General features: G+C 43.8%; 3 protein-coding genes across 11 annotated transcripts; 1 reads left to right on the forward strand and 2 right to left on the reverse strand.

Moving 5' to 3' along the window:
- Window positions 1-16,644: 16,644 nt before the first annotated feature.
- On the reverse strand, window positions 16,645-114,234 carry GALNT16 (polypeptide N-acetylgalactosaminyltransferase 16). Of its 5 annotated transcripts, XM_074909702.1 has the most exons (16): window positions 95,391-95,763; window positions 84,870-84,884; window positions 57,181-57,334; window positions 54,157-54,255; window positions 47,535-47,602; window positions 45,028-45,093; window positions 43,829-43,950; window positions 41,731-41,818; window positions 40,678-40,762; window positions 39,552-39,655; window positions 35,180-35,306; window positions 34,151-34,243; window positions 31,931-32,014; window positions 30,797-30,938; window positions 29,309-29,425; window positions 16,645-22,094 (listed from the first exon to the last, which is right to left on the reverse strand). In XM_074909702.1, exons 1-16 carry the CDS (start codon window positions 95,593-95,595, stop codon window positions 21,957-21,959), a joined length of 1,707 nt encoding a protein of 568 aa, XP_074765803.1. In that variant the 5' UTR covers window positions 95,596-95,763; the 3' UTR covers window positions 16,645-21,956. The 5 variants fall into 5 exon arrangements, with proteins under 5 accessions (XP_074765803.1, XP_074765804.1, XP_074765802.1 ...); XM_074909703.1 differs by lacking the exons at window positions 84,870-84,884; window positions 95,391-95,763 and adding an exon at window positions 114,127-114,234 and having other exon boundaries at window positions 57,181-57,356; XM_074909701.1 differs by lacking the exon at window positions 84,870-84,884 and having other exon boundaries at window positions 57,181-57,356; window positions 95,395-95,763.
- A 3,009-nt stretch (window positions 114,235-117,243) lies between these two features.
- EXD2 (exonuclease 3'-5' domain containing 2) lies at window positions 117,244-137,154 on the reverse strand. 3 transcript variants are annotated; one of them, XM_074909698.1, is made up of 10 exons: window positions 137,079-137,154; window positions 127,535-127,676; window positions 126,375-126,631; window positions 125,227-125,353; window positions 123,549-123,874; window positions 121,204-121,310; window positions 120,855-120,990; window positions 119,770-120,126; window positions 118,330-118,583; window positions 117,244-117,822 (listed from the first exon to the last, which is right to left on the reverse strand). In XM_074909698.1, the coding sequence occupies exons 3-9, from the start codon at window positions 126,587-126,589 to the stop codon at window positions 118,367-118,369; spliced, it is 1,485 nt and encodes a 494-aa protein (XP_074765799.1). In that variant the 5' UTR covers window positions 126,590-126,631; window positions 127,535-127,676; window positions 137,079-137,154; the 3' UTR covers window positions 117,244-117,822; window positions 118,330-118,366. The 3 variants fall into 3 exon arrangements, with proteins under 3 accessions (XP_074765799.1, XP_074765800.1, XP_074765798.1); XM_074909699.1 differs by lacking the exon at window positions 137,079-137,154 and adding an exon at window positions 129,238-129,298; XM_074909697.1 differs by lacking the exon at window positions 137,079-137,154 and having other exon boundaries at window positions 127,535-129,194.
- Window positions 137,155-138,132: 978 nt separating this feature from the next.
- DCAF5 (DDB1 and CUL4 associated factor 5) lies at window positions 138,133-212,223 on the forward strand. Of its 3 annotated transcripts, XM_074909707.1 has the most exons (10): window positions 138,133-138,361; window positions 150,065-150,208; window positions 154,379-154,415; window positions 156,737-156,876; window positions 161,178-161,307; window positions 177,826-178,039; window positions 192,396-192,462; window positions 203,534-203,661; window positions 210,167-211,469; window positions 211,533-212,223. In XM_074909707.1, the coding sequence occupies exons 1-10, from the start codon at window positions 138,148-138,150 to the stop codon at window positions 211,970-211,972; spliced, it is 2,817 nt and encodes a 938-aa protein (XP_074765808.1). In that variant the 5' UTR covers window positions 138,133-138,147; the 3' UTR covers window positions 211,973-212,223. The 3 variants fall into 3 exon arrangements, with proteins under 3 accessions (XP_074765808.1, XP_074765807.1, XP_074765809.1); XM_074909706.1 differs by having other exon boundaries at window positions 210,167-212,223; XM_074909708.1 differs by lacking the exon at window positions 138,133-138,361 and adding an exon at window positions 138,514-138,532 and having other exon boundaries at window positions 210,167-212,223.
- Window positions 212,224-236,410: the final 24,187 nt, after the last annotated feature.

The following is a 236,410-nucleotide window of genomic DNA, read 5'->3' on the forward strand; positions in this document are numbered from 1 at the left end:
ATTCAGGTTTAATATAAACAATGTTATTTAAATACCTTGTACAGCTTACCCTCTCATATAGCAAGTAGTAAAATAACACGTTCTTTCCTAAAACGTTTGAGGTTAAGTTCTGGTAAGTGTTCACAATATTTTTGGTAAAAATTCCAATATTCTTATGGCGGATCATTCAGGGTGTTAAGTAGGATGTGATTTTGCAGTCTTTAAATAAAGCCAAATAAACATCCCTTCTCACTTCCTATTGCATTAAAATTATTTTCCTCATTCTGTGAGCTTGTTTTCAACTTAACAAAAACCAGCAATGTGAGCTCTTTCCTCACTGTGAAAAGCATAAGGAGCATGCTGAATCTGTACTAATCAGGAACTTGGAACACAACATAGCTCTTCCTTCAAAGGTAACCTGAAGTTTGGTTTGATTAAAAAAAAAAAAATCATCTTCCTCTGTCTTGGTTTTGGCTCTAGTATAATAACTGCAAACTAAGACCAATAAACAAGTATAAAATATTAATTTATTGCATTAGAGCAGAAAATGGGAAGAAGGTACTTTAAAGCAGGTGGTAATAAACATTTCTGTTTTATGAAAGGGACTTTGTGAAGGTAGGTTTTTTGGAAAGTGGAAGGTAAACAAGCTTTAACTTCAAGGTTAATTAACTTTTTTTTTTTATATATACTTCTGTGGTGACCTCAGTAATTTGAAGTTTTCAGGGAACTGGAAAATGCAGATAAATGTTCCTTTTATACCTCTGGAGCCAAACTCACCCTTCTGCTGATAGGAAAATATAGTCTGTAGACCACTTTAGGAAAATGGACTTTGACATCATCCCTCTTTTCCCCTTGTCACCCAGCTACAAGTCTTTTTTTCTTTTTTTTTTCCCTAATGAAATAAACCACCAGTTAAAACTCTCTAGTACATCATTCCTGAGTTGCTGTTCTTCATATTGCTTTAGAGCTGCATTTTCCTTGATTAGCTATTAATGAAAAGCAGATCTGTTGCTTAACTGAGCAGCTGACTTAATACACTGGAAGGAAAAAAAAAAATGCTGCAGCATCTACCCGATGTGCAACTGGTTAGAAAGAAGACTCTGGAAAGCTTTCTCCAACTAACCACTGCCTTCAGGAATACAGTAAAGAGGGCTGTGAGCACTCGGAAACATATGATGTGCTAGTAGACTGGCACTCTAGTAACGTCGTCTGCTCTAGCAGGCTGAGTGAAAAATCACTCTCCAGTTTGCTTCTTGGCTCCTTTCCAGTAAAGGATGACAGCAGGGCATTTAGAACTTGCTCTCCACTTGTGCCTGTCCTTGGAGCTGTAAGGCGGCACTTCTGCTAAGAGATAGCAAGCATTTGTCCAAGTTCAGCTACTTTAGAGGTGAGGTTCAGCAGCACATTTTGCCAGTAAAGCCATAAACAAATTGCGTGATTACAAAAGGTATGTCAGAAAAGAATCTGTCATCCCATGGATGCTTTGTCAGGGGCAGACTGTCTGGTGCTTCCTGCATGAAGGATAGGTGCAAGGAGCAGTGTTGGTCATGCCTGCTGCTGTGTAGGAGTAAATTATATTGGCGGTTTCTGCAAGAGAGCAGTACAGTATTGTAAAACAGGGATAGATAAAGATTGGAATCCAGAGACCTAGTATTTCCAAGTGTGGAAATACTTGGTACATGTTTTTTTTTAAAGCAAGTCCATTGAACCAGCCTAGCCTCAGTCTGATGAGATGTATGAGCCCATGTGCCGGGAGTACAGAGCAAGTGAGGTGCCTGCCTGACTTCTGCTTGGCTTGTGGAGCCATGAGCTGTGCTGTGTCTTTTCTAATCATGGAATAAGTAAGTCCTCCTGCAGCCTCTGGCCTGCCTGCTACTGACTGCAAGTTGAGGCATGTCCAGAATGGTGCCACTCATTTTTCGGCACGGCAATTCACTAAGTAAATAGTAAGGTGAGGTTTTGTGAGATGGTTGAGCTGATCTAACAGTTCACTGCTGTTGGAAGGAATAATGCTACTTCACACTACATACAAAAGGGACCCTGGGTGTTGTGGGGAAGGGGAGAACAGGACTGCTAATCAGCCACGACAAGCAGAGCAGCTGGTCCTTTAAAAGAAAACCAACTCATCTAAGGCTTTGGGAACAAGGTCAAGCACAGTAGATGAAGATGGTATGTGTGTGTGTGTGTGTATATATATATATATATATATAAATAAAAGGCTAGTTTATCTACCATTGCATGCTCCTGACAGTCAGTAATGCACTGGGGCAGGGAGTGGCCCGACTAGGATTAGAATTTGAGTTGTATTTGACACCACAATAATAACAGGATCATTCTCGTTACAGGAACCCCACTCTGCAGCCTCCCTTCAATATGCTGAAGGGGGATTGTGAAAAGCAAAATTTAATTTGTATTCCTGCTTTGAGGGTGAAATAAGCTAGGTAGTTAAAATACTTGTCTACAGTTTCTTCCATCATCATGTTCTTATTAAATAGACTGAAATCACGGCATCGATCACAGTACATCACAAGCACAGCAGGAAAGCAGCATCCCCATCATTACATCAGTCAGTTCCTGTGCTTAACACTACTGTCACTTACAGAGGGGGAAACAAAGTACGCAGTAGCCAAGACCGCCTTGTTAACTTTGTCAGTAACTAATATATGTGCTTTAGAAAAGCCTGTTTACAGCAAGAGGAGACTCAACCACTTGTATTTTTTAAGTTGTTAGAACAGCCATATTTTTCACTTGCGTTAGAAGGAGTTAAGAAAGTTGCAGTGGCTGGTTGTGATCTCATTACCACTTGCCAAGCAATGTACTAGTTCATGATGCACTGAAAACAAGGACACTTCTTAAGATGACTTACTCTCAGAGGGAGGAGGGGAATGCTCCAGCTACTTTGCTTTAGAGTACATAAACGGTTATGTACATTTGCAATTCCCACTGAGTAATGGCGTGATTGTACTGAAACTCAGCTATGTTGGAAACTCAATCCATCAAGAAAGCTAATAAACAGAAAAATTCAGGGTAGCTAGATTACAAGTACAGAGTAATTTCAAGCTCCTGTTTTTCAACTGCTGTGAAACTGCTAAGTGACTGCTAGACCCTGGAGAGCACTGAAACAAATAAATTACAAATTGTCTCTCTCACCATTGTCATGGGGAGGGGGGAAGTATTTTGCAGGCCAGAGAGCATAATTTAGCAATTCTCCAGCAGGAGACAGGGTATGTCTGAGGCTAGTGACTGAGTCTGAGATTCTCAGCCACACTGAACATCTAAACCACTTGCCTTAGGTACCCACTTCCCCTTGAAGTCTGCAAATATTTTCAGTATTTTTCTCAAGATAAAATGATAAATAACTTGTACTAGCTGTACATAAACTGCAAGAGAAAATCTGTTGAAATAGAAAATTATTTTAGAGCTCTGCCGTAGTAGTCAATTCTTCCAGGTTTTCTACACTGAGTGTACAATGTTACTTAGTGTTGTCTGAATACAATGTACCATTCACTGAAACAGCAGGGCAATGAATTTACCACTGAAACTGAATGGAGATAGGGTTTGCATAGTACAAGGCAGCTCTCTATTCTGACCCATTAATAAATGCTTCATCCTTGCTGTGTCTGAAAAGGATTAAAGTTAAATAAAGACCCATCTGGATTTGTTACAGGGAAACGTCAGATCCTAGCAATTAGTTTTTTCATTACTGTAATCTGAACTATGCCTGTATGAACAGTTTATCTGGATGAGGTTTGGGCACAGCTCCAATTTATGGGTTTCATTCCTACTATTTGTGCTGAGTTTGCATCTGACACACAAGTAAAACTTGCACGCTGCGTATCCCAGGTCAGTGCCACCCCTGGTGGAGCATTAGCAAGGGTTTTGTCACCCATTTTGTGCACGCCCGAGTCAATGTGCTGCTGCAACTCCTGCAGTGCCTCCATAGTCCTTCCAACTAAGACTGTTAACTATGCACTGTCATCTTAGCATCAGCCGTCAGTGACATACACACCACTTCTGGAACTCAGTGTAGCTGCTATAGGCCTTGTCTTTGTGCCATGTTAAGTCAACAAGACCAGAGAAAAGAAGAATTGGATTGTGTATTTAGAGACTGTGTTTCTGGAGTCTATCAGTGGCTAAATGAGACACCTGTATGACCCAGATCTCTAATGCACCAGTGCTTCCAACTAGTGTATTTAATGCCTGTTCAAACAGATGCTGCATTGCTCCATTGACTATGCAGGAAGCAGGCCCCTAAATTTAAATTATTACTTTCTTAATTAGCTAGGGGATTGTGTTTCACACACTCCCAACACAAACCTGTTGCCCTGAGAGTTTTGGGAATATCCATCCTTGGAGATGTTTAAGACCTGACTGGACACAGCAATGAGCAACCTGATTTGGTTAGACCTGCTCTGAGCAGGATTTGACTAGCTGACTTCTGAGCTTTCTTCAAACCTAAATTATCCACCATTCCATTGGACTCACTACTGGAACACCCCATATCATGAAAAATGGGAAAGCTAAGCTTTGAATCCCTACTCTGACAAATTTCATGCATTCATTTGAACTCGGAGTTCCCCAGGCCACCTAGGACAGTGCTGCAAATGGCAGGCTACCGCATACTCGTGAGTGGGTTTGCATGACACAACAGTAGTAGTCACTAAGCTACAGAAAGCGCAACTAATCCCAGGTGACAAAGACAGGGTGCAGAACAGTCAGATTTGATCTCGTTCTGATGTTCTCCTTGAACAAATGAACAATGTCACACGGACACAGAATAATGCCCTGTCATAGAGGTTTAGTCCTGAGAGATCATCAGACCTGCCACCCAGATGCAACCCCCTGTGCCCCCACCATATACTTGCATACCACCCAAGCCTTTCCAGCCATCAACAAACAAACAACAAAAATCTGTATAAGTGATAAAAGGTCTCAGGAATCTGTGATGTACTGATAGGAGAGCTCAAGGACATTGCAAAATGCCAGGGGAAGGTAAAAAACAGGCCATGCGTGGAGAGAAAAATCAATCACACCCATGCCCCTGCCTCCACTTCAACACTCCCTGCTAATCTCATTGGGAGGCAAAGGCATCCTAATGTAGTATCCAGGTGGAAGCGGAAAGTCAACACTGCTAGAAATAAACCTTGCTCCACATTTCATTTTTAGCTATGCCTACTCTCAGGTTCAGAGCAGGAAGGGGGTTGGGGGAGGGAAAAAAAAAAAAAATCTCCTCTCTCAATACTTTAACTTGATCTCTGAGGGAATTCTTAGCTTGTAGATCTATTCCACTGTAACACTGGAATGTAGCAAAAACATCAAGACATAACCAGAGTGCAGCAAGCAGAGCCAGCATTCAAGTCTTCTCTTTGAAGAAATGCATAAATCCAGAATTGTTTCTTTTCCATCTCCATCACCTCCAGAAGTTTAGCCAGTGACAAACCAATGCAACTTTCCTTGCCTGGCTTGTAATATTGTTCCAGAACATGCTTCTCAGCTCATTAGCATCCTTCTAGATTCCAGGCCAAGTGAGTTTAATTTAAATTTCTAGCCACTTTGTGCTAGTAGCATCTTTTTACATTATTTCTCCAAGTACTTCTCCCCTCATGTTCCAGGAAAAGCAATCATTCCCCATCTCAGTTCTACTAAATTAGTAATTTGTGATTGATAGTTTCTTCTCGTACAACAGGTTGCTTTGTCTCCTGTTCATTCTAGCAATTTTCTGCAGCTTTTCCTATCTAAGTTTGTCTTTGAACATAGTTATCATTCCAGGCACCTGCAGCTCTAAATTAAGTTTACCCATCTTTCATACTGTGGTAATGATATCTCCTTAGTCTTAACCAAGTATGAATCATTTAACACCTCCTAAAATTACACGCATTGTTTTCGTGTTTACAACACACTTAATTGTTCAGCGATCACTCAGTGCACCCTCTATCCCTTTCTTCTATCATCTCTAAGTAAATGCACTCATTACTCATACAAAATGAAACAACTTCAGCTAGAAAGCTTGAGAACGAGACACGCAAGAATAACCAAGCAGTTGATCTTAATGAAGACACTCACCTGGGATATTCTGGAGAACTCAAAGCCTGTCTGAAATGATCAGAGCAAGGGCTATGTTAACTACGAAACTGTGTTGCTATTTCTTGGCAAAAAAGCACCCAAATCAGGTCAGCCATAGCTCCAGGAAGTATTTCCCTTCTGAAAATCCCAAGGAAAAATAGGCATCTCTCTCCATCTTACAATTAATGGACTAATCATCTTGTTAGCATATTGCATAACCTAAGCAGCTGTCTACTCAGCACACTGGCTTCTGCCTGTCTTGCTCCTCAGACCCCATTCTCCCCAGGTATGGGAAGCCTGGGCATCTCGCTTTGAGCCCTGTATTCCCCCTGGGGAAGAACAGCAGCCAGCAGAATTTTTATCAACCCTCTCCAAGACATCTCAAATAAAACTTTTTAAGCTCCATAAATCTCACTTCTCTGTTTAAACTGTTCCTGTAGAAAATTCATTGCTACCTCCAGGCATGCTGTCATTAGAAGTCAGACATCACTTAAATCTAGTTGCAGGGAGAAGGGTGGTCTAGCCTCAGAGGTGTTTGACACATAATTCAGATTGAAAGAACTACCTGTGCGACTTGCCCGGGCTCTCTTTTGGCTCCTAAAGTAACATAAGAGTAAAATGCAGATCCTAACTTAGCACCAGCTGAGCAGCTTAATGCTGAATACTTTAATCCAATTCCCCCTTTCCCTCCTCACACACGCATTGACCTAACTGATACCTCTTGTGCTACTTTCTATCAAAAACTGACCCCCACCCTAACTAGTAATAAGTAGTGCTAATTAGTTAATGCAGAAGATCGCCTGAGAATGGAAACACACCCCTTTTCCTATTTACTTAGGTAAGGCCCATAAAGAGCAATCCATCAAGGCCTGTTAAATGCAAGGATGCTATCCATCCCTGGCTCAGGATGCTAATGCATTGGTCCTGAGACTGTTCTAGCACTATGCAGTTGCCCTGTTCTTATGTTTTCCCCTACACACTTGGTGTGAGTCACCGACAGAAACAGTCTAATGGACTAGGTGGCACTCTTGTCTGATCAGATAGACATAAGCACTCTATGTTGGATTTTTATGTTGGATTTCCTTTTAATTGACTAATCTCTTCCACACATTTTGCAGGGAAGATTAAAGTGTTTATGCAGACCTCAGGCAGATAAGGAGTTCAATTAGGTAGCGTCTTTCTCCATATATTTACCTCCTTGTTCCCACAAGTTTGGTGTTCTGGCCACGGTGTCATGAGAATGAGAGAAATGGAGATGGTGTAACTCTAGCTGATACAGTTACTGTTTAGGAACTGTTTACCCATGGGCTTCATGAAGACCCAGAAAATACTTGCCCAGAATGCAAGCAGAACTACAAATTAGTTGCAATACCTGCTTCATGGCACTGAGTAGTTTTTAAAGTGACTCTTAACATGGCAGATAACTTTTTTTGTAAACTTAAATGCAATTAATAATACTGATTTAGCCACATCCATGCTTCTTTGAAGTTTAATGCTTCAACAGTCTTGCAATTACTTCTCCAGATGAGTTCTAGGGGCCTTGGCAATTGCTTGCTGCTGCTATTTTGATCCTATGCCCTAGGAGTATAAACTCAGTTATAGAAACTGCATCTGAGTCCATTTAGTGGACTACATGAATCAGAGCCCTGCAATAAAACCCAATTAGAAATGAGAGCACAGAGAATATTGATCCCCTTAAAACCTTTTACAGCTTTCAGGATCTGCTTGGTCACTCCATGCTACAGCAGGCACCAAGCCTTTCCTGCCAGTTCCCTTTCATTATCTTGCTGGAATTATGGTCAGATTAAGATGTGATTGAACAGATCAGCTGGTGGGGGCCCTGGGGTATGGGGGAAAGCCCCCACATAACCCTTCTCACACATGCTCACAGTCCTCTGGGTCAGGTTTTATTACTATCTAATTCAGAGAAAATTTCTCCAGCAGTGCTTGCTTTTCCTCTGAGCAATATCAAAAAAAACCCTTTGAGATTTTGTAATCTGTTTTATTAATGGACATGGTGTCTGGAGGCTCTGAGTTCACAGATGATAGCATTGCCATGCACATCACACCCGTGCAAGGGTCCTATGAACTCCACTAACTCAAGACCTTCAGTCTTGTTTGCAGTATCTTATAGGATAAAGAACCCCTGTGGTAATGAAGCACACGTTATTCAAATGAGACATTTGAATAAGAACTGAGAGAAGTGTGCATGAAGAGGGATGTATGGCATCTTTGCCAAAATATAGGGCTCAAAGCCAGATGATTTCAGACTCTTTTCCAGGCTGTACCCCAAATGATGTATGATGTCCAGAAGCCCAGATCTGAAGGGTGTAGGTAGGATTTGAATCATTGTTCAAAGTTGGAGTCACCTCAGACATATACATCTCAGTCTTCACACTTCAGGATCTGCTCCAACACCTACTCAGAAGCACTTTAGTCTCAGCTGTGTTCAGACCATCTCTGCGAGTATGGGAACTCTGTTTTAAACAAGGTATTCCTCCATTTCTCTTGATTTGGTAAGCCTTCTCAGAGCACAGCCATTGTGAATAAATGCAAAAAAAATTTTAAAAGTCACTACTTTCTCTATTTCACCAAGATGTATAGGCTTTTCTGGAGCTGGCAGAAGGGATTAGAGGGCAAAACACTGAACATCTTATGGTGAGGCTCTTCTGAAATCCTTGGTATGGAATATCTGAGGATGACCTGCACCAGAGGGAAAGTAATTACAGTTTTCTAGCAGCAGCTGGGGCATTTGCATGGCAGGAAGGTTCTGCATTTCAGGCAGTGCTCCAAAGGCTGCTTATGAACTCAAAATTAAATGGTTACACAATAAATATGCAAAGTAATTCCTGAAGCAATCTCAGACTCCAGACCTTGCTCCAGAGGCAGAAAGCTCTTGAACTACTAGGCTAGAATCATACATCCTTTGTCCAAATTGAGCTTTATTAGTACGTGAGGCGTAAAGTAGAGCAGCTTTAGCAGACAGAGCTAAGAATAGCTTTACCTTGAGCAACCCCAGTATTCAGAGGGTCTGTTACTTCATTAATATATTGCATTGGTACAAGGGTGGGAGTGATTTCTGACAGCCATAGGAGGTGCAGCGAGCAGACCCTTCCTATGGGCTTCCCCTAGCAGGAGGCTCTGTCTGTCGTGGGAAAAAGCTGCTCTAACAGCCCTGCAGTAGCCCCACGGCCTTCACAGTCCAGTGTGTGCTCCAGATGTTCCTGGGCAAAGGGACCAGGGCCCTGCTGGCAGCTGCTGGTCCTGCCAAGGGCTCTTGGATGCTACAGGCAGCCACCAGTGACCCAGCTGTGTCTTGTTCTGACCTGGGAAAGAAGAGCTACGAAGACAGGTTAAAGCCAGCTTTTCTACCACCCTCAGTCCTAAACTCATCTCTGATTTGGGGACCTGTCTTAGGCTGGTGCCAGGTTGGTGTTGTTCACTGACACTATTTACTTTTAACAAAATCAAAATGAAGTTGGGAGGGCGGGGGAAGGGAAGAGTTTTGCAGAAATACAGACCCCTTCTCTCTCAGGACAAAGGATTTGTGCTCAAGAGGCTTCCCCAAGCTTTTCAGCATGGGATCAGCACTTGCAGACACCTGACAAACTCCTGCCAAAAAAGTCTGGAGTAAACAGAGGTGATGTGTGACACGTTAACTATTGCTAATGAGCATCAGGTGTTTGCAGGGGAAAATGGCTCCTCGTCTTAGATATGGTAATTATTTTAAAGATCTATTTAGCATTTAGATTGCTTAGGGGGAAAAGAGCTTGGAGCAGTTGATTGCCTTGAAAAATGCTCCGGTATTAAGTGCGTCTCTTTGAACATTGCTTTCATCTACTTAGACAGAAAGCAGAGGTGACACTTCAGCTTGGGATAATTAGAGGGACTTTGACATCATTTGGTTGTCCTTGTCAACAGCATTATAACGTGTAGCCTCTAGTTAAAAAAAAACTCCTGCACACAACGTATTTCACGCAATAGCATTTAAGAGAGTTAAAACACAGAAGACTAAAAACGCTGCACTTGGAGCAGAAGCCTTGGGAGAGAACCATCCTTAACATTCGCACTCTGTAATTTAACCCCAAGCAGAAGACCCTTTGGTATGCTTTTAGATTTAGCTACATCTGTCGCATTTTTAATACCCGTTTTCATTAACAGATATTTAAGGCTGCAGCATCAACAGCTCTCACCGGCTGTGATATAAACTAAACAAAACTCCTGGAGGTGAAGGCTCCCATGAAAATCCCAGACATGACAGGAGGTAAGAGCAATTGCTGAGCGAGGAGTGAACTCTCCCATGGCAGCTGAAATCTCAGCCCACAGTCAGGCTGCACTGTGCTAGCCCGTGCCAGTAAGCACATGGTCTGGGGGATGCCTTAAAACTCCTCAGGGCTGGCCAAAAGGACAAAGCAGCCTGCAAGCCTAATACACAAGGCTGAGCAAATACAGCAGTCTGGAATAAAGTCTCTGCTATAATTTGCTACTTTTCCTCAAAGATCTGAAAAATTACTTAGAAAAAACAAGTTCTGCCCCAAAGAGGCCCCTCCACGCCTGAGTTGCTGAAACACCATTTACATGTTTCCCACCCTGCAGCATGTTCAGCAGCAGAGGCAGTCCTGATACTAAAAAGCCCACATAGTCAAGCCTTCATCTACACAGCTAATTTTAATGGGGAGAAGTACCAGTGTGGGCAGTACTGCAGATGAACGACCTGAGATAGGTAAGGTGTTTCAAAGGGGAAGAGAGGTGATGCTGGACACCAAGGGAGGAGAAGTACAGAGCATCTCCTGAACACTGCTAGTACAGAAGGCAGAGCTACTTCAAGATTTAGCTGTATTTCTCTCTTTCCTTGTAGCCACTTCAAGATTTAGACTACCAATTTCCCTGTGTCTGTCCCCTATCCAAGCAGGATAACCACTGAGCTCCCCACTATCCCTCAGTCTCCCCTGCCTTGGGCCAGCTCTCTAGTGCTCCTGCCACAAAGCCAGTGACTGCTGATGGGCAGCATTCTCCCAGCCACTCACATTTTTTTAAAGCCAACAGTATTAAAATGCACAATCAGAAATTTAATCCAAGCACGAACAATGATTTAGACTGAGTGCATTTCCCACATCCGACAAGTGTACATCCTAATGAGTAACACCCCCCACAAACCCTGCAAAAGAGAAGGAAAAATGCAGCAATGAGGAGAAAGCCCATCATCAATTTCTGCTAAGAAAAATGTTTCTCTGTTCCATCTCCTCACCCGTAATGTCTGTTTTAAGACCAGAAGGGAAAAAAGCAGATGTAAGTGAAGATGATGGCAAAACACACAGAGGCTAAATAGAGCAAGAATGTCACCCTTGTTTTCCTGCCTGTCTGGGCAGGCAAGGCAGGACGTGTAGGTGCACACACCAGCTGCAGGGTAGTTGCTGCTGTAGCAGCCCACTCTGAGCTCCAGGCAGCACCGGCTGCCTTGCCACAGGGAGCGCTTGCTTTTCTCACGCTGCACTGCGAGCACAGCAAACGCAGAGACTGATTGAGCAAAGGAAAAACTCCACAAAGAATTAAACAACTGGCAGCAGAACATTGCTCAGGAAACACCAATAACAATAATGGTTTCTCTTTGCCATGGATAAAGTGCTTTTCCAAGGTGGCTGAATTGAAGTTTGCGTCATGTGGCAGCCAGATGGACCCATTCTAAGTTCAGAGAAGTACTGAGTACTGGGAGCTGATGTGACTGGTCTGCACTCACCCTACACTGATGCGACTCTGTCCCTTGGTAAGATGAGGCAAAACTCAGAATTAACTGTCCCCATTACATGTTCTCCACTGAATTTCCAGCTGTAGCACTGGTGGCTCTTGTGTTTATTCTAAAATGGAAGGAATCACCGTGATGATGGGTAGAAAAGATCTTCTAGTTCAGGCCTGGCCAGCCTTGGACTGTCTGATCTTCACTGAGTTCCTGAGAAACAAGACTCAGGAGACATGTTTCAAAGAGAGCCAAGGAGAGAAGCAGGTGGATGCAACTGGGTCCAACACCCGGGCAGGGACATCAGTCTCAAGTCACCACGGTGCCCCGCTTTGTGCAGCAGCCTGATATACAGACACCTTCATACCAGGGCAGTCCTGCTGCCAGCTGTGTAACATCTGTCTGGTGGGAGCCAGGCTTGAAAGTCACAGCCTGAACACCCTTTGTCCATGTCCCACCAGCTGCCCGGACCAGGCCAAGTTGTCCCCCAAAACAGAAGGGGGACAGCTTGCAGAAGGGCTGGGGGCAGCAGGAATTAGAAACAAGAGACATGTCTATGTTGTCCTCAGGGCCTGACCCACAGTCTTCTTGTCCTAGAAACTCCCCCAGCCATCACAGAAAGACTCCTGCTCCTTTCACACCCCTTTCTTCTTTACCGTGTTGCTCTAGTACTGATCGGGCTGAAAAGCACTCATCAGCCATCTTCCCATTTTTTCTACTCTGGAAATTATGGCCACCTTTGAGTGCCTTCACACCTATTTCAGCACTTCCACTGCTTTTCTTCTTGCCACAGCACTGGCAACAACACTGCTTCTCTTTAGCATGCGCAAAAGGTAAACCATTGCCCTCAAAATATACCAGCACTGACATGACTTCTGGTTTGCTCTCATTATATGATGGGAGGACTGGGAAACAAGGCATTTTTGTGGGTAAAGAAAATCACACAAGCACTGGTGAACTATAAAAAGATGTCATCTCTTCAAATAAGCTGTTTTTTCTACTTTGTATGCAGCTGCCCCACTTCTCTGAAACCTTTGTGGTCACTTCCAAAATACAGCTATGCTGCAGGGCCAGTTCTGGTCACCCACCTGCTGAAGGGAAGCCAATAGCAGACAGCAGCAGGTCTACAGTTAAAATTAAATAACAACTAGGAGACCCCGTGGCAGCCCCATAGGACAGTGGCATGACATGCCAGGGCGTGAAGTGAAGAGAAATCTCGAGAGCTGCGGCGAGGCCCGTCAGAGCTCACGACTACCCCAGGAGTCACCACGCTTACAGGAAGCTCAGGCTGCTACAGAGAAGGCGATACTGAGATCCACCCATCCCTTGAGGCTGAGACAGGGATAAGGCAAAGCAGCCCTGGGCTCTGACCACAAAATTCAGGGAGAAGAGCCCTTGGGAAAAGGAAGTTGAGACAGATCAGGAGGTGTGGAGGGTCCCATGAATCTGAGCATCCCCTAGTCACCAGCCCGCTCATCACCCAGTGCACCGCTGCAGTTGTTAGTGCCAAGCTCAGCCCCACTGCAGGCAGTGGTGAGCAGTGTTGCTGTACTAGTTTCCATGGAAATCAAAACCAGATAAGCTGGTTTCCACCAAAATCATGTTAAAACACAATTTTGTCCCAAGTGGATTATTTTGTTATCTTTTCTCTCATTCCTTTTTTTTTTTTTTTGCACCATACAATACAGATGAAGCTGGATTTAGTTTAATGACTCAGATTTGTAATGCACAAGTTTCATCAATATGTCAAGCAGACAAGCAGAAGCCGCTATTTCCATTTGGATGGGATGTCCCTGATTCAAAAATAGGCAGATCTGAACACTGACCCAGTGTTGCTTCCAGCACAGAAATACTACCCGATTCTGGCCTGGTTTTAATTAAGTCACTAATGGTATTTAAGCAGCATTTTTCAAACAGATGCAGATCAGTTCTAAAAGAAAAAAATTGTTCACTTCCCTCCTGTACCCAGCTTACCATTGCCCAGCAGCACCTTTGCAACACACTGCAGCACAGAAACATTTCTGACACAGCTCTGAACTGTATCACACGTGTTTGCAAAACACCTTACAGAAACAAAGCCCTAGAATGTGGATGACATCCTGTGACCTTGTACCCAAGCTGGGAGAGAGGCAGAGGGGCAATGCCTCCTGCCCACATGTGGGCACAGAGTTGTCCACTGGAGAAGCAAAGCCAGAAGCCCAGCATGCTGCAAACACCCCATTTATTTTCACAGGGCAGAGCACTGCTGATTTTTTGCTACCATAGCAGCAAAACAAACACACTGAAAACAGGTTTTGTTTCAGATAGATCTAAACATATAATTTCAACATTTGCAGTTCTCTGGGGCTTCTCTGCTTCTGTTTTAAAATGCTCACAAGTCACAATGAATCTTAGGCTGCCTAATAACAGAAGCTCTTCAGCTGTGTTGGTGTGGTGGGTTGACCCTGGCTAGATGCCAGGTGCCCACCCAAAGCCGCTCTATCACTCTCCTCCTCAGCTGGACAGAGGAGAGAAAATATAAGACTTGTGGGTCAAGATAAGGAGAGACCATTCACCAGTTACCATCATGAGCAAACCAGACTCAACTCAGGAAAATTTAACTTAATTTATTGCTGAACAAATCCGAGTAGGATAATGAGAAATAAAACAAATCTTAAAACACCTTCCTCCCACCCCTCCCTTCTTCCCAGGCTTAATTCTTCTCCTGAATGCTCTGCCTCCTCCAGTAGGGAATGGGGGTTGTGGTCAGTTCATCACCCGTTGTCTCTGCTGCTCTTTCCTCCTCATGGGGAGGACTCCTCATGCACTTCCCCTGCTCCAGTGCAGGTCCTTCCCACGGGGTGCAGTCCTTCAGGAGCAGCCTGATCCAGTGTGGTTCCCCATGGGGTCACAAGTCTTGCCAGCGAACCTGCTTCAGCCTGGGCTCCTCTCTTCCCACGGGGTCACAGCCTCCTCTGGGCGCATCCCCCCGCTCTGGTGTGGGGTCCTCCTCGGCCTGCAGGTGGATATCGGCTCCTCCGTAACCGCCGTGGGTGCAGGGCTCAGCTGCCTCACCAGGGTCTGCCCCACGGGCTGCGGGGGGATCTCTGCTCCCGCGCCTGCAGCACCCACTGACCTTGGTGGCTGCAGAGTTGTTGCTCTCACATATTCTCGCTCCTCTCTCCGCCTGAAGTTGCTGTTGCGCAGCAAATTTTTCCCCTCCTTAAATACCGCACCTCGATTCCTGTGTTCGGTTTTGGGCCCCTCACTACAAAAGGACATTGAATGACTCGAGCGTGTCCAGAGAAGGGCAACGGAGCTGGTGCAGGGTCTGGAGCACAGGTCGTACGGGGAGCGGCTGAGGGAACTGGGGGTGTTTAGTCTGGAGGAGGCTGAGGGGAGACCTCATCGCCCTCTACAGCTCCCTGAAAGGAGGGTGCAGAGAGCTGGGAATGAGCCTCTTGAACCAAGTAACAAGCAATAGGACAAGAGGGAATGGCCTCAAGTTGCACCAGGGAAGGTTTAGACTGGATATCAGGAAGCATTTCTTTACAGAACGAGTTGTTGGGTGTTGGAATGGGCTGCCCAGGGAGGTGGTGGAGTCCCCATCCCTGGAGGTGTTTAAGAGTTGCGTTAACATAGCACTGAGGGATATGGTGGAGTTGGGAACTGTCAGTGCTAGGTCAACAGTTGGACTAGATGATCTTCAAGGTCCTTTCCAACCTAGATGATTCTGTGATTTTGTGAAATACGTTATCCCAGAGGCGCTACCATGGTCGCTGACGGGCTCGGCCCTGGCCGGCGGCGGGTCTGTCCTGGAGCTGGCTGCGTTGGCTCTGCCGGACACAGGGGAAGCTTCGAGCAGCTTCTTACAGAAGCCAGCCCTGTACTCCCCCAGCTACCAAAACCTTGCCACACAAACCCAGTACAGTAGGTGACCAAAAGAGAAAGAATGCAAGAAGTGTGTCAGGATGCTTGCCCAAGGGAAGAACAGGTTTCCAGGCACTTATGCAATTAGTGTATACTTCTAAAATGCTGAAGAGGTCTGATAAGAGGGATAGTGATATGCACCCCAACACATCCTGCAGCCCAACAGCAGAGGGTTTTGAGAATCAAGAGACACCCAAGTTAGGTCTCCGTATCAAGGCAGTTCCTTTTAACAGATGGCAGAAAAATGAGATCTAACTTTCTTACTGAATGTAGCCTGGAGAACATCTCTGTTTCTAAGAAAATAATCTGCTTTGTGAGTGTTAACATGAACTATTTGAATATTTTAAAAAACCCAAACAAACCCAACAAATCCAAACAATACTTGATTTGCCTTTTAAGACAAATCATTTACCAAATTTGACCCAACTGCGTGACCGCTGTGGATGTGGTGCTTCTCTGACTTTAACCTCCTGCAAAGGAATTACTCCCCTGTGATTTTCCCCACACTTGGTTCTAGTTCCCTTTGATGCTACTGTTTCTACTCCAAACTCTTCCCTACCTCATTTATGCGCCAGATCACTGTATGTCTGACCCTATGCTCCTCAGAGGGGAACTCATCCCTCACTCATTTCTCCTTCCTGCCCCAAGCCCTGAGTTTGGCTCTTCAGAAGACCAATATTTCATTTTCCTAGACAGGACTAATTAAAAGTCTTCCCAGCCATCATTATAGGCTGAAAATCTCCTGGTTTCTAGGGCACGTTGGTGGTGCCCCAATCCAGTGTCGGGAGAGGTTTCAATATGATCCCAAGAGTGAGATTAAGACACAATCAAGGTCAAATGCCATACACTCAAAACAGTTTTTTATTATTAAAATAAATTGAAGAGTGGTAGGAATAGGACAGAATGCAAGGAGAAGACAGAAATCAAGCAAGCATCCAGAATAAAGTTGCAAGAATAGTCACCACCATGGATTCAGCAGCATCAAATTGGTCTTCAGTTCTTTGGTGGTGGGTGCACACACAGCAAAGTTGTCTGTTGCCTTTTAAGTTATCTTATCAGCTGATTAGCATACTAGATGAGGAGGGGCGGGTATTCTACAAATTCATTTCCATGAGAGATGAGGAAAAAGGCAGAGCATGGGTTCTGCACATGCATCGAGGGAGAAATAGGTGCACCATCCCTTGTCCAATTGAGTTGGTGATCGTACTTACCCTGCCCACCTTTGGTTTTTCCTCTGTTCCCAGATTTTTGCTGACTTCATGCTTCTTGAGCAACCATCGGGCTTCTGTTCTTGTCACCACTTCAATAGCGACGGTAAGAAGTCATTAGTAAGGCAAGCACGGTGTCTGGCTTACACAGTAGAGCCACAAAGTATCGGGCTTACACAACCGGCATTTCTGGTATTTCTGCTTGAGGGGAAACATTTGGTTTCACTCAGTCCCTGTGTCCCCTTTGAGGCTTATCTAAGGAGTTTATCAATACAACTGCAAGGGAGTGGGGGGTGCATCCTTCGATACACTCCTGCTTCCTTGGGTGACATTCCTTAGACTAAATGTTCGAGGTGTTACTGCCATCGCCCCTTGACTCAAAGCACACACACAAGCAATTGAGACAAGCGTTTGACATTTCAGTCTCCCACAGGTTGTCACCACTCAGGGCGTGCATGGCAGGACTCCAGGGACACAGCCCAACTGATGTCCTGCTACAGAAGCAGCACTAGGAGAGAAAGCCCCAACTCTTTTCCATCGAGTTCCCAGAGCACTCAAACACCAGATATACTACCAGGCAGCAGGGGGAAGTTCTGGTTGCCCCCACACCAGCTAGCTTCCAGCACACCTTCACCTATCTTCGCTAGATGGAGGCTCCAGCACAGCTGCGTTCTGCAGAGGCAGAGCCAGCTGATCCTAGTCTAATAAAAACATTTGTCGGTGAACTAGCAGGCAGTTAAGCCCTGATTTTAAACTCAAAGCCTCTAAATCGACATTGCTGGCTAGGCTTTTTTTTTTCTTTATAAAGTGAGATTTGGAAAGTTTACCAGCCTACTTGGGGAGTCACAGTATTTGAGGCTCAACAATGTGCATGCTAGGAGGCATCTGTGGGTGGTGATGCTTCCCTGCCCTCAAGCTAGAGGCAGAAGAAAGACCTGTGGTAGGCTTAGTAAGGAATAGGGAGGCTGATAGCCTGAGGAAAAGATCACGGAGGGAGTAACAGGAAGAATTAATGCTCCCCACCCCCAGCTATTTCTTTCAGCATGTAAAAGCCAGTCTGTTAACTGCTCTTAATTCTCGCCAGAAAGGATACTTTCCTGCCCACCAGCTGAGGAGGGCGTCTTCAGCCGTTTTCAACTGAATTGTATCCTAGAAATCTCTGCCAGCTCCTGCAGTGTCCGTCTAGAATCACCCAGGAATCCATGTAAAGAATGTATGTCTGGGGGGACCAACCCAGTGAAAGACAGAGGCAAGGAAACAGGCAAGAAAGGATTGGAGGCTCTTTATCGATGGGAAGTAAGGGGGAATAAAACCAGGCTGAAACGCTTGTTTCAAAGTGGATTTTATTCCAGGCGTTAAACAGATTCTGGCACATGCTTTCTTCAAGAAAAGGGAAAACAAATCTAGGCTCCACATAAATTACATCTGGCAAAGTGCAACTTACAAGTGAGTGGGGAAAATAAACATTTCCAAATTGATTTCTGTACAACAGTAGTTTCAGCTCCTCTTAAATAAACCCCCATTGGTTCACAGCACACAAAATTACATTGGATGATCTGATACAATAACAGCTTTCTTAAAAGGTATTACCAATGCAAATGATCTGTCTTGACAGTCTAGGGGGCTGTTTAAAGTAAAGGGCAGAGCAGCTGCTTGTTCTGACTGCTAAAGAAACAAATCACTGGGCCAAATTTGATGGCTCAGTCAGTTTGCTTTCAGAAACCCCACTGGAATTTGTTTCAAAACATGGCACTGCATAAACCTTGGGGGAAAGAAGTACAAATAACATCGTTCCTCCTTCCCTTCAGTGCAAGGAAAGTGTGCTAATAATGAGTTTGGACCAGACTTTGCTTATTCTGAGAAGTTTAGTTTGCCCACACTTGAAAGCAGCCTTTTGTTATGCACCTCTTTGTAAGAAATTGCTCAAATCCACTGGAGACCAATGGCTTCCAGATGATGTGGGGGGAGGTCTGCGTTGGACCTACAGGAAGGTCCTGTGAGCAGTGCTTTAGCGGGCAGTGGAGTAAGCAGTGGGGAGGTGACCTCTGGAGAACGTGTCCAAACCAGGTGGAGTCAGGGCTCTGGTAGCCCCTAACTCCAGGAACCATTTAAGTTATGACCTCTAGCATATGCCCACCTTTTCCCTTTCCTCCGCCCGGCCGGGGCACCTGAAGAAGGAGAGTGTCCAATCTTCAGCTGCCCCAGCTCACAGCCCCAAATGGGTGCCAGTTCCCACTCTGCCAGGCGGTGAGCAGTAGGAACAGAGGCACAAATCAACGCCGCTAGTCCAGGTACCTCTGCTCTGGGAGTGGTCGGTAACCTCCAACATCAGAGCCAAGCACAAAGTCAAGGGCAGTAGCCAGGGTGCTGACAAGAGCCCTCTGACGCAGGGCTGGCCCAGAGCTTGGAGGCTGTAGATAAGCAGAGCTTCTGTGGTCTGCAGCAGTCAGGAGAAGTGTTTGTAGAGGAGCTGGGTCCTAGTCCCAGTAAAGTTATGAAGAAGGAACTACAAGAAAGCTGCACGCACAGTGGGAGCAAGGAGGAAGGAAGCAGTACCCGGTGGAGGAGTGAATGTGCTGTTAGCTGCAACCCTTAAGCTGCTGGAGAGTGAAATGGGGGAAGCTCAGATGGTCCACTTAGGATGCATTTTGAGGAAAATACATAATCCTTCAGCACTTTGTTACATACAGTATCTGCTCAATGGCCTTTCATCTGTCTTTGTATCAACTTTTTTGAAGCCAGATGTGAGAACTTGACTGTTCCTGTCTCCTACTCCCTAATGATGCTGTTCTGGAAGTAGCATCTCCTGCATATTCTTGTTTAAAAAAGCAATTGCTAGTAGGATGGATGGCATCTCTTCTCCCGATGGGCCTGTCTGCCCTGCCCTTTTTCTTTTCCTAGGCTATTTTCTTTCTTTCTCTCCTCTTGGCCTCAGTGGTTCAGGCCCAAAGCATCTCTATATAGGGAAAGAGAAACCTCTGTAAAGTCAGTGCCCCCATTCCCACACAGAAGAGTGGCTGCACCATGCTGTAAGCTTGGGACCAAAGGGAACTGCCTCCTGAGTTGTCACAGTGTGGGCAGGTCATTCATCTGGTTAATCATACTGTTGAGATGGTGAGCTGATGATGTCAAAGTGAAGGAGGAAACAGGAAAAGAGCTTCTGCCACATGACTGATTTAATTTTTTAAATAAAAGAACCGAGAACAGAAAACAAATTGTTCAGTTCTAACACAAGCACTTCTGAGCACATGCAACCTAATGAAGAACAGTATCTGTTCTTTTGTCAACTATCTGGGCTAATACCAAGCTACGATAAAGAACTAAAAAGGGATGCAAACATGATCAAAAGCAGCCAGCTGCTCAGAATCCAAATGAACATCCTGCTTCTTCTATAGCAGATCAGAAAGGATCCAGGCAAGCAATTGTCTACTGAAGGTGGCCTCACCATCTGGTTGCCCTGCGGGTTGGTTTGTGCCCAGGTAAACCTGCCCATGAGGGTTGGTTTACAAAACCTAGCTCCAAGAGGAAAAGTTAACAGATCTAGAAGGAAAAGGTAAGGTTGTGGTGATTTTTTTTTTTTTTTAATTTGAATAGGTAAGCTTCTCCTGGCAGGTCTGAAAACCCACATTCAGCTATAGCTGACTGGTAACTGGGAGCAGGACTGGGATGCTAGTTAGAGATACCAGCTGTCTCTGGTATTTCCAGAACACAAAGGAGAGATCTCTCAGGGCAGGGCTGTACACTGTGGCAGCATCTGGACAGGCAGCAGTTTCAGCTGTACCAACTAAACTCCCCAAGGTGCCCACTGGGAGGAGAGCTGGGCATTGCAAGTGGAGCAGCCCCAGGCCTTGTCACCTTCTCTTTCTGAGAGAGAGGGGGAAAGGTGACTAGACAGACTGGGTGGCTTGTCATGCCAGGCTGTGTTCACAAGGGCCATGCAGAGCCCATGCAGAGCCGAAGAGCCAGCGAGAGGGCTGTGCTCCTGCCTGGCCAGCAGCAGGAAGCCTGCGATGACCCAGGGACCGTCCCCTTTTGCCTCTAGCAGTGGGGAACAGGGTGGGCTCCTGCCAGAGGCCTGAGCCAAGTGCAGTGGCACTGTCAGTGTGCACTGCCCACACAGCTCTGTGCACCACATTCGGTGTGGGGTGCAGCGGGCAGTGTCTGGCAGCACCAGGAGGAGCAGCCAGAGAACGGTCCCAGCTTCCCTGGCATCCCAAAGTGTCAGCACCCATCTCTGACCAGCTCCACAAGAGTGTGGTTCCCTGAACCCAGGTCCAGCTGGGCTGCCTGCAGGCTTGGATCACTCACAGAGGCAGGGCTGGCCTTCCACCCGTAAAAAAACTGGAAGCAGGAATTCAACAGGAAATAATCCCCAGAACAGTCCCTGGTTATGCTGCTAAAATAGATTGTCCCTTTTCCAGCTCTCTTGTCAGCACTGTGCCAACCTCAGCCCATTTGGCTGTAGGCCAGCTACTGGGAGCAGAGCAAGGAACGGCCCACCACAAACCGGTTACAAACCTGCCCCCAGGGTCTGCTAATTCCTTCCCAGCCCCTCCACTCATCATGATGACTCTTCTTCTGGCCAGTCCTCACTGAGAGACACACATGCATAAATGATGCACGATGTTAGAGCGAAAAGCCAGGGAAGACAAAGAGCTACCAATGTTTGTAGAAGCATCGTCTAAGCTGTTGGACTGAAGGTCATGGACTGTGGATGCAGAGAAGGGAACAGATGGGAAGAGCTGCAAGGCAGTTCTGGTCACTGCGAGTATTGGGCTGGGTCTTCCCCCTCTCTGGGTGCAGCTGTGCATGGACATCAGCCACAAAGGAGAACTTAAGACAACAGATGGGAAGATTTCAACAACTCTCCTCATCCCTCTTTCACCCCCAGCTTCTTCTCTGAAAAGCTCAAAAACACCAAGTGCTCAGCTGAAATGGTGGCTTGCTGATGGGCACAATGAAAACATTTAGGGTCAGACATACAAAATCATTCCTCCCTTCCCAATCCCCCTCTGTTCCCAAAGTCTCATGCACAAAGAAACAAGGAGATCTCTGTGCTACCATCATGTTGCTTGCAGCAGCTCCCACTGTTGGCCAGGTACACCTGCTTGGCAAGGGTTGGTCACCACTCTCCCAGTCTGGTTTTCCAGGCAGAGACCGCTGACAAAGTGTTGAATGAAACTCCCTTTCATCTTCCACTTCTGTGAGAAGACAGAGAAGAAACACGTTGTTACTTCCATTTCACCACGAAACTGATACTTCCAAGCTGAAGGAGAAAGTTTGAGCATAAATGTCAAGTAAACCCCAACAACTGGGGAGCCTGAAAACCTGGGTATGGGCAGCATCCCCAAAGCAGTGTTTTCCTGTATTAGTGATATCTGGAGTATGAATTTAGCTGAGTTCTAGAGCTAGATATTCAGAAGCACCTAGAAGGCAAACAATAAAAAAAATCAAGTAGTGGCATTTTCAAGAACATATATTCACAATTTCCCTGCCATTCTTTGTCCTGCACCTCTAGGCACCTGGATACCTGTCAAAACCTGAAACCCTCATATGGTTTCTTTCCAATCCATAGAAAGCAAAGTATTGAAATCATTCCCAACATGGAAAGCAATCTATCCATAGAAAGCAAAAATCACACTTGCTGCTTGACTAGCTCATATCTATCTCTCTTCCATGTCCCCTCATCTCTCATCATATTCAAGATTTTGATCAGCACTACACTAAAAGCTCTTTATAGCTCTGCACCCTTCTCAGCTGGCTCTTCTTCATAATCTTATCTGCCCTGCCAACATTTCAGTTTATAAGTGTTCATTTGACAGCTTCTCAGTACATCTTGCTCTGCTTTCTGCAGTGCTGTCCTCTGGGTCTGCTCCCCTCAGAGCACATCCAAGATGTCCCACATGCCACCCTTTCCTGAAGTCCTCTTTGGTTGTGCTGCTTTCCAGGAAACAAAACATATGTCCTAACCTTGAATTGCAAATTCTGCTGGGAAAGGGTTGTACCTTCCATCCCTGCTGTAAAGAACTGGGACTGTTGTGGCTGATAGTAAAGAGAAAAAAGCAGAAATTAGTCTGTGGACTTGGAATCTCCCAGGTGAGGCTCATGTCATTTCCCTCCAGTGGGACACAGCTGAGATCAGCAGGTTATTGGATTGAGTGCTCCAGGCTCCGGGGATTTTCCCATCACTCTTTTCAGTTGCACAGATGACTCAGTTGGAATCAGGGTCTGGGTGCTGTCAGTAAACAGCTTAGGAATATTATGAGGATGTTTTGGCTAACCCATGAGACTGATGAAGAAAAAGAAGCAGTTTGACAACACTGATGGACCTCAAAGCTGTTGCAGAAATGATATGCAAAGGGACATCCGGACAATGACAAAACCTACAACACTTTCAAGCAGATTGCCACATGCCATGTGGTTTAAGACATCCATTTATGTTCACATATTGCTGGCAGCTCTCCTCCAAATCTGTGTGCTGGTTACGTTTCTTGGAGGGCAGGGCAGTTGTAAAGCCCAGAGTAATCTGTTGCTCCTGTATCACATATTCCTTCAAGACTAAATACCAGAGGCAGAATCACTTTGTCAGCACTGCTAGCCCTGTCTGACAGGATAGCATTAAAGAAGAGCTGTTTGTGCAGCAGGAAGAAGCTGGTTTTAATAGGCAAGGGGGCAGAGGAATGTAGTGATGATGGAGAGGAAGATACGATGCAGTCTGTGCACTGCAATGCCCTCACCAGCTGCTGTAACCCACTGCCTACACAGGTCCCAGAGCCAACTGGCTCTCATCTGGCAGAAGTCTCCCTACAAAGAGCTGAGAAAGAGTTAACACCATAAAGCAGCAGCTGTAATGATGGAGTGGAAAGCAGGTCTTCTCTCCTGGAAAGCAGCACACTGCTTCCCAGGGCCACAGACACCTCAGTGAGGAGCCTCCTGGCCTCCTTCAAAGCACACCTACTGTGCAAAGGGAAGCTCCTCCTTGCCCTCCACCCTCCCCCTGCCTCTCTGTACTTGTGAAGTCCCAGTCTCCCCCTTCGTGTTTTCTGCTAAAAGAATGCCTGCCAGCCCTCTCTCCCACACGCCCCATAGCTCACCAGAAGACCCTGTTGTAAAGGAGTATGCTGTTACGAGATTTGAGATGGAGAACAAGGGCAATTACCAAGAAAGACTGATTTTCTTCTCCCCCCTAGCCATTCAGGAGAAAACTAGCACCACAGGGAGACTCACTCATGTTATTTCTCCAGATCAAAGACCTGCTGCTGTGTCATCTCTCCATGCCAAGCAGGTACCCACTGTGATGTCTGTAGGGAGTCTACAGCAACAGACACAGCAAGACATCAGCACTCACCAGAGCACATTTTCTGCTGCTAACAAACTCTACCAAATCAATCAGCTTCTCAGTGAATCACACCACTGGAAAGCCCAGCATTTCAAGTCACCCCAGATCCATATGTTCAAAAGAAGGTGGGTAAGGATGGGTAAGGGGGAGGAGGATCACTGAGAAGGTGACAGAGAGTTGAATATAAGGCTCATCTGGGCTGCAGGGAGGTGCCATGTATGGAGCTATTATAAAGCATGCTGACACTAATAGCCAAAGTAGGGCTCCTCATCTCACACGGAAGCGGTATGTTCAGAATAATGGATTCTACCCTGTCTGGTCAGAAACAGTGCTTTGCTGCCCTCTGCAAGATACTAGAGCAGCTCTCCTGACTTAACCTGAATTTTTCACAAGACCCTCCTGACTGCCAGACCACAGGATTACCAAGGACAGTCCAACACCTAGCCCTATCTTAGACCCTTGAGGAGGGTGGGCAGTAGGAACGGGTGAAAACTGGAGACAGGATGCTCATCTCCCACCACCAGCAACCTTAGAGCTGGGCAATTTAGTCTAAACTAGTCACCTGGTGACATACTTATGGAGAGGCCCAAGGTACAAGCACCTCCTGGGATGGCCAAGCTTTCTCCACAGAGCATAAGGGGAGCCTGGACAGCTAACTTTTAAATGACACTGATGATGCCCACCTTTAGGAAAAACAGACAAACAGAGCCGCCACCTCCTGCATACACAGCCAAACTTTACAGGGAGTCCTCTTCTCCTTACATTATGACTGGCCTGTACTTGAAAGGAAAGCTTTTGGAAGATATAAGCATTGCACAGTCTGAAAAACTTTGCCTTGAAAATCCACCTTGGTCTTCCTTTCTTGTGCAGATGGAGGTAATACAGTTCACTGGTCACAGCAGGTTTGGAGTGGAGGTGGAAAAAAAAAAAAATTAATATTTTTTTGAAATATTGTGTCTTGATCTTCTTCCCCAAGGTCAACTAAAAATCTCCCCACTTTTTTTAAAGTGCTCTCTCCACCTTTATTATCTATCATTGCAAAGTACTTTGAGGTAGCTGGATAGAAACACTCCATGTGCAGTTACTAAGAGAAAAGTCAGAAATAGCCAGTCCTATTCAATATAAAGAGCTGAAGGTATTTACAGTAGTGTAGTTTTTCAGGGTAATCAGAAGTTTTATTTTAACCCCAGCAATCCAATCAGGGTTTCTCTCAAGATCCTAACAACAGCCTTGTAAACCTGAAAACATAGTGGAGTTGGCCAAGTTCAGGAAACACAGCTGAAGAGAGCAGATTTTGTTGATTAGAACTGAGATGTTTCAGACAGAAATCTATGGAGAGCTGATAACTGGAGTAGCCAAGGATGCTGCAAGTGGTAATTGAATGTATTTGCAGAGCCATGGGCAGCCTGAAGCTGGTGTTGCAGGCGACGAGCACTAAATTTTAATATATGAGTGGACAGAGTGTGACGGAAAATCTCACACCAGCATCCAGCAAGTACCATCTCCATTTGAACACTTAAATTTGTAAAACTAAGAATTACAACTGAGAGGAACTCTTGTCTCCTGAAAACTGCTTTCAAGTTACGGCATACTGCCAGTATTGTTTTACCTACTTAATGTCATGAAGATGCTGAGTCAGGTCCTTCCAGAACAGACAGGTTTTCACTCCTCTTTGATGACAGCCTGTATAAAGTTACATTTGTCTGCACTTCAGGTAATATGATACACTGAGAAGCAAGGTGGGAAAAATTTCCCAATCACATCCAAAAGCACGCAGAACTTCAAATACCATTTGCCTCACAAGAAAACTTGGTGTCCTCATTTTCAGACTGGGGTCACATTCCTTCAGCACATTTTAATGAAATATGGCTGTTTAATAGGATTTCTCAGCATGCTTCTTGTTCTGTTGGGAAATACCGTGCCAATGTTTCTCATTTTCATTCTCTTGTTTTAGTGTCTGACTCTCACTTTGCCTTCTATTTGTCCTCACTATAATACAAATTAAAACACCACTCCCACCGTCAGTCAGAGCCAAAACCAAAAGCTAAAGGCAATAATTTATTGTGCATTCAACTAAAAAATGGTATTCTCCAAATAACATTATGGATAACATCCATCTGGTTTGAAATCTAGTTCTGATTATGCAGAATAGCTCTTGGCTGGTCTGCTAGCAGTGCCAGCTGTTGCTGTTAAATGATCAACAGGATCATGGTGCCAAATAGATTTTGTTCCTGGCTCCTTTCAGTCCAAGGGAGAATATTCTGACAGAACCAAAACCCTAAATTTTTACGATTGTCTCATATTCTCCTACTTGCAAAGTTCTAGACTTATTTTGAGGTAATACTCTAGACACAGCTCATAATACTGTAAAGCCTCCACTGGAGAATTACGTATATGTTAGATGGACTGTTGTTAGGACTCAAATAACAACAAAGTTGTCTGGCCTGGGGATATGCTTAATGCACAACAGCTGTGTAGCATGGACACATATTCAGTATGTCTGAAAGCAGAAAGCAACTTTAGGAGCTGTATGGTGCTGTTGTAAGGTTCTAACCAATCAATCTAATCTGGTGACACTAAAAAGTGAAGCCATCACGTGCCCTATCTTTTGTCAGAAATCTTGCTTTTGCACCAATCACACACAGACATGAAATTTAGATCCAGAAAAGCCCAAACATCTTCCACCACAGACCTCTGACGACATTGACACCAGAGATGTTCAAAGCTGGGCTTCCGTCATGCCATCATCTACCCTTAGGATATTGTATGTGTGACACACGTTGCCTGGGCTCACCCTCTTCCATTCAGATCACCTCCTCAGGGCTCTCACTTGTCACCTCCACCTCTCTGGAGTAGCTTCCTCCACTCCCACTCAGCTCCTGTGACTTGCTGAGAAGCCACTTGAACTGAGGAGTGGCTACACCCACACATAGTTTGAAAACACTGCTCTCCTCCCAAGCACTCACACTGTGAGTATCCATGGGGAGACAGGCAAGTTGTAGGGCAACCGAGGGAATTTGTTCCCTCCAGCTTTGCTCTTTCATTTCACACTTTAAAGTTTCTACAGCAGTGACTATCTCCTTGAAACTCAACCCCCCAGATATCGGGAAGACAGAGAATGGGATAGTTTTGCAAAGATGACAGACTTCTAGCTAATTAAAATCCAGTGTCAGCTTTAACAACAATTACTGTTGTGTTTATGGAAGGAAGGCACCATTACAACATTTCCCAAGAACAGAACAAACTTGAGCACTGCAAGTAGAACTGGCTTTATAGGTAGAAAACTGAAATGTGAGTTTGGGGCTTCCAAAAAAACCCCTAGCATTTCAGAGCATTTCAACCCAAATTAGACTAAAAATTCAAATGCACTTCCACTACTTCATCCCCACCTCATCTCTTCAGCCACAAGGTGGTCTGGAATGACAGCTGTGATTCAAATCAGTCTCCAATTATTTGAAATGCTTAAACAAAATCCTTGCTTACAGTCAGTTGGCTAAATCATCTGCTAGGTCAAGTCCTTGATTTAAGTGCAGTTTGTTCACACAAGGTAATGGAAAACAACATCTCACATCCTTAAGTGTGAGTGCATGTCTTCATAATGAGCCTATATATTATCAACACATCAAGGCTCAATAAATCCTATGCCAGCAGCAGAACGAGCCTGATTGTGTTAGTGTGGATTAATCTCTCTTTCAGCTAATAGGGCTTGGACTCCACCCCTCTTCAGGGGACCCCTGTTCTTCCATGACAGGGGAGGCAGGGAAAGACAGCTGATTTTGGCAGCTGCTTGAGTCCTCTCTGCTGCCAGGGAAGGAAATGCTGCAAGGCACCTATGGGGAAGCTAAGTGACCTAATTACACAGCAAGGGGGTGAGTGATTACCAACAAGAAAATGGAGCAGGCAAGCACAGCCCACCTGGGATATCCTTGCAAGGCTAATCTGAACTCTGTTTTCCTAGCATATTCACCATCACAACTCTTCAAGACATTTCTGCATTAACCAACCCTCCAGAGGAAAGTCTACGTAGGCTGTCCATAAATGGGCATGACTGGATTTCAGTGCTTTCTTTCAGGAAGAAATAAATTCAGAGATTTGTATAGTATTAAATAGGTACCGACAAAAGAGGATGCTGCTGAGGACTGGTAGCAAGCTGAGCTGTCTCCTACCTTTGGGCTATCAAAACAATAGATGTATTAGAAAACACAGAGCAAGCATAGCCTTAGATGACAGAAGATTTGTTCTCACTTGGTGTACAGGGAAGCACAGTAACTAGGGATGAAACAAGTCCAGTCCACCCTCTGCCAGTACTGCATGTTCCCTGTTTAGTGTTTTGCTCAGTTTTGATAAAAAGACACGTCACATCTCTGTGAGGGCACTCTGGCCATCACAGAGGCCATATCTTACCTGGTGTTGTAAGGCAAAATTACTTAAGTGTCCTGACAGATCAGGAATGCAAATCTTGGAAAGAGCAGAAGAATCAAAGCTGCATTTTGTTGGGAACACTGCATTTTCTTGGAAATGCCGCTGCTGTGTACTTTTCCTCAGGGAGCAGTTTGGGTGGAACATACGGTGCTTTATGTCAGTCAGTATTTCTCAAATGAGTTGCACTCAGTTTTAAATGTCTGTTCACATGTCCAAAGACAGCACAAAGAACACAGTTCTCTCACTTCTAAATAAGTAAACAAATGATAGGACATGCTGCCCTTCCCTTGGGTACCTCAAAGCATTTGCTGCTTATCCACCCCTCTCTGATGCTGTGCTCCACCCATGCACCCATGTGGCTGGACATAAATTTACCCAAGGAGCGAGGTTGGGGTGCTACTGAGCTGGACCTACCCATGCTGCTGAGGACTGAGGCAGAGCACCCACACACTAGGGTGGTCTGTGCTCCCTGCTTTGGTCATGGGCTATCTCATACATCCAAGCTTATGAAACACAGCAGAGAGGGAGATGCAGAAGATGGAAGGGACTTTTATACACTTTGATAGTAATAGGTTTGCCCCTGCAGACTGCACTGATGTAGGAACACTGGTATGTGGCAATGAAGGGGTTAAAAACAGGTGCACAGTTACCTACCTGTCTGCCATCTTTTTGATTGCAGGCTTCCAGTGTGATCTGAGAGCCGGTAGAGAAGGAGGTAATGGAAAGACACTTGTCCTGCTGTCTAATTAAAGGGTCACTGAATACCCACTCCTTTGGCATAAGAAAAATAAAGGTTCCATTAGGATCATAACGGTGATCAGATGAGGGAGAAAGAGTTTTTTCTATCAGATATTCCAAAAACCTGTATCCTTTGTTCTTACCAAAGGCTGCCTAGGAAGACTATGGCAGAAGTCTTCACCTGATCAGAAGTTTATGCTCAGGCTTGGTGCATCATGACTACTTCAAAGCCTGTAGCTGGCTCCCCTGATCATCTGAGTTGTCTGATTAACCTTGGATCCCATCTAACTCCCTGCCTTGCAGCCTTACAGACTCAGGCCTACAAAGCAGGGAGAAACCTAAGCCCTGACTTACACGACATGCAATCACTTCTTCATATTTTACATAGCAGACATGTTCTGTAACAGGTATCTGGGACCTACAGATTGTCAAGTGAAGCAAAACACATGCAAGAACATCCACGGGCTAGCATGTATCACCAGTGCACATAAAGCACAAGCTACTTCATCCTTCCCTCTTCTCACTAGATGGATACCCAACCCAATCAACTATTATTTTTATGCTTTCCCCAAGGAAGAAATACAAAATGCAGTAAAGATTTTAAACAGTGATGACATGCAACAATGAGTCAGATTAAATGACATGTTGAACGCTGGCTGCAAACTAGTTTCCAACAGTTAACAGATGTGAATATGTATTTTCTGGCATAAAATATCCTACTGTGACCCTCAACTTTCTCAAGCTGCTTCCCTGCTGCTTTCAGTCACCAAACGAAGAGTCCAAGTGCAGTCTTCAGCTCGTATAAACCAGCACGGCTCCACTGCAGTTAGGAGAGCTGCACCAAATTACTGCAGCTGGGCTCTTGGCTATTTAAACTCTATTTGGGCTTTATACTGAAACGCATCTGTAAAACAGCACAGTTCAAGCCATCTGCAGCTACAGCTGAACTAGCAGAACAAGGAACGTTTGTGATGCTGGGAAAATCTCTTACCCATGTGCCAGGGTACTAGCCAAGCACACCCAGGACCAGTTTTCATGGGTTGGACGATGAAGCAGAGCACACCCAAGCAACAGTCTGAGTGGGAACAGCTACATGACTCAAACCCTGGTCACACGCCTACTGCACAGACTAGTCACACCCCTGAGCATTCAAGTGCTACCTGTTGCCTCTTGAGTGATGAAAACTTTCCTACTCTATGCCTGAGTGCTGGGCCTGTTGAGCCAACAGAGCTCTGAGAGATGGGCACAACTTCTTTTTCTGCTTTCTATTAAAATCATTAACAGAGTCAAATTCTTCCTTCCTTCACCTCTGTACAAACCCACCAAGGCTGGAGATGCCTTTTCATTGTCTGGTATAAGAAGAGCAGAAGTAGGAGCAAAGCACCAAACTGAAGCCTGCCTTACCTGAGTGACAGGTGGATTGTTCACTGTCCCTTTACAGTTTCCCATGCCAGCCAACGTATTCCCTGTGGTATCCTGTGCCCGAGACTCCAGACAATTTCCTCCTTGTTTAATTACTCCTGGAATCAACTCCTTTTCAGGAATCCTTGAAGTAAAATGACAGTTGTATGGCACGTCATAAACAGAAATGCCCAAAGCACTTCACATTTATAAGAGCATAACTGGCCCCTGACTGAAACACAGTCCCCTTTATTTGACAGAAAATTAACAGTATCATGCTATCCACTGGCAATGTCTGGAGGAGGCAAAAGTCAAGAGAGAACTTGGTCAGAGGGCTAGTACCCTTTTGTTTCAGAAGGCATAACAGGATCTTTAGGTATACCCCAAGCAGTTTAGTGTGATGTATCTTCTGAAAGAGGCCAATGACAGTAAAAAGCCTTACCCTCCTTCTGCCTCCCTCTTTCCCAGAGTCTTCCCCCAGTGCTAGCACATATTCACTGTCTCACTGGTAGCAATACAGGAGAGATCTGTCAAGGCCAGACTATAGCTAGATGTTTTAGCCTCGACCCATGTTAGCTACAGACTTCGTCTGACTGAGATGTAAAGATGTGTCATCAGGGCCTGTTAGCTAGCAAGTGCTAGCTCTACCCAGACTCCCTCCCAGCAGAGCAATGACACAACACTGCTGCATCCTGACCTGGGGCAGGTGAAGCCACAGGCGCAGCTGGTTCTGGCGTTCACTGGGGCTTTCTCTGAACCACCCACACCTCTGCACTGAGGCTGTCCAGGTCTACTGCATCCAACAGGCAGTGCCCAAGCCATAACTGGGAGGGATGTAGTGCTCTGGCACATGTTTGCACCCCACACCTCTGAAAACACCACTGTTGCACATCTCTGAGGGACAGCTGTGTGGGGCAGAGCAGAGGGCTCCCAGAGGCATAAGCAACAAACCTTTTGCAGAGTTGTGATGACACAAGCCAGGAAATCACAGGAGATTTCTCACCAAAAAGAAGAACAGAGGAAAACCTCTTCCAAGCATAAGTGTCCCTTTTGTCTGCTGCCACCAAGGCTCAGCTTCTCATTGTGACCCACCTCCCAGATCCTTCAGAGATTTCTACAAGCGGAGAACTGACTCACTTGAGCTCGGGGTAGACGTTCTCCAGATACCACTGGAAGGATTTACAGTTCAGTTTGCGTCGCTGCTCCACTCGGTCTGCAACACTGGAAACACAGGCAGGTTGTTGAGGATAAGGTAGTGAACAGGAGGGAGGGGAACAATGAAGATTGGCCAGGAGGTTTGAGGGAGACTATACGACTTTTTCCCATTACTCATTCTCCCACGTAGTTGTTGCTGGGTTCAGAGCACTAGCAGTGACCTGAGATGAAAAGGAGGAGAGAGGCAAGTGGCAGGAAATAGAAAAGGAACACATAAACATCTTCAGAGAGCAATTCTTGCACTTCCTTTGGCTCAGAATGATGGCAGGGCCCAGGTCCTACAGTGTTTAATAATACATTGCAATAAAACTACTGTAGGACTGGGAAAGCATTTCTGCCTCTGGGTACCCCTGTAGAGGCATATCATGAAACCTGCACAATGATCAGCTCCTGAAAAGGCCTAGAAAGTGTTTTGCTCAGGCATATACACACAGTTAATCTGTGTATGCTAGATCCCATCTCTAGCTCACGGCAGAAGCTCTAGGCTCACGTTGGGTTTCAGATCTAAAGAATATAATTATTTGCTCTTTAGAAGTTTTGGAAAGGGGAGATATGTAAGTGGAAATCAGCATCTCAGTCACTGTCTGTTGCAGCAGTCCTCCCACTGCTGATTTGCTTGGCTTTAGCTGGCTGAAGAAGAGGACCTCCCTCAAGCAGTCCCACTGAGCAGTGACACTACAGAACTCTCCTCTTCAAGCTATAACACCATATTTGTATGTTGGGAAGGACTTTCAACTGTACCCATGCTCCTTGCCATCCTCAGCCCAAGAGGCCACAGTACTGCCCATTCCTCAGAAGAATGTACTTGGATCCTATATTCACATTGAAATTGTGGGGAAGCAGGGCCCATTTTAGGCCCAGTTGACAGTGATGGTGTCAGAAGTATTTGCATTCCAAAATGTAGATTTAATGCAGGTTCAACAGGGCTGTTACTACAGGTCAAGAAACTGTCTGAAATCGAATCCTACAGCCCTGCTCCAACTCTTATTTAGCCAATGCTGCCAATAAAACCACTAGGAAGTCTGTGTGAACAAGAACTGCAGGTTTTGGCCCTAAAACACATGAACAATATGTCTATGTCCAATATGCAATAGTCTGGGTTTCTTCACAAGCAGCAGGATTACTTGCTATTTGGCCCCAGCCCAGCTGCTGCAGTCAGCTCAAGGACAGACAAATTAGATAAGCAAAGCTATTTGTACAAAAATAGGTAATGCATCATGATAATAAAGCACAATGTACAACAAAAAAAGTGTGTGTGGGTCAGACCAAACCTGCTTGTCATGAAGTAAGCAGAAGATGCATCATTGCCCAGTGCACGTAGCCACACATTCAAGATACAAGCACATTTGCCAAGTCCTTACACTGATACAACTTGTTCACAGGCAGATATAACCCACAGATATACAATACTCCTGGGATTTTTTATGTTTATTTGGGAGTCATAGGGGTTTGCTAGCACAGAGAACAAGCTTTTGCCTCATCCCAGGTTTTGCTGTCCATCATTGATTTCTGGGTCACAAAGAATGCTTAAGCCCATAACAGCAAATACCATGTGGCCTGGAGACAGCTTTAGCAGAGGTGCTGTTAGGAGTACATTTCTGCACAAAAGTGGGCTCAGCAGGTGCTGGAGATTAGTCACAACCAGACCATGTTTCTAAATGAGATGTCTCACCATTGGCCACGCTCTCTCCTGCCCTACAAAACAGGCAAACCACCCACTCATCAGGAAAGAGGAGAGTGCACCAAGTGCAACCTGCCCCATGCACCAGCTAGCCCTGGGATTCTGCATCCACACAGAAACTTTGGATCAAGCTCCAGTAACTACACAGTTCACACTTCCAGAGCAGCTGCATGCTGTGTTAGGAAATATTCTTATCTATCCACTTAAAATGTCTGGCCTTTTAATTTTGTTACAGATCCATTTGGCCTTCTGCTAACAAATTATTTATGCAGGGTTACTAGGGGAAAAATAAAGTGAATTAGAAGCAACTCTTCAGAGCCTGACACTCAAGATGCAACTTCCCTGGCAAGCCAGCCATTCAGAGCATCTCTGTTTCCCACACTTAGCCCCAGAGAAGGTCCAAAATCTTGCTAGCAAGGGGCTTACCAGAGCTCTCCTACCGAGCTCGAGGGGCATCTTACCTTCCAAATGACTTCCCAATGGCAGATGGTCGGGCCTCATAGTAGTACTGCTTGTATTCATCCATCCACACCTCTGCTGTGCGCTTGGTGTTCCTGCATGAGGATGAGGAGATGCTTTGCTGAGTGCTGCTGGAGAACCTGCCCTCCCAGCAAGCAGGGACTGGGTGGGCAGATCCAAGGCCTGTCTGCCACGACGGAGTGGGGGACAGTCCCAAACATGAAACAGAGTGGGCACTATGGATGGATATTGATTGTGTTAGGTCTACAAAGCCTTGCAAGGATGCTTCAGTTCAGAAGTTAAAATTTTAACAGCCATAGCTGACCATGATTTTTTCACACATGCTCCCTCTGCAGAGACACCTGCACTGACTTTCACCATCACCCTACTTTATGGTATCAATTTCCCCAGATTAGAATAAAGACATGGAATAATTCAGATTGGAAAGCACCTGTAGGTATCACCTGGTCCAATCTCTTGCCCATAGCAGGCTAGCTTCAGGTTAGGTCATGTTGTTCAGGGTCCTGTCCGGATGAGGATTTCACCACCTCTCTGGGGCCCTGTGCCAGTGCTTAACGGCTCTCATTGTGAAGCACTTTGTCTTATCTTTTTTCTCTTCCTATCTGTCCTGCAGTGGAAGTTGTCCTTAGGGCTTGCCTCAGAGCACATACAGCTCAGTAGGATCTCTGGACTCAAAAGCAGCTCAGAGACAACAGAGATGACTAAGGACTGCTGATACACAGGCACGTGTCATGGGGCAGTATCCACAAAAGGCCAGAGTCTCTCTCTGGGGTATCATTCCCCCCCTCCATTGCAGACTGAGGAAGAACAAGACACACTAATACAAACAACAGAGAAGGGAACAGGTTTTGTTCACAGAAAACAGCAACTCATCCTTCCCTTGAGAGCAGATGCTCAGCCACAAGCTGTTCTCTGTCATCAGGCAGAAAGACAACAAAGAATTTAGGCTTATTTAAACATGTCCAACATCAAGGTGACCTGGCTGCTACCAGGAACTACCCAACACTTACTTGATGTAAGTCAGTGCATTGCCCTCGGGGAAGTCATAGGGATGGCGTTTCCTGAACACATGTCCCACCCGACTGCAGGGAACGATCTCCAAGCTGCCACCACACATCCACACTCGGAAAGAGAGCTCTGGAAGAGACCCCAAGAGTCATACAGCTGCAGGCAGATCAGCAGCATTTCCAAGAAGGGCAACTTTAGCAGTGTGCCTGAAATCTTTTCCCCTCTGCTCTATGTGTATTGCCTGCAAAAGTAAAACCAGGAAAAGCAATGCCATGGTGCGAGTGGAAAAACCATCCTCCCATTGTTAAAATGGAGGCAACCCTTTTGGCTTAGAGACTTCCTAGCTTCCAGTTCTGCTCTTCTCTTTGGTCCCCCAAGCATTTCAGTGAGACAACTTTCCCTTTGACCAGGTCCTTGTGGTTGCTGTCAGGATGGCATCTGGCGACAGACTGAGATGACACCCCCCCCCGCCATCTTATCTCAGACTTCTGTAACTCTCCAGCCCTGCACATGGATGGAAGAAAAAAAGAATTCACCACATAAAGCAAATCATGCAAGGAAGAAAGGGAGTTCAGGAGACAAGGAGAAAGAAGAGAACAAGATGAAGGCACAGGAAGTGAGTCAATGTCTAAAGCAGAGTCCTTTCTCTCATACCTCCATGTTATCCACACTACAATATCTTGTTGTTCTTGTTCTGCTTAGCAGAACAAAAAAAAACAACAACAAAAACCCCAAAAAAGTGGATGGCTGGGTTACAGTTTGTCACCAGTTGTGTCTGCTGGGGGAGCTACTGAGTGCAGAAATCACTCTAATAGCATGTCTATAAAAACATGGAGAGAACCCTGCTACTTGAAGAAATCCAGCTGGTCCTGAAGCTAAATTCAACATTTTGTTAAAGGATTAGAAGAACATGGAGCTTTGATGTACAGTAGCTTATTTGCATCACAGAAGAGATGTGACCTTGCTCAAGCCTACGGGTCTGTCCTCGCAAGTTTAATCACTGCCACACTGGAGGGGTTTTTCACTTGCATTTCACTTGGCAGTGAGAAGAAGTAAGAAGGAAAATGAAAATTAGCTGGGTAGTCCTAACCAAAAGAATTTCAGATTGTGTAGAGTGATTACTTCAAAAACTTTACTTAATTGGGATCTCCCTCCAGTAATGCCTGAATTATGGGGCTCTGAGTTTAGAAATTAAAAAGAAATACTGTATCCAGATCTAAGGCTATTTCAAAGCATGTACACACACTAACATCTTCCCAACCTTCATCTTTCTCATAGCTTTCCTCTCTAGCTCCTGGGAAAGGTTGTTTTAAACAGCGTGTTTTTTTAGGGGAAGATGGTGTATTTAATATAGCTTTGAAGTAAAAAACCCCATTTTATTAGACTGTATTTTGTGGCATTTCTTACTAGCTCTTGTCCCTCCTTGACTTTTTCCTAGAGCTTATTATTTGCACTTTTCAACGGGGAGTTTCAGCTTTGAACAGAGGAAGGGCTTTAAAAACTAATGAAAAGGCCAAGACATCAGTTTCTGTCTGGTGGTGTGTCCAGCTGGCATTTGCTCTCCTGGAATGAGGTTCTGACTCACTCTAGCCTGTAACAAAAACAAAACTTTCAATCTAGCATGTGTAACTTCAAGTGATGTCCATTTCCCAAGAGAAGATTCCTCATGCCATATTGGTATCTTAAGCACACAGGCAGACTGCATGTCCAGGTTTGTAAATGGCAGAGTTCTTTAAAGAAGGGACAAAAGAATGCAGATTTTGGGTACAGAAAAGAAAATGGAGATCAAACCTAGCTTATTAAGGACTTCATCCATCCTCTGATAGAAAGCATAGGAGAACTTTTTGCCGTGTATTTTCCAGGACATGATCTAGTCCATATGTGTTTTAAATGACTTAATCACTGTGGCTTTTCCCATCACAGTGGAAAAAAAAGGGTTTACCAGCTCATATCCAGCTGGAAGAATATTTAGGCAGCAGGTAATGGCTGCCTGATCATTTCTGTGTACCTGCTGTGTCTGTATAGCTTGTCTGGCTCTGTGCCCTTCACATACATTCTCTTATCCTGTTTCGTCACAGGAAAAAAGTTTCAAAGAAGTTTATTAAAAACAGCCTTCGTGGGCAAGGAATGGCCCATCTCACCCACCCAAATTAGTGAAAACCACTCTCCCACCTCATCTGCAAATGGTAACCTTATCCAAACAGTTCCTTTCCACTCAAGATTGCAATTTGTAGTAAAAGAAGTGTTTCAGAACATTTTTTCTTGATCACAAAATCTAATTTTCAGTGAAGTGTGGGAAACTTTTTAAAGAGGGTAAATTAACCATTCTGATTACCTCAAGGAAAATCAATACTTTTTGTTATCAAATACAGCTTGGTTTCTACCCCTCTGCCATGCAACAGCACAGGTTCAGTGTAGAAGCCACTGGTTGATTTGCTGCCTCACATTATGCTGAAGAGCTGAACAAATGTTAGCTTCGAAAAAGAAAGTAGTCTCTTTTCTTTTTAAAATACCTTGCCATTGCCCTCATCATGGTTTCAGCTCAGGGACAGGCTCCACTAAACAGAACATTGTGCACTTAGCTTTGCCCTCTTAAGTGAGGAGTGGAGGTGCAGGATAGGAGACAAGTGATGGGAGACAACGAATTTATAGGGAAACCACACAGCAAAGCAAAACTGGCAAGCCCTGCACACCTGGCCCAGTCCCACACAGGCACTAGCAGGCTTTTCAAGGGCAATTTGAAGGAGAAAGAATGAAGCAGTTCTGTGCTGTGGAGGTTTCAATCAGCTCTGTGTGCAAGAAGGGCTGTGGGTATGCAGGTAATTCACTGCCACTTAGGGCAGAGAGCTCTGCTTAGCACCAAGCCACTGACATACACACCAAACAACACCACTGGGCTCCCAGGTGCGCAGAAGCAGACAACCAAGAGCCTAAAGAAATAGTCTTTCTCCATCTTAGGGGTTTATAGTTTTTACACAGCTGCAGCTCAGAGGCTGGCAGGATGGCCATGTGGCTGGTTCTGGAGCTGGGCTAGTGACAGTAAGGAGCTGACTTTGGCTGTGCAGAGGAGTCTGAGAGACACAGGAGAGGGGTTCTTCATGCCTGGGTAAAAGCTGCCTGTTACTTCTGCATGCTGTGCTTAGCTGATGCTACTAGCACTGCTGAGATCCCAATGCCAGCTCCATTTAATATCTCTCTTTAATATCATGAATATCATCAAACTGAAGCAAGACCTTGGAAAAGAGAGAACACAAGCACTCATTATTAAATATTTTGGTTTTAAAAAAGTGGTACCTTGATATTCTGTTATCAGCCAAAAATATTTCCTGGTTTCAGAGAGCATTTCAAAAAGAGGCAGCTCTCCCAGCTGTGTTTACAAGAAACAAAAGTTTCCTCTTCCTGACTATTTATTTCTTTCTAATCAGTCCTCCAGGTGCTAGAAAACACCATATAAATTCTTCTTTAAAGGGTTTCATTTACAAATCTGTGACAATTATGGAAGCTGCAGAAACAGAATAGTTTTATGGCAGTGTTAGCTACAGAAAAGTCTATTAAAGTTGACTACAAAACAGAGTAAGGCTTCTATCTCTTCAGCTCCACCTGCATGGTTTCTAAGTGAATGCCCCAAATACTAGAGTCTCTGTGAACCTCTTCTAAATGCTCTTCTTCCTTTTGTCACTGACACCTGGCGACATTGCAGCATCCCTTCACATTGGGCAAAGAAATATCTGGGCCACCACTAAGTGCAAGGAGATGAGTTTAAGTACCATGGCCTGTAAGATAACAGCAGTTAAGGGGACACACTACCCTGGGCCTCTGAATTCCTCAGATGTTTGTGATGCCCTAGTCTGCTTCTAAATGTTTACATTCTGAATCTATTTGTACCCAAATTCCATTTACAAAGAGGCTTGTTTCATTAGGAAAAATATTCTGACCTATCAAGCTGTGAGAGCATCTCAGACTTATCTGGGAAAGAGATAGAAGTGTAAGAAAAGAGAGTAGGAATGACTGTCCACTTCAGAGCTGGGGCAAAACAGACTGTCATGTGAAAGACTGGAGGAATAGTTCTCCACAAAGAAGCAACAATTTAAACATCAGGAAGTTTCTCTTTCTTACTTGCACTGTGGAAGCACCTGTACAATAGAGCATATGCCTGTAAAAAAGTGATAGCCCTGATTGCTAAAACGTCCATTTACTTCTGGACAAAGCTGACAGCAATACAGCTCTGACTGACATGGGGATTACCTGACCATATCTTTAGCCTTACATTGACATGCAGATCACATCTCTCAAATGGAGAGTTCTGGTAGGCAACAAAGACTGGGAAGTGGTTCTGCATTAGCGTGTCATTCCCCTGAAACATTCTAAACTCACCAAAATTTTCTCCTCCCCAGATGTCCATTTGAGTATCATATTTTCCCAGGTGGTTAAACCAGGACTTGTCAATCACAAAGATGCCTCCTGCTATGACAGGGGTTCTGGAAAAGAAAACACAAGCCCACACATACATGTAGTAACACCGTCTTCATTTTAGAGGAGGGACAACTTGTCCAGGCCTGACAAGTCGCACCTCTTTTAAAAGAGAAAAATAATAGAGCTGGGACGTGAACCTGCATCAGGATTCTAAAATCCCCCTCCCTAGATCCTCCTCCTGCCTTTCTTAGATGGTCCTGCAAGCACTACATGAGTAATGCTGTGTCTTTTGAATTTATACAAATATGCAGAGTGTGAAAGAATGACAGGGGCACTGCCTGATGATTGTGTTCACCAACTAGACATGGAGTGAGAGACACTGCTGCATCATGTACTGCTCTGCTGTTAGCAAGCTGGTTGCTTCTGGACTACAAAAGAGAGGCTCACAAATTACACAGACGGATTGAATGATACTTTCACGTTACAATCAGGAGCTGTGTGCCTATACAGGCAAGCACTGTGACTTTTTATGTGAGGATTTGTCACGTTCTACATTCCTCAGAGCCATGTATGCGTCAGCGAGGCCGGCAATAACTGTTCCAGCCAACAGAGTCTGTTTTGTCCATGGACATGCATATTTAGGAGGGGAGGATAATTCTGTGCCCCAATTACTAGGCAAGATTCATCTCCCAGGTCTGCTTTACACTTGCTGGGTGACTGTTTAGCTGCTTCATTCTTTAATTCTTCACCTGGAAGATGGAGGTAATTAAAAGCCCCCAAAGGGATTTCTGAGGCAGAGTGTTGAGTGAGGGAGACCATAAAAAGAAATATATAGAAGAGGTGGCTCATGGAGCTGGCATGCTTACAAGCTTATGATAGTATATAACCGCTATTCTTACAATATTCAGAGTAATACTCTCAGAATTAGGGTATAGACTTCAATGCATTCAGAAAATAACATGAAGAGTTTGTCATCAGCAAGTGAACACTGTGGCATTTTCTCCTCAGCAAGGCAGTCCTTGCCATACAGGTGAAGTCTTAGTAAAGGCATTTGGAGGACTGTACACAATCCATCAGAGACAGCTACCTTATAGACTGAGTTGGGTCTGTTCTGGACATCTTCTGCTCTATAGGAATCTGCTCCCACTTAAAGTGAAGGCTCCAGTCAAACCCTGAGAAGGAAAAAAACACATCAAATAGGTTTTGTTACTGTTTTTCTATTAGCTCCAGTGATAGTCTCCACCTGTACATCACAGGCTATCCCTGCTTTCCTTCCCTGACCTCCCTCATAGCCTACCCAAAATGGCAAGAGTCTATCCTAATGTCGAAGTCAGCAGCTTCCATCTTGGCATCCTCCTCCCTTAGCATTACCGATTGAGCAGAGGCTCAATTCCACTCCACATCTTCAGGAGAGTGTTGTCAGCGTGACATGTAATTGCATTTTGGTCTGTCTGTCTTACACTTCCCTGTCTGCCAAAGTCATGAGGCTTTAATCAAAGGACTTTGTGGGATGTGATGTATTCTGGGAACAAAGGCCTGCAGATCAACATAACCACCACCTCTTTCAAGACTAACATTTATTTATAGCTGGCCTGTGGTGGATAGTTGAACACAGCAGTCACTAACATTATACCATTGTTAAGGGTAGCCACAGGATGAGTAGCCTTTGGCAGGCAAGCAGTATAATGGTCAACCCCAGCCATAGAAGAGGGAGAAGAACACCAGGCACTGTGGGTGACTACAGGAACAGCTGCAGGGGGTTCAGCTGGGAGAAAAGAGGTGAAAACGTTTTTTTTAGAAGATGCCATGGGATAGCCTGGCAGATCAGAGCAGCAATTGGAAGTGCCTGTCAGACTCCAGTGCACATGTAATGTAGGGAGTGCACGGCGATATGTTTAATCAGTTAACTAAGCCCTGAAATTGCAAAATGTTGCGACAGTGATGCAAGTTCAAGAGGAAAACACTAGTTGGGTTTTAACTCTGCAAAAGATCTGACTTTGCAAGTTGCAGGAAAAAGAGGACAGAGAACTCATCAGGAAAGATCATCACTCTATTTTCTTGGAAAGCTGAAGAGAACATCAATTATCTTTCATGCATCATCCCTCAGGCCTAACTTACACAAGACATTCATTATACCCACCTCCCCTCAGATCTGCTGATGCTGCCAGGTAGGCAAAATTATCCAGGCTGATAACATCAATGATGGGACTCACCACTCGGGTATAATCCTGAGGGAGCAAGAGAAAGGGGAAAAAAAAAAAAGGAGTCAGGCTTTTCTTGAATGTCTGGCAAAGCTGCCAGAGATCAGAAAACATAAAGCTGTACATGTAAATCTTTGTCTGGCTTTTCCAGTACAGTTCTGGTATCTGAGCAAAGGATCTGTGGTCACTACATCCAAACATGGAGATGGTATGAGCCAGCAGCACGCCATGGATGTGAGGAATGGAGTCTGGGACCCCAACACCCAGGAGTGCTGCTAAAAAACGGCTTTTTATTTCCTGCCCACCTCACAGGGTGTGAATCACTGTCCCAAAGGTTCTGGGCTTGCTTTTGATATCTACTGATAGCATACCTTCTGCTTAGACATCCTTGAATTAACTCATTATCATTAGCCTAGAAATCATCAAGATGCTTAATAAAGCATCTTCCTAACAAGTACTACCAATCAAGACCCTAAGAATTCCTAAGAATCATAGTGCAAACTGAAAAAAAATTTATAGTATTAAGATACAGGGGGTACATTATTGGCTTTAAGGTGTATAGATATTTACAGTTTTCCTTTGCAATCCTTTTAGTAAGTAGAAGTTGAGACTACAACAATTTTTCAACATCAGACAGGGCATTAAAGACAGTTTTGTGATAGCTGAAATACATGATGAAACAGCTGGTAATGCCAGAAACAGCATGTTGTTATATACAGCTGCCAGCCTCCATGGCTTTCCTATCAAACCTTCATTTTGTGCCTTGCAATAGTTCCTCCTACTGTAGCACACTCGGCCAGAATGGCACATTCTAGGTAAGAGCTATTATTCATGTTTATTGCCCTCTGTGCTGCGACAGCTGCACAAGAAGAATACGTCTGTCCAGCCTGAGCCCCCCCAGCACCAACCTGGCAGCCTGGTGCTCCAGCCACTGCTCCGACCAGTCAGCACTAGGACTGGGTAGGGCAAGATTGAAATCTGAACTAGGATGCAAATCAGAAATGTAGGAAGTAGGTCAGAAATAGGCTGACTTGAAATCTGCTCACTAAATAATACCAGAGTCAGCACCCAAACTTTCGCAATGTAGATCCTTTCCTGAAGAAACTAGTGAGGTCCTTTCTGCTGAGGGATCCTTATGCTGCTGCTGCTGCAGCCTGACTTAAAGAGCAGTAGTAAAGTAAACATTTATGAGCTTCTGAGATGGAAGATTTATTGAGCAGGAATAAAAAGCAGAAGCTTTTAAGTCATCAATCCTGAAGTTTCACCTTCTTCCGCTCTTTCCTATTAAGGCAACCAGACATGGATACAAGGCAGCATTAAAGTCTCCACCCCTTCTCCTGGGGCCCGTTACTCCATGAGATTCTGCTTTCAGAGAAGGGGATCAATGCCAACCACTTGCAAGCATGGCTGTGACTTCTCCCGTTTTCTCTTACAGCAGAGCTGTATGTCTCCCCTCCAGCCCTACAGTGCAGTCAGGGTGACAGCTGCTAATATTCCTGTCTCATTTTCACTCTACCAGCCTCGCATCAATCCTTTGCCAAGTGAACAGCAAAGGGACATCCCTGCACTCACAGGCAGCTCCTCTGTGCTCGGAAGCTGCCTGTATGCAGGTGGTGTGCAGGCTGACAGCTCAGCAGGAGCATCAATGGAAGGAAAATTTTGGCAGTGACAAGGCAGAGGAGAGGGTCCAGCAGCAAAAAAGGGAGGTGGCAATCATGGAAAAGTTGCACAGTGTGTGCTGCCAGAGTGACTATCCTGGGTACAGGTGGACAGGACTAGGAAGCACAGCACCTACAGAAGGCATGAGGTACAAGTTGGTGGTTCAAGTGTTCACTATTGCATCCCATCACTCAGCACCTCCTGAACTGGCACACTGGCAGGAGAACGTAGAAGCCCATCAGGGACCTCTTGTCCATCTAGCTCAGGTTGTACCTTCCTCTGTAACAGCCCACCTGAGGAGTACCTGGGCAGGCTTTGTCCTCACCAGCACCAAGACAGACCAGCCCCATCCATCCCAGAGGGGGACATAGTGCTCACCTCTTTCACTCTCTGAAGCATTGGCTGTAGCCACTCGCTGTTGACTTCACAGTGACTGTCCAAGAAGGTGAGGACGTCAGCGGTAGCCACCTCAGCGCCTCGTACCCGGGAGCGAATCAGCCCTATGATGAGGAAGGGACAGCAAAGGAGCAGGAAGGTTAGGAAGGGAAACAGCTGAGCCTCCTTCAGAAAAATTACTTTGCTTGGCCATTACAGGGGAAGGGCAGGTGGTTCTCCTGTATCACACCCCCATCAGGAGCAGAGAGCAGCTGTAGCAGGGCAACCCCTGGGGGACACTGTCAGCTAAGCCCTCCCAGCACACAAAGAATGACCTCATCTGTCACTTCTATCCATGCCATTGAGCCTTCATCTGGCTCCTGCTGTGCTGACATCCACCTTCCCTTCTAGCCCTTCCCACAGCTACCTTGCTGCTGCCTGCTAGGTGTCTCTCCCATCAGAGCACTCTGCTGCCTCTCCCACCAATTCCAGGAGACCAAGCTCTACTCTCTGCTTGTTGCCTTTCTTACTGCTTATCTGCTTTATTCCCATTTGTCCTTTATTCTGCCCTGCAGTCAGAGCCATCAACCTGGCTCTCAGAAGTCCCCTTACTTTCTTAGAGACATCTCCCTACCTGGGATGCTCTTTGTGAACTAAGCAGCAATTCCCTTCTCCCCTTCCAGATCCTTACTCCAGACCTGCTGGGCACTGACAGCTTTAAAATAAGCCAGCATGTGAGTCAAAATAAAGAGCAGCTGGGAAAGCCAGCATTACCATTTACACACACAGGAGATATATGAGAAATAACTTTCCTTAATTGTATCTCTTTATGATAGATATATGATTGTTTTTCCTTTTCCCACATCTCCTAGATGGCTTGTTATCTTCCACTCTGGATTTAAAAGGACAGAACTTACATCTGCATCTATATTCATAAAGATCTTAAAATGTGGTTCTTGTTCTACCCAGGTCCTCTGGACACCACTTCTCATTATTTAAAGTATGAAATGAGAGCCCTCAAGCCTGAGAGTTGATGAGCGAAGTTCTCCCTCCACAGAGCCTCCAAACTAGGATACTAAGCCCTTAAACTGATAAAACAAATTGCAACTATAAGAAACAATGTGTAAGCAGCTGGCAGGGAAACAAGGCTGTGCGGGAAAATCTGCAAAATCTTTGTACCTACAAAAGCTTTCCACGCTCACCTTCTCGCCGGGTGTTTCGTAGACACTTGACCTTAGGGATCTTGGTAAGAAGCTGGCAGTCCTCAGCTTAGGGAAGGCAAAAAAAAAGCATTTGGCACACATGCATGAATTATTTGGCTTCAACTGAGAGCTCCAATTAACTGTTCTCCTGCTTCTCCATGGGAGGGGAAATTCTGCTTTCACTTAACATCACATTAATCAGCCTGATGGCCTTAATCCTGTTGTCTAAAGAGTACACAGAAGAGCACTGCTTGCTTGCTGTCCTCCTCGGACAGCTGAGCCTGTGTTCCCTGATACTCTGAGCACTCAGGCCTTCGCCCTCCCAGGCTCACATTTCACAAGAACAACAGGGCATTCGCGGGCAACATGGCACTGAGCACTGATGAAACGGAGGGACTGCAGGGAGCCAGGGCTGCAAATCACCAAAGTGCCAAGTAAAAGAGACTCCTGTCATATAAAGTGATCTCATTCGCTCTCTTTGCCCTCAGCAGCTTGTCTGGCATTTCCCACCATTTGTCCTCTGGGCAGTTTCTGCTTGATTTTATTTAATAAAGGCCACAGGGATGTGACCTGCTTCCTTGGAGACACTATTACATTAACAGACGGATGATGCCTAACTGAGGGTTTTGCTGGCAGCTTGCCAGAAGCTCATGGCATCCCTCATTTACATTGACCAGGGAAAATGAGGGAGAGGGACAGCTACCAGCTCCAGCCCAGATGTAAGAATGAGCATTGGGTCTTCAGTTCTCTAATCCTGCCCTAGCAGAGATCATAGGAATAACAATTCCTAACTTGCTCTTTTTCCTTGCTCAACCAAGTTCACCCCAGTTTCCATGTTTATTCCATGTTCCCTTTCATGTCTCATACCCCTCCCTTCCCGCTGTCATCCTCCCACAGACTGAGTGCTCTGGGGAGAACGCAGAGGCCATTAGCCAAACTGCATCTCTTGGTATGTTCCTGCACAAGCATTTTCACTCTCGAGAATACATGCAATCAGAAATACTGCTCTTGTGTGGGTACTTCGGCAGCTACTGCATCATCCAAGTGAAGTGGCAGGTGCTCTTAATTACAGAGTAACAAGATTTTGTTGGACATCTGCTATGGGAAGGCAACACTCTCATCTTGGCCAAGTCACAACTTCAGGTATAAGAATCCTTATTAAGTCATTCACTCGCCAGGAGTGGAGCACATCACCCTGACTGTAACTACTTGCCAGAGCTGACAGACTCTCTGTATCTTTGGAGAAACCGAGGCGGGTATTAAAAAAAAAAGTGTTAGACCTCAAACACGTGATAAAATGCCTCCATGAAGGTGCCTCAGGGGAGTAGCTATATCCACAAATATCCAGCTGCCAGTGTAAAAATCAGAGCTGTCATAGGATGAAGCTTTGTAAAAATCTTTCTATTTACCTAGAGCCTAAATGGGAGTTTCTGGTTCAGCCCTGTGCAGGGCAGGTACCAGAAATCCATCAATGTTGATATGGAACAATTTGGCCATTGAGAATTGAATTTTTAGGTGCCGAATGGGGAACACTTAGGATCATTGGTTGGAAGTGCTCAGAAAGACCCAACTCCAACAGCTGGGCACTGCTCAGTCCTTATCCGAATCACACAATCAGAACATTAAATCCCTAATTTCAGCAACCACCTTCAAAAATATTTTTTGGCCAAAGCTACATAAGTATTTAGCTGCAAAATCAAAAGAGCAATGCTTCCTTACCTCAGCAGGCCAAGGTGGGCATTCTCAGCTATCTATAAAGTGTTCTGAAGGAGTAATTATCAGTTATTGTAAGCAGCACACAACTACATTGTCCTTGAATCTAGCGCACGCACATCATGGGCGAAGCAAGACGACTTCTGTCCCCACAGCCTCATCACTCATACACAACAGCCAGGGGCAAGAGCAACTGTACAGATGGAAAGAGTCTGTAACTCTGCAGTCTGCAGGTCTGGTGGGACTCGTGCAGGAGACCCTCCATCCCTGTGCCAAGCTGCAGGAGAAGGTATGCTGCTGCCCAGAGCAATAACCCTTCCATGGCCTCCCACCTACACCTGGGATCCCCAGACACACAGAGGCAGGCAGATAGTCTCACACCAGTCTGCCTGCAGGACCTCAGGCAGCAATTTTCTGTAGGTTCCATTGCATCGTCTTGCTCTCTCTTGGTTTATAATTACCCACTCTGCTCATGTACACCATTGCTACATATATACCTGTGCTAAACAGCTCACAAAATGGTGCATAATGATACTAGACAGAGATCTTGGGCAACCTGGCCAAAACTGCCAAGCTGACAGAAAGGGAAGACCCAATAGAAAGAAAAAAAGAAGCAACAGCTCTGACCTCTGCCATGCACAGATGTAAACTAAACACAGAAAAACTTCCTCCCTTTTCTTTTTCTTCTGCATGTAGACAAGAGGGAATCTCTGTGAGGGAGGGGGACTGAACAGAGCAAACAGAAAGAGGGAAAACAGAAGAAATAAGTGCAAGGGAAATAGATCCAGACTTACGATCTGAGCTGAAGTCATCTACCAAAATGATCTCCTGGATGAGGCTGGGAGGGGTGCGGTTCAGGACGCTGCAGGGACCCAGGGAGGAAAAAGACAATCTTTGTGAGTTGCCATAATACCAGTGGTAGGACTGATACAAAACTGCTATGCTATGCATTACAGCAGGAATACCAAACTCCAAGTAATGTTGAAGAAGTCACTTTGCCCTTGTACCAAGGTTCATTGGCAAGAGCCAAACTGCAAACAGGAATAGCCCCAAGAACTATGGCATCTCACCTGGACCTTACAAGGACCCACAGCCAGGAGGGTGAATGTGGGACTTGCCTGGGGGCAGCTAGCAAAGGATGCTGCAGGGATGCTCTCTGCCTCTGAACAGAGAGGCAAAATTGGAGAGCACCACCTGCCCAAGGCAGTCAGAAGGCCATTCTCATCTGTCAGGCTCTGGGCGAAGCTCATCACTCCTGGGGAGTGGAAAGAGAGCTGCCACTTATCCCAACAAGGAGCTCTGTCTCAATGCCACAGAGGAGGCCTGCTGGGGCTTTCTCATCAATTTCCTTCTGTAGAAGGAAGGCAATTTGCTTTGGCAATATTCTGGATTTAGAATTTTTTTTCTTCTTTTGCTTGTTACTTGTCTTTCTTTCAGCACCACACTTGCCAAGAGCACCCCACTTTCCTCAGGCTGGTTGCACCATACCCTGCAATACCCTTGGGACTGCAGTGTGTTGGTGTCTGCAGGACACAGGGACTTTCACACACAAGGAGGAGGGATAAAAAATTCTGCCCTCCTCCGAGGTCAATGTACTCTAGTACACTGGAATCAGAGCAGTTTAATTCTGACTTCTTTGTCACTCTCATTTGTTTAAAATGCTTGAAGGTCATTCTCCATGACCTTTTTCAAGCCCCTCCCCTGGCTTTACTACAATCACACAGCATACTTCCCCTTCGAGACTCCTGCAATGCCTCTACGCAAAGGCAGGTCCTCACTGCCTTCAACAAGATTACTCAGTAACACTTAGGCACTCCAATGAAAGGCAAACTTTAATATTAAAAGCAGAGGTAAACACTGTCCTCCTAGTTCTAGCAATCTCATTTCAGTGACACCTACCCTTATGATTTTGAGTAATTCTGGAGAAAGATTGTTGGCTTTTTGCTGGTTTTTTTTGTTTTTTGTTTTATACAGGAAACAGACAAGAATAATCCCATACTCCCAGGAATGGAGCTGCAGAGAAATAAATTACCATCTTGCCAAGTAGTATCACTGATGGCTTTGTATACAGAGCAAAAGTTTCTTCAGTTAAGGAGTTTTCTGCTGCCTCACACAGCAAAATCCTGACTGCTTTGCTGCTCAGCATCACATCCCACTCTATTTCAGATTTATGCTGCTTCATATGTCTCAGAGTATCTGTATTTTGAGCTTATATGTCCTAGATGACTGAGCTTGCATTTTTCAAAGCTGAATCTCATTTGCTTCTCTTGGCTCGTACCTCTCTGGATTCCCTAGCAGGGTGGGGTGGGAAGGTGGGGGATGTTCCTCTTTGCATTTGTAAGTGCAGCTTCACCCAGCATAGCTGTCATCTGCATATTTTACAGACAAGGTTGCCTTGCACTGATACTCTTGTCTGTGCAAACTCAATGCAAAACGTAACCAACCCAGACAGGCTGCATCCTGCAGTATAATAGCTGTAAAATGGTATTCCACACTTTCTCCCACTAGCCTGACTATTAGTGATGTTCACATTTTTTCCACAAGTTTCAGGTCTTCCAACTCAACATAAATGGGGAAAAAAAAGCAAACACTTTGTTCTCCCTTTCTCACCTGTCCACCGATTCCCCAGCAGAGAGAAAACACCCCTCGAGGAGTTCACAGCTCATTGTTCAATGCCCAATTCTTCTCTCAGCTCTGTAATAATTTGCTGTGGATCCTTGGGAAAGGCACTTAACCTTTTTTGCACTTTGTCTTGCCTGTATTTTTAACAAGGAACACAGTAATCCTAGTATTTGCCTTCAGTGAGGTACAGAGACTGGCATAACAATCAAATTTTAGGCACAAAATGTATTATTAGGATTCCAAAATCCAAATGACAATTGCCTCTTACAGCAGAAACAGGGGTGGTTCTCCCCTCATCTCATGGATTCCTTACCTCCTTTGTCTTCCTTCTTTCAGTATCAGTGTCCTTCGTCACATGACACCACATCAGCATTGGCAATGAGTTTCTCTCCTCTGCTATGTCCATCCCTCATCAACCCACAGATAATCTTGTTTATTCCAGATGTTAGAAGAGGAGCATCTTTTTTGCCTTTGCTCAAAAATAATCTCCTCTTTCCATTATTTAAATTGTCACTGTAATGAGTTGCTATACCAAATGCTCTAGCATTACGACAAAATCCTTTTAATCAGGATATATACAGGCTCTCTGCATAGGCACAGAACCACTGACAGCTGTTCAAGTCCACTGACTTAAAGCCTGACTATTCACCTTTACATGTGCAGCAAAACCAAACAGTCCCTCCAATACTGACTGAAATCAGAAATAAAGAGAAAGAAAGGGACCAGGCAACAAAGCAGTTGATCTTCCCTTCTACAAGGATGATCACTGCAGCAGAAGTGAATGGTATCGCTTAATGACTAATCAGGCAGAGACATCAATCATGCAAAATGCCTTTTGAGTGACAGTATTTCTGAAGGAGAACAGGATGCCAAGCAAGTAACTGGTTTGAGAGTGACAGCTATGTCCTGCCGAGGAAGAGATATCATGTAGGCAAGCAGCGCTTGACTGACACACATCTCCTGCAGGACTGAGGATGCCAGCAACAAGCCATTTGGACCGGCACATTCACAGGTTCTGGTGGTTAGCCCATTTCCCATTTTTTCCCCCTACTTCCCTTCTTAGTCTCTTGCTGGATATTTTTAACCACTTGTCTCCCTCTACACTGAAAACAAACGAAGAAAATTGGTCTGAAGGACTCTGTGCATGGGATCAGTAGGATTTGGGGCAGCGTGTCCTGTTGGCATGATGGCCTGGTCCCTCTGCCATCTTGGAGGCTGGGCAGCAGCTCCAGCTGCCTGTTGCCTTTACCTAGGGCAGAGGAGGAAAATGGCTGGAGCTCACAGCAGCAGGCAGACATGCAGTCCATGCTGCCTCTGGGGACCAGGAGGGACAAGTGACAGGGTGCTGTAGGGAAGAAGTTATTCCTCCTGACAATGACTCCTCTATTTTCTCCTCTCCCTCATACACAAACATTTCTCCCATTCTCAAGTGGCAACAACAGCTCATCAATCCTGTTTCTTCCACTCAGCAGTGGAGATCCCAGGGGCAGCAGGCAGAGTTTGGCAACTGCTGAGCTGCTAGAGGTGCTTGTGCGAGTCCATGTGTGCACATATGCAGGAACGGTCAGCAAGAAGGGTCTGCAGATCAGGATCTGGTCCCCACAGCTGCCATGTATAGATTACTCCGAAATAAACCATAATGCAGCAGTCTCATCCTTGGGTCACTTCCCAAGACCTTTTGGTACCAGCATTGCCACTTAGGTGAGTTACCTTGCAGAGCTGTCAGAATAACACAGTGAGACTGTATCTGGCTCAGGAGAGTGCATTTAGGCTCCCTCTAGTTTTAATTTAAGATAGTTGAATTCCAGAACCCTTTTCATATATTTCTTCCTAGAATTTCCCAAAGTTTTACAGCTGATTTTTGAATGTGTAAATTCAGACACTCAACAGCCAGTCTTGCAAAGATCTCAGGTATGAAAACTTCAACTGGTAGTATATATTCTACTCATCTCTAAAGACTGGGCCTCTAAAGAACTTTTCAGTCATAGAAAATTTTGCTCATTTCCATCAGTTGTCCTCTTCCACCCCAACTTCTCTTATAGCATTCCCATAGTTTAATTATGATAACCAAACTTGAGAAAAGGCCTATAATAACAGTGGAATCATGTCTAACTTTCATCAGGTGCATCTCAAATGATTAATTCTAATTAGCTAAATAATTGTGCTCTATCTGGCTTAAGAAAGCTCTTATGGATATAAAAATAATGATGGACTACAAGACTGACTAGTCAGCAGGTAAGCAGGCAGTGCAATTTTATGCCTCCTGTCGCTTAATATCACTGTGGTCCTCTGCAGACTTACAGTCAGGTCATAAACCAAACAGAACAGAACAGTCCTGTCCCTTTGATACTTGACTTATCCCAAAGTGCTGCAAAGTAATTACATAGTATTTGGTGCACTGACTGTGTATGTGAATTGAGCGACAATTACACTCACAGCAGTAACTCAGCCTGGCACATTCAGATGCATTTTGCTGAAAGACAGGACTCTCAGGTTATAAAAGAGGCCCTGAAAAGCACCGTTAAATCTTCAACACCCTCTATATCATCAGTGTCAACCTGCAAGTGGGACTTGGCTCTATGTCTCTCCTAACAGCGCAGCCGTGACCTGAGCCTTCACCTCTAGGTACAGTTGTCCAACCTCCTGTACCTCAAAGACAAGGCTACTAGCCAATGCTTGGTTGTGTGACACTGCAAATACTGTACAGCCCAAGAAGAATTCAGCCTTTGGGATCTCTTGTCAGACAGGGATAAACCATGGACACTTCTGACTTTTGATGTAAGCAAGGAGTAAATCAATGACATGCACTGGCTGTAAACCATCTGGCAATGAAGACTCCAGTTGTAGCCATAGGTCTGGCAGGAAATGCCATCCACCCCACCATTCACAGCAGAGTGCAGCCAGTTCCTCATAACACCACTCTTCCAGTGGCAGCAGGATTGCAGAGACCAAGCTGAACAGATGGGTCATCCATTTTTGAAGGTCTTCTGGCTTGCAAGAGGCCACATCTGAGAGACTGGTAATACCACATCCTGAGTGCTGCGCCCAGTTCTGGGGGACATGCTGAAGCAGGTCCAGTGAAGAGCCACTAAGATATTTAAGGGACTAAAGCATCAGACAGATATATGAGGTGAGGTTGGGAGAGCTGGGGTTGTTTAGCCTTGAGAAGAAACTTCTCAGAGAGGTTGCAGAGTCTCCATCCTTGGAGATACTAAAAAGTGACCAGGCACAGCCCTGAACAACCTACTCCAATTGACCTTGCTTTGAGCAAGCCTGGCCTTGAATGCATCGGCAACACTCATCTGCTCATTAGTACACATCACCTCCATAGGATCTGGATATCAATTTCTCCCTCTATGCATTAATGCTGCTCTGAATGTCATCTGCTCTTCATTTTAACTATCATGGCATCTGGCTGCCTTGAGATTTTCTTAAGGATCCTACTACCATGGTTTCTGAGCACCTAACCATTAATTGTCTGACATATGACGTAATTGGCAGAAATCTCCTCCCGTTGCCCTAGCAGCACTGTGGTCCCAAACAAATCTGCTCATTTGCTGAAGAGTGGCTCTGTAGAACTCATTTCATGGTTTAAATGAAAAGGAAATGATAGAGGTAAAAAGGCAAAATGTGTTAATGCAGTATATACAGGTCTCTGGAAACACAGTAGCACCAAACCTGGCAGACAGAAACAGCCTTGTAGCCATGAGGCCAACTTGAAAAAGCCTGTTATTTATTCACAAAGCACATTTCTCTAAGTCCACAGGATCTGTCAGGGGAAGAAGTAGTGCTTATGAATAATGCATTCTTGTTCAACCTTCTACCTGGACAATTCACTCTTCCCTCAGCCTCCACAGGCTGTTCCTGAACCTGCTTGCAGGCTTCAGAGACCCTTTGAGAAATGGCTTGATAAGTCAGAGAGGGTAGATGGCATTTTTTGTGTAAAACCTAAAAGGAAAAGGGCTTCCCTGGGTTCTACAGGGGTGATGGAAGGAGGGGTGAAGGAGCAGCCGGAGCATTGCTTTGTGGTACAGATAATTCTATGCTTCTGTCTACTTGGAGATGCTGACAGGCCTTATGTCACCTATTACTTGGTTAGATTTGGCCACTGCTGATACTCAAATATGAGAAGACACTGGTACAAGATCGCAAGTGCCCTGCAGGTTCAGCAGGGTCTGTGTGCAAAGCCCCAGGGAGGATCTGGTGGGCCATCAGGTTCAGCAACCATTTACCAGCGAGTGACTGAGCACCTGCTCAGACGACAAGGGCTCAGCCTCCACCAGACTTCAAGTTCATCACCTTGTGCTTGAAAGACTTAGAAGCTGCGACCCTTGCCCTCACTAAGCCAGCCCCAGCTCCTGTAACAGGTGCCCTAGCAGGGAGCTGGCTGCTTATTCCTGTTATGGAACACAGTCCCTCCCAAGTCCCATCCCTCAGCTGCACCTGGCAACACACAGTGTCCCCTGTAGTCCTCCCCTTCACTCTTCCAAACCAAGCTCATATAGACTGTTCCCAGCTGTGAATGCAAGACCAGCAGCCTCTTTCCTGCTGCTAATCACTCCCCCCACAGGGGCTATACAGTGGCTAACTGCAGATATGCTCTGTCTTCGAAGATACACCTACACAGCCATCCCAAGCCCCTGACCTGTCCTAGTGGGCCAGCTCGAGGGCAGATCACAAGCGCCTGCGGGACTGCAGCCACCCTGCTTGTGTAACTGCTGGAAAATGCCTAAGCCTCCACCAGTGCCCTTCAAGGCACCATCGTTTGGGCCCAGCACACCTTGCTGAACTCACCTCTTCACCGTGCGGAGCAGGGTAGAGCGTGCCTCATTGTGGAAGGTGATGATAAGGCTGGTAGCTGGCAAGTCAGTGTCATATCGTACAGAAGTGCACCTGCAATGCGGGAGAGCAGAAGTGTAAGCCAAACATCACTCATCAGCAGCCACTGCAGCAATGAGAAGAGAATAATATGCTAAAATCAGAAACAGCACAGTTGAGCTGCAGCAAGGGAGGCCTCAGTAGCCCCTGCACCAAGGTTGGCAGAGCTTAGAAAAACCGTACCTGTTGAAAGGCAAAGTTTTGAGGTTGTGAAACCTAAACTCACAATGCTGCATACTGAGAAGGGGATGTGGGTTTTATAGGGAAGTAGGTTTCAACATCGTGGACTCTAGTCCCTGGATTCACCTATGATTAATGGAAAATGTTGTTTATCCATGCAAGGACATACACATGCACAGGCTGCATGGAGCTGGCACACCCAGGCACTGCTGTATAAAGCACTGCAAATTCTTTAGACATTGGGCTTTACAGAAAGGAAAACACTAGCTAGTGCTGTGATCCACATCAGGGAGTTGCTGAGGTTCAACACTAATACCTCAACTGGCAATGGAAAGTAGTTCCTCCCACCTTCTCATTTGACTTTGCAATGTTAGGCACATACATTCATTCTCATACTCAGAACCAAGGATTAGCTCATACCTTGTAGAGAACAAGGATTCTTGGAGGAGAAAAAACTCCTGTGAAAGATGTGAATCCTGGATCCAGTTCTGGTAGATACTAGGAATGGCAGATTTGAGCTGATCTGATCCTCCAGAGGGTCTGCCTTCTTACCTTCCAACCAGCGTCAAACAGAATTCCTGTCTGATGAAGAGCCCACACCTGAAATTCTGGTCTAGTGTTTTTAACAGTTCAAGGCTATGCATACACTGAACCCCTCCTGGGAGGGAATACAATCCAGTTCTTATAGCCACTACTAGTACTTCCACATTTATTCTTTTATGGCTGTTACTAAACTGTTACTGTTTTTATCATCACAATCAATCCTACTGGTTTATGACTTTTTCATTTCAATATTTTATTAGGGGATAGCAGCTTCTTACAGCAGTTTTCAAACATATAAAGAAACCTTGATAAAGACTAAAGTAGAAAACCTGAAACCAGACAGGAGACATACCACATTTATTATTGTTTCAAAATAACTCCATGATGTAATGCACATAAAATGTATTAAGGCATCAATCAGGAAGTAGAAAAGCAGAAGAGGTTGGTGTATGTGTTATTTGGGGAAGTCTTTCCAAGATCTCAGCATTATTACAGCATCACAGAGGACAAGTTAAAAGTTTGTCCTTGAAAGCTGGCCCTTTCCCTGCTTTGGATCAAAAAAACAGCTGCATGCTAGGTCAGAAGGAGCTTGTAGGATGTGGACTCAAGTATGGCCAAGCTCTGCTTGGATGCGTGAAGAAAAAGTGACATGTTAGGGAGCTGTTGACCCCCCACTCCTTAAATGAGGAGCCAGGTCCATTTGAGACACAAAGATGGGCTTTCCTCAAACTACAGTCTAACTTGTATCAGCTGAAGTCAGTCCTCATCCTAAATTGCCATCCCAGCAATCATTCCAATATTGTTACAGGGCAAGGTACTCAAAAACATAGCTCCCTCATCCCCAGACTGCCACTCCTGCAAAGGGGAGGAACACCAAAAAGGTTTATCGGCTCTGATTAGACACTATTTTTGACTCCCCACTGCTGAAGGGAATCATTGCAAAGCTGGGGCTGAAATGGCCATACATTTCCAGGGAATCACAGGTATATGGTTCTTCAGACTGAAGTGCATAGATGAGACTTTACACAAAAAGCATATTCTGCATGTAGCCACAGACCAGAACAAACAATAACTCACCTTTGAAGTGAGCTGGTTTTAGGCCAGAATATGACAGCAGATAAACAGAAAACAGCAATTCTGCATGGCAGGGAGACTTGTCAAGTAACACAGAACATGGCACCGCTGTTTCCGAGTCACTAGGAAGCCAATCCCAAGCACTATGCTGGGGAACAGGAGCACAAGACTCTGATCTCACAACCAAGGTCCCGACTGCCTGCATTCACAAAGCACTCTGATGGCTGTCAGTGCTGGCAAGGCTCACAAAGCTCCATGTCTCCAGACATCCTTTTCACAGTTTCAATCAAGTTAGATGCCTGGTTTTCTGTTCCCAGAAGCTGTGAAGTGTTGCTTTGCAAGCCTGGGTAGGGTCTAGGTTCCAGCTCAGATAAACAAGCATTTCAGACATGGTTAGTTTGCTTCTGTCTTTTATCTGTTGAAGTAGGCTGTTTTACACTACCCTATCACAATCAAACCTACAGTTTTCAAGGGATATTATCTTTTTGTACTCCAGAAACCACAAATAGTTACCTGAGCACTACTAGCAATTTAAGGATGAGTTTAGTCAGCAGAATAAATTCACACACACACACACACACACCATGAAACAAGGACAGAACAATGAACACTTAGCAAGCCATGAAATATTCGCTGTATTTGCATGTTAGTTTCATCCTGTCCCAGCAGCCTTCATCCAAACCGTAATGCTCAGGCTGGAAAGAAGGCACCAGAACAGCTTCAGACAGCCAGGGCACAGCAGGTGAGGAACACAAGAGTAAAGCAAGGCTGCAACAATGGCATACCTTGCAGTCAGGACAGAGGGTCACTGAGAGAAGCCATGAGTGTGAGGGGAGCTGTGCAAAAAACAGCTGCCAGATAAGCAATTTGAGCTGCAATGGAGGGGCTGTGCTGAAACAAGATGATGCTTGGACCTGAGAGAAGAGATACCAGAAAAGCAACAAGCTGGGGCTGAATTAGTTCAGGGTCTCTGCACATTTGAGACCTTTCCCGATTAACTGTGAAATACAGTGAGGTAACGGACTGATGCTGGTGAAGAAAAACCTCAACCATCCTTTGTCAACATTGTAAAACAACACACAAGGGCAGTGGACTCCCCACACCAAGAAGCAGCCATGGCTTGGAGCAAGGGCTGCACAGTACCTGTAGTGCCTGGTGTCCCGAATGGGCCGATCGCTGCTGAGTTTGTCGCTCTCTAGCTGATTAAAAGCATGCTGGCGGTAGGGGTCTTCTCCGGCCTTCAGCACCTTTGAGGACAAGTAAGCCTTTTCGTCAAAATCCCTCCGGCTGTTCTTCTCTCCTTGAGGAGCCCTTGTCATCTAAGGCAGAGACAAGCATCAGAGAATCAGGGAGAGCAGCCGACTCATGTTTAGACACAGGTAATAAGTTCAGACATACGTACACTAAGACAGGTTGGTTGCCACACATCTGGAAGTGACTCAGGTATGGGGGAAGGCTGGACAGACAAGAGCTTGGAAAGGAAAGCAGGAAACCCTCACATATATGGTGTTATAATTGCCTTCCCTGAGGAAAACTGCAGGCCTCGCTATCCTCACCAACTGAGCTTGGGATGAAAGCTGCTGTTCCTGATATCAGAGGCAAAGCCAAATTCCCTTTAGTACTTGTTATGCAGAATGTGCTAGACTGCAGGTATTTAGAAACCCTTCCACACAATGCGGGTTTGAGAGCACAGCCTCCAGCCAATGTGGCTGAAACACAGTATTTTGAGGAAAACCAGTTTCAGCCTTTCTGCAATCACTATCGCATACAAACACAGAGGCACCTGATTAAAGTCTTGCTCAGCTTTGCCCAGTCTCAAAGAAGTCCATGATAAAGTTGGAAGCTGCATGTGACTGTCCCCAGTCCCACGCCTGAGCTAAAATACCTGGGCCATCCCTCTGCTCTCCTAATTTTCCTCTAGCTTTCCTAGGCTAGAGTCAGTGCAATGCCAGCACCTGAAGACCATTCACTAGGGCCACTAGGATAGAGGACAGCCACAGTTCTAGATGATGCTGAACTCTTGGGTACAAGATTTTGGTTGGAAACAACCTAGAAACAGTAAAATATCAGCTTATAAAGCAATCAGGATTGATTATACAATAAAAGCAGTTAAATTGTCTATGGTAGTCATTCGATAGACCAAATCATGAAGAAGCTGTAATATGTTCCCAGCCTTGTACAAAGGAGTGCTGGTGCTCCCTAAAATTGCTGGGAAAAGCAGATTCTGGCACATCTACATTTCATTCAAAGCACTGGACAATCCCCAGATCTTGAGATCCTTCTCTGTAAAACAGCATAGATACCCTTTAATATTAGGCTGGATCACATTCCTCCCTCTGCTATAAGGCTCCTTTTTAGAGTCTTAGAGCACAAGAGACCAGGGACTGGTCCCCAATATCACACAGCATTTTGGTTGAGCCATTTTAGTGGGTTGGGAAACAACTCAAGACACCCAGCACTGCAGCAAATTCCTTAAGCAAGACAGCCCTTAGAAGAACAAACATCTCTGCACCTTTCTCCAAGAAGGGCTACCCTGCAGTGCAGACAGCCCTAGGAGAACTAGACAGTTGGGTAACATGGTGGCAAATGAAATTCAGTGTAGACAAGTGCAAGGTAATGAACATTAGAAGAAACAAATTGAACGACTCATGCACACTGATAGATTTCAAACGAACCATGACTGCTTGGGTTACAAATCTGAGCATCCTCACGGACAGCTCAATGAAACCCTGCACTCGGTCCGCCAAGATGGGAAATAGAGCAAACTGAGTGCACTGCACATGGGACAGGGAAACTGAAACCATCATGAACACTGTTATATGAAACCAGTGACAGTTCAGCAGCCATGGTCAGAGTGCAAGTTTTGTCAAACTAGCCTCTGGAAGGAAGCTACTGGAGATTAGCTACTAAAGATTAGGACTATTCCATTTAGAGAGAAAATGAATGAAGTGAGAAAAAAAATGAAAGTGGCCCATAAAATTATGCCTAATACAGCCAAGGTCAGCCTGATGCTCAGATTTCCCTTTCTTACCATACAAGAATGAAGGAAGAATCTTTTCATAGGGAAGAAAAAGTGCACCATTGTCTTCAACATAAAGAAACATATTCAGCCACTGCACAATCAAGCTGCCATTCGTGGATTTACCCTAGTGGGACCCTGGGTTACTCACACAGGCATGCTTGGGCAGTTAAGTGTACTTCCATGCCGCCCCTCCAGGCAGTGAGCGTCCTGCCCTGCCACCCCTCTGTGAGGGATGCCACTGTCCCCCTGCCCCTGCCATCCTCCTGCCACCCGCCCAGCACCCACTGCAGCACCGGCTGGGCACGTCGCTGGGCTATGGCAATGGCTCAGTTATCTGCACGGCTTGTTTCACAGTCCGCTGCCTAGACTCTCCCTTGAAATTATATTTTCAGTATGACAAGGAAAATAATTACTTTCGTACCTCTGAAAACTGAAATGTTTTCCTCCTTTAATTCATACTAGGAGTTTTGTCAAACTTAGCTTCCATTTCTCTTTTTCCTCTTGCCCTAGAAAACAACACTGATTTGTAGCAGAAGCCCGGCTTATCACACGCCTTTCAATATCTTGTGGTCACTTGCTTACTCTTTGCTACTTATCTGTCTTCCCAACCCCTGGAAAAGCAACAGCTGGTTTTGGTTTATACAGCCAGGAACATCTTGCAAAATGCTGAAAGCGTTAAGTCTCCAGGAGCCATTTTGTCAGGGCACCAGGAGGGCCAGAAGCTCCCCATGGTGGGGCTCAGGGCAGGGCCTGGCAGTCAGGGAGCACCCCAGGAGGGGGGCAGGTGAGGGGCACTGGGGCAGCCCCAGCCCTGGCCATCGGGCGCCTCTCTGGGGCCGGGCTGGGATGTGGGCCCATGGCCGGGCAGGGCCCATGGCCGGGCAGGGCAGGGCTCTGGGGAGCTGGAGACCGGCCCTGCTGCGGCGTCGCTGGGGCAGGGGCTGGGCGGCCCTGGGGTCCTGGGTTATGGGCAGGGTGGAAGGAGCCCCGGGGGGCTGACATGGGGTCCTGGGAGCCCTGGGGAATGGGCAGGGACAGGAAGGCGCTCAGGGCCATGACACATTGAAACTCAAACTATTAGGCGTAATTCCTCCAGATACTACGGTTCTCACATTACTTATACATAAAATTTTAAAAGTGGTAAAAGAGCAGTGGGAATTAATTGTCAGTTAAGAACATTTCTCATTTTTATCTCAGCCAGTATCTCTTTGTGCTCTCTTCAAACATGGAAAAGGGAGAATTCAGAGGACTACAGCTCAGAGGGCCCAGCTTCAGCTTCCAGAGAGACAGCTAACCCACAGGTAATCAACAAGTAATCAAACAGCAATCTGTGAGCACCAAGAAGATAACAAGGTAATAAATAGGAGCCAACTGAGATTTGTCAAAATCCATCATGTCAGACCAACCTAATTTTCTCCTGTGATGGAATAAGCAGTCTTAAAGGTGTGGAGAAGCAGGAGATACCTCATGACTTTGGTAAGGTTTTTAGTAAGGGCTGGTAAGATGTTGTCATTAGCAAGCCACAGAAATAATAGTGTAGATGAAACTACTGCAGAATGGGTGAAACTGGTTGGAAAGCCACTGCCAGAGCAGAATTACTAGCTGTTCACTGCCAGAACAGAGGGGCTATGGTGATAGCAGGTCTTAGTGGTTTGTTCTGGACCCAGTGATACTCAGAATTTTCATAGCTACCTTGGATATTGAGACAGAGTATGTTTGTCAAATCCATAGGAAATCCAGCAAAAGTGTCTGACACATTGAGGGAACAAGATTAGAATTCAAAATTCTCATGACTCATGGGAAGAAAAAAAATTGTCTAAAAACAATAAATGAAATTCAATAAGGGCACCACAGACCTCTACAGTTCATCATGTCACCAAAATGGGATAAAAGAACTTATCAACACCAATTTGATGTAGATAAGCAGACAGTCCTTTATTTACCACTGGGTGCGCAGGGGAGTCATCTCACCAACAACGCACACCTAACTCGTGTAACATGCTGATTATATAAGATACAATGATACATATTAATTAAGTGCTCATACATAAGCATGTTAATTCCCATAACTCATTTTCATATCCACACCTTTTTCTGGTCATGCGCACTGAAGTCCTGAAATGAGTCTGGGGACTGCTTTTACAACCACCACAGACTGTTTACCCTCAAGACCCCCAATGTCCTTGACTCAAGGATTTTGGCTCACATTGCAACTTTAACATGCTTCAAGGCTCTCTTACAATATAGTTCTAAGTCTATAAGACAATAAATCACTTCTATCAATCAGTCTGACAATAGTACTTTGACAACATAATCATCTAGTTAATGATTATTACTGGCCTATGCAGTCTTGGTTTGGGGCTTTACAAAGGAGCTCATAGCAACATAACTGATTACATAGTTACACAATATTTTCATAGTTACTTAAAACAGTGCAGAATTATTTTTCTAAATATTATAAAACCAAATATTCTTATAAAAATTCTATTTGATTATTTAATCATTTCTTATCATAAACCCCCAAATTATCAACTTAATAACAAATCAATGACAATCAGTAACAATCAGGTCTGTGCTAATACAAAACATGGCAGAAACAGCAAGGTAGCAGCTCCTCAGAAAAGCTCTAGATACTACAGCTCATTACAAACCACACAACAGCAAAATCAGATTAAGAGAGGAGAGTAAACACCATCCTGGGTGGAGTCCAGACAGCTGTGAACAAGCCTGGCAAAGCAAATGTAAAGCTTATCTCTAGGGCCCTGCTTTATCAGATTCTTCTTTAGGAGTATAGATGTTTGACTACAGGACATTTATCACTGTTAATTCAAAACGTACTTGACAGGAGCAGCACAGGTTCTCTATGAAATAAGTAGTCAATCCCCTAGCAAACTCTGAGGAGGGTGGACTGACATCCACCCACTCTTCCCTCTCCCTTCACATTAACACCTCTCACTTCAGGAAGAAGACACTATAAGCACATATGAGCTTTAGGTATATTAAAGGCACAGTACATACAGCTGAGTGCAGAGTCAAGACTTTTACCACATCAACAGGACAGTTCATACAGGTAAATTCTTTACGTAGTTACACGCTCTGTATCCCCAGACTTGAGGCTGGAACTACAACTGGGAGGAGTTATGGGAGCAGAAGAGCCCAGTTCCTTCTGATTGATGCTCTGGGATGGTCCAAAAAAAATTTGCTACATGAAAGCAAAACAAAGATGAATAGGCACGGGAAATGTGAGTGTCTAGACTAGGGATTAGCAAAGTAATTTGCACAAATTAAGGTTTGCCCCAAACATTGCTGAGACCTTCAACACAATTCGCATACTAAAATTTCAGGAAATACTGTAAACCTTCTAATCTCATTTCACCATTTCTCATTTTCACATAATGCTTTTCCCTTTCAGTGACAGAACGGACTGAGATGTTCTTCTGCTTTTGAAAGCATGTTCTGATTTGTGTTTTGACACGGTTCAAGAGACCAGAAACCATTTAAGTAGAGAAATTAACTTTGTAAGCAAGGGATTAAGGGAAAGGAATTAATGCCATGCACATCTACGAAGACTTGAGAGCCTCATTTCTAACTAGCAACAGAGATATTCCTCTAGTCCGGACCACTTGTGAAATAGCAAGACTGTAATACAGACAGTGCCACCCACCTCTGTGCATTGTCGCCACCAGTCACAGGCATATCAGTTCCAACATCATACAAACAGTCACTAAAACCAGAGCAGATGGGGACTTCAGGGTCCCAAGATATTTTTTTGTAACAGCAGGCTTGGCCAAATTCAGGAAAGGATAACCATACTCCAAAGGTTATAAGCAATCATAACTTAACTCCAGTAAGGTATGCAAAACTCTCAAAGGTAAGCATAATTAACCATTTTACCATTAGTGTGAAATTAGTCCAATGGCTGTTTTACACGGCAAGACATATACTTGGCAGCTCTTGCCTATTGTTCTTAAAACAATAGCACTAGTACAACAAATAGCGCAGGGGCCTGCCATGCTTCTCTTTTGTTTTAAGCTCATTTTCATGATTGTCAGCTCTGTCAAATCCCAGGACAGAAAAGCATCAATCACAAGCCATGCCAGGTAAGTGTCTTTCCCTGGAAGAACTAACTGACCAGGAAGGTCTAATTGATGAATATGGACACAAAACCAGCCAGGGAGTAACAACCTCACTAAACCTTCCTCCCTCCCGAGGCCCCCCTTCAATTTATCCTGCTGCTGCAGCCTCACAAACTACCACTGCCATGACCCCCAACCCTGCCAGCACCTCCCTCCCACCAGCCCTGCAGGTCCAACCCTCCGTAGCAGAGGTTTCCCCTCTGAACCAGTTTAATTCCAGCTTCAGTCCACTGGATTGAGATACAACCCTCCTGACTGAGCAAATCCTCTTCCCTCAGAGCAAAGGTCAGGGCCAAGTCACCTCTGTTAACCACAGTGGAGCTGCTGGGGCCCACGCCACATGAAATTCCTCTCCATGGGCTCACTGCGCTTGCTCCATATGCTGTCCCAGTGATCCGAAGAGAAGTCCCAGAGAGGACAGGACAGCACAGCACCACCACCAGCAATCAGATGCTAGGGAGCACAACAGTGCTTGGGGATGCTACAGACATGTGCTGCTCAACTCTGTAACTCATATGCTGGCACATGGATGGGCTGTGAATGACACAGAGCACAGACAGGGCAGGACTGAGAGCTGCAGTAACTCCCAAGAAATTTCCAGGAAGCGACTTACTCCTGATGGGCTGAACCTGCAAGACAGCAGCTCCTGAATGCCTGTTGCCAAAAGCATTTGTTTTAGAGAGTGTGCTGCGTTTCCAGTTGTGTTTAGGAATCCCAGTGCACACATAGCTCTTGCTGTGTCTCATGAAATAGTCTGTATACTTCTCTGAAAAATTGCTCAAATTAGTTTAAGAGAAAAGGGTGTGCCTGACAGCACAGTCTATTTTATTCATGCTTTGTTTAACTGTGTAAAGCATTTTAAATGTGGTTTAGGGACCACGCTCTTATGGAACTTCTGTTATGAAATGTTAATAAAAATTACCACAGTTAAATAGAACCATCTCTGTTCTTCAAGAAGTGCAAGTGCTGACAGAGGAGCTCACAGACTGATTTGAATGTTTTGCTTGTAGCTTGCACAAATGTAACAATGGAAGCAGTAAAGCTACTTGAACTGATCAGCTCCCACAGCAGCTAATTGGTCACAAGAGATTTTTCTACTGCCATCAACCCTGGACAATCTTGAGGCCTGCTGCCAGTTCCAAATTGGGCTGGAGAGACAAGTGGTGGGCCCCCAGCAGAGGCTATTTTCAGTTCCCTCTGAGAAGGAGCCATGGTTGCCAGCTCACAGGGTTTCTCCAGGCCCTGTGACAGAGCTGTAGCTGCCAAGGGATGGTGGGAGTGAGCAGCAGAGAAAGTCTGCTGGGGCTTGCTTTCCAGCACTGCTGCTCGCCCAAGGTGCCCTCCACCCCCCTATTCTTTCCCACTGTCTCCTGGAATTTACTGCCTTCTGTGGATGCAGAGGCAGCTCTGCCAGCTCTGCAAGACTGTGTCTCTGCTCTCTTCTGTTTTAGCCCTGAGAAACCCTTTCTCAGTCCCTGCCTCACTGCCAGTAAGTCATGGGATTCCACCAAATATTTTCTATTTTGTTCTTCTTTTCTTCCTTCATAGTTTTGCCAGACATCGAGCTGTTGACAAGTAAAGTGTTCTCAAGCATCTGGCCTGAAAAGGTGGAAATCCTATATAAGGCAAGAAAGGAGAAGCAATTATTCTTCTGTATTTGGTTTCCACAGCATTGTTCTCCCCACATCCACCAATTTTTGGATGCTACTTTCAGAGTCTCCTCCAAGACACAGGAGATGGCACAGTGTTTTCCATGTTATTGTCGACAGCCTGGATGAGGTGAACATCACGCTCTCCTACGATGTCTGTCACAAGCAGACATGGGTTGTTAGTGTGAAGAGTTTAGAAACTGGATGTTGCTGACTTACACGTCTGGCTTGTCATCAACACAGTGTGTTGATAGACGAGGCTTGGCCACTAACTTTCAAGCAGACTTGCCGTGGTTTGACAAGCCAGACAAGGCAGTTTTGGGGAAGAAAGTAAGCAACATAAGAGAGGAGAACGGTGTGTGGGAAGTTTACAGGGGTAGCAGCAAAAAAAAAACCAAACCAACAAACCAAGAGCAATTAAGTTACTACCTCTGTCTATCACAAGCAGTGGTTCTCTGATAGCTTCACACACCACTATCCTCATCCAGCTTCTCAGCATATGGAAAGGTGGTATCTATCCTACCATGGTCCCAGCTCCTGGCTTTCATGTCTAAGAACTCAGTCTTGCTTCTGAGGCAGCTATGTGGCCTCTGCCTAATGATCCTACTTCGCCATCTCTTTAGTGACTCTGTGGAGAAGCATCTTTCTTGCGATGTTTCACCCTGATCCACCATGTCCTTGTCTACAGGAGGGAAGAGATGCTTCCAGGAAGCACATCTGGATACTTTGCCCAGGTCCCAAAGGTATGCAAAGCAGCTTGGCAAGACAACTGGAGGACGGACAAAAGTATCACACAGTGCAGAAGCACCAGCACTACAGCACACATCAGTCTCATTCATTTTGCAGACCACAGCCCTGAACACTGTGGGGTACTCACTGCCATGCTGGTTATATGAGCCCAGCATCACATTGCACGCAAACAAGTCATTTTCACATGCGGTAACTGGGTTCAGCACAAACTAACCCCTCTCTGCCCCCATCTAGATTAGCAATTCATGCAAAAATGAGGCCAACTTGGATTCCCCTCTGAATACAGTCCTGACGTATATTCATTGAGAATGATAACCTGAGAAGCTGGAATTTATTACACAACCTCATATGTGACAGATGCACAATGATATCAGTTATTATGCTCTACTGTTGGCCAAGACAGCTATAGCATATATATCCAACATATAGCAGGAGATGAGTTCTATAAAGTACGTGCATCTTTGGCCCAGCTATGTAATCCTGAACAGACCTTCAGCAGTTAGCAAGGGCTACAAAGTTTTCTGGCCCAGCTACCCAGAGGCAGGAAGGAATTGCCCATAGCTGGAGGGAGGGACATGATGCCCTAGAGCACCCTTCTAGTCTTTTGTTTTTAGGAGTGTTGAATAAAGCAAAGCAGTGGAAGCCAAAAGGGCTTCAAAGATAGATGCCTGAGGGCACTCTCTTCCGAACAGCTCTGAGGAAATGAGGCTGCTCAGAACCATAGAAATCCAGACCCCAGATGAGGTAAAGCAGTTGCCAAGGCGTATTTCTTCCCTCAGTTTGAAGTCTAATGCACACAGATGTCCATTATGCAAAAGTGAAAAATTACATTACAAGTTTTGTTTTTAATATACTTATGATGTTCACATACATCGATATTGTATAAACACCCACATGTCCAGACACACATACATCTGGCTTCTATGTTCATTTGGTCTTCATCTCATACTCTAGAGTAAAGCCATTTGTTCCCTATTTGGCAAATTTTGTTGTGACATGAAAACTGTCATTTTTACTGAAAGAAACCTTTATGCTTTTATATTTCTCTCCGGGAGAAAAACAATGTGGAGAAACCCCTGAAAAACAGTGAGGAGATGGTGTTCAAAATTACTGAGTACCAACATGAGAGAGAAGTGTGAGGTCTGTGGACCTGGAACTGCACTTATTTTCCTCTCTGTAAATATCTGTGACAACATCTGGTGTCAGGGAGAAGGCAGACATGACAGTACACCATCGGAGTATCTAAGGGACTAGGACAGTTCATAGTGGCACCTGCACCAAAACAGCACTGTCAGAAAGAGACCCCGATGAATATCTGGGGACGAAGTGCCTCTGGGAATGAAGGTTTTGTACAGAGAAAACGGTGGTCACATAGACATGAAATTGTCTGCATTCAGACACCTGTTTAGTATCACATAGCACACCTTCACAAAAGCCATCAAGGTTACTTACTGTATATATAAGAATACTTCTATGCTAAAGGTTATACATATAGATTTTTTTTTGTAAAAGTGTGTTTTGTGGTCCTTTAGAGTAAAAAAGGCACTATAGGAAGCTGCATTTTTTCTTTTGGAAAAATATCCCGGTCTTCATAGACATTTAAATACGTAAAGAATGCTCCTGGTTTCCAAGTGATTTTGAATTATTAAAACAAAGAAGAAAAAGGAACAATGTTTTGTTATTTGTCTTCTAAGTGTTAGATGCTCAGTGGCCATTTAGGCACTACCTGAACCCTGATTTATAGCATCTGTATCATGACAGACTGACATACAGCATTCTGTATTGAGACAGCCGATGCCCTCATCATTACCTGATAGCACCTGTGAAGCCAATAAGACAGTTCAAATGAGGGTGATCTAGATCATCATTAAACATATCAGTCACATACACTGTGTCTCCCTAGGCCCACTCCCCCACCTATGCTGCCTGCACAGACACAACGTGTGTATGTGCCTCTCGTGCTGATGTACTAATCTGTTCCCTTCAAACTCAAGTGACCTACATTCAGCCTTTCCCTCCCAGTAAATCACAACTGTCTAGAGTGACAGATGCTGCCACAGATATTTTTACAGAGAAGGAGAAAGCAACTTTAGACCTCATTAACTGCTAACGTAGTCAGCAGTGAACTAGTTAGATAAGAGATGAGCAGAGGTCAGCTAGCACTGAGGAGTGGGCACTGCTCACCCAAAGCATGAAAATATTTAATTATATTAAGCTTGGGGCTCATTTTCTTTGCCTTCAAGATCATGCAGTAAGGGCTTTTTGCTAAGGCTAGAGAAAGGAAGTTGAAGTACCTGTTTAATCATTCATCCTCAGGAGTTAAGAGTTTTAAATAGAGATTAGAAGATCAAGAATAAAATAGTGTGGTTTTTCAACTAGCCAACATTCACGCTCCACAGAAATACTGTATACATGCACAGCTGAGCCATTTCACATCCCACCAGGGACAAACCCAGCCCCACAGCAGGAGGTGGGAATTTCTCCCCATCTTCCAACAAGAAAAGATTTTTCCCTAACATATTTTTGTAGTGGGTCTTGCTCAAACAGTCATGATTTTGAGTATTATCCAATTCCGCACCAACCCTCTCCTCTCTTCCTGTGTTAACAACCAGACAGAGCCTGTTACTGTCTCTCACAGATAGTGCCATGCAGGTGGGGAGCACGGCCCATCCTGCAGACCAAGCTGGGTGGCAGACTGGCCTCAGGGAGCCATGCTCCCATCTTTGTGCCAGCTGGGGTACCATGCTGCTCCTGACCCACAGCCCCAGAGCCTGCATGGAGCTTGTCTACCCAGGAAGTAACACCCGGGTAGGACGTGGCCTTGATGAGACAGGTAGTTTACCACGATGCTCCACACTGTTCTTCCTCACATTAGCTTCTGAACATCACACAGAGAGGCTCTTGACAGGACCAGTTGGTTGGGAGTTAGCCAGGACCAGTATGAAAATGCAACTTGTCTGTAAACCAGCAATCAAACTGGTATTTAACAGAGTGACTTACTATAACTTCTCATGTCACCATTGAACCATGACCTGGTTTCTTAGAGAAGTTCAGGAATGACCTTCAGCTCACAATGCCGACTTGCATTTCAGAGGTTTGAAGCCACGAGATCTATCCTGGGGGACTGTACTGGTACTCTTTCTGTAGTGATGGTGCATATGTATCCATGATTACAAAAATAAGTCCTTCTGCACAAGACCTTGTTCACTCAGATCTGTTCTCTGACACTCATTCAGACCTGAAGCGTGCAACATTGTCTTCTAATAGTGCAAAAACTCATTGTCTACTTGTCAGTGAAGATTTGACTATATCAGGCTGCTGGCATTTTGTTTAGGAGCCAACTGATATTCCATTTTAATTGATTAATTTTTCACTTACTACATTGCTCCGATTCCAGGACTCGGCAATCAATTTGAACTGACAAGATCCTCAGAGCCATGCTCTGCTCCTGCTTGGATCTCCATCTGCAAAGGCATTAAATTCACCTCCCCAATAGCAAATTTAATCAAGTATGCATACCAATGAAGAATCATGCAATGGGCTCATATATGCCTGTCAAATATGAGAAAACCCTGTGTTACACTATGCAGGCCTCTGTCATTCTAGACTTCAATCACAGTATTAATAGAGGCCTCCACGACTGCCTCTCTGCTCTGCCATTTAATCACTGTCAACTGTCAAGGAAAGAGTAGGCATATAAGGAAGAGCAAAACTGTTAAAGTGGGCATCACAAAAATACATTCAGGACAGCTATGGCCAAAACCACTGCTCATGGAAACACAGTCCTCCCCACACACAAAGCACCACGATCCCTTACACAGCCACTTGCCTCATTCTGCAGGTGCAAACTGCGGCAAAATAAAGTCAATGACTGCAACGACCAGTGAGGGTCTTTCAAATCTATTACTTTATCAAACCATATCCCGTACAAAGGACAGCCATCATCTGACTCTGCACACACAGTGCTCAGAGTTCTGTTGTGAGTCTCACATCGTAACATCACCTCGTAAAGATGCAGCTCCTGGGTTATGTTGTTAGGAGAACTCACAGCTTTTCTTTTGAATGGATAATTTTGTGCCTTCATAGTTGCAGAAGATAAAAAGGCAGTATCTACGTAGATATCTAGAAATTCAAAACCCAGAAGGTGAAGATAAAGCACACAAAACTTGATTTTCAAATGAAGTAATGTTTGAATGCTTTTGGCCAGCAATAACACTGCTACAGAAACCTTGGGCTAGAGCTGTTTTTTGGCCTGGCTAAACTCTCATCAGGCAGATTTTGGGAGCTGCTGGTTTTGACTTCATTTATTAAAAGATATGTCTGACATTTTTCTCCACATTTTTCTTCAACTAGAGAGTTTTGCCCAAATTTAATTTTCTGAAAATTTCCCAGAGCCCTGCAGTCCAGTCCCACTTTCCTCACACCACGCAAAGACTGCACTCCTGACAGCCTCTCCCCCCGGCTGGCTGGCTCACAACCCAGCCACCAGCTCAGCACTTTCCACTCTGTGAGCAAGTTCTCAAGCTCAAAGTTCATGTATGGGTCATAATAAAAATGTGGGTGACTGTTTCTGATAGCCAGGGCTGTGATGCTAACCTTTTGCTTCCCAGAGGAGTGCTGTGTGAGTATAACCAATGCTGTCAAAGAAGACACTTTTCCCTTCTTAAGATCCATCAGATGCTTTTTTAAAAATTCTCCTCTTCTGAAGCATGACATCTGAGTATAACCAGTAGGACTGAGTGATCTCCATTCATGTCCCTGGGCAATGTAACAGCCTTGCTACCTCCTATTGCCTAGGAGCACTGGGCAGGTGCATTTTTCACCACACGGAGTTATTTCACCAAAGAGAGAGCACAGCTCTAAAAAGCCACCGGTGCAGTGATGGTCAAAAAAATCTTGCCTGGGCCTGCAGCAGCCTTCCTAAATATGAATGAAAAATAAACCTAGATACATTCAGCCCTGAAAACCACAGGCTTGCTCAGGAGGATGAGCTCTGCTCGGTGAGGTCTGCCTTCTCTTCTCCACAGAGCCCAGCGTGAAGCACAGAGGCTTTATTTGTGTTCAGAAGAACACAATGTAAAAGTCTGAGTGTGCTGTAAATTACTAGTGAAATCCAGTGGCAGAATTCCCAGTGACCATCAGCAGGACAGGATTTCAGCCACAACGAAAATATAAACAGAGAGAAACAAACACATTCAGAGTGCTCATTGAGGCCCCCGTTTTCCATTACCTTTCAGTCATTCACAGCCATTATTTTATTACAATCTATTGGAAAAATCAAACTGCTTAACACACTGAACTTCTCTTTCTTCCAAATCTTTATTTGCCCCGGAAAAAGGCTTGTGTTTAGAAAGCATTTTACCTAGTATGTTGTGAAATAACCTTCATTACCCAGAAGACAAATAATGTATAAATTTGTAGCTGGAGGTTGTGGTGGCAAGGTAAAGGTTAAATGCAATACAGCTTGTTAGAGACATGGAGTCTGTAATACAATTCATTTTCTCCCAAATAGAAAAAGATGTTGAGACATTCTTCACATTTCTGGCTCCTGAAGGGAACATGGAGATGAACAAACACAAAGAAAATATGCTGACAGGTTTGTTCAAAGTAGGTTTAAAACAATTCATAAAACCCAAAGCAGAGCTGTGGTTGCAAGTGTGGGGACAGACAGCACCAAAGATATCACAAAATAAACTTTAAAAAAGCAAACCAACCACCCCCAAACTTGAAAGAACTGTTATAGACAGGGAACAAAATACAGGAGGCATATTCTCAAAATGTACATGTGAAAGAGGAATTAGCTTGTAATTGTGCAATACAGAGTCTGGAATAGCATTTCTTGCTCTGGCTGGTTGGATGTAAAAGGTATTCTATATGAGTCTGAACATGGCAGGACTACAGACCAACAGCACCTGGGTATTCACCTGCATGCCCTGTTTCAGGCAGCCCATCCCTGCCACTGCTGAAGGTTGTCTGACCAGCAACACACCCAATGCCAATAAAGAGCAATGCTCTTCAGCAGAGCAGCACCTCCTACTGAATAAAATGGGTTTAATGGTTCAAATCTTATTTTTAATTAGCACGAAGGGAGCTGCTAGTGAGTTCTCCACAGCCGCAGGGTGTGAGCCAGTGCATGCACAGCAGCTCTCATGTCCATTGAGCAACATTCACCACTCTGGATCCAGCCAATTGCCAGGACAGCATTTTTCAATCTTTCTCCCTAATTAACAGATGTTTAAGCAACATGAGGTGATGAAGGGCTCTTCACTTTCTGTCTATAAACATACATTTCTTTATACAGCTCTCTCCCTTGCCCCTTCCTCCCCAAACCAACATTAAAAGGTATATTTAAGGGTGTAGAGTCAAGCACTCAGCACAAGTGTACCGAATTACAAATATCAACGCAAAGCTAGTTCCACCATGCATGTCTACTACAAGCATTAATTGGCATGAATGCACATAATTACATGCCAACATGTGCCCTGACACAGGAGACTGAGCTCTCTGGAATTCTTCCCCTGTCTCCCTGAAATCACATGCAACGTAGAACTGAAACAAGTGGCATGCCAAAAGCATCCAGACCAAGTCCCAACTGATATCTCACACTCAGTAACTTCAACTAATTTGAAGCCTGAAACAGTAGTCAGGAAGAATCAGCCTGCGACTTGGTCCCAAGGGGAGCCAGAGCAGCAAGCAAGCCAGAGACGTCCTTGCATTACAAGAATCAACTTTCCTTTTCACATTCCAGGATCCTTTCAGGATCATCCCTGAGGGAGGGCTGCAGGGGAACAAGACCTCTTCTAGGAGACAGCGTTTTAAGGTCTTTTCTCCTCTTCAAAGCCAGGCATTCTCAGGACAGGTCATCTTCTCTCCTAACATCAGCCTTCACGATTACAGCAGGGTCCCCTATGCCTCCATAATTGCCTTGGTGGAAGTTCCTTTCCTTTTTCTCCTGTCCTATTGCCCAGTCCTGCCATATTTTTTGGGAGATGCTTATGGAGAGGAAGATAGCTATCTGAGTCACCAAGACTGCTCCATGTTTTAGGGGTGCTTTGGAAGAACTCGCTCCATTTCAGCCAGAAACTCAAAGCTCTCTGCTGCTGGCACCTCCCCTCCTACTTCACTGATTTTAACACTGCTCATAACAGTGAAAGTGGAAAACAAGAATGAAAACAAAGCAAAACGCAGAACTTCTGCACACACAAATAAATACCACACCGAAGCTCTCTCTGCCTTCTCCCAGGCCTGCCGCTGAAGGTGCTGATGGAAGCGGCAAATGATATACTATATGCAAAATGAATTTCTCTTCTCCAACTAGTCAAAGCCCCCCCAAAACTCAGTGAGAGGCCAAGGTGTTCTTAAACTCAAAATGCAGGATATTCCAGCACCGATCCCATTTCTGCTCAGCCATAGCAGTGCTGTGAAGTGCATTTGGCCCCTCATCTCTCATTGCCTGGGTGGGTAGTGAACAGGCAATGGCAGACTTGCACCAACACCCTGCAACTGCTCCTAGCCTGCCTCAAGCAGAGGGAGCAGTAAGTCTCATCTTTGGAAAGATCCCAAGGTATCATAAACCCGCTGCTGTTTCCCTTTACAGCATCATTTCTGTCTCTGATTGCATATGCAACCACCAGGGCACAGGCTATAAAGCACAAGCCTGCAGCTGATACAGAGATTGTCTGCATTTCTGGATGTTTGTTACCATAGCAATACCATAGTAATTTTTAGTTTGTTTTGTTACTTTTGTTTGGTTGTTGTTTTTTTTTTTTTTTTTAAGCTAGCTTCTTATCCAGCACAAACAGAACCCATTTCCAGTTAAGTGAGAAGGAAATTAATATTCGCAGCGTGCTGCAGACACCACAGGGCCTGCTACCGGGGAGCAAGGTGCTGAGAGATGCTCAGCTCCTGCCTCATGTCCCACAGCAATTGCACGGCTCTGCCCACTTCATTTACCAAAGCCATTTCTGGTGCCTGCACCCAGCACAGTGTTGCTACCTGCCCACACCCATGAATACCACACTACTGTGCCTCCTTACCTCCTAGGGAGCTCTTTAACTTTTCTCAGAACAATCATCAGATTGTTACAAGCATTGACTTTCAGCTTCTCCCCTAAACTCAGCCAAAAGCAGCTTACAGGACCAGCACAAATAACATAAACCCAACTTTCCCTTCAATGCTAGAGTCTAATTTCAGGGTCTGGTAATGTTCTACGGAAGTTTTTTAACACAACTATCTTAAGGGTGATTTCCAGACCTGCCATACCAACATACATCGGCCAACAGCTTGGTTTTTCAGCATGTCATTCACAGGCTGCTCCAGAGAATCAGAAAAAGATGAAACAAGTTGATTGCCACACACTTACCCCCCCAAATATAACTAAATGTGGTTATATTCAGGATCAAGCATACCCAAGGGAGAATCCTTCCAGAAGGGGGATGGTATCTTTTTGCCAGAAGCTTATTTTTTTATAAGAGCCAAACGCTTGGTACATTCTGGTAATTCAGGAAAGCTGACCTGTTAGCAACCAATGCCCCAACTAGGTGGAGCAGAAGAAGAGCTTAGCAGCACATTCTTGATTAGAAACCAGCAGATGTCAAACAGCAGAAAACTGTCTCACAGCATCAAGTCTTTGTAAAGTACATCCATCATAAAATGGATCAAATTTTGCACACCTGTCCTGATTTGCTAGGACTGCACACTACCCACTTCTATATGACAGTTCACAGAGGATAATTGCCTGGTACTGTTTCTGTAAATGAATAATCAGTCCTTAAACACAGGCAGTAGAGGTTTGTACTTCGATGCTAAAGGCCTGCAGCTGACATATCTCTGTCAGTCATGCGAAACAACAGAATGAATAATTCTGTTAAAGGAAAGTAGAAAGGTATCTTTCAAAAGTCCATTGATCTTTTATCACAGATTAGGGAAGAAATCATGTGTCTCTTGGCAGAAAGTGATTTTCCTCACCAAAAGCAAAATTGTAGTGTGTGATGGACTGCTTCAAATATGGCTGCCTTGGAGAGAGACAATTGACACTGACCACACACCGTGCTGAAGGCAATGCAACAGCAATTTATCTCTCTGCATTAACCAGTGTCACACAGTTCAGATCCTACTGTGCCAGGTCTGAGACACAACGATAGGTGTCAAGAGAAAAGAGATACCTATCTCAAGGAGGCTCTTTAACTTGGGAACAGTGAAACTTCTAACAGACTCTCATGGGCTGAAGTACTACAACTTCATTTAGCCATCACAAGCAAATGCTCATTTATTGAGGTTTTAATCATGGAGTTGAAAGCGCTTCACTAGTTTTTGCTGGTGGATCTTCTTCTGCATGGCTTAGAGATCACCTCCAACTAAAGAGAACTCTACCTGCTGCAAGTCACTGCTGCCCTGGCGACTTCACCAGCGGATGTATGCACAGGTCATCCCATCTTGGGCAAGCCCACCCTCACACAGGAGGTAACCTGACTTGTCCCCAGCTCTTGATGACCCAAGCCCTGCTTAGGGATGCCCTAGACAAGAGAAACCCGAGAGAAGGCAGGCAGCTGGGTCCTGGAGCTGCCTGGCACCAGCCCTTTCTACAGGATGGCTCTGGGGCTGTCAAACTAAAGGTGTCCAAGATGGACCTCTGCTTGGTGGGAACAGAAATGCACCAGCCAGAATGATCAGGTTTTGTCTCTTACTAGATAGGCGTGTCAGTTCCCTTGGAAGATACAGGGAGGTGTCCCTCTGGCCTCCGGAGGTCAAATGGCCTGTCACTATTTTGTTTTTAACACTCAGAGCAGTAGGAGAAACACTAGATCTGAATTACTACTTTCATCAAAACAGAAAAATAAGTACAAAGATTATGAAAATCCTCTGTACTGAAAAAAAAAAAAAATTATCCAGAAGTTATCACAACTAAAATACTGTTACAGCTCATAGCTGGGCTGCCACATGAACCTCAAGGCTGACAGTATACCTCCAGGCAAATAACACATACACATCTCCCAGACAACTCAGTTCAGAAACTGTGCACACAGCCACAACTCAGGTGTCCTAAAAAATTATTGTCCCTTTCTTTCCTCATCTGAAAGTGAGGAAAACCTACAGGGATGTTTAAATAGCTGCTGTTCTCTGTAGTCTAGAGCACAGAGCGAAAAGCACAAGGAAACCAAGTTGGTCCTATCTTGTCACATTGCAATATATTTCCCCTCCAAATTAGCATTATCCATTCTGTCTGGCCCCCTGCAAGCTCTCCCCATTCCATATCACTTGGATGCACTGAGTGAGAGGCTGCAAGACTCTTCTATCTCCATGTTAACTCTCTGAGTTATGGAGCCAGCATTTAGACCAGTGGCTCAGACTGCAAGGGTATTTCCAGCAAGGCTGATCCAGCAGCCCTTGAAGTTGAACTGAGGGCTGCTAGTCCAACAGCACCTTTCCACTCAGTCCCTCCGCTCAGAGCTGAACTGGAGCTGGGGGCACAACAGCCAGCCCAGCAAACAACCATCTTTAAGCTGATAACATCTTAACAGAGGAAAGCTCATACCAATACTTCACCACCCATCCAATACGCCTTTAACAGTCTCCTCCTATTGTAACATAAAGAGCAATATGCCAGAATCAGTTCCCAGATGAGTGATAAATTTTGGAGGGAAGCAGCAAGTGGGAAAAGCATACATAGAACACCCATCCCCATCCTCTGTTTTCCTACACACATTTACCCTTTTGATCTTTTCCCAGACTACTGTGTAAACTTGTGTGAAACCACAAGTTCTAAAACAAGAGGAAAGGAACTCCCTAAACTTCTTTACCTGATAATGACTTAATGTCGCCCTTCATTGCACACTTCCATGTTACCAGACAAATGACAGAGTCATCATTCCTCTCATAGCGCCTAGTTAATACCAGGCTAACCACAAAACCTCTCTTTGCAGTCAACCTATCTGAAGCAAAACATTCCCAGAATGGCGTCTCCACCTCCATCCAAGTGCTTTAACCTTGAGTACAAACATCAGTGGCAACAGAATAAAAATGCTTTCCCTCAGGGACCACAGGCAGCATCTGGTGGAGACCAACTTGGCTTTCACTCCTCCTTCCTACTACGCTCCTTCCAAATACACCTTGCATCCTTCAGTGTCTTCTCAGTCCAGTTACTGGGAGATGACTCCTCTGCCTTGAGGCCTCTTATGACCTAGCAGAGCCCCCACCTCCTGCTGGTATGTGGCTGTACTGGCTCAGCCTCTGCCTCTTTCACAGCCCAAAAGAAAGGCTGAACCCAGGATAAGGAAATACAAGCATCATTTACAGAGGGGTGTCTTAGTACTAGTTTCTCCTGTCCTGTGTTTCTTGACCTCCCAAGCACTGTCCCTACTGGCAGTTGGCAAAATTTGGAGGAATGGCATAGTTGTTCATGGCAACCCGCAGAGCAAAATATAAGACTGGCAGCTTAACAGAGCAAAAGGAGCAGTATAAAGTGCCTGCAGGCTCTTAAATCAAACATTCTTGCTTCTTTCAGCAAGCTACCACAGCTGTCCATCCCTTCTTCCAGCTGCATGGTCCCAGAAAGATCTTTTGGCGGACACAATCAATGACGTTCACATGACCGCCGTGCAGAGCCCTTGAGAAGTGGTTAACATCTTCTTTCCACCTCAGTTCAAAGGGAGAACTGCAAAGCAGGAAACAGCTTCATAAAACATCTACTTCCAGGTCTACCTAAATCCTTCATCTGAAAGGCCTTGCAAATTTCAATCTCGAAGTATCTATTTTAATTAAGTGCTTTCCTTCACTATAAGGATACAAAAGACTTGGATTCACTTTTTTTTTTTTTTTTTTTTTTTTTAGGAAAACACTGTCCTATAATTAAAATAAGATAACAGTATTCTCTGCCTGGCAACAGACACTTTAAACTCCTATTTTTATGCTTTTTTGAGCCAGTAAGGCAATTTTACATTATTCATATCTTAAATAATAAACTTTTCTAGAGAAGAGTTTAATCAATTAATCCTCAATGCCATACATGTGATTTTACATGGAGGAATCGAATAAGCTATGGATTGTCAGTAAATTCTTACGTATTTTAACAAAAATCTTATCTGTTCTGAGGGTCTGTAACTCTTGTCCTCAGACATGTGACAGATCTTAAAATCATTCATGTCTGGGTTCCCAGACTGCAAACTAGACATTCAAAAAACTGCACAGAAACTATTCTGTGGGGTTTTTTTTCTAGACAGAAGAGGCACCACAGCCCACAGGTCAGTGACTCTTTAGGCACCTTAACAACTCCACAACAGTCTGCTCCTCTTCTGAGAGGGATAGACACTGCACACTTGAGAACAAGCACAGGCAGAAATGTTTGTTCTACCCTCCTTCATTTTGAGATATTGCTTTAAATTTCAACTTAACGTCCACTTAAACTTGAAAAACCTCATACTCAAATAAATAAATCTTCCAGGCAAGACCTTCCATCAGATCATATTTGGCAGAGGAGGCACTTTCATCCCTAACTCATGACATGAGAGCACAGAAGACAAGGGGATAAAGAAGACTGCTTAACACTTTAATCCCAAAAGAAAAGTGCAAGGACCGTGCAGAGAGCATCTGCAATAAAGCACTCAGTGAAGAGCAGGTCTTAATTAAACACAAGGACAAACACTTGTCTCCTCTCTAGTAATACAACCAAACACTTAGCTTTTGTGCTTAGAGGTCAGAAGCAGCTGGAAATCACAACTTTTATGTACTGTGAGAGCCAGAGTAGGATTTGGCCCAGTACAACATAGATGTACCCAACTGCTATGGCACTGATGTCCTCAAAACACACTTTGTCCATTCTTCCTGTAAGCCATCTACATGGGCTTCCCTTTCTGCCTCTGCCTGTCACACTGGCGTTGCTCCTCCAGGCTCCTGGGGTGAGAGGAAAGTCTTTGTTAAGTTAAAAGAGGGCTGAAAGCTTGTCTCTGTGAGACAGCTTCCATACGTTCACTTCCTTTTTAGGCAGGGGAAGGAAACAGTTCTCCTTAGCAATCTGTTTATAACATAATATCCATCTGGAGAGGAAGAAAGGAGACAAATCAGCTAAGAGAAGATTCCCCTGAGGAGAAGATGGAGATTACTGGCCAAAAAACCCTACCAAACCCCTCTCCAGTGTCTAATTGTTCTTGCTGGCTTCAGAGGAGAGCCCTGCTGCACCCCACTGGCAAGCATCTCAAATAATGCTTTATGTGCTCTGGAGCCAGCAAGAAGTTCTTGCATTATTCTCTGCAAAAGACACAGACCCTTCAAAACCTGAATGTAAGCAATTAATCCTTGGCACTGGAAGCTAGGTTTCACACAGAAGAACCCAATAAGCAATTTTAATCTCCAGTTCTTGAGCTCTGTATAGCTGATGGGCTTTCTCCAGATGCTTTCAAAAGGGCATCCCTCGGACAGCTGAGAAGACAGAGGGGAGAGAAGCAGGATGCAAGATCTACTTGTGCCCCAAACTATGCTGTTAATTTTGAAGTTATCACAGGATATTATCTCCTTGTACTCTATCCCCTCCTTTGCTAGTGGCAGCATGGGAGAGGAGAACACAGACATTTTAGGAGAGGGCTGCTATTAAAAATTTAATTTCCCTCTTTAGCACTGCAGATCTAGAAAATTTTCTAATATGCAAGTTTTAAGCATCTCCTGATCAGCAGATAGCAAGCCTTATGGAGCTACCTCAACTCAAAAGTCAGCAATTCATTAAATAATTAAAAGCATAATAGTTGCAGCACAGCAGTATCATACGGAATCTCATCTCTGTCTGCAGACACCAAGGACTGCCACAATTCTTAGAAATAGTAAACAACAACAGACACATTTTTGCTGATGTAATTAATCTCTATCCCCTGCCATATTAATGAAAGATGCCCATGTTTATGATTAATTCTTCTAATTAAAAACCTTGTGCAAATGGCATGCGTCTCACCCGAGGGATTTTGTCTAAACTAGGAACTCAGTTCAAGGATAAAATTCAGTTGCATAGCTAGGTAAGCACAAATCACAGTGACACTTTTCCTTCTGTTAGGCAGGACCCAAAGAACCATGCCTGGACAACTCATTACTGTTTGCCTCATTCAAGCCACTCATTACACGGGCCTTCACCTTGCAGCACTGCAAGGTGTCACACTTGCAAACAGAGACCTGAGCACCCTCAATGCTGCATCTCAAAGACACCCCAAGAGGAGAAGCATCATCCTTGGGGGGGGGGCAAAGCATGCTGGCACTGTGCATCAGCTGGGTATATTCACCTTGCTTTTCCTTAATCCACCTCCCCTCCCTGCAAAAGAGCCGTGATTGTTTGCACATGCACTGGAGCCCTAGGGAAGTCAAATGCCCAGGAGGGAAAGACATTCAAAGACAAAGTCCATGCAGCCTGAGGAATCCGTGTAAATCAAGATTTTAACCTTTCTGAGCCTCCAGAAGACTCTTGATCTATAAAAGAAGATGCTTAAGCACTTACTACATTTCTGAAGAGTCAAGTGCACCAGACGTGTCAATGCAAAAAAATGTTTATTACCAAAAGTACAAATTGAAGTGTCTCAATCTTACTGTCTCTGGACTGTTTCCCCTGTAAAAACCATTGGGCAGAACAGATGACACTACAGATCTGTTTAATGTAGAAATACAGATTCACTTTCAGCCTGTGCATCTTCAGTACATAGATCCTTGGCTTGGTGCAATATCTAAGTCTTAACTAATCTGACACTAGAAACTAAATCATAAGTATAGCAGCCAGTACCCCAGTTTCTGGTGCATAGAACAGCAGTTTCTGTTTACTGACCAGTGGAGAGAAATCTGGCTGCCTAGCAGCTGAATCGGGAGCAGCCCCCTTCCCACACAGCAAAGAAAACATAAAGGAAAATCATCCTCTATCTGCTGCTCTCTGAGGTAACACCATTAGGCCATGACATACAGCCAGGTCATTTAATATAATAGGAAGAATTCCACCGATGGCATTACCCTTGCCTGTATGGGAGGCAAGCTGTTAAAATTAGCTCTGGAGGAGCAGACAGGCCTTTCTAGCAGCAGTCCTCTCCTCCCAAATTACACATCTCCAAAGGAAGGGTTGTGGCCGAGCTCCTTCTACATCAAGGAACAGCCAGCTCCAGCCCAGTGACACTGAATCCTACTCTAATCCCAGTATCCTTAGATAGTATTTCCTTCTGCTTTCAGACCCTGAGCATACAATCTGTCTCAATACAGACTAATACCACAGTGTTGTGCATCCTGCATATTATATTGTCAATCCATTTAATGGGATGTAGGGAAGGAAGAGCTATGGGATGGTTTCTGAACCTTGCCAAACAAGTAAGAGGTGGGCCATTACTACAGCCAGCAGGCAGCATCTGCAGGGAGGCTGCCCAGATGATACAGTTATTTTAACACCTCCACTTTCTGTGACTGATGCAAACACCACCATATGTGTAAAGAGAAAATACAAAAAACCCCACCTTTTTCTTTCCTAACAAACTCAAATAGCTGAAGCTCCTCCTTACATGAAGTTCATGTAAACTAGTTCAGCAAACCAAGGAGAATATTGCTGATCACCCTCACACTCTCAGAAATGCATCAATCAATTTAATTAAAAGCTAAGAGACATTTTTTTTAAACTAACAGGGTTTTGAGAAATGCGCAGTGACAAGTTCTTTTCAGTCAACACTTACTAAAGCACAGTATAAATACCTTTCCCCTTGCCAGACCTGGTGTCTGTCCGCAGGACAGACAGCTGAACTGCCCTCTAAATGACTTCAAAGACCTTCCCACCCAGCTGTTTTCACAAGTCCTTTGGTAATGCTGGAGGTACTGAACTGGCAGAATTGCAAACATTTCACCTGGGAGCACAGCCTACAGGAGCCTGAGTGGTCCTACCAAACAGGTGGGGGATTTCCCACTCACCCTTCTCAGGAGCAAAGGTATTTCCTTTAGATCATCAGGGTTTTCAGTCTGTTTTGGCCATTTTTTCCCCTCAAGTAATTCCAAAGAGCCCATTTTGACATTTGGTCTGCGTCAAACAGAACAGGCTTCCCTACGGACCCAGAGTTGCTTGTGGCTGTTAGGAGCTTTCATGAGGTGGCATATTACTGTTGCCCCAGAGATACTGCTCCTCACACCTCTCTCATCAAGAGAGATGGTCTCCAGCATGCCTCACAGGGTGGGTTATCCAGCTCAGGTACAGGCTATACCCCAAGGCTCTCACGCCTTGGACGGCTAAGTTTCCCCTGCCTGCATTACAGAATTACTAGCAACAACTAGTACCCAATATCAGTTGGCAAAACAACAGGGGTAAATGCATAGCCATCCATTTGTAACTTTTCACCATGTAGCTGATGTTGTCCAGACTGAACTATTCTGAACTAGTTAAGCGCCCCTTCTCGACACAAAATTGGGGTGTGCAGCAGTAGATGTCCTACATACATTCAGACTCCTATTTGGAGGGAAATGAGAACCACCAACTGAATTCACCCTTGTAAAATTCTGCTCCTACAAAAGTAGGAGCTGCTGTTTGTGCTTGCATTTGACTACTAATAACTTGTAGGAAAAAGGCCACACGCCCAGTCAGATGGTATTGCCTGTTACAACTTGTGCCATGTGCCACCAGACAGGTACGTAAATGTTTCAGCATGCAGGCACTCAGTAACTGTTATCTATTTACTTAAAGAACCTGGTACCAAGTCAAAAAGCGAGAACATACTACAAACGCCAGGAGTGTATTCCCAGATGAAAACACTTTTTTTCTGCAGAGAGAATGATTAAAGTGCCTACAGTGTATTTTTTCCCACGGAAGAGCACATCACACAGGCCACTGGTCTGAGCACAGAACTAGAATCCAGACACTGGTTACGGATGTCACTTGGCATTTAAAACAACATAACATGGGGAACCCCACTTTACCCTGATTAAGTTGAGAATTTAACTCTCCGAAGGCACAGTTAAGCCTGAAAAAGCAGTAGCAGCAGCCCCAAGGAGCCCCACTGCCACACAGGTTGCCGCACTGAAGAGTGTTTAAACACCATTCAGTATTAGGGCTGAGGTGGGAGAGGCTGAAGTCCAGTTTCCAGAGCTCAGCAATCATCCTGAGATTTATTCCTGTTGGAGCAGCTTATCATGAGGAGAAGTCATGCTGTTAAGCGGTAACAGGTTTAATGATTAACATTTGCACATACAGGAATCGTTTAGAAGCTTTTTCTAACCTGTCTCCCCACTCCTGCTTGCAGCAGCTTATCCTCAAATGCTGCTTCTTCCCCCAGATGAACATGCAGAAAGAAAGGCACACCAAAACCTGAGTTGGCATTGGGGTAATGGGGCGGGGGAAATTTCCCAACACACCCCCCCCTGCCACAAGCCAAATTTACTCCCCTCAAACTGTCCCAGCCCCCTCAGGTTACTCTAAGTGCCAAGGTGGTTTTAGGTGGCCAACCCATCACTGACCTCAGAAATTACAAGGGGTGGGGAGATGGTCCAAATAAATTACCAGGGCAAAGCGTGACAACAGCAGTTACCACAGGACAAACTGAGTTTTAATCATCTCTGTGTGGTAGCTAGAATCCAGTACCAAGTTCTTCATGTTGGTACACAGTTGATATCTAGGCTGTCTCGGCTTCACTGCTACTTTAATCAGGGCTAATAACCAGAGGTTAGCAGATCTGAATAACAAACATTTTTCTTTCCTTCCTTTCAGCAGAGATCGAGGCTTAATCTCAGCTCTACATCAGGGAAATGGGGGGAGGAACACTTTCTATTCCCAACCCTTTACCATACTCATCTACAGACAGAGGCTGTCTTTTCTGTCCACATTCCACCTTGCGCAAAAGAGCCCCCAGTCTGGATACCCAAACACCCCTACAAGGAGGGATCTGCAGACAACCAGGAGGGACCGAGCAGCACAGGCTGTATGTGAGGTCTGGGCTAGGAGCAAGGAATGAGAGATCTCAGGCTGCGTAACTTTGATGTGCAAATTGCTCAGAAAAGGATGGCAAGGGGTCTGGTAACTCCAGGCAAGCTTGAAGCAGCCCATAACGGTTTATTATTCAACAAGTCTCCCTGCCTCATTCTCCCATCCCAGGAGAGCCCCAAAACAGGTCCCTTGCATACAGAAAGAGTCTGCTATGGAGATACACATCCCAATGTGAGCAGGGCTATGCGCTCCCCTGGCAGAGGGAGTTACAGCCAGGGCAGGGGAAAGGCTGGCAGCTGCCGGAACCAGCTGCGTTTTCATAGAGAGCAGCTTCTCTCCACATCTCTCCTTTTGCACCTGAACCCTCAGCAGCACACTGCCAACACTCACCCAGCTCTCGCCAAGCAGACCCAGGCAATGGCTGGAGCCGCCCCGGTTGACCCAGTGCGGATATGACCCCCTGCATTGCAGGGGTGCAGAGCCCACCCCAGGCTAAGCAGCATCTGACTCCCAAAGGGCCGCCAGCTGACAAGCAGTGACCAAAATGCATCTAAATTTACCTCTGTCAGATATGGGAAGAAAAATACTGAACTGATAAAGCAAATTCTGGTCTCAATAGAAATACTTTCCATTCAAATTAAACTATTCAAGACTGAAAAGATACGAATTGCCTTTAATGATTCAAAATAACCTTCTGGCAACATGCTTCACGGCTGTCCTTGCCACAGAGAATGGTGAGGATGACAATTAAAGCTTCACACAGGGTCAGCAAGTTAAATATGGCAGTGGGAGGTGTATTTCTAGTGGAATTATAAAAACATTAACAACAAGATAGACAAGAAAATTGATGATGTAATATGGATCCTCAACATTTGCTTAATCTTAATGAATCTGTCACAAGACTCAGTACAGCAAATTCCTGGATATTTAATAAATGCCATGCACAGCATTATTTCCTAATTTCTCAGATTCACTGCTATACAAATCAGGGAGTTCAAACAGTCACCCTGCATTTCTGCTTTCTGACACTTCTAACGATTCTTCCATGGTGAATAGCACCACCCGCCTACACCCCCCACCCCCCCGAAAAAGTCAAGATACTTCATTTAAAGTTTAGATGTTACCATTCTGGATTCTGCTGAAGCCCAGCTGAAGGAGCCGAGTGCATCTGTGTACTGGGTTTTCTGAACACACAACCCACTGGCAGCAGCAAGTTCCTTTTGCGCACTTGTGAGCTGAGGAACTAGAGTAACACCTTACAAGGCTCCTAAGGTACAAGAGGCACAGAAGAATAAGAAGGGTATCCCTTCATACACGCAGTTCCCATCAGCACTCTTCCCTCCTGCAGCTGCTGGTCCTGCCCAGCTGACTGCCAGGAGTCCCTGCTCCTGTGTACCAAGCAATGTGCGGACACTGCCTAACGCCAGCCAGTGTGCCGGGGAGCTGCCACAGCTCAGGAGGTCACAGACTGTCCTGTGCAGACCCTGCAAGAACACATGTACAGTATGTCAGGAAGACTTTTCTCACCCCTTCTTCAGAGCTTGTCGCAATGCTAATAATACTTGTTTATCCATTCCTGGTCCTTCTTTACGATATCTCTTAGGAGATATTGGGGAAAAGCAGATGAAAGATATAGAGCAATCCAATCCCCTTTAAACTCAACGCAACAATTATAATCCTCTAACTAAAAAGAGGAGGAAAAACAAGATGGGCTGTGACAGGTTGGGAAGACTAAATCCCCGTTAACTAGGGCACCAAGATTTAAAGGGCTCAGCTTTGCACACATCACACACCTCTAACAAGGTCCCTGCAGTACACAGTCCCTGCCAGTTCCTCAGTGAGTAAGCACAAGTGAGAGTAGGTGAGACCCACTGCACTGAGGGTGCTGGCAGTGGGCAGGAGGACTCTGCTGCCATGACACTGCCATGCCAAGGCTAATGTGTCTAAAACCATGGGGATGGCAGAAGCACTCGGGTAGCCCCCTTGTTTCACAGATACAAGGGGCAGCAAAGGTCTGAGTGGTAACCAACAGGCAGGGCAGAGCTGCACAATTAACAGCTGAACTGCAGCAGAACGAATAATGTAGCAAATAACCTGTCTTTCACGTTAGCTCCGCCAAGTTAAAATCATTTGCACCACCCCGCCATGTTTCCCTTCAACTCCAGCACATCTTTCCTGAAAGTGAGGCTTTGGGCCCAAGAAATTAATGAGTAAATATTTTACAGTTAATAATTATTTTTCATAATGCTGTAAGCAAAGAAATCAGCAGATTTTTCCTACTACCCAAAGTGACTCAATCACAGCCTTCACCATAAGAACAGTGTTTACTTTCACTGTAAACCACATCCTCGTGGCTCACCTAACATGTAGCAAGAGATATGTGTCTGTTCAAGAACCTGGCCCAAACTAGCAGTCCATCCACTCACTTAAAACCCTTTCATCTCAGCCAAAGGGAGCTTTTGATAGGTGCTGGGACAGCCTCTCAAAGGCTAGACCTCACGACCACATCTCATCATCGCCTGATCTGGCAGATCCAAGGAACAGATTTCCCAGCCCTCCCCAAAACTTCTTTGGGAGTGCCCAGTCAGTGTGGTCCAGTTTTACCAGCAGACAGGACCGCTCAAGCTAGTGGGCACAGCACAGCAATCTGGCATTCCAGGGCAAAGCACAACCAGACTTAGACCACCCAAACGCAGACAGAGAGGATGCAAACAGATGCCAAGTTTGCTCAGATTGGCTCCAACAGATTTTTTGAAAGGGTTACCTCATTGCAGAGCATCCATCCTTCTGCTGCCAACCCAAGCTCAGTATAAACACCACATTGCACTCCAAGCAATGGGAAAAACATGACTGTGCTCACCCCAGTCTGCATCTGGTACTGCCAGGGAAGCTGGCTCTGCTGTTCCCAAACACAAACCCAAGAGCCTTAGCATTACAGAAGCAAGTGTAGCACCAGCAGGGATGTGGCAACGCAGCATCCCCATGCTGGGGATAGGGTTATGCCCTACCTGTTTGTCACTGCCTCTATCAAACCACCCAGAGATCACTTTGAGAGGCTGTGCCCTAAAGATAGGGAAAACACATACAACCTAATACATCAGCAGCCTGGTGTACCTGGTAATTCCTACCACACAACTAGATCCAAAAAATCTCCCAGAAAGGTATAAAGAAAAACCTACAAAACAAAGATCACATGCATATTATAGCACTTGGGCAATCGCATCACTGAACAACATGAGTCTGAAGTGAGCACTTGCAACATTCACATTTCCTGACTCTGATACTTCACTCTTGATTTTTACAATTTAAAATTACTTTGGGAAACTACACAGGGAGCACGAAATTTTTTAAATTTCATTGTGTGGATGTGATGGCTCCCATTTGCAATGCCACTGTATCCTCATTCCCATGCTCAGAGACTAACCAACCAGTTACCCAAGGAGCTGCACTGCTTTTTGCAGCCATGCTCTTCCTCATTTATTAGGCTTTTTACTGCATAGTTGATACCACAAGGCACAAAGTTAACAGCACAGCACTACTGAGCATGACAACATGCTGGCACGAGATACTTTGTTCAGGGCACTCAGCATGTGAGCAGATGGAAAGCATCAGTGTTTTCCAATTTTGTCCTGCAGGAAGATTTTCTCAGAGAACCTCTGAAGACACCTTCACTGGCTATGAGCACTTTTCCAGCCAAGCTCTGGTTGTTTCAGGATTCAGTTTATTCAAAATAAAAAGGCAAGAAAAATATTTCCTTTTTTTTTCCCTCTCAGTCCCACAGAATGGCTGATGCAGGTTTCAGCACAGTTGCTTTCTCTCTCCCTGCTACTTTAAAACAAAGCCTCCTCACAAGAACCACGTTTCAGTTTAAAAGATGAAAAATTTGGATAGTGGAAGAATGAAAACAAGATGTTAAAGTAGATCATTTTCCGCAGCTTTAGCCAAATATCATTAGTCCCCCTGCTATAACACAGTCAGAAGTTCAACCACTACCCCAGCCTGCCCAGAGCAGCCTTGAAGCCTTAACTGCAAACTCAACCCATCATGGCAGGATGGCCAACCAAGCACCATCTGACTAGCCAAAACAGCTTCCCTGCCCAGGGGCTGCCCCAGTGGCAGCTTCATTCATGTCCTGGGGCAGGGGGGGCTTAGACACCAACAGTGCCGCAGGACCTGCATTGCCACTGCTGAAGGAGCTGGGGCAGGTCTCTGCAGGGACAATGCCCTTGAAGGAGCCAAAAAGAAAGCAGCTCCAAAGGGAGCATGCAGCTGTCTGTCAAAAAAAACAGGCTCTACCAACACTGAGGAATTACCCATATGCTCAAAGCACATCACAACATGGGTAATTTCTCTGCAAAGACGAGGCCCAAGAGACCACTTGTGTTGGGTTTTTTTTACTTTTGTTTGTTTGTTTGTTTTTAAATGCACTCCTATATATCTCACTGTCTCCACAACCACAAGCACAACTGGGACCTGGAAATCTGATGAGGACAGTCCACCTCCCGTCCTTTATCACTTTTATTAGTTTTAAGAATACGTGCTTATAAAAATACAGTGAAAGATAGCAGCAGGTAGGACAAGAGCCCTTCCTCATAAATCCTGTTGTTCAGTGCACAGAGCAGTCCGTGCTGTGCCTTCAACGTCCTCCTCTTGCAGCAGATTGTCCCTGACCTGCTGCGTTTCTGCTAATCCCGCTCTTGGTTCAAAGGTATACAAAGCATAAACTCAACCAAATGTTTTGCTAAGGTTATCTCATCTCCAGCCCTTTACAAAATGTGCAAGCTAAGCCTCCCAAAAGCCTTGTGAAGCAGATAAAATCTTCATTTTAGACTTTGGAGAAACTGAGGCACAATAGCTTGCAAGGAGGATGAATTTGCAGCTCGGTCAGTAAGCCAGCAGACTCCCCGTCCATGGGTCTCACTTTAGTTATGTCTTTAGCTTTATGCAACAGTATGGGACATGTCGTGGATCATGGCCTCTATGCTAGGTGCTGTACAGACAGAAGAGCAGTGACAACTGACACAACGAGCCCCAGAGAGCCTCCAACCCTACTACAGGAGCTGGCAGGTAGGGCTGGAGGAACACAAAGGAGCAGTGTATGACGCCAAAACAGGAAAGAGAGAATGAGGTCTTGGGACTGTCACTGATATACCATGGGACAGGAACAACCAGCTGGCATCCTGGGGAGAGCCAAGGAAGAGCAAGAGATCCCACCCAGCCACACTCTGCCTGGGGCTTTCCCTGCAGAAGGGAGACGATGCATGGCACAGGCGAGCCAGGGTGCCCTGCTGACCCATGTGCTTCATCCTCAGCATGTTCACCTCCTTTTATTTCACTGCCTTTGTGCTACACTGCATGCTTTTCTAACAGGAATAATTAAGTAATTTTTCAGTGCTCCAACATGGGCAGTCTCAGTTCCATGCTGCTGAAACAAAACCTGATCTTCTCCCCTTGTCTTTCAAGTGACGCCCAACCTGCCCACCTGAGGATGAAGCACTTGTCCCAAGTTTCACCACAGCAAACAGTGACCCAAGATGTTTCTCAAAGGCTTCTGTTTCCAGCAAACACTGCTAAATTTTTAGCTTTTAAATCTTAGGGCAGTTTTGTATATGCAAAGACAAATCTAACTGTGGAAGCAGCTGCATACTGAAAGAATGTTTCAGCTCACTAAAACTTGCAGCTGCTTCACCCACTTATTTAATGGAAGGGCTAGGGTAAAAAAAATCATCTTCAGGAGCACTGCACTTTCACCCCCCCCACACCTCTACATGCCATCCCAGTCTGCCCAGACCACCATGCTCCCCGAGCCCCAGCTACCTCCCTGCAGCTACCTCGTCACTTTGATTAACAATTAAGGTCACTGCTGCCAACTGGATTTTATGAGTATTATTATTGTGAACCATTTCTTTTATTTTTCTTTTATTTTTTAATGTATCACATGGGCCACTGGGACAAATTAAATACAAAATCGTTCTCTGCCATTTAGGCAAATGGCATACTTTCCCACATTTTTAAAACATAAACATCATAAATAAAATATTAAGCTGTCGAACTGTCACTGAATCTTCCTCCTGCAGTAATACCCCTGGAGAAATAGTTACCAAGTCATTCTTTCCCTGGGAGCTGGCACAGGCCTCTCATCTGCCATAGAGAGATCCCACAGAGATCCAAAATAATCAGTGCTGCAGGGGTCTGGTCACAGCAGGAACAGCTGCCACAAGATCCTAAGCATAAGGGCTATCACCGCCACCCTAAAATAAACTGGGAAGAGCAGAGGCCATACAGTTGCAAGGAAAAGCCAGGTGGGTGCTGGATTCTGGCAGGGGAACAAGCCAGGCTGCACAGCACAGACAAACCCCACACTTAGTGAGGGTGTCTTCCCCCAAAAAAGCATCAGCACTACCACCTGCACTTTCTGTTCCATCTTGTTTTCAGCACCCCAGGTATTTGCAGAGTCCCAGGGAGAGGAGCTGCTCTGTAGGCTGTCAGAATGGAGAGCCCAATCCTCCTTCACTTCTCCTGAAGAGAAGAAGATGTTTTAGGAAAATAAGAGCATTTCATAAGCTGTTGAACATGACAACTTCACCACTGTGCTCGCTGTGCCTTCCTGGACTCGAGCTCCTGATGCCAGCAGCTGGGGTGGTCTGGCTCACAGGCAGCGCAGCAACCTCGGGGAGACCATGCAGCCTCCTGTGCTGTGTTCACTTGCGTGCAAACTGACATGCAGCCATCCAGCGTAAGAGCAGAAAGAAACCTATATAGCCACGTTCCTGATCTTTGCCCCAAAAGGCAGGAGGACTCAAGAGTGAGCAACCTGGCAAGAGTCAAACAGTAAGGAGGCTGCTGAAATGAGCTGTGGCATCTCATTAAAGAGTAGGCCTTCTCTCTCCATGCCACAGCAGGACATAAAATCAAACCTGTACTTCACAAGCCCAACAAAAGGAAGTAGCACTCTTCCCCCTCTTTTTTTTTAAAAAAATTTATTATTTAGGATCCACCTCGATTCTCAAAGCTGCATCCCCCAGGCTACAAGACCTGCCTCCAGACAGGCACACACACAGGAGCCACGTGGAATACCATTTTTCAGGGACTTATATCACTTATCAATCCACAAAAGCTGCAGCTTATCCCAGTTGTGAGGGAAACAGCATCCCCTGAAAGCCGCACACAGAGGGAATGTGATAAAGGGATGAGAATAAAATCATTCATGAATGAGTGGTGAACACCAGCTGGCACCTGCTTTGCAAGACTCAGATATCCACAGCCAAAGGCAACAGAAAACAAATGCAACAGAGCGCACTGTTTGGCCAGGTTAGTCAAGTCCACCGGGGTCTGAAGAGCATACATCAAGGTGGTCTTACATGGTGGCCAATACAGGCATGGCCAAACTCACCAGTTCAGCTACTCAGAGAAGCAGGTAAACCCCAACCACTGCCTATTTTCTGGCTAAAGAATAGGAGGGAGTCAAACGATTGACATCTTTTCTCGCCAACTTGCTCTATGCCTACAGACACCTCCTGTTCTCAGCAGCATGTCACGGAGGAGTCTCCCGCTTGCTTTCTCACCACAGGCTGGTGACGCTCAGTTCAGTGATGTTTGCAGAGCATTTAGAAACCCTTTGCTACAAGGGAAAAGGACGCCTTGATCTCATCTTCCCAGTGCTCATTTTACATGGTTCAGCACAGAGGTAGGGAGCAGCCAGGAGAGCTGAGCCCAGGCAACCTGAGCCAGTATTACAATGTAGGGTCTCTCAGCTGCCAAACAGGAGGTCACAGAGGAGCTACACAGGTCACAAAAGTTGGCAGGACAAAGTTAAGCAGATACTTGCTCCAGAGAGCAATTGGGCACCAGCCTAACTTGATTCAGAGCATTTAACTAACAATACTCTTCTGTCTTCATCTTCCAGGTGCGTTGCTGCTTTCCTGCTGCTCCAGAGAAGTCAGCAAGCTGGAGAAGCCTGCAGGCAGCCTCACATCCAGCTTCTGACTGGGAAATGGGATCAAATGCTCCCATCTTCAGCTCACAGTCAGCCTACAGCAAAATTCCTCTTTCAAAGCTACCTACCAGCCACCCCCTGACTAAGAGGCTTTTGCCCACACACCAGCAACAGCTTTGCTCTCTTCAGTGGGACACAGGTACTCTAGGTGAGCTGCCCATGGTTCAGTCTTTAGAGAAGAACAGAGTCCTGAGCTCTCCCCATTAGCACCTTGCTAAAGCAGAGGAGCAGCATGTAGCAAATGATTAACCGCCAGAATGTAGTGTGGAAATAATGCCAAAGCCCTTTCAAAAGACACATTGCACAGCTTCTGCCTCTGGGAAGCTTCCAAGGAGCCAGAGGCAACCTCCTGCTTGGGGGAGCCAGAAAAGAGCCCAGGGAAGAAGTCCATCCTCCAGAACCCCCCCAACACACAAACCAACTGCCAGACGTCCCAGGGCTCCTCCTAATTGATATGAAACTATGCTGTACTCCAGAGAAAAAACGCATTCCTAGGACTGTGGTACTCACTGGTGTTTCCACCCTCTGTGGCAAGCGTAAGGGGAAACATGCAGGGGCTCAGCATGCCACCAAGTCAGCCCTGACCTTTAACAATTTCTGCATTTCTATTTCAAGCATCTCTAGGACCTATCTGGGGAAAGGCTATTGCAGAAAGCCCTCATGTCAAGATTTCTGGATATAAAGCATGGATCTGGAGGATCACTATTAATGTACAAGATTTTTCTGAGACACTGACCTTCAACAGCTTTCCCCCCAACTTCAATACTCAAAGATTTCCCTTGCTGACTCCAGAAGTCAGACATTCATATTTTAAGTTTAAAGTTGTGCTAATAAACATGAGGTCAACAAATAACAACCCAGTTGCAAGCTGAGACTATAGTTTTTACCCAAGGTGATTTTTATCCTTCCCATTGGGAGAGAATAAAGACAAAAATCACAACCCCAGAAAGCACTTCAATTTTTAAAACCCATGCAATTCACCTTCATTCGCCCAGGATTTGAAATGTCACAGCAGAGATGCAAGAGCAGAACTCTTGGACTCGCTCACCCAAAAGACAAGATTTTTTTCTTTTGCCCAGACAGAAAAGCAGCCAATTTTAGAAAATTGAAAAAATATTTTCCAGAGACCCATAAGTCACATGAGTCACCCTTATTTGCACGAGCCCAAAACTGAACTCCAACACCATCACTCATGCAGAGCAGGGGAAACCAAAAGCCGGGATCAAAATGGGCAGCTTGTCTCAGAGGCTCTGCAGAAGGCCAAAGGACACGAGAAGCAGGCAGAGCACAGGCACGCCTCCTCTTACGCAAGACTGCCATTGTATATTAAGTCAAGTAATCTAACTTTGTGGGGAATGAACTCAGGGTTGAGGGCTCTGCACTGCAAAAGGACAGCTGCTCCTCTATATTCAGCGTTTCTCCAGTTGAAATGGCACATTTTCTGCACCGGCTGGGAGAGGGTGGTGGGCACTGCCACAGCCCGTGCACCACGCACCCAGGAGCTGGAGGAGGATGCGTGCTGAGGACCGGAGAAGGATGCGTGCTGAGGACTGCCTGCACAGCTACAGCCCCTGTGTAATCAGCCCCTCAGAGGCCGCAGCCAGGACAGCTCATTACTCGCCTCCCATTGCAGCAACGCCCGTTGGGCTCTCTGACAGCCAAGCATAGTTACAGCAGCACAGGTCTTGCATTGCACCCGCATCCCTCTCACGGCAACCCACCAAACCCTTGGGAAACTGCCCCGCATGCATGAGGGGAAGCCCAAACTCCACCAACACTCCTGTTTCTTCTCTGTGCAAAAGGATTGTGGCAGGTCAGGGTGTGATATTTCCACCACGCCCCACTGTCAGGTGCATCAGGAGAGGGTCCTCCTTCATCCCAGCTGCTGCTGCCTGCCAGGGGCACCAGGGGAGGGCACATCCTGGGACCCCAGTTACAGAGCAACAGGAAAGGCAAAGGATGATAATTTTTCCCTGCTAAGGGATTTCAGGCATGGAGCAGAGCTGGGATGCTTTACAACATTCTGCAAGCAGGACCAGATTTGGAGTGGCTGTTGCACGGCGCTATAGCTTGTAAGGAGAGGCTTTGTGGTTAGCCCTGAGCGCATACTGCCTCCCCCCAAACAGCAGCAATATAACAACGTGCGGCGCTGCCACAGCATCCTCCTCCTGAGGATTTTAAGGTGCTTGGCAGACGATGTGGATTCATGTAACCTCACAAGCCCTCTGAGAGGGAGTAAAGTAAATGCAATAAAAAAATGTAAGGGATAAGTGGGGGAACGGAGAAATAAAACTGCCAGAGCAGCATGTTCAAGCACGCGCAAGAAATCAGGGGCAGCTTCTCTCGCCGCTAAGGTGGAATCCGACCACGGCAGCACTCCAAATCCTCCATTTGTTCCACTCGGCCCTGGGCAGCCTGAGAGCACTTCCCAGCACGCCCGAAGGGTTCCAGCGAATAACGGCTCCGCGCAGAGCTCCTCACTCGGGAGGCACCCTTTTCATTCCCAGAGTTCTGCTCTGCAGAGGGTCTCAGACCAGAGCAGCCTGAACTGCTGGCAGGACCCAGCCCTAATTAGCAGCAAATAACATCCTCACTCTGCCCCTGAGTCTCAGTTTTGACTTTTGAGTTTTCACAGCTGCAAGCGATGGCTGAGGGTCTTAGCTGAAAGGTTTCCACCCTGCTGCCCGAGCGCTGGGGCTGCTCCCACAGCATTTTCCAAACACTCAGGAGGCTTCCCAAACACACACGACTGCCACCCACGCTTTACAGGTGGAGAAAAGAGAGACCCAGGCCAAAAATCCCAGTGCCAGTCAAGGAGGGAAGCGGAGAGACCCAGCGCCCGGCCCCTGCCCCAACTCTAACCAGGCTGCTGCTTTGTTCGCTTCCATGTGTGTGTAACCGGCTCATAAATGGATTTGCAGTCAAAGAGTGACACACAGTGCAGTTCCCAAACTGCTTCAGCTGGATCACTCCTGGGAATGGTATTGCTGGGCCACTTTTGCTCCGGTTTAATTTTTATGAAGCTATTGCCTTGAGTTGAGAGAGCTTTACTGGTGCTGTCATACAGGCTGAAGGAGGACAAACGTCTCCATGGACAGAGCAAAAAGGTCCCCATCATCCTTAAATCAGGAGCTCGATTTTATCGCCTTGCTGAACCCCCAGGTCCCCAGGGAGGGCAGGGTGCGAGGCTTTCGATGCAAATTTGAAATAGCAGATCAGGGCACCGCTACCACCCCTCGGGTTAGGAAGGAGCCCCGAGGGCTCCCCCAGTCTCCCACCCTGCCCAAAGCTTAGCCTAAACCCAACTCGCTGACTGCTGTCTCTGGTTTAAAACAGGCAAAACTCGTGAGCTACACCCAGGTCCCCCACTTGGCAGCAGAGCGGAGGGAGCCGAGGCTGGTACCAGCTGCACCGAACCCCGCAGCAAGCGCCGCTGGCAGCCCCGGCCCGATGCCCAGAGCCCCGCTGGCCGGAGGGAGCGCTTCTGAGAGAGGTCACGGCTCCTGTCCGGCCCTGATGGGAAACAACTGCCATCACATACATGTGTGCGTGTGTGTCTAAGTATGTACGCGCCTCTTGTTCGCGAACCAAGAACCTTCCAGCTGTTTCACCCCCCTTTTCCCCAGCCCAGTGCAGCCGCTCTCAGCCGGAGGAGCAGAGCCCGGGCGAGCCGGCGCGAACAACTCGTCAGTACTTTACCCACAGCGTGACTCTATTCCCCCCCCGGTTTCCCAGCCCGCTCCCCGACTGTAACGGCTGCCATGGTGACGAGCACGAATGCTCAAATAAATGCCGAGCACCCCGAAGGCGAGGCGAAGCCCTCCGCGGCGCCGCTCAGCCCCCCAGCATCCCTCTGCGCCGCGGCAGGGCGGGATGCTCGGCGGCCGCCGCTCACTCACGCTGAGGGGGACGGTCCTCTCCTCCCGGCGGAGCTCCAGCCTGCCGCCCGCCGCCCGCCGCCCGCTCCGGGCGCCGCCGCTACCGCCCGACCTGCCGCCGGCCGCCGAGCGGGGCTTGTTGTCCTGCCATAAGTAGTAGAAAGTGCCCAGGATCCAGGCGACGGTCAGGATGGCGATGGCATTGGCCCTGATCCTCCTCATGCCGAGCGCCCCGGGGGAGCCTGGGAGCGCTGCCTCGACGGGCAGGGGCGGCTGCGGGAGGAAGGAGGGGAGAGGCGGCGGCCGAGCGGAGCGGCGGAGAGGAGCGGCGGCCCCCCCGCACCGCTCCGGCCCCGGCCCCGCACCGCCCAGCCGCCGCCGCCGGGTCCTAACGCCTCGCCCCCCCCTCCCCGCTCCGCCACGGGGGGCGGAGGGCTCCGCGCTGCCGCCGCCGCCTCCTCCTCCCGCCCCGCGGCGTGGCCGGCGGGGGGAGCAGCCGGCGGGGTGAGGATGCGCCCGGCGCGCCGGCTGGGGCGGGAAGGGGGTGGTAGCCCCGATGTGGCGGCAGGGCCCCCCCCCCCCCCCGTGGCGGGGACGCGGTCTCAGTCCCACCAGTGGGGCGCGGGTGACACAACAGCCTGCCCTCCAGCACCGCTAGCCCAGCTCCTTGCCCGTGGTGGCCCCAGCGCCACACCATGCTCCTTGCCGTGAGGCAGGCCGCCAGGAGCACGCCGTGGCACCCCACGGCACCCCACGGCACCAGGGATCTCGGCACCCGCCCCGTGAGGACGGACGCATCTCCAGAAGCATCTCGCGCAGAAGGTGTGGCGGTTCACAGACTCAAGGCTCTTGGGCCGCCCAGGATGCTGGCCCAGCACCCACTCCCATCGCTGCTGCGCCCAGCGGTCACCCCTTGGCACCGGGGCTGGGCAGCTGGGCCAGCGCTACAGCCACCAGCCCTTCCCAGCCCCGTGGGAGGGGAGACATGGCCGCGGAGGGGCAATGATGATACACGTCCACATGACAGGGCATAGCCGAAGCTGCAGCTGTAAAAACCTCGGCGATTCCAGCCCCATGGACAGCTTAGGCCACAGACCATCCAGCTTGTGAAACCAAGCTATGTTTGGGCACAGTGCAGCTGCTCTGCAACTAGGGCTCAAGGGTTTGAGAGAGCAGGAGGAGGTACCCAGAAAACTCTACTAGTGAATATGCTGCTTAGAGAATGTGGATGCCTCCAAGACACCTGGCGAGGGGATTAGAGGATTTGAGTTACAGCACAGAAAATGGCAGCAGGGCTTCTAAATGACTTTTTTAGCCTACCTTCCTTCTGGCCAAAATGTAATTACAACCTGCCCCGCTAAATTGCCCTTTCAGGTTTACCTGCACATCCCTTGTTTCCTGCAGCTCAGTGCAGTACAAAATTCATCTGTCAGACTTGAACTGTGCTAGCACCCAAGGCAAAGCTATTGCTAGGACCACCACAGCCCAGGGCTGCAGCACGGCTCCATACCAACGACCCTGCAAAACACACCGCACTCCCAATGCAGAAAGGTGTTACAAAGCACCTTACATCCTCCTGGGTACCTTTCCCAATAACCCATCAGCCACCTGCAGCTTCACAGGCTGATCACAGCCAGCAGCAAGGGGAAGTTTGAGATACTCAAGGCAAAAAACAAAGTTCTCCAAGGGATTAACAAAACCGTACTTAGTAGAAGCTGCCCAGTCCACACCTGTCCCAGTGGTACAAGTAACCTGCAGAAGCTGGGCTCCCACTGTTTTAGGTCTCTTTCACAGTCCTACAAAAAAAGGGCGGATACTCTCCTATGTGGGTTTGGATCCAGCAGCTGCCTGGGTCGCAGAGAGACGTGAAGAGAGGTACAGCTGTACCCAGGATTCAGAAAAGGGAAAGATACGAGAGAAAGGCGTGTTCATGTCCCTGTGACAGCAGAGGCAGCCCCATACACTGTCTCCTCTTTCACCACTGTGCAGATCATACCAGACTTGGTATACCAGAATCATATATCATACCAGAACTTGCTTGGTTCCTTCTTAGTCTCTTCATACCGTCCTGTAGGATTCGCTACAGAAAAGCAAATTCAAATAGTGATGGAGAAACATGTGTAAAACAGGAGAAAACCCTCTGCCCCAACACTTGAACTAAACACATGGCCTTCTCCTGCCTTTCCAAGCACACTGCTTCCCTCTTCCACTGCAGCCATTCATTTTCTTCTTCCATTGCCCTCTCTGCTAGAACACCCTATAAGCTGCCACGCTGTCACTGTTGCCTCCCCACACCACATTTCACCACTTTAAATCATCCTGATGGTGATCCCTACCCCACAAGCATCTCAGCTTCAGCCAAGCCTGTAACAGTTGAGAGCGAATCCAGGTTCTCCGGGGACAACATCATTTCGAGCACTCCTCCCTTTCCAGAGCAGATATCACCTTCAGGGCAGAGATGCCTTGCACTCTGTTCCCTATGTAGGACAAGGGCTGGAGGAGCCCTGTGTTTTCACAGCATTGCCACTTCAGTTTTGCAAGTGCAGTCTAACGTTTGCCATCTGCTAATAAATCCCAGCATCTTGTCCATACTATGGTACAGGTTCACCCTCTTAGAGCTGACCCCAAGCCACTTCCCTTCTGGAGCAGGCACCGACCTCTGTGCTAAGGGGGTGCAAAGCACTGCCGGGTGAGCCAGGGAGCAGAGTCATCTGGTCCCGCTGTGTCTCAGACCTGCAATCGCTGCCCAGGGAAAAGTGCCAGCAGAGAGCTTGGGCTGTGTTGGCACTTTACCTCTGGTGTGCAGGGAGGTGTACAGGGCAGGGCGGCACTGCCCGCAGCAGAGTTCAGCAGGCAGCTGCTTGCACCCAGCCAGCCCTCATTGCTGGAAACATCTTACACACAAGCCCTGAAAGCTGACTGCGTGCTGGTGGGTGCTCTCTGTCATTAATGAGCTCCTACTCCTGGGGAGGAGGCTCCCCAGCCCTCAGCAGTGCTTTCTCATGCCTGCAAAACATGCTGCCAAGAGCCCTCTTTGCTATTCTGCCCCCATCACATCCTGTTATTCCCAGAGCTTTGCCAGCAGTTCAGAAAACAGCACAGAAAACCAAAAACTGTGAGTTTACTTGCTCATACTACCTGGGTAATGTGGCCTACTGACAACTTACACGAATGACTGGAACCCTCCTGTGCTCTCCTTCATTAAATCAGTTCATTAATTACAAGAAAAACACAACCCAGAAAATTTAACTCTTTCATCTGAGGACTCCAAATTCCTTCAAAGGGATGGTGTGTAGGTAAGTGTCAGAAACAAGCAGAGACCTCTGTAAGCAAGCTTCAGCAGAGCCCTGAACAGAAGTCAGATCTGTTGTAGGAAGGACAAGCTGAAGTTCAAGGGGTCTTTTTTTCCTAGGAAACAGTTGCTTTTACTCCCCTATCCCTCCAGGAGTCAGCACCAGAACACACAGGTTGTTCCTGCGGAAAGGCAGCCAGAGTGCTAGGTAGCCAAGCTCTGCTCTGGCCCACAACCCTCGCGAAGGGCACAACAAAAGCACCAAGTTACCCACCCTCAGAGCTGTTGGCAGAGCAGCTCGTGCTTGCCCACAGGTACCCAGCCCAGCACAGATAAACCAGATTTGCAGAGAGCCGTTATTTACATTGCCTAAGCTTTGGGAGCTATTTCAGCTGGAAAGGGTTAGGGAGTGCTAATAGGGACACTAGAGCTGGCTGACCTGAAGGAGACAGAACCTTTGGCACAGCTCCAGCAGCAAAGGCATGTACTTCTGTTGCACTAGGCTTCCACATGCTCTGAAAGTGTCTCCACAGCAATGTTTCATCTTCAGGGCCCAAATACCTCACTGCAGAATGACTAGCTCCCAGATCCAAGCTATTGGTACCCAAGGTCCCATATTCTGCAGTCAGAATTTGCAATGATTTTACCTCTGACTGTGGAGCTTTGCTCCAGAATCTCATCTTTCTTTTAAAAGACAATACAGTTCTATCCTTATGTTTCTACATAAGGGAATCACTACCAATATAAATTGTTCAAGTATAGCTTTACTGTGAGCTGCAATGTTGCATGCAGATATTGGAGCCAGCCCCATCAGAGATAACAAAGAGTAGCAGAAGCAGTCTGGCACAGAGATCTCTACTCAACAGAGCCTGCAATGTAGACATACAATGAATATTAACAGTGATGATACTTCACTGCTGATCTTTGCAAAAGTATCAGCTAATTCAATAAATGCCCTAAGAGAAGCAGCCTTAGAAACATAATATAATAAACAAAACAAATCAAGATTATACAAATCTCACAGCAGAATTATGGGGTCTTACCACCATACTTGTTCTTTTTCAGTTTCCTCTGTAGCTGTTCCATGTTAGAGATGCTAAGTCTGACATAAAATCTAGCTGAGCTTTCAACTATGAAACATCTGGACAATGCCAAAAGCTTTTTCCTAGAACTACTATGATGTGAGAAATCAGGTCGGCTATATTTGTGGCCTCTGGGCATGGAAGTGCCATCCGAAACACGAACATAAGGTCTGTCTGGACTCTGGAAGCAGTCTGAATAAACTCATTCAGAGTTTAGCCAAGAATATTTAAAGAAAATTAGCATTAGGGTTCAAGGGTCAGAGCAGGTCATGCACCAGAGAGAAATATAAGTGGCGTGTTACCCTGCTGGGATGAGAGGACCTGCGAAGGGAGAGGCAGCTCTGGCCAGGAGCTGAGCTCTACCTTGCATGAAAGTATTGTGCACCCAGCTGGGCTCCTGCCTGCTTGCTGCAAGATCCAGACAGTCATGTATTTTGAAGCCAAAAGGGACAAGGACATGAACACAGCATAGCTCCCTATAGCCCTCCAGCCACAGGAGTTCTTTCTTTGAATTCTCACTCCAAAGCCCATCCATACACACAGCTGAGACAGCTCTTGATACTTTCCTTGGCTAAGCCTCTGTCATGGCTCCTAGCTAAACTATGCAAGGGAAGAGCAGCCTCAGTTCGGGTGTTTTTCACAAGAGAACACTCCTCAGAGAGCTCCTTCTGCACCAGCAGAGCAGGACGCTTGGGAGATGCCTTAGAATGGTTTTCTCTGAACTTGCTGGCACCAAGTGGCTCCTTCCTCCTCCTCTGGCCCATCCCTGGGCTGGACACTTGCCCTCCCTGGTGAAGCTCCTGCTCTTTTCCCAAGCAGGGTCAATGGCCTGCCTCCAGGTCAGGAACAGGTGGGTAGGAGTGGGTGAAAGCAATTTACCTGTTGATGGGAGAGGACTCAGAGCTCATCCCTGATTTCAATTCAGGAAAACTTCAGGAAAAGAAGGGAAAAGGGGAAATGTTTGTCCCAATGGACAGAAAGAGCTGAAGTCCTTTCCCCATAATGGAATAAAGGCCCCTCTGATGGTCTGACCATAGCATCTCACCATGCTCTTCATCTAGATCCAAATCATACCCCTGTAAGCCTCTGAGACATGTTTACCCATACCATAATGTCAAGATGGTAAAGTGTGTGCCATTGCCCTCCACCGCATGGTTGCTGAAAAGAAAAACGTTATCTGCACTACTTATCTACATTGGACAAATTCCTAAACTGTCTGAAATACTCTCCTTGTCTGAAGGAGCTTTCTCACACTGGTCAGAGCACGTGGGTATGCATGTGGGTTTCTGAAAATCCATTTTGCTGTGCCTCAGGTCATATATCACCCTCCACATCCTTGGCCTCGGTCACCACTGGGAAACTACAAGGTGCACCAGAAGTCCAACAGCTTGTCTTGATCATGCCTTGCCTAGAGCTAGATACTGTTCATGCAGTTTCCAGCCCTTCACCCCCGACGCCATGGCCACAGGCACCATAAAAAGGCCAGACAGACAAATCACTCTCCTGGGAGTGGCTCCATCCTTAATTTATCCTGATGCCCATTCGGAATAGCTACAGAGGGTGGATGCCAATTAGTTCTGCATTTAACAGAAGTTAAGCTGCCTAGGGCAGCATATATGCTGACCAGGACAGAAATACCTTCTGGGTCACTGTTTCTGGCCAGCATGCAAACAGTAAGGTGGCGGAGGGGAATGACTCAGGACCAAGTTAAGGCAAATAGCATATAGTTAACTGGAAAACAGGATTTCAGTTGCTTTAAATTGTACAGTTAAACATTGTCTTAAGTGCTATTTAAGGTCACTGTAACCTTAACGTTATTTTCATGAGCATGTTTCTTAATGAAAATTAGAGCATAGAGAAGAATTTCCAGTAAGCTGTAATTAACAGTGCCACATTGCACTTGTACTCTTCAAATATGAAGAGAAAAACATCTGCTGAAAGGCCAACAGTGGCAAGATGAATCTCCTTTGACAGTGTGGAGGAGCCAGGAAAATCTTTAGAGATGATTAGCCAGGGTTCAGGACATCCCCCTCACCCCTCTGGGAGATGGGGCCATTAACCCTCTCTGAGCCAGGTCACCCACCTGCCTGCCACTGAAAGACAAGGCGCAGCCTCAGTGAGGAGTGAAGTTATGGCAGAATCAGGCAGAAGCTATCAACAGCACTGAAAAATGCTCTAAATTCATGCACTCATCATGTAATCTTTTAAAAGTGCAGGAACAGAATAAATATTTAAGTAGCAATAATTACATATTAATACAACTTATTAACTAGAAGATCCACTTATAATCAACCTGATTCATTTTATGAGCCTGAAATAAATTTTTGCTTTCCCTCCTACCACTTTTCTTATCTCCTTTTTTCACCCCAAATCATTTGCTTCTCTTCCTTGCTGCATCTTGTCTAGGACATGGATTTATTTCCCACCTTTATGGTAAAGCACATAGCACTTTTTCTGGTGCTCGGAATTAATTAACAATAAAATCTTTTTATTACGATCTGACGACAATTTGGTCTCCTTTATTGGCAGCCCATCACAGCACTGACTGTGACCTGAACTGCAATTTAATCCTCATAGAAATTCAAAGCTTTTACAGCTCAATGTAGCTACTAGGTTAGTGCTCATAACAGTCCTCTTGGCTGCAAAGCAGAAGCAGCTTGAAATGCTCATCTGGTAAAATGATGAAGCTCCTATCTTCCACTACAGAGGAATTCCATGTGAAAACACAACAATCTGGGAAATAACCTGTGAAAAATATCCTACTCAGTTTCTCAGGCATCCCATAAAAGGGGCTTGCACCCTGCACAGCAGACTGGGTTTCAGTCGAGTGCAATGAAAAATGCTTAACGTTCCTAAAAGTCACATCAATATATTTATTTTTGAAGCTCTATCACTCAAAATAGCCAAGATAATTAATGGAAAGCTTTCCAAAAGATTCCAGCCCTGGCACTAAGCGTGAGAAACTCCAGGCTGACGGGAGACCAGAAATAGGATCCATGGATCAGTCAGTTCCAGAGGCACTGCAGTGCCCTGCAGCGAGCCTGATCCTGTAACCTCTGCCTGCTGGGATCAAGATCCATCTCCTGGTGGCAACTGGAGAGCATAAAAAAAGCCAGGGAAGGGGCTGGAGTCCAGACGACATCAGGCATCCTTGTAATGTCAGGAGCAAGCTCCAAGCAGATCAACATGGTATTAAAGATTTATCAGTTTCTACGTTTTCCATTTGCATTATATTAGAACATCTTTACTCCCAGGGAGGTCAGCAAAGGGGACTTCAAGAATAGCAAGAATATTTATTGAAATGGTAGCCCCAGTGGAACTGCAACCGATAAAAGCTGCTGACCTGCAGCAGGCTGGCAAGTGATTATGTCAGTCAGGAAGACACCAGGGTGCTCCATGGGGCAACGCACAGACAACTCCATCAATATAACACCATTTCTGATCTGAGATTAAGGTACACAGTTTGAGCCTGGCAGCACCCCTTTCCATTGCAATCACTTCAAACAACGATCCAGGTATTGCTAAGCTTTCACAAATATGCTACTAACTTATTTTGAAGCTCTTGCCAAAACAGAGCTGCTGTCCTCTGTTGACTTTATAAAGTCATCCAGCATAGAATCCCTTGCACTATGATCATGCAGGTCCAGTCGTTTTTGGATGAGAAACCCTCAGCAGTGACAGCTCTGCTTGGCAAGACTTGGCAATTAAATCCCTGCACAGCTCCAGCCCCCAGCCTCTGCCAGTCAGCAGCCTGTGTGTGGCATACCCACCCCTCCCTGTTCAGCCCTTCTCATTCACTTTGTTGGGGTTTCAGTATTAGCAGTGTTTCTCTCCCACGTTGGGGTTAAGCACAGGAGGATAAGAAAGCCAGGCTAGCATGCATCATACCACAACCCAGAATTAATGAAGCACAAAAACACAACAGCAGTTGGGTGGAACCACCTCCCTGAAGGCAGCTGAGATCTCAGCGCAGGCAGATGCAACCTCCTTGGCTGTAGGCCTGACTTAGACTGATGCTGCGAGGTGCTGGGAGCACTTCGCTCCAGCTGAAGGTGATGAGGGTTTGAGGGAATTTGCTTTAGGGAACTGAGTTCACCTTATCCTTGTTTGGTATCACTGCTCTTGCAGGCCTTTTCCAGCCCTGAGTCCTGCAGCAGGCACACGGGGCTCCCCAATGTACAGATTAGATAACACAGAATGAAAGGAGATTTGGAGGTGCAAACCTGAGGACAGCGTTTTCCTCCAAAACTCCCCAGTGCTGGTGCCTGAGATAACAGCCTCAACATGAACACACCTGACACCATGGGCTATCTATTACAAAACATCCCACAGGACTGCTAGAAAATGTAAAATTTGGGATATAATTAGCAAGAGCATAAGTTACACTTGACTGAATGAAACCTCCCCTCCTAAAGGTGAATGCTTTAGAAGTGCTGAACAAAATTACCTCCACCACATTTGCATAGAAGGGGAGATGGGAATAATGAAGTAAGAAATTCCACTATTTAAGAAATGACCCCTCATTTTTGCTGGTAACTGTCTCCAGGATATGAATGCAGAGCTTGGCAATGAAGAGCTGTCACTGTGGAGCACAGCAGCCAGAAAAAGGAGTGAGAAATGAGAGAAACTGCTTAAGTCACTGCAAGTGGAAGTGGTACTCTTTCATTTGAATGCTTGCATGTCTGCAGAGATGCTCAGCACATCACTGCAGCATTTTCAGATACATCACTGCATGAATATACATGTGTGCACATGTGTTTCATACCCTTAGATTAGTTTAAGGTGTAACTCAAGTTCACAGCAAACACTACTTTCTCTAGTGCTGGCTGAAGATGAGGAAAATATCTCCCACGGGGGCTAAGAGCCATTGCAAGCATGACCATTTCTGTCTGAAGGTCACAGCAAGATCAAAGAAATGTACCATCTCTAGCAAATATATAACTACTTGAGCATGTAATTCCTCTACAAGCGTGCCCACTGCAACATACCTTTCCCCACAGAGAGAGGATGAAAAAGGCTCTGTGTGACAATTATAATCATATTGCTTAACAGTATACTGAAGAACACTTACAGGTTATTTTAGCGCAGTAAAAATCTATATAGACAAAAAATAACCATATCAATAGGCCCAAGCTTTAAAGCCCCACGTACAGCTGTGCACAATCTCAGCCTACAAATGGTTATGCGACCATTCACCCGTGTGATGCCAGCTTTTCCTGCTCCATAGCTAGCTTTTTCCTGCTCCAAGCAGCCAGGCTCTATCCCAGCTCCAGTCCAGGGCAAGGTGAGGCCCCACCATTGCAACACCTCAAACAACACTGGGCTCTCACGTGCCATGTTCCTGCCCTGGCTTGGCAGCAGCAGACCCTGTACCTGTGCCTCCAGGGACAGGAGGCAGCTCTTCTCTTCCTGACACCCCCACAGCAGGCACAGAGGGAAGGAGGCACCACCAGGTTCCCTTTACCATCAAGTCGAGGGAGGAGCTCGATGGGATGACAGCTATGCCTCGTAGGGCTGTTTAGCCCCTGCCAAGCTCTGAAGGATGGGTTTGCTTTAGCAGATTTCCAGCCCTCAGGGACTTCTGCAACCTCCCCAAGATAATCCAGGATAAACCAGATTTTAAATAGATTTTATCTGGTTTATTTTTTCTATCTTCTGCTCTCTAAACATCACGTCCTCATTTCTCTCTGAAGGCAGCCTCGTTGTGTTTGGAATTTAATCTGTCCAAAGATGGGTTGCTGCTCAGACCTCAGTAGTGGCAGCTGCACCCTCCAAGCTATGGCCCACCCTTGCCACCCTTATGAAAGTCAGCTTTGAAACCTAACTTTAAAATTCATTCCCCATGTCTAGGCTTTATAGCATCTCCCAGGGCATTTCCTTCTCTTCCAGTGTTTGCAGTGAGACCAAGATCCAGATTTAAGATGGTTTGCTGTTCAAGATTTCATTAGACTCCGCTCTGAACAGGGGTGCCAAGAGGAGCCACATTTCACACCTCTCAGCTGGGGCAGAGCATGTTGCAGCTAATTATTTTCAAGGAATGGCCTGAGATTAAGTCCTTCTAGTATTTGCAAGGAAAAACCTGCTTCTTATTCTTACATAGTATAAGTAATAATGTTTGTCCAAAAGGAAGAATGGGAAGAGATGGAGCAAAAATGAAACATGGACATTTGCATGGGAATGGGGAAGGAGTCTTGTTCTGTTTCTCAGAAACTACCCTTGTAAATTGTCATTTTTTAGGTGCTTTACAACAAAAGCATCTGTAAATCAGTAAGCCAGCTGCTCCTCTCTCCTTTGCCAGCTCTTCCTTCTCTTGCAGAGGAGCTAATACTCTAAAACTGGGCCTGCCATGTATAAACTTATCAGGGCATTGCAGGGGTTTGGATTTGGGACTGAAGAGGGTATGGTTTCACTCAGTACAGAGGCAGGGGTCAGATGTGAAGGTAGAACTGAGATTTCAAAGAGATAAAGCTTTCCTCCATGTGAAGTATGCGGAGAGATGGTCAAATCTGAGATGTTAGCACCCGTGAGTCCCTCTGGTTTGGGAGCATACCTGCACCTTTCCCATGGACTTTAACTCTCAGGAAAGGAGAAGCTCAGTCAGCTGTACTGGGGTAGGGCTACATGTTTCATCCTTAGGCAGACTTATCCCTATATTTTAGTCCACTCATCAGATCCCATACATAAGCTTATTGTGACCCCCCTCAGGCCTGGCTCTTTAAATATCCAAAGGGATAGAAAATGCCTGCACAATGACAAATTGAAGAAGGACTGTGCATAACTGCAATACAACATGCAAGATGTCAGCTTGAAAATCTAGGCTTTGTCCCTGGCCAGCCTCATTTTCCTCAGTCTCTCTTTTCACTGAGAGACATCAGCCCTCAAATAGCCAAACATTCCCTTTAATGACATATAAATAAATAAAAAGGATATATCTGAAAGGATGCTGCCAACCACATACAGGTGAAAGCTATCCCATTAACACAGGCAGGCCCCTGAGAGCAGTCCTGGGATTCCATCACCATCACCAGGTGCTCTCCCCGCCGATGGGGGAAGTTTACATCCTCAGAGTGGACTAGGCTGAGCCCACTGCATGGATAAGAGGATTGCTTTGAAGGACAGGGACAGCAGTCTCAGTCTGGCCTGGGCCAGGGTCCCTCCTCAGCAGCTCCCAGCCAGATACTCTGCCAGGAGCATCCCAAAATGTTTTTTGTCTGTTCCAGTGGTGCTTCAGGAGATGAACCCTGCATGGCACACCAAGAATTGCCTTGGCTTTAGCTGCCCTGTCTCTGAGGCCACATCACTGCAAATGGCCCACCAAGTGGGAAACCGGAGCTGTAGGGACAGTGTGGGCAGGCTCGTGACAGCTGCTGGACGCCCCTTACGCACAGCCAGTGACCTGCTCCAGCACAGCTGGGTCAGCTACTGTGCAACTGACTTTGTTCCTCCAGGTCTGGGCTGAATGCCATTTTTCCCACAGCAGCTTAAAGGATAATCTAAGTGAGTTCAAGCCTCTTGCTTTGAGCTATGTCTTAAATTGATTTGAAAGCATCAAACAAAACCAGCTTAAGGGCTGCCCCATGACTGAAACGAGTACAGATTTGTGTGGCCATCATCTCACCACTGCCCTCGCAGCCTTAGTGTTCACCCACACCTGGAGGTGGCCTCTGCCAATCCATGACCAGTGCACACAGCAATGAAGTGCAAAATGATATGATGGCTGTGGGACAAATCCATCCTGTGCATCCCCCTGCAGAACAGAGGTGAGACACTGTCAGAAACACACAGGTTTTCTTCAGCAGGTTGTCTGTGCACCAGAGGCAGGAGAGCAGTGAGAAGGGAGTGAAACACAGCATGGGAAGATGGACCAAGTTAAAAAGAAACAGATGGAGATTTGCAGGACAAGATGGAGGACAATCACCACACTCAGGTAGAAAAAAAAACCCAACCCTTAACGGTCAAGGAGAAGCAAATGCTCTGCTTCTTCTCATCTCCCTCCTCTTGCCTTCTCCTTCTTCAGGTTCTTCATAGTGTCTGGATCAAAACAAAAAGGCCTAACAATAAGCAATGTGAAAGTGTAATCAACAGCGAAGGAAGAGAAGTGTTTTCAGCTCACTAGCAGAAAACTAGCCCTGTCATTAAATAACACAGGTTGACAGCCTCCTGTGATGTGAGGAAATGGGAAATGAAAGGTCTGAGCCAGTAAAGCTGAGAATGACAAATGGGAATCACAATGAAAAATACTCGATGGATCTGGAAATTAAAGTCCAACCTCCCAGAGTCTCAGAGGAAGCCGCAACGAGAAAGGGCTTGCCAGGGGAGCAGTTTTGGGGAAAGGCAGGAGTTCCTCGGCCAGGTGTCCCATGCGTTGCAAGGAAAAGGCAGGAGGCTGTTCCTCTCAGGGGCATGCTCAGCATTGCCCTGGCTGCTTTGGGACAAGCCCACTGCAAAGGAGAGAGTCCAGTTAACAGAGTGAGCAAACAAGAAGTGGATGGTAAGGAAGAAGAAGAAGTTGGATTGCTCTTACTGCAGATGAGGCAGGACAAAACAGGGTTGGTGAATCTGGGATACCATGGGAGAGGAATAAGAATAACAGAAGATCTGCCAGTTATTTGAGGTGCAACTAGCACCATATCCATCTAAATCTGAAGTTGTTTTAAATCACCTGCAACAGAAATTATTTGTGATGGCATCAGATTGTTAGGTCATTGCCCATTCATCATGAACTAGGGCTCACACAAATTTCCACGTTAGGCCACCAGCCATTATAGTATAAATAACAAAACTTGCAGTTCATTTTTGGCTCAGATGCATTTCTTTCATTAATAAAACATTGGAACCAGCAACCTGGCACTGCCTTCCAGGGACTTAACTGAGGCAGACTGTGCACATTCATCCATGTGCCTGGTTTTTTTTGCCCTCAGACTGAGCAGAAGTCAATAAATGAGATACAGCCAGCACATCAAGATTTAGAAGGTTTTGCAGGTACTTCTGATTTTGTGCCTCCACTGATTTTGTCATTTCTTGGCCTCAGCCCATGTGTCATGCTTTGCTGGGGATTTATTGAAGTCAGAAGTTCACAGCTTTGAGCGAGATTCAGAATATAGTTTATGGATGCCAAAGAGGTCAGAAATGAAGAAGTGGTACAGACAAACACACCTTAAGGAAAGTACTTTCCTCCCTTCTCTGAAGACTGACCAGCTGCGGCTCTGAAAATCCTGTTCAGCAGCTTAGTCTCCTTAAAACGTCCCAATCTCATTCTATTTCTGTCCCTGTGCCCCCAACTATTTTGTTGCATTTAGGAAACATTTTTTTCAGCACTATTACACCATTTCCAGCTGTGCTGCGTTTGAGGTACAATGCCTTACCATCACCCCACCTGCCTGAAGCATGAGCTCAGTAACTCGGGTACCAGCAGCCCTTTCTAGGGACTTGAGGTTTCAGAAATTGCAAGAACAGACTTCCCCAGGGGAGCTGTCTGAAGGAGCAGTGATGCATTTCCTACATTCGTCCTGTGTGTTTTGGGTCTCCTTGATGTGAAATTAACAGGGAATAGGAGCAAAAGGTGGTGAAATTATTAAGTTCATAATGACTTAAATGAGAAGCGAAGGAGCTCTGTTTCCCAAGACTGCCTCTGACTCCTTTGCTGCTGAGGGAGGCTGACTCCCAGTGCTGTGACAACCTCCCACCTCGTTTCAGTGACATTCCTGTGCCCAGTTCCTCAGCAGGCTCCTTTGTACAAGTCTGCTGGGTTGCAGCAGTGGTCCAGACTGTCAGCAGTGCACAAATGCACCTAGCCAGGAGCCTGAGGCAGGGACACCCAGATTTAATGCCTTTTATTCTCTGTTGTCAGAAAAAATATAATTTACTCACTACACGTTTTCACTGGTAAAATAAGTAGGAGCTTGTTGATACACAAGTAATACTGCTTTAATATACTGACAGTGTCAAACCAGTGCAGCTCCCTCAGGATGGACACAGCTGCCGGATCTGAGGTGTTTATAGCACTGCATTGCCAGGGGAATGAGCTACAACCACATAACAGACCATCACACTCCCCTTAGCAGCATCAGATCAAATTTCAGTTAGATAAACAAAAAGACCGTCCAAAAATCCACCCCCAGTCAAAATAATAATTAACACCATGTAAGCAAGGTCTAAATTTCTGGCCATCAAAACAGAGACAGATGCATCCAGAGGATCTTCTTCAGACAGCGTGTAGAGGCTTAGAAAATAGGTCACTTGATGCATCTCGGTGGACATTAACTGGCATAGCACGTATGGACCACTGACACTTAAGTACTTCACTGCTGAAGACACAGCCATGGTGTTCCTCAAGCCTGAACAGATGATATCTGCTCATCTGTCTCCTTGCCACGACTGTCCAACTCCCCAGCTGGCTCATCATCAAGTTACCTTACCAGGGTTTTGTTTGCACAGTGCAGCTGTTGATGGGCAGGAATAGTTTCAGCAGAGGCAGTAAGGACAACAAAAGCAACCTGAATTCCTTTTTTGTCTCCTCCATGTCAAACCTGCAGAGCAGCAAGTCTAGCACACATCTGTAGAGGGAGTTACTACTCCTCTGCCACACACTGTAATTGGGAAGTCAGGTTATGTGTCTCTGACACTATTCCCCACATAGTGTTATTAATCCACTGACAAATACAGGGAAGAGGGTGGAGAAGCCCTTTTTGCCTCACCAAACTAACACACCTAGAGTATTGAAGTCTTTGGCGTTAAACCATGCAAAATAGCTTGTGCAGCATACCACCAAATCTGCCTGAACACCAGCACTTCATTCCACAGATGCCCTTACCACATTTACCATTACTCCCTGCATCTCCCATCCTTAAAATAAATGAGGAGGCAGCTAGAGAATAGAGTACTTCAAAGATCAATCCACATAAAGACTTTGAAGTTTTTCCTTGTAAAATGTTTTGTTAATTAATCAACGGTCCCTCCACACAGGAGCCTTTCAGAAGCAAATTGAAGCAATGTCATATATCGATCAGAGTCTTTCTCTTCCCACTTCAAACCCTGAATACATTTTGGGAATTCATGTTGGTAGAAACACGTGCAGCCACTTTAGCTGACATTTTTCAGACAGCTGACTCATTGAGAGTCAGTCTACTCACTGCTGGGTATTTAGAGAGGGGAACGTGAAATTAAATCCTGATGACCATACAGTTCATCCTCAGCAAGGCAGGCACTGCCACATGTCTTGGTGATAGGAGACTTGATAGAAAAATTCTGCTTAGCTCTTCTCAAACTACCACAAGAAATACCAATCAGTTTTCACCCTGAAAAGATGAACTGTGAAAAACAAACTACCTATGGAGAACTAAGCTCTCACTACTGACCACTAAGGTCAGAGAAATTGTCTTGAACTAACTAGACTTTGGCTCCAGTCCAACACAGCAATTCCTACATCCCCATCCTTGCCCTCATGGATCATTTGGGGTATTTTTTTGCAGTGTGCCTAACACACAGCACCTCATGGCTTTTGGAATGCCCTTCAAATCAATTGTGTTTTCCAGGCTTCCCCCTTCATCTTTGTTCAGGATCTAAGTATAGTCCTGTAAGGACAGAAGTGACAAAATCATGCCTATTTTACTGGTATGTATTTCCCATCCTGATTCCAGCACAATTTGTTTCTTTGTACAGCAGTTCCACTTAACTTTCCAGGGGGAAAAAAAACCAAACAAACACAACACCAAAAAATTCCCCCAACCCCCAACAAACTCACAGGGATTTATAGAAAAATAAGACTGGTGAGGTTACCGACTCCATTGTCTCCCCTAAGTGAAGTTCTGAGATTTTAAAAAACGAGTGCTTATTTAGGAAGATTAAGTTTGTTTAGGTCTGGAAGTCTGGTTTTGTGTTTCTTCTCAAGGGAACAGAATTTTTGGAAAGATACTGAGTTGCATTTTTCAAAAAAATCCTCTGTCTTATGTGTCGTTTTTTGAAGCATTTGACTGGAAGAGCAAAGCACGGTGCTAACACATAGTGCACACAGCGAAGGAGAGGAAACACGTGCCAAGGTCACCTCCTCAGCGGTAGCAATGGCAAGCTTCACAGCAGTGATATAAAACCTCCCTCTGATACAGCTACTTTTTAAGAGCTATAAAAATCCAGAGCAGGCACACATTAATTACAGCAGTTCAGAGATAAGCGCTGCATGTCAGTCTTCACAGCAGGTGACTGAAGGGCACGTAGAGTGTATGGGAGAAAAATGCCCATGGACAGAGTTAGCTAAAATATTTTAGTTTTTATCACCTCCAGGTTTGTCAGTGGGCAGCACAGATGGTTTGCAGCTGGAAAGCCAGTCGGTGCGCTCTTAAGGAAGTAACGTGGCCTGTGTCACGAAGCAATGTGTACCATGAGGAAACCTTTCTTCCTGACTAGCCTAAATCTCCTTTGTTGACATTTAAGTCCATAATGTCCTGTCCTAGCTAGATTAGAAAGCAGACCATTAAAATCCCCCTCCTCTTCACCACAATATTTTTCTTATTTATCTCCTTGGCCCTCAGTTCTTTGTTTCCCCTGAGCTAGACAAACTCAGTTCTTCTGGGCTTTGATCGTAAGCCACATTTCCATGCTGGTGTGCGCTGCAGAGCACAGGACGCACCTTTCAGAGTGGCAGGTCCTGAGCAAAAGAGGAAGTGAGGAGGACAAGGACTCATCTGGGCTTCCCTCAGCTCCTTTCCCGCCAAGTTTAGGGCAAGGCAGGCTGAGAGATGATTGAAGTTATTACCCAAGTGCAAACCTGCTAGCTACAGCAATTTCTCTTCCTTGTCGCTGCTGCAGCCCATCATGAGAAATAAGCTTTTGCTATGAACCTACCAACTAGCCACAGCTGGCAGTGAAACACATCCAACTAAAGGATGATGGCTAGCAGGAAGTCTTTTAGGTTTTAACTGGCAATTATTCCAGTGAGGTGAAAGAGATAACCCACCTCTTTTAGCTGTTACATCTATCTACCTGTATTTACTCCATGACTTCCTTGTCCAAAGTTGCAGCAGGGCTTCCACACTGCTGGTAGCAAGAGCACCCTCCAATATTCCACTACACACTGGAAACCCTGAAAGCAGTGAAGTGGAACTGGGGGCATGGAACTAATGGGGACAGAGCGCAGCGGCATTAAGAGTCCTAATGCCCATTTACAAGGCAGTGAAAAAAAAGATATTTGGGTATTCTTGAGGGTCTAATAGTCAGCACCACCTATGGCTATCATGCACAGCACATGCACAGAACATGTAGTTTTCTCCTCCATAATCAATTTGTCAAGAGACAGGCAGTCTAGTCTGATATTTTCCAGGGGTCTGTAAGGATTTCTTAAGTTCCAATTTTACTGCTTGGACCGACTCTTCTTCTAGTGTGGGGAAAATATCAGTAAAATGGAGCTGATCTATAAGACATCAGCACAGCACTTTGAGATATGCAGCTAAAAAACAACTAGTATCACTACCCATATATCACAGGAGAACCAGACAGGGAAAGTAGAGGGTGTAACACTTTTAAAACATATGGAAAACATTATCTGAATAGCAAAAAATCTGACATAAAACTACACACACATAGCTCAGATTTGGGCTCTCCACAGCCCATACTAGACAAGTAGGGATAATGATTATTAATTTACAGTGCACTGAAAGGGGGTCCCACTCTCATTTTCACACAACACCAGCAGTCAGTCCCTCTGCTTTTATTTATGGCTAAAAGTCCTGGACAAAGTCAGGGCACAGAAGAAAAAGGGAGGAGCAACTGGCAGATCTCAGCTGATGCAAAGTACTGTTTGGCATTTTTCAAAGGACAATCAATTGGACTTGCTGTTAATCAATGTGAAACAGATACATGTCAGATCCCCACAGAGTGTGCTACAATGCGAAACAGCTTCTTAGAGCAGCAGTTTTGTATGGAGGGAGTTTGGACAGGCAGTTTTTCTCTTCAGCCTGAATTTCTGGCAGCTGCCTAATACCTTCTTCCCAGACTTGTCACATTTGTGCTGAGATATATAAATGTCTTTTCTTTTTTTGCTCCTTAATCACTGCACAGTCTTTCCCCTTTTTAAGCAAAGATAGAAGCCATATTTTATATCATCTATAGCTGAAGCTGGAGTTTTTCAGGAAATGATTTCTTGTTATCTTAAGATGACATCTCTATTTTACAGTAAAAGGCTCCATCCTCTTTTTTTCAGTTCTCTTTACACCTCTCATCTCAAAAACCAAATTTATCCAAGAGCTTGCAAAGAAAAATAATAAAAGATAGTTTTGCTCCATTTCCTGGTGACCAACACCACCGAGACCCCAGGTAGTATCATGCTGGCTAATTCAAGACAGAAACAAGCACTGTGACAGTTGTAAGAGAGGATGCAGCACTAACCTTGGCGCAGAAAGTCCTTACCACAGCTGCCTGCTCTTCATGGTGGAATTCAGTGACAGGAGGATCTGGTTTTGTTCCACGCATGTTTATTTGGCTTTTTGGATTTTTTTCCCTTGCTAACATTAACCATGTTGGTTCTCTTGCATTACCATCTCTACCTGTAAAAGCATTTAACAAAACTCCCTTGATGTGGGGCCAATACAACAGGGCAACTGTGGCTCCCTTAACTCACAGAGAAAGCTGGATAGTTCTCTGTGCTTACTTCAAACTGCTTATCCCTTTCTCCAGAACAACATAACCCTGAGGATGGGGAAAAGCCCTTATGCCAATAACGCAGCACTATGTAGAAATGAGAGAAAGGGGTTTAAAATGGCCCTTATTCCCAAACAACATGGGGGGGTGACAGTTTGTGTCAGCCTGTGGGAATGAAGAAGGCAGTATAGGTGTGGACTAGTGCAGAGGCCTGAAGGAAGGAGGAGATCAAGGAACAGTGATGAGAACTGACCTGCTGATTCAAAATAGAGGTGCCTCTAAAACACTACTGAACACTGCACACTGGTGAGGGCTCCTGGTGACTCATTGTTACAGAGACTCCTTCTGCACGTGCAAAAGGCCCAGCTCCTCAAAGGCATTTTTAGGCACAGTACCAGGGCAATGAGGTGCTTCTCAGGGCTAGCCATGCTGCCTTCACTGAAAAAAACCCACCAAAACCACATTACAGAGAGTGTAGAGGTCGGATACTCCCTAGGGAGCCAGAGCAATAGAAATGCAATAGGAAAATAGCTTCCCATGCCTGCCATTAGTGAATACCAAACAGACAAAAATGCAAGATGCCCACGGGGATGTGTTGTCTTCAGTCCTGTCAGTCATGGATATGACAGCTGGAACCTTTAAAGACTGTCAAATGAGGGAAACCAAGGCACTCCAAATGCCAAGTCTGTCAGCAGCATAATTAAGATGTCATGTATGGTCTGCTCAGAAATGCAGCACTTACTGCACCTCCAACTGCCAGACTATCAAAAATGTTGCTTGGCTGGTAATTCCTGCACCTTGTAATATTGTCTGAGTTACTGCAAAAACAAGAAAAAGGCAAACTGTAGTGCTCAGGAAGACAGAAATCAATTTGTAGCCCATGGAGGAAGGCAAGCTAACCGACGAGAGGGGCTATTGGTACTCCTGCTTCAGAGGAGTGTCTCTGAAGACATGTACCCCGTCATATCCTTAGCAAAGCACATCCATTTCACATGGACAAAACACCTGAAACAAGAATGGAGGAAAGTTCTGAAGGGAATTCATAAACCAAGACAGGTTTGGGGACCTCAGCAGCTGAGCTTGCAAGAACCAGCTTGAGGGAGATGGCATCAAGCACCAGGTAAAAGGGAAAATTTCTCTGCCCCATCTGACAGCATACCTTGGGCAAACTTACAAATGTAGTGTCAAGTGATGGAAAGAAAAATCCCATACTGTGAAAGCCAGCCCACACAGAGAGGCATGGCAATTCTCTCCCCCCGCAAACAAAATGGATGTACATAGTTTAGTGCAGGAGGGTCCTGGTATCGTAAGATACTTGGGGCAACAAATGCTTACGCTGAGCAAAACCCGAGTTTGTATTTTAAAAAAGGTAGATCTGTAGCCAGCATGACTGACCAGCACGACCAGACCAAGGACAGCATCTGAATCCACTGAAAGCCTCAGAACAACAGTTTAAGTATACCTGAGCAAACTTGCTATCACATTGCTTAGAAGTACAGTACCACTGCCAGCATGGGCTCTTCCTCAGCTAATTTCTGACAGACAGATCAGGGAACACACTGGAAAGGGAAACTCAGACGGTGAGGTCCAGGTGTTAGTGTAAGCTACAGTGGACTCATAAGGACAGGGTGAGACACAGGCAAAGAAGAGAAAAAGCAGGCATGCAAGAAAGGAAAAAAGAGCTTCAATAGGGGTAAAAGAGAAAATTTTTACTGAATAACAATTAGTGATGAAGACATACAAGAAAGTTTTATCTTCAGACGCAGAAAATTTTAAATCATGATCATATAAAAATAATCTATTTCTGCACAATAAATATATCACTTCCCTTCCTCTTTCAGGTTGACTAAAAATGATGCAAGTTAAGGATATCTTACAAACAACAAAGAATCTTATTTAAGAAAATACTTATGAAGTTTTCCTTGCAAATTTCTATTTCTAAACAAGTAATTCGGAAAAAAAAAACCCCACAAAATTCTCCAATGATACCACCGACTTCTTAAACTTTAGAGGACCTGTAGTCCAATTCTTATCTCAACATCATTTTCTTGTCTCAACAAACAGAAAAGACAGAAGCCCTGTAGTGAGCCCATTGGTTCCATTAAACAAGGACAGCTTCATCAGGAGTTCCTGTATCTGAACAAAGGGAAGCAGTACAAAGAAGTGAGGTGGACACCTTGTACTCCTGATCATTGAAAAGGAGTTTCTAAGCCGTGCAAAGAGCTCTCACCACCCTGATCAGATGGCACTAGACAGGAGATAGCAATATCTGAACACATGCTCTGGAGAGAAACAGTTATACCCAAGCTGCTGCTGTAGACAGGAGGCTCTTGCCGAGATTATAATCAGCTGTGTGAATGAGCACAGAGATAGAACACATTTGACTAGATCAGTTTTTGTTAAAACCTGCCAGTGGTACAGGAAAGGAATAAAATTGCCCTTATAATGAAAATGGTCTCATTTGCAGCTCTGTGATAAGTAGTATTTATCATGAATCTTTGATTCCTTGTGCTCAGGCTGCCACTGCAGCTCCTCTGGGATAGTATTAATGTACCATTTCTCCATGGCTCCTACTTATCTCAAACAGTCTCTGCTACAAACAGGTTTTTCACCCCAGCCTGTGAAATATCTTGAATTATCTGATACGGGAGAGTTTCAGCCACGATCACAGCAGGTCCATGATTCTGCCCAAATGTTATAATAAAATATGGGTCAGCTGTGCTATACACAGTAGTGTGAAGTATGATAAGAGTTTTACTGAAACTTCTTTAAAGAGACCTATAAAAGTTGAGCATAGCTTCATTCAAGAGAAGCACACTTATCTCATGCAATCAAAATCATCAAAAGTGATTTCACAGAAAGGGCTATGTTTTTTAAAAAAGTTATATTTAACTAAGATCTAGCAACAGGCAAAAAACATGATTATTTAAGAAAGACAGCAGCACATTTTAAAAAACAACAGTAATAATTAGCATAGACTAGCTTATATTTTCAAAGCATTTTACAAAAACATGAGTTAAACCTCACAACACCCTTGTGAGATATTTAAGTAGTATTAGTCCCATTTTAGAGACACGGAAACAGGCATAGAGAGAGTATGACCTGTTCACCACCACACACATCAAATCCAGGAACAGAACACCAGGTTTTCCGGTTTTCTGCCACACATGGTCTGACTTCTTAAAAGATTCTGGTCTTTAAATGACATTTGTTTCCTCTCATCCTTTTTAAGACACCTGACCTCATTTCAGTCTGCTATGAAAAGGTACCCACCAAGAGTTATTCGTAAGAAACAAGTGGAATTACGAAAGGATGTTTTTTCATAGACTGTGTTGCTGGAAGCTGGGTGCTTCCATACTGCCAGAGTCAGTGTCACTTCTCATCAGGCACCTTCCACCAGGAGACTCATTGAGGCCTATCTGCCATGCTGATACAGCTCAGAATCTGGAAAAAAAAAAAAAAAAAAAGGTAATGAGAAGGTAATGTTTCTTTGCCACTTCCAAACAAGGAATCTCTCTCTGGCAGGGAGTCTTCTCTGAGCAGAAGTCATATGACAACAACTGCACTGAAAGTAAAGACAGACTTTTATCAGGAGACTCTCAAGGTGCAGCCAAGGGTGCAGATGTACCTGTCAGAAAACCTGGAAATGTATCTATATTGTGCTCCTCTTTAAGAGAAACAGTCTGGAGGCATCAGACATCCTGGGGGTAGAAAATAGCTCTCCATAGTCACTTTGAGAAGACAAGCTCCCTTAGCATATTGCTCTTGCACTGAACTAGTTGGTGACACACTAGGATTAAAAATTCCAAACCACCTGAAAATTCAAGTCACTGGATTTAACTCCATAAAACACCAGATCTGGCAGATCTACTGCTGCCTGTTTGCAAATGCAGGCCCAGATGTTAGTGGAGACATAGAAATAAAATAGTCCTTCCACCTTCAGTTACGTACATCCATTAGACACTATCTGGAGCCCAGGAAATCAGTTTCATGACAGCTCGATCTGAAGATCCTCCCCGTACTTTCGGATCAGTTTCATGTGGTTATGGTCCACTGACCATTGCTCTGGGAGGTGCTTGGGCTGCATGCTGTCCAAGAAATGCTGCCGCCAGCGTCTCTCCAACTGCATAAGGGAGCGCAGGCCTCCTTTAGCAAAACACTGCACCACCTTCAGTCCATGCGGCATGTAGCTCTCATTCCAGATCCTGCCAGGACACAAGCAGAGTTTATTTTCACACAAACCCACTGTCAGACCCTAGACTTGTCTCCAGTGAACAGCATGACACTGAAGATACCCTCAGCTGCAGAATTTAATTGCAGACACATGGTAAACTAAGCAAGAGGGAGAGTTTTAAGCTTTGCTTCAATGCCAGACTGCATTTTGGAACATAGTTACACTGGGAAGCTGGCTTCTTTGAACAGAGAAGTGTTATTCTTTTATAACAATACTAAACACAAAGCTCTCAAGGTCCATTACAAACTCTTCAGGAGACAGACTGCAAATTTCTCAAGGCAAGAACTGTATGACACTCCAGAGCCTTGATCCTGCTGCCGAATTCCCTGCCTGGATAGGTTCTGAGTTATAACACTGGCACATTACAAACAACAGTGAGCATAACAAGAAGAAAATACTGATTTTGCGCAGACAGAGACCAGATACTTATTAAGAAAAGATATTTGGGAAGGCTTTGAGAAAGAGGAGGAGGAAGACTTCTGATATGATTGTCTTTCAGTCTCCCTCCCTTATCTGTCCTTCAGAAGATGTGCAAAACAGTGGAGGGGATGATGGAGAGCAAGAACGTAAGGAGATTGCTGGAAGAGAAAGGGAAAGAGGGGAAGAAACAAGAGCTGCAGTTCACAGACCACTGCTGCTTTAAGGGGAGAAAGGAATATATAAAAACAAAAACACAGTAAGAAATGCAGAGTGTGCTTTTCTGATTAGAGCCTTAGGCTACAGCACAAACAATTGTCTTCTTCCTATCCTTACGTTCTAGTGAAGTTTATCAAAACATAAATCTAGACTCTGCAGGCTTATAAAAGTGATAAAGTTATGCTCACAACATAAAATAAATGAGCCTCTAAAAGGCTCATTTTTCTTGTGCACATCAACTCTGACTAGTCTCAGACTCCTTAACTTGACACCATTATTTTAGGGAAGATACATCAATATCCCAAGAACAGCAATGGATTTTGTCTTATTTTCATTAAAAAACTTGGGGGCATGGGCAGAAGTCAGCATGTGTGATCCTCAACTCTGCAAATCCTACTGGATCTTCTTTTATATTGTTGCAGTAAAATTTACCCAAACTCTGTGTGTAGACAACTTTCTGTTGAACTTATATGAAAACATAAATGACTAAAATGTCACATTTACTGATGGGCTTGTCATACCTGGTTTCCAGACCAGCTGCTTCCTGGAGTATCTCTGGGGTGACTGCCTCTGTGTTAAAGAAGTCCTTGATACTTTGCAGAAGTTCTGCCCTTCGGGGGTCAGGCAGGCTGTCTGCATTCAGCAGGGCCCGAGCTCCTGAGCGCACTTGCCTGCGCAGAGGGTCTTCCAGCAGACGCACACCCTCCTCAGAGCCGATGGGGGCACCAAACTCCTCAGCCAGCTGTTGCTTGAGATGGTTGTCATAGTAATTGGAGATGGCATGGCAGGACGTGCAGAGTAGGAGCACGTCGTGGGAGTTGTGGTCTTTCATCTGGATGGGGAAGTGTCTTCGGTATTCATGAGGAACAACGTTCTTCCTAGGGAATATAAACCAGCCAGCTCATTACGTTTGCCTGGAGCTGCCACTTCCCAGTTCATCCTCATCCTGGCTCACAAAGGGCCAACTAATACTAAAAGTCCAGGAAAACAAAGAATAGGTGTGCAACTTCTTTCTATTTGTACTTCTCTCCACATGTTTTCTGCATTTCTCTTTTTTTTTCCCTTCCAAAAATTAATAATTTTCAATTTAAAAAAAACCCTGATTCATACTGTAAAAAAAAATAAATAAAGCAATGCACTATAAGAAGCATAACTCTCAGCTAAACAGTAGCAGCTGCAAAGACAAACAACTCACCCTTTGTGACCTCACAGGCTTCAGGCTCACCTAAACCTCTCAAAAATGTATGGATTAAGTAGTGGAAGGAACAGTACAGCTATTTTCAGACAGGGATGCCGTCAGAACAGCGTGTGTTGGTATACTGCTGCCCCCTGCCATTCAAACTGCAGCACATACATGTTCCACATGCTTTGTTCTCCCCAAGGATAGATACCTCCTGCCTCTGTAAGAGGAAAGGCTGGCCTGTTCTGTGTCAAACTTACCCAGACACATACGACTACAGAGCATTCAAACAGTGATAGCCCATCCAAGATGTGAACAAGCACAATGTTTCAGGACACTAACCAAGCTTCTGGATGTCAAACTAGATGCAGACCTCCGTCCTGTTTTAAAAGATGCATTTTTCTCCTATCCCACTAAACAACTCACCGGATGTAGGATTCTCGCTTGCCACAAACAACACACAGGTTCTCTTTGACTGTCAGATAATAATCAACTTGAGACTCAGGACGTCCTGAAGGCTCAAACCGCAGCTTCACAACAAATGGGTCTGTGCTAACTAGCTCTGAAAAGGTAAAGGCAAATAAGAGAATATTCAAGACAAATTTGTATCTGAAAGCTAAAATAATGATGCTAAAACACAGGAATCATCCTAGTGAATACCCAACCATATTTTCGATACAAAAGAATACAAAAAAAATCATGCCCATTTATTGAAGAAACAAGGAAAAAAAAACCCCTATATTTCAAATACCAACAGGAAAATTGGTATGCTCACCTCCAATTCCCTTGTCTAGATACCACTGAGCCTTCTTGCGATCACAAGTGCACAGGGGCTGTCCATCTGGTGCATGCAGGAAGCAGTTGTCATACAGTGGAGATTTTCTATGAAACAAGGGCAACATTACAGCAACTATAACAGCATGCCAAAAAACAGAACTCTCTGTAGTCATGTGTTCCACACTGCAAATCATGCAGCCTCCTCCAAATCACAGGAGTGCCCCTAAACACACACTTAAGGCCACTGAGCACTGCACAGGCTGCTGGTAAGGAAAGCAAAACATCTAAAAACTTACCTGGGGTTCACCAGCTGACTGTAAGGTATCTTTGCTCTCCTGCCGCCAACAGAATTGTAACTCTGAATCCCAGTTTTCAAAAGATACCATCAATAATGACAGCATTTAAAAAAAAATTACATTAGAAAACAAAAGAGAACTGGAGTCAAGAAGGATGATGAGCTAAGAATAAGCTAAAAGACAGGCAAGGCAGTTTCAAGGATCAGCTGTCTGTCTGTATTTTAATGCTTTATTAAGGTGACTTTTCTAAAACTTTGTGTGAACAGCAGCTACCTCATTCATCCATGAGAAATGCTACAAAGGCTCCTGCAGCACTGGGAACCCAAACACACGTCCATGAAGCTGAGCTGAGGCCCTCTGAAACACAGGCACCTAACCCGAGTCAGTGGTGGGAAGTCCTGCTTGAGCAGTCTCTGGTGGCTTGTGGCTGTGTGTGGAAGGATCTGTTTTGCAGAAAACTTTTCTTTACTCTACCAACCTCCTTCAAGCAAAACTGAAGAGCGGAGCGGGCTGGGCTCAGAGAGCACGGGAGGAACTAGCCAGGGATACAGACATGTCAGAATACACTGTGAGCTCCCTTTCTTCTCTCCAATGAGATCGTATCAGTAAGTACTCAGCAGAGCTCTACCAGCTAGAAAGGTTGAATCAGAGGCTATATAATCTGACAGAAGGATTTCTTCCGAGGTCCACAGAGGGTAACAATAATGATACAGAAGGTCTCCTTTCACTGAGCATCAGCAGTTCAGCTGATTTGAGTACTTTCCAACTCTAAATGATTAAACATTAAAACTAAACAGGAGTATAGAAAGAATGAGCGGAGAAGCACTTTTGAAATCACCAGTCTTATTACAGACACACTGCTGGAGACACTGTAAGAAACAGTGGGTCTATGGATCCCTCATGAAGTCAAGCATGGTTAAAAACAATAAATAAACAAACAAACACGAGGAGATCTCAATTTAGCTTGGAATGCAATTTTGTTTAAATTTTAATCCTCCCATGAGGTGCAGTCCTGTTTTGTATGGCACAGGCTTCAACAAACAAACAAAAAAATCTGGAGGGACTTGCTGGGTACAACGCAATACTGTTAATGACTGCTAATGAAATCAATATTATTGACTACACTAAAATGTCTCTATTGCCAATCCAATAAACTTGAAAAGGAGAAAAAAAAAACTAAAATGACTGGTTTTCTTTCCAAATGGTAATTACAGACAATTTGTGTTCCTATATCCAGTGATAAACTTGATTAGATTGTACGCAAACAAAACCAAACATACTAGCTCTCCAAGTCTTTCACTGCATTGAGCTTAAAGAGACTTCTCCAACTTGTTTCAATTTAAAAGCAACTGAACTGTCATTAGCAAAAGGCCATAAGAATTTATGATTTGCTCCATAAAACTACCAGCGGCACAGGGAACCTGAATCCAGAAACATCTGCCTCTGCAAGGCCAAAGTCATACTTTTCCCCCTCCTCTCCCTCCCTGGCCAACACAGAAGTGCAGTGCTTTTGATGCTGCCACAGGCTGCTCCTGTGCCCTCTGGCACCTCACATTAGGTGTCTCACCCCTCCTAACCTTAGCTTTCAGCTCTGCTCAGTACCCTGACATCCCCGTGGCTGCAGTGACCTGGGGCAGCACAGTACAAACAGCAGCCCACGAGGCAGATCCTGCTGAAAGGACAAGCTCTGTGCAGTTGCCACCTCTTCCCTGGAGGAGAGAGGGCACAGCTGCTTGGGCAGTAAATGCCACCCAGAAAGCCAACAGCCTCCAGCTAACGCCTCCAAGGGAGAAGGAAGGGCAGAAGCTGAAGACAAAACACCTCAACCTGCTCATGACCTGGTACAGATCCAAGTGCTGCTCCCACTTTCAATACCACCCTAGAAGGAAATGAGGAAAACAGAACAGGATCTGGCTCCCATGACTGTTAGGTCCTATATTTCGTTTCCTAGCTCATATTATCCGCTTTGTTTAATGAATAGAGCATGAGCCATCATTCAGTGTTTTCCATCAGCGGTGCAAAGAGCAAAATGTGCTCACAGACTTACCGTGCAGAATATCCCATGCCCAGAGGCTTTCGCTTCTGCCTCCTCGGATCTCTCACTTGCTGACTGCCACAGGGCTGGCCATTCACTGAAGATTTCCGATTCTTTGTTTTCTGAGGGGAGCGTCCTTCTCCACTCTTCTCCTCTCCTGTACTGCCACTCCTTCTTCCTTTAAACGGGATATCCACCAAGCCCCGGCATTTACCCAGTGCTTTTTCCCAAGCAGTGACAGATTTTTCACCTTCAGATATGGCAGGGAGGCTGGCAAATTCCAACAAATGGAGGAACAGAGCCACTGAGACCTGGGCGTCCCTAGCAGCATAGAGAACCTGCAGAAAAGCATAGACACCAAGATACTGAAAAACAGCAAACACTCCCAAACATTATCAGTCTAACACTTGGTACAGTAGAGCCAGAAGCTGGATTTATTTCCTTTTGAAGTTCATGTGAAGTTCTGACAGTTGGGTGACACTTTCACATCACCACACCCCACATTTTTAGGGTCAGTCAGATTTGAAATACTCATGGATGCCCCCAGGAACTGCAAGGGACTGAAAAAAAATTCAGGTCAGTTGTGCCCTTAAATACCCTCCTGCACCACCAAGCCCTCCCTAATAAAAAGTTCCCTTTAGACATACTGTCTAGGCATATTGTGTGGTTATTTATCCTGTCACTCCCTCTACCGGTCATGGATTTTGCAGACATCTGCAGCATGACTAAAGAAAGTGAGCAATCAGGGAAACCATAATGGTCTAAAGATGGTGAAGAAGGTTTCCATGGTTTTTCTCTAATGACTGCTTGTCCTGGTTTTGGCTGGGATAGAGTTAATTTTTCTTCTTAGTAGCTAGAATACTCCTATGTTTTGGATTGAGTATGGGATTTGCTATGAGAATAATGCTGATAATACCCTGATGTTTTCAGTTCTTGCTAAGAGATCAAGGACTTTCCAACTCCCCACGTCCTGCCTGTGTGCAGTTGTACAAGAAGCTGGGAGGGTGCACAGCAAGAGCACCGGACCCAAATTGGCCAATGAAATATTCCATGTCATGTAACGTCATGCTCAGTATATAAAGGAGGGTTGGCTGAGAAGGTGAGGATTCTCTCTCGCTCCTGGGATTGCAGTTTTGGGATCCTGGTATCGCGGAATCACTAGCCAGCAATGAGATGGGTATCAGTCGGCAGGTGGTAACTGCGGTGTGCATTACCCATTTGTACCTTCTATTATTGTTACTGGTTTATTCTATCTCAACCTACAAGTCTCCCTTTACCCCTTCAATTTATTCCCTCATCCCCCAGGCAGGGGAGGATGAGCAAGCGGCTGCATGGTGTTTGGTTGTCGGCCAAGTTTAATCCACAACACTGCTACAGATTGGAGGAAAGAAAATAATAAAAATGTGAGGATTGGGTGCACAAAAACTTCTTTAAGGGATCTTTCCTTATAGATCTTTCAGGACTAAAGGAAAACAAGGGTCAAGAATCCAGGGAGAACAGCAGAAAATTATCTTCACAGAAGAGGAAGAAAATGCAGGCACGGAATCTGAAATTAACTTCAGACTACAATCACATATAAGGTTTTGAAACAGAACTCAAAGAAGCCTCAGATCCCCTTGTTGCAATGCCTATTCTCTACTAAGAAGACTGCTTTTCTTCCCAAAACACTAAGTTGAAGTGAAAGACACACCTGATCTTGTGTCAGTTCTTCTGCCTCCCAGTTGCTGCAACGCACATGAGGAGACTTGTCAAGCGGGCAGTTCAGGACTTTTTCAGCTAAAGACTTAAGGCTAAGGCAGTTGTGAAGTAGATCCTTCCTTCAGGTTAACAAAGAAAGTGAAATAAACATATTAAAAACCAAACTAAACCCCCATGCAAATTCAGACGGCCTCATACACCCTGAACCTGACAGAACACCATGCACATGATGCACTCCCACTCAAACAGCACACAGTTGCCTATCAGCTTTACGGGCCCTCTCCCTCCCCTCTGCTAAAATGTCTTTTCTAGATTTAGTAATCATCTAGTGCCTGCAATACGTAAAACAGGCAAAGCTGGGAGTTGGTAACATTTAAAGCTGAAGTGTTTGGTTCTGAACTACCCACTTTCAAACTGAAGAGGTCTATTACAGAGCGATGGACCGCCTGCCCCAGGGATTCACGACGAGCATGAGAGCCAGGAACCACTCGGAGGAATCCTTGCCACTAAAGACAAGAAGTCCATCCTCAGTGCTAAAAAGGCACCATCGGGTCAGCAAACCCATGCCCCAGATGACTAATAGCACACCCAGGCATACATATACTGTACATGAAGAATACTCCCAAGTAAAACATTTTATTTTAGCAAGAGTGAAGGATGAGAAAATGGCATCATAGTTTTAACCTTTCAGTGAAAGTATTGTTATTTATTGAGAAAAATAAAACTGGTTTATTTAGTCATTTTTCAATAAATCCTGTAATTCAACAGTTCCACTTACAGGGAACCCATGGCACATTTACTTCTAGGCAGCTGACATGGTGATCACTCTCACTGCATTACATCACTGTGCCTGGACTTCTTAAAAGCTGAAACATGGTACTGCTGGAGAAGACTAACGGGCACAATTAGTATATGAAATCTTCATGGAGATTTCATTTCCATTAAGACCATAGAACAGAAGCTTGTGGTGTTCTTGGGCTGTCATTGTCAACAGCCACTAAACCTGAAGTGGTCTAAAACCACTTTGTGAACTCCAGATCTACCTGCCCGGTATCCTTCCAGCATATGCAAATTACTTTTAAAATATTTTCAACTCAAGTGATGCTTCCAACAGAGATGCCTCTGTCTTCAGACACTCACCGCTGTCTCATGGCTAAATACCGGAGATCCATGCTCCCTTTGACTGGAAGACCATAATCATGAAGTAACTTGCAAGCATCTTCCCAGCATCCTACCCCAACTTTCAACACAGCACTATTTGCCATGATGTCCAACAGGGTCTGTGGGAAAGTTTGTCCACTGGCAACAAGTCTGGGCAACCGAACAAGAACACAGAAGCCACTGGAAGAAGCCATCTGTAGGAGGGATACAGGTTTTGCTTTTCCCTCTACAGATACCTGAAACAAAGACAAAAATCAGCGTCTGGGTTACACTATCATTAGCAATACTGGAGCTGGAACAAATTGGAAAAGAGGCCACTGAAGACCTCTGAAATACCTATCAGTTCATACAGTCAAGTATTGTTACATCTCTCAAATTTTACTGCAAATCATTTGATCTGTTTCACAGTATTACTGTCCCCAAGCTACTTCTTGCCACAATCCTACAAAATAAACTTTCCCCCTTTTACCCTTCCCCTCAGAGCTGAGCTGAAGGAAGAAATCAGACACATTTATTTCTTAATCCACATCAGCACAATGCCATAAATATTTATGTAGCGGGTGACTAACACATTGTTTAACTGTGATTTATACTAATGACTGGGGTAAATAAATTTCCAGCCAAAATAATAGCAAAGCCAGGTTTTTATAAATGACTCAAAGCCTGTTTTGAGAGTTCGCACAGGCAAACGTACACGCAGAAGAGTAACTTTGCATTCTGATAGTCCCAGTGAGTTACAGATCAGCATTATCCTCCCTTTTGATTATTCTTAAACAATTGATTCTTAAGGATGTAGCCGGACTTAAAATAGTGTAAACCCAAGCATATTCGAGTAAATCACCTTTAAAGAGATATTACACAAAACACATGATGATGTATTTAGCCATACAATTATCACTATGTTTGGTACGGTCAATTTATCACACCGAGTACAGTAAACTAATAGAACTAGTGAATTAAAAATTTAAACGTGAGAACAATCAAAATTAGCAGCTACTTCACGGCCATCATGACAGATGATCACACAGGCAAGTTTCAACAGTCCTGTTGTATCCATTTAAGCAAAGGAATCACTCCACCCTCAATGATTTCCCGTTGCAATTTGCAATCTAAAGGAGAGGCACTTCTTGATCACTCACCCACTCACAATCAATTCCAAGCACTGGCCACTTCTCCAGCTCCTTCTTCAGGAAAGGTTCAACACGATCCCAATCCTCCTGCTCTGAAACTATCACTATGTCTGCACCAGGGGTCCTCTCTACCCAGGAAAAGGTGGGAGATCTGAAGAAGGAAAGCACCTCCTTATCCTCTGCCTTAATCAGTTTCTCGTCTCCTGAGTTTATAACAGCTTCCTCTCGCTGACTACTACATGCTTTTCCTTTTCGACGCTGGGTTGCTTTCCACAAAACCAGGCCCCCCACTGCAACACCCAGCAGGGTCGCCAAAGTAATCGTCACTGCTGTTTGCTTGGGCATTTTTTTTATTCCCCTTTTCCCCCCTTCACTTCACCCACTCAAAACGGCATTGTAGGATTTTATCATGGCCTGCAAAGAAAAATGAGAGAGGTGGAAATTAAAGACAACTTAATGAAATGTGTTTAGAGGTATTAAATACACCCACTGGTATAACAAGGTTCTAGCCACACCTCGTGATCCTGACAGATAAAGGACTGGGTCCCACTTTGACAGACTGGGGTTCAGAAGACACACTGCTCCAGTGGTGGACTGGGCAGTATCAGGAGACCGAATGCTGCTGTTGATCACACCACCAAAAACCTTACAGGGCATCTACTGATTGATACCGGTGCAACTGGATGCTTCCAAAAACTCATTATATTCCAAAAATAAACTAGTCGGGGCTATTATCAACATCTTTTAGGTTGATCTAGTTCTAAACAGCTAAACAAGGCAAAGACGAAATTACTGCAGAATAAGCATGTCCATTCATGCACTAATAAATAACGGGCATTATCCATTACTTTCACACTAAAGTCAGACGGCTCTTCAGGCATTGAAAAACCCTAAAGAAGCAGCATCTACTTACAACATAGTCTTCGCTTTATGATACAAAAAGCTCAGCTTCCCTTCAGTAAAATGAAATCATCCCGCTCCTTCAGCCCCATCTCCCCAGCCCACGGTGTTATTTTTAAAGTTCTTCAACACAAGCAGAAGCTGTGGCGTTGGTGCCACCACAGCCCCACACAACCGCTGACAGCATCCAGGCCACGGACGCCTGCCCCAAGGCTTGTGAAGAGACAGGTCATTTCCTCTCACTTCTTAAACTCAGCGAGAAGACTGAAAGCAACGCGGCCACCCGCACCGACGGCCTCTGCCCTCGGTCCAACTGCGGCCACCTCTTCGGGAACCGGGGGGTGCAGTGCAAACCGCAGCCCTCTGATCCGGGCAGCCCGCGTGTGCGGATCCCCCCACCCCGCCCCGGCAGGAGAAGCCCCGGCCCGGACCGAGGAGGCGCCGGGGGCGGCGTGGGCCGAGGGCGAGGCGCGGGGCCGGGGCCTGGCCGCCGCAGGCCCCCCCAGAGAGGGCAGGGAGCGCTGCTCCGGGGCCGCCCCGCAGCCCCGGCGGGATGGCGGCGGGCCACAGCTGCCCTTAGCACCGGGGCGAAGGCGCTGCCCGTTTCAGGCTTGGTCGGGGCTCTACCGGGAGCAGGCCCGCGTGCCACCCCCGCGGGGACCGAGCAGGCAGGAGGCGCGGCGGGCCCGGCCGAGGGTCCACCGGGCGGCGCGGCCCGCCCCCGGGGTTGCGCGCAGCAACCTCTCCCCTCCCGGCCCCTGCCGCGCCGCCGCCCAGCCCACGGGCGCCGCGCCGGGGCGCCCACCCGCTACCTGCGTCTCCGCGGAACGGATGCCTCCGGCAGCAGGAAGCCCCCGCGGGGTAGTCGCCGCGCACACCGGGAGGCTTAGAGTGGGGGACGCTTCCTCTTTCCCGGCGGCGCGAGCGGGCGCTGGGCGCCGCCATGTTGTACGGCAGCGCTGGCCGGGCGGCGGAGGCGCGGCGGCGCTCGGTAGCGGCCCGGCCTGCAGCAGCGGGGCGGCCCGGGCTGCCGGGCCCGCCTCCGCCGCGGACGGCGCGGCCTGCCACCGCGGTCACTCGGGGCCCCCCCGCCGCACCCTCGGCCAGCCCCGCGGGGCAGCCAGCGCCACTGCGCTGGGCAGGCGACGCGGGAGGCAGGGCACGGAGGCAGCGGGGAGAGGGGAAGGGACAGAACAAAGGCAGAGCGGAAAACTGAAAAGCAAATCGTAGCCACCTCCAAAGTGGCAAACTAAGAAAATAAAAAGGAGAAAAATCAAGTGGAAAGGATTAAGATTTTAACAGAGGCATAATTATGGCAAAGCTCTTGGGTGGGGAAAAAGTATGAACATTAGAACCGTGACACCACAACACAGGAACAGCAAATGTACGGCCAGCTGCCACCTTCAGGTTTATCATCACCATGTCTTGAGACCAAGATTGTCAAAAAGCAAAATTTCCAGCCCAAATTCCATTGCAACTGAAAGGGATCTCCGCACCCTGTGTCTTCCAATTACTTTGCAATTCCCGGTATTTCCTAACTTTTGTGCTGTTAGAACCCCGGCTAGCTGCATCTGTTCTTTGAGACATTAAAACCACAGGAAATACTGTTCTAAATTGCTTTGACAATTTGACGGCGTCAAATTTCATTTTGTTTTAACTTTGCCACTTGTAATCCTGAGGGTAGGAGGATCTCCCCAGCAGTGACCTGGTATTTAGCAGACAGATTGTCCAAGGGATGCAGTAAAGCAGCTAATGGCTGTCACCAGGGAAAGCCTCTACAGAAGCAGTGTTTTTTCTGTCTAGGTGAATGCTCACTTTTTTTTTCCATACTTTTTTTTAAACTCTGGAATGCGGTAGGGACCAATTGATAGCAAACATGGAACACAGCTGGTTTCCAGAAGAACACTTCTCTGAGCAAATAAGGCACTCTCCCTGTCAGAAAAAAGACCACCAGGCCATTAAACAGCTGCTTGTTCTACAGGCCTGGTCTAAGCCAAGATGGAGCAATCATGTCTGGTGGGGTCACATGAGGAAAGTTTGTTTTCCATTGACTTGGGTCTGTATTTTGAAGGTACAAATGTTTTATACCTGAGAGTTACAGCTTCTGTGCAGTAAGTCTTTCTGCAAAGACCCTCGATCCTGCTCTACAGTGAAGAAATTTTTATCCATTTTTATATTTATTCACTGGGGTTAAACAGCATTGCAATCTCACACACTGCAGTAACTGACCATCTTGTCTCTGGTTCATTCTCTACAGGAAAGGCCCACATCTCCCTCACAGTCACAACCCAGCCACAGCTTCTCTGTCCTTCCCCTATGATCCGACATAGCAGACACAGCTGACCAGCTGAAAAGGAGGTTACTGACCAGGAGCCAGTGCTGCTCTGAAGCTCACCACGTGACTCACGCTCAGGAGAAAAGTGCATCACATGCATGCTCAGGAGAAAAAGCTGGAGGGGTCTGGCTATAACCGAATTTCCACAGGCAAATGGACATGTTCTCTCTCCTTCTCTCCCTTCCACTTTCCTTCACACACACACCCCCCCAGCTCCCTCCACATACAATGTTTGCTCTACATGGTCACTGTAATCCAACAGAAACCTGGATGGCCACTTGGAAGGCTAATCCCACATTTCCTGTTCAACCTGATGGACTGCTCACTCCTTACTTCAGCAGCAGCATTTCTGTAATGACAGGGCCAGAGAATTAGGGAACTGATCCAGCTGTAAACTCGTTCAAGGAAAAAAGTTTACATCTGGGGACATGACAGACTTATTTCAAGGCCCAAGTGACTGGAAGGAGACCCAAGCAGCTGATGTGGCTGGGCTCCAGGATCCAGCTGCCCTGCTATGGGGTAGACAAATCATTCTTAAGAGAACCCAGGATGAACTCAGAATAGCAACCAAATGTGAACAAACCTGTAAAGTTTGTTCATAGCTGGACCCATTTGTAATTAACTGGCATCCACCCAGAAATCTGAAATAGGACAGTTTTTCCTTTTACAAATTTTTTTTTGTTTCTAAGGTAATAGGAGCTTAAGTGTAAAGTTACAAAAGAGAGAAAAACAATAAAATACCCCAGCATTTATTACACAGTGAAAGTCTCACAGAGAAGATGCTATATAATGGTACCCCTGAGTCTAGTTTTTCTACAGTAACAGGACTGTATCCTTGGCTGCATTTAAAGCCTTTATTTTTCATGGCATCACTGACATAAACAAGAGTCCTGTAAACCACAAGTATCTTTAACAGCTTGTATGACTACCTACGTGGCCATTTATTAAAGTATAAAGGTTAAATTAAAAATAAATGAAAACAACTGATGCATGAGTGCACTCTGGCAAAAATAAACAAGTTTCCAGACCCTGATTGGGACATTGCTGAAGATGAGAAGGTAACCAAGGGAGTAATCACCAACCACTGGCTTAGCCTTACTTATGAGAAATCTGTTGCAGCAGGTAACTGGAAGCCTTTACATGGCAAACAGCAAGATATACTTTTCTTTCTGTCTCTGTAGCCTGATCTGAGATCTCTGTTGAGGTCCCTGTCAAAAGATTAATTTTTAGCCCAATTTCCTAAGGAAAACAGGCTTACGCAATTACACTGTCAATTGGTATTTCTGCCTATAGGTCCCCTTTCTTCCCTCCTTTCCTTGACCAAAAAGCATGTTTAAGCCATTGCCCAATTCCATCTACATTTGAACAAAGGTAATGAAATACAAAGCCAAATCAATTAAACAGATCCTAATAAAGCTGTCACTCAAAATAGCAAGCATGTGCAGACACTGCTGGACATACATGTGAATCCACACAGCAATGCCACATCAGGTTAAGTCCATAGGAAACCAGGCTTTGCTTGTTCTGCTGATCACGGGGAAAAAAAAAAAACATAATCACATTAGCTCACCCTTTAACAGGGAGAAGACTAGGGTAAATGACTCAGTGTTCAGAGGTAAATCAATGATTGTAGAATATGAGAAGAAAGAGGCTCCAGTCAAGACTTAGACAATAAGCAGAGAGCGTGTAGTCCCCGCTAGCTCATTAATAACTATCTATTTGGGGCCCCATCCCAAGTTACAGGAGAAAGCCAAATTCACATTTCAACTCCTAATGTGATTTATCTTCCTCATGTCAACACTAGTAACCCCATGACTACATACATATTCAGCAAGTCATTTTGAGCAGGGTTTGTTCTAACAGGGCTGATACCAGGGAGGCAGTAGGACCACTTCTTTCATCAAAAAGTCAGAATGAGATCAATCAGCTGTGAGGCCACATCCTAAAGGTGGAGTTTCACATTGCAACAAGATGGATAGAAGAATTAGCTCCTATTGAAAAGGAGATTCTGCTTCCTCCTTCCACCTGTAGGCATTCTTCTGATGCCCCACTTCTGCAAACACTGGAGCCAGTTTGATTCAAGCAATTAAGCGAGCAGGAAGCTAGCACCACAAAAACCCAGAGTTTTCTTCTGGTTTAACTCCTTGAACTATCTCACCATAGAGCCAGATCTCAGTGAAAAACATCCTAAATCAAAAGATGAGTCAGTGGTAACTCACTGGTAATTCACTGCCAGGTTTCACAAAGAATCTGAAAAAACTGTTCAGAGGTGTGAGCTACCAGATTGATCCTAAGAGGATGAATTGTATTAACACTGATCATCATCAACTTATTTATTAATCACCAGCTCTTTCATTGGTTATGTAGGAATAGAGAGGAATTTCACAATTCCGTTTCTTGAAGAGCTGCTTAACTTATCCCAGTGACTCAGTTCCAGAAGGCACACAGAAGGCCTCACAGTTCATGACTGCTAAGAAGGTGACATCTCTCATCTCCCAAAACTCTGCTCCCCACAGGGCACTCCTGACCAGCCTGTGCTAGACACTTCATGAACCAAATGAACTCAGTAAAACAGCAGACAAGCAGGTCCAATAAGTAGCAGTATCAGCACAAAGAAAGGGACAGAACACACCACTGAGAAAAATAAAGCCACCTTTCAGTGGCCATAAGTCATTAGATTGGCTCAGCTGCATGTCAAAGCTACATCTGTAGCTGAACAGCTCCAAGGGGAGACACTTGAGAGAACAATGCTTGTCCTTCCCACCTTTCTGATCCATGAAATTAGTGAGGAAAAGGAGAAAAGCCCAGAAACCGTCTAATTGTCACTAGAGGGAATAAATTCCATAAGCAAAATTATTTTTTTAAAATGATATGGCTAAAATATGACATAGTCTTCTTGGTTTACCGTCCTTTGTTTCCATTTCCCTTCAAAAATAAAAAAATGGTAAAAAACAAATCAATAAAAGCCTTGACTCAGACCCACTTTCCTAATAACTGCTCTCTCTCACTTCTAGACTCACTCCATAGACATCTAACTATCAGTGTCCAAACTTCTCCATTTCTACTCTGGATTAACCAAAACCATTCAAAGGTTCAACAGAGCTGACAAAAAAAAAAAGTATTTAAACCTCATCCTCTCTGACTTAACACAATCAATCATGCTTAACACTTTTTTTTTTCACCTAAGCCCTATTTGCTGACAGAGCTGTATCATTGGTCTTCTCCTTTTATCCTCCCATCATTATCTCTAAATTATCTCATCTGAAGTAGAAATACAACTAACATCTCTCTGCAGATGATTTACAGATCTGCTCCTCTCCCCAGAGTGATCTCCCTCTATCCAAACCCAAATGATAGCCTTTTTCTCTCTTCTGTGCATGACTAGCAGGAAATTAAAGCTCAGCAGAGCTAGAACACAGTTCTTTCTCTTCTCTGAAAGCCCTCTTATTATCTTTGTGAGTACCTGCAACTTGAGCTTGTATATCAACCTTCAGCTCTGAAACCTCTCTGTCGATCTTAGCACTCAGGGTACATCTAAGTTTTAGACTTCTTCTATATGGCATCTCTAGGACAAAGGCCTTTGATCCATCTGTGCAACGAAGACCCTTGTTGAGGTCTCTTGCTTCCATACCTAGACTACCCCAATACCTCTCTCTCTTCAGTAGAGCCCGTAACACATCAACCATCAACTGCTGTAAATGTCATGGTCTGACAATAAAGCTGACTGTAGGCTTCCTTTTACTGATCAAATACACCACAGCCATCAAACAGAAACCACTCATGCAACTTAACTTACCCTGCCAATTCAAATTTGTTCAGAAAAAATGCTGAAAGGATAATTTTGTACCAGCACACATTAAAACCAGATCAGGTATTGTCAGTCCTTCCAGAGGCAGAACAAAAACTCTGTAGCATGGGCAGGAGCTAATGCAAGAGCAATGTGACACCATGGTCATACCTGATCCAGATCGATCTAGTGCTGCTGGGAGACTGGGCTGTGCACAGCCCTGGCATTAGCAACTGAAACCACAACCCAAGATTGTTTATGTACATCATTACTCTGACCACATCACTTCTCTATTTGAAGTATTCTACTAGTTCCTTCTTCCGTATTACATCAAACTCATCTTCATTTCCCAGTGCATCTACAGAAAGTCACCATGCTGTTCATCATCTCCCATTTCCTTTCCAGTTGACTCCTTCCCTCTATTCCCTACTTGCTGAAATTCCAGTCAGAACATGTTTTGTGTTTTATTTCATGCTGCTTTTGAGGCATGGAGGAGACTATGAACACCCTAGAGAATGAAGCTGCTCAAGCAGTGTGTACAGACCCTGACTTACTCTGCCTATGGAGTCTGGCCAGGCTCAATCCAGTTTGGCTGGTGACATTCAGACAGTCTCAGTACAGCATCTCATGTCTTAACACGCCCAACAGAACAGTAACTTGATGAAGTCCACTCTATTTGACTAAGTACTGTCCATACCTCAATTCCATTCCAAGTTGCAGAAGGCTCCTATTAAAGTAGAAAAAGATGCTTCATTGATGCTACTTCAGCATGACTCAGGCCAATGGCGTATGTGTTTTAAAGAGATTACAGCACTCCAGCATGATTAACACAGCAAGATGTTATTTTCAAAGGAAAATGTTACCAGCATAGGTCATGAGAATTTCCTGACGTGTTATATTCAAAATTAATTTAGACAAAGGAATCAGAGAGTGAAAAGAATGCTTGCCAACACTTTTTTTTTAAAAAACTTCTATGGTCATGTGAGAGAATATTGCATTTAGCAGAACAGATTGGCAGTCTTCTATAATTTTTCTTTCCAATTCTGACAACATGGTATCTTCTTTCTGATTGCTTTCAAATGTGATTAAAAAAACCTCAGTTAAACCTTTCCTGAAAATCCTTGAACTGGGGGTTTAGGAAATAATTTTATTTCTATTTGATCATGTAAGTACACAGCTTTCCTAGAGACTAGATCCAGACCATGGAGGAAAAATACCAGAGATTTTATTGTGTTGCATTTCAAATGGAAGGCTCCTACACCTATTTATTTCAATACAGAAACCAGAAGACATCTAAACTGAACATCACTTCAGGAAAAAAGTGAACCACATGTGACAAAAGTGACAGCTGCAGTGTTCATAGCCAGGTTGGACGGGGCTTTGAGCAACCTGGTCTAGTGGAAAGTGTCCCTGCCCATGGTGGGGGGGTGGAACTTGATGATCTTTAAGGTCCCTCCCAACCCAAACCAGTCTGTAATTCTATGATTCGGTAACTTATTTCTGGAAGGCTCTCATATCATATGATGATGTGAGCGGTATGAAAATTATAGAGGAGAAAATGGAATACAAACTAATGGACTCAGTTTAGAGTCTACAGGTAGAAAAATGTAATGCCACTTACCTATGTTGGGAATTCAGAAGCAAGCAACAGTTTCTGATATAATTGTAATGCTGCAGAATTCCATGGCATGCAAGCAAAAAAGCTATAAAATATGATTTATACCAGTGCTATTTACCTGTGTCTGAAGCTAAGGTAATAAACACAAATCATGATGGACAGGGTCTTTGCCTCTCTATACTGAGACTTGCTAGACATTTTACATAGCAATAGTTGGCCATCAACAACTGTAACTAGAAAAAAACCTTCATATACCTCTGATACAAAGAGATTAACTAATTGTTTTCATTTCAATATCAGCATTGTTAATTATCATTCTAACAGAAAACAGTTAACAGAATGTGTCTGGATATTCCTCTCAAGTTGTTATTATTATATCTGCAATTAAGTTCTGACGTTTATACCTACTGATATCACATATAGCAAAAGCTATATAAAAAAGTTGAAATGTTGAGAAGTGTTCTGTATTTTTTTAATACATTTTCTTACTTTTTTTTCCCCCGGTTAAAAGGAAAAGTTTGTTATTGTCTTTTGTTATATATTAAAAGTAACACTATGGTATTGTCAACTAAAAAGCATGGTTTATACGATTCCAAATTCTGTCTATAATCTTAATAAAGAAGAAACCCAAAGCACTTAACTGACTTTCTAGAATGTAATATTTTCAATTTCAACTGAAAATCTGTCACAGGAACACGGCAGCAGTCTCACAGCACTCAGAAATAACGCCATGCCACAGTTTATGTCAGGAAGGGTTCTTCTGTTTGTTTATTTGTTTTAAAGTTTGGAAACTCTTAAGTCCCAGGGAGATGCAGTTTCACACAAAGAAGGCCAGGACTGCCAGACTAATTCCTCGTATTCCGAAAACTAAGTACTGGTGCCAGTTCACCTGCATCTGTGGGGAAATACTGACCTGAAAGTTTCAAGCTGCAGGTCAGGACTATTCACCTTGTGCGCAGGGAGTGTGCGGTCAGATGCTGCAAGGTGGGAGCGGGGGATCTGTGCTGCGCCCCCAGGACGTTACTCTGGAACGGCACTCCCGGTGTCTGACACGGCATCAGATGTTGCACGCGAGGGACAGAGTCCTGTGAAAGACAAAAGGTTATTTTTCCCCACCAACGCAGAGGGTAGGGTGTTGTAAAACGGCGAAGGACAACAGAGAACAGTTCCACCTGTTTAGCCCACTGCCTTTTAGAGCTTTGTTGATACCCAAGGGTAAGAGAAGAAAAGCCCCAGTCTTCTGGGGCTGCAGAGAGATCTACTTACTTGAGAAGGAACAACCCTCCTGTTTTCAGTGTTGCTCGCGTAGGAGCAGGAGTAAACAATCAATAAACCCTTCAAGAGCCCTGTAAAAAAACCCAGCAAAATTCTAAAGACGCGATTTTTTGGAAATCCCTCAGCATTTACAGAGGACAAACCCCAGGCAGCTGGGGTGTATCCTCCCTCATCCTCTCTCCGGTGCGTTGTCCGCAAGACCCCGCGGCCCCGGAGCGGTCCCTGCCCATTCGCCTCGACCGGGGACGACACCCGCTCGCGGCGGTCGCACCTGCCCGCCCGCCCGCTCCGGCCTCCAAGCCCCTCGGGCGAGCCGGGGCGGGGCGAGCCGGGCCGGGCCGGGCCACCCCTGGACGCGGCCGCGAGCGGTAACGGCAGGGACCGCACTCCCGCATGTCCTCGGAGTGGCGAACTCCCCCGTGCCCCCACTACCGCTACAGGAGCCAGTTAAAAAGCGGCGGCGGCGGCGCGACCGTTAAGAGCCGGGCCGGGAGGCGCGGGCTGCAGCTGAGGATCAGCTGCTGAGGGGAGCGGGGAGGAGCCAGCGGGATCAGGAAGCGGCGGAGTGTCTAACACCTCTCTGCCATGGCTGGCTAAAGAAAAATCATCATAACCATAACAAGGGGGGAAGCGGGGGAGGGGAGGCGGCGGCGGCGGGGGAAGGGGCGGTGGGGGAAGGAGCGGCGGGGAGCGGCGCAGGCGGCAGCATGAAGAGGAGAGGCGGCCGGGGGGGCAGCATGCGGTCGGTGGTGGGGTTCCTGTCCCAGCGGGGCTTGGAGGGGGACCCCCTGCTCACCCAGGACTTCCAGCGGAGACGCCTGCGGGGCTGCAGGAACCTCTACAAGAAGGACCTCCTGGGCCACTTCGGCTGTGTCAATGCCATTGAATTCTCCAACAATGGAGGCCAGTGGCTAGTCTCAGGTAAAGCGAACGCTCCCCGTCCCTCGCCCCCTCCCGCCACCCCCTCCTCAGAAAGCATCTTCCTCCTCCTCCTCCTCGGCCGCCTCCCCCGCGGCCCGGGGGGAGGGGAGCCGCCGCGGCGCTCAGAGTCGTTTCTCAAACCCACCGGTGCCCGGCAATAATGTTTCCTAAGTAGGGATCTAAAATGGTTGACAGGTTTTAAATTCTACTATTATTGGGGGGGGGAGGAAGCCATGGACAAAGTTTTTACGGGAGTGTTTCCAGGGCGCTGGGGGTGCCCCTTTATTTGATGGCTCGCGTGTTTTGCCCCTTAAAAGGGGATTTTATTATTTTAGGGGGGAAGGACGACGGAGGGTAAACAGCCCTGCGGTGTGCATTGTGGGCGCCGGGTGACATTTGTCACGCCGTGCCCCGGGCCGTCTCCCCAGGGGCCGGGCGGGGGTCAGCGGTCGCTGCCGGGGGGCGGGCGGCGGGCCGGCGTGTGGCCGGGGGGGCCGCAGTCCAGCTCGGTGTCGGGCGGGGAACCGGATCGGTTTAGTTGAGGAACTGGTCACTTTGGGACCACCACCCCCCCCCCCCATCTTCTTCTGGGGGAGGGGAGTAGGGTTTTGTTTTGTTCCTCCTCTTTACCTTGCAGGGCGCGTTTGAGGGGGGGCGGCTGTGTGTGTATTATTTTCGTGGTGATTTTTTGGGGGGTTCAAGTCCCCCCTGTGGCCTGCCCGGGGCTGAGGGAGCCACGGGGGTGGGGGGATGCTGTCAGGTAGGAGGGAGGCGAGGGCTTGACATCAGCTGCGACACCGAGGACGGGGGAGGGCCCCGCACCCCCTTCCCCCCAAGCCGGGGAGGGGCTGCGGGGCTCGGCGGCCGGCTGCCCGCCTCCCCCCACCCCAGCAGCGCTTGGCGCAGGTGCCTCTTCCTCCTTCCCCGCCTCCGGGCTCGGAGGGGCGGTGGGGGAAGGAGGCAACTTCAGGCCGGGGCCTGGCCGGGCGCTGCAGGCCGCGCTCTCCGCGGGCGGCTCGTAGCGACAGGCCGGGGAATCGAGGGCCTATCCCGGCCGCGACGGGGCGCGGCGCGGCGCCCCGAGGGCTCGGGCCTTGAGGGGCCGCGGCGCCCCTCTCCCGCCCAGCCGGGGGACCCCGCGCCCCGCTGCGAGGGGGCAGAGCGGTTCGGGGCGGCGGGGAGGGGGCTGCCAGCCCGGGAGGGGCTGCCCCTGTCGCGCCACCCCGGGGACGGGCAGGCCGCTGAGTGCCGTGTCCATTGCAGGCCGCGGGCGGGGGGCGTCGTGTCCCAGCCTCCCCACGCCCTCCGGGGATGCCGGCTGGGGGGAACCGATCCCCTTCCCCTGCCCTCCCTTGGGCTGGGGCTGCCGGCAGGTCCCTCCCTCGGGGCCGGGCCGCTGCGGGGATGGTCCCTTCCCAGTCGTGTGGGGCAGCGGCCCCCGGGGGAACTGCATTGCTCCTTGGCGTAAAGCCGTAGCAGCTTTGTTGAGAGTGGTTTCCCCGCTTGCAAGAGGGTAATGGCCTGGTTATCGGCCAAGGGGAGAAGGAGGGGCGAGAGGGTCTCGCTTCTGCCTGGCCACCCTCTGGTGGGCTGTAAATAGCGACAGGGGCTACTGAGAAAGGTGATGGGGGCATGGCTGAGCTTATTGCCCCTTGCCGGGGTGTCAGGGCAGAGGTGGGCTCTGTCACACAAAGGTATCAGTAATAACTCCAGAAATAACATGGGTATTCAATAAAAAGTTGTTATGGTTGTTCAATTGCCTTTAAGCAAGGGCAGAATAAAACCATCTTAAAAACACCTTAACCTGTGTGTTTGTAGGGAAAAATATATTTTGTCTTTCACAGGACCCTGCCCCTCACATATAACATCTGATGCTATGTAAGATAGAGGAAGCTGATACCCTAAGACCTTCCTAAATTTAACTTTCTTATCTGAAGAAACTTAAAAGTGTAAGTCCAGTGATTTCTGGAGTAAGTGTCCATGAAATATCTTAGTGTTAGTGTCAGGGATTCTTTTATCTATATGCACATGCAGCTTTTGAGATATGCATCCATTTATCTTGTGAATATGTGTATTTATACATGCACACATATGTATGTATACACGTGTGTGTGTTGGAAGGGAATTGCTGATTGATCTGTTTTAAAGTTCCCAGATGTGCTAGAGTTGGCAGAGTGATTAGTACTGGTCCTTCTCCAGCTATGCATTTCTACTTATAAAGTGCTACAGAGAGCTCAAGAGCACCTGTTGTTGCTTTTTTTTTATTTTCCATGATAAGTGATGGAAACACCATCAGTATTTTCTGTTCTTCTTGCTCAAGAAAGCCTCAGGAGACACTTCGAGTCTTGTCATATGGCATCATCTAATGCAGATACCTATATTGACATCCATTCTTCAGGTAGAAGCATAAAAAGCTGAGGGCTGGAAAGGACTTTTGGGAATTAATTCTGTCCAAACTGCCTGAGTCAAGGTAGGTGCAGTGAGAAAATAGAGGCAAATTCCCCATCAGGTGGACATCTGAAGAAGCGTAGGTAAAAAGAAGGCTTTCAAACTATGTCCAGTTTTCAGTGTCCTAACTCCTCATAAAGCTACAGAATGTTTAAAGGGGGTAAGCTTTTCCTCTGTAAGTAAAAGATAAATGGTACTAGAGTTCTAGCCTCCTAAATTTCACAAAATGAATAGGAAACAAGTAAAAAAACATTTTAAAAGGCGGGGGTGGGAAGAGGATGCTTAAGTTACATGTGTCAGCTATGCACACACTTGGGATAATTAAGAACAGGCTACCTTAAGTCTGACCTTGTATTGGTGCCCTGAGAAAATGAAGAGCTCTAATTATGGTAACTGTTTTTAATAAAGTTTTATGTTATCTGTGACCGTAAGATCTAGAATGCTTCATGTGACATAGCAGCAGCAGTCAGGTGCTTTGTTCTTTAGTCAAGAATAAGAAATTAAAAGGCAAAAAAATTATGGAGACTCTGTTAAATTTCATGCCATTATAAGCCCAGGCTTCACTGAAATTACACTCTAAACACTCCTTTTTTTTTTTTTTTTTTAAGGTCATACTTGATCTTGAATCTCAGAGAACTAGCAGAAGCAGGAAAAAGCAATGAGAAGGAGAGCTTAGATGAAAGATAAAGGAAGGGTATAAACTGCCACTAATCTGAAGTTTTCTAGAAGAGTTGCTTCAGGAGACTTCCAAATGCAGATAAAACCTTAGAATAGATGGCATGTGGGTCTCTCCTCCCTCAAAATAGTCAGTGTGCTGAGGTAAGGATGAGATGTTAGATGATTCCATCTGCGCTTATAGCAGCTACGAGAGTTAAGGGGGATATTGGAGTGTGTGAAAAGGGAGAGTGCAAGCAGTTTTTTCAGTTGTTCAGTCTTAAGTAATATGTATATTCTTAACCTAGAGGAGTCTGCTTCAGCTAATTAACTTGTTAACAACTTACACCTTGTTAGAGCTGTTTTAAGTACAGCTGATAGAGTTCATTTGTAGTGGCTATACTGATGGTATTTAAATGCTAGTCTGCATCCAAGTTAGTGCTTGTTCTCATCATCAGTATTGGCTGGAATGCTTTTATTGGGTATGTGTCCCACTTTTTTTTTATATATCTCCCAGAAGCAAGTCTGTAAGGCTAATGATTACTGTTTCAGTAAACATTTCAGACTGCTTAAACAGGGTTTATATTACAGTTCCAGATAGTTTTCCTGTTAGGATTTTGGAGAGAACATCAGTGTGGACAAGCCTCAGCAGGCCTTTTGAAAGCATGTTTGAAACTTTTTGCTATCTCAAATTCTTTAAATCTTCTATTGGAGTTTACACGTTTAATAGTAATTGATTTTGTTCCTAACCATGTTTTCAAGTTTAAAAATTGAGATCAGCAAGTTGGGTTGGGGGCCAGTCTGTAGGCTTTTACTGTACCTGTATGGAACTCAACAGAGAGGGGGAGAAGGAGAGACACTAATGTTTTGGGGCAGGTGTGCTAGAAGAAGGGACAGGCATAAGGACAAGAATTAATGAAAATTTTAAGAAACGAAAGGAGGTGATAGATACTCAGGAGAAGATGCAGTATGACAAGCAGAAAAGACCTCTCTGTGGAATGATACAGGGGAAGAGGAAAGCTTAACATATGAGAAATGTGTAAGTAGGCTGAAGTTAGTTAAAACCAGCTGCTGGATGGAGTTGAAAGATTTCATTGGACAAAATGTGTCTTTGCCACACTATATCTAGGTGGTGGTATTTTTCTGGTAACAGTTTGAGAAACACATGACTGTCCATGCATGGAAATGAAATTCACCATGCAATGATATGTAACTGACTTCTTCCCTCAGATATGCCAAGCATCTTTTGCAATTTAACTTCTTAAAAATCGTCTTTTCTCAGACTGTGTAATAGGCTTTCTTTTTCCCATCCTCAAGTTTGGTGAATATGTTTTTCTATTTGTTTATCTGACTGTCATTTTTCATGTCTGCTATCTCTTACAAACATGAGGATCTTTATCAGAACCTCCCACTTTTTTTTTTTCCCTACTTTAAACTGCACTTTCAAGATAACTTCTGGGAAGTACTGTAATCTGAGGTTTACTTAATCCATGCATACGTTTTTTTCTCTTGGTTTCTTTTCCCCTCAACAGATAATGCAAAAATTAATAGCTTTTCTATGATTGTAAATTTGTAGGGATACAAGAAAGTACTGGAAATTCATCTGTTACTTGGTTGCCATGTAAATCTGAAGGAGCATAAGCCTAAAACAGGGGAATGAGGTCACTCTAGCAAAGGTAGTGGAATAGTACTTCTGTATATCAAGTATGTTTTAAAGAAGGACAGTCTTGACCTTAGTCTCTTTGTATCAAGCAGATTTCTATGTGAGAAGGGATCTTAGGTAAAGTTACTACACAATGTTTTCATTAATGTCTGAGAAATTACAAAATTTAAAGGTGATATCAGCAATAATTTCAGAGGATAGGTGTTGAATTTAAAGTTAATTAAGAGACATTACCTGGAAAAAAAAGTAATGTAGTTTGATAGGGACAAGTACAGACTACAGCACATGAATAAAACCCATCAACTCTACAAATACACTATAGAGACTCTAGACCATAGTCATGTAGAAGAGAATCCAAATGTGACAGTAGATCACAACATAAATATGATCAGACATGATAAAGCATGTGAAGTAATTCTGCTTTATTTGGTGCTGTTGGGGCCTCACATGGAGCACTGTGCTCAATTTTGGGCACTGTACTCTGAGAAAGATGTGGCCAAACTAGAGGAAGTTCAGAAGAGGGTATGAAGAATGATCAGAGGTCTAGAAAAATGAAAGGCTGAGAGAAAGGGGTCCATTTAGTCTACAGAAAGAAAAGCTGAGTAGAGATGCAAGTCTTTAAGCTGTATACAAGTGTTTATTACATAAAGTTGTAAACTCTTCTTTGTCCACTGGCAGTAGGACAAAGAAAAATGGTTTAAATTGTAGGAAGAAAGATTATAGGATGCTGTTTGATCTTACACTTCCCCTTCATCCTGTAGTTCATTCACTTATTTTTCTCTGGTTTGTTTGTAATGTGTCACTTTTATAGTTTAAGGTCATAAACTGGTATGATGGAAGAAGGGTGTAGGAATAGGGAGGGAGAAGTTGTTTGTCTGAGAGTTGATTTGCTGTCAGGTCAACTTCTTTAACCTATTTGCCCTCTGGCTGCATCACCACTGAATTCAGTGGGAGGAAAAAGGGGGAGTGGGATTATATGTAATGTCAAACTGCACCCTCGGGCTAGATATTAGGATAATCTGCCTAATGGCAAGGATAATGAAGTGCTGAAAAAGGCTGCCTAAGGAGGGTATGAAATTTACTTCAGTGGTGTTTTTTTAAGAACAAACTGGACACACACCTACTGAGAATAATTCTTACACAGTCATGGCCAGGGTCAACTAAGTGATCAACTTGAAATACCATCCAATCCCACTTTCTGTGAGTCATGCAACTTCTTGAGTAGATACAAGCAATAAGATTAATCTTTTATGTTATGATTTTGAAGTGTTGCCCACTTGCTGTGTATGTTCTTCAGTGACTGGACCTGGTATGTGCCAGACAGAGGAGTAGCAGTCTTGAGCTTTGTCCACAATCAGCAACATTAATGCACATTAAAATTGCAGGTTTTAAGTCCTGACTGACATGATTTTGAAGTGTTTCTGTTAGCACACAAAAGCTCAAGTGTGTTTCATAAGCTATGTAGATTTGCTTTTGGCAAGGGTACGTATTGGCCTCCTTTGAACCATTCTAGGACTAATAACAGTCCTGGACTACAGGTTGACCACTGTTACTGTGAGGTAGACTCTTCTTCCAAATCTAATTGTGTATAAATTTAGTGATTACCCATTTAGAAGGTTACTGGATCAGGAAGCTTTTTTGGGGAAGAACTTGTCCCCCGGGGCTCAGTGTTGGGGCCACTCCTGTTTAACATCTTTATTGATGATCTAGACGAGGGGATCGAGTGCACCCTCAGTCAGTTTGCAGATGACACCCAGTTGGGTGGGAGTGTTGATGTGCTCGAGGGTAGGGAGGCTCTGCAGAGAGACCTGGACAGGCTGGAGCCATGGGCTGAGGCCAGCTGGAGGAGTTTCAATAAGGCCAAATGCCGGGGGCTGCCCTTGGGCCACAACAACCCTCAGCAGTGCTACAGGCTTGGGGAGGAGTGGCTGGAGAGCTGCCAGTCAGAGGGGGACCTGGGGGTGTTGACTGACAGCCGGCTGAACAGGAGCCAGCAGTGTGCCCAGGGGGCCAAGAAGGCCAATGGCATCCTGGCTTGTGTCAGCAATAGCGTGGCCAGCAGGGACAGGGAAGGGATCTCACCCCTGTACTCGGCACTGGTGAGGCCGCCCCTCGATTCCTGTGTTCAGTTTTGGGCCCCTCACTATAAAAAGGACATTGAATGACTCGAGCGTGTCCAGAGAAGGGCAACGAAGCTGGTGAAGGCTCTGGAGCACAGGTCGTGCGAGGAGCGGCTGAGGGAACTGGGGGGGTTTAGTCTGGAGAAGAGGAGGCTGAGGGGAGACCTCATCGCCCTCTACAGCTCCCTGAAAGGAGGTTGCAGAGAGCTGGGGATGAGTCTCTTTAACCAAGTAATAAGCGATAGGACAAGAGGGAATGGCCTCAAGTTGCACCAGGGAAGGTTTAGCCTAGATATTAGGAAGCATTTCTTTACAGAACGGGTTGTTGGGTGTTGGAATGGGCTGTCCAGGGAGGTGGTGGAGTCCCCATCCCTGGAGGTGTTTAAGAGTCGGGTCGACACAGCGCTGAGGGATGTGGTGGAGTTGAGAACTGTCAGTGTTAGGTTAAGGGTTGGACTAGGTGATCTTCAAGGTCTTTTCCAACCTTGATGATTCTGTGAAAAGCAGAGCAAAGCTAGAATGTTTTGGTTTAGGAACTGTGGAGGCAGTGAAGTGATTGTACTGAAATATATGCCATGCTGAGTCATTTAGGACCTATTCAGTTATCTAGAATAGACATATTCTACCTATAATGTTTGTCTCTGCTACTTTTAAAAAAAAAAAAAAGCTAAAAACCACCAACACCTGCCCCGCACAAACAAAAATCCCAGCCAAAGCAAAACAAAAGAAAGAACTTCTTTTGTGGGAGCCCTTTCAGTCTACCCCATCGTCTCCAATCTTGGGATACCCAGCATGCACAAACCATTCTGAAGCAGACAAAACACAAAGAAAATGCACTTCTAATTCTTTTGGGGAGTCCACTTTGGGTGCACAGGAGCTAGAAGATTGTCAGGGGTGAACACAAAGTGTTTGTCTACTTGAGAATCTATTTCAGAATAGCTCCCAAGATTTGAAATGCAAGCTTTCTTTCTAGGTATGTTCTGTTATGTGTCTTCTGGGTAGAATTCATTAATCCTGCACGTGTCTCTCATCAACATTAGTCAGAAGGCCCAAACCATTAACAAAGTATTCCAGGGACTTCAGGGCAGGGAAGAAATATGTGTTTATGTGGTTTTTTGTTAATGTGTGCTTTAAAAAAAAATATTGCTCTTCTCTACATCAAGAGTAATAGGGGAAGATGATAAGATTTCCAGCCTCTCTGACCACAAATACTTCTTCGGTCTGACTTCTCTTCCCATCTCACTTTGATTTTGAATGTAGAAGCAGGTTTGACCCATAATGAACACTGAAGTACTTGACTAATTAAATCTTTTAAAATGTGGTTCCTTTCTGAAAAGTAACTGTAGAATGTCATTGTGTGATTTTTAGCTGGTTCACACAAACTTTTGCTTTTCAAATTGTCAGTCATGCAATCCTAAACAGAATCAGCAAAGTAAGATGGAAGTGAAGCTATTTCCGTTTTGTAGATGCCAAACTTACTACTTCTGACACCATGAACTGAAAAATTACAAATTCAAGCCTTTATGTCGGGCTTCAACTTCTAGAAAATCTACATGTGGAGCCTTGGTGGCTAAGGTATCTTCATATGAGGCCACATATCCAGGTTTCCCAAACGTGTAGTAAACTTGTTGCTGGTATATGCTCTGTGTCATGTCAAGAACGTACCCTCGCCATACAGTTACTCTCTTTTGGGGAGCATTGTAGAGTTACCACAAGTTTGTGCAGTGGGTCTAGTGGTTTTTGAAGTGTGTTGAGTGGCTTCTGCTTCACATGTACATGCACAATAAATCTGCCATAAATTGTAGGCATCTTAATTAATCTCCATTCCCTGATCAGCTGTACAGAACGGGTGCTGTAGGCCTGGAGTTTCCTATAATCCTCAGACTTGTAACTTATGTTGTGTAATGTGCATGTAGTTTGCATCCGATGAATCATGGTTCCTTTCTACAGAACATAAGAGCTTTATATAATCACATTTTATTTGCTGTCTCCCTGTGTATCTGTCCATACATGAGTCCCTCCTTTCTTCCCACTTGTTCTAAGAGTCAGCTGTTGGATTGCAGTTGCTGGTTGGCCCCCCTTCTGGTTTCAGTCACATAAGACCTGCTTTTTCTTGGGTATATTTGCCTGGGACTTAACACTTTTTATTCTTTCGTATGAGGATGTAGAAGCCACTAAAAGTCTTTTTCTGCCACAAATCCTCCTTTGACTGGACACATTGGTAAGGCTTTTTCTTTCTGTTGGAACTGGACTTAAGTCAGAAGCATTTCTGGAATAACTAAATTTGAAGGTAGAAGGGAACACACTTCCAACCCAGTTACCATTATAATTTTATTGAAATTTTCTGTCTCTGTGGGGTATGAGAGGAATAAAGCTGAGGCATGAAACAGGGGTGTAGAAGTTTCCAAAGACAAGTATGTGCAAGACAATACATAGATGGAGAAGGGACAGGAGAACTCCTAAACTGTGGAACATGTGCCACCACAAAGGCAAACTTAGTTCTCAGACCACTGTAGAATTGGATACTCAATAATAGGGCCCTTTGTACCAAAGTCTCATGGAGATCTAGGTGTCTGGGAAGAGAGACACATTTGGATTCAGTAGAAAGAGTTGTTTCTAAACTGGAGGCAAAGGAAACAAGCACTTAAAATATGGGAGCTTATAAAAAAGAAGGCAGTGGCAACTTTTAACACTGTCAAAGACTTTCCTGCACAGGTTGCAATTTATCCTGCTCCTACCATACTGTAATACGGTAATGTTTATTGTCTTTGAATATCTTCATTTTTTTGTTTGTACCTGGACAAGGTGGGTGGTGGAAATGAATATGAGTTTGCTGTTTAAGTGAGTCACCTATGTGGCTGTGCTAGCAGGTAGGAAGATGTGTAGACTTAACAGCAGTGGTTTTGCAAATTGGTTTGCTATGGTAACAATTAACAACAGTATATTACTATGTTTTGCCATGAAATGTCTTCTAGAGAAGTCTTGAAAGACAGTAAATGTAGTCTGACAGCAGCAATGTCGGTGTTCACCAACCTTAAATGTTGCTTAAAATGTTTGTCTGCTTAAAATGTTTGTCAGGTAGTGATAACTTTAAGACCTGGCTGTTGGCAGCTTTGGAAAGTATCCACTTTAAGCCTGACAATCACTTCTTGTTTTCAGTGCAATTAACGTGGTCATATGTTTCAGCAGTCATGTACTTCTGTGTCTCCTTATTGCTAGCTCATCTGCTATCACTAGGGTGCAAATACTGCTTTCTCTCCTATTTCTAGACAAAAGGGAATCTAAGCTCCCATTAGTTTAGTTGACCTTAAGTTACTGTGAGTTTTTCTGGACGTGTCACATTTGACTCTTATTCCCAGTAGTTATCAAATGCATCACAAATATTTTTATCGTGTATTCTTGTTCGCTCTATAAAGTACAAAATCAGGAGGAGGAATACACAATTTCATGGAGCATGGGTAAGCATAACTTGCAGCTGTACTGTCTATCAAAGTGATTGTCATAAAATCTGTTAGGAGACTTAAAGACTGAGAGACTGTTAACTTAAAGGATGTTTGACATAACTCAGTTCCGTGGGAAAACTTCTTAATAGCATCATATGATGTGAAAAGTTTTAAGAAATCTGATTAACAGTAGTCATGAATTCTCTTTATGCATTTACCTCTTCTTGAAGTAAACCACAGACCAATTAATTTCAGTTTCCTTTTGTCTCTGTTTCATGCCTTTTTCCTTCTGGATAGCAGCTCAGAAGGCACCGAGTTTATGCTTTTGATTGTGCAAAGAAGCTGTAAAATGTTTCAAGTGAAATCAGCATGTGGCACTTCTGTTTTGTGATGCCATTCTCTTTCATTTGTTATTAAAGACAGATACCAAAAATATTTTGAGTCTGACTTGAAGAAGCTTTATTCAGATTTTTGCAGGCATCTAAAATTGATGTTAAGAGTGCTGACCAATGCAATAGTATCTTGATTTTTCTTCTCTTCAGAACAAACAATAGTTTAATGCAATTGAAGCATGAACAGAGTCTAATATTTATTTTATATCTGACAGTTTACCAGACAGAGGTGATGGTGCTTAAATATATTTATATATAGATCTCTGAACTGAGACCTGCACCTAGGCAAGAAGTACAGCAAGCTGTAAAGCAAGAGAGTTTGAACGTCTTTTTCCCCAGTTATTCTTTTTCAGGAGTTCACCTCAGAAATGTCTGTGTTAATCTTTATAGATCTAGAAGCATGACATAACTGTGCATGCTGAAGACTTCTGAATGCTTCTGTCAAATTTTTTTATGGCCACATCTCAGTCCTGTAGCCAATCTATGCTATGAAGGATTTGCAGAGACTGCTAGAAGGAGATACAGTTGTCGGTGAAAGGGGAAGAAAAGTTCCTGTTTTATGAATAACATAAGTGATGCTGGCAACAAGGAGTTGGTGTAGAAGCATTTTGCCAACATGCATATGTTAATTTGGCATGTAATTCATCTACAGCTTGCCACAGAATTTCACATGCCAGTAAAATTCTGAGTGTCCAGGTTGCTATAGGTTGTCACTGTGTATTGGCAGAATGGCAACTGTTTAATCCAGACTTTTCCTGCTGATTCCTCTGTTTTCATTAATATTAGTTGAATACCTGACAACATGGCATCTTAATGTAAATGTGTGTCTATATATCTAAACCCTTGCGAAGCATAAATTTTTTAATGCAAATTGGGATTTCAGCAAAGCCTTTTACATGAATAACTGCAGAGTTAAATAACTTGTCTGTTATCAATTTACACGTGGCTCAGGCAGTAATGCGCATTTCCTTTCTTTCTTCTAGGAGGGGATGACCGCAGGGTCTTACTTTGGCGTATGGAAGAAGCCATCCACTCAAGAGTCAAACCAGTTCAGCTGAAAGGGGAGCATCACTCCAATATCTTCTGCCTAGCTTTCAACAGCGGTAATACAAAAGTGTTCTCTGGAGGTAAGGAAGGAAGAGCACCCTGATTTCACAGGAGTTTCCATTGTGAATGCCTTGGAGTAGAAGCCATGAGCGAGATCCTGCCCCACATGAAAGGTCTTTTGCATAGTCTCCTAAGGATCTGGAAGGTGTCCTCCATCAGCAGCTGAAGGTTCTTTTGGGAACAGGGAATACTTCAGCTAGCACACTTTCAATTTGGTCATGCTTCTCCTCTTCTCAGACCCTGGTGTAAGCGCATTGTATGTTGAGCCATCATGAGAATCCTGGGTCCAGTCTGCCCCTACTTGTGCTACAGGCTGTGCAAGATGACCTTTGTTACTCCCTCTTAGCTGTGCTGAGAGCAGACTCTGCATCCTCTCTGGCACTCAGGCCTGACACCTGAAAAATCTCTGCTGCTACTATCTGATTTTAATGCACCCTTAGATGGCTTATGAAGGGCTATTGCCATCTATTGGTGGATCACGTTTTCTCAGACCTCATTTCAGTCCTCGCTCGATAAGTGTCTGCCTTTTAGAACTGTTGGCACATTGGGCTTTAATTGGCCTTGATGATATTCACTTTTTAACAGCAAGTTTAATTCAGTCTTAAAACTAATATAAGGAAAGTGAACATGTTCTGGGGTAATAATCCCTAGAATTCAAGTTCATATCACCATTTGATTTTTGAAGTATTGAGGTAGGGAGAAAAATAGAATTAAGAAGAAAAAGGTACAAGACTGTCAGAATGCAGTGTGTCATTTTCTGTTGTGCTTCATTTTCTCTATCTGACATGATAATAGAATAGACAGGAATTTGTATCTTTCATCAATATATCCATTAACATACAGATAGACTTATTTTAGGATATTATGAGACTAATTGGTCAGAGCCCTTCGTTACTTTTTTGAACCAAGATCTGTGAACTGTGAATCAATGCTGTAAGTTGATTCTAGGCACATGTGAATGGTGGAGGTTTCCAGTTCTTCAACACTGTGTTAAAACATATGTTATAGCATCCCTTGGAAAAAAAAGGCATGACGAAGTTTAAGATGGTGTCAAATTTTAAGGATTAGATGATTCAGATATACTTCTTAGGTGGAGAAAACTTCAAAGATGTCAAATAGTGGTGTCTGTCTTCTGATTCTGGGGACTGCTGTTTGTTTTATGAGAGAGCAGTCCACACTGTATTCAAATGAATGTCTCTGCATGAGTGATTCCAATGAAATTTTGGGCTGGAGTCTGTTTTACTTGAGTTTGAATTCAGACAAATGGAACCTTACATAAATACTCAAGTAATGAACTGTGCTGCATCAGCTGTAATGGTATTTTCTCATTTCCAGCTCAAACTTCTGTCCATTGGGCCGTCCTGTCAGAGGCTACTGTTTTCACAGGAAGGGCAGCAGAGTGGTTTGACTGAACCTTGCCACTGCAGTTAACACCCACAGTTAAAGATTTACATCATTGATTGTGGTGGATTTTTGCTAAAATGCCAGGTTAGATGAGCTGTGACAGCTGATGCACAGATAAACTGGCCGTTCTTATCTCTTTTTCCTCCTCCAGTTTGCATAAACAAACTGTACCTTTGCCAGGAATTATTTCCTTTGGAGGAGTCAGGAACTCTTTGAGCTGCTCCACCAAGATTCACAGAGCTCATCTGCAAGGGCTGTGAGTCTGACTCTTGGATCCCTTGTAAAGAGTCATTTTGCTGCATGGCCTAGATGTACCATCTGTTTTATCTCTGTCAGTGAAATGGGGCTAACTATATTTATTCACTCAACAATGTTCTGGGAGATTCTTAAAAGGTCTGAAAGAAGTGTAGGTCCTAAGATCTATTGATCATCATCTCCCCCAGTTCTGAGTTCTATTCAAATCATGGAGGTTGGAATACTTCAAAAAAAACCCTGAAAATTTAGAGTATGGAAACCAGCAAAAGGTACACAGAACTCCCAATTCATTCTGTAAATAAAGCTGCCAATGACTAATGACTTAGAATCTGATGACCTTTCCTTAAAGCAGCTCTTGATAGCAGAGGAGAAAGGATTTTTGACTTCAATATAAATTGAATTGCATCCAAGGAATTTCAAAGCTCTTTGCTTTGAAGGAGCGCATGTGTAGTGTGCACTGCATGTAGCTGTTACAAAAATGGAAGGCAGGAACTGAGTGGACAGTGTTTTGCATGTAATCTCTGGAGAAAAAACTGTCTCAAGATACCAAAGAAGTTCTCATCCCTGAAGAATATTATTGCCCTTCTCTGTCCACACACACTGAGAGTAGAGCAGCATTTGAAATGAAAGAACCCCTCTTAGTAAACTGCATGGAATTTTTTTTTTTGCATTTAATGTTTGGTATATGAAAAGCTGAAATAAACCTACAGGAACCGAATTTGTTTCTGTAGAGGCCTTATGTGACAGATAGAGGGTTTAGGCCACCTTAACTCTGCTCCTCTCTCTGTGTGCTCTGCAATATTTCATCCTCACAGGTGCAACTGAAGGGAATGGCAGATACTTCTTGCCTTTCTGATCATTGTAACTGCAGTTATCAAAACAAGTGAGGTTATAAATTTGAGTTGTGTGTACAATTACAACCCAGTTATTCTTAATGAAGAACGAACTCTGTGTGAAAGTAAAACAATGTAAGTGGGAACCCTATTGGGCTGAACAGCAGTGACATTTTCTGCAGGGATGAATCCTTACCAGAAGTAACTGAGCAGTTTAGTTAGATTTTTGTCACCGCCTTCTCCTCCCACACACAAAACAGAGGGAAGCAGTGGTTATTCCTCACCCCTCGTTCTTTCCCATTTTGCAGCTTGTGGAAGGGAAGGTTGATCCCGTGATGACTGGAGGGCTGAAGCCAGGCATCTAGAATGATTCTTGTGTTCATACTGTACAGAGAGTGAGAAGCAGGAGTGTCTGCTGGAGGAAATTTCCTCACTGGAGAAACTAGGCTACATTTTTCACTGGTGAAATACACAGGCACTGGAATAGCTTTACTACATATAAACCTTGCCTGTAATATAATGGGCAGTTTCCATTGCAATTAATGATCAAAGGACACGTGTATAAGTGACTTGTTTATTGTACCATGGAAAAGGTGAGCTACTGCGGTTGTCTAAGGCTGGCATGATTTAGCTAGGAGCCTGTGCAAAGAGCAAGTGGATGTAGAAAAATCTCGCACCTCATTAGTCAAAGAGAAACTTTCTCATATTTCTTCTGTTGGGACAGAATTGAAATGTGTATGGGATAAATGAAAATTGAGTCAGCTGAACGCTTAAGAATCATAACGTGAAATCTTGCCCCTTCTGAACCCCTGTCTTTGTACATTAGGAAAGCTTCACAACTTGGTATCACAACTACAAAGACATACTGAGCATAAAAATATGACTTTGTGGGCTTTCTGAGTTTTTTTCTCTTGAATTAAATATAAATGTGTGTCTCCTTAAATATTTCTAAAGAGGAGGTGCCCAGTTAGATAAATTAATATTCAGTACAGAGACTGAAAAAATACTCAGTTGCTGTAGCTTGAAAAACACTGCATGAACCAGTGGAATTACTTTGTAGCTGTGACCCTCTTAGTCTGCATGCACGTGGTTAGTTTCCATTGTATTCAGTGGATGTGATCAAAGAAAAGTGACATGATTGTCTGATCACTTGGTTTGTTTTTTGTCAATACAAAAGAAATTACACTGGCTGTCATGTTTGTGCCTTCTCAAGGGTTGCAAAACCCTGAACACTGATGGTGTGAACTGGTAGAATTTGAGCTCATCAGAGTGCTATGCATTTTGCTTATGGCATCTCTTTTCACCTTCCATTATCATTTTATGGAGCATCCTCTGAGCAGGAAGAAGGGTGTATTCACATGATTTAAAGGTATTCTGGTGCTTCATATAATATTCTTCTCTTTACTACAGATATCCCAAAACTCAAGCTCAAACTGAACAAAGAACGATCAGTAACACAGTTAAGTGGAGTTATTTGTTGAGCAGTAGCAGATGAAATGGATTGGTGCATTTGATCATGACTGGAAATGTCACGTGGAGCCTTTCACATAACTGAACAGAGGGCTGACCATTTGGCAACTGAACTTGTCTTCTCTCTGCTTCAGTTTTGGATAGAATATTAAAAAAATTTTTTTTTTCCACTATAATGCTTTTTAATCACTGGAACATGATATTAAATGTTTATATTTCTCTTTACAGGCAATGATGAGCAAGTTATACTCCATGACGTTGAAAGGTAAATACACAGTTTGTGTTTCCACTGCTTTAAGAGCTCCCTTAATGTCAACTACGCTAGAAGCAATTTTTGTTTTAAATTACTGGTCTGAGAGAAGAGCACAGTGTTTTAATCCTGAAACATGTTTTTTATTTATCTAAATTCATATCCAGAATGAAGTATTCCCCACCATCCCATTTTTTTTTCAGCACTGCATCACTTTGACCTTGGGAAAGAGAATGGTTATTAAATACATATGCTCTCCTGCAGGCAGCATAGTAGGTTCTGAGTAGATTCAGAGCCAGATTATTCTGGCACAAATACAAGTATTGTGGCACATACGGGCTTTTTGGTTTGTTTTTCAAAACACTCACCTGACTTGTATTTAAGAAGGCTAGTGCTTGGCCTACCTAACTACCTTTTAAAACTTTGGATGCAGCTGCCTAATTCTCCTCACTCATGTGAAGCATATTTATTTTGATACTTTTGACCAAAACTGCAAAACAGTTGGGAATTAGGCTTTGTTTTGCTACATCAAGATTATGCTGTTAGTCAAAATATAAATAATACCATAGTGATAATATATTAGATTGGAGTTCTCAAGATACCATGTCATTTGAGTTTACTGCTTTTCAAGCAAAAAAACTGTGAAGTTAAAATTTTGGTCTGTACTAGTAACTTCTACAGAGTTAAGCAATAACCTTTTAAATAACATGAACTCAAGAAAATCAAGTATAAAGAAAAAGCAGGAAGAGATATACGTAAGAACAGAGAGATATAAAACCTTAAATCTTTTTGAGTTGTCTGAATCCTGGTTAACATAATTTGGACATACTCCTTGCTAGGTTTGTCCAAAGCCTTTTTCATTGAACTGATCAGTGTACATCTGCCTTCCATCATACCTTATGTTTACTTCTTGTATAAGTCTTATACGAGAGCTGGGAATAAGTAACTTTTTCTTACAATTCTTTCTCAGGAATATTATGTTGTTTGGTGTTTGGGCTTTTTTGTTTTGACTTTACTTTCTGGGTTTTGGGGGGGGGGTGTGTTTTGTGCATTTTTGTTTGGTTTGGGGAGGGGGTTTTTTGTTTGGTGTTTTGGTCTTGTTGATTTACTTTTTTTAATTAAATGTGTAAATGTCAAAATTTTAAATGCTGGTGTTTATTGTCTTCTGAAATCTTTGTCCTTGACAGTTCTCTGTATAACATGTTTTTTCCTGTTGTCTTGCTTAGATGCTTTAAGAAGTATTTTTGATATGTCTGTATTTTTAATGTGCTTTTGTTATCAGAGGTTTTTTTAAGTATGCTAAGTCCAGTTGTAATACATACAGAATTCATTCCTATAAGGCTATTTGTGTGAACTTCTGAGAGAAACTTTGATAGTTGGACACACTGAATTCTGATTGGTTTCTGTAGAAAGTTACTGTCACCTTGAAAGATGACATTTGGTGTATCAACTGCTTTATCATATTTTTAATGGCTTTTTCTGTTACTCATTTTTTGGCCTTTCCGTCACTAAGAACACAAAGAACATCAATTGCCATGTGAACGAAACACTGATTTTACATGGAATCTCTTTGGTGGAGTTTCCATGAGATATAGGGGTTATATACAAAGTGTGTTCTCAAAAGAAATAAAGGGCTTTTGCCAAAAAAAACAACCCCAGAATCTTCTGTCTTAATGTTTTAGCTTTTGGCTCTCTATGCCACTGTTTCCTCCTTTTAAAATGATCTGAAAAGTTAGGAAAAGAATAAAGAAGGGAATTTTTTATAGCTGTGAAATGGCTAGAACTAGGTGCTTTCAGGGGACTTATTTTGTTCTTTTTTGCTGCTTTTTCTACATGGATAAAATATAGGTCTGGTCTATCCTGGAGAACCAAGAAAACATACTAAACAAGCCAGCTGGAAAGTTGCTCTTTTGTGAGCTTCAACTGAACTTTTGGACAAAACAGAAGCCCGTATTAAAGAATGAACTTCTGTCTTGTTTCCTTTTTACATTAAGTAGCAAAAATTTAGTCCACCCATCCCAAGACCTCTCTCCTTTTCCCATTAGCTCCTCTCAAGCTTAATCTAATACAGCATGATTTCCATAATATCTTGCAGTGTCTGAAGTTTTAAATGTGTGTTTGGGCCTGAGGTTTTTTTTTTTCCTCTTATCATGATGTCTCAGTCACTCTACAGGGGTTTTTCTTTGTTTTTTACTCTGATTAAACACGGGGTGGTCTTAAGATGTTACATAAACCTTGTCACTAAGTGTAATATTACTAGGTAGATAAAGCTGTAAATTGCTTTCTTAAACAGCAAAAGAAGAAGGAGTTATAATATTGTATGTCTCTTTTTCCAGCACTCAGACCTTGGATGTGTTTGCCCATGAAGATGCAGTGTACGGCCTTTCAGTGAGCCCAGTAAATGACAACATCTTTGCCAGTTCCTCAGATGATGGCCGTGTACTTATTTGGGACATTCGAGAGTCTTCCCATGGAGGTGAGATCTCTAGATGGAAAGGATCATTGATTTAGGAAGAAACCGGGCAAAGCAGGGAAGGGAAAAGTTATGTTTATCTGGGAAAATCAAACAGGTTGTGTTGGAGAAGGGTGAAAGTGAGGCATAATTCTTGTGGCTGGTGATAGGTAAGTCCTGGTCTTTACAATTAAGCGTTACTGTCTTAACTGACTTCCTGGGGCACCAGGATATAGTGCAGGCTAGTGTAGAGCTTGGTATGAAGAGGTTTTAACTTGAGTGAAGAAGCGGTGTAGGGCCTGTTTCTTCAATAAAAATGTTTTGCTAAACTTGAAATCAATTAGGAATGTGGATGGTATTTTTTTGGTTTTGTCTATAACCTGGGTTTAAAAACCTGTTATTTTGATTTGAATTCTTTTCCAAAGCTATTTATGTACTTCCCTGTGACACTGAGAATTGTTCTTATGCATAATGTTTTTTGGTTGTCTGGAAACTTAGAGCCCTTAAGTGGTAACAGGGAGGTTGAATTATTACTCCAATCTTTGTTTTTTAGAACAGAACTGAATACTGTTGATTTGTGTAACAAACCTGCAGCTTCTCAAAACACTGCAATCTGTGTTTTTACAGCTGCAGTTTTAAGGTTGAGGAATCTCAGTTTAGAACTGTAGTTGCATAACTTTGGAGAGGAATACTTCAGTATATGAATACTTAAGTAATACTTCAGTAAATGAAGTTGTGAGTTTACCCCGTTGTAAAGAACACAAAGCTGAGAATTTAAAACTGAGCAGTCTGCAGGAGTACAGAATCTGGTTCCCTTCCTTCATAGCCAAAATAAACTTTGATCTTTTTTGTAAGCTGATTAAATGCAATTGCCTTAACTCATAGTTTCTACTGATCTTACAGGAAAGTTGTTTATGGCACTGAAATCTAGTTTATGTATTTTGTGGTAATTTGTACACATTTGTTGTTGGGTCAAAGTTGCAGTTTAATGGAATTAGCTTTTTCCATACCTAGTGAATTTGATAACTCTTCTAGACTGTGACTGTCCCTTTTTGACTATGAAATTAAAGCTGAAACAAGACATACTTTATAGTCTCATAGGAGTCTTTTAGAGCGGCTAGTATCATAAGGGATTTATTGAACTTTATTGAGTATTCAGAGTCTTTATAAGAGTCAGTCTTTATAAGCCCCACCAGAACACTCAGGATAGATTGCTTATTGATGCCCTCCCTACCCTAGGTATGTTGCCTTTGTATAAATAAAAATTAAATATACTAGCACTGCATTCAGTTTTCAGTAGTCTGATTCTTACAGTGAATTCTGATCCTCTTGTGCAGTTGTGATAACCCTTACTTCTTTCCCATCTGATAACATGCTGAGTATATCAGTCTTTAATAAAAATATCTATAATGTCTCTTCTCTGTCTAGGAGGATCTCATTAATAACCTTCCTCTTGCTCAGAAGTTCCTTACTAGCACAGTGAATTGTTGTCCTCCCTTCAGCCAGTTTCTTACCCCATGCAACTCCCTTTGCTAATCCCAACTAACTGCCTGTAGCTAAACTTGATACTATATCACATGTGAATTCAGTCCTCATTAGATCTACCACTTTTCCCCTGATCAGTTACTTCATCAAAGAAAGAGATCAAATTATTCTGATGTGACTAATTTACCGTTGGTAAGTGTCACTTCATACCTATTTTTCTGTTTTCATGATATCCAAGCAATGAGACCACCAGACACTGAATATGGCCTCCAAATTGGAAATGAGGAAATGCTCCATAGTGCAGAATTCAGCAGAAGGCAATAAAGAAGATCTGCCTGTGTTAGGGGAACTACCTGGTGCTGACAGTGGATGTCAACAGTCAGTAGGACTGGATGCTTAAATGCATCTGTATGAAGGTGCTCAGTATCATAACATAATGTCCAATCTGATTTGAGTTTCTGAAATTGTATGAAATGAGATTTGTCCTTGTAGTTGAACCTTGCAACTGCTTTTACTGTGCTGAGACTTTGAATGAGAAGGCTGTACCAGTGAAAAGGGAGTGAAGAAGTGTTGGCTGTGGTACATTAGGGGCTTTTTTGCAGTAGTGTCTTAGGTTCTCTGAATTTTAAATAAAGGGTTTTTGCATGTTTATATAGGAGTCCTCAGTCAGCTTTCATATGTGAGCCCTGCTGAAGTTTACCACAATATAATGCTTGTCACTGAGGGTAATCCTCTTGTCTGCAATGGTATTTTCATGGGAATAGGTACTATGTGTGCTAGCACGAGTATTGTTAGTTACCTTGAATGGTCAGCTCATTAAAATCTTGCAAATAACCTCCTAGTTTAAAATAATGCAGTAAAAGAAGCTGGAAAAGGAGTTTCATTCCCCTGCTGTTTCTCCCTGTCTTGCACTGCTGAGTGATTTATGCAGTAATTTTTATAAACCTGCTTTTAATTTGTCTTAGAGATGGTGTTGAGCTTCTCCCTTGAGAAATATTTTCATACTCCAGTGTATAAGAGCTACAATTGTGAATGAGCATAAAGAACAATAAAAAAGTAATCCCCCTACTCTTCATTAAAGTGTCTTAGTGCTTCATTAGTTTAACTCCTGTAATCTGTCAGGCTGAAAGGCAGCTTTCGATATTTTAGAAGAAAGCTAGTACCAGGCCATGCTATTGATAATAAAAGTGTGAAGGAAAACACCAGTAATTGGTGACAATGATTTGACTGAACGAACATACACAAATTTAAAGTTTACTTTGCCAAATAAAGGAGCTGTTTTTTAATCTGATGTTGTGTCTCTCCACTCAGCTAATGCAGGGCATTGCTTCTCAGTGGGGGCTGCCATTTTAATAGCACAGTCTTTTCTGTCCCAGCAGGGATCTGATTGGATGATGGAAATGTAGAAGGTCAGTTTTGGTGTTAAACCTTATTTGGAGCTGCCAGCAGGCCAACAGCAATCTCTAAAGCCTTTGAACAGGCTGGCAGAACAAACATTTGTGCCTGTTCTTCCTTCTACCTTTGCCTCCTATGATAATTAATAGCACTAGGGAGCTTCAGCCTGATCAGAGACCTTGGTTTTGATCACTGCTAAGTGAATGCTAAAAAGGGAAGTCCCTGTGCCAAAAAGCTTGTAATAGAGGAGAATACAGATGGGGCAGGACAAATCAATGTTAATTCTGTCTCAGTTGCTTGATGGTCAGTAGTTGCAGAAAGTATTGGGGTTTTGGGAGGGTTGTCTGTTTAACCATGTTTTAGATGTCTTAATGAGGGATACAAGGAAAGAAAATGAAGTACCTTTGGAGGTGCTTGTGGGGCTAAAGGTGCCTGCACACAGTGGCTCAAACAAGGGCAGGAACAGATCCTCCCAGGCACATGAGGATACAACACTGGTTGCATCAAAGCACACAGTGAATGGAAAAGTCTGGCATAATACCTGTCTCAGAATAGGCATTGACTCTGGTTGCTTAGTTGAGTGAAAGAGTGGCAGCATGCTACAAAAGATACACACACAACAAAGAATTAGATTGTGCCTAAAGCCATAAAGCTAGCGGGAAGATACAGAGAAGGATGACAGTCAAGGCTTTTCCCCACTCTTCATGGAGACAGCATTTTGATGGAATGAATAGGGCAGGCCAAACACAGTCTTGTTACACTAATCAAGATGAGAGGGAGAGAGTCTGGAGGAGCATGTTTTTAACTCTGTGTGAACAGCAAAAGCCAACTGTTAAACTTTTTTATACAAGAGGAACACCCTTCTTGTCTACTTGTACAGCTGCTTATACAGCACTTAAGAGATGGCAGGCCTCTTTTCCTCGGGGTTGGCAGCTTGCTTTGAATTGAATTCCATACAATCTTATTTCACTCTTTGTAATACTATTCTCCCATATAAGCAATTGATGCTACATCTGTAGTTTGGGTGACCATCAATAGCTGTGGATGCTTCCAGGAATATGTTAGGAAGCTTTCAGAATAACCCCCTTGTATAGTGTTTATTACAGATGACCATTTTGTCATGAACCTTAAGAAGATTCAAATACTTAATCTTTGAGTGACTAGTTTCTAACTCTGATAACCTTTCATAAGGAAAGCAAAATGGCATCTTGAAATCCAATATGTATTCTTTTCCATAATTAGACAAAGTTAATGTACATGTGGGTGGATTTTAAGCCTCAGGTTCTATATTGCTTTGGATGTGTCAGCTTGAGAAATGCTTTGAACGTGTCTCCATATCTTCAGATCTTGTTATGCTGCTTCCTTATTAAGCTGCCAAACTCATTGCATCGAACAGTTGTATATATTGTTTGTTCTTATGTCTGAAATCTCAACTTTTTCAACAGACCCCTTCTGCTTGGCACACTACCCATCAGCCTTTCACAGTGTGATGTTTAATCCAGTGGAACCCAGATTACTGGCTACTGCCAACTCTAAGGAAGGTGTGGGACTCTGGGATATTCGTAAACCTCAGAGGTATGATCTGGCTGTCCTTGTCTTACGCTGCTATTTCTTTCCCACGAGAGGTGATGGCGTACCACTCTTTATTAAGTAAAGTCAGAACATGTGATGGTAAGAAAAGATGCAGAACAAAGTTAATAGTAATGTTAGTGATGCTGAATTAAATTATTTTGCATGATTAACAATTCTTCTTTATATGTACAATATAATTTGATTTAAAATGGGGCTAGATCTTCAATGTTAAGGTAAGCGTGGGGTTTTTTGGTTGGTTTTTTTTTTTTTTTAGAAGCCTTCCAGATCTCACCACTGCAGATTAACTCAGATTGTTGTGTCAGGTTCTCATGATTATATTTAGCACTAGCTTGCTAATACTGGAAGTTTACAGTTTGTTTTTTCTACCCAGCTCAGTTTTCAGTGGCTGATAAGAGATTGTGGTCAAGGCAGCTTTTTATTCAGCGCTTAAGAGTTTTGTGTGACTTCCTGGATAATATAGACACCTAGATAATCAGTTTGGCTACATAGCATGCTCCCAGATTTGCATAGGATTTTAAACAAATGAAGAGCCTAAGTTTGCAGCATGAGGTGTGGTTAGACTGGGTATTAAAGTGGACCTATGCAATGTCTGATACCAGTTTGGCATGCATGAGAGATTAAGCTTCTGTTGAAGTCTTTTTCAGTCTTTCAGATTTTGAAAGTATTTTCCTTTTTTTTATTGTAATAATCAGAAAAAACATTTGAGCACCTCAAATAAATGTTTCTCCCCCCCTTTTATGTTTACATGTTTACAGTTACAAGTGTAATCATAGAAAGCATAATTTCAAAAAAGTGAAAAGAGGTAGTACTTGTTTTACAGTGCAGTAGTCTCAGCTATGTAAAGTCTTCAGTAGTATACACTTGACTCTCACCTTATTGGTGAATTTCTTGGCATATCTAGAAGTGCATATCACTAAAAAGTCGTCTTGGGTTTGTACTGTACAGACAAAACCCAATCTCATATGAAGTTAATTATAACAGACTTAAAAAAAATTCTAAAATGTTTAGACATCTGTTACAGTAGCAACCAAATTGTGATTTCAGGAGGGTTTACTATTCTTAAATTGTAAACATTAATGGTTTTAATTGATTTTTATTTTTAATCTTGAATGAGAATTTGTTTGCAGGTGAGTAGAGCTTACTCATGTTTGTACAAAGTTTGCTAGAGCCCTTGTTGGCAGCTGTTGTACAATCTGCTATTAAATTTAGGTTTGATAAAATTCAACTGGAAGGGAGTTAGGAAGTTGCCTAAGCTATCTTCTTGTATCCCTGTCAAACTCTTTATGTCTAGGTCTTAGTAAGTAACTTTCTAACATCAAACAGACTTCAGCTTCAAACTGGATAGGAGAGAAATATGAGATGTTTGTAAGAGCAAAATAACCCCAATGTTGTTTTTTTTTTTTTCTGTAAAATTTCAGCCACATTAACTTCAGTTCATGCCTGGTATTTTCATTGTGAACTAATATGGACAAAGTCGGCTTCCTCTTGCCAGGCCAGCTGGTCTCATACTGCTTTTACAGGATTCTTTATTTTTCAGCTTCTGCATCAGTTTTGTGATTAAAGAACTCCTGCAGATTGCATTGATCTTGTTTTCAAAAGGGAGTTACACCAAAAACATTTCTCTCTTCAGACATTCATTCTGAGCATGAATATAAAAGGAATGATGTTGGTAGCGTGGTACAGCTTGTATCAACAGAAATTCTATATGGATGCAAAATTTAGATGAAGTCTTTCACTTGGGTAGCAAAATGAAATGGGATCACCGCATGTAGCTGGAAAGGTTGTACAAGACTAACAGGAATGGAAAGAGGAAGTGTCCAGAGAAGGGCAATGAAGGGTCTAGAGCACAAGTCTTATGAGGAGCAGCTGAGGGAACTGAGGTGGTTTAGTCTGGAGAAGAGGAGGCTGAGGGGAGACCTCATCGCCCTATACAGCTGCCTGAAAGGAGGTTGTAGCAAGAGGCGTGTTGGTCTCTTTTCCCAAGTAACAAGCAATAGGAGGAGAGGAAAATGCTCTCAAATTGTGCCAGGAGAGGTTTAGATTGGATATCAGGAAAAATTTCTTCACAGAAAGGGTTATCAAGCATTGAAACAGGCTGCCCAGGGAAGCAGTTGAGTGACCATCCCCAGTGCTATTTAAAAGACATGTAGATGTGGCTTAAGGACATGATTTACTGACTTGGCAGTTTTAGGTTAATGGTTGGACTTGATCTTAAAGGTTTTTTTCAACATAAACAATTCTGTGATTCTATTCTGAGTATCACTAAGGATATAAGCACTGACTGATGCAGCCACTACTTCGTTTGCTTCATAACTGGAGACTGTTCTGGGGAATCCTGCCACTGTTTCCCTGCAAAATTCAGAAGCAAATGAAAAGCCTGGTATTACAAAGACTAACTTTTTGTGGCCAGTAGCAGTACTGTAGCTAGCACTACCTTCACATAATATGTATTACAGCCAACAGCACTGGTACCGTAATACTCTTTACAGATGAGGTTTGATAAGCTCACAGGATTCAGCTGGCCTTCACTCATTTGAAGGGCATCAGGCTTAATGCTGAATTTCAGGTTTTAATCAGCAGAGGATCCTCAGATGAGGTATAGTTGTTCTTTACCTTTGTTAGGCTTGATTATGCCTGTCAGAAAAGGGGTGATTTGCTGTGAACTTCTAAACTTATATGAGAATCAATGAAATATGGCTAACTGCAGCTTTGAATAGATCTGAATTTTCAAAATCTTGAATGGAGTAGTGATATCCTACTAGGTTAGAGAATTCAGATATGGATTCCAGTGCTTGTCAGAAACAAATGAACTGCATCTACTTATTTATCTGGAACAATCTGATGAGGACTTTTACACCAGAGTATTTTCCTCCAAAATACACAGCTCTTCTCCAACTGGGTTATAGGAGAATTTGTCTTCTAGCTTGCTGTGATATGCCTCTGGCTGGGAGAGTTGGTTTTATCTGCTTCCTTAATTAGGCAACACTAAATGCATCTAAAAATTAAAAATATTTTTAGGATTAGAGAAAAAGAAGTCCTGCTTCTGAGGAGTTTTTATTCATATACTGCGAAATTGGCTAACTTTCTGATGGGAAACTGGGAGTGCATTATGCTAGCCTACTACAGTTGAGGAAGGTAATTGAAAAGCCAGCATTTCTTGGCATGCATGAGGAAATTTAGAGACAGTTTCACAGCTCTGAATTGTGAAAAGTTTAGCTCACTTCAGATAGTCATAATTTGATTAGTCTTGCAGACTGAGTCAGGATACAGAGGCTAATTCATTTTGCTTTTTCCCAAAGTTCATTCACAGCTTGATATCTATTCTGTCTCAGACTTAGTGCAGCAGTTGAGATTCCCCCCTTCTCCCCCAGTATATTATTAAGATCTGGATGTGGTGGGTTGGCTCCTCAAAAACAGCATATGAAGCACTGTTAAAATAGAACTAATGTAAGTCCAGCATGAAAAGAAGTCGAGTAGTGATTCTGGAAATCTTATCTTCCTATTTTTAGAACGTGTGAGTATTGCCATTCTTTCAGGTGGACGTTGAACTGAAGTCAACTGTATTGTTTCTTTTTTAAAAACAGTGCATTGAAAAGCTTAAATGTGGTCGTTTAATGAGGCTGTTGTAAGGCACTCACACCACTAGATGGGGTCCAGAAGCTGTGCCTTTTTTAAGAAAATCAAAAAAGGCAAGTCTGTGCGTCTTAAACTGTTTACAGTAAAATATGTATTGCAAATATGTATTGTTACAGAATTGATAGGGGCAAGTCGCCAAATAAGTTTACATATATATTTCAAGCAACGACTATAACTCTAGCTATTTTAGGTACTCAAGTTCTCCCTTCTTTCCCTTTTCCACGTAGCCCCATGTCCATGTCCTCCTTTTTACTGAAATCAAAAGGCTGCTTTTTTCCAAAAGAAAATATGATAATTATCCCCTTAATTCTTTCTTTTCCTGTTTCCCACTCCCCCCCATTATATCTACTAATCTGGAAGATTTTGCAATCAGAATGATTATTGGCCTGTCCTATTAATGACCCACCACATACTTTTAAACTGGTTTTCATACGAAAGCTGTTCACAAAGTGTTTTCTGCTTGTGGCAGGAGTGTTGAGCCACTGCTTTCTACACTGTGAGATCTATTTGCATGTCTAGTTCAAGGGTTAAAATGCTAAGTCTTCAGTCAGTATCAGAAGTAAGTGTCTTGGGAATCTTTGTGAGCCTGGGTGGGTTTATCCAAAAGCTCCCAGGCCATCATTCCTGCTGTATCTGTTGCACTAATTCCAATTTTAGCCAACTCATCATGCTTAGAAGTTAGAAAACTAACATGAAAAAGCTTTGTAGCTTTCTTATGGACTAGCAAGTTGAACTAGATTCAGGGAAGGCTCAGTCAACAGCGTGGATGATGGAGAAGAGAGAGGGAGACCTGCAAGTCTTGAGAACAGAAGGTAAGAAGGAAGCAAGACCTTTCTCATTTGAGGAGCAGTGAACTATAAGATGTGTTCAGCTGTTTGTGGCATTAGTATTTTAGTTGCTTCAGTTTCTTTTGCTATACTAACCTTTCCCTCTTTTGTCTCATCAGCATGTCCCTTACAGGCATTCCTGGTGGCTTTTTACAAAGTAGAAGTGAAACATAACTAAAGTTGGGGCTGATTTACTTCTAAGGAATGCTGCCTGTTTCATGAGAATAAGTAATAAGTAGGGAGTGTTTTTTCTTGACACGACTTTTTATATTCCTGCAGTACAACATAGTGTTCCAGGATACCAGTCTTGAGTGTTGAGTTCTGGGAACACTTTCGTCCCCTGAACTCAAGTACTGGATTCAAACTCTGAGGTGAGGAGAAATGCTTACATGTGATAAACCTTTTTAAGATAAAGTTCAGGAGGCCTGTGCTGTTTGCGCAGTTACAATTCGATGTACTCAAAAAGTCCAATGATGAGTTAAAAAAAAATCCTTGACCACCAGGAAAAATCTGGTATCCCATGGTGATTGTACATTTTATGGCATATTTTAAAAGCTAACTTCATCATACAAGTCATAATAAGCCCAAGTTAAAGTTGTGTCCATTTCAGTGTTTTTCATTAATGCTTTACAGACAATGCCAAAGAGGAGCATTAATTCAACTTTGATTTCTTTCTTTGTCTTGGCTGAGGAGTGACTGCAGTTCAGAGCCTTTTTAAACAAACTTTTTTAGCTTACATTAAATGAATATTTGTGTCTCAAAAAATACCAGTCAAGAAGGCTCTCTTAATGGACTTCAGACTAACATCAAATTTTCTTTCTGCACTGAGAATTCAGAGGAAACACACTCCCAATCTGTGGATGAGGAATACCTGGTGTTAGACATCAGTGAATCACCTAGTGATTAGCTCATAGTCAGAAAAATATAGAGATGGAAATTTATTCCCTGTAATAAACTAGTTATTCAGGGGGGTCTTGTGAGAGGACTTTTCTTTGCATGTTCATGAATGTTGGGATATGTTGATCTTTTGGGTGTGTGGAGGACTAAAGGATGTGACTGTACTGTGCTGCTGGTCTCCAGCTGACAGTGTTCTCTAAAGTCTTGAACAAAGCTTTTTCTGCCAGGTGCTAATTTCTAGGAGTTCAGCTGGTGCTGCAAGAAAACACAGTCAAACTGTTAAACAGTGTACTGAATGCATAACTTCTGATTGAAACCTACTGGAAATCACAGGCACTCAGTACTTCTGAAAAGCCTGGTTTTGGCTCCTGATTGCCTTATAGTTTCACTTGATTCATTTAGTTCATAGCCTTTTAAAGACTTGATGAGTATTACCTTCTTGTTTCTGGATTAGTGGTCTCTGACGAGAGGAAAACACTGTATGTACTACTTCTTTCTATGGAGGGGTATGGAGTATCTCTGTACTCATAATAATCGAAGTATGTAGAAGTCTTGAAGGTGGTTCATGTTAGATTGACATGCTGACATGTAGTTGGAAAAGCTGGATTTCAGGTTCGCAAGTCCTTTGTCAGTTTTGACATAAAAGTGGTAGCTGTCAGAACTACAGGAAATTTGAGAACAGTTCTTTGGAGTTTAGTTAGATGAGTGTCAAATAGACCATCTTTGCACGAGAGAGCTAAGTATTATCTCTGAATAGAGGCATGGTTTATTTTGTTTGAGATTTTTTTTTTTTTGTTGATGGGTGCAAGTGCAGGGGAAAGGGAGGAAAGGAAGATGATGAGTATTTGCAGCTCTGTCTGTACCACAGGTGATATTTATAGCCTGTTATATAGAGAGGGCTTTAGAAAACCTGTGTGGTGATGTGGAAGGTATTCTAAGGTCATAAAACCATCATCATAACTGGGTCTGAGTCCATAGATGTAAGTCTTCAGTGGTTGCCAGTTCTAGTTTCCAGGCTCATAACTTCAAGCTATTTGATCCTTTAAAAATATACCAGAAGAACAGAGACAACAGTTATTTTCTAAGAAATGCACATGCTGAGTTTTATCCTCCTAACTTACCTTCCTGAGCTCACTCTAAAAAGTAGCTGTTGCTTAGTTTTACCTGTGTGTTACTAAGAAGTCTGGTATGGTGGATGAAATATGGAGCTTCTGGAAGTGCAAGTGTGGGATCCAGTATTGTTGATTGTGTTACAGGGGATATTAATCAGGGAGGTAACCACAGAGTTTGCTTCTGATAGTTAGTTTAGTGAGGTTCAGGGTTCTTTAGAGGCTAGAACTGGTGGAATGGGAATTTTTTCAAAGTAGCATCTTTGGTAGTAATTGATTTTTCCTTACAGGTTTTTAATAAGATGTTAAATGATCGCTACAGGAGTGGGATGGCAGGAATAGTACATGGAGATTTAAGGTTTTTCTCTGGCTGTTTTGCATTTTGACCCTGCATGTAAAGCAAAGAAGCTTGTGATTCTAATCTTCTAATGTGTGTTCTTTGGAATTGCCAAAGCCCTTGCAGATTCAGGAGTCCTCTATATCATCGAATTGGCAACTACCTGTTCAAATTGTTTCAGTGCGATAGGAGTGTGATGCGTTTCTGTTTGGAGACCTCTGCCTGCCCTGCTCTGAGAAGAGCCCTGTATTAATGAGTGCAGGAAAAATGTGTGTATTTTGGCAACCACTTTTTCACTTTCAAACTTATCAGTTAATTTCTTTCCCTTCCCAGCTGAACCATTTGTTGTGAATTTTGACTAACTATATGCTATTTAAAGTAAGTAATGTCGCTAGTTTACAGTCTAGCAAATTTTAAGATCTATTTAGACACTCACCAGTATGGGTCAGCCACACCACCTGAAATAGTTCAAATAGCTATTTGTCTTCTCTAGCAGTTCAGGAAATACCACTCATCCCACACATGTACTATCAGTTTTACTTCTGTGCTACTGAGGCAGCTCAACAGCTCTGTCTTTGAAGCTCTCCTGACCAGGTCAAACTTGCTATATTCCCCAAATAACACAGAACCTAAACCTAGATATTTTTTCCCTTATTTGTTTTAAGTTATTTCTTTAAAATTCCTTTTTAATGTCATAGAAAGTGAGCTGATTGTTGCTTAATTTCATGGAGGTTGAATTGTTTTCTGGAAATCTTTAGAATGTGTTGAAGGACTTTTGAATGGTAACGGTATCTGTGGGAATGGTGGTTTGGGGGATTTTTTTGGCTGTTGTAAACACATAAATCCCCAAACTGCCACAGGTTTAGCCAAAACCAAATTACTTCTTTAGTGTTAGAAACACCTAAGGTAGTCCTAAAAGGCCACTGCAGAAAAAAGGCAGTACTTGCAAATAAGCCTTTTTGACTTCAGGCGAGAGGTGGTGCCAATCATTAAGACTTTAGTCATGCTGATGGATTAAGTTGTATTTCTGCTGGCCAGCAAATGGAGTCCTTTTTTGTGGTTGCCAGTTTCAGCCAGTTGATGGTTCTTTTAATTTTTTTTTTCTTCCTTTTAAAGACAGAAGAGCTGTGCTGAAGTTGAAAAAGATGTAAATCAGTAAATTTATGGCTAGATTTTTTTTTTTTACTCTGAAGCAAGTGATTTTTTTTTTTTCTTTTGATTGTGTGAGCACCAACTAATAGTCTAGAAATACTTAATTGTGCAAGTTTACCAAATACTGCCTGGTATTCAAGTGTGTGAAGGAGGTGCTATTCTCTTTTTCTCACTTTTATATCTTGTCCTTATTGTGGAATTAACTAGGACAGTACGGTAGGAAGGGCCCTCTCACTTAGTTTCTCGTTTAGGTATACGCATTCCTTTACCTCATTTGCAGTCCTGCTTTATGACTGACCTTGTCATCCCCTCTAGGCACAGAGAGTTTAGCTTAGCTTTTTCTATGGTTAGACTTGTATCCTTCCTATAGTGGAGTGTATTCAGGTTAGTCCACTGATGTGCACACTGAACATCTTTGAAGGATTTTTTCGATGACAGAATGATAGATGTTTTTACTTTCCTCTAGCATCCCCAAATTTGATCACACAACCGAGCTTTGGAGTACTGAGCAAATCCTATAATAAAAATGTGTATTGCTAGTAGTTCAGCTTTTATTTCTTTGTTGTTCTCAGGGCTATGGTGACTTTTCTTCTGTTCAGCTTTTCCTGTCTTGATTGAGTAGTTTTCTCAAACTTTAATTGGTTAAAATCACACTACCCATTGCAGATAGCCCTCCATTGTATGCATGGGGATTTTCTGATTTGAAGATTAAACTTTTTCACACCTACCAGCATCCCCACATTAGCCCTGGTTTGCTTCTGGCCAGGCACTTTAAACTAGGTACTGTCCCTTGGCTCCATGGCATCCAGCATGCTCCCAGAAGCAGTGGTGGCATTCAGGTTTATAATTTTCAAGAATATAAGTATCTTCATGCAGTAAACAAGAAGTCAGGAAACCTGGTTTTGTTTCACAGTGTTTGTTGGGTAGGCTTGTTGATTGACCTCTGTTGCCCTCAATTTTTCCTGTATCAAGGAGTGGGAATACTGCCTACTTCAAAAGCCTCATGATGCTTTATCTTTCCGTTAGCTTTGAAATTCTCTAACACACAGGTCTTTCTAGAGCAAGAATTTAAAGTGCAAAGTGTTGTCCTTACAATACAAATTAAGAAAACTATAAAATAGTAATCTTTTTTTTCAAAAGAAGCTATGATTTAATGGGGTTTTGTAGCCTGCTTTCTTAAGGAAATAGGCCTGTTATCATATAATCCTTGCCCTAATCACCTTTAATACCTTTCCTCATTTTAATTTCCTACTCATTGAAATGAGGCATAAGAGATACAATTTTTTGTTTAAAAAAGAAAATAAAATTAAAACAAAATTTTTGACAATATAAGGGAGAGATCTTCTTAGTGCATTTACTGGAAGAACATCTGAAATGTTAGTCCAGCCCTACTGTAAATAGTCCATGAGAAGCTGTGGTGGAACCAACTTGATGAGACCAAAGTTGGGTATGCAGTTGCATTCAGTTAGCTTTACATGATAATTTGTATTAATCTTGTACCCATTGGAGGCAGAAGCTTTATTCATACAAGACTGAACTCTGCTTCTGCAGGAGCATCTTGGATCTTGCCACTTTTCCTATCAAAAGAAAGGCCTACTTGCTCGTTGCTGCTCTTTTTTAATTTCAGCTCTTGTAGCTTTGGTAAATAAAAATTCATGCAGCTTTGCTAGAGAAAAGAGTGAGTGTATATATATTATTGGATGAGAGAACAAATCAGCTTTCCTAATGCAATACAATAATCTCAGCACAGAAACGTTTGTAGGGAAAAATGCGTCGTTAGGACTGCAGTATTGACACATGACGGCTTTGCATAGACACTAAGGTGTGAAAATGGATTTACTCTTCAGGAAGAATTACGACTTTTACACTCAGACTTCAGGGTGTGCTTCGTTTTGGAAACAGCTCTTGTTCCTTCATTTGGCCTAAAGGTCATCTTCCCATGCCATGTCTGTCTGTATTTGCATCTTCTCTGTCTGGTTATCTGATGGAACCTACTCCTTTGTGTTTTGCTGGATTCAGCTGAGCAGTGTTCCATCTCACGGTCTGTACTCCATCCTACAAAGTACTATTTCGGAACGGGCTGAATAATGGGCTCTGACTGTAGAATTTAGGGATTAGGAAAGGAGGAAAATGATCAGGTGATTTAGCTAGCTTGCTTGTGTTCATTGAACAGTTGCTCTTTACTTTGTATTTTCTATCTGCTTTTTTAATCTGGCTAAGTTTTTGGTTTTTTTTCTTTTCCTGCAAAACTATTTTACTGTCTACTAGATCTCATTTATTACTTACATTACATTAACACCTAGATGATTCAGGCAGAGAGTGAGAGTAGGACACTCTTGTGCCTGCTGATTCTCAGATCTGTAGTGAGGGCAATCCTAGGACAGTGAGAATGTTTGGGAAAGAGGTCTGTAGTAAGACCAAAACAAACCTTAGACAGAGCTGGAGGAGGAGTGAAACATTCAAACAAATAGGGCTTTTTTTGTTGTTGTCATTTGCTTCTGTTTAATCACTGTAATGGCAGAGGTAAGCCTTAAGGCCTAAAAGGGTAAAAGTAATACAGATGAGGAGAGTTTAGCATACTTTATGCATCTGCTCTTGTCATCTTCTTCAAAATACTGAAATAGTGTAGTTTTTTCCTGTGAATGAAGACAGAATAAAGCAAAACAATGATTTCTGGAGAACTGCCTGAGATCACTGATGAAGCAATGTTAGTAATCAGTGATTCAGTTTGGTCATAAGGGCCAAACCACACAACCCTTTGCTGTTACAAGATCTGGCTGCTCTGAGTACGTAAATCCTGGCGTTCTTAAGGCTGTAGATTCTGAACTCAGTTATCAGATAAGAATCTCTCCTATTAAAAAAATTTTTATTATTGTCCTCCTGGTTTGGAGGGAAAGGTGAAGCTTCTGTTCACCTTAGAGCTTGCCATGCATGAAAGTTTATTAATGATGGGGGATTCCTTTTGTACTAATTTACATGTTCCTGAGCCTTAACAGTAAAGAGCAGAAGGAATGACACCTTCTTGAACATGCAGAATCTTCACCCTAAATTCCCTTCCTTTCCAGTCTTGGTGTACGCAGTTGACTTTACCTGTGTGTTCTTTTTGAAGGAAAGCAAATGTTTTTAGTTTTGCAAATAATACACAGCTTTTATTTGGTTATTCCTTAAAGTCAAAGCAAATGCCCCTTACTTCCTGTCAAGGATTCTGGGGGCTGTAGTTTTTGAAGAGAGTTATGTAAAGGTAATGAGATAATCAGCGGTAATGATGACATAATTTAAAAAAATGAGAATGTTACTGAGAAATAATAAAATCCTAAGCATGCCTTGTGTACCTTTTTAATCTTAAGACAGTGATGGACTTCCTTCACATTTGTGAATGCTTCTGAATACGCGTAGAGAAACACCGTAAACTTTGACACAACTTAACTGCTTTTCAAAAAATGATCTTGAGATTTGTGAAACTTGTAACCTATTTTAAAAAAAAATTAGTATGTATCTTAATTGATCTTGTGCTTGCTTTTCTATTATTGGTTATTTTGGCTCTTTTTAAGTGTTTGAGCCAGACTAAATAAGAATTGTGTGTGTGTTTACACACACAGAGTAACTTTCTTAAAAATCCAAACCTTTCTGGAGTTTTCCAGTCCAAGATTCTGTTTGCCAAGTTTCATTCCAGTTCTTTTTGCACAGTTAGAAGTTCCTCAATTTTGTGGTTACAGAAATTGCTGACAAACACAGTTGTATGCAATGGTGTGTATTAGTTACGAGCATTCAATTCATTTTTTCCTTTTAAGGTCATTCTTTCATTAAGTTAGTTTCACACACTGCTGTTTATGATATCAACACTTTCTCACTTCCTTCCTTCCTTCTTGGGAAATGAGTGTCATTTAAGAGGGAGGACAGTGTCTGTACTGCTGTTCATTGGTGGATTTGTAGCTTATTAAGAGAAGCTATTTAATGGTTCTATTTAATGCTGTTGTGCATGCTGCTTTTATTTTATTTCTACCAAGACACTGATCTTCTCTCAGTTTTAATGGCCACTGTCTGTTGCCAAGCTAACTTTTGAATAGCTGGGTTAAGCTTATGTTACCACTCAGGCAGTCGACTTTTCAAAAAAGGATGAAACAACCCCTTTGTTTAGAAAAGGGGAGAGAGGAGGAGAGGGGGATGCTTGTTTCAGGTATAGACTTTTCTTGCAAATTCTGAGTGCAGTGAGACTACTTCTTCCCTCACCCCACTAGCTGCCAGTAGAAATGGATTTATTTACATTACTGGTGCTACTCTTGGATTGAAAGCCTTCCATTGTTTAGCTGAGCTGATATTTAGTTAACACTGAGGGCTGCCTGTGCACAGCATATTCAGCTACAGAAATCACCATATTGTACATAACTGTCCATTCTCTCCCTCCTCAGCCTCCCTCCAGCTCCAGCATGTGTGTTTGGATTGTAACGTTCTATCTATCCATGGACTAAATATTTCTGTTAATCACACAAGATGACTTTTTTTAAAAGCTCAGAAGTTCGTGTGTGTGTGTGTCTGTATTTTTTCCAGAACTGGTAGGCAACATCGACATTCCATGGCTGGCTGAGTGAGCCAAATTTGGAAGCAGACTAAATCCCAGAGTAGTCTGGGTCTGGATTCATAAAGATAATGCCTCTAGCAGAAAGGGCACTCATCTTGTTCAGAGGTGCCCTTTTAGGATTGTCTTCAGATTTCTCACTAGTTGTTATGATCTGTGCTTTGAGAAGAGAGTATTGCTTTTAGACTGATGCATCAGTAAACTTTTTAGTACATGCAAGAAGGTGTTGCCTCTGGAATTCCTTTTCTGGAGCATGCAATATGGAGCAGGTAGAAATGGCAGCTCTAACATGAGCAACACATCCAAGCATGTCTACACTGCCTCACGTAATCTGGTGTGAAAAAATTCAAAAGTAGCACAGACTAAAGGTACAGAGCAGCACCGTGATGCAACCAGGAAAGTGAAGACAGTCATTCGAACACTGAACATGCTTAAACACAGCTCTCCCCTTCACCACCACCCTACCACCCCCCCAAAAAAAGAGCAAAAGCTGTGGTTCTAATTAGTTTGAAGATCTTTAGAGCTTCTTGATTCAGACTTCCTCTTTAGTACTAATGAGTATTACTACTGGTTTATTACTGTAAAAAATAACGTAACTTCTCCCAGCTTCTTTCTTGGAGATGGCTGACTGCTTTTTTTCCTACAATTTTGGTGGAGATGGAATACTCCAAGACATTTTTGGCAATTACTGTTTTTTTATTAAAGACTGTGTCGTTCTATAATCAACTAAATTTTATAATGGAAAATATTGAAGTCTTGGGGTTCCTCACTTCTAAATGCTGCTACCATGTGCACTGCCTGCAGTAGGAGGCAGAGGAAGAGAGATTTCTCAAATCCTTATTCCTCTACTTGTGACCTAGGTTCCTAGCTTTTCCACCAAGATAGAGCCAGGAACTGCACACCTTCCATACTACCGCACTCCCCCATCATATTTCTGACCATATCTCTCAGACAGCTTCTTGGAGGAGTAGAGAGAGAGCAAATACTTCTCTGTTTGGGTCAGGATATGGGTGTCTGAGGGGGTTTTGGTGTCAGTTTGTCTCTCTTCATCCCCATCTAACTAACTACCTGCTGCCTTTTCATAGCTTTTTAAAGGAAAACACTGTGCAGTTAATTTAACAAACCCTTTCAAAGAGGCAGAGGGGAAGCAAGCAGGACACATCAGGGTGGGGAAAACAGAAAACCACTGTCTTGTGATCAGTGCAGCATGCTGCACTTGGACCTAGAGTCTGATTTTGGGGGGCAAAATTGAGACAAATGGGGAAAGTCTTTGGCATGTTGCTCTTCTAAATGAAGAGAAAATGGCTATTTTAGCATTTCTTTATCAGCCAAACTTAGTCTTTTTTACTAGTGTGGGATTTGTGTTTTAGCCTTTTTTCTTTCTTGGAGCCAGATGTTCAAGGAACTGCAGCACAAACTGTATTTCCATTACACATGTGGCTGAATTGTCTGGAGTTAAGGGTATGAGGTAGGCAAAGCTGGATTTTTGAGGGGCCTTAACTATGCAGCTCCTTAATTCTAAACTTCTTATGTGTGTATATGGTCGTAATTTCTGAAGTTTTAGCCTTTCTTACTTCATTTAATTTCTGAAGTAAAATACCCTTTTAGAGCTTTGTTACACTAAAGTTATTGAAATGCAATACAGGATTCAACTTCGTGTTTTCTTGGATAGCTTCAACTGCTATAGGAGCTTAATGAAAACATTTATAAGCAGAATGCAAGCTAGTTTAATGTTACAGTACTATTACTATAAAATATAATCTCAAAATATTTCAGGCAGGGCATAATAATAGTAACTATGGAAACTTTGCTTGGAGATTTGAAAGGATGGGGCATCTGGTAGGCTTGCTCGCTTGTAGGCAGAAGAGTTGGTTTAGATTGGGGAGGTAATGAGAAGAGGGGCTTAGTCTTGGTGCAGCAGTGGCTGCACCTTCACATTAAGTCTGGTTGGTGCCTGTATGTTACGGTGTTCTTACCCGTGGTGGAGAACTCAAAATATTTTTATAGAAAAATTGACCTTTGTTAGCCTGAAATATCTGGGCTTATTTCTTCTGCCAATTTTTTTGAGTTGAGGTTTTGGTTGGATTTTGGTTTTTCTTTCTTGTTTATTTTTTGTGGTGGTGGTGGGCTTCTGGTTGTTTTCTTGTTGTTTTTTTTTTTTAAAGGAAGTGGAAAATTCCATAGAAAAAAATTTGGCTTACACCTATCAGGAGAGGAGGAGGGGCACAAAGGTCATGCGTTTTGGGATTTAGGGGTTTTTCCGTTTTTGTAGTGCCTGACGAATATTTTGAGCTGGCTGAATACTTTATTGACCTTGAACAGAAACTAGGGCTGATGAGGGGGATCCTAAACCTTTGCCTCTATGGTTACAGTTTCTAGTATTAAATTTTCTCATGTTTTTATTGAAAACCTTAAACACTATTAAGAGAAGCTCAGTGGCATTGCACAGGAGGAGGAGAACACACATGTGAGGGAGCAGGACTGTTCGTGCTGATACAAGCATTCAGACGTTTTGGTGCCCAGCTTAAAGCTCTTATAGTTGGCTTTGAAAATGTGACTTCTGGTTCCTTTGTGGCATCCTGGCTTTGACTGTTCAGTTCACAATGTGCGTGTGTGTGAGCGCAGTGTATTTTTAATGCATTCATTATGTGGAAATCTCCTGGTTTGTTTTTGGTTTTGTTTAACTCTGGTGTAGGAACAATAGTTTTTAAACTTTAGAGTATCTCATGTAATGATGCGTGCTTCAACCTGCATGGAATGTGGCTTCCCATACACGTGGAGTGACTCATTTTTCACAACTGTTGGGGCAGAGGGCTACATCAGAAAGTACAATACATTAAAGTCTATGAATAAACTTCCCGCTAGACTCTGCAAATTCTGTGCTGGCATGCCTTTTCTGGTCCAGAAGGTGTGTAAAAGTCGCAGTTTGTCACAAGACTTTCTGGGGATTGCTCAAAACCTGTTAATAAAAGGTCAATTTCTGGTATTGCTTAAGGAGGTTTCAGTGATCATTGAACAAAAAAGGGATAAAATGTCTTCCTTGTCTCCCTTTCTCCCTACACAATTATTTCAAGTACAGAGATTGAATTTAGTCTCTGAAAAAAAACAGAAAGCTTGTGCAATGCAAATTGAATTTCAGGTATAGTTTGATTATCTTTAGGTTCCTGGATGGAACAGAGCCATATTCTGTTACTGTTTTAAAGAGAGAGCATGAAAACTTGTGAATTAGGTTTTGTCTTGTATGTGTCAATAAGAACTGGTACAAATACTCCAGCTCTGGTCATACAGCCTTGTATGGTACAAGGAAACAAACTAATTCAACCATGTGAGAGTTTTAGGTAATAGTGTCATGTGGTATTATAATTGTCTTGCCTGCTTGGCAATATTTTTAGATTAAGCAAGTTTGAGATCTGCTAAGTAACTTATTTCAGTATTTCTTGCAATAACTTGTTACTAAGATGGCTTCTTATTTAAGACAGCTGAAACTGATTGTAGAGTTCAAACATCCTCTGACGCCCTGTAGAAGTGTAAATTGGAGCAAAAGTGAGATAATGGTCAGAGTATCTACAATTGGAGAAAATGCCATCCTGTGCCAGAGCAGAGAGGGGAGAAAAAAATTTGGGCTGTCTGGATTCAGGCACCAGCTGAACAAAAAGATGTGAGTGCTGGTAGTGTCAATCTAAAACCCAAACACCCCAGAAGTACAAGAACAGCCTTTTTAAGTCTAAGGCTACTCTGCGAGACTTTGCTCCTATGCAAGAAATGTACTTGTTATTAGCAAAACTAATTTAACTTTGAATCAAATTTGTTCAGGAATCGATGCTTTGAAGCAGAAACGAAATAAGTTTATAATTTACTGGGCTTGTTTGTTTGAAATGACTCAGTAAGGTTAGAAAGAGTTTGGTCTTTAAGTAGTTCAGTTCATATGTATGACCCATCTCACTCGTTTCCTCTGTCTTTTCCCAGTTCTCTGCTCCGCTATGGTGGAAACCTCTCCCTTCAGAGCGCCATGAGTGTGCGGTTCAACAGCAATGGAACCCAGCTGCTGGCACTGCGACGGCGGCTTCCCCCAGTCCTCTATGACATCCACTGCAGGCTGCCTGTCTTCCAGTTTGACAACCAAGGGTACTTCAACTCATGTACTATGAAGAGCTGCTGTTTTGCAGGTGATCGTGATCAGGTAATTGGCAAACAGTGCTGTCCTGACTCTCCAGAGTTTCTATGAGTGTTTGAAAACACCTCTGTAAGGGGTTTTTTTTCCTGATTCAGGAGATAAAACAGGAGAACTGATAAAACACCTCAGAACTGTTTTGCAACATAGACTCTGAAAGAAGAAAAACATATAGCAAAGCACATGATAAATTTTACCTCTTGTTTGGTGTGATTTAATACTTACTTGGAAGGGGATATTCACAAAAAAAAAGTTGTAGAGGCTTTTTAGGTTGAATTTAATATGATTTTAGAACCATGAGCAGACAATGCTTGCTACATATGATAAGGAAGCATCTTTCCTTCATTTCAGTATTGCTACTGAGTGCAGTAGAGACAATTCCACAAAACATAAATATTGTGTATTTATAGAGTTATTGATTCATGTTTCGATTTGTACTGTATTAAAGGAAAAACATTATAACTGGATCAGATTATAGTCTTTATAGTTCAGTGTTCTGTAAGTGGTGACAGTGGGTGGTTAGAAATGAATAGTTTGTTACTTCACTGAGGCAGGACTCTGTCCCTACTGCTAATCACAAAGAAATATGTCAGACATAAAGTGGCTAACAGCAGTTTGTATGATTCTAGAGCTGGATAGCTCTAGATAACTCTTTGGACAGCTAATAACCACTAACACACTTTAAGGACAGAAAGTGTATTTTCAGTCCACAATAGTATAGAACTAAGATCTGAAAATTTCTTTGTGGTCATCAGTAAAGTCCCTGCAGTCACAATTTAGTCGTTAATTCTGTTGCTGCTGCTGCAGGAGGCAGAGTTGAGCTTCTTTCAGACTGCAAGTAGGAAATATATTTACCTCACTGAACTTGATCAGTGTTTCTGAGTTTATATAGTTTTTGGCAGGAGTGTGAAAATGCAGTAATGAAACAGTCTTAAAAAGAGTGTGGTTTACCATAAAAAATGGGCAAACACATGTATTGTTTAAGAAGAAAACTGCTGATGATTTGTGGTCCATTGTTTAGTCCGCCTAAAGATGACACTGTTTTCTCTTCTGGAAGTCAGAGGAGACCTGTGTACACTCTGACATAGTTTAGCTTCTCATCTGTTACTGGAGGTCTAGATAAAAGCCTTAGTGTCTGTTGTTGTGCTTTCTAAGCCATTTTCTTATGGGTAGGGTGTTATTTTAATGGGAAGAATATGGCTGCATTTTTAGAAAACTTGATATTCTTTTGGCTTGACAGACTTTCTGTTTAGATAAGTAGCAGCACATAAGGCTACTAACCAGTTGGAAATCGGAGCAAAAGACATTTATATTCCCTTATAAATGCTATAAGAGGCTAATAGGGAAGATGAAATTCAATATGGAATATTAGTGATGTGGAATTTGACATTTAGACCTGCTCATACTCATCCTCTAACTGGAAGGAAAAAAGATAATTAAGTCACTGAAAATGCCAAGATGGATGTCCAACTGTATATGTCTGAAACTGTCCAGTAGCATTCAAGTTCAACTGACTTAAGATGGTCAACACTATGTATAGTCCTTAGGGACTGCCTTTTACAGAGAACCCAATTCCAGGTGTATCTAGAAAAGAAGGTTAGAGTTGGAACATACTGTAAGATACAGAAGATGAATAAAAATAGTTTACAGTGCTTTTTGAGATTTACTCTTCTATAGAGCTAGTATACTTTTGCCTTTTGGTGAGTTTTGTGAGTATGAAATAATGTATACAAGACTTGGCCAGCAAATTAAAATTCACAACAAAAAAAAAAAAGAGAAATAAATCTGTTTCCAATTTAATCTAGTTCCACCCCCCTCTCCCATTTAATATTGCTGTCCTTTGCCTTAATAAAGAATGTCTTTCATTCAAGATCCGTGCAAAGTGAGCTTTGTAGGATTTCTTGCTTGTATTTCCTTGTAGGATCAAAACTTTGTGTGGGCTAAGGCTCATTTGAAGGGATCTAAGGATAAGAAAGTTGTGTTCAAATTATGCATGGCACTTGTGGTAGGAAGGCTTCTTCAGAAATTTTCTCTCAATGCACCTCTGATTTTTTTCTGTCTTCAATTTTTCTTTTCATCTTTATTAAACTGATGACTCCATCTTTTTTTTTTTTTCCTCTTTCAAGCTTCCTTAAATAGTTAGGTTTTAATACTTGATACAAGTAATTTAAAAATGTGACTCTCATGTGTTCAAAAACTATTACGTGTTGTCTGCACAGTTAGTTCATCTGATAAAGTTGCATTTTGAAACTATATTTTAACTAACAAAAAAGGGATATCCTTAACTCATCAGTGCTTAGAATGCAGTTGCATCAGAAAAAAAAGTGAACTACTGAAAGGGAGAGGGCTTTCTTATCCAGCAGAGGTGATGGAAGAGTTTCACTGATTCAATTTCCTAATGTGGCAGGAGCATTTACTTCTTTTTCTGAGTAAATGACTTATGTTGACACTCAGAGGGCTCTGGCAAGTGTTTGAGTGCAATATAAGGAAGGGATCAGAGGGTGGGTGAGAGATGGAGAGATGACCTTTCAGTGCTATGAGATGCCACTCCTCACAGAAATACAGTCTTTGATGATCTTTCTATGAAGTTTGTACATGGAAAATGGCTTACAGTAAATTTTCCTGTAAATCATGACCATCAGGGTTTAAAACCCCACAACTGTTAGTGTCTTAGTACTTGCCTTTGGAAGTTTTCTGTAGCAGTAGTGAAAATCTACAGAGAAGGGGAATAACATCATGTTCCATTCAGAGCTGTTGGATTCTAGTATGGCAAAAATAGACAGAATCTGAGCTGCAAGCACACAATTTAAGAGTTCTCTTAGAGATTACTCTTGTATTTTAAGAAATTAAATATTTAAGTTCCCATACTGATCAGATGTGTTATTTTTACTTTGACAAGGTTTGATTGGTTTGTCTGTGGATGACAGTTAGGCTCTGTGTACTGATCTTTTCTCAGCATTGTCTTTTTAGTTCCCACAGATTGGCAGGTACTCAACAGCACTTGGATCCAGAACTCCTGACTTGTCGCTGTAGAGGGGAGCATGCTAACAGCAGGTGTGCAGTGATCTGCATACCAGCTTGTTTTACTGGAGAATCTGTGATGCAAGTAGATTAAAACCTCTTAAAGAATGAAATATCGCTAATGCTTTAAGGAACAAAACCCAGAAATATTAACTTGTTAACCCCAATGGTTTATTTTTTTTTAAGTTTAAAAGAACACATTCTGAAGTGCTTAGACAGTTTTAAGTTGTTGCAGGTATTTGGGGTGTGTGGGCTGTAGCACAAGCTAAGTGACAGGGATCTTGGAGGATGAACAGCTTTGCTTCTTTTTGTGTCCTTGCAAACTGTTGTTTTCCTCCAAAAGCCTTAGTCCTTGTAAACCTAATTTGAAAGCCAACGAACACTATGTGCAAGCATTTTTCTTAGAAATGCCACAGTCAGACTTTTGTTTCTTACAACTACCAAAGCTTGAGAGGCAACATTTAGCGGGTGTTTTATTTGCACCTATTTATAATTAACTTAATTTGCTCGTCTCAGAACTGTCTTTTGTCCATGTCATGAGTGTAATGACCTCATTCACATGACACAGATTTTTATTTTCTTTGTAGGAGAGCACTGATGTTGGTAGATAAACACATTCAAAATTGTATGCCATTTGCGTTATCCGGGAGCTCACTTGAGTCATACAGCTGTGGAAGGGAGGAAGGGTAAGATAGGCTTGATGTATCAAGCATGACTCTCAGCTGCCCACTCCCTCTCTTGGCTATAGAGATTTATGTGAGAGCATAATTTTTCGATCCTTCTGGTATAGGCATCCAGGCCCAGAATCTCAAAGGCAGTTTATTTATGCACCTAACTCCCACTGACTTTACCCTGGTGTGCACAAGTGTTTGTTTACATACAAATCATAAAATGTGTGAGAATCTCAAGTTGTGTCAGGGTACTGGGGGAGTTTCCATTCTTCTTGTCAGCATTAGAATTTGGGAAATATTGTTTAAGTACTAAGGATTTTTAGTTGCTAGACTGGTATGGAAAGTATCTTCTTGGATTTGAGGATACAGGAAGTATTGAAGGGCTTCAGGTACCCGCATGCATTTTTAAGCGTAGGATCCTCAGAGGCCATGGTGGTGGGCAGCAGCAAAAAAGACCCACCAAAAAAAAAGCAAAACACCACCTCCCCCTCCAAACTAAAATAGACCAAAAGTGCTTCTTGCTCAAGACTTGTTGCCTGTGTCACAATGATGAATGCTATCAGCTCATTCCTTTTTTTCATTATGCAGATAATGTGAGGCTCTATAACACTTGTAGCTGTAAAATCAACTGCCTATTGCCTGCTTTAAAAAAGGTGGGGGTGGGGAGAAATAACTTGTACCCTGTGAATCAAACAAAAAGTGTCTTGACTCTGGCATGCCCTCAGACATTACATCACCACTCAGCCTTTTCTGTTGACATTACACTGGTATAGGAGAGTTTCAGGAATGCACTGCTCACGGTACTGCAGACTGCTCCAATTCCCTATAAAGTTACAGCCTTCATTATGTTGGAGTCTGTGTGCTAAATAGCCCTGGTTAGGGATCAGCCCAGTCTTTAGCAGGACAGAATTATTACATGAATGTAACCCTTCCAAGAACAGGATTACCTGTATAGGTGCCAGGGATCTTGTAATGTTGTGCGTTCCTTTGTAAAGAAATGGAACTTTTCTTCTGTGTTCTTCTTTGTGTCATCTAACTTAAAGGCCATTAATCTCAGGAAGTAGTACTTACCAGTGTCCAGCTTTAAAAATTAAAAACAAAAAAGGGGATTATTCTTTTAAAGAATATATTGTGACCTTCCTGTGTACAGAAGAGTTCTTAATGAATAGTAGCTTATTGCAGTCAGCATTTCTTAATATATGAAAAGCACTCAGTGTGCAAATATGTTGCTGTGCTTGGATAAAAAGAAAATCAATGTCTTAGTCTTAAATTGGCTTTTTCCAAGAATTACTGATGAGGTTGTACTTTGTTTTTTTACTTTATCTAAATGGCAGTTTAAATCCCAGCTATATGCATGACATTACATACATCTAAAATACTTACATGAGTAATTTATCTGGCTATGAAACTTATTTACTTATTTCTTCCCCATTGCTTCTGGAAATTGACATGGGAGGGTCATACTGAAAATGTCTTTTCAGAGTTGGGGTCTTGACAGAAGGAGCTGGAAGTTTACTTTAACTCTTCTTACTCTGATCACTTCTTCTATTCCGCAGGGCATCCTGACAGCACCTCTTCCTGTCTCCCTTCTCTTCTGCATTCTGTAAGCCCTTGGGGGAGATTTTTAGACCTCTGGACATCCTGGACAGTAATGCGTTAGCCCAAAGGGACCCATACTGAAGCTAAAATCTAGTGGAGTGGAACCCTGACTCGGGAGACTGAGATTTGCAGGGTTCGTGTTCCTCAGTGCATCACAGGAGACGTGGTACAGTTTACCCTTGCACGACTAGGGAGAGTGAGCAGGAATGCACTGCTAAAAATGACACACAATGGGTGCTGCGCTGACAGTGTTTCTTGTTGAGCTGTTAAAACTAGGCCTTGTCTAGATACTGAAAAATGAATTCTGGAGCATTTTGACTAATAGAGTATTTGATGTGTGTTTGAAGAAGGTAAAGTAGCAGATGGCTGAAGAAGACAGAGCAATTGGGGTACATGCAGTTTCAGCCATGTACAGAAGAGTCCCCTTTATATGCTCAGATAAACTTGTTTCTTCCTTTGGAATGTAATAGGAATATTTTCCCTGCCATAAAAATCCACAATAAGGGTTTCTAGGTTGCTTTTGTTCATGAATAAAATTACTGTTACGGCCTTTCTTCATGGAAAAAAGGCAGCTGTAAAAATGTTGATGGATTGTCCCGATGATGCTTCTGTAAGCATTTAAAACTGCCCCACACAGAGTTGGCTGCTTATAAGATTAGGGATTTAGGGAGTGGGAATACAGATTTTTGGCTTTGAATTTTATGTACTAGAAGCAATTTGTGTTTCTCCAGTCTGCTGTGTCACAGCTTTTCTTTTTCCAGTTCATGAGATAGGCATGCTTCTTACTGAGGAACAAAGTGCTATTGCAAAAGCTTTTGGATGTACCTGCTTGATTCACAGGCCAAGATGGAAAACTTCAAGGCTCTTTTTTTTGTGCCAGTTTTAACCTTCCCGAAAAACAAACAGTACAGGTTGCAAACTGCTGTCCTGTGAAAAAAGATGGCTGTTTTCAAAGCAAATGCATTTCTTAATACCACAAAACTGTGAACCCTTTACTCTTTAAATTTGTTAAATATTGCACAAAAGATTTGTGCCCCAGAATTTATTACAAAGTAGAAGATAAAAGAATATATAGGTATCCTTTCTTGTGGGTAAATTATTTTCTTAACCATAAGTTTTCCAAAACACAGAGATAGTTTGCACGGTTATGTTTCTTCTTACTTTCTGCTTTGTTGTTGAGAGACAGCAACAAGAGGTTAATAGCCTGCGGAGGTGACTGCTCTTTATGTGCTCCCAACCCTACACCCTGGTTAGCTGCCTTAGGGAGAGGGACTTCTTAGTAGGTAACAGTGAGAGCTTCCGAAAGCCACTCTGGCTGGAGTTGCAGTCTGAAGATACAAACAAGGCAGTATGCCACTGAGAGGGGAAGTTCTGTATTTGGGCTCTGCTGGCACCCAGTTGACCCCTATAGAAGCTGCTTGAAATACATAAATGAGAAGAAACGTATTGAATGGCTGACTGCAGTTTGAATGGGATTTTACTGTTGCAGCTACTGAACCAGACCACTGCTGTGTCACAAGTGCTGATGTTGGCACAAGGGTTGTAGGTGGGAACGTACCTACTGAGGAGGTCAGCAGATGATCATTAGAGCAGCTTTTCAAGTTGTACTCGGTGGGAACTCTATGCTAAAAGCCTAGATTCATCAGCATAAGGGTAACAGCCTGGCAGAAGGATCAGGAATCACAAAGAGATGGAAATAATTGACCAATTGACTGTTGTTTATTTCTTAATTGTTTAAGGAAGGGAAAGGAGTGCTCTGCTCTGTGGGAGATCCTGGGTTTTTTTTCTTCTATTCCTCTGGTGTTGCCCATCTCAAACAAGCTGTATTATCTTTCTGATTCCTTGTTTGTTGGCTCCTTGTTGCTTTTTGAATAGGAAAAAATATTTTCCTCCATAGATATGTCCTTACCTTATTTCCCCTCTGGTCAGTGGGTACTCTAACAATAGAAAGATGATTTGAAAACATATTTGTCGGTTTCCTACCTGCAGTAAATGCAGACTTAACACTAAACTCTGTCAAATGATCAATGAAGTGTATCAGTCATTTCTTAAAAATGGAGAAAATAGCAGGGGAAGTCTCATTTGTAAGGAAGATGTGTCTTGACAGTCTTGACATTGCAAAAGGCCCAGAAGCAGCTATAAAAAAAAATTTGGTTGTGTTCTGTTAAACACTTTTCATGCAAAATATGTAAGCACAGCAAGAAAACACAGCAAGACCTGTATTCATGGTTGTGATATTTTGTGTGTGTATGTATGTGTGTGTATATATATATATACAGACAAGTGCACACGCACAAATATGTATGTGTATATGCGGTGACCTTTCTTACTTATTGCTTCTGTTTATTTATAGCTTGCTTTCTTATCCCTTTTGAAATAGTTCCATGAGAAGCAGATTGTGGTGGGTTGGGATTTTGTTGGGTTCAAGGATGAGTTCCCACTTGAGTTCCCTGATGTTTAGTAGGGGTTGTAATTGCGGTACTGCTCTGTACTCAGCAGCTACTTACAGGGTCTCTCTCTCTCCTGTATGTGGCTGCCTGTTTGTAAAAGTATATTTCTAGGCAGTCCATAAATCGGGAACCCTCAGGTACTCTATCAGATTTGAAATTGGCTATTAGGCTTAAAATTTCTTGGAGATGCAGAGATGCCCCAAGGAACAAAATAGCATAAGGCCTGTTTCCACAGGAAACCTTTCCTCATTGGTTTTATGTTCTTCATGTAAATAGATTCCTTCTCCAGAGTGCTGATTGCTATGTACATCAGTCTCTTCTGGACAAATAATCAATGTTTTTTAGAATTCAGTGATGCTTTATGTCAAACTGTGGTTTCCTCTGTGCAATCCCAGAGATGTGCAAGGCAGCTCTTCTCGTATGCTCAAGACTAGTTAAGGCTTCAGCCTAGCAGACTGCCACCAATCCAGATTCCTTATCTTGTCATAGGAGAAAAAGCAAAAGCCCGCTCCCCACCCATGAGTTAGATACTGCCTGTAACATAATATGGAGGAACAGTACATCCTACATCTTAAAGGAGCTGTGCAAAACACCAGCAGAACTGTTGCAGATTTGGATGCCTCTGTGCTTCTTCCTGAGCATGTAGATTTTGCGTTACTTCAAGAAGTGAAGGGACAGCTCGCTAAAAGCCTGAGAAAAATTCTGTCTACTCTGATCTTTTTTGCCCCAAGTTCCACTGGCCCCTCTGAGGAAAGGACAGACATGCTCAAGTGAGTGAGAACTGAGATTTGAGAAGTTTAGTCTCTTTCAGAGCTGACTTCAGTAAAGCTGTAAGTGACAGCATGGAATTTGAGTCTCTCTAACAAGCATTTTCCTGTTAGTAACTTAGCAGCAATCACTTTTCAAATGGTTATGATCTCTGTACTCAAGGTCTTATTCATTCATTTATAATTATACGGTGATATGGTGCTTTTTAAGACAAATTCTCCTACATTCTTCTTGTTCTCCCCTGTATTAGTAGGACCATTCAAAAGACTTGCTGATACTTTTGGAAAAATGATCCATGTATCCTGGTCCCTTGTCTTGGGCCAAAAGCTTAAAATTGTCTCTGATATAGGTCATAAGTAAGAGGAAATTTTATGGGAACAGGAAATGTGGATGTTGGAAACTGTAAAATAAGGTCTGATATAGATACAGTTTTCTTGAAATACTCCATATTCAGTAGCACCTGAGGAAATGTAGCTTGTGGGATTTTGAAAGCTTTCAAATGGGCAGTGGTAAGAACAAAAATTCATTCCCCAGAGTGGAAGTACTCTGCAAAATGCAATGCTAATGCTACTGTTATGAGACTATAGCAGCAGCAGATTAGATCTCCATTTATTTATATCAACTGCTGTAATTTCCTTGGGGAGAGAGAAAATGAGAAGAGTTCCAGTGGAATGAGTGGGGAGCACTAGTCCAAAGTAATTCAGCCAGATTCCTGATGATAGTTCATTTTAAGCATTTTATGCGTACTTGAAGCTCAGACGGAATTTGTGTTTTTTCCAGCAGCAGACTCTAACCACGCCTGAAAGTTTTCTTCCTTCTAAGGCAAACTTCTGAATCAGCAGCTTGTAGTCATCTGGAAGCCTTTTCCTGTCATTGTTGCTAACAGCTAGACATAGAAGCTGATTCTTCCCTTCTAAAAAAACCTCCCAATATTAATTATTAGCAACTGGTTTTCTGTCTAATTTCATGTGAATATTATGAACGTTGATTTCCAAAGTCCTGGTCAGATGCAGCAGCAAAAATGCAGACAATGAAACAGGTGGTTTTAATATTGGTCTCTCCTACCAGACATCTGAGCATCTGAACTCCTCATGCAGTGTCTGGTCTGATTCAGAATTCAGCACTGCACTGATTCTTGAGGTTATCTTCTGCCTGGAGTTTGTGTTTTGAGGGGAAGAGCTGGAGAAGGGAGAATGCACACTGTCTTAGCCATTTACTTGTCTCCATGAATGTGTGTGTGTTTTGCCTCTTGCTGGTTTGCTCCTGATTTGATTATCTGGGCTTTTGTTGTTAAGAGTGAGTGAGTAGAAGATACTCTGCTAGGAATTACATTTTGCACATCCCCTCAGGACCAGAAATCCTTGGCCACAATTAAAGTAGAGTCTAAGCATGTGCAGCATGACATTCTTTCATCTACCCCACCCCAACCGCTTCTTTCCTTTCTGTTCCTTCCTTTTAAAGTCTATTCCATTCTTTCAGGATTTCAGCCTTATTCACTAGGGCTTGGTGCACTTCATGTCAGTTACTTATTTGAATTCTGTAGTGGTGTGGACTGACCTGTGTTTCCTCAATCCTTATTCTTCAACTTTCAACTAGTGTGGAAAACTATTGGCTTATTGTTACATTAATAATGAATATATCAAAGAAAAATTTTCACAGATCATCATGTAAATGTCCTAGTAATGTCAGTCCAGTTGTGTTCCCCAGAGGCCCTGGGTTCCCATTGTGTTGTGCAGAGAGTGCTAACTGGAATTCAGTTTCTTTTTCAGATGTCATGGAAGAGGCGTGTTTCTGGCTTTAGCAGCTTGGGTGTCTGCTCTTGAGTCTTCAGCTGGCATGTCTTTCTTGCAATAGCTGCAAGTCATAAAGTTGTGCTTCTGGCAGGCTCTTAGTCTCTGTCTGAAAAGCCACATTCTATTTCTCAGACCCCTATCACCTGGTCTTATAGAAAAGGACAAACAGAATGCATCTGGGCATTCAATTCTATATTGTGAGAATAGCAGGAAAACAAGTACCCCAGAGGGATCCTAACAGGGAAAGAGAGTGGAAAGCAATGCTCGCTGCTACGGTGGCAGCAGTAGAATGGCAGAGATGCCAAATAGATATTCTGTGAAATATGATCTACTTCTGATAATTATTGGCAGAACTAACTATTGAAATAAAGTTCAAATTTATGCAAAAGTTTGCAACTTGAAGCCCAGTGCTTACAACATCAGACCTGTGTAGATGACACTATCAATTAATGCTTTTGGCACTTACCTTGGTTACAAGGTTAAGCCCATAAGTACTTCAGAGCAGCTCAGATCCTGAGCTGAGCTTTGTTCTGTGACTAGACAAACTGCAATGCAGATGCTTTATTCCTTCCTACTCACTTTCTCTTTATTCACTCCAGAATACTTTGGCCAAGTTTATTTGCTTGGTGCAAATGTCATTAGTCTAGAAAACAGTAATGAAGGAAAGGACTTCATGGTGCTTTTGAGTAGGTAGGTACTATCTCAATTGGAGATAGCTGGATTGAATATCTCCACCACTAGAGATAATCAAATGCCATCTGGACATGGTTCTAGGCAGTTGGTCCTAGGTGACCCTGCTTGAGCAGGGTGGTTGGACCAGATGATCTCTTGAGGTCACTTCCAGCCTCAGCCGTTCTGTGATTCTGTGAACTACTTTAAGATACTTTGACAATTTCTTTCTTTAAGTTCCCCAAATTGTGACCACCTGAATTTATACCCTGTGCTGGACTGCAGTTTATGCCTCTGTCTATGTGGCCTGAGTTTGTCTTTCCACTGGAGTCTTCATGAAGCTGTGACGTGTGATGCAGTGTAAAGGTTTCAGGTGGGCACTTTCCTGACACTTTCCACCTCTCCACCCTCTCCCTCTTCATGCTCCCAAACCCAAAAACCAACACCAACTCACCAAGACAATTATTTCTCTTTTTACTTTGGTAATCTTTGAAAAAATTGAATCAGAAGAGAGCTCGGGAGGTCATGTGACAAACTGCTTTTCAGATCAGAGCATCTTCAAAGTCAGATCAGGCTGCTCAGGGAATTGTCAGATAAATTTTGGTTTTACAAGGGCAGAGATTCTACCGCCTCTCTGGGGCCGAGTTGAAGTGTTTCTTATGCTCCTTCTGAACATACTGTTCCTTTGTGCTCAGCTGGAATTTCCCTTGCTGTGACTTGTGACTATTGCTTCCTGAGTGTCCACTGCATGCCTCTGAGAAGAGTCTGTCCCCAGTTGCTCTGTATTCCTTCAGACAGAGAAGTTCCACTCTGTCCCTTCACTTTCTCCTGGCGAAGTAAAGCCAGTTCCCTTAGCGTTTCTTTGCAGATCATGTGCCTTCAGCCCCAGTGGCTCTCCTTCACTCCTGATCCAGTTCATTACTGTCACTCTTGTATTGGGGGACCCAAACTGGATATAGTACTCCAGATGTGGCCTCAAAAGTGCCAGGTAAGGGGAATAATCACTTGTCTTGACCTCCTGGTTACCCTGTTGAGAGGGCAGTCAAATTACCATTAGTCCACATCACTGCAAGGGCACTCTAAATTTTGCTGTCTCCAAAGCAAGACAGTACACTCAGATCAGTGGTCTTTGCAGATAGTATGTTCCTGTTTGGTGGGCAGTGGTACCCCATGTTTCCTAGACAGTTGGCGATTGACTCTTAAGGATACCCTATGTGTTCCTCCGCAAATCAGTTTGGAAGCTTATTTGAAGAGTCTCACAGACACTTTGTTCCCTGCACATATATAACATGTTTTTTCTGAGTTGTGTGCCTGACGCTGGGTATTTGAAATCTGTCACTTTGGGGCCTGTCATTGTTGGTAGGTTGGTTTGATTTATGATGTAAAGTGTTAAATGACTTCCATATTGAGGAGTTGTTATGACTTGCTTGTTTTGTTTTTGGTTTTGTTTTTTTTAAAAAGGGCTTTATGGTCATAAATTCAAGATAACTGAGCTTTCTAGCTGTTTTGGAAGTCTCCACATTTTTCCCCACATGTCCTAGGCAAACCAGTTGCTGCTTCAACCACACAATTTGGTAATAAATACTAACAATTGTTAACACCTTTATAACTTTAAACAAGAATTTTTATTTTTTTTTCCATGTAGCATTTCTTGTGTAACAAAACATATTAGAGGTGCTTACTTTCTGATTGCTGGGAGGTTGCTTATATGAGCCCTAATCTGTGTAGTTTCGGCACAGTGGCTCAGCCTGCTGTGGGCTAACGTTTATGATCAGTCAAATGAAAGGGAAGCACGTATTCCTGGCATGGTCAGGTCAGTTTGGCAGAGGTAAATTGCCTAAGTGCTTGAACATGTTGGCTTGTAGAAATAACTTTCTGGCTTGGAAAGTATGGGTGTCTGAATGATGCAGAACTAGTGTGCACAAGTTTTTAAAGGAACTTTTGTTTGATCTGATGCTTCTTATCTGTCATAAAATGAGCCGAATTGCATTCATAAGTGCTTACTCACATCCCACAGCCTTAAAATTAAGAGAAAAAAGAATGGTTGGATTGTGATAGTAAGAAGCCAGAGAAGGGATTTTAGTGTTTTTTGAATTTTTGTGTATGGAAACATCCAAACGCTGCACAAATGTAACTAGCATTGCAAACAGAACATATGCAAATTTATAGAAGTTCTGTCTGTGTTAGTGTGTATCTTTTGTTTATTTGCTTCTCAGTCCTGTGTTATTACAGGACTTGTCTCCTCACTGCTTCATGTTACTTTATGTATCCCTGGAGAATGAAAGACAGAAACCAGTTATATTTGAGCCAAACAAAACAGAATTTGTCTCCTATCAGAGGTTAGAAAAGGGACAGATCCATCTCTTTCTTTTTCTCCCTTCCCTCTACCCTAATAATAATAATAAAAAAAATGAAAACCCAACTTGACTATGTTGATTAAGCAGAAGACTTAAGTCAGTTGAAGGCTAGAGATTTACACTGTCTACACCAGTGTAACTGGAATCAGAATTTGCCCTTGGTTCCACTACATGTCATCTCATGTCTAATTTGGGAGAAAAATAAATTACAGGGAATACAGTTTATTGGAGAAGAGATATTTGGAGACAAGGCAGTGTGTGGCTTCTCATAACTGAGAGGCATAAGCTTTTTACCATGTCAAATGTCACCTGTCATTCCAGTGCATGTTTGTAGTATATTAAAACTACTTCAAATTGCATATGGTGCAATGAAGAGATTTCTTACTGTTCATGCACTGTTAAAAAGGGCAGCTTTCCATCACTTCAGAGTAACTATAACCAGGAAAAAAATGAACAACATGATGTGTTTTTCTTAAACTGCTTGAGGCTTGCTGACAGTGAATGTTTAGCTTTGGTTTTGTTCATGTTAAGATTATTCTCAGTGACTGACTTTTGATGGTCTTAGACTGATGAGCCAGACATGCTGTGCTTGTGTGTAATGGACATGCTAGCTCTCTTCTTAGGTATGTGTTTGATGGAGTTTTCCTCAGTAGTTCAGGAGATGAGAAAAAAAGATGAAAGACTTTAACATTAAAAAAAGACTAGAGCTGCAGACTGCAAGATTAGGAGAGTTTGATCTAGACATTAAAGCCAACCAAAATCCATAGCCTTATTTAGCAAAGAAAACATACACTTTGGGCAGAAGGCATAAGATACATGAAGCATGCTTTTGAGTTTTGGTCTGTTTACATGAGTGTTACATTTTTGTGCTGGTACTTCACCCCCATTTAAGGGTAAGTTGATCTGTGAGGTGCAAAGAATGATACAAATTGTCTTTTTTCTTCTCATTTCTGGTTTGGAGAAACTAGAACAACAATACAGTGACATAATTCAGGTGATACTTTGTGGTGAACTGCTTTTATTTTTATTCCTAACAGTACATCCTTTCGGGCTCTGATGACTTCAATTTGTATATGTGGAGGATTCCTCCAGATCCAGAAGCAGGTAAGGTTTTTTGTGGTTTTGGATTTATTTTTTTTTTTTGGGGGGGGGGGGGGGGGGGGTGTGTCTGACAAATACTAGCTTGGTTTTTTTTTTAAATTGGTGTTCTTGCTCAGCCTCTGAATCTAGAGTAATTCTGATGAAAGCTGGATGAGGAGAATTTACAAATGCCTAATCCAGTCTCTGGATAGCAGTGGCCAATGCCATTTGAATTTCTTATCATAGTGGTTTTCTTTTAAGTTCTCTTCTCATATAATGATCACTTAAATCTTCTAGATGAGCTCATGAAGAGAAAGAGCTGTGGCTGGAGCAGGGTGTGTCTTTCTTCCCTCTTGTCTACCAACTGTGCTGCTTCTAAGTTGACCCGAGTTCACTGAAGAACTTAGGATCTGTTACTAAAATTTCATTTCATAATGAAGCTTGCAGCATAAAACGGTTCTGCGTTCACAGTCTGCTCCTTACAGTTCTAGTGCATTGGCCTCTTTTCTCCTCTTTCTGTCCTCTTACAACAAAACTCTCCAACAGATTTCTAATGTAGAAGAACAGTTATGCTCTTTTACTTTCTGGCTGGAGAAGCACTGTCAGCTGGTGGAAATGACCACTTTTGACTCATTTCTGACCCTTTCCCATGCTGGGGCAGACATGCTAAGCAAATAGCACTAGCTCAACTCTGTGTGAGAAAGTATAGGAGAGAGCTGTTAAAGGAAAGCATCAGTATGTGTGGGATGTAACAGTAGTGCTGTAGATTCCACAGCTGGTCAGTGCCTAATTTGATATCATCTAGTATTGTGTAGGATTTGGCAGTATGGCACTCTAAGCCATAGAATGTCAGCATATTTCTTCTGTTGAAACAAATCACTGTACTCTTTTAGAATGGTGTTGAATCTTGATTGAAAGACTAAAGACTTCAGGAAATGTACTACTGTTTCTATTTTTAATGGCTCTGACTTGTTTAAACTGTACATTTTAGTGGTATTAAGTACAACTGACTGCTATCCTGTGGTCTCAGGTGCTTTAGCAATAATGAGAGCAAATAACAAGCTCTGTTAGAGGTACAATGAAAATATTTTGTTTTATTTTCAAAGGCTCTTAATCACAGCTGTGTAAGCCATAGCTGAGAGGATGACTAACCTCTAAAAGGTTTGATTAATGGCAGGATTTTGAAGAAAATTCCATTCTTATTTTGGATTGTCTATTTAAACAACACTTGATGTTGCAGTCCAGAAGTCCTGAAGATGGTCCTGCTAAATATACTGGTACCTTGGCCTTCCATCTTTGTGTAGAGATCTTTGTATAGAGACTTCTTTCTGCTTTCCTTTTAATTTGTGTAATTTCCTTTTACATTTGATGCTGTTTTACTACTACCTATGGAATTTCCTCTTAGTTAAAACAAAAGTTACATACATTTAAACTAGTTATCTGCAAGTTTTCGTGTGGACTGTAGAACTACATTTTATGCATGTTACTATACGTGTCCCGACTCCATTTGTAAATTCTGGATTTGAGATTTTGTGTTTATCTGGCTGTGATGCTCTTAAACTTTTTTCCCATGCAGCCACAGATGACAAAATCTTATCTTGCACCTTTGCACAAAGAATGATAGCTAGAATTACCACAAAACAATGTTATAGATGTCTTGGTCAGCTTTCTTGTTTCTAGCTCTTGTAACTTGAGGAAGGGTGTCAGTAAACTTGCAACATTTCAGTTACAAAATTAATTACTTCATGTCAGTTGCCCTTTGTGGTTGCTTAATGGGATCAGAAGATCCTGTAGTAGGAAACTGTATGTCTTAGTCTCTTGTAACTTGAGCAGTGCTCTTATTGAACATTTTAACAAAACTAATTATCTTTGTTCTGTTAGACCAGAAAGATGTGTCTTCTGTGACAAGTAAGCCATTGGCCATCCAAATCACCTGTGGTAGGCTTATTGAAGCTCTTCTTTTCTTCATTCAGTTCTTCTTGAAAGTTGTGCCTGTTTTGAATGTGTTGAAACATCCTTTATTAAATCTCATCCTGTGGTTCAGAGTAATTTTTCAGCTAGAGAGGTTGCTGTCCTTCCTTCTTGGAGAAAGTCTTGCTGTAGGGATGTGGAGATCTTGGAAAGCTTCTGCTTCAGTGGAAAACTCCTTGTTCTCATGTTCTGGCTTAAAATAGGAGTGTCTTTGGGTCTGTGATCCAAGGGGGTGGAATGTGGTCTTTCATTTAAAATATTGTACAAACTAGACAGGATGATGTAATGTCCTGTACTGCTGGTTGGTTTTTTAAATAAAAATATATCTCTGATTTCTACCTTCCAGTTGAATTCAGACATTGTGCTGCTATAAATATTTATGATACAATTCCCTTAAATTATCTCAGATATTTGTAAATAGCAACTTTTTTGCAAATGTAAATCTGTTTACAGAGCTGCATCCTTAACAACAACCCTGAAATAGATTATTTTGCTTAAGTACAGGTGTAGCAAGTACTAGCTATCTAATGGTTAGCCACATTACTACACAAAAGATGAACAAAAGTTGGGAAGGAGCACACCAGTCAGGCAGCTGCAAACATATTTCAAGTTGGAGGAATGCAGTTACCTGTGTTGGTATTTTGCCAGGAAAATGAAACAAATTCTGCTGTTCTTTTGCAAATAAACATAATTTAGAGGTGTCTTCCCAGTAGATTGCATGGAGTCATTCCCCCTCAGCTGGAAACTCTGCCAGTGGTTTTGTTCAGTCGAGTTATTAGACAGGATTTACTTTGGGGCGGGGAGGTCTGAAAAAAGGTATTTCCTAAATTGCTTTGGAAGCTATTCTGTTGAAGAGTTTTATTGTCTGTCTTCCTCCACAGTCTTAGATTATTTTGACTGGGCCAAGATTTCCTATACCAGAAGGTTGGTTGCTTTTCTACCACTTTTTGTCCTTTCTTGAAGGTGGAATAGTTTGCTCATTTATCCACTTTCTTCTTCATCCAAGTACTACCCAGTTTTCCGGTGTGCTTCAGAAGCGATTGCTGATTGTTTGGTGAATTTGTTAGCCAATTTCCTCTTTATATATACTGGTTTTCTTCAGAAGCAGAGTTTCTAGCAAAATTAATACATTAGTCTGGCAGAAGAAAAGCAGTCCTGAGGTTCCACAGCTTTTATTTGACTCCAAGGCAAGCTAGAAGTGAAAAGAGACGTTGGCCCAGCAAGACTGTGAACATATAAGCACTTCAGGAGGTATTTAAACCTAACTGCTATAAACATGGTGTCTTAGCTGGTGAAGAATCCCAGTTCAAGACAGAACCTGACATGTCTTGTGGGGTAATAGAGGGCTTAGTAAACCAAATGTTTTGCAAAATGGAATTTACATTCCTCACCCACTACTCTGAATCATCTCTGCAGCTCAGAGCTTGTCTCCTGCTTTTGAAATACTGCTTAAAGATGCTATGTGAGGGATATGATACTTATTTGCAATTGAGAAGACAGTTGGGGATCCTTCAGTTTACATGAGCAGTAGTGAAAAAGTTCACTAAATCAGAACAGCAAACTGCATTTCAAAACCTCTTTTTAATTCTGTCATTGTCTGTAACTGCTCTCAAGAAAAGACCTGTCATTGTGGTCCAGTTACTAAACTAATTGTACTAATTTTCAGCAGAACTGATGCAATTTTTCTTCCCTTTTTTCTCCTTGGTCACTGTAAATGCAGACACCTCTAGACTTGAAGAATTCAGCAACAGATCTTTTCACAACATTTGAACAGGGTTATCTCATTGGAGACAGCTTGTGGTTTAAGTTCTCAAAGTTCCAGGCTGATAAGTGAAGATGAATAATAGATGATTAAGTGTTTCTTAATGTCTTTAGCTATTTTTGAGATTTTTATATGTGCATATATACATACCAGTTGGGTTGGGGTGCGGAGAAACCATCTGGCCCAATGGGGAGCATGCTCTGGAAGGTTTGTATTATTTAAAAAATGGATTTTTACAAGGCATGGTCTTGGAATCTAAACTGTTGAGGACTGTAGTTTGTCTCTTCCTTCAGATCAGTGTTGACCATAGTGTGCTATGGAACAGTTTTTTGATTATCACAGCAAGTTAAGTGGTGAGGCAGAGTAGAAGGGGTTCTTGTATTCAGTGGAATTTAGACTGGTTTCCATGTCATGTGGATTGTAATACCAGAAACTTGTGGAAATGTCCTGGCTAGATGGCATTTATCAGAAAACAAGGCAGTGTTGGGTGCTTTGTAGTGTTCTTCCACTTGGCTAGAAAACTGACCATCCATGAGTGTTTCTCTCACTGGCTTCAGCATGTTTAATATCTAATTTAGCACTGGAAAGCTGAGCACTGGGAGAGGCTGGAGAAGTCTTCGTCCCCAGCAACCAGCCATCTGATTGTACCAAAGCTCCTTCCTCCGTATTGTATTGAACATGTTTGCAGCTACCAGTACAAAATAAATGCACAGGCAAGCAGTTTTATACATCCATTTTCAAAAAAACCCAGCTATCAGTTGTGTGATAATTTCACTCACTTTATTCCCTTTATATTCAGAAAGCATAGTGGTTGGTGATAATTTGTATGGTTCCAATAACATTGTAAAAACCATTGTGACCTATGCAGTTAAACACACCAAAAGAGAAATCTCTCCCAGACCAGGAGAGGGACAGAATGGAAAGGGTATGCCAACATTTATTTCTATAGTAATTTTGTCTTAGCTTTCATATTGTTCTTCAGCTCTACTGGTGATAACAATGGTGGGAGGATTGGTATAGATAAGGTGTAGATAGATAAACAGCAACAAAAGAAGGGAGAAAATATATGTCCAAAACCAGCCAGCTCCACTACAGCATTCTGCCTCTTCTTTAGATGTTTAAGTATGAATTTTTTTCTTTGACTTTTGGAGTCTCTGCAGAAGTACAAGACCACCATGGGACTGGTTCTAGGCACAGGCTAGGCAAAGTGGGTGATTGCCTGGAAGAGCAGGTTGCCTGAGGTGGATGCTGATGCCAGCCCACTGCTCCCTGTGCTTAAGCTAAAGCTCTGCAAGGCCCTGCTGATCCTTTCATCTGGCCTGGGAGGTGGAGGGTGGGTCTGCAGATGGAGTTTGAGCTGCTTTCACTTTCTTTTATAGTAGCAGAAGTACTAAGCTGGAGTCCCCAGGTGACTCCAAACCATCATCTTACCATGCTGGAAGGAGAAAGGACCTTGGCCAGCCCTTGCTGTTCTCACCCCATATTTGATGTCATCAGAGTCAGTTTTGCCTGTGCTAATGAGAAACCTTGAAGTCGTTCTGGCTCCTGCTGGAGTCCGATAACTGATCCAACTAGAAGGGATGCTGCAGGCCCTGTGCTCTCAGGGCAAGAGTGCTTGTGTTTAAGTCTAGCTTCTCTACAGCTGGGTCTCTGAGGAGCAAAGCCATCTGCTGGCATGCATTGTAAAAAACAACTGCAGGTGTGTGAATGACCAGAGACAGACACTTAAGTGTAAACATAATCTGCTGCGCTGAAGGTAGAGGCCCTATATGCTATGCATATTCGCTTGCATTGTGCTGTGCACATGCTTTCCAAGCTATGGTCTCTCTCTTCCATTAGTGCATCATGATCTCACAGGATTCAAATGCAGGGCAGCAGCCTACAGTCTAAATGTGTCCTGGATTATTATTAATTAAAACTAAATTATTTTAGATGAGCTTTCTACTATAGTGTCAAGTGCTACAGTGGAGTGGTATGCTGTGGCACACTGGCAACAGCTGCAAATATCTGGTTCTTCTCAGGAGTTTTCAGCACTTTGAGTAATTCACAAGGCTTGTATGAAGTTATGCTTTAGTCTGTGGAACATCTTTCTACCTTATATGAACAACCAGTGGGACTTATTTTTCAGTGTCCTAGATAGAAAGGACTTTTTAATGAGGTCATTTGTCTGTTACAGAGCCAGTAGAGGATAGTTCCTTATCCCAGCAAGTTCTCCAGTGCTTTGACAGGTTTTTTTCAAATGTTTGGAACATTGCAGCCTCCATTAGTTTAGAAACTGTTCTACATTTTTACTGGATTTCTGCACTAGGGCACTTTTCCTAATAATCTATCACTTCCCTTTTTTCCTTATCTTTCAAATAATTAATTCTTCTGGGTTTTTTGTGTTTTGGTTTGTTGGGGTTTTTTTAAACACTGCTACACGTTTAAATACTTGTGCATGGAAAATTGGGTTGCGGTCCAAATATCTCACTCTCCTTATGATTTACTAATGTTTTTAAAAGTGTGTTGGTATGTATCATCCAGCATGTTCTCAATATGTGAAATGCCAACTCATTTGCATAAATATTTTCAAAACTGCATAATTAAGATGTATTTCATTAGCATAATATTTAGTATGTAAAATAATAAAGCAAACCAAGAAGTAATCACTTTGGCAACTTAGTAGATATCTACTACTTCAAGGCATTATATTATTCCTTCCGTCGGTATTGGAGCCTGTAGATAGACATTGTGTTGCCATGGTATTCTTTTCAACTGTGTATAGGGGAAATCTGTTTTTAAAAAATGTACAATTCAGATTTAGCTTTTTATAAGTAATTTCTTCCAGATGGTCAGATATTGTAGTAGGATATTATTTCAAGAATTTTTTGAGACTTTGTGTTGCTCCTCTTTGGAGTGCTTATTTGCAGGGTGAAGAGGAAGAGGGATTTTCTTGACATTTCACTTTGTGTATCAAATAAGAACAGACCAAAAAAAAAAATCAACCAGCACAGCTAGGAAACTAAACCACTACTCAGAACTGTATTTAAGCACAGCAATTTTTGGAAAGTGTTGCAAAACCAGCTAGTATATCTCCATCCCTTCCCTCTAGTAGCTAGAAACTTAATAAATTGGCATAATCAGTCTCTGAAGACTTTAAGGCTTTTTTTTTGGTAAATATTATTAATGACATAGATGTAAGCTAATGGCTTCTGTATAAACACTGCTTATACATATGGTGGCTATCTAAGAATGTAAAATTTGCCATGCTAAAACACTGGCAGGACCTGTGCATGCCGCTGAATTGAAAAGCAAACAAACAACACCCCCATCTCCTAAAAAAAACCCATACCTCAAAAGCAAAATTTGAATGTTCTTGGAATAGCAGAGGTCAATTCTGCTGAAACAATACAAATAAAAATACCAGTTCAAGTGAACACAGTAAAAAGAAATCTGAATTATTACATGCAAAAAAGGAAGATGACCTTGGGAATTTGAGCCAAGCTGCACCTAATGTACAGATGAACTTTTTTTTTTTGCCAGCAGACATGAGCAAACTTAATTCATGCTGTGAGATGGCTAGAAGCTGTATGGCTGCACCTAAGCCTCTGCTGAGAGACCAGAGGGATTCCAAACAAGTCTGGACACAGGCATATGTCTGCCACACAGATATTCATGTGCTGTGATACCGACTTTGCTGCGAAGAGACCACTGTCAGGATAAGGATGTGGAAGGCTTGGCATTAAGCACTTAAAGACATCACTTAAGCACATAGGAGTTGGTAGACTAAAATTGCATCAGGCGGGGGGTTGTCCACAAATGAGGTTCCAGGGCAGTCTGTTATATTTGACGCAAAGATTAATAGAGTATTGCTGCAGTCAATGGTTTTTGGTTTAAATGATGGAAACCTCCACTAGACCAGGTTGCTCAAAGCCCCGTCCAACCTGACCTCGAACACTTCCAAAAGATGGGGCATCCACCACTTCTCTGGGCAACCTGTTGCAGTGTCTCACCACTCATTGTAAAAAATTTATTCCTCATATCCAACCTAAATCTACGCTCTTTCAGCTTAAAAAGGTCACTACAGGCCTTGGTAAAAAGTCTCTCTCTGGCTTTCTTATAAGTCCTTTTTATGGAAATAAAGGGATGCAATAATGTCTCCCCAGAGCCTTCTCTCCAGGCTGAACAACCCCAACTCTCAGCCTGTCCTCATAGGAGAGGTGTTCCATCCCTCTGCCCATTTTTGTGGCCCCCTCTGGACGTGCTTGAGCATGTCCTTGTTTTTCTTGTGCTGAGGACCCCAGAGCTGGACACAGCACTGCAAGTGGGATCTCACCAGAACAGGGTAGAGGGGCAGAATAACCTCCCTTGACCTGCTGGCAATACAGCTTTTTATGCAGCCCAGGTTATGGCTGGCTTTCTGGGCTTCAGACACTGTCTGAATTTGACTACAGCCTAGGGAGAGCTGTCTTCTAGACATGCCATGCTGTGCACTTTTCATCCAGTGCTCTTAGTGTATTGATAAGCATTTAAAGTTTAATGCCAGAAGACAGTTCTGGCATCAAATTTCACTGTTTTACTAGGAAAATAACCATGGGTTAATGCACACTGCTGACAGTACCACAAAACGCCAGCGACTGACTTGGACATGCAGTCCAAAATATTGGTGCCATAAATTTGTATTTCATCTCCATTATAATTCTTTCTTTGCTCATTGTCTCTCTAACTTCTGAATCTTTCTTAAGAGTTTCACAGGGCATATTTCTTGTTTTGTGCTGAATTCAGGCAGCTAGAGTGCATGGATAGTTAAAACTTGTTTTAGGCATTACTTACAGACTTGGAAACATTTTGTAAGCAAATTGTCTCTTCATTCCCAAGACTTTCTTGGAACATTTGTCAGCTAGGTCAAGATAAATGTGTTGAGAACTGGACTTGATGTAGCCATCTACCATTGGCTTGATAGATGCAATTGGATTGACAACTGTGCTTTGGCTGGAAGGAATGCCGTGGGAGTAGGGCAAATTGCCATCAGCCATAAATGTGGTCATGAACATCTAGCAGGGTGAGCAGAATGGCAGGACATGCAGAATCTCATAAAATGGAAAAGAAAATCAAAAGAGCCCAATTTAGCATTTCATGAACTTGATCTCCAATCTGTTACTTCTCAGGCAACTTTGCTTACACTGGTGAAATCTTGCTCCAATGGCTGAAGACAGAACTTATCGCTGAAGCTTTACAGAAAACACAAGTGTACCCTGTCTCAGTAGAGACGGACACAACAATGTTTTTGCAGCAGATCAGCCCTCTTTATTGCTCCTCTCCTATCTTATATACTTTTATCCATACATCATTCTCATTGGTTACATGGCTGCTTGTCTATTACTTTATTGGCTACTTTTCTTAAAATCCCCCACTGTCTGGGTATCTGACGAACACAGTATTTTTCTTCTTTCTCCTTATCTTCAGTTCCTTTCTCAGGCTGACACAGCACTCCTCCGGGACTTTTCCAGCTGTTCAGGGGTACACAACAAGCTGGTCACGGTCAAGCTGTTCTCTCTCTGTCAAGCATTCGGCAGACCCACTGCCTCCTCCAACAATACCCCAGTAAGAGAAGCATTCCAAGTAGCTCAGTCTCAGTGTAGTTTCAGTGAACATACTTAGAAGTTAACTGGAGTGACAGTCTCCCTTTCAAGCTTTCTTACTTTTAAGTGAGCCTTCATTCTATATACAAAGTCTTTTAAATGGCCATGTGTTCTGGTCCTTGGGATTACTTGCCTCTATTCCCTTCTTCAGGCACGTTATCTTTCCATCCCAAAGTGCCATGAGACTCCAGTTTGGTCTGCAAAAATGGATTTGTGCAAACAACATTTTCCAGAAGCAGTAGAAAGGTCTGTCTGTGGATTTTTAGGAGTTGGATGACTCCTCATTTCTAAACCCTTATCATGTTTTGTACACCATGTACGCACCAGTTTGGTCTTCAGAATATAGTTAGAAAGAGTAGAAAGGATAGAGTACTTCTAAGAGAAGAGGGGCTGAACACAAGCTCACAAGCTGCAGATCTCTATCATTTATGTAACCTAACAAATGGGAGGCGATCCAGGAATGCCTTTTTTTTTCTTGAACCTTCTGTCTTGCTATTCTAAAGTGTTAATGCAAGTTTTTCTTTAGGAAATGTGCATTGCAGGAGAACTGACTCTGTTTTACAAGACAAGTTGTTCAACATTGAACTTAGGGCTATCTAATCTATTGCAGCTGAAAGAGCTCATGTTGAGGACAGAGGAGGATAGCAAACATCTTCAAGAAGAAGAACATAAAGTTTACTTGTTTAGTGTTGACTATAAGTAGCACAGAGACTAATGAAATTATTTTAACTTTCTGTAAGGTGTGCTTATGACCTTTGAAGTTGCAAATAGCAAGGTTGTTTTCCTCTGAAGTGGTTTTCAGCTTTTACTTCCCCTCTTCTAAAGGTTTTGGTTTCTTTCACTGAAGATGTTAATCATAGCATCTTGACTGACACTTGTTTATTCAGATACACAGGTGTGCTTTCTAGCAAATGTATCATTTTAATTGTGTGAATTTATGAATATAAAAAAATCGCTGCGTGACAGTTTCTTATTTTGGTGTATAGACTTAGTAAGAGTCAGTGACCAAGCAGAAAAGTTGTCTGGCTTCTGTTTTGAGTTTCACCATTAGCACAAAAGCATTCCACTTCAGCTAATTCCCTACCTCGTGACAAAAAATGATATAACTCACTGGTCAGACATGTTATTTCAGATCCCTCTCTAAACTTGTTTCACAAAAATCCGAGTTGTTACAGACTAGTCAAGGCTATACCAAGTCCAGCTGTCATGTTGTAACTCACGTTGGTAGCTTTGAAGATTGCCTCCTTTATAGACTCCTACCCATCAGACTAGAGTCAAATGTGACAGTAATGGATTGCTGATTTTAAAAATAATTTTTAAAAAGAATATAGCTATTAAAAAGGTCAACTTCTTTTACTTGTCTCTGCTTCAAATTTACAAATTGTGAGTAGTGTCATGCCTTAGGCACTATGGTTTCACTGGTGATTTCATTAAGTATGTATGTTGGTTTTATTCACATGCTTGTCATATTAGGTCAAAAATCTTCATTGTTTGTTTAGATAGTTGAACTAAAGCTAGCCTCCAAATCCTAATTTACAGGAAGGATGCTTTTCATCAAACTTGCAGCTTTTTGTAGGGACATTACTCATAAAATTGGAATTCTGCAGTGAACACAGACCTTAAAATATTGCAAAATAAAGCTGAAGCACATTGTCAAATATATTATGACTTTAAATTATTATGAATGAAAGAATCTGAAGATTTAATTATTCATTTCAGTGTGTGCTTGTTTTTCCCCTAGGTGGCATTGGCAGGATCATCAATGGTGCTTTTATGGTATTGAAAGGTCATCGGTCAATTGTAAACCAAGTCCGGTTTAATCCTCACACTTACATGATCTGTTCTTCTGGTGTTGAAAAGATCATAAAGGTAAGATTAATCATCAGAAAATGTGTTCTTTCGGTATATTGGGAAGAAATGTTTTGTTTTGCTCAGCATCTTTCTTTTCCACACCTATTCTGTCTTCTCATCTTATTCTTTTGTACACTGATATGTCTCATTTGCTGGCTAAACTGTTGCAAATTTTTAATTGGACATTTCAACTTTAAACTCCAACTCAATGTTAAAGGTTTTAGAGATGAGGGATAAGATCAGAATTTCCTGGATTTATACCTTGAAAAAGGATTCCCCCCCCCCCCAGTTTCATTCCATACATAACTGAAGTATCATACAGACAGGCCTTCTGGCGAGAGTTTGGTCACAGCTGTAATGTGATCTCCTAAGACTTCTGATACTTCAGGCTAAAATTTAATAAAAATCTTTTCAAAGAGTATTGTTGAGCCTTAGCCTAGCTGAATTTGGCCCAAATACTGCCTGAGGAGCCCTTCTATAATTTTTGTACACACTTCTGCATTGAATCAATTCAACATACCTTTCTGTGGCTTCCAGAGGAAATAGGACTCTTAATACCTTCTAAAACTTGTCTTTTCACAATGCTTTAACAACGTACAGTATTTTTAGAAAGTTGTTGCCTTTTTATGTAGAATGTAAAGAGATAAAAAACTTTGATATGTTCAGAAACTTTCTTAAGGAAAGGCAGCCAGTATTGTGGGAGCAAGGCAGAAACTTTTTTGTAATTTCAAATAGCAGACGTTGAGGATGGGGAGGCAGGGGATTATGCTACACTAATGCACTTTGCATTCTGCTGCTGTAGGAATTTTTCTATAATTTAGGTCTATCAACAAGATAAAAGAAACCGGAATGATACAGTTTTTAAGTAGGATAATGAGAACTGATGCTGCTTCTAACTATTTGTTGAATGACTTCATAAAACTCTTACCTGCATGTGGCTATAAATGGGGTTATTTGAGTATTAGTAAACACTTTAGTCAGCTACAAGACTGAACGAACTTGTTCTGCAAAGGAGTGTTTTAGTGGTCTGCAACTTAGGGACCAGGAACTGGCCCAATGCTCGGCTGCATCACTTGCATTACACCTGCTATCAGCATTTGGGTTCTGACTGTAGTTCAGCTTTTATTCTATTTTCCACTGTACTTAGTTTGATTTTGTACTTTTTTCTTCATCTATGTCCCTGACAGGTTTGATCACAGATCTTTCAAATACAGGCTTTGAACAAAAATGCTTTGAACAGTCTTAGCAGCTCACTGATTTTTCAATTTCCAAGCAGTTAAACTGCTACTGTTTAACAACAGTTTTGCCAAAGGCCTTCCCCCGCCGCCTTCCCCCGCCACCCCCCCACCTCCCACTTCAGGAACTTGATTCATACAGCCTGAATTCTCCCATTTCGATTTTAGATCTGCTGACCCTTCACCCTATGAATCCTTCCTGCATGAGTGTGCTCAGACTGTTGGATTAGCACTAGTATAGACATCCCCTGTGTTGCTTTTGTGTACTTCTGCTAGGGTTTTGGTGAGGGGTTTTTTGCCTAGTGATTAAAAGGTTAGTTCGATTAAGGCTTCAGTCACAGGTTGTGTAACTCTTTCAAAGACACCTCTGCTTGAATGCTTCCCTAGAAGAGAACTCCCGTTGTGTCACAGTATGTGCAGTGGAACTCGGGTAGCTGCTTTGTAGAAACTGAATTCCCCAAACATTGCAAGCTAGAAACAAATTAAGGGAAAGGTGTTTATTAGTGAGCCAGAACTTCTTACCCTTTTGTTGTATGTCATTTTGTCTCAGCTTGTAATGTGCCTTGTTTGGGGATCAGGTTGTTTTAAGGCTTATATCTTGTCTGGTCTGCATGACTTCAGTCTTCAGAGGTACTGTCCTAGTGAACAGTGGTTGGTGGGTGACCATACAATGGTGGCTTCTCCTTCATTCCAGCTACTTCTCCATATAGGTTGGAGGCTAGTGACTACCACTAGCAGAAGGGCAAAACAGGAAAACCATCACCAGCATTTCTAAGAGGCTATTTACTGCATTAAAAACAGCTGGGAACATAAGTCCTTCCCTTGTATGGCTGTCTTCCTTTTCCCCCATATAAATGCTTGATGTGCTTGCTTGGAGAAGTTGAGATGACAAGAAGAGCCATGAATAAAAGTTGTAGTTAGGCGTTTTTTTGTTTTCTTGCTTTGTTGGGTTTTGTTTGTTTTAATCAGTTCCTTAAGAAATATCCTTCCTTTTACTGTCCTTCAGGTGTCTTCTAAAACCTTTCTGGAATTAAACCACAGAAAATAACTTCACTGTGGATGACTGGTATTCCAGTTTCTCGATTGTAGAAACTCTGTGATGAATTAAAAATGTGGATGCAAGTAGTTGTTTGTCTGAGCTCTTAATTTTTAGACTAGCTGGTCTAAATTTAGTACTTCTAGAAGTGAGGAACTGATAGCACCAGCATCAAGGCGTGATACAGACAAGCCATTCAGTAATTCCACGTGCTCTGCCAACACATTTGCTATTTTAATACTGATTGCAAATGAAATACAAATTCATCTCAGGCCTAGCCCTGCTGAAATGAGTAGTATTCGCAAGAATGATTTTGACCTTGGTGGTTATGGTTTTTTTGCTTCAGTTTTATTATGTTGTAAAGCACCTGCAAGAATATAATTCAGTAACTTGGTGGTTTACAGTTTGATTTCTGTTACAACTGAGAACACAGTGAATGAGATGGGGGGGAGTGTGAATATTCAAGTGAGGAGACCTAAAATAAGACTCAACAAGATCATTAATAAAGGATACTAGAAGCCTTGACTCCAGAGTGCTGGACACATCAACTCAGATGAATTGCTCATTGCCTTCCAATTCAGAAATTTGAACCTCAGTAAAATTGTATGGAAAAGCACAGCTGTGAACTCAAATTATTATTTGCAGCAGGCATTTGCCATGAGGGCTAAAGCAATATAAAATAGAAAAATACCACTTTCCCCTCAGTTAAGAGTGTGAGACATTGCAATGTGCTGGCAGGAAAACAAATTGCATTTGCAGGAGAAATAAATGAGGCATTCCCTCTGATGTGTGGGGCTTAGAGGACGGCCACAGAGAATTACGCAATTAAAAGACAGTTCCAGAAAAGATAAAATAGATAAAGTGCATAAGGATTTTCAGAAAGAAATACTGTTTTGTATTGGAAATGAAATACTGTGTAACTGAACACAACTGTTGTGGGTCCTATTTGTTTAAAAATCATCAGTATATCAAAGATAGCAAAGTCTATTTGCCCATGTTGCTATAGTGACAGATTAATGTCATGGTGGCTAGCTGCCTCTGCCTAATCAGATAATCTAATATAGCTGGTTTTAATTATTCTCACGCTATGGGCATAACTACTTTTTTGTTCTAAAATTTGGGGGTTTGCCACCATGGCATACAGGCAATTCAAAGATACAGGCAATTAAGCATTTCTGCTGAAGGAGAGAACCAGTTTTGTACTCCCCTTTTCTGTTGTTCCTGTTTTTATATCTGTACTCGAGGCATCAGTGAGTAATATTGAGCTCCTTTATCCTCTGACAGAGAAAGAACTTCCTGATAGATTGTTGCTTCAGTGGGATTATTTGCTAACTTATTTTCTCCAATTTGCTTACATTCTTCCACAACATGGTGTTAGCCAGAGGATGACAAAAAAGCAAAGGCATTCTGTTTACAAAGAAGCCCATTTCAGATGCCACAGAGCGCACTGGACCAGGTGCTGGCAGTTTAAAGACTTTCCAGTTCTGCCAGGGATAGATTATGAGTCTGATTTCTTTCTGGGATTCTGGCAGGCCCTTGCACTCCCTCATAGCAAAACTCTTAACAAGTAGGAATATCAATCTCTAGAGACATCTCATGGTGTACAAACAGGTATTCATCCTGAATTCCCTTCACTTCTCTTTATTATTTATTCCTTCTCTGTGAACAAATCTGTCTCAGAAGGGAAAAGCCTCACTATGGACTCTTTGTAGCTATCTTCTTAATACTTAACACTGCTGTATTTTCCCTGATGCTTGCAGAGTGAGCAGACAGATGTGGTAGTACTAGCAAGGATGTGGAATCTCCCTGTGCACACTTCAGAGACCTTTTCCCAGGGGGACTTCAGAGCAGACTTACTTCTCCTCCATTTATATTGGTTCATACAGAATCTAAAAGTTTTCTAATTCTCTTGCTTAAAAAAAAAAAGTTTTATAAAACCTAGGGATCAACCTGACACTATGAAGACTATTTGAGGAAGGGGCATGCCAGCATGCTTGTCCAGGCCCACAGCATGAAGGATTTACAAAAAGGTATATGCTTCTTAAATACAAAAAGATCTGATCTACTTGCTGAAATGTTCAGCAGTGGGACAAAGAGTAAAAGCTCTGATAAATGGTGAGAGAAGTTACTGAACATGTGCTAGTTAAATCATCAAGAAGACAGCAACTCAGAATAGTCCTTTGAACAATTAGCGTTCTGTTTTTCTAATCAAAAACTTGTTGTATCCCCAAATCAAATCAACAATCTCACGTGTCCACTGAAGGAAGTCTGTAGGAAGTGGAGCATGGGAAATAATTAGGGGATGAAGAGAGATTATTTCTGTTCTCTTGAATAATTCAAAAAGGTTAAGTATGGTTGATGGAAGTCTATACATTGTGGGCTTAGGTTGGGTTTTGTTATCTTCATCCAAACCTGATGCTTGTTGCTCGAGCTATGGGTCTAGTAAGTGCAGTGCTTGAACCAAGCAATGGAGGCTGTCTTCATTCTAGTTTCAAGTATTGTATTAATGAACTGTACTGGAAGAGTATTTGCTTAAGTACTGAAAATAATAAAAATAGCAAATAAGTACAAATAGCAAATACACCTTGATATTGAGGCATGTTCCTAGGAACAGGCTAATGTAATGCAATGTAAAATTCCTTTGCCTTTGCTCTGAAAGGCAGCTTGATTGCCATACAGAAAAAGGTGTATCTGCAGCCCACTTTAATTGTGCAGTGGTGTCTTTTTTTATCTACATAGCAAGATCATATGTGGAAGCTCTGTTAACCATGAATTAGAGAGGATGCAAAGTAAAGTCATTAAAGATTGGGAGAATTCCAGAATAAAGGTTACTTGTACCTCTTTAAATTTGGATGTGCTGAACAAGTAGCTGCAAAATAATTGATTTTGTTTTACTTCCAATATTAAAGGTGTAAAGTCTTACTGTACACTGTTGAAAATCTCTGTGAATACAGAATTACTGGCATTCTTGTGGGCTTTTTTTATAGTGCTTGTCATGGTAGTATCAGATTGTTGCATGTGTTAACTACGCATCTGAGATGAGTGCTGATTATCCCATTTACACAGGAAAAACACTTTTTGTTAGCGGTTTTGTCTACTTGAAACAAAACTTGGCTAATTTCTGTTGGAAAAAGAAATGTTTTTGCCAAAGTCTATCCCAACATGCCAACCTGGTATAGACAGCTGGCGTAGAATTTTTTTATTCTGAGCTTGTTAATGTGGTAAAACCAAAGTATGATGGAAATCAGATATTTTAAGCAGGACGTTAAAGCAGAATTGTGGATAAGCTACATACTAGCTCTGCTTACAGTAAGTGTGGTGCATCACATTAACCATCATCTGGAAAGAAGTGATAATGGTTGTCCAATGAGTGCCTTAATCACGTTGCCCCTGAATCTGAGTAAACCTGAGAAAGGTGAGGAGATCCAACTATTAGTTTGCTATGGATTGCCAGTTTCTCAGGGATACTGGTGGAGCTTCTTTGGGGCTCTTTTTTTCTTTCTTTTCTCCTCCACACCAGGAAAACTGAGGGAAGGCTAGATGGGCAGCACAGTCAAGGCTGTTGCTATTGGTGAAATCATCACACTTTGCAATGTTACTACCTCTCTCCACTTCAAAAGTAGCTTTCAGTAAAACTCTTCTCCTTCACCTTTCCCCATTAACTAAAACTGTTGTTGTGTCTTGAGAGGATGTTGGATGCTTTCTTTCCTGCATAACTGTTCCCTAAAGGGAGTAGTGCAGCTCTGCTTTTCACCTCCCTACATTCAGCGCTCTGCCTGCTGATCAGGTGTGACTGACAGTGCATCTGGATGAAATGTTACTCTACATCACTGGCACAAGCAACTCTAGTTTCCTGGGAAACAAGTGCCTTCATTAGTGCTAAGACTGTATTGTAGGCAACAAACTATTCTTACCGTTAGTGAGTAAGCATCCCCTATTACATAAAAATAGAGCCCTGCAATTTGGGAGAAATTATTACACAATGAAGTATTGAAATGATGGATGATCTGCGGTGTGAGAGCTTTTAAATTCTGGATGGGTGAAGTAGATGCAGGAAAAACATATTTGTAAAGGAGGAGGGGGAAAAAAAAACACCTCTCTGGAATACTTGTAAGTATGGGTCTGAGGGGTAAAAATTAATTAAAACAATCTGCAATTGTTTTGGGTATTGGCACTTTTGTTCTATTTCAAATGCTTGCAATAGCTTATGAATTCAAAGACATACGTTTTTTTTTTCTATTTTCTGTTACAGATCTGGAGTCCTTACAAGCAGCCCGACTGCACAGGGGATCTGGATGGTAGAATTGAGGATGATTCACGTTGCCTCTACACTCACGAAGAGTATATCAGTCTTGTGTTGAACAGTGGTAGTGGTTTGTCCCATGATTATGCCAACCAGTCAGTCCAGGAAGACCCACGGATGATGGCCTTTTTTGACTCCCTGGTGCGCCGGGAGATCGAGGGCTGGAGTTCTGACTCGGACAGTGACCTCAGTGAAAGCACAATCCTGCAGCTCCATGCAGGAGTGAGCGAACGCTCCGCTTACAGTGAGTCGGAGTCATCTGCCTCTTTGCACCACTCCCCACCACATGTGGCTGAAGAGTCTGATGAAACTGCCTATAACTTAAGGGCTTTACGGTCAGCTGAATCCCCCTCAGCCAGGGAAGATGTGGCTTCCCGTCAGCAGAGGCTCTCTGCACTGAGAAAGTATCAGGATAAACGTCTCCTGGCCCTTTCCAATGAGTCTGACTCTGATGACAATACCTGTGAGGCAGAACTTGATACAGACCTTTTCCCACGACCACGGTCCCCAAGTCCTGAGGAGAATGAATCCAGCAGTTCCAGCAGCAGCAGCAGTACAGAAGATGAAGAGGAACTGAATGAGCGACGCACATCTATGAGGCAACGCAATGCACTGAGGCGCCGACAGAAGGTACAAAAGGAGGAAAGGACTAGCACTAACACGGAGAATGTGACCCCTTATATAGGTGAGGACATCTATGATTACCCTCAGATCAAAGTAGATGACCTTTCTTCTTCTCCAGCGTCTTCACCAGAAAGGAGTTCAGCCAACAAAGAAGTTCTCAAAGAAAGGACATCTCCTTGTTCAGACAGTGAATCAGTGGAAAGAAAGATATACAGAGCTTACAAATGGCTTCATTATTCTTACATATATTCAGCTAGTAAAGATGGTGAATCCTCCAAAGGAGATGGAGAGAATGACGAAGGGAAACCAGGAACTAGTGGAAGGCATAGTACAGCACACTCGCTAAATAAGGAAGATGCTAGAAACTTGAGTTCAGTAGTTCCTCAAGGTTCCCCAGCTCTTTCTACTGAAAGTTACAACAAAGAAACTTTAAAAGAATGTGGCTTGATAGAAAATTCTAGTAATGGTCAAGCTCATGAATGTGACAATCAGTGGCGGATGGAGGGTCAAGAAAACACATCTGAAGACACTAGCAGTGGAGGTATAGAGCATTCTTTTGAGACTAAAAAGCTCAATGGGAAAGCTAACTTCAAAGGGCTAAATAGTTGTACTGAAGAACCTTGCATTCAGACTGCAGGACTTGTGGAACAGAAAAATAGTCAGAACTGTCAACCAACATCAAGCCATCACTCACTGGTCCCTCCGTTCTCCACTGTTGCCATCTGTAGCATGTCGGGTCACTGCTCCAGAAACCAGACTGATGACAGTGAGGAGAGGAGCCTCGACACTTCCTGTGTTAACCACAATAATGGCCACTTGCATCTCCGCCCTTCATGCTTCAACAATGGACAGAGTTTTGGAGAGCAGGAGACTCTGACGCAAGGACTACAGGTGCACTCAAATGCTGATAATGGCAACCTTGTACAGGTGGATGTGACCTTGCACAAAGACTACTGCCTGTCTGAAATGGGCTCCAACAGCTACCATGTGAGCACAAGAGAGGATACTGCTGACTTGCATCCTACAGGCAGTGAGAGCACTCAATCTCTTGGAGGACTGAAAAGACACAGAGTGGAGTTGGAAGATGCAGATTCAGAGAGTTCATCCTTAGAAAAGAAGCTAAAAACATGATAAATGCAAATGTCTGTCGTAGTGTGCACTCTCAAAAAAAAAAAAAAGGAAAAAGAAAGTATTAAAAGCACATAGAGCTTGGGTCTGAAACATTGCGTTTGATTCTCCATTCCATTCTTCAGTGGGTCTGTTTTAGATTGCCAATGGTTCATGCTGTATAAAAATCCAACTTACTCCTTAATGAGACTGAGTCTAGTGTACCCATACAAGGTTCTGTTTAAAGTAAATCCTTATTAAGACGGTTGAATGAATTTTTCTTGTGTGAACATGTGTCGTTTGTTCAGCCAGAAAACCAGGATGACTGCTTTAAGTTTTAATTGTTCTTCTACGAAGGAATTTTTCCATACTGACACTTAATACACATTACAGGCTGAAGAATGATCAAATTAGATCATACTGGTGGTAGCTTGGGGTGTGTTTCTTATTGAGGAAAATGGGAAAGAAACCTTTCTGGGCCCTTTATTCTGCTTCAGAAACTAAAGAAATGCGACGTTAGGGAGGATATTCTCAGAACTGACTGGTAGCTTTAGAGATGATTCTTCATAAACCACTTGCTTCTGATACAGTTCAGTGACATTATTTTTATGCCAACAGAAAAGCTATAGGAAATGAGCCTCTTTCCAAAGTCAACTTTAGACTGTTCCCATGGCGACATTCAATTTTCTGGGTTTTTTTTAAAGAAAGGAACTGAATAACACAGTGTCATCACTATACTAAAATGTGATTGTTTGGCAAGAGGAGGTATTATACTGTAGGCCTCACTCTAACCAAGGGCTATTAAAAATCAGGCACTGAAACATGCCTTTCTGTGATCTTAACACATGGATATTCACCATCATCATTATTAAGAATATGGCTCTGAGTGTTGGGATGTATTTTGACTGTGCCTTCCCCTTCCCCCATGTGCTTACTTTTGGGAGGCAGTAGGCCAAAGAGAAAATAGTGGAAGGATGGGCAATGTAACTGATGCATGTTAACAGCAACACTTAGTAAAGTCTGAGAACTGGTGGTTTAGCCCAGAGCTCAAAACAGGTTGGCATTGGAGATCAGAGTTGGTTTTCCACCACTGTGCTGCAAATATTTAAAACTGCATATGGGTAGGTGGATTGTGTGTGTAAGGGAGAGCTTCAGAGAAACGTCCCCATGTGTGAGGACACTCAGGACTCCAAGTCTGGGAATTGGAGCTTGAGCAAGCTGCCGTGACCCGACGTACTGTTCAGATGGATGGAGTCTGTCCTTGCCTGGGCTCTGTTTTTAATGGAGTACTTAGTGACTCCTTTCAGTTCTGTCATACTGGAATTGGCAGAATTGCACTTGCTTCCCTAGCGACAAGGTAAGAGGGGAGTCAGTGTGTGAAGGGTAAAGAAACCACCTATAAAGGACATGAAAACCATGTGCTTGTGCTTTGTGGTGCTGACAACAGAAGAGGAAGCTTCTTTTGACCCCAGTAATTGTCACAGGCTTTCAAGTCCAGTACTGAGGAAGGATTATTTTAACGAATGGATTTTTGCTTTTGATATGACTTTAGCAGTGCACTGCTGTAGAGCACTGCTCTCAGAATAATTTTTTCATATGCACAGCTGCCTGGTACCTGGGGAAAGAAGGAGGATGCCCCGTTAAAACATGGTGAGAGTAAAGGAGCACTTCAGAAGGGATGCTGGGAGGGGAAGGTATGGGAGGGAGAGTGAAGAACATGAGCTGAAGAATTTTCTTCCAACTACTTGGAGTAAGATATGGTATGTAGTATTTAAAAAGCATGTAAAATGGCTCAAAGGGAGGGGGATGTTTTCAAATACAAGTGAAAGTGGCAATAAGAACAAGCTGATACATTGTTACCGAAAAAATTGTTCTTTACTGATTATGTTTTAGATCACTTGTAGTGTTTTCCTTTGTTGTAGATACAACTTATTGTAAATGCTGGGTTTTAGCCAAAATCCTGAGGTTGCTGAGTCAAAGCTTTATTATTATTTTATTTTTTGAAAGTTCTTTACACTACAAAACTTTCTCAGCTGTCACTTCTGCCCTTCTCTGAAGAATGCCCAGCTTGGTGGTTAATGAGCATCTCCACTCTCCTTTGACATGGTCATCTTTTCTCCTGTGTTTTCTCAAAAGACTTCTGGTCTCACTTTCTGGTTCTTTTGTTTGTTTTCAAAAGCAGAATAAAAGCTTCCTGGTTTGGTGCTAATGCTCCTCTGCAGGCTCTGGGCATAAAGGTTTGCTGTGGTTTCCTGAAAGACAGATTCCCATGCTGTCTGTATACTTGTTATTTGTAGTTTGTGTCAAGCAGGAGGAGGAAGGTAGGCTGTGATCTTAACCTCTTGTTCACAGGAGATTTTAATGCACACAAGAACTGTAGCTTCTGAATCGGTGGGTTCACCTTCTCACGTAAATAAATGTTATCAGCACTAGGCAGCTGCATTATCTAGACAAGACCCCCAAAAAAGGCAAGCAAGCAGCAACATGTCTGCTGAAGGTGGCCACCAATGAAAAGAGCTGTTCTTTGTAGGTGGCTTTGCTTTGTCACTGATCCCGTGCCTCTGCCCTCGCCCCGCTGTGCTGGGTTGTGACCATGCTGTGTGCCGGCGGTTCCGGGGCTGCCCGGTTGGAGTGTTGCTGTATGCTTGTGACAGTCACTCCCCGTTTCTGGGGAGAGAGAGTAAGCTGTTTGGTGGCAGATCTTACAAGTTTATCTGAAGAGATGTCACCTTCTCTAATTGTGTACTTAGAAATGAAAAGGTTGTGTAAATACTAAACTACCTTGTTAGCTACTGTTTATTTATCATGGAACTTGTTATGGCAGGAAATTTGCTAGGCCAGGTTGTACAGTTCATCGCCAGAAATCCTTATCAGTGGGAGAGAAAAACTCTCACTATGTCTCTTTATAACACTTTGGACAGAGATAGATTGATCTTTTAAGTAAATTCTTTTTGGTATTCCTGAACTCACAGGCTATGTATTTACTTATTTCAGCTTTCACAGTTTAAAGCATTAATGTCAAATCACCCTGTTTGAGAGGCAGTCAAAGCTGACTCTTCCTCTGAAGCAGGCAAGCATGAGGATTTTCTGGGCTGGGCTGTTAACCACTTTCAGAAATGCAGGAGGATATGCGATCTATCTAATCAAAGTTCTGTTGGGGTTTTTCCAGCTCTCAAGTGATCCTCTTACCAAAGCTGGCAAGTCTTTTCCAAGGCCAGTGGCTCAATGGAGACCACACTTTGCTGTTGAGGAGCAGCTCTCGTCGAGACAAAGCACATGCAGAAAGGTACAGCTGCCGTGAGGAGGGAAGAGCACAGGGTTTTGACCATGGGCCTACCAGTTGATTGCAGTATGTTCTGAAATCCAGCCTGTCTCATGGGAAGGACAACTTATTTCAAAAACTGCTTTCGACTTTTTTTTTTCTCTGAAGTTTCATAATAGAATAAGTGATTGAAACCTGGTGCTAATCTCTGTTTATAAGCCATGTGAGTTGTTAACTAGAAAATCACTATTCCTCAAATACTTAAGGAAGATAAATGCAGTTAGGTCTTAAGAGATCTTGTGTTTTCTTGCATTGTCACATCCTAGTGAACACACAGGTCCCTTGCTCACAGTGGCCATCAAGCTGATGTGTCTTGATATTACTAAGGTGTTGGGATGCTTTCATCTGAAGTTACTTATTTTGCTCTTTGTGCACAACAGCAAGGCAGGATTTTTGTTATTACTTCATTGAGTAAAAATGCTCCATGTTAGTGAGTTTTCATCTCTTTTTACAGGCAGTACTGTTGAGAGAGAGAGATACCCTTTACACCTTTTGCTTTCTCTCATTTTCACCCACTCGAATTCTCTGTATGTCTTTGCCAGACCTTGGAAGCTCAGTGCTCTGCTGCAGGGTCCACAGAGTACTGAAGAGTAGCGCAAATAGCTGCAGCAACTGAATTACTATGTGCATATGCACATAGTTCTTCAGCAATTCTTTAATAAGTGAATTCTAGCACATACATAATTTATAAAACATCAGTGCACTCTTGCAGCTGTGTCAGGGTGCATTAATTAGCCCAGCTAATGCTATACCAGTATGAACAAGAACTCTGTTTCAGATGCCTACTGAGAAAATGGCAATCCTTTAGTGGGGAAGAAACAAAAGAATGAAAACCCCAGCAAAAAGCCCCACTGGTTATGGCAGGTGCAAGGTTTCCCAAAGTTTTTTTCAGTGGTTGTGCAGGTCGAAAGCAGTGAAATCTCAAAAGAGATGATGGTGTGTTGTGCTGTCGTAGGAAATTGGCAATCTGGGGGTTTTTGGGGTTTGTTTTTTGTTTGTGCTCTGCCTGATTCAAGTCAAGGACTTGAGCTTGGGTCTCCTACCTTTCACTTGAGTGTCTGGAGGCATCCTAAGTATCAGCCTATTGCATTATTCAGGAGTGGGCTTTGTTCTTCTTTTGTCTGAAATGCGAAGGGAAAAGGAAATGGCAACAGTTCCACAAAGACTAGAGAATGGCCTTGAGCCCAGCTCTGTTTGTTTATAGTTTGCTGAGAAAATGCTAGAGGATTCTTTCTCCTTTCTCCACCTCACGTGATCTTTGGTCCAGAGAGCACGAAGGGAATGCTGACCCAGCCTTGTATGCATCCCATTTGTCTTGAACATGGAAGAATTGTCCTTTCCAAATTGGGTGGGGTGTGTATGATTCTTTTTTTTTATGATTTTCCCGTAGACACATAATACCAATCTCCTGAATGAGTTCCCAAGCCAGTGAGCTGTTTGTTCTGGGATATGGCTGGCAGGCTCAGCTTTTCTGTCTCATGAATATTTTTCTGTTTGGTCTTAGTATCAGCCAACACCTATGCAGTGCTGGAGCTGCTGCACAGATGTAGGTTGGCATTGTTGCTGCTTTTAGAGTTACCCCTTTGAAGCCACTGCTTGCACACTGACTGACTGGAAGTAGGTGGTGTGAGTGAGTAAAAACACTTCATATGTTCCTATAAATAAGCAAAGACTGTCTGAATTTGAACTTTGGATGGGGGACCACATCCTTCACAGCCAGACTTTCATGATCAGATGCTACAGAGTTGCTCCTTTCTACGTAGAATCTATGCCTGGGTCCACATCACTATGAGCCAGTGGTCTGTAGCATTTTACTTCACAAACCACGGCTGCTTATAGCAGCATTAACAGCTGAAACCGCCAGCTCCTACGTACTTACAGGGTTTACATTCTGGTCACTTCAAAATGGTCAAACCATATGCTCTTGGGGAAAATTTTGTGTCTAAGTGTCCTGCTTCCGGAACAAAGACTAGAAGAGTCAAGCTCTTCTTTTCTGAAACAAAACTTGCTTCAAGGAAATCCTGATGCAAGTTTTTAAAGCTCTTTGGCTTTAACTCAGCATTTAAGGTTCAATACTCATGAGATACATTCTGAACCCTTTAAAGTGTGGATATATGGCAGAAAGGGAAACAGCAGGAGCTTCAGAACTGAATTTTGTCAGGGAAGGGAAAACGAATTGAAATGTATTTAAAAGCAAGCAAACAAAAAAGCCTCAATACCCTAAATACCAATTAGGTTCTGTATAGAAGTTCATGCTCTGGTTCCAAACCTGGCTCCTAGAAGCCTCAGCAGTCTGTTACCAGAAGTGACTCACTGCGCTTGAGCTGGGACAGCTGAAGGTCAGTGAGAAGCCACAGCTCACAGCACTCTGTGAACGGGCCGACCGCGGGTGCATGATCCGGTCGCTCCTTTGGTCTGCAGCCTGCAGGGGACGAAACAAACGGTTGTCAGCAGCAAGGTTGCCCCTGACTCTGACTGCCTCTTCGTACAGTACTTTGGTTTAGCTTCATATTACCTGAGACGTGCTAAAGAAAGTGCCCTAGAGGAAAGCACTTCAGGTTTAGTTTATGTTTGCCTTTGGACCTTGGAGGGAAGTTGTGGGGCTTCATTTCAGGGGGATCTTTATGTGGCCTGTTAAAATGAGGAAACTAATGCATCCGTCCAGGAGGAGCAGAGAACTCCAAGGCAAGGGCCTCCTCTAACTTGCTCTTCTCCTTCCTGCGGTTTCTACGTCTCCTGGAGGAGCCCTGTATCTTTTTCTTCCCTCTAGGATCTAGAGAGATCCACAGTGTTGAGTGCCTAAGAAAGCAAAACCAAAACTGTCCCCAGTTCAGGATGTTGCAATACCCTGCTTCTGTGACATTTCCAGTATATTACAGCCAGATCTGGCATTTCCTGGCTTGGATTATATCCTTGAATACAATTTTCTCCAAAGCATGAGAAAAGTCTGCTTCCCACCTATTTAATCTTTAGAGGGAGAGAAAGGAAAAATGATCTGAGCTTCAGCAGTCTTGGAGTGAAAGGAAGTATGTGCTTTGAGCTGGTTATAAGCCCTCTTTAAACTCCCGGTATTCCCAAGGTTTGCCTTTCACACACACTGACTCTGCCATGCAATGCACTTACCTGCACGCAGGGACAACAACAGCAGCTGTCCTGTATTTCCTTTAATTCAGAATGAGAACTGAGGGTTGATTCAGCATGTCTGATGGGGCAGATCTCTCATCTTTCCATAAAGAAGATTTTTTTTTTTTTGAGCTCATGTTTCTGATGATGTGGAAGACTGATTTTTAAGCTAGGAAAGTCTGTAGCAAAGTTTTGAATTCCTAAATGGCTGGCTGACTAGGATAATCTATCTGAGGAACACTGGAAGCAATTTACAGCCTTAGATGGAGATTTTTATTTACTTACACATACTTTTAAAGCTACAACTTCTGCAGTTTGTCACCCAACACGAGGGCTCTTCACCTTTCATCTCCTGTGTATTTGGCCAGGAAGGGCGTACCTTCTCATTCCCTCCACTAATGATACAGTTGCAGAAGATACAGATCTTTTGTGGCCCAACTTTTCAGCAGTTAATGAACATGTTGGGACAGTAGATCACCTTGCTAGAGACACACAAACTGCAGCAGACAGCAGGAGCAATGGCTCATTAATCACATCGCTATGCTATTAAGTTGAAAATCTGCACAAACATTGGAAGGTTTCAGTCTGAGTGACACATCTTGAGGTCTCCTGCTGCTGGGCCTGAAATGCCTCTGATGTTTCTACAGTTTTATGCTGTAGTTTCCAAAGTCAGTGTTTGTTTCCAGCCCAAGGGCAAGTCTACTTCAGTCTTAACTCTTGCCAGATGAAAATTATTATAGAACTTAAAGTCAGTATATTGCTTAGCTGATTACATTTGTGAAGCTTAAACCAAATGAAATCCTCAGCTGATCATATTATACAACAATTATACTGTCTAAAAGGAAGGATTTAATCAGTATAGAGCTGGAAAAAATACCCAAAATATTTAAAACAGCAAACTCCAAGTAAAAAGGAGGCTGGTGGTTTCATGAGCAGCTGAGATCTAGCATGGAACTGCTGCAGAAGGGAAACCTCCAGGATGGAGGCAGGCAGTGTGTGCTGTTGGGCTTCCCGTGGGAACCAGTTCAACTTCCAAAGCTGGTGGAAAGCTGATGGGTTTCTCCTGGGTTAGCATGCTTGTTCACCCACAAGGAAAACCCCAGAAGGAGGAGCAGGAGTGTTTGGTGGGAGCTAGGCTGGGAAAGGGGGGTGTTCTGCCTCCTGTCATCAGTGGGAAGGGGAGAGACTCTTCCACAGATGTGTTGCCCTATGGAGGAGTGATTCACTGGGGAGGGGAGTCACTGGGACTCCCCTCCCTCACTGGTACCACTTGGTACAGCACCCTTGCTTTTGGTTTCAGGATGGGAAAACCCCATTTCGCTGCTGCCGGTAGCAGCATGTAATGCAGCTGCCAGGGTAGCTGTGGCTTCTTTTCCTCCAGCCCTGACTTAAAATAGTTTTAGGACTTTTCCCTAGAAAGTCCAAAAGCCACACCAAGAGAGCTGGGGAGTGGTGGTTTGCAAATGAGCTTGGGTTCAGGGGCAGTAAATGCAGTAATAAAATACATAATTAGCAAACAGTGAAAAGGGGAAGTTCACTGCAATAAATATGAATTAGAAATGAGGAAATAAGGGCAAGTAATGAGGGAAACAAAGATCCTAAGGGGGAGAAAAATTGAATAAAGGACAGGAAAGTGTGTTCAGTTAAATCCAGATCAGAAGGAACCTTGTTGTTTGCCCAGGATTAGCTGAAGATGCAGTTTGCCTGCAGTAACATAGGGTGGGCAGCAGTGTGCAGCGGGCATTTGGGACCCCTGGGTGAGGTGCCCCTGGCACAGGAAGCCAGTAAGCAGCTCCTGCTCTTGCTGAATACCTTCAAACCACGAGAAGCAGATAATTTGCGCTTGGGAGTTTTCAGCTAACCACACAGAGATCTCTGAACTGCTAATATAGTGGAGCTTTTTATTAATAAGCTTGGGAGCTCTGGGGGACTGGGAAGCAGCCGTGGAAACGGGATGACCTAATTCCAGTCCTGTTGGCTCACTTTCAACACTGCTAGAAGGATGGAAGGCTTGATATGGGACAAGAACTAAAAAAAGAAGAAAGAAAATATCATCATGGCTAATTAATAGTGCAAACTGATAGGGAATGGCATAGAAAACGAACTGTGAGCTAAGCAGATTTTATGCGATTTCAAATTCAGCTGATAAATGCAGAAGTTGCAATAATGCTTGGGCTTCTGGAGAGGTGTTTTTGGCGTTGAAAGGACTCAGTATTATCTATTAAACCAGAGCAATGTGCGTTCAGCACTGACCAACATTAACCCCAAGCAGGGAATCCATTAGAGACACTTTTAGTGAACAACAGAGCCTGAAATGGGTACTGATATATCTATTAATATCTTTATTAATAGTTGAGCAATGCACATAAGCGTAACTATGTCCTTTGCAGCCTGTATTACAAGGAAGAAAGGTACGCAGTGAGAAGGACTGGGCTCTGTAGCCTGTCATGCTGAACAGCCCATGTCACCTGTGGCACCCCAGATCGTCTTGGCACCCGTGAGTCCATACGAGATCTAAGCAGAAGATGTGGATGTTCCTATATACCACTTAGACACAGCCCAAGAGCATCACCTGAGAAAGCAGCACTGGGGCAGTGAACCAATGCTGAACACCCAGAGGTGCCGTCAGCAGCCAGGCTCAGCCTTGCAAAGGTTTGCTCTCATTAGTCCTGACCCTCCAGTGACAGCCGCCACCACACGTAGATCCCGTGATATCTCACAGGGCTGCTGGGGTGGCTCCTCTGGCCATCGCCCTCCTGCCCAGGCTGGGTGTGAGGGCAAGGGGGAGGAATGGACCACGCTGGAGGCATTGTGCCAGAGGTTGTGTCCTTGGTGAGGCTCCCCAGGACCCTGCCTCATTTGAGGGAACTGAATGCAGCACAGGCTTCAGCCCTTCAGAGAGTAGGGAAAAGTGGAAAAAATGTTTTACATATTCAATTGGGTTGTTTTCATTTACCTGTATATGTTTACATGTAGCTGTATGTTTATGCACACACATGCCCCTCTCTTCAAGCATGCTTGCTGTGGCAGCGGCAGTTAAACGCCGAAGCTGCTGCCGAGAGCAGAGAGACGAGAGCAGAGCCATCCTCGTGTGCTAAACTGAAGCGTATGGAAAAGCTTCACTACTGTGCTTACACGCTATCTCACAGGGTGCAGGAACCCCTATCTGTTACATCCCAGACATGATATAAGGATCTGGTATTTGGAAGGCTTGGCCTGTCAAAGACTAAATAGCTGATTTGTACAGTGCCGTAGTGACTCTTGAGGCAGCACAAATGGGAGCAGCCTCTTGGTGGGTTGGGCATGACTGATGAAGGGAAAACAGGGCTGATGCTGGCAAAGGAAAGCACCTTTAACACTGAAGAACCTGGATATTGCTTGTTTACCAGGGACCAAATAAGTGCTTATTTAGGCCAAACCAGGGCCTATTTCTTGAGAAAAATAATAACTGCTAGATAAATCCTAAGGCTTTATCTCTTTGTGCTCACCTACTGTTTGTGCCAGCTTCTTAATGGGCTTCTGCAAGAGGAAAGGTGTGAGTCCTGAGATGGCCCTGGCTGCTGGGAGCTGCTTATGGAAACACTACGCTTCACCCCATCTTCTGACTTTTAGGGGAAAAGCATGTCCACCTCATCATGCCAATAGGCCATAGGGATCTTCTTTCCTTAGCAAAGCGGGGCGGGGACGTGCAGGCAGCACAGGGCTGAGGATGAGCTAGTGGAGTAAGCACAGACATCAACCATGGATCTCATGTTGTGGTTAGAATAAGCATGGGAAGGGGAAACATAGACCTGAGGGACTTGGGTGTGGGAAGGAAAAGGCCGGAAAAGTAGGAACTTGTATGGTTGAGGGGTGTAAAACAGGCAACTCGATGTTACTTTTTCCTAACATCTTTTAGGATAATTAAATGAAACCAGACTCCAAGCAGTTGCAATGATTTGTGCATTTAATTGCTGTGACGTTGATCACCTTGGCTGCTGCAGCACAAGTCAAACCTGGGGGTTTCTCACAAAGAGAAAACTTTGCTTGCAGCGCTGTGGCTGGGTGGCGTCACAATGCTGACTCTTCTGTGGCTGTACCACAGAGATGTTAGTAGTACAGACGTTTGTCCCTGTAAATCTTGTATTAAACAGCCCAGTTTCCTGCTGGAAGTTAATGGTGCAATGCATAATGCTCTGCAGAGATGAACCTGCACCTGCCTGATGTACTGGAAAGGCAAGCAGAGAGAGGAATTCCTGAAAAAGCATTTCAAATGTCATTTCAGGTAACAAGGCTGCGTGCATCTATCAGAAGCTACATTAAGCCCACACATACTATTCCTAAGGTACTGTAGCTGGCTGGTCTAGTTCCCTGCTTTTTAGATTAATGTGAAAGCCGTATTTGCCCTGTGTACAAAGACAAAAGCCCTTTTCGGCCCATTTTTTTACTAAGGCAGGTTGTGATTCTTCTCTTTTGCAGTTTCATTCCACTGTTTCCCCACCCCATGTGCTGCTTAGCCCATGCTCTGCCGAGTGGGCAGCTGGAGCACCCTGCCAGATGGCAACAGGAGTTTTTGCCCAGTGCCTTTGCCAGGCAAGGAGAAGAGACCAATGATAGTGCAAATTTGATCATAACATCATAGAATCCTGTTGCTGAGGGGTCACTTAGAGCACTGCACTGAGAACATGCCATTTCTTGTTAGTCTAATCTTTAATTGATGTTTTCAGATCTATGAACACGGAGAGATCTCTGGAGAATAATCCATGGAAGTGTCCGGTTCTATATTGTGACAGACCAAGGAAGGACGAGAGATACAGATATTTTGACTGTAGAATCTGTTCTGTGTTAATACTTCCACGGTAACAGACTCTTTAAGAAATAGTAAACTAATTCACTAAACAGTTGTGGTGATGTTCGCTAAGTTTATTATGCTCTTTGTTATTGGTTTATCTCTGAACAGTAGCAGCTTCAGATTTTTCTCCAAAAACTTGGATTTTGTTTAAGGTGGTACTTGATTTAAATTTCCTTCTCATGAAAAATATGATGGGGAAGCTGATTTAATCAGTCAGATAATTCACCATTGTATAAACAGAGGAAGAGGCTGAATTAGCATTAGTGAGACATCTATGAATGTTTCTGGAGAAATTTTATTACTTTACCTCAGAGAGCTGACTCTGGGGCTTGGCTTTTTCTCTTTTGCTCTGTAACATTTCCTGGTGGAGCGCTTCATGATGAATAATATCTCAGTTGTTCTTCTTGCCTTAAATAAATCTAATTATTTTTTTTTCATGCAGGAAATGGAATCAAATTATAGGTACCACTCATTTATCCTTGTGTAACTCACGTAATATTAACAGGACAATGTCCTGCTGGTGAAAAAAGCAATGTGCTTGGCCCTGGGCAGTCAGTAGAAGAAGATGGAAGTATCTGATCAAATTACTCAGCCTCCCAAAGAAATAATTTTTGGATGATGATGATAATTACCTGCTTCTTGCCTTGTTCTGTCCAGGTTGCTCCTCGCCATGGAAGATCACCGTGGCGGAGGAGTGATGCTGGATGGGGGGATATGGCTGTGCTGAGCAGGAGGATGCCACTGAGGCAGTGGGCTGGGATAACCTGTCAAAGTAAGTACTTGGTAATCTCATATGTATCTTGGATTCTTCTATAGGGCTTAAAGCATGTCATCACATACATCTTGAATTATATATGAATAGCTGACTGGACATAGCATATCTCTGTAACCACAGTGTTATCCATCTGCCTAAGAGCTGTCAGCTCTGCCAGATGGGAAATGTCTGCTCCCACACAGCCCATCTGTGGTCTGTGTCTTCCTTCTGTGTCAGAGATTCCAGCTGCTGCCAAACTGGGGTGGCCTCCATCCCAGCAGGGGAGCTGGCCCTGCTGTAGGAGGAGGAAAAACCCAGGTATGAGCATCCCATGGGGGAGAAATGGCTCCCATCCTCCCTCCTGCCCTGGCCAGCCTCCCTCTGTGTTTAGTAATACGCTGGCCCTGGGTGCAGGCAGCACCCCCAGAGCAGCAGGGAGCTGTGGCATGGTGGGTCTTGGATCACTGCGGTCACAGGTAGCTGGGGAGGATGACTCCTGGCTCCCCTCTTCTCTGGGGCCTGCCAAGAGGCAGCTGCTTGTGCCTTTAGGCAGCTCCGGTAGTTAAAGTGGGGAAAGATGTGGACCACCAGCATGGTGGATCAGTAGCAGGAGGGGTGTACCAACACCAGTCCGTGCGCAACGCTGGATGAGCAGTGAGGGTCCTCTCCTTCCCTTGGGCAGGCAGGACAGAGGCTCCTGCCCCCAACACGTGCGCTGACATTCATGCAGGTGCTGTCCTGTGTGGAAGGAGCCCCTTTCAGCCCAGGCACTTTGCAGCCTGCATGCCATGGTGCCGTCCACCACGGCCAACTGGGAGGTAAAGGGCTCTGCTTTCAGGTTGGAGCACACAGTCTCTCTTGGGAAATAAAACATCACTGGCCAAGTATTGAGCCTGGGGACCTTAAAAGTGGGTTTGTGGTGAAGCAAGGCAAGGATGGCCCTCGTCTCATGGAGATGGACTCTGGGCAACAAATGAGGGCACAGCCCAAGCCCCTCTCCTCACCTGCCTGCTGTGGACACAGTCAAAAAACACTGAACAGAGATCCCCTCTACCTTTATTCCTTGTGAAAAGCTACTAGTAGGTCTGTAAAGTATATGTGCAGGACAAGGGCTGCCCAAACTACCTGCAAGGCTGGTGTCCTCAGCCATGCAGACTGACCCCAGCTCCATGCAGGGTCGGGCAGAGCAGGGTGTCAGCAGACAGGCTCAGCACCCCTTTCCCGAGCCAGGGGCTTTTCTTTCCTACTCCCTAGCCCTGGGGAACTGGCCCAGTCTGACCCCAGGTCTCTGTTTATTTCAAGTTTTATAGCTTTAGAAAGATTCCTATCTGATGATCTAGACCTGCTTACACCCCACTGCTGTGTAGTAACATTCCACCAGCACTAAACAACATTTCAGAGACTAAACTTGCTGTCTGAGTTTAGAAGCTCTTCACCGTTATGGGAGAAGATCTCTTAAAACCTCTCTCAAATACTTGTCTTTTGCATCATGTCCAGAAAATTAAATGATGTGGACTTTTTGACTAGATAAGTGTGAAAGCCACTGCCTGTTTCCCTGGCCCTCTTATCCACATGGGACTAAACCCTCTACCCATGTCCCTGGAAGCTCTGGAAAGGCTGGATGATGGTGGTAGTGGCAAGGTTTTGAGGTTTTGTGAGTTATGGACCTGCAAGGAAACCAGTTAAAGGTAGCTCTACAGATCTGCTAAGAAAAGGGAGGGAATGTGTCTTTCTGGAGCCAGCTCCTGTGGTTGTTCCCATCTGTGACTGGTTATGCAGGTACTTTGGTGTCACACCTCAGCCTCTGCTGGACAAATGTCTACAGTGCTGGGTTAAGAAGGATCTTGCCTTCAACAAGAGAGGAAAGAATGAAAAGTCTGGGAGTGGTAACCTTGGCAAGAAGAATGAACACAGTGTAATTCACGGTAGCTTGAGCTTCAGTGTTATGAGATTCTGGAAACCAAACAAAAGGTCAAGACTGACTCAAGGTACGTGACAGTCTCATGTCTGTCTGACCACATGGTTCTCCACTTCCCTCTGAACCGCCTCACTGGGGCTGCTGCCAGACGAGGTAGACCTCAGGCTTCAATCAGCATGGCAATTCCCTTGTCTCTTCTGCTAATTGTTTTCCACAACTCTCCTACCTCCCTGGCTGTCAGCCTTATCAAAGAGGACAGGCTGGATAGGCTGAAGGGGCAGAGCACCCGCTCCCCAGCTGCTGGTCCTCCCCCACCTCTGCTGCCGTGGCTCCTCGGTGAGCTGGTGTGAAGGAAGTTTGAACTTGGGCAGTTCCCTAGCTAAGAGGAAAATCTCTTTCTCCACCACCAGCTCTGACATCTCTTGTCAGGAGCAATTTCAAGTTCACAAGATCACAACAAACCCCCTTCTCCAAACCTGAACTGCAGCCCTGTTTCACATGATCTGATGCAGGGGTGAGTCCCAGGGGATGGGCCTGGGGCAGCGTGTGCCCCGTGAGGTGGGTGCATGGCCACTGCTCCCACAGCCCCCCTGCAGGAGGGCAGGCAGCCGTGTCCCCCTGCGCTGCCCGTGCCCTGGCTGTGGGCGAGCTGCCAGCCGGTTCCTCAGTCTCCCTCTGTGGAAAGGGAACGAGGAAACCACAGAGGCTTTCTGTGACCTGCGCCTGAAAGCTTTTTCCCTATCTGACGTTGCATTCTAATAGGATTTGGCTGGTCGGTACCAGCTAGTGTGCATGGGGTGAGAGCATTTTAAAATGGGTGTTGAAAACTCTTTTGTGGAGAATTTCCAGCCTGCTTATTGCTCCAGGTGGGAGAAGCCTGGAAGAAAGCCACATACATGCAACAGTCTAGACATGTTTGATTTCTTTTTGGAATTAAAGAACAGAAGTCCCATAATACCCTTTTTTTTTTTCAGCATTCATACAAGTAGCCAATATAAACAATTCTCTCACTGCCCTGAAATTTGGAGTCGCTCACAGGATGAAGCAGTGACCTACTGAACCTCTGGGAAGAGTAATATTAGCCTCCGTCTGGTCTGCTGCCTTCTTGGCTTGGGTCTGGCGACCACAGCCCAGCTGCCCCGAGGAGCAGCATGGGCACTTGGGTGTGGTGTGTCTCCAGGGTGCTTGTGGGGCTGCTGGTCCCATAAAAGCAGAAGAGATGTACATACAACGAGATTGCTGAAGTTGAGGACACCCCCCCTGCATTTAGGCACCTAGCAAACTGGCCAATTCTCAGATGCCGCAGGTTCCCCAGCTCTGCTTCAATCTACATGGAGGACTAATCTTCCAAGGACTAATCCTGGGATCGGTGACTGGCATTACATCCCATGAAAGTGTTGACCACAGAGAACATTTTTCCGTCACCCAAGAGCTGTTGCTCAAGATGGATTTTGAAGTGCCTACAGACACATGTTCATGACAGCAAGCCTCCAGGCTGACTCGCAGGCAGATGACTGCTACTTAGACCAAGGTCACTTCTGAGGTCGCCAGCACCCTCGCTGCAGACTGTTTTTTATGCAGAAGTGATAGATTTTCTTGTCACAAAATGAAATATTAGGATAAACGTCAAGGAGGCCAGATAAGTAAGACACTCGCTCTCAAGTGAGGATCGGGGCTGCTGGTTTCTTGCACATTGGTGGTGCTGCTCCCTCAGGCTTCCCGAAGCCTTTTTGCCACCATGTTGTTGCCTGGATTAGTGCTGCTGTTACTTCTTCAGCTTTTATTTATACCATTGGATTTTTCTTTTCTGGGTTTTCTATGCCTCGAACTTTGGTTCTCCCTGCACACTCAACCATGGTTGCAATTGCATTGAAGAGACACAACAGAGGAAAACACAGAGCAGCTGCCCATATATCCTGCTTGGCTTCAAGTGCAGTGGAGATGACACCTGACAGGTTGAACTCCTGAGCATGGAAATGGCTCAAAAAAGGCCAAAAACATTGGGCGAAAAGATCTACTTAGGAATCAGTCTCCCTGACAGCACAGGGAATGCCAAGGGGTTTACATACGCTGTATAAACCACTCTGTGCAATTAGGAGACTTATTTTTGATGAGCAATTGCAATAGCTAAGAATGGGGTGTCCGTATCTTCCCTATAGTGGTAGGATGCGTGTGGGGGATGTAACTCCTAAATGGGGTGAAGGGATTGTTGCCTTTCAGCTAAACTCTTGTCCTTGCCTCTTAGGACTTCAAGATAAAGAATAGGCCTTTGGATCTAATCAGGGCTTAGAGAAGCAGCCAGGCTGATAATGTTTCAAGGCTTTCAAGGCCTTTGGATTAATTTTGGTCTAATCCCTGTATAGTCAATTTTACTTCCCAAAGCCCTTTTGCAGGCTCTGTTCTTCCTCGCATCCCACCTCAGGCACGTGCAGTGCTGGTGGGTAACCTTGCAGAGGTGCTGCATCCACCACAAGCGCCTGGGTTGATCAACTGCCTTGTGCTCTTTGGGCTCAGCAAGGCAACTTGGGGTCCCCTGGCCCTAAGGTGCAACCCCAAAACGAGCAGTTACTGCTGTTATCATGGCTGAAAATTCCTTGAGTATCTGTCACTGAACTTCATTTCCTGCCTTGCTCTGGCAAAGCTCCCTGTTTCCATGGCGACAATTTATTCCTTTAAATAGTTCACATTCAAGAACAATATCATGGGTCCTTCTCTGTTGTTGGTTTAATTAAAAATAACCTACTCTTCTCCTGGCGTCAGTCTTGGCTGAAGCAGTTGGAGTTGGACACTAGCCTCCGGCCTCTCTGATCCACCCTCACTCCCACCCAGAGATGACCCTCCTGCCTCCCCAGCACTTGGTGCAACCCCCGAGGTCTGTCCTTGGCCCTTCCTGACCTGCCCTACTTAGAAAGCTCACACAGGCAGATCTGGAAGGAAAATGCAGAGAGGAGGAAAGGAGGGACCGGCTGAGCGCTCTCAGCACTACGCAGCCCGACGTCCATCCAGCAGTGGAAGAGGAGCCCAACGCCCTCCGTGGCTCTGCCCTTGAGCTTTCCTTGGCGTGAGCAGGGAGGCTTGTGAGAAATAGGAAGCCTTGTGAGAGCAGAATGGCCCACGATGAAATGGTCTATAGTGCATCACTCATCGTTGCGGTCTGGATGTTCAAATAAGCTGCCAAGAAGGGAGCCTTTCCCCTCCTCAGTCCTCGGTTTCTGAATCAGATTTTTTTTTCTATGAGTGGAGCAAGGACTTCTAACCTGAAAACTGAAAAAAAGAAAAGAAAAAAGAAAGAGAATTAAAAGTCTGAACTTATTTGGTATATTCTGAAGTGACCATTTTATTGCACTAGATGTGGACAGGCATACAATATGGACAGTTCGGTCTCCATACAACAGGGACAGTTTGGTGTTTCTTGGGACACTTACTTCTTGCTTTACATAAAGACAGAGACAGAGCATCTGGTTTCTCTGCTTCATGTTAAATGCCAATGCTTATTTTGTTAATACATTTACATTCTGATTTTCTTCACACATAGTAAAAAAGGAACACTTTGGGGTTCTTCTCAATAGAAGCACATTAGCATGATTGTTTTTCAGGCACCAGTAGCAGACATGTGCTCAGAGCCTGGAGCTCAACCATCAGCGAGGAGAGCTGACTCTGGGGAAAGTGAATTCCCATCTATGAAAAAAATTCCCAATTCACTGCAGAAATTTTCTGACTTGTTGCATTAACTGCAGCCAGCACTGGCTTAGGCTGGGAGAGGGACAAAAATCTATCTACAAAAAATATATAGTACAAAAAAGTATATAATATAGCCTTCCAAATGCTTTTTACTCAGGCACAAAAAACAGCTTCCCAGAAACTCCAGGTTGCCAGCTAATCCAGAAGAGCAAGTACCAGATATATTTCCTTCTGCAATACTCAGACTGTGAAATCTTTTAAAGCAGTTGCAGCACCTTTCCAATGAGCAGTGAAAATCGTCCTTATAAGGTGGGAAAGCTCCATGTTCTGTTGTTAGAAGACTGGAATGTGAGCACGGCAAGGATTGCTTCACATGAGCTCCTTATCTGAGAGATGGGTGATAAAACTGAAGAAGTTTATGTGACACAGGAAGAATTTCTCCCTTATCTAAAGGAAGCCGGAGATGTGCAAGTCAGAGGTACTACACGCAGGATGAGTTAGGAAGAAATGATGTAAAGGGGCCAGACAGTTTGGAAATCTGCCTGCTTGCTTGAGTGTGTCCTATTTTGTGCTTTGGAGGATTGTAGTGACATCAATACAACATCAATTTTAGAAACACTTGACTGGAAGATTGAATCTGTCACCTGTAGGGCAAAACAACAAAGTCCAAAGTCCTTAGGGCCCTCAAAATATTTCAGCCCTATTTTTGACCTCTGTGAATTGGGAGAAAGCGAAGAAGGATTTTAACATAAGCCTTTCAATCTATTGGTTATTTGTCATTTCCCTCAGGCAATTTTTCCTTAAAGTAGCAGCCTCTGTGTCTCTTAAAACACAGTGGGGGAAGACGCTTTGCTATCAAAATGGTTCATTTGCCTCTTACCAGACACCCACAAAGTTTGCCCGAAGAGTTTTTTCAATCATTTAAACCTTTGTTTTAAGACGGCTTGTTTTCTTTACAAGCAAAGAGGAAAGTGCTACTTCTTGCTATAGAATATAGGCATGCCAAGTGTTAAATTCCAGCTATTTCCTCTGTACCCTTTTCAAAGCCTGGCTAGAATGTCTTTGCACAGTTGCAAGAAGCCTGTGTGGTCCTCAGCTTCTCCCAACACATCACTTTACAGTGTCTCTCTGCATGCCCTCTGGTTAATCTTCCTATCAAAACCTTTCTGCTTACATCCTTTGTGCCCCTGCTTCTGCATATTTCCCATTTAACTCTTCACTGTGAAGTGGGGCAAGGGTGGTGGGCAGCCCCATCTGCCACCAGCTCCTTTCCCTGCCAATCCACCAGCAGGACACATGGCCACCAGTCTTGCACCAGCGGGAGGTGTCGTCCACCTTTTGGGCATTCAGGGGAGAGACCCGGGTGTTACTTATGACACTGAAGGCAAGAAACTTCCTTTTGAAGAGAACAGATGTTTTCTGCATAATTGTAAGTTTCCACACAGGAGACAGGACATGATTCCTAAAACCAGACAGACCCAAACACTGCTGTTCCCCATTGGGAGCACATGAAATGATGGCCCCAATATGTCCTTTCTCCTTCCTTTCTCTGGCTCTTTACAGCCTCTCCCCCACATATTTCCTTTTGCCTGGTCTCAGTACTTGGCCAAAACGCTGCTTAGCCCACCCAGCACTGCATGATGGAGACCCAGACTCCACACCTTCCCTTCCCCGGTCCATGGACTCCAGCAGAGCAGTTACGAGGCACAGGACTTCTGGTGAAACCAGAGGGCTGCGAGGGCAGGACCACAGTTCACCTGGTGCCTGGGCAGCACAGACCCAGCACTCTCTCTGGCCAGGAGATCTTCAAGACAAAACCCAGGTACCACAAGAAGAGGTCACCAGCAGTATTTAGTTGTGGTGCTGTGAGGCCATGCTATGGCAGATACTGTGTTTCAGACATGTTTTTTTATCAAAAGACCTTGTCCTTCATAAGTAGCTCAGAGCATGTTTTTGGAAGAATAGCCCGGGGTTATTTTTATCAAACACAATGTGACCACTAGAAGTAGCATAATGGGGCTCAGCATGACTTGCTTTTTTCCAGAACAATGCTCATTGTTCTGGTGGAGCTAAGGACAGTTTGGGCTCTTACCAATTGCCATTTTTATATAAACTAGGGGAAAAAATGAAACAGAACCTGACTTTTTAGCTGGGCAGAGCTGCAGTGGTTTCTGCATTGCTAGTGTGATGAAAATGTGGTAAAAACACAGTCCAGTCTCTCAAGACAGCAGGTAGGATGAATAAGAGAGTCTTAGTGGAACCAGGCTTTTTTGTCCTGAGTAACCTGATCAAAACTGGCCCTGCTCTGAGTCGGCAGTTAGACCACATGTCCTCTGGGGGTCCCTTCCAACCTGAATTACCTGATGGTACTCAAGAATAACAGACTCCTACTGCTCTGCAGAAAAATTTGTCCTGATTTTTCACAGACATTAAACCAGAATGAGATTCAAGCTCCTAATGTCTTTTTACATGGTAAGCCCAGGACACGATGTGGTTTTCTGTGGTTTTGTTTTTAAGCAAAACCCATGGAAGCACCCAGGGCTTCCCCTGGTGCAGAGCTCCCCACCAGCTGACCCTCCCGGCCCTGCAGCTCAGCCAGTCCCTCCCGCCTGGTGGCCCATGCCTGTGCATGTCCTCCCTGAGGGCAACACCCTGCAGCGGTGCCCTCATTCCAAGCCTCCCCATTGGAGCTGGAAGGCGTGAGAGAGACGTGTCTGTAGCTAGAGATTAAAATGCAAGACTTGAATCTTTCTCAGCAGGACCAAGTGTAGAGCAAATGCTGCTTCTGTTCTTCCAGCAGAGGTGGAAGGCAGATACTGGCCTTGTTCCTTCTTCAGAGCATTCATCCCAGGTTTATCTGAAAATAGAGACCTACGCTGGGACCAGGCTGGCCTGAATGCCATCTTGTGCCTAATAAAAGGGGATGGTGCAAATCTGAGAGGGCGCTAGCACACACGGCAGCATGGGGTCGTGCCCAGGGGACACCACAGTCCTTGCTTTGAAACATCCGCATCCATGGTGGCCATGGAGGGCTGCGGGTCTCTGGGCTGCTTGTGCGGGCAGAGACCAGAGAGACACAGACCTGCTGTCAGGAGGGACAAGTTCGCTGCAAGGGGGTTGGTATCCCTGCTGAACCAGGCTGGAGAATGGTGGAGGGAATTTTTCAGCCATTCGCACCCATCTCTAAGTTCTCCCACTAACGCTCTGGCAGAGCTGAAGTCTATTGATGTTTAAGAAGCTCTTGGAGCTGGTTTCTTCTCTCTGGGTGTTCTAGATGTATGCAATATGCTGTGACTATGCTCCCAGAAGCCTGTCGGATGGGCTAAATTTTGTAAATATAAATGCTAAGTCACAGATAAATGAACAAAGCAGATAAGTAGGTCCAAGAGAAAATGGTACTGTAAAGCCAAAAGGTGGGCCTCTTCTGTAGCTTTATTTAGGAATCAGGAAGATGCCAGCACTCAGTCCCTGTTCAAGGCAATGGTAGTTTTGCTATTGGGCATGCACAGTTTGGACTGGGCCCAGACTCTCTTTCTCCATCTCTCTTTTTTTTAATTGCTCTTTCCATAATTACCGCTATTGTTGTGTGCAGGTTTTGTTTTTTTTTCCCTTGTGAAAGTTTTTATTACTTGAGTGCAAAATCTATGATGCAAATGGGAGTCACTCCCAGAGTGTGCCCAAGGGCTGGGGTGCAACTACCCTGAGATGGGTTGTGCTGCAAAATAAGAAGGGTCAGGGGACTCTTTCCAGACCAGTTGGCATTGGTGAAGATGTTGTGCCATCGCTGTGCTGCAAAAGAAGCACAAGCGCTGCCAGCTTTGGTCGTGCCCCAAAAGAACCTCCATAGTTTGGCTGGGACTCGCCTCTCCTCTGTGGTGGTCATACAGGAGGGGTTGGGCTTTCTCAAGTTTTGGGCTTTCTCTATGTGAAAGATCTGGGCAAAGAAGGAAACTGGTCCTGGAGAGGAAACTCAGCAATTGCACGGTGCTGACAAATGTCCAGGGAAAACGAACCACAAAAGCATGGAGAAAATGGGGAGTCTTGTGCCCTCTGCTTTGTTTTTTACTTGTAGGGATCTCAGGTGTCAGGCACGAAGAGACCAAATGTCTGCAGTGATATTAAATTTACATTTTATTTTTAGCTAAAGCAATGTAACTTATGGCTAATTTGCTGGTTTAAGAAAACAGAATCAGAGAGGAGTGAGGTTATTTACGTGTTTCACCAAGACCCACACAGCCTGTTCCAGCAGATCCACAGTCCCAGCCTAAGCCCCTGGGCGGAGGGGATGTGAGTGTAGATGCCACCATGCTTGGGAGCTGCAGTCAGCTCTACTATCAGCAGCCACTATGTGAGCATGTTATAAAGTGATATTCCTATAACCTTAAGCTCATATATTCTCCGCTTTCCTCTCACTCAAGTCAAGAAATTGTGCTAAACCGAACTCAGCACAAGGTAAGCCTGGGTAGATTTCAAAATCTGAAATAGAGCCTTGCTTGAGACAAGTGATAGAGAAGTATTTATATTTCTTTTCTACCATGTCAATGTGTACTTTTTGCATTGCTTGTCATTCAAAGAATGGCGACTTAGGAATCCAGAGGGATGGAGAGGGATGTTTGGTTACTTGTTTGCCTTAGCAGAAAATAGTCCTTGAATAAAGAGCCTGGAAATATGATTAATCCCAAAGCTGTATGTTTCAGAAATTATGAGTATGTGGAACAGGGTCTATGCACAGACTTATGATGGAAATTGTTTCCCAGCTTTGTCTGCCAAGAATCACAGGGTGCCCCAACGAGGTGCTGTCAGGACAGAACTTAACCAGAACTCCTCAGCAAAATCCCTTCATCAACCAAATTTGTATTTGTGTAGTGCTAGGGCTGAATTTGGCACTGCTTTGGCAGAGGTTTACAAATGGATAATTTGCATGCAAGTTCCCTTAGGTTCTTAGTCAAATATTCACACTTTTTTGTTTTCAATTTCCATTATCCTTCAGAGTACCAGGTACTTGAGGTATACTTAGATACACTTGGATCTGAAAGAAACAGAGAGAGGGGTTAAAATATGTTTCATTGGCTGTGGATGGAGGTCTGTCAGAGGAGAACTAGAATTGTTTCTCTGAGACCGTATTTCTGGCTCTGTACCTAAGTCATCCATGAGCATTAGGAAACACAGAACTGTGCCTATCAGTAGTTGCAATGATTTGAAGTAGAAAAGAATATATTTCACTGTATTTCACAAACAAATATTGTCAATTCATTTTACACAGTTGCCAGCCCTCTTAATTTTTTCACATTTTCCCCTGCAGAAGCTACTTACCATTCAAAAAGGAATGAACTGCCTTTATAAACAGACAGGCAGACTACGCCACAAGGGTTTTTCTTTTATGTGGGTGTTGCTATAGAGAAAGACAGATTATAATCTAGGGCTGTTGCCTGTGGGGTATCTTGAGAACCATCTAAATTCATCTATGACAGCAAAGGACCTGGAATGGGACCTCATAAGAAATAATCAAAATATTTCACAAAATCTTAGTATATTGGCATTTCCAGTTCCTCTCTGCCAGACTGCAGCGCTGTGAACAGTGTGTCCCAGAGACATTGGGTGTCAGAGGGGTGTTCAGAAGAACAGGACAATGTCACAAACTCAGACCCAGAACTGCTGAGTCTTACAGTAAGACCAGGTCACTTTCTTTCTCTTTCCAGGCTTCTATTTTCATCACTATTTTTCAAAATCCTGGCTGATGCAGTACCTGAAAGATGCTCTTTTTAGCTCAACCTTATGAGGGAGGGTAGAAAGTGCCTGTGCCTCTTTACCACAACAAGGAACCTTTCTGAGGCTCGTGCTTCATTAGCTCAGCTTCTTGGGTGCAATGTACATAACCTGCACAATGCTTACTGCAAGAGAAAAATCCTTGATGCCTTTTTCTGCCGCAGGGTCCGTGCACTGCCATCAACCATGGGCAACTTTCTGCTGGCTGCAACTATAACTCTGTTTCTGAATACCTGAAAGCTCAGTTATCACAGGAATTACTGCAGTAAAAATACCCTGTGAGATGAGATAATTTAAAAAAAAAAAGCCAATGATGAGTGATTAGGGGAAAGAGGCCAGCACACTGACCCTGTGGCTCATTCTCGTCATCTCTCTTTTTGACAAATGGAGGTGTCCTCACTTCTTGACCAATGACTTTGAGGCAGTGGTACCTGCTTGGGGTCAGCTTCTCAGAGCTGTGGGTATAAGCAAGACATACTAGGCTGCATATTGCCAAAATTCTAAGATGGAGGGGGAGACTATCATAACAAGTATCTTGGCTGGAGAACTGACCTTGTTCGAGTGGAAGACTGCTGCAGTCAGGCATCAGGATACACAACAGCCACAGGGCCACCTCTGCAAGTGAGACTGGCTCTCTTCTTCCAAATGACAGGTTCATTCATCTGGAAGATATGACTCCAATGAGGTAGAACATGGTTGCTTGGGGATGGGGGGACAACACTTCAGCCTTTAGCCTTTCTCTGGCAATTTTAATGGAAATGGACTCCAACTTTTCTCTGCAGAATGAAGAAAAGCAGTTGTTTGCCATCCAGTGTGTTTTGAGCCAAGGCTTGTGTAGGACAGATAAGATGGAGCCAGTGATTCAGTGACGGAGGAGGTGTGCCTGGCACATGTCAAGGCTGCAACAAGCTCTCCCCAAGGACTTTCCTTGCCTGGGATGAAGGGGGAGTAAGTCCCACTGTGTCAGCCCCAAGGCTAGAACCCTGCTGCCTATGATGGGGCTCCCACTGCATCCCCAAAGCTGCCAAGCTCTCCTACAACATCGCTCTCACTAAATATATAGGGTC

The sequence above is a fragment of the Athene noctua genome, chromosome 6, assembly GCF_965140245.1.
Source record: "Athene noctua chromosome 6, bAthNoc1.hap1.1, whole genome shotgun sequence".
Taxonomy (NCBI): domain Eukaryota; kingdom Metazoa; phylum Chordata; class Aves; order Strigiformes; family Strigidae; genus Athene; species Athene noctua.

What these genes read in the sequence shown, in the direction of transcription:
- GALNT16 (XM_074909701.1), bottom strand. Translation starts at nt 95,595, where the DNA reads ATGAGGAGGATCAGGGCCAATGCCATCGCCATCCTGACCGTCGCCTGG. An exon ending in CGGGACACCAGGCACTACAG is followed by an intron (nt 54,256 to 57,180) that starts GTACTGTGCAGC and finishes CCCGCATTGCAG; the next exon opens with GTGCACTTCTGTACGATATG. An exon ending in CTGCTCCGCACGGTGAAGAG is followed by an intron (nt 47,603 to 54,156) that starts GTGAGTTCAGCA and finishes GGGTCCCTGCAG; the next exon opens with CGTCCTGAACCGCACCCCTC.
- EXD2 (XM_074909697.1), bottom strand. Translation starts at nt 127,870, where the DNA reads ATGCCCAAGCAAACAGCAGTGACGATTACTTTGGCGACCCTGCTGGGT. An exon ending in GGCATGGGATATTCTGCACG is followed by an intron (nt 121,311 to 123,548) that starts GTAAGTCTGTGA and finishes CTTGTTTCATAG; the next exon opens with AAAATCTCCACTGTATGACA. An exon ending in TCTAGACAAGGGAATTGGAG is followed by an intron (nt 120,991 to 121,203) that starts GTGAGCATACCA and finishes TTACCTTTTCAG; the next exon opens with AGCTAGTTAGCACAGACCCA.
- DCAF5 (XM_074909706.1), top strand. Translation starts at nt 138,148, where the DNA reads ATGAAGAGGAGAGGCGGCCGGGGGGGCAGCATGCGGTCGGTGGTGGGG. An exon ending in ATACTCCATGACGTTGAAAG is followed by an intron (nt 154,416 to 156,736) that starts GTAAATACACAG and finishes CTCTTTTTCCAG; the next exon opens with CACTCAGACCTTGGATGTGT. An exon ending in TTGCAGGTGATCGTGATCAG is followed by an intron (nt 178,040 to 192,395) that starts GTAATTGGCAAA and finishes TATTCCTAACAG; the next exon opens with TACATCCTTTCGGGCTCTGA.